The following is a 288,358-nucleotide window of genomic DNA, read 5'->3' as shown; positions in this document are numbered from 1 at the left end:
TTTCCAATCAAGTACTCTCCCCTGAGACACAGCCCCAGTCCCACTGAGAGCATTTATTTTATTTTAATTTTGAGGTATTTTGGGTTGAACTCAGGCATTCTACCTCTGAGTTATGCCCCCGGCCCTTTAAAAAAAATTTTTTTTGAAACAGGGTCTCCCTAGGTTGCAGAGGCCGGTCTCTCATCTGCCATCCTCCAGTCTCAGCCTCCCAAGAAGTGGGATTAATGGTGTGTGCCACCACACCCAGCAGGGCATCTTCAATGCTGATGCTTTCACTTAACTTTCCATTGACATCTGGTGTTTTGAATAAGGCAAAACTGTTCTTCATCCACAGTTGTTTTGGACCAATAACTGACTTGAGTAGAGTGCTGAACCGTGGGATTGCTCTCCCAAACCTACTAGTCGCTTTTGCTTGGTGATCTCCTACTACTGCTACCAGTTTTCTGTCGAGAGGAAACTCCTGATTAGCCAGCAGGTGACATGGTCCTAGAGTGTGAATCCCTTTTTCTTGTCCTGGCACCTCACGCAGGACAAAGTGGGGAGTGTACTGAACATATTTACCATGCAGCAGATTCCAAATATACATTTTTTTCTCTGCCCAGAGTCACGGTGGTTGGTACGGTCAGTACGGTGCCAGGTTCAGGACGAGGCCTCAGATCAAACTCAAGCGCTGTCCGTTGTGAGCTGAATAGCACTGGCTTTGTCCTGTTCGCAGAAGCTTTTTGTTTTGCATCTAGAATAGAAACAACCATGCCTGCATAGCGTGGTTGGGAGACTTGCATGAGTTAAAACATACAGGAGAGTTTAGGAAGCTGCCTTATGTATGTGCTAATATCTTGAAGCTCTTGCTTTGGGATTTCCCAATTTCTTCTTTTCTCCATTTTAGGATACAATCTACAAACAATAGCTCGCATATATCTCTATGGTAGTAATGTTTGCCCTTAGTTCTTTTAAAGACTCGACTTACTAATAATTGTATCTAATGTCAGTCGGTGCAATCAGGACCAGGGCAGCTTTTGAAAACGGTCATGGAGTCGGTGCTAATGTCTCACTGTCTGTCTTGTGGACTATTGTTTAATCGTGGTGAATGGAGCAGCAGCCACGCATTTATTTCCTCAATACTGTCATACTTTCTGAAACGCACCTGGGGGAGATGCGGGCATTTTCAAAGAGGTGCAGCTGCAACAGAGACACATCTCCCCCCTCCCCCCCTGTTTCTGCTCCGTTTTCTGTCTCCCAATTTCTTTTATTTTCTTCTTTAAGCCACATTCTTGGGGTTGTGTCACAGTTGCTGAAGTTTCTGAATGTCGACATTCTACCACTAAGCGGAACACACGCCAGGACCGAGTAGATGGTCCCTCGCAGTGTTCCGGTGAGCTCAGCTGAGCCCTGGAGGAGCAGCAGGGAGTCTCGAGCAGCTCCTGTTCACACAGAGCTCACGGAGGCCTGGAGAGACAGTAGCAGCACACGCAGCCACAGTGCACATTTCAACTTTAAGCAGGTATCAGTAAGAACTAGAGGACCCCAGAGTCTGGGACTCCATCTCTTACTCCCAGTGTAGAGCTGCCGTGTGGCCAGGGAGAAAGGGGCTCCACGCTAGAAAACTAAATTCTAATATCTGGGCAAAGCACAGACTATAAAACAAAAAGGGTAGGAAGTAGCCTGAGTGGCTCAGTGTACCCGCATGGCTACCTCTTTTCGACCTCCAGGCAATACTCCCAGGCCCATTTTATACTTTATTTGGAAACAGGGTCTCACTAAGTTGCTGAGAGCCTCACTCAGTAGCTGAGGCTGGCTTCGAACCTGTGCATCCTCCTGTCTTAGCCTCCCTAGTGCGGGGATTTACAAGCGTGTGCCACCAAGCCCGGCTCATGAAGAGGCTTCTGAGACTCAGGGACTGAGTCTCAGTCCCTGACTATAGGGTTCCCATCGCTTCAAGTGCAGACATTCTCTGCTTTCTTTCATCTCTCCAACTTTTGCAAATGAGACAGAAGAAGAAACCCTAAGAAGAAGAAACCCAAGTGTGTTGGTCAGCTTTCCGTCACTGTGATAAAACACTCAAGAAAATCAATTTAAATAGGAAAGATTTATTTTGGCTCTTGTTTTTCAAGGTTGCAGTCCAATGTCAGCCGACTTCACTGCTTTGGGCAGAACATCATGATGAAGAGGGTGTGGTGGGGCAAAGGACAGAGAGGGGGAGAGAGGGAGCAGGGACAGGACACAGTCCCCCAGGGCACACCCCAAGACCCACTCCCTTCAGCTAGATGCCACCTCCTCCAGTGCCCAGTGCCTCCCAATGCTCCCATCAGCTCTGACTCCGCCAGTGGGTTAATCCATCCAACCACGGGTCGGAGCCCTCAGGATCCGAGGGCCTCACCTCTTAGCACTGCTGCACTGGGACCAGAGCTTCAACACATCAGCTTCTGGGGGATGGTCCAGATCCAAACTAGAACCCCAAGAGAAAAAAGTAGAGATAAGTGCTATAAGAATCAGATCTAGAAAAGAAGGTTATTCAGTCATTCACACATCACTGACACCAATTAGAACCATTAGCAAGTTGTTAGCACTCACTTTAAACTCTGGAACAGAAGGAGCCATGGCATGGCTTACAGTGGCGCATTATCATAAAAATACTGAACCAGCCCCCTACTCACGGCTGCTTTACCTGTGTGTGAATTGTATTGCACCCAAAATGATTTAAGCGCGCGCGCACACACACACACACACACACACACACACACACCTGATGTTGTATGAAAGCTGTCTGCTACTTACAAAAAGCAACTTTAGGTATAAAATAAAATTTATTGTAATAGTGGCACCTTTCTAGGTTAAGATGGAACTTTTCTGGTCAAGAAGAACATTATTGTTTTTAAAAAGCATACTTATAGTGTTCAAAGATGGAATTTAGAGATTCTGGTGGTACGGATGGATGGGCCAAGAGGCCTTTTAGCCTGGAAAATATTCTTCTTCTGTAAGTATGATTATAGTCATCTTAATAATCATGGTTAGTAGAGAGACCATTTTTCCACATGTCTAGAAATCAGGCACTGTGGTGCATGCTTATAATCCAGTTTCTTTTTTTTTTTGGTGGTACTGGGGTTCCTGGAAGCCCTTCTACCTCCGGGCTACACTCCCAGACCTATTTTTACATTTTTATTTGGAAACAGGGTCTAAGCCAGCGCGCGCGGCTGGCTTCAAACCTGCGCGATCCTCCTGTCTCTGCCTCCCAAGCGCGGGGATTACAAGCGTGCGTCACCACGCCCGGCTAATCCAGTTTCTTGGGAGGCTGAGACAGGAGGATGGCAGGTTGGAAGCCAGCCTCACTAATTTAGCAAGGTTCTCAGCAACCTAGCAAGACGGTTTCAAAATAAAATAAACAGAACAGGGCTAGAGTGTAGCTTAGAGGTAGAATGATCCTGGGTTCAATCCTCAGTACCAGTGAATGAACAAATGAATGAACAAATGAATGAATGTAACAAAAAATAGAAGAAAAAAATGAAGGGAAGCATGGATATACTTGAAGCATGTATTGAGGGCTTTTCTTGGGATAGTGGAGTAATGATGATTTCAGTTTTTTCATACTAAGTTTTCACATTTAAAAAATTTCCACATTGATTATGCAGTATCCTACATAATTTTAAAAACTAGTGTAAAAGTTTATGGTATGGATGGGCTTTCATCTATACAAGTGTGGAGTGCTTGCTCTGTGACCTTGTCACTCTAAAAGTATCACCTCAGAGGATACCCACAGAGCCTTGTGCTCAACCAATCAACAGTGCCAACCAGTGCCGGTGCTGGGGATGGACGGAACAGCACAGGTGGAAGGGAGATGCCTGGGTCCACTAGGGGTGGCCCATGCAGATGACAGCAGTGGTCCTCAAAGGTCCATATAAGCCGGGCCTGATGGGAGCTGAGAGGCAGAATGCCCCCAGTTCAATCTCCAGTAACACAAACACAAAAAGTTTCAGATAAACACACACACACACACACACACACACACACACACACACACCCTAGTTATGCATTTATTTCATTTTATCACAGAAAAGGTTTTAAGTCAGGCCTGTAATACCCCAGGAAAGGGTTAACTACGTTTGGGTAAATATAGCAGTAATTCCACCTCCCCTTTTAAGAAGGAACATAGAAAAAAAAAAAAGGTATGCCAAATTTGGGGCCCAAACATATATTTGAAATGATAATAATTGTTAAACATTAATATTTTGAAATTCTGTTTACAGATTTTTTAACCACATGTCAGGCAGAGCGCGAAGTGCCTGGCACCTGTTGTTACCTGGTTTTATTTTCCTCTTTGACGAGTTTATGATGCGGGGAATGCTAGCGTCAGTCCAATTTTACAGACTGGGGGGAGGCTGAAAGAAATCAAACAAGTTGCTTCTGCTAATGCGGGACAGTGGCTGGCAGCCCTGCCTGAAGTGAAATGGGTCACCTCCTTTTTTCTTTTTAACTAGGGATTGAACCCAGGGGCATTCTACCTCGAGCTACACTGCCAGCTTTTTGTATTTATTTATTTTTATTACTTCCAGTCCTTTTTATTTTGAAACAGAGTTTCACTAAGTTGCCAAGGGTCTTGCTAAATTGCCAGTATTGCCTGGAACCTGTGACCCTCCTGTCTCAGCCTCACGAGTACTGGGATTACAGGCTTGTGCCACCATGTCTGGATGTCTACCTTACCCCCTTCTTTTTTAGCCACTTTTGTGTGTGTTGGGGGGGGGCTACTGGGGATTGAATCTAGAGGCATTCTACCTCCCAGCTACACCTTCAGTCCTATTTTTTTTTTTTATTCTTTATTTTAAAACAGGGTCTCACTAAGTTGTGCAGGTCCTCACTAATAGCTGAGGCTGACTGAGAACCTGCAAACCTCCTGTCTCAGCCTTCCAAGTACTGGCATTACAAAAACGAGCCACCGAGCCTGGCTGTTTAACCACTCCTTTTCAAGTGGTAGGCTGCAAAGGAATTCAGGTTATGAAGGAAGAAAGAAAAAAAAAAAAAAAACAAAAAACTAGAATATGAATTTTAAAAATATTTAGAATTAAACCCAGGGGCATTTTACCTCTGAACTATATATCCCTCACTCATTTTGATTTTATTTGGAAACAAAGTCTATTTAAGTTGCTGAGGGTCACACTAAGTTGCTAAGCCTGGCCTCAAACCCCTCCCGTCTCAGCTTCTCACAGAATACTTTAAAAAGTAGAACCCAAGCCCAACATTGTGGCACACCCCTGTAATCCTAGCACTTGGGAGGCTGAGACAGGAGGATCATAAGTTCACCACCAGCCTCAGCATCTGAGTGAGGCCCTCTGCGAGTTAGTGAGACCCTGCTTCAAAATAAAAGTGAAATAAGGCTCGTGGTGTATCTCAAAAGTAGAATGCCCCTGGGTTCAATGCCCAGTAAAACACACACACACACACACACACACACACACACACACACACACACACACACACACTACCCAAGTTGAGTTTCACAATGTGAAGATACTAGCCTTTCAACTTGAAAAAGGGAAAAACCATTTCCCCCTAAAAGAGAGCCCATTTCCTAGACACCAATGGATGCTTTGTGACTCCTTTCATGAAACTGAATTATGAATCCCCCCTCCCCATTCCCCAAGTGTCAAGGCCTTTTCCATTTCTCCAACTTCCTCTTGGCCCAATGTGGGAGTCACTTGGGTCTGGGTGTAATCCTGGAGGCCCTGGGGGGGGGGGTCTTTCACCTCTTGTGTTCCTGGGTGTCCGCACTCGGGGGGCCTGACCTTCCTCGCGTGTCTAAGGCAATGGAAGCCCAGCGAAGCGCGGGGCGAGCCGCACAAAAGACATCCGAGGCTATGGGCACAGGAAGATCCACTCAGTGCGCGCCTGAAACACCCAGTGCCGGGGAGAGGAGCAAAGCACCCTTTCCGGGGGGGGGGGCATTCTCCGTGCGGGGCTACACAGAGCTGCACGGGCGACGCGGCCCCCAACGCCCCAGCCGGCGCGGCCCCCGCCCTGGGGTGCGAGGAGGCCGGGGCGGGCGGGCAGCCCGGGGGGGGGGGCGGCGGTCCGGGGCTGCGCGCTGGGGTCGGGTGGGCCCGGGCGGGGGGCGGAGGATGCGCCGCGGTCCTCGCCCGCTCCCCGGCGGCCCGGGTCTCGGGCGGAGCGGCAGCAGCGCCTCGGCCCCGCGCTGGGCGGGGGCGCGCCCCCCCCCCCGGGCCGGGGTCTCGGCCGGGCGTGCGCACGGGCAGGCGCGCGGGCTCGGCGGCGCGCTCGCAGGCTCCTCCCCGGGGGAGGCGGATGCGCGGCGGCGGGGGAGTGTCTGCAGCCCCCGCCCCGCGCGCGGCGGGCGGGCGGGCTCCCTCCTCCCGGCTCCGGCCCACTCCCGGGGGACGGCGGAGCCGCGGCCGCGGCCAGCGCCGCTCACTCGTGCGCCGCGCCCGGGGCGGAGAGCTGGCCGCGCCGGCCCCTGCACGCACGCACGCGGCCCGGGCTGCGCGGCGGGGCGGCGGGGGCGCGCGGGACCCACGGCGGCCCGCAGGAGGAAGCGGCGGCGGGGGCGGAGCGGCGGGCGGGGGCGGGGGCGGCCACCTTCGGCCCCCGCGAGCGCGAGGTGAGCGGGCCCGGGCGGGCGCGGGGGGCTGCGGTCCGGCGGCCTGCGGGTCCGCGGGATGGAGCGGGCCGGGCGGCTGCAGGGCGGCGGGCGGCCGGGGCCGGGCGCGCTGGGCGGCGGCGACTTCCATCACCCCGAGGCCTGGGGGGTGCACGCCCGCACCCCGCGCCCCCTCCGGCCCCGCTCTTTTAGCCTTGCCTGTAACCACCGTACTTCGCCAGCCAGGGCTGGAAAGACGGACAGACAGAAGACACACACACACACACACACACACACACACACACACACACACACACACACACACATTTGGACCCCTGGGCTAAGTGTCCGAGGAGCCCCCTCGGCCGCTCGCACCGAGCGATGTGTTTCTGCGGGTGGTGGGAGCGGGGTCCCCGCGATTTCAGAAGTTCTGACCTTTCCCGGTGGCCCGTTTCGGGGCCTCTGCTGCCCTCCCCGGGGTATTTATGACCCGTGCCCCTGCGAGGCAGCCCGAGGCGCTTGCTGATTGTACCCGAGCCGATTTCAGTCCCCTCTGCGGGCCGCGGCCGCCTAGGGTGGCTGGTTAGTGTCCTTCCCAACAGCCACCCTGCCCCCCTCTCTACAGAGGGGTTTTGGCCCCCTCCTCTTTCTGCTTGTGTGAGAGAAGTCCTCGGGCTTAAAGGCTCTCTCTCGCGGCCCATTCATTTCTCCTCCGAAGCTCTGAATGGCTCCGGCATGTTGGTAAAATTTGGGGTGGATTTCTTTGCTCCGGGAGTTGCATGGTTGAAGACAAAAAATATAGACACACACGTAAACACGCATGAATTCGGAGTTGAGCGCTGGTAAGCACAGTTTGAGAGAGAAGTGATTAGTTTCCTAGAGGAAGTTGACAACCTATGAGATGCCTCCCTGGCATGTGGGTTAGGAAAATGGTTTTAAAATAGAGAGAGCTTATGTTCTGTGGCTGGAAGACAGCCTTAAGTTCAGCTGTATGAGCAACTCTGAAAGGGACACCTGATCAACCAGGACCTCAGTAGAGACACTCTGTCTCAGAGGTTGGGATGGGTTTGACTCACCATAGGTTCCATGAAGTACTGGGTTTTTGTTTGTTTGTTTTAGACCATTTGGAGAAATGACAAGTTCATTACACACACACACACACACACGTATATGTGCATACACACATATACATCAAGGGATATATATATCAAAACACCTACCTCCCTCTTCATGAGGATGGGTTCACCTTCTACCTAATAAAAACAGCCTTTCGTTTCGATACCATTAGGATGTACCAGGATGGGGAAAAACGGGTGGAGTGGGCCTGGGCTACTTGCGTTCAGATGGAGGAAGAAGATGTTTCTAAAGGGTCTCACAAGTCCCAGATGTTAGATTTGGGGGTTTTCTTCCCTTTTTCATACTTCTCTACGGCTGGGTTCGATGATCAGTTGGACATGTTCTGTGTTGGCGGTTTAGAAATACAGTTTTGATCAGCCATGGAAATTAATTTGGATGTGATCACCTATTTTTATTTTGCTAGTTATAAAGTAGGAGGCTCCAGTGCACTAAGAACAACTGAGGGTATTTATAGGCATTAAATTGATGCTGTGACTAGCACTTCAAAGATTTAAAAAAAACAGGCAGCATTGATATGTAATCTCCAATATAGTCTGCCCTCCAGGCCCAGCTATGAGAACATTGTTACAGGGCTGCTAGAGAGCTGAAGAGGACAAGTTCCCTGGACCTTGGGATTGGGGGATGCTGGAGGAGGGGTGGGGCCTGTGCTTTCTTTCTGGAATCTCATTGGGGCATATTCCCTCCCCTCCAGATACTGCCTGGGGCTGGGGAATTGAGAGCCTGCACATCCTGTCTGGTGCAGAGTCCATCCTGGAAGCATCCCCAGGTCCCGGGGCTGACTCAGTCTTCCTTGGAGCTGAGAGAATGAGTGATTTTGTTTTCTTGGCTGGTACTTGAGCCCTCCCCCACCCACCTCACGGTATCATTTCACAGATTTTGGGAGTTAGTAGGCCACGCTCTAAAGTGGTTTGATCTTTTTGAAGAATCACAGGGTGTCAATCAAGATCTTGCCCACTAATTAGTACTATTTGTTGTGACTGATGAAAACAAAAAAAAAAACCTACCAGGAGGAGGGTGGTTTGTACCAGTGTGAAGAACCTTGGCAGGTTGCTGGTTTCTCGGTACTATTGAATTTGGGGCCAGGCTAGCTCTGCCTGTTGCAGCTCGAGTAGCTTGTTCCAGGTTTCTTGTGGCCTCAGGCTTCATTTGAACCAATCAATGTAATTCGCAGCCATATGAAGCACCTTCTGTGGCACACACACATTTAAATACACAGGTCACAGAAGGCTATATACCCTTCCAGCTCTACTTTACGGATGGCCCCAAGGAGAGACCATGACGATACTTTAGGAGGGAGACCAGGGCAGGACGATGCCAGTTAACAGAGAAATCACCCAAACCTCATTGTCTTAGGATGCACTACTTTGTCTTTCTGCAGCTTATTAGATTCAAATATAAAGGTAGGAGGCGAGGCATTGCTGTGTGCGTGGTGTATGGATTTTTCCTCCTGCTGTTTTGCCGACATCCCCGACTGTGGGCACTGCTTGTTTAAACTGTTTAGTTCTGGACCTCCCCTTGGGCGGGATGAAATCAAACACATCAGAGAGTTAGGGATGGGGATGTGCCAGGGGCGGGCCATGGCTCTTGAGCGAGCTCTCTGAGCAGTACATTGCCATATCAGTCAGAAGTGAAGGCTGTAGTCCTAGTCTGTTAATGCAAGTGTATGTGAAAAGAGTTAGCATATAAAAGTTGTTTTAGCCGGCTGTGGTGGTGCCAGTACTCCGGAGGCTGAGACAGGAGGATCTCAGGTTTAAAACCAGCCTCAGCAACTTAGCAAGGCTCTCAGCAACTTAGGGAGACCCTGTTTCAGAATAAAAACTAAAATAAGGCTGGGGGTATATATCTGAGATAGAACGCTCCTGGGTTCTAGCACCACATTAAAAAAAATTTTTTTTTATTTGCCTCCAACTCTTCAGGAACACGTTGACTATGTAAATCAACAAATACATCTCATATGTATTAGTAAATAGAAACTCACTGAGATTTCATCAAACAAAGACTTACTGGCATGCAGATGCACAGCTCTTTAAGAAAACTCTCTTGGAGATGAATGTGGTGAAGGAGTAGAGGGTTTCAGATATTAGGTGGCTCACCGGCCTTCTGCTTATTTCACTAATATCTCTTTAGAAAAGTACGTGCATATGGGGCCATTTTACAGCCCTCCTCTGAGCTTCCATTCCTGAAGCCCCATAGCACGAGGGAAGTAAAAGTTGTGTTTAAATAGGTTCTTGATAAAACATGATAGACAGTATTAAATACTACTTGGAAAACTGCAGAATAGGGCTTGGGAGCAGGAAGAATTATAACCGTGAAGCTATATTTTAAAAACTGGTGACAGTTTGACTTTCAGAGATCATAATTCAAGAGCTTATCTGGAGTGGCATGTAAATTATAGATATACATATTTTAAAGTAGGCAATTATTTAGCGTGACTATCTCTGGTTCTGAAGTTTAATTTTACAAGTTACAGTTGCAACAAGAAACAACATGACATGATGTGGTTATGCAATTATGACAAGAGGGGTTGGACGTAAACGGGGCTGGGTAAACACGCCGCTGAGCTCTCAACAGTGTCTGTGGTCTCCAGGTACTAGGGAGTTTCCTTGTTTTTTATTTTTTAGTTTTTTATTTTTAGTTTATTTTTTATTTTTTAGTTTTAGTTTATTTTTTATTTTTTATTTTATGTTTTTTATTTTTTATTTTTTAGTACTGGGGATTGAACCCAGGGGCATTCTACCTCTGAGCTGCACACCCCACCCCAGCCCTATTTTATTGTTTTATTTTGAAATAGAGTCTTGCTAAGTTGCAGAGGGCCTCACTAAGTAGCTCAGGCTGGTCTTGAGCCTGTGATCCTCCTGTCTCAGCCTCCCAAGCTTTAGAATTACAGGCATGCAGCACCACTCCTGGCCCTTACTTTCTTAGGTTATTGGAAAATGTGTTTCCTAGGCTATAGACTAGTGACATCATATAAAGATTGCTTTCTCTCTACACTTGAGAAAGGACCTGCAGCTTTCCCAATCTGAAATGGCTTAACTGACCAGGCCGCAGAAGGGCAGGGCTGTCTTGCTCTCCTCACAGCCTGGAACAGCCAGCGCACCACTGTGCCCTTGGAAGTCACTCAAGGAGTGATCAAACTGAAGGAATTAACTCATTCATTCAGATCGGTAATGTGTCCAAACCTTGGAGACCTACATTAGGCGCAGACATTCATTTTAATAAACCCATGTGATGGTTTATTAAAAGTTCCCTATTAGGCCTCAGGTAGGACTTTTTAAACATTAAATAAATATTTCACAGAAAAGTAAACACACCAAATGTGATATTTCTCCAGATAACTGGTAGATTCCTAGTCAGGGGCATCTTAACTTGGAATACACATATTCTCTCTGTTTGGCAAATACTATCTTATTTGTTGGCGGGGTCGCTGAATAACAGTGCCTCGCGTTTACCTTGTGTCTTGTGGTTTCCAAAGCCCTTCCATGTCCCCTGGCTCATTTGACCTGTGGCTGCAGCCACGGCCATCAGGGCTTCCTGCGCAGGCTGGAGAGGTCCTGGTAAAAAAAAAACCTAGGGAGCCCCAACTCTTGATTTACTAGAGTTGCTTCTGCTCCAAGATAACCTGCAAAAGGGAGAGTGGACCCGTGCCTGGTGCAGGGGGCACCCTTGGGTGCCCTGCCCCCGTGGCTCTTGAAAAATCAAATTCTCTTTTCTCTCTCGGGCTGGCTTTCTTCCCTCGTGCTCTTCTGCTAAATATCCTTTGCACCTTCCTAGTCTTCCTGAAGCATTAGCATATTCTGAGACACCCACTTCCATCCATAGACCCTCGTGCTTCTGACCCCACCACCATACTGTGGGGTGCAGCAGCGAGTGCTCAGGTGTTTTAAGGAGCTCTCCAGAGCCACTTTCTCTGGACTCCTCCCACCTGTTTGCCCAACAGCAGACTTCCTCCTTCCAGCCCTCCCCTTCTGCCCGCAGGGCCCCTCAGCCAAGTCCTAGTCCCACACCTCGCCCTGCACCTCCCACCCAGTTCTCCCATCAAGCCTTAGATCTTCCAGGACATACCTGTCCCTGCCTGTTTCACAGGCTCCTGCCACCTCCGCAGAGGAGCTTAGAGCATTCAGGAATGGACAGTCCCAGACTTTCTACCTTGTTAGAAAAATGGAGTTAAAGCACCCCCACCCCGCCCCAAGTACAGGGATCCTTCGTTTTCACTTTCGATTCCACTATGTTATATTGTTGACATTCTAAGCCCCTTAAGCCATTTAATAATAGCCGAAGAGCTTGGGTTCTTCACTTAGCTATTACATCCCTCTTGGGTAATAGATAAAGGAAATATCTTGATGATTACTGTTACTTTTAAAGATGTGGACGACGAGTCTTGGAAAACAGATCACTGGTTCTCCAAGCTTTTCATAATAACACCATTCAAAGGCTTTATTACACCCCGGATTCTACTTGCTAATCACAAAAGTAGAATGGTTGGTTTAGTTTTGTCTTTTCATTACCTTTCTTCCTCTTTGGGGTAGATAAATATTACTGTAACTGGAATTTTTTTTTTCTCATTTGTTGTGGTTTTACTGCTCTCCGTGAAAATTTTATAAGCTCACAGGACATATTTATTCCAAGCAAAGATTCTTTGGCTAAGACCTAATGTTGTTGAGTCCCCATATAAGTCTGTAGCTTATGTTGACCTGATTAGTAAGATTGTCTGTGTGTGTGGCAGGGGGATGGCAAGCTGAAAACTGCTACTGGAAAAACAGCCCATTCATTTAATATATAAGAATGTGGATTGGCCTCTTTAAAAAACAGCGCTTCAAAAGTAGATCCAACACTGATTATGCAATATCCTGGGTGCTTTGGGGATTTTGAAAGAAGGTGCCTGCAGAATATCAAGAGGATAATATTTAAGGCAGGCACGCAGCCAGCCAGCCAGCCTTCCTCCTTCTCCTTCCTTCCTTCCTTCCTTCCTTCCTTCCTTCCTTCCTTCCTTCCTTCCTTCCTTCTTCTTTTGTGCTGGGGATTGAGCCCTGGGATACTCTACCACTGAGCCAGCCCTTTTTATTTCTTATTTTTATTTTGAGGCAGGGTCTCACTAATTTGTTCAGGTTGGCCTCCAACTTGTGATCTTCCTGCCTCTCCAGCCTGCAGAGTAGCTGGGATGCCAGGCACGCACCTCCATGCCCAATGGAATTCTTGTTCTTTGATGGATCTTGGCTTTGAGTGTGGTGGGTATTACAATCTTTTCAGTTTGTTGTTAATCTACATAAGATAGATTCCTTCTCCCTCGGTGACCCAAGGTTTTGCCTGCCGGAGCTGGGTAGGTAAAGAGACTGAGAAGTGGATAGTGGTCACTAAGTGGGGACCTTCTCATAGCCCTCACCAGGAATGAAGTGGTGGTGAGCCATCTCAACAGCAACTTACACGGTGCTGTGTGTGCCGTAGGTGCTCCTAACAGCTTCTCCCCGAACCCCAACATTGACAAGCAGTTCTAGACGTGGCTGCTTCCACCACCACAGAGCCCCTAGATTCCCACCCTGGTTCCTCTCATGAGAACTTGAAGGGCTGGGGGTGGAAGAAGGAGGTTCTGCCTCTCCAGGGTTTGCAGAGAGTTTTTCAGAGAACAGATAGTTCATACATGCCAAGGGGAGACTTTTGCAGTTTTATCTCAAAAGTTCTGCCAAAAGCAATTTTCCCCAGATAATTTTGTAACAGTTCTTACAATTAAAAGGTTATAAAAGAATGAGAAACACATACCCCATTATCTGTCTTAGGCAGATACTGTTTTGTGGCAGGACTTGACGACACGGGAACCTCTCTGAGTTTCTCAATATTTGCTGAAAACTCAGATTTTGATTTTTGTCCCAGGAGTCCATGAAAGTCTAGATTCAGCTCCCCCAATTTTATACTTACCTTCCTGGACCCCCCAACACCCATCTTGCCTCGACATGGGATATCTTCCCTTCTCCTCTTTATTTTGACATCCATGTTGCTTGACTTGAGAAAAGTCTCAGTTTAAAGTCCATCTCTTCTAAGAAGGCCTTTTCCTGCTGTACCCTGCCTTCCTTCCTTTCACTCCTGTAACACTTAGCCGTTATTTTACCTCATTATTCATCTTCCATTCATATACTTTGTTTTGTTTTCTTTTCGTGGTATTTGGAATGGAATCCAGGGCCCTGTGCATGTTAGACGAGTGCTCTACTGTTGAGCTGTACCCCGGCCCATCGTTTATGTAATTTTGGGCCCCAGATGAATGTAAACTCTTCTCTCATGCCCCTAAGCTCAAAGAGTCCATGGTGATGAACAAGTCGCTCTCGGTTGATTGACAGCTGGTCACTGTATGTGATGGTTGGGATTGTTCTACGAAAACCTGGCTCCCATTTAAAATTCTCTCTAGCCAAATGAAGAAGTAGAGTCCGGACTGAGAAAAGATAATGGGAATTAAAACAATTTCTTTTCGCTGGCCAAGGTTAAGGTACCTAATCTCTCTTACTTGCTCAGATAATTTATTGAACAAACATTTACTTTTGCTGCTGATGCCTTGTGTCATCTGGGTGCCTGGCACGGGGGAGATGCTGGAGATACAGAGATAAGAAGGCCTGGCCCTGCCTTTGCGCAGTTCTCACGGATCCAGGGAATTGACATGCAAACACATGATATGGGAAGACAAAGGTGCACTAGGAGATAAGGAGGCACCCCAGTCTGTCTGCAGGTAGCCCCGCCTGCCTTCCTGACACAATCTTGTTTTATTCCCACTGTCCAACATAGTTAATAATAGAATCCCTTTGCTCTCAGAAAGGTCCCAGTTTGGGCAATAAATCGTCTGGTTCGCCATCATTTAGAAGTCACAGGCAGGCAGCTGGATGTGATAGTGCGTGCCTGTCATCCCAGCGCTGGGGAGGCTTGAGATAGGAGGATCTAACGTTCAAGGACGGTCTCAGCAATGTAGGGAGACTCTCTGGAACCTAGCAAGAGCCTGTGTCAAAACAGAAAATAAAAAAGGGCTTGTAGCTCAGAGGTATAGTGCTCCTGGGTTCAATCCCCGTAAAACACACACACACACACACACACACACACACACACACACAGAGTCATAGAAGACTCCAGAGAAAGAAGTATTTAGGCTTTTGAAAGCTACACAGGGGTCCTCTAAATTACTGCTCACATTTCTAGAAATATCAGGGAAGTTGTGTGTGTGTGTGTGTGTGTGTGTGTGTGTGTGTGTGGTTTTGGGAATTGAATCCAGGAATGTTCTACCTCTGAGCTATACCCCTAGCCCTTTTTAGTTTTTTATTTTGAAAGCATGTCTCACTAAGATACTGTACACTGGCCTCAAACTTAAAATCCTCCTGTCAGTAGCCTGGCTACTGACATTATTTTGATAGCTTTATTTTTCTTATTTTACTATGGACTTGATGGGCAGCTCATAGACTGGCATTTTGGGAAAAAGAGGTTTGGGAGCAGATGGGAGATGGAGTCAGATGTTCATTTGAAGCAGGAGACACACAGCGATGTGGACGTAGGCCGCGTGTGTGGTGGTGCACCGTGGGCGGTGAGGCTGATGAACTATGCAAAGCCTTATAGGTCATGTTACGGAGTTTGATTTTGGCCCAGAATATAAGCATGGGAGGTGTTGGAAGATTACGAACAGGGACAGGGCATAATTTGCAAAAGAGATGGATCTTCTACGAACATAGGTAAGAGATCTGAGGAGAACAGAGATGGGACAAGTAGACTCCACTACCAACATGGTGGGGGATGCTGAGAGCTGAGTTAAGGCCTGAGAGTTGAGAAAAGGGGTAGATGGGAGAAGGATTTGGAAAGCAGAATTGGTAGGATCTGCGCTGGGAATGTAGCTCAGTGGTAGAGCACTTGCCTAGTATGTGTGAGGTCCTGGGTTCAATCCTCAGTACTGCCACATAAGTAAGTAAAATAAGTGAGACTCAAGCAAATTGGGCCTTGTGTGGCATGATGAAGGGGATAAAGGACAATCACAAAGCTTCTGGGTGGGATGTTCCCACTGAGATGGGGAATTCAGGCATTGGGGAAGTTGTGTGGTTGGCAATTAATCCAGTTAGAAAGAGGCTGAGTTTGAAGTGTGTCTGCTCTCTTAGAAAGAGACTGAGTTTGAAGTGTGTCTGCTCTCTTAGATGGAGACACCCGACAGGTCACTGAAATTCTGGACTGGATTTTAGAGAAGAGGGGGGGATAGAGCGATGAGTTTGACCACCATTTTCTCAGAGAATCCTCGCCTAATTCCCATGGTGAGGTCAGTCCTGTTCTCTCCTCTGTGCACCACACACCTGCTCACCTTGGGTTTGTTTCCCGGTCCTATAACTGCACATTTATTTTGCGATTCTTTGATTAACATTAATATCATTTTCCCCCAACTGTAAGGTCCACAAGGGCAGGATTGTATCTCTTCTTGCTCCTGTTGTATCTAAAGGACACCCAGCAGGGATAGGGGCGCAGCACATACTTGTTGAATAGATGAGAGAATGAATGAAAAATGAATTGAGTATTTTTTTTTTTTCAATGTGGCAATTTCTACTGAGGTTTGGCATAAGATTGGCCAGGGAAAATATGTAGAAAAAGAGAGCTGAAGAGTGAATTCTGGGAAACCCCAACTGTTAAGGTGTATGATAGAGGCCAAGAGCGCTGGCATGTGCTTGCAATCCCAGTACTTGGGAGGCTGAGACAGGAGGATCACAGATTCTCAGTGAGCCTCAGCAACTCCGTGATACTGTGTTAAAAAAAATGGGGGGATGAGTAGGTGGGCTGGGAGTATAACTCAAAGACAGAATGACTCTGGGTTCAATCCCCAGCACCGCAAAAATCATAGGAAGTATGGTAGAAAAGGATAGTGAAGAAAACTGGTAAGTGCAGGGCTTCAGAGAGGCAGGAGAACCAGGCAAGAGTGCTATGTGTCAGGGAAGAAAGGTTAAGCGGGGGCATTGGTCAGAATCCTTATGTGAAGAAGGAAAATAATACCAGAGAGTTTTCTCAGGATTTGTAATGTCTGTCATTAAGCAGAGGTGGAAATACTCTCCTTATTAATAGGAGGATATCAAGGCATTTTCTTCCTGTTTAAACAACTGTATGGCTACTTAGCACTGTAATATATTAGTGGTGCATGTCAAGTTTGACATTGTATCCCCTGGTTAATTCTGTGTATGAGAAATCCAAGTTTAGCCTTATGTAACTTATCCCAGCTCGTGATGTAGTAAAAATTTGGAGCAATATTTTGGGAGGATGATGAACCAGCACAATGTTTAATCATGGTGAATTTATGAGTGTGCGTATTGGTTTATAAGGGGATAAAAATACATGGGTATTTACATCCTCACAGATGAATAGCCGTCAACAGCAATGACACCTGAAGATTCAACATTGTAACAAAGGATGGCTAATTGTCTGAGCCCCGAAGTGGAGGCTGAGAGGCGGTGGCATTAAAGGTTTCTAGGATAATAGGAACGCTCTCTCTAGACTAGGCTTGTTTCTTAGTCTCCACCTAGAGACTCAAGGTTAGAGGTGGGGAGAAATTAAAAATGTAGTGGGAAGAGCTGGGCGTGGGAGTGCACACTCGTAATCCCAGCCTCCGGGAGGCTGAGACCAGAGGATCACGGTTCCCGGATGGCCTCAGCTACTTAGTGAGGCCCTCTGCAACTCAGTGAGAGCCTGTTTCAAAGTCAAGAATAAAAAATTGGGCAGGGGGTGTAGCCTCTGGGTTCCATCCCCAGACCCGCAAACCAACAAACACACAAACAAAATGTAGTGGGAAGAATATTGGCTTTGGAGTCAACAGATTCTATGCCAGTCCCTCCCTCTCTAGCTTGGTGAACTTGAATAACAATGGTAATAATTGATGCTAACTTGTATTGGAGTGCTTACTCTGTCTCCTGGTACTGTATGCTAAGTACATTCCACGGGTGATCTTCTCTGGAGTTTTCAATCACTGGTTGCAATGACTATCACTGAAACTATTACTGAGACTCAGCAGGTTTAGAACCTTGACCAAGGTCTTGTGGCTAATGAGGAGTGCTGCTGAAACTGGAATCTAGGCTCCGCTACTCTCTAGTATGGCTTTTAGTGATCAGTGACCCCCCACACACAAACCCTGCCCCTCCCCCAGCTTCCTCTTACCTACTGATTCTTTTTGAAGCAAATCACAGACATTGCATCATCCCATCTGGGCATATGGATTATATTTCTAAAATATAAGGACTCTTTTCTCTAAAGTTTTTTTTTTTTTTCTTCAGCATTGGGAATCTTACCCAGGGGCATTCTACCCCCGAGTTACACTCCCAGCCCTACTTTTTATTCTTTATTTTAAAACGGGGTCTCACTAAATTCGGGAGGGCCTCACTGAGGAGCTGAGGCTGTCTGCAGATCTGCAATCCTCCTGTCTCAGCCTCTCAAGTACTGGGGTTACAAGTTATGCCACCATGTCCAGCAGGCCTACAATTTTTTTTTTTTTTTTTTGGTGGTACTGGGGGTAGAACCCAGAGGCTTTCTACCTCCGGGCTATACTCCCAGACCTATTTTCTATTTTATTTGGAAGCAGGGTCTCACTAAGTTGCTGAGAGCCTCACTAAGTAGCTGAGGCTGGCTTCGAACCTGTGAGATCCTCCTGTCTCAGCCTCCCAAACGCGGGGATTACAAGCGTGCGCCACCACGCCTGACAGGCCTACAATTTTTTAAAAATTTTTACACTGATAATGATTTTATTTTTGGCCAATAGATATTTATTTATTTATTTTAATTTTTTTAATTGGTGCATTATAGTCATATATCGATCACATTGGAGTACAAGACTTGAGAGGATATACAAGCACACATCATCCAATTAGCCCTCATCCAGTCCCCATCCCATTCCCTCCCCCTCCCTCAATCCTATGCTTGTTTGGTGATTAACTTTGATACATATGTTTATGTACCTCCTGCGTTTTAAATAGGCTCCATCCTCCCCTATTCCATACCCTCTGATTGGTCACCTTAGTTGCTTCACTATAGGGCCCTTTCTATAGCTCGACCTCTTCCTGTTGCCCCTTTCCTCCTAGTTATTGCTGATTAGGGGAAGCATCTGATTTATATTTTCTGTGATATTTCTCTGTGCATGCCGTGTTGCAAGTACCGATCCCACTCTTGACGGCCCTAGTAGTGGCCTGGCTACCTGGTGGACTGATCCAGACCTCGCTGGCTCAAGCAGCGGCCTTGCCTCATAGGAGGCCCCAATTCTGGTCTCGCTGGCCTCGACACCAGCCTAACCCCTCAGCTGGCTCCGATCCCGGCCTCAGAGGCCCCAGTAGTGGCCTTGCCTCACGGCAGGCTCCGATGCCAACCATTGGCCCCAGCACTGGCCTAACCCCTCGGCAGGCTCCAGTCCCAGCCTCGGAGGCCCCAGCACCGGCCTTGCCTCACAGCAGGCTCCGATCACAGCCTCGCTGGCCCCAGCACCGGCCTAACCCCTCGGCAGGCTCCGATCCCGGCCTCGGAGGTCCCAGTAGCAGCCTTGCCTCCTGTCAGGCTCCGATACCGGCCGTTGCAGGCCTACATTTTTTAAGCAATCATTTCTTCCTGTCATATACCCTACCAGCAAATTGCCTTGATTGTTTCATAATTGTTTTTGAATGATTACTTTGTTAGGTTCAGGACCAGAGCAATTTCCACACCCAAGATGCATCTGCATTTTTCGGCTTCTTTTTTCTATGTTTTTCTTTTCTTTCCCTAGCAGTTGGTTGAAGGAATAGCTATTTGTGCTATAGGATTCCATGCATTCTGTGGTTTGTTGATTGCATCATATATATATATGTATTTTCCCCCCAGTTTTTAGTATTTTCTGTAATCTGGTAGTTTGTTCCAGATTGGAAGCTTGGTCAGATATTTTAGTAAAAGGGCATCCCAGGAAGTATCATGTAGATCCTGTCACATCCCATCAGGAGGTACACAACGCCTTCTTTCTTTTGGGGAGACTGGGCAGTGGACTCAGGTGTTCTCAGCTTGGTCATCCTAGTAAAGTTGTCTTGAGTTTATTCAGAAGCCGTTGATGGTCACTAGACCATCTTTCAGTAAGAATCATAAAATGTCCATATTCTACGTTTGCTAGCTGGAGTTTTTTTCTGAGCTTAACTATATCAGTGATTCTATTACATTGGAGTATAGTTTATGTATGAAAATTAATGCTTGGTTCTCTTCCTTCTGTTTTAACCGATGTTGAGAATAAGGAGTTGATTTGTTAGTATCCTCCAAATAAGACTGATACGGTATTTTTGTTTAAGTAGCCTGAGAAACATCCCTTGCAATGATTTATTTGGAAGCTCAAGTTATTTTGGGCCAGCAGGAGACTCTTTAAATTGGCTTCTAAATCCGTTTGACTAAAATAGTCTTTGATAGATTCATTAATTTCTGGTTTATTGCCCAGGAAATTCAGGATATTTCAGACTTATCTTGTACTTTTGCCGCCCCGGATCTTTTTAGTGGAAACTGGTGTTTAGAGACCATTGTCCAGGTGCTAGGGGTTCTCATTGCCTCTGGGTTAACCATTATTTCTAGGTCTTTTCGGGAGGCAGAATTTAGAAAATAAATGTATGTATGTCTGTCTACTGAGATATGGACATAAATTTCCACAGGGTGTGTGTATGTTTCTATGTATGCATCTGCACGTAAGGCATTGGATATGTATATGCATGCATGTATGTTTACATATTGTTTTTTTTTAATGTAAGTAAACATCTTTATTTTTTTTCTCTTAGAAAAAAAGGTAGGCTCCTCCAGTTCTGCATCTTCTTTGCACGTGAACAGCATATTGCAGAGGTCACTCTGGTGCTGGGTATAGAATATTCTCATTGCATTTTATAAATGAGGAAATTCTATGGTGTAAATGAGTCAAAACTATTTATTGCTATTTATTTGGCTATATGGTTGCTTGTAGTCTTTTTCTCCTATGTTATAGTGGGGAGTTTTTTTTTGTTGTTGTTGTTGTTTTGTTGTTCTTGATGGGAGTTTATTTGCCAATAAAATGTAAAACCTGAATTGGAACTTTGTTTTTTCACTCACTAGATGCATAGCTGTACAGAATGGTGCCGTACTGAATGGCTGTGGGATATTTATGTTCGTTCTTGCCAGTTTATCTTTACAAAAGTTTCCTAGCAGAAGAATCACTGGGTCAGGGGGTACATGCCCTTCCGTTTCCCTCCCTTTGGTCCCTTCCCACTCTTAGGGACACGTTCTGAGCCCCGCCATGGACGGCCTGCAGACAGCACCAAACCCAAGCACATGCTCTTTTTTTCCCTACGTAACGTAACTATGGTAAGATTTAATTTATAAATTAGGCACATTCAGAGATTGAAATAGAATAATGTAACAGTGCAGTGTAATAACAGTTATTTAAAACTTATAAATTCATTTCTAGATATTCCCATTTAGTATTTTCAGACCCTCACAAATAGGCAATTTGTAAAAACCTTTGTGCCTTTGCCATCTAAAAGGAGAGAAACGATACTCTTTTGTAATTTTAATTTTACTTTGTATCTCTCTTATGAGCTGGCTTCAGCTCTTTTCTCATGTTTATGCATCACTTGATTTTCTTTTTCCATGAATTACCTCTTCATAGGAATATTATCTCCAAAATCTGATGAACTTTTTTCATAGCTTATCATTTTTCTTTTTTTCTGATTACAGTGTTTGTTATATAAAGGATCTCTTTTGCTGTAGTCAGTTTTATGTCTTTTTCTTCGTTTTTTAGTTTTTATGTCTTTTTAAAAATTGCGTCATGAATTTGAGTCCTGGTTTGGAAAAAAAAATCTCCTTACTTTCAGATTGTAGAATAATTCTACCTACTAGAAATATAATACATATCACATATGTGCATTTTTAGTAGTGACATTTTTATTTACCCCAATGTATCAAGAGTATTATTTCAATAAATCTTTAACATTTCAAAGTTATTAAAATATTTTCATTTATTTTTTTCCAAATTAAAATTGTAAGAACTGATATGTTTTAATTTTGAGCCTATCTCATGGTAATCACCGAAATTTTATTGTAAATACTTTATCTGCATCTAGAGTTCACAGATTTACTGTTGAAAATGTAAGTTCAAACAACCAAGTTGTTCCAGGTGTACTTGAAAGTTTTCCAATAGCCAGGTATGGGTGCACACTTGTAATCCCAACATTCGGGAAGCAGAGACCAGAGGATCGAGGTTTGTGGACAGCCTCAGCTATTTAATGAGGCCCTTTCTGACTCAGTGAGACCCTGTTTCAAAAAATAAAGATAAAAAAAAATAGGGCTGGGGGTGTATCTTGGAGGTAGAATGCCCCTGGGTTCCATCCTTTTCTAATAAGTGACGTAAGTATCAGTTTTTCAATTTCAAGTTCAGTTAGTTTAAATGAAACAACAGTGAATTCCTCAGTTGCCCACCACCTTGTAGGTACTCAGTGATCACCTTAGAAAGCACAGCTACAGGAAGACTCAATCTCATTTTAGTATTTAGGTGGTTTTACCATTAACAGTTACACCCGTGAGTTTGTTTTGATGTATGGTGCAGGAAATGGAGCCATTTTTGATTTTCCATATGGTTATCTGGTTATCACATACCTCACAGTAACAAGTCCACCTTTACCTACTGATTTGAGGCGCGCTCCTCTCCTAGAATGAACTATCATTAATAATCGGCCGTATTCCTGTATTTCCTATTCAGTTCTCTCCTTCTTGCATGCTCCGGTACACCTGCTGTTTTAACCGTAGAGGCTGGATAATATGTTTTAATATCACAGCTGTTTGTGGTGAGGTACCATCTCATGTCTACCAGAATGGCTAATCTGTCAATATCGAATGCAAGGGGCTCACACGCAGTGCTGGGGACACTCTAAGTCGGTGCAGTGGTTTGGGAAGGAGGCGTGGGACACCTTGTAAGATCGTCCCCATCCCTTAGGCATCAGGGTAGCCAGGCACGGTCATCGGAGAGCGGCGGCAGGCTGCAGGGAGAACAGTTTTGTCTGGTAACTCCTGTCACGCCAGTCTGATCATTTTTTTTAATGTAGGTTGGGTTGTGCAAAAGGTCGGGAGGCAGTGCCTTAGAGACGCTGCCACGCGGGTGTGTGAGTGAGCAGAGCAGCGCCGCTCGTAATCAGAGAACACTCGAAGCAGCCCACCTGTCTATCAGTGGCTCACCGAATGAGAAAAATACGCTACGTTCACGCTGAAGTGTGGAGCCACCAGCAAGTGCACACCCCATCCTGCGCTATTCTTCTCTCTCGCTTTCTACCCAGCGTCGGGCTCTCGAGAGTCATCGTGTTGAGTGGAAAGCGAATGCTGAGTGGAAGGCAAGATAAAAGAAGAATGCAGCGCCATCCCATTTATGCAAAGTTCAGAAAATGCTCCATCAAAGCAACATATTGTATAGGGCTAGGTTCCTGTATGAGAAGACTCTTCAGAAAAGCAGATGAATGATTCAAATAAAATGAAGCAGGAGAGTGGGTACTTTTGGGGTGAAGGATAAGTTGTACTTGGGAATAGATCCATGTAAGGCTTCAAATGTATGTGTGATGATTGTGGGTAGAAAGGTAGATATTCATTTTGATCTAATACAATTTGATCTAATACATTTGATCTAATACAATTACAGGCATGCACCTGTAATTCCCATAATTAGGAGGCTGAGATGGGAGGATTGCAAGTTTGAGACCAGCCTTGGCAATTTAGCAAGACCTTCAGCCACTTAGTAAGACTCTGTTTCAAAGTAAAAAATAAAATAGGGCTGGAGATGTAGCTTGGAGGTAGAATGCGCCTGGATTCAATCCTCAGTAGCACCAAAAACAACAACAACAAATGAGACATACATCATGTGGTGGTTTCCTAACAAAAGAGAAACAAAATAGCAGTAACAAAAATCCAGACACAGAAATAAGCTAACCCAAATTCACATAATTAAATGTATGCTTCAGAAAAACTCCTGTCTCTGATGAGACACTTGACTCTTTTTGTTTCTTCTTCAGGGGCAGTAACTTTTTAACTCCTTATATGAAAGATTAAAGACAGAAATGTGCTTTTAGTGCCTGAGTCAAGTAGCAAGACACTTTTTACTGTGTAGTGTATACACTTAATTGACTATTACCTCACCAAGCTCGCTATAGATAGTTTTGTGGATACTTTGACACTGAGTAATTTTTGTGTCTGTGTGCCATGTACACAAAATATCATCATGGCCAATCTTACCAGTTTTTGTGTGTGTGTGGTACTGGAAATGGAACCCAGGAGCATTGTACTCCCAGGGTACACTCTCAGACCTATTTTTTAAAATATTTATTTGGAAACAGGGTCTCATAAGTTGCTGAGAGCCTCACTAAGTAGCTTGAGGCTGGCTTCGCACCTGTGTGATCCCCCTGTCTCAGCCTCCCAAGTGCAGGGATTACAAGTGTGCGCCACCACACCCGGCTTCATGGCCAGTTTTAAACTTTATTCAGTCAGAGACTTTTGAAGCACATGCTTATTAAGCAGATGCTGTGCACCAGATGCAGATGTACACTAATCATTTTATCTGGAAAATGGTCCTATGAAGAATGAGTTATGGTCTTCCTTTCATAGATTAGCTCAGACTCAGAGATGGTAAGGGACTTGTCTGAAGCCACACAGAAAATGCATGATGGGGTTTTAATGCAAGTATACCTGGCCCCAAAGTCCGTGTTCACACATCTGTTGCAAAGTAGCTTATCAAGAACTTTAGGTGCTCATCGGTTGCTTTGCTCAGTGTAGGTCGAGAGGGAAACCTCTTGAGTACCTTGGGCAGTTCTTCATAACATCTAGGCGGCTTTTTAACCTCCGGCCTTACGCTTGCGTCTCTTTAGTATTATTAAGTGGTTGCTCTCTGATCCCCTGACTTGCATTCTGTTTTCTGGCCTTAAATAATTCGCATCACAGGGTAGTGGGAGACATGCTTGGTTTCTCTGCTTTCTGTTAGGAAGTCTTCCTCAGATCTGCATCCTTAAGGTTAGCCCGCACTCCAAGACCTCTCTTGGGTCCACCTGTGCAAAACACTTGCAGCTCCTGATTCCTTTTTGCATCAAGATTATGTGTGTCTCAGCCGGGCATGGTGGCGCACGCTTGAAATCCCAGTACTTGGGAGGCTGAGACAAGAGGATCACAGGTTGGAGGACAGCCTCATCAACTTAGGGAAATGCTCAGCAACGTAACAAAACACTGTTTCAAAATAAAATATAAAATAGGGCTGGGGTTGTAGCTCAGAGATAGAATGCATCTGAGTCCAATCCCTAGGACCCCTCCCCACACACGGAATATATAAATATATTTGTTCAATCTTAACATCTCTTTTTTTTTTTCTTAGTGCATCAAAGATAGCCTCTGCATCCCAAATTGTAATGGCTTAGTACAATTATTCCCCTCTTATCTCCGTCATTATCGAGCCGGTTTCTTTCACACCCAGCATTAATAATTCTTACTATGCTTTGAGGTCACAGATGTTGATCTTCCCAGTTCCCCCATTCCTACCACTTCTTCCTTCTGCTGCTGTTTTCACCAGAAAAATGCCGGGGATGGAAGGGGATGTGGTGGGCAGGGGCGTGTCGATGAGCACGGGTTGCTAGGCAACCTAGACATTGTGACTTCCACAAGTTGTGTAGAAATCAGGGCAGAGCTGCTTGGGGTCTCTGGCCATTCCTCTTTAGACTGATGCCCCTCTGGGGCTGGTGCAAGTTCCTAAAGCTTCTTCTTCTCCTCCACTGGGAGGACCTAGGCTTGCTGTTTTCAGGGAGTGAATCTTACAAAAAAAGATTGTCTATGGGCCGGGGCTGCAGCTCCATGTTTGGGCGCTGCTTAGCAGGTGCAAGGCCTTGGGTTCCACTCCCAGCGCCACCAAGTTGAGAGTTTTTCTAATCTGAAGGAGGTCAGTGCAGCAGTAAAGGTGACGATTCCCCATCTTATCTTCTGATCCTTGAGTGCCTCTCCACGCCCCAGGAGGGCAGTCATTCTAGTGACACTGACTCCATCTTCGCCATCGTCAGCCACATAGTTCTTCGCTTTTGGGTCTCTGCAAAGGTTACTTTAGGTTCAGATGTCAAGAAAAATAGCTTCTTATAATCAACAGTCCTCTCTCTCTCTCTGTCTCTCTCCCTGTCTCTCTCTCTCTCTCTCACTGAGGTTGGAGCCCAGAGCCTTACACATGCTAGGTAAATTGCTCTGCCAATCCCCAGATCCTCATTGTAAAATCTCCAATGGAAATTTTGTGCTGCTCTGCGTGCAGATAAAATCTCTTACATGCACTTTGATTTTTCACTTTTTAAAAATCATCAAATCTAGTCGGGCATGGTGGCACACGCTTGTAATCCCCGCTCTTGGGAGGCTGAGACAGGAGGATCTCACAGGTTCAAAGCCAGCCTCAGCTACTTAGTGAGGCTCTCAGCAACTTAGTGAGACCCTGTTTCCAAATAAAATAGAAAATAGGTCTGGGAGTATAGCCCGGAGGTAGAAAGCCTCTGGGTTCTACCCCCAGTACCACCAAAAAAAAAAAAAAAAAAAAAAAAATCATCAAATCTCAGCCAGGTGTGGTGGTGCATACCTGTAATCCTAGTACTAGGGAAGCTGAGACAAGAGGATCATAGGTTCAAGGCCAGCCTGAGCAACTTAGTGAGGCCCTATTTCAAAATTAAAATAAAAAAATACAAAAACAAAGGGCTAGAGTATAGTTCAGAGGTAGAGTGACCCTGGGTTCAATCCCTAGAAAACACACACACATACACACACACACACAAGCACATACACACACATCTAAAAAAAGGTGTGTGTGTGTGTGTGTGTGTGAGAGAGAGAGAGAGAGGAGTGTGTGTGTGTGTGCTCGCACATGTGCACACGCACATGTGAGAGAAAGAGAGAGAGAGAGAGAGAGTCTTGGTTGCACTGATAGTCATGATAAACAGACCAGTCCAAACAGGACCCTGGGTTTTGTGCTGCATGGACATATGGATTCCATCATAGATGGGCTAATGGATATCAGGAGAGGAAGGCAGCCATAACCTTCCACCACCAGTGTTTAGACACCATCTGGTGGGTCACAGGGATTCTGGTTTCTCATTTGCACTTTTTATTAACCTGGCTTCTAGCTTTGTTACCTCAGATGATAGCACAGTTGGAGAATTAACAAATCAGTAACACTGAGTGTAGACACTGAAGGAGAAAAAGTATCCTAAGTCGAAACGGTCGCAACTCAGCATCACCTTGTTGAGTAGACAGATCGCTCAGCACCCTTGGTAAAACGTGAAAAATTGCTCCATTAAAATTGGAAAGACTGTACGTGTTTGTATTATTGTATCACAGTGGGGAATAGTTTATTTTTGTTGATGGTGGTTTATTCACCAAACATAAAGCCTGAACAGAAACATTACTTTACATTCCCTAGACAGATAGCTGAATGACAAGAAGTGGTCAGGGAGCTGATCTTGAGTAGCAGCTCATGGTCTGGAAGGTTTCTTCAGGGAAACTGCTCCTCCAGACTTTTTTTTTGAGGGGTGCTGGGAATTGAACCCAGGGGCATTCTACTTCTGATCTACACTCCCAACCCAATTTTATTTTTTAATTTTTGAAACAGGGCCTTACTGCGTGGCTGACATAGGCCACAAACCTGCCATCCTCCTGTCTCAGCATTCTAAGAACTAGGATTACAGGCGTATACCGCCATGCCTGGCTCTAAAAATTTCTGCCTCCCATCTATGGAACCCACCCTATCAGGGAGCAGTCCCTCCTGAACCGGATGTTGAGTTGCCTTGATTTTGTGTTGTTGTTCATCACTCATCATATTGAACCACAATAAAAAAGAACTAATAGTTGAGTCATTTCTTAGGACCTGCATCTTTGTTAGATTGAACTGTAAGTTACAATGTTTGTCATTAAGGAAGATTTTTTTTTTTTTTTTTTTTTTTTTTACCCCAGGAGCATTCTACTTCTGAGCTCTATCCCTAGTTCAATTTTTTTACTCTTTATTTTGAAACAGAGCCTCACTAAATTGTAGAGGACCTCACCAGTTACCAAGACTGGTCATGAACCTGTGATCCTCCTGTCTCAGCCTCCCAAGTACTGGGATTACGAGCATGCTCCATCACGCCCAACTTATTGAGGAGGATTTTTTTTTCCGTGTTGGATATTTGGGAAGAGTGAGGAACCCCTGATAAGTATTTGGAAATGAGAATCATCACCGAGTTGCTGCGAAGCAGACAGAATGTGAAGGCATGTCCCCGGGACGCGCTGCCATCCTCTGGGGAGAGTCTGACATTTGAAAAAGCAGCTGTAAGGCTGGTCGGGTTTCACTACCTTCTCTCTTGCATCCCAATCTGATGAGGTCTCATGCATAACAAGAATGGCAAATTAGAGCCCTTTCATTTCCTTTTGACAGTGCTGTGCCAGAAAAGTGTGGCACAAAGTCTGTGCCATAATCACATAGCTATTCTCGCAGTGACCTCTTGGGCCTGGCTATCAGCATCCTTTCTCAACGAGGCTACCAGGAGTTGTTTCAGACGAGAAGGTGAAGTGTGGATCGTTTCCAACACTTCCATCTCCAGTGCAGCGCTTTTTAATCATTCTTACTCAGTTTTCACACAAAGTTTTCTTTTCGGTGCCATGCAGTGCTGAGATGGCTTTCGACACCAGCTGGCCGACGTAGCGGCATCCAGAGTGGCTGCCAGACGCCCTTGCTGTAAATCCTCCTTGTTCCAGATGAGCCTCAACTGAGGGCTGCAGAAAACAACTGCTTGCTTGCACTCGTAGGTTTTTCTTAGGCTGAATTTGATGCTGATCTTGACCTTTTGTGGAAAGAAATCACTGCACCAATCCTGGGGAGGGGGTAAATTAATTGAAATAGCGATGGAATTTGGGGCGTGTGTGGGATGTGGGCTTGAGGAACGAGAAGTCAAGGGACCCACAGGCGGATTTTGAATGCAAGGACTCTTAGGTGTCCTACTAGAATAAAGGGATTGATTCACGGGGGATCTTGGTGAATTAAAACAGAAAAGATAAAAAGGGCATCTTCATCCAAATAGTAGCTCTCTTGGTCATGAATCACTAATTCCTTACCAATTCCCAGAATGAGGACGTGGTCCACAGTGCCGTACCTCATCCTTGTCATTCATCCTCCACTTTGACTAGTGCCTGGTTCACGGTAGCTCTCCACAAGACGTGCCAAGTTGGATTTAATATTGTGGTGGCTGTAAGGGCACTCTGGGCATGAGTTATTTAATAACTCACAGAGAAATACTTAACAGTAAAAATTACTATTCTTAGCTCCATCCTCAGGTGGTCCTGCCTTTATTTATTCCCTTCCCTTAAGAGCACCTCAGAGTGGCCGGGCGTGGTGGCACACGCTTGTGATCCCCGTAATTGGGAGGCGGAGACAGGAGGATCGCGCAAGTTCGAAGCCAGCCATGCTGGCTTAAGAGACCCTGCTTCCAAATAAAAAAAGTATAAAGTAGGTCTGGGAGTGTAGCTCGGAGGTAGAAGGGTTTCCAGGAACCCCAGTACCCCCCCCACACACACACGAGCGCCTCAGAGTGGCTACCAGGAGAAGAGAAACCAATTTATATAAAATTGTCTAATGGCAAGCCAAATAAGGATAAAGTGTGAAAAATTGGAAAGTTTCTGAGAAATAAAAGTGATATATTAGACATGCTGTATGGAAAAGAAGGTATAGGGACAGACGGAAATTTTTCCATATGATTTGAAATAGAGAATCTGATAGGAAAAAAACTTAAATCATATCTACTAAATATATTGTGAAGTTCATATTTAATAATTTATTGTTCTGGTTAGTAAAAAAAAACATTCTGTGGAATAAAAGATGTGTGAATACTTTGTCTAGGAAGTAAGACTTTGGAAGCATTGTCCTGGTCATTACATAACGTTTCAAAAAGTTAGAATTTATGTTGAGAGGGTGATGCTAAAATATAAGGTTTTTTCAGATACATATCTTGGGTTTATACTTTCATCTTAACTTCTGAAGATACTGAATGCTTTCCACCAAGTTTGTAATAGCACAAGAAATGCCATAGATCTGATCTTGGTTTGGTATGTGCTGTTGTAGCTACAATGAAAGCCAGTTTGTTTCAAGGTAGACATATTTCTGTGGTTTGGTAGGTGCTGTTGTAGTTACAATGAAAGCCAGTTTGTTTCAAGGTAGACATATTTCTGTGGTTTGGTAGGTGCTGTTGTAGCTACAATGAAAGCCAGTTTGTTTCAAGGTAGACATATTTCTGTAATCTGAAAGAGTTACAGTGAGGTTTTTTTTCCATGCCCGTGGGGATGGAACCCCAAAGCATTCTACCTCTGAGCTACACCCCAGTCCTATTTTTTCATCTTTTTGTTTTATTTTTTTGAAACAGGGTCTCACTGAGTTGCAAAGGGCCTCGCTAAGTAGCTGAGGCTGTGAACTGGGATCCTCCTGTCTCAGCCTCCCGAACCCTCCGGTCTCAGCCTCCCAAATGTTGGGATTACAAGCTTGCACCCCCACGCCCGGCCTTTAGTGAGTTTTATTTGGATAAAAGTGGCTAATGCTTTATGATGGTATTGAACAGGAACTTGTAGTTAGTTTTCAGATTTTCTTCTAATATATCCTTCAGGTATATTTTATCTGATGTAATAAGGCTAATTTGCCAAAAAGTATTTTTTCCCTAAATGTCTGCATCATCTAGAGTTGTTTCTCTCAGGCAACATTAAAATCCCACATCAATAATGTAAGTGAAATATTTCCAATTTGAAGAAAATATCCCACTGATTCTCTCTATTTTACTGCCAACATTTTGTTGTTGTTGTTGTTGTTTAAAAATGAATGTGTGTGTTTTACTGGGAAGTTTGTAATCCAAGGCAAGATCTTGAGGTTCCATTTGGTTTTGAGGTTTGAGTTTTTAAGCAGGCTTGGAAAAACCTGCTGGTTCACTGGGGCTCTAGAGGGTTCTTGTGCAGGCGAATTAGACGATGTTACTCTGTTTTAATGACTATACCAGGAATGTTCATTTGTTCTTTTCAGTACAGTGTGGCCAGTGAGCAGCTTTCTGTGTTCTTTCTTTCTTTTTTCTCAAATTAGGCTGTGGTGAGTTTCGTGTTGTTTCATCCTTAAGCCAACGTGATTAAAGAGTGCCGGCCATATGCATTTCTTCAGGGGCCAACAGCTTCTATTTGTTCTGTTCATCTTTAGCCCACCAAGTTTGCCTTACGGGGTTCTAGACCAGATGTGAGATACAAAATTTATTTTGTGCTCTCCCAGTGCTCATGAAGTAGCTGAAATATTTAAAATTATACATGATGATTGCATGTCTAGAAATTATTTGATAAGGCTGTTTGTCATCTAATAAAAGTCTCAATGAGAACTGAAGTAAAAAGGCTTAGCAGCCTACTTCTGTCTTCCTTGGTTACAGAAGTGTAGATGGCTTTTTATTTTATTTATTTATTTTTTTGGTGGTACTGGGGTTCCCGGAAACCCTTCTACCTCCGGGCTACACTCCCAGACCTATTTTATATTTTTTATTTGGAAACAGGGTCACTTAAGCGGGCGCAGCTGGCTTCGAAGCAGCGCGATCCTCCTGTCTCCGCCTCCCAAGCGCGGGGATTACGTGCGCCAGCACGCCCGGCGCTAGATGGCTTTTTAATGTGATGGATTCTTGTGGTTACTGCTGTTGCCATGGGATGGAACCCGGGGTCTCCGTGGGCAAGTGCTCAGTCACTGAGCTACATCCCGCGCTCCTCCTGTGAGAGAGAGTGTCGAAGATTCTGCCATTAAGTAGTTTTCCTATTTTTTAAATTTAGTTATTTTACTTCCTTAACCCAGATGTCTCCTGTGAGATAAAACAAGAATCTTTTTAGGAAACAGTGAGGTCAGGTGTAGGTATAACTTGAAGAGAAGGCATTACCTCCACACTGATGGCCAGGGTAGGTCACCTCTCGGTGGCTACCAGTGTGCCAGGCATGGGTCTCCTTGTGTAAGGAAGGTACACTTGAAGGTGTAAGTTATATACTTAGGCCCCTGTGAAGATGTTTCCATGCTTGGACATGTCTTCACATGGTAAACATCCTGGAGAGGACTCCAGTAGGGTAAAAGAGTGTCTAGGTACTTGTTTACTTTCCATGAAGAAAAAACAAAGAAATCAAGACATAAATAGCATATGGATTCAACAGATGAATCCTGAAGAATGTTAATATTAAAAAGTGCATTCTAGCTGGGTGTGCTGGCGCATGCTCGCAATTCCAGCATTCGGGAGGCTGAGAAGAGGATCGCTGCTCGCGGACAGCCCCAGCTACTTAGGCCCTTTGCAACTTAGTGAGACCCTGTTTCAAAATAAAAAATTAAAAAAAAATAGTGCTGGGGGTATAGCTTGGAGGTAGAATGTCTCTAGCTTCCATCCCCAGTACTGCAAAATAAATAAGTAAAAAGAAGTGAGTTTTATAAGACCCTGCCTGATTCTATTAACGGTAGTCTGCAGTTGGGTAGGGTGACACACGTTTGTAATCCCAGAGACTGAGGAGGCTGAGGCAGGAGGATGGCAAGTTGGAAGCCAGCTCGGGCAATTTAGTAGACCTGTCTCAAAAGAAAATTTAAGAAAAGAGATGGGAATGGAGCTCAGAGGTAGAGCCCCTGATTATCATGCTTGAGGCCCTAGGTCTAATCCCCAGAATCACACACACATGGGAAGGCAGTTTGCACATGTGACCTTGAGTTTCTCTGGGGCCACATGAAAGGAACAAACACTATCAGTTATGAGATTTAGTTAGAAGAGTAGAATCTATACATCTTTGCTTTGGACTATGGCGGCTGTTCTTGACACTCATACAGAGAGAAATTTCTCCTTGAGAGGAGATGTTGAGGACTGGCTGTTTAACTTGGCTTGGGGAAACCCAGATGCCTTCCTAAGCCTTCCTAGAAATAATTCTGTTGATTTGTGTAGGCAGGCAGGGAGCATTATAAAACACCGTGCTTATGCACATCTGGAGGAATTAGCTCTCAGGATATAGTTCACATAAGACCCCAGGAGCGAGCAGAAGACGTCTAATCTCTGCTGTTCTCGTTATCTGTTCGGTGACTCGTGTTGCTGGGGTGACCCGGCACCGTCCTCTGTGAGCGGTTTCTGAGTTTCTCCAAGCAAAGGAGCGACTGGGGTTCCATGTTACCCACATACATGCATGACAAAATGTGTATATACAAAAGGCTTAAAATGCTGACATTTGTCAGACTCCGGAGAGAGTGCTCGTCCTCACATCCCCATAAAGTGATACAGTGCACTTGCAGCCATTTCTAGAACTTACTCAAACTAAATCTCAGAGTATTTAAAAATGGCTGAAGCCAGGTGCAGTGGTACGCTCCTTTAGTCCTAGTACTTGGGAAACTGAGGCAGGAGGATCACAGGTCCATAGCTAGCCCCAAGTGGTTTAGAGTGATGACATAGTGCTGGTGGATACACACATTCCTACACTTCTGACACAGTAACTGTTCTCAGCACTGGAGATGACCAGTGGGTAAAGTATGGGATATTGGATCAGAGACTGGTGCAGGTGGCCAGAGGAGCTTTACCCACGGAGGGAGATCAGGAAGAGAGGAGGTTGGCTTTGCTATTAATTAGAAGCGTGTGACCTTGAAAAATCAACCTCTTTGGACTTATTTTCCTTATGACTCATGAGCAGATAATGGTGTAGACTAGATTTTAGCCTTCAGAACACATCAGAATCACTTAGAAGGTTATTGAAAGGAGAGTTCCTGGGCTTTACGGGCAAACACTCCGTTGTAGTAGGCCTGGCTGGAGCCCAGGAATGTGCCTATTTTGCCTGTTCTGGATGGACGGAGGTGGTCTGTGGCCCGCAGGTCCTGAAACCCAATGATATGTGGGTCGGTGCCTTGCAAACTATAGGGGGTGATCCATAAGCAAGTCATGAAATCAACTTTCAGAGTTTGAAAAAAACATTTTAAGAATGAAGCAGAAGAGAAAATATCAGAGAATCACAGATTGAAGATCTAGTAAAGAAATCACTTTTTACATTTTTCTACATTTTGTTATAGTAGCAACCCACTTCCAGGTACCATATCTTTCTCTTTTATTATGCTTGGTCATTTTGTGTGTGTGTGTGGGGGGGGGGGGGTACTGGGGTTCCTGGAAGCCCTTCTACCTCTGGGCTACACTCCCAGACCTGTTTTATACTTTTTTTTAATATTCAGAAACAGGGTCTCTTAAGCCAGCGCGTCTGGCTTCGAACCTGCACGATCCTCCTGTCTCCACCTCCCAAGCGCGGGGATTGCAAGCGTGCCCACCACGCCCGGCAATGCTTGGTCATTTTATTTCTTTTTTATACTTTTGTTGGTGCATTATAGTCTCACATCATAATATAGTACAGAATGATGGCAGATACTGTATCAAAGACCATCCTGTCAGCTCACTGCCGATTGACTTGAAGGTACTGATGGAAGATTTAAAATTCCTCTTTCTCCTGGGATAATGATTATTTTGAGAGAGTGAATTTACCTCTTCTGGGGGTTTTGATAACCAGTAGGTCACCGTCAATTCTGCCACACCTGCCCTGTGGGAAACTTTGTTCTAGTACTATAATATAGAGTAACAAGATCATTTCTGAGTCTTCTCCTCAGGAATATACAGAATTCTCACCATTTTAATTGTCTCTGATTAGCTGTGATCCCAAAATGTTACATGGGAAGTTCTAGAAAGAAATAACTCATAAGTTTTAAGTGTCATTCCGTTCTGGTTACTGTGATGACATCTTGCACCATCTTGCTCCATCCCTCCTGGGGGAACGAATCATCCCTCTGGCCAGTGCATCCATGCCGTACGCTCTACCTACCCGTGTGTCATTTAGTAGCTGTTTCCTACCAGATCAATGTAGTGATATTGCTGAGCTATTTCAATAAACTTTATTTTAGTCAATGATAGTCCCAAAGTGCAAAAGTAGTGATGAGGGCAGTTTGAACATGCCAAAGAGAAACTGTGATGTGGAGCGCTTCTTTTAATTGAAAAGGTGGACGTACACTGAAATATTTTGAGAGAGAAAGGGAGGCTGACTTTTATTAGTTGTACAAAACACGTTTTACAGTATAACTTTTGTTACAACATATTGTTATGATTGTTCTATTTTATTACTCTTGTTGCTAATACTTCACCTAATTAATAAATTCAACTTTATCATAGGCATACATGTATAGGGGGAAAAAGCACATGTAGGGTTTGCTACTGCTGTGGTTTGGGTATTTTCTGTCTCTCTAAAAGATCCATGTGCTATAAGTTTGGTCTCATACAGAATGTGAAGGTGGGAGGACCTTAAAATGTGGGGCCAAAAGGTAATTGTTACAAGCACACCAGCTTTGGAAGGGATTAATGCTGGACTGTCAAGTCACTCCGTTATCATCATCTCAGAAGATGCTGCTGCCTCACATGCTGGGCCCCTCTGTGCACAGTTGGTTCCCTCTCTACTCCTGGCCATGTTGTGATGCAGCCAGGGATGCTCTTGCCATCTTCTTGGACTTCCAGAACCATGAGCTAAATAATCCTCTTTTCTTTTCTTTTATTTATTTTTTTATTTTTATTTTTTTGGTGGTACTGGGGTTCCTGGAAGCCCTTCTACCTCCGGGCTACACTCCCAGACCTATTTTATATTTTTGAAACAGGGTCTCTTAATGCCAGCGAACCTGCGCGATCCTTCTGTCTCTGCCTCCCAAGCGCGGGGATTACAAGCGTGCACCACCACGCCCGGCTTTTTTTTTTTTTTAATTTTTTTGGTGGTACTGGGGTTCCTGGAAACCCTTCTACCTCCAGGCTACACTCCCAGACCTATTTTTACATTTTTATTTGGAAACAGGGTCTCCTAAGCCAGCGCTCGCAGCTGGCTTCGAACCTGCACGATCCTCCTGTCTCTGCCTCCCAAGCGCGGGGATTATAAGCGTGCGCCACCATGTCCGGCAATCCTCTTTCCTTTATAAAGAAAACAGCCCCAGCTATTTTGTTATGGCAACACAAAGTGAACAAATATAAATACTATCCGTATTTTCAGGCATTCACTGGTTATCTTGGAATTTATCTACCACGTATAACAGGGGAGTTACTGTAACAGGAAGCTCTTTTCCCTTTTTGTCAAAAATAACTTCAGTTGTTATTTACATGTAAATAGCATTCCCAAACCAAAAAGAAAGAAAGGAAGGAAAAGGATGAACTACAGGAATAAACTACATCTTCCCTGGAGCAAATTGATCTTCCTGAAGGGATGGCTACTGAATGTGGAGCTAGATGGTTACTCTCAGCAAACCGAACATCTCTCTGCCTCTCTTGGCTGGTGTTTACGCAGGAAGTATCTTTTTGATGAAGGCTTTTTTAAAGCCACTTCAGTTCTAAGGATGCTAAATACGACTCCTACTTATTTGATCATTTGTTCCTTGGAGGAATTGCATTTTAATATTTTGTTTCCATTACAGGAGATGATTTTAACTTAGGAGAATCACAACAGGAAAAGAATTTGGTTTTGAGAAAAGTCATCCCAATGTTAGTTGAGGAGGTGGTTGGCAGATATCACTGATTTAATTTCATTCACACACACACACACATATGTATCTGCATGTGTGCACACGTGCATGTCAAGATGGAGAATGTGTTTAGCGTAGTTTTGGTGGATTTGTGCTAATTCTCAAGATCATGCCATTGCATAGAAACAAACAAAAACCACTAATATCTATCCATCACCAAACACCTCTGGAAGTCTTTTAAATTTCCCTTCAGAGTGAGGTTATGGTCCTCAGGAGAAAACCGGTTTCATTACTTCATGGCTACACCTCATTTCTATGAAAAACAGTATTACTCAACATAATTACCCACCTTATTTGGCAAGTTTGGCTCCAAGTGCCTGCTGGGTGCTTCTCAGAGCCAAGTGCATCTTCAAAAAATGACAGTTTGCTACCCCTGAGCTATTGGAAGGGGATGGTGGCTCTGCAAGTTGTTTAGCAGGAAGAGTTTGCAACACACGCAAGCTGTCCTCTTTCTGCATTTCTGGAAGACATGCTAGGTCCTAAGGATGGCCACTGGAACAGGCCAGATTTCTGAAGCACACGTTTTAAAAGAAAAGTCTGTCACACTCAACTTTATGATTTTGATTGGCAGTGGCCAGCGAAAGATCTGGAAAACTAGAGATTGGAATTAGGCCAGTTTAACAAGTGACAAGGACCTGTATGGGCCTTGCCTGTAATTCCTTCATGGAATGAATGATTGAATGAAGGTGTGTGTGTGTGTGTGTGTGTGTGTGTGTGTGTGTGTGTGTGAGAGAGAGAGAGAGAGAGAGAGAGAGAGAGACAGAGAGAGAGAGAGAGACAGAGAGAGAGAGAGAGGGAGAGGGAGAGGGAGAAGAATGAATCCCAGATGATTGCTGCTCTGCCCTGGTGTTTGTGGCTCAGCAGTGTTTGAGAAGTACAAGGGAAGGGTGTCTGGCTGGGCAAGGTAAGACATGCTCCAAACTGGGTGGATTCCTGTTAAAGCCCTTTTCTATGAAAAGAAATACTGCAAATAAAGACTATGGCCTTTGCATAAGGGCGAAAAAAAAAAAAAACAGTTAAAATTTAGACCTGCTTCCATAGCGACCATGCTATTTTTTAAGTACAGTTAGGTTCTAAGTACACCCCCCCCCCCCAGAGATATCCAAGTGTCAGGATAGCTCTCAGGGTGGTTATGGAGTCCTTGGGAAGGCTTTTTAATTTAAGAAAAAGTTCTCCCTAAGGGAAGCCTGTTTATTTGACATTATTAATGCAGTAAAAGATTGCTGCAAATTATAGACCTCAAAAAATTAAGACTTCAGGATTGCTTTCTTGATGCAAACAATTGAAGCAGGGATTTAAAATTGGGGGGTTTTAACAGTCGTCACAGAAGGGATTCTCGGCATTTACGTGGAACCTAAATTTAGGTCTCAAAATAGAGAGTTAACAAGGAAAAAGGGAGACTTCAGTTACCCATGCATCAGATAATTTGCCTGAATCAGGCAGTTCCAAACACAGAAATGCTAGATTTTCCTTTCACCTGTATCTCTAGTCCCTGAGATTGCCACCTCTTATCTCAGAAAGGGGAACACAAGGGTTCTCCTGCATGGTGTCTGGTGGAGAAACCACCAGGCGAGTTGGAGTGGAGAGACAATGGGCTGTGTTGGAAGAAGGCCGACCCAATAGGAGCGAGCGCCATCCTCCAACCCCGCTCCTTCCTCCCAGTGTCTTGGGTGCGGGAGTTGGGTAAGCTGGTGGTGGTTGCCTGGGCTTTCCCACACAGCCTACTCTATGCCAAACAAGTGGGTGACCAGTTTGGACTGTTTCCCCTTCTCCAAAGAGAAGCTGACCTTTCCGGGAATGCTTGCTCATTGACCCTGCCTCCTTCGTGGCTGGGTGTCGCCTAAGGCTTTGGTCCTCCAGCGCGATGATTCAGAGGACCAGCCTGCGGGAGGATTGTCATCATCCTGCTGCTGCCCTGGGGACCTGCTGGACTCAGCTGTTGGAAATGACTTAGATTTTACCCTGTTGGACTTGTGCAATGGCTCTCAAGCTATTCCCCAACCCAGAAATTGTTTGTGATCAGGAAATTCTTCCAGAGTGCCCTTCTTCGGTAGATTCATTTACTTTGCATGTGGGGTTTTTTTGTCAATTGTCAGGATCTGCAGTCCATGTTTTCTTTCTATGAGTAACTGGACCTTAAATCCTTTCTAGGACATGTCTGTGGGGTCTTTACTGTTTGGTGCATTTGAAGAGATGAGTCAGTTTTATAAAAAAGGAGGTAGAATGGGACCAGAGACTACCCTGGATCTGCAGGAGGCCTAGAATGAGCATTTTCAGTGGTACCGTCCTGGCTTATTTATTCAGTCCTTCTGACACTAAGTTTTCTTCTCTGAAAAATTAGGAAATAATGTCTTATTCATTGGCTCTTGGTAAAGGTACAGTGAGAAAACATGTAAAACACAGTATCGGGTGCACAGTGAACTCTTCTTAAGGGGTGGCTGTCAAGTGTTTCTGTTCTCTAGTGTCTCCGTCTGCTTTGTGTTGCTATAAAAAATATCCAAGGTTTGGTAACTTATACAGAAAAGAGGTTTATTTAGTGTACAACTCCGGTGGCTAGAAGGTCCAGACATCATGGTACTGGAGTTGTGCAAGGGAGCTCTGTCCATGTTACTGCATGGAGGATGACATTGCATCGTCAGAGCAGGTATAAGGATGATGAGCAGGTACATTTGCCAAAAGCCAGCCCACTCTTGGGCAACTGAGCTAGTCCTACAAGAGCCTGAACTCACTCACTCAAGAAAATCATTGATTCCTCTTAAAGACTCCAACATTCCTCAAAGTTACAACCTCCCAACACCTCCACATTGCGGACCAAGCTTCCGGCACACAAGTCTTTAGGGAGATAAACCACAGCATTTAGTAACTTCGTTTCCCGGCTTGGTTTCTGTGGGGAATAACCAGTCACCAGTTTTCCAATCAGGGAATCCCTCCTGGCACCATAAGAAGTTAGGGCAACAGAAGATCTCATTCAAATCTCTTGAACATTCGCTGCTAACCAAGTGTTGGAGATTTCGTTGGGAAAGCAACCTAGACAAATCCCAGCCCTCCAGGAGCATGTACACCACCTAGCTGGGGAAAACAGACCATAAACAACCAAGACAGTAAATAAGTCAATTAGGCTATCTGTTTGAAAGTGTTAAGTGCCCTGGGGGAGAAAATAAAGCTTAAAGACATGGCATTCTAAATAAATCTCATTAGGAGGGAAATATTTATTTAGGGGCTTGAAGGTGAAGGAGGTAGCTGTGCAGATGTTCCGGAAGAGGATGCTGGGCAGGGGAAGAGACGGTCGGTGTGGGGAGGTCAATGTGTGTGTGCAGGGGTTAGCATGTAGGGCCCAGAATGCATCGGCCGGGAGACCCTGGAGGGCTTTGATCTGTTCTCTGAGGAAGGTGGAGGGAGGGTTGCTGGTAGAGGAATGACCTTGCTCTGACGCCTTTAATAGGCTCTCTGGCCACCGCTGGGAGTGAACGGTGGCCATGGAGAGTGGAGACAGCAGAGGACACCTTTGACCCCTCATGCAAATGAGTTTAGGATGGAGTTGGGTTCGAATCCAGAGTTTGCCTTCACCCCACTCTGGGTGTCAGGCCTCCAAAACTGAAGGGTTTTCAGGAAAATCTTGAAACCTTCCCCTTATTCTCTGAGAGGCAGGATTTAGGCTGTGTGAGAAGGAAGGAAAAATAGACTTGGTTCTATTTATTTTACCAGCAATACATCTTTGGGGGATGATGGCTGAGGCTTTTTTTCTTTTTGTATCCTAAAATTACTTTCGAGGTGTTTGTCTACATAGCTTTGGGTTTGTAGACGGACACTTCATGAAGTTTCCTCTGATATGTCGTTAGACTTCAATTCTCCAGCCTGGTTAGGGATGAAGTCAGCTGTCCGTGGGACCAAGTGCTTCACTGGTGTTGTGAAGTCCATGTTAATATGGCATTGTTACTTAAAAAGACAAAGCATGGCCAAGGTGTTTAATTTTAGACTCTTAAGAGGGAAAAAAATAACTTAGTTTGGACTTCTCTTACTATTAGATATTTTCATTTATTTTTTATTTTTTACTTTTTGGTGGCATTGGAGTTCCTGGAAGCCCTTCTACCTCCGGGCTACACTTCCAGACCTATTTTATAATTTTTAATTTAGAAACAGGGTCTCTTAAGCCAGCACGGCTGGCTTCGAACCTGCGCGATCCTCCTGTCTCTGCCTCCCAAGCGCGGGGATTACAAGCGTGTGCCACCACGCCCGGCAGATCTTTTCATTTTTAACAGAAGTTAATGCCGAATCTCCTCAGATTTCCTGCCTTACCTGCTTTGGGGAAATCTCAAAAATGATGCTTTGGCATTAAAATGTACCGTTATCCTCTCTTATACTTAACCCGAGGTTATTAAAATGGTCTTATGTCCAAAATAATATCTCCCAACATATGAATCCTCCTTTAGTTATAATAATCTAAGATTTTTTTTTAAGTTTTGTTATTTTGTTGTTGTTGTTCTTGGGGAACTGGGGATTGAGCCCAGGGGCACTGTCCCTTTGAGCTACACCTTCAGCCCTTTTTTATTTTTATTTTGAAGTAGAGTGTCGTCAAGTTGCTCAGAGTCTCACTAAGTTACTGAGGCTGGCCTTGAACCTACGACCCTCCCGTCTCACTCTCCCAAGTACTAGGATTACAGGTGTGCTTCTCTACGCCTGGCTGGCTCTCCTTTCAAAGGAAACTTGGTGAAGGTGAGTAAGAAAAAGTATGTGAAGATACCATTTTTCTGGTGGTCATGAGGTAGTTTATGGCAGCCTGGACTTTGCTGGATCCTTAGGAGGATCATGGTCTCTTCATCTGATCAATAGATAAGCTGGAAAATCCCCTAAATTATGTTTCTCAAGATATCTGATATGTCTTTCTTAAACTGTTTATTGGAAGATTAATTAAAAGAGCACAGGAGAGTTCCAGGGCTTTTGATCAACTTTAGGTAGGATTTCTAGATTTCCCAGGAATTTGGGATAGGTCTTGGAGAGAGAACTGTCTTGGGAGTGAAAGTCTAAAGCTTTCTAGTGCCAGGCCATTTTATATTATATTTTGCTTCTCCTCCCTTTCTGTTTCCATTCTACCTTTTATTTCTTCTATCCTACCTCAGGAATAAGTATAATACGTTTCTCTGAACTTGGGCTAGTGGGCATTTTCTGGGATGCTTCATGAAGTAAACTGCACCGTGACTGTAAGCACCCTGGGGACCCCACAGACATCTGTGCATGTGTGTGGATGAGTGTGTAGGAACACCAACTGTATACAACCTTGACGAGAGAAGTATCAACCCTGTCTGTGGGAAGGAGATCAGGGGAGCTCCTGCTTGACTCGGCTCCCGGCTCATGTGTGTTTGTGTTTGGGCCGTTGGCACCCACCATCCCTCTCAGTCCCACCGCTGACGGGCTGGACCCGTCAAGCATCCTCAGAATAAAGTCTTATGGGATGGCTTTGGAGGATGGGTAAGATTTCAGTGAGTCGGATTGCTGGAGATGGCAGAACAGGCAAAGAAAATAATGAGCAGTAAATAGGCCAGGGCTGGGCACTGTGGGCGTTGAGGGCTCCCACTCCAGCCTCTATCCTCCCTCCCCTCTTCCCTTCCTGTGCCTTTCAAAATGTATCCCAACCTCACTCTGTCTTACCTGCATTCCTGAGAAAGAATTTGTTTGAAATGGAACTGGAATCAGATCCTTACTTGCTATGCTCTTAGGCAAGTTACTTAAAAATAAGATAAATTTGCATAGCACCACATGCTAGGAAGTATTCTTGGTGACTTGCATTGGTTTAGTCTTTTTTTTTTTTTTGTACAGGGGATTGAACTCAGGGGCATTCTACTGCTGAGCTACACCCTCAGCGCTTTTTTTTTTTTTTTGTATTGAAACAAGTTCTCCCTAGTCTTTAGCAAGACTGAGGGTCTTGCTAAACTATGGAGGCTAGTCTCAAACCTGTGATTCTCCTGTCTCAGTCTCCCAAGTACTGGGATTACAGGAGTGCGCCACCACACCTGGCTGGTTTAGTCTTTTAATCTCTACAACATCCCTATGAGGTAGGAGCTACTGTTCTCATTTTACCACTGGGGAAACCAATGTGCAGAAAGGGTGTTTGCTTAAGGGCACACACAGCTAGCTGGTAGCAGTTCTGAGAGGTGACCACTGGTATTCTGACTCCAGAAACCATGCTTTCTACCACGCTCTAGCCCTGCTCTGCCACTATGTTTATTTGTAAGGCCATGTGGTTTTCAGCACACAGTAGGTACTCAGCATACAGTAGGTGCTTAGTAGTTGGAAGTCATTGCTATTATGAATACTTCTTTTCCCTCCACTTTGACTGAGAGGTTCTTCTTGGCATTATTCTCTGATAACATGCTTCCATTGGGCCATATTGATTTGTCTGTTTGGCGCATTAGACTGTAAGGCTCTAGAAGGTAACAACTCAACATACAGAATATGAGCTCTAGTGGTACACTGTGTGCTTGCTGGGTGAGTGAAAGAATTAAACATTTTGACGGCCATGGATGGTCCTGCTGTAAGAACATCAGCACTGTGCCACAGTTCGTATCCGAAAGTTAGAGACGAGGCATGCACTGTTGCGTTTGAATGCAGCCCCTGCCATCTATTAGCTTTGTGTCTTATGCAAATGATTTATCCTGCCTTCTGTTCCCACTTCCTTGTTTACTTAATGGGGATGAAAGAGTTGCTGTAGAAGCCAAGAAGATAATGCGCAAGGCATCCCAGGGACCTAACGGAGTGTCTGGTCTATGATAAACAATAAGCAATTCCACTTATTCTTCTAGGATGACTGCTGGAAGCCAGGCACGCTCCTACTTGCTGGGGGAACAGAGATAAAGACTGCTCCTTGGTTCAGGTTTCACGGTCTCACAGAAGAGAACAACTATCACCAAATGCGTTATAATTATGTGCCTTAATATACAACAGTAGACGCAGTTCGGGTAAACCGTGAAGGTGGGGGAGGGGAAGGATAGTCAGCTTCTTGGTGGAGGATACGTCTAAGTTGGGCTTTGAAAAATGAATAAAAATTCACAAGGCAGACGGGCATGAGGCCCTCAAGTGCCAGGATTGTGGATTTAATCGAGCAGGCAATGGGGAACTATCACAATTTTTTGAGTAGGAGGGTGACATCAACAGAACTGTCCTTTAGGAAGATTAATCTGACAAAAATATGTAGGATGAGTTAGTGGGAAGAGAAATGAGGAAATAAATATCACATAGACCTTTCGTGGAGCCTCCTACATGGGGTAGAAATCCAGCTTGCAGCAGCCCTTACAGATGGTCATCCAGAGGATGGGTGAACGCACCCAGCACAGGGAAGTGCATTATCTGCTTAGACTGGTCCCTCTTTCCTGTCTTCCTTACTCTCTACTTTCCTCCTCCCCTCCCTTCTTCCCATCCATCCATGCTTTCATCCAGCTGTCCATCCGTCCATCCATTTATCCACCCACCCTCCCACCCACCCACCATTTGGGAGTTTCCATTTGCCAGTTACCAGTTTAGGCGCTGGGAATGTACAGTTGAATACCATAGTCCTGCCCTTGAAGACCTCTTGATCCAGTGGTCACAATTTGCATCCAATATTGAATAACTGTTATGGTTGGAAAGTTCTTTTTTCTTTAGCCTGAGCCCGAATCTTCTCTCTTTGAAGCTTCTCTCTGATGGGCCCAACTTTTCTGGTCTTCTCCTGTCCAACACACTGCATATCCTCTTATATGCGACTTCTTTCATGATATTCACAGTGTATGTCATAGAGCACCCTGATCTTCTTTTTGGAAAATCTAGTTTCCTTAAAACAGCCTCATAACGCAATACTCACGATCGAAGGACTTCTGGAGCCGAATGAGACTTTAGGCGTCGTTTAGAATTCATATCTCAGTCCTCATCCCTCCACAGGTAGGATCTGAATCACAAATAAGCTGTGACTTGCCGAAGATCTCAGAGTTAGTGAGGGACAAGTAGGACGAGAACCCAGCCTTTCCAGGGTCCACTCTTGCAAGACACATGCTCCTTCAAACTGTCTCTTCTGATAACATTTCCCATAGTCTGTAAATGATGTTCCTTAAAAACGTGGAACTGGGGTTGAGACTAGAGTCTCCAGTGTGTTCTGACCTTGACAGCCATGAGGAGAGATACTAAAGGCCACCGTTGGCAGAACGTGCCGGGTTCGCCCAGCCACCTTATTTGGATTCTCTCATTCTGTCTTCCGGCAACCCCCAGAGGGTGGCTCGAGCGAGCCAGTTTTAAGCTGGGGAAACTGAGCCTCACGTAGGAGTGAACTGGTTTCCACTCCATGTCCACAGAGCTAGCAAGTGGGTGTGCTGGAAAGCAGAAAGGGCTGCCTGACTTCAAGGTCAGTCCCTGACCGCCTCCCACCTACAGTCCCTTATTTACCATAAACTAAAGTATGGCACTGAAGAGACAGCAGCTGACGGCCCAGCCCTCATCCCTCCAGAAGTAGGATCTGAGTCACAAGTAAGTTGTGACTTGCCGAAGATCTCAGCTAGTGAGTAACAGAACCAGGCAAGAACCCAGCCTTTCCAGTGTCCACACTTGCAAGACACATGCTCCTTCAAACGGTCTCTTCTGATAAACCTTCCCAGATAATCTGCAAGTGTTTAATGTCTCTTAAAAATCAGATACTTAGCCCATTAGAATGGGGCAGTTCTGTATCTTGCCACTTTGGAAAAGGCTTTAACCTGTATAGAGGACTTTAGGTTTTGTTAAGTGGCACACAGTTGTTTTTGCCCAGTCTAGTTGATGCATGCCTATAACCCCAGTTACTTGAAAGGCTGAGGCAGAAGGATTGCACGTTTGAGACCAGCCTCAGAAACATCATGAGACCCTCAGTAACCTAGCAAGATCCTGTTTCAAAACAAAAAATAAGTAGTGTAGCTCCAAGGTAGAATTCCCTGGGTTCAGTTCATTCCTCAGTCTCACACACACACACACGCACGCACACGCATGCACACACCCCGCAGTACAGCTTGTGGAAGGGGCCTGACAGCTCGGGTGTGGATCTGGTCCCACCCATGTGGGTGTGTGTTGAGCAGCAGTGTGCTTAGATGCCAATGAACACCAGTCCTGCTGACCTCGGCCTGGGTGTGAGCTTAAACGAGCCAGCATGTGTGGAAGGACTCTGGAAACCAGCACATCATGCAGATCCTGGTGTTTTAACACGTGGTCTGGAGACTGCCTTGCCCTGAGGCTCCTCCCACGGTACCCCTCTGTCCTCTGAACTGTTTTTTTGTTTTGTTTTTTTGTTTTTGTTTTTTGCTCCTAGAACTGTTCACTCCCTCTCCTCTTACCCCTCAATATGGTACTGAAGTCAGCTTCTCAGGAGACCAAGGAGGAGGATCCCAAGTTTGAGGCCAGCCTGGATGACATAGGGAGGCTGGGTGTCAAAAAAAAAAAAAAAAAACAGGATGGGGATGTAGCTCGTTGGGAGAGCATGCCTGGGTTCCATCCCTAGTACTGTAATAAACAAATAAATAAGTAAAGTTAATCTGCAAGGGCAAGGTCAGAGGCCAGTTTCAAAGAAGCTTCCCTTCTCTGCCAGAATTAAATTTTTTTTCCAGTGCACTGTTCACACAAACTGTTTATGGTGCAGTGAAAGCCCTTATCTCAGTCTGCCTTGATTAATGTTTGTTTTGCCCAGATGTCCCCCGCTCGTTGACGGTTCCTGGAGAAAACAGACCATATACTTTTCATCTTTATGGACTTCCCTTTCTTCGAGTCCATGGAGAGCCGAGCAGTGCTTCAGTTGGTCTGATCTTGGCCTCCCAGATTTATGTGCTCGGCAGCTTTGCGAGTTTCCCGTCTGGCATCATCCCCATCAAGATAAAGATGCTGGAAGGGACAGGGACCAAGGACAGAGCCAAGGAGAAACGTGGCCTCCTGAAACTTTTCCTCTAAATTATTACTCAAGCAGGAGCTAACTCCGGTCATTGTTAGGTAGCGGCGAGTCCTCGGAACAACACATCTTTTAGGCCCGTGTATCTTTTCATTGCAAGCTTTCCAGGATTATTGCAGGAGTCTCCTAACTGAGGGTCTTCTACTCACCCCCTGCAGCTCATTCTGCACACACTGCCACAGCGGTCTTTTAAAGGGCTACCTGATCACACTGCTCCCTGCCCTAGCCTTCAGTACCAAGCCAGGACCCTCAGAGCAGGAGTCCTCCGAGACCCCTGCCTCTCATGTTGGCTCTCTATCCAGCCCATCTTGGGGTGCACGCTGGCCTTGCCGTTCGCCAGGCCCCGCAGCCTCTCTCATCCTCTAAAGGGGTTCTTCCCTCTGCTCTATAATTTACTCTTATCTTGATGCTTGGTTTAAATGTCATTTCTTCCTGTAATCCTGGTGACTCAGGAGGCTGAAGAGGGGGGACACAAGTTCAAGGCCAGCCTGAGCCACTTAGCAAGACCCTGTCTTGAGTTGAATAATAATAGTAATAACAATGATGACGATGATGATGATAATAATAATAATAATAATAATAATAATAATAATAATGGCTAGGGATGCATCTCAGTAGTAAAGCACTCCTGGGTTGTATCCCCAGTACTACAAAACAAACAAACAAAAAAGCAAAGGTTAAGTCCTCAGAGACGTCTTCCCTTATGGAACCCTTATAGTATCCAATGTTTTCCCTTGATAATAGTGATAATTACTTGTACGGCTGTATAATTATTATTCACTTACCGCCTGTCCCTCCCGCTAGGTTCCCAGGGCCCCGGGGGCAGCAGGAACCTCGTCTGTGTGCTGAGTGAGGCAGACAGGGTGCTCAGCACAGTGGCAGGCACATAGGAAATGCTCAACAGGTAACCGTCCATCGGACAGAAACACAGAGATGTTCGCTCACTGAGTGATGCTTACCAAGATCCTCCGGTGCTCGGCAGCTGGGCCCCCAGCTCCCAGTGTGCTCGATGGAGTCAGACAGTAAACAGAGCCTTTGTGAGTACAGGGAGTGAAGGGTTCCCTGGAGGTTGGAGACCCAGGTCCCCAGGTCTGCCTGGGGCAGAGAAGCTGTTGCCAGAGGTTGCGTTTCAGCTGAAGCCAGCTCCTATTTTGCCTTTATTCTCCAGCTATCAAACTGACAAATACTCTGCCAAAGTCTGGATACCCTAAGTCATTCAGGCTTTTCCTGCTCACCAAGAACCCTGTCAGAAACAGGATGTAGAAGTTAACTTGACGGGACGTTCATAGTGCATCCTTGTTAGTGCCTTGTGCTTACAAAACTCTGCGAAAGCGCTGGTAAGCTTTGAGAGCAATCTGGCTACTGGTGTCTCTATTCCCATGTGAAAAAAAAGATCTGACCCATCTCCTTTTGTTATCAGGAATTTAACTGCTCTGTGGAACCCTAAAGAGTGCTTAGAGAAGGTTCAAGGTTGGGAGTACCTTCTCTCCCCTAGATTGCTTTTTTTTTAAAATAAAAAAACTATTTCTAGTTATTTTGCCTTTTATTTATGAGTAGAGAATTGAATTTGGGCATGGTGGCACGCACCTGTAATCCCAATACTTGGGAGGCTGAGATAAAAGGATCACAGGCTTAAGGCCAGCCTTCGCATGGTAGCAAGACTTAGAAACTTAGCAAGATCCTGTTTCAAAGCAAAAATAAAAGGGCTGAGGGTGTAGCTTAGAGGTAGAAAGCTCTTGAGTTCATTCCCCAGTAACACACACACACACACACACACACACACACACACACACACGAGTAGGGAACTGGACCCTGGAGTGTGGCAGCCTGAGGTCCTCTTTGCCTCTTGACTGGGAGGTCTTGGGCACATTATCTGACCTTTCTTGGCTTTGGTCTCCCCTCTGTGAACTGACATGGTTAAAATGAGTGGACTTGGTGCCTCTCCTGGCTTTAGGAAGACCCATTTTCTAATCTAGTGACCTTCTAGCTCCAAAATCTAGGCGGGACAGCTGTGGCGTCAATTTTAGGCACGTGTGTCCCGCCTTGTCCATCTCCACCATTGTCCTCCACTGGAAAGGTTGTATCTCTTAGAACCAGCTCATGTGGGGCATGGCCGTACTAAGGTCTTTACAGATTTGAACCACGTTGGGACAGTGACACTTGCCCACTTGGCTCCAAGGTAGAGTGCCTGTTGGCTTCGTTACCATGGAGGGAGGGAGCCCACATCCATGTCCCAGCTCTGAGCAAGGTGCACCGCCTCCCTGGGTCTCTTCTTAGGGTCTTTGGAAAGAGGATGGTAGCAGATCCGACATCAGTGAGTGTTGTGAGGGGTTACACCTCCCTGGTCCTCCCTGTAATTTCTGTGCAGTGAGAACTCTTTTAAAGCTAGCCATTTTTAATATTTATGTCTCTTTTTCAACCATTGGAACTTTTCCCAGCAAACCTCCACTGAGGTGTGTGTGTGTGTGTGTGTGTGTGTGTGTGTGTGTGTGTGTTTTAGTGGGGATAGAACCCAGCAGCATTCTACCTCTGAGCTATACCCCCAGTGCTATTTTAGATTTTATTTTGAAACTGGTCTTACTAAGTTGCTGAGGGCCTCACTAAGATGGTGAGGCTGGCCTGGAACCTTGGATACTCCTGTCCCAGGCTTCCAAGCACTGGGATTACAAGCACCTGCCACTGTGCCTGGCTACACTGAGTTGTTGAGCTGTCCCACTCGGTACATCACTGTGGGCCAGACTACAGATGAAGCTTCGCAGCTCAACAAATTTGCTCCATAAACAAGAGCATCAATGAACTCCCATTGACGTTAAGTACATGTGTGAAGTTGGCAATGCCAGTCTCAATATAATGTACTGGGGAAGGAGCCGGGTGAGGAGCTCACCAAGGGCTGCGTGTATGTCCCTATCATTCTGAACTACATTATGCTATTAGACTACAGTGCACCAAGAAAAATATATATAAAAAAGAAGAGCATTAATGCTATATGCAGCTTTGAGGAAGAGGATGGTGGTCAGGGAGGGACCTGCAGAAGCAATTCTTTTTCTAAATATTGTGAGAAGTGGTCCACCAGGTGATGCACATTGGAATCCCAGCAGCTCCAGAGGAGAGGAAGAAACACAGACAAGACTGGTCACACTTCACATGTCAGAATTACTAAAATGTAAACGCCTATTTGACAACACGATCATCGGGTTGCTGATTGTTATTGACTTCAAGTAATAGTTTGCAGATGTTGAAGCAAGCATTTAGTGTCTTGATAGTTTGGATTGCCTTTTGTAGTCTGGAGCTGGGTCACAGATGCTTCTGTAGGTCTGTGAGAAGACTGTGGCCCGCTGGCCAGTGCCCCAGGTAGACAGGATGGGCCCAGAATGGGGAAGAGGCTGAACCCAGGCTGAGGTCTGGTGGTTTTCCTTGGGGATTCAGATGTAGGGAGTGACGACATCTTGCATCATTATTAGGATTATGACAAAGGGTCTGGCTAGGAAAATGGACTAAGGGCGGGGCTGTGGTCACCAGGCCCTTGGGTGCACCCCGTGCCTGTGGATGCCTCCCTCCACAGCACACATGTGGCCACGGTGACTCCAGAACGTACACAGTCACTCAGTGGTTCATCACACACCCACCGAGTGCCCAACACTCGGGCTACATGGATGAATTCGACACCCGTTCTGTCCTTGAGACGCTCACAGTCCCTTTCTTTTCTATTTTTATCACTACTCAGAAAGACAGTCCTTACACATCGCTCACTTTGGAAGAATAAAGAGAACCTGGGACTGCCGAGGCCTGGCCTTGTGGCCCCTGAAGTTGATTTGGTGTTCACATCCCTTGCCTCAGCCCTGCATGGGTAGCTGGTCATAGGGAAGTTCTTTGTGCAAATGGCATAATTTTTTTCTTGGGTTGGTGGAGGTGGGGGGGGGGAGACAAAACACCAATGTTTTGCAAGTCTCCAATTCTAAAATTCTGTGATGGTCTGATTCTCAATTAATTTAGGGAAGCAGGCAGACAGTTTTGAACGTGTTTCCATGGACACTGTGGCAGTTGTGTTGAGGTGTCTGCTTAGTCACAGGTGCAGCCATCTGGCATAAAAGAATTACTGAATTTTGGTCTGAGGGCAACTCAAGGTATGTAGGGACTTGCTGTCCTTCTGACATTTAGTTGAAATGTTCTAGCAGCTTATCCTAACCATCAGGCAGTATTAGGTTTGCCAGGTAAAGCAGAGTATGCCAACAAAGTTACAAAATTTTGTTTACAGTATTACAGCAATTTAACAATAATTTCAGTGGAAGTATATCCCACATGATACACTTCGGGACATACTTATACTAAAAATGTGATCCACAGTTTATCTGAAGTTCAAATTTAACTTGAGATTTTTTTAAAGTTCTCTGTTTCTTTTTATCCAAATTTGACAGCCTTAGGCAGCATCTCTCTATAATCCATGACCTTATGAATATATTGATACAGGTAATTATAATGCACACACAGAAATGCTTATTAAATGGTAAGAAACTTTTCAGCCAGTTCCAGTGAGTGTTTCCCTCAGATATGAAGAATTACTATTTCAAACAATAACACACTTTCACACTTTATTATTTGTATTACTTTTTTCTTTCTTTCTTTTTTTTTTTTTTGGTGGTACTGGGGTTCCTGGAAACCCTTCTACCTCCGGGCTACACTCCCAGACCTATTTTTACATTTTTATTTGGAGACAGGGTCTCCTAAGCCAGCGTGAATGGCTGGCTTCGAACCTGTGCGATCCTCCTGTCTCTGCCTCCCAAGCGCGGGGATTACAAGCGTGCGCCACTGCACCTGGCCTTCTTTTTTCTTTTTAATGGTACTGAGAATTACACCCAGGAACTCATTAGTACGAGGCAAGTATTCTACCACTGAACTACTTACCCACCCTATTTGTAGGGCTTAGATGAATGCTTCTTGTTTTTCCCCGACTGTTGAGCACAGCCACTGTTAATAAAATTACAACCAACCATTCTACTGAAACCCTTAAAAATGCTCATACATATAATTTATATCTTAATCAGAAGTCAGTTACTTACATTTTGAAAAATAATTCTTTTTTAAAATTGAACACTATTTGGTGAAATTTAATATATAATTTATGAGTGCTTTCTTGGCTTTGCTTTTCTTATCTGATAAAATAGTTCTGGAATTTATATGGGTCAGGACCTGTTAACTCAAGCACACGCCAGCGTCTATTCCCCCCAAATACCAGATTTTTCTACAGTTCATCTTTGATTCTCATTAGCCTTGGAATATTTATAACTCTCCCCATTCATCATTTCTCTTTTTAAGATCTGGTGCCTCTGAGAGGAGGAAGGAAAAATACAGCCCCACGTCTTTGCAAAATTTATAGGCTTTTAGTGAGCTAAGATATCTGCTCAAGTCCTAAATAGAGAACAGGAGAGGCTTGCAAAATGCTTAAGATAATTAGGAATTCCTCTGCTTTGCTCTTGCTGATTTTAGTGAAAGGAAATGAGAATATGGAGTAGGAATGAGATGTTCTTCATTATCGCACTTGATATCAAGAGATAAGTTCCAGAATGGTACTTTTTAAAAGCCCTTGTCAGTCCTGGAGTCTTGGATACTAAACTTCAGGGTCAATGGCCTCCAAGCCAGACCCAAGAAGTACAAGCCTCTGTCCTCCGCAGTGTGTGTGGTGAGGAGTCAGGCGTGGTGCCCTCCTCCGAGCTGCCCCCAGGCAGTGGGCAATGGCCTTTCTTTCCAAGGCCTGGCGTCTCCTTCCCTCTGGATGTCTGTCTACAGGTCTGCTATGGCCCCAGAGAGCGGAGTGTGGTGGGGACCAATACCCAGCAGGAATGTAAGCAGAGATTGAGGGTGAGAATGATTCAACAGAGAGGGAGATGCTGATAGTCCAGGAGAAGGGGAAGGAAAGAGAGAAGTCCTGGAGGGTGAGAGGGGTGGGGAGTCGGCTTTGGCAGAAGGAGGCTTTTTGCACTATATGTAGCAGAAGATGGGGCAGGGAGTAGATAGATGTGGCCAGGTTGGTAGCAGTACTTGTGGGCAGCTGACTGGCTCTCCTCCTGCAGCACCTGCTTTCTTTATGAAGTGTGATAACACCAGTCAAGAGTAAGGGTTGGAGTCTTTAAGATTTGAAGATGTCGGAGTGGTCAGTAGGGAGAATGAAGGCACCCACACAGAGGGAGTGTGGAGGGTGTGTGGCCAAGTCCAGAGCCCAGTAGAAACATTCAGAACAGAGGAGCCATCCCTTCTCCCATCGGAGGCCCAGTCGCTTTGGAACCTCTACCTGGCCAATCCCCAAAAGCCCATGGCTTAGCTACAGGCTTTCCTGAAGGCCAGCATCTCCATCTGATCAGTTCTTACTGTCTCACTTTCCTCCGAGCTGACTAGCTAGGACACAGAGGTGACAAGTTCTGTTCCCCTCTGCCCTGAGGATGACTTCTCCCAGTCCCTTGCCACTCTGGCGCTCTCTCGTTTGTTCACTCCATAGACACCTATGAAGGCTTCTGGAGTGCAGGCGTTGTCCTTCGTGCAGGAAGTCCAGCTGTGAACACAGCGGAAGTGCCTCATTCTCACAGAGCGTCTGTTCTAAGAAGGGGTGGAAGCTCTAGGGAACGAAATAATTGCACGTGCTCATTTCAGACACTGCAGAGTGCTGCAAGGTCAATAAACCGAGATTGAGTTGCCGGGTTCCGGGGTAGTGCTTTTGAAGATCATTTTGAGGACATGACCTTGAGGGCCTGAAGGGGAGTAAGAAGCCAGCCCTGGGAAACATTTGGCAACTTGGAGGCTTTTCTGTTCATTGTGGGGAAGAGACTGGATGAAGGAGTCTGTGGGAGAGGGCATGAAATCCTCTTGAACTTTATTGTTCAGGTTAAAATGTTTGAATCTTTCCATGATACCTACCCCCCCCCCTCTCTCTCTCTCTCACACACACACACACACACACACACACACACACACACACACATTCACACACTCATGCATTTCAATAACTATTCATTTCAGGAAACAAAAATTATCCTGTAAGCACAAAAAAGAAAAAAAAAAAAGGAGTTTGGTATTCCACTCCAAAGTGAGCACAGAAAATTGACCAGAAACACAAAATCAAGGCTCTTGTTTCAGCAACTCAAATATACAGCAATAAATAAGCACATTTTCCTGCAACATGAAGCTCCTCCCAGACACTCCCTCAGCCTTCCTTTCCCTTTCTCTCTTTACTCTCGTGTTTGGTGGGTTCCGACATTACCTGAGAACCCCTGGGGTCGACCCCGAGTGTAAAGACAGTGAGCAGCTATGATGTGGGCAGGAGGCATCGGTGTCCAGGGGCTTGTGGGGTCTCTGGGCAAGGCCCAGAAGGATCTTACATGTAACCTGCAGCCGTAACAATATTTTATGGATGTTTCCCAGTGGGAAAAAAGAAGAAAGCCAAGGAGTTCACATTCGTAGGCGTTCCTCAGAATCGACTCTTCTTTTTCCTGACCAACAGGGTAGAGAGCTTAGCTCCTTTCCAAACTCCACGTTAACCTGGTCCTTGAGCAAGTGCTGTGCTGAAAAGGAAGTTTCATTCTCTTAGTTCTGTTTCCTTATGGGGCATTCAAAAGCTGGAAGGAATCTTGGAGCCTTTCTCTTCTCCCTGGAAGCCCCCCAGTTCCTCCTTGGGTGACGGAGCTTTGTCCAGGTGACTTGGTGCTGGAAGGCCTGCTGGCCCCTCTTACGCCCTGTAGCACAGTGATCTCAACCTTGTTGCACTTCTCAGCAGATGCAGAAGATGAAAATCTCAGCATAGCACACTGGGTAAATAGATAAGCTCGCTCAAGGCTAGACAGAGACAGGGCTCCGGGGCCCGTGGGACAGGGTGTACAGGGCAGAGGAGACGATATGTCAGCACAGTTGTGATCCACTGGTGATCATCTGGTCAGGAAGCTCTGTGGATGGGCCACAGTCCTTCCCTGGATTGTGCGTGCCCCTTGAGGGCTACGGCTCTCTTTTGGTCATTCTTGAATACTTTTTAGACAGCTTTCTGTTACTGTAACAAATACTACAAATAGTCAACTTATGAAGAAAAAAAGGTTGATTTGGGCTCACAGCTTTAGGCTTTAGTGCATGGTTCACTGGCCCCATTGCTTTGAGGCCTATGGTGAGATGTTACATCATTGCCTGAACACGTGCTCAGGTGTGAAAGAGAGACAAAGAAGAAGGGGCTGGGACCCCAGATATCTTTCAAGAAAATTGAAAAACTCCCACTAGTCCCACCTCTTAGGCATCCCACCACTCCTCAACAGTGTCAAGAGGGGAAGCAAGCCGGTAACACGCGGGCTTTTGAGAGATATTCCAGATACAAACTGGAGCGACTTAGTCCTTTGAAAAGTTTTCTACAGCTGGTTCAGAGAGCATACATAGTCACCTTAAATGTAAGAGGCTCTTTAGCTGGAAATAAATACAGAGATTTCCTTTTAGCATCATCATCAATAACTGAAGGTACATTATTGATTTGAAATCAAGATATGTTATTGAAAGCTGTTCTTTTTGTCCCTGTCTGGTCCATTCCCTTTGGCTCTGGTTTGAGTCCTTTTCTGCAGTGGGTTGACTGTTTCATCTGGGGCAGGCACTGTCTCTGGAGGCCACGGTGTCCGCATCCGTACGATGAAGCTAATGGTATTATGCAGTATGTGAAGGCCTCTGACTCTACCCCAGGGCATCTGACTCCAGAGCCCTGGTTTCACACGACTCCCCAGTCTCCCCATGGAGCAACTTTCAAACCTACATCAGTACAGGTACTACACAACAGAGAAGTAGGGATTACATTTTTATGAAAAAGATTTTGTGACTTAGTAAAAATCGATATTGCCTAACAATGTGTAGGTTTGCAGAATTCCCGAGATCAACGTAGGCATTTGTAAAGTACCTGAGACCAGTTATTCAACATATGTAACTAGATGTTATCTCATGTTTTAGAGTTTCAAAGACTGTTAAAACAAAGTTGCTATGAAAAGGGGGCATAAAAATGGAACCTAATGATTTCTTAAAAGATTTTTTTTTGCAGTTGTTCATTTAGAAAAAAAAAAATTAAAATAAGAATTCAGCTTGGTAGCCAGTAAATTTCTCCAAAGAAGCCAACCCTAGAAATAGTGTTAGAGAAGGTTCATGATTCTACTTCCCCAGTTCTGATGAAATTGAGTCTCATGAGAGTGAGGCTCCTAGCACTAAGTTGAATTTTAACATGATTGTTGGGAGATGAGGTGGGAAGTGATTTCTGATTCCTCCACAATAGGTATTGATTGCTTTGGTAGCACTCAGCAGGATGAGAATCGCTTTTAAGATGAAAATAGTATCAGAAAATATGTCAATTTTCTTCTCTTTCTCTTTCTTTTAATATTAGAGGACTCGATCTAAATATTTGCCTGAGGAAATTCAGATTCTATAAGCTTCTTTGAAAGAAGATTACTAAGCAAGTTAAGCAAACATATTCCACTGTGGCAAGATAGGAAGTCTGGAAAAAGATTTTTTGAGGCCCACAAACTGAACATCATATGTGTATGTGTGTATATATGTGTCTAAAGAAAGAGAGACAGAGAGGAAGAGGTAAGAAGAGAGACACATGTTCTGTAAAGTTTCTGAAGAATACATCATTTAAAAGTACCTATTATGTGCCAGGCACAGTGGTGCATGCTTATAGTCCTAGTACTTGGGAAGCTGAGTCAGGAGGATCCCAGGCTTCTGGTCAGCCTCAGCGATTTAGCAAGGCCCTGCCAACCTCGCAAGACTTTGTTTCAAAATAAAAAATAAAATAAGGCTAGAGGTGTAGCTCAGAGGTAGAGCCCCACCTTTTTCAATTGCCAGTACCACCAAAAAAAAAGTAAAAATTTAAAAATACCTGTTATATATTCAGCATTTGTGTTAAAAAAAAAAAAACTATTAGAAAATCTGGTTTATCTTTATCAGTTTAAAAAGGGACCTGGTGCTGGGCATGGTGGCACATGCCTGTAATCCCCATGCTTGGGAGGCGGAGACAGGAGGATTGTGCAGTTTCGAAGACAGCAGCGCTGGCTTAAGAAACCCTGTTTCCAAATAAAATATAATAATAGGCCTGGGAGTGTAGCCCGGAGGTAGAAAGATTTCCAGGAACCCCAGTACCACCAAAAAAAAAAAAAAAAAAGGACCTGGCTAGCCAGGCATGGTGGCACATGCTTGTAATCCCAGCATTTAGGAGGCTGAGACAGGAGGATGGCGGTTCATGGCTAGTCTCAGCTGCTTAATGAGGCCCTTTGCAACTCAGTGAGACCCTTGTTTCAAAATAAAGAATAAAAAATAGGGCCGGAGGTTTAGCTCAAAGTAGACTGACCCTGGGTTCCATCTCCAGTACCACACACACAAAAAAAGCCAGATTCTAAATTTCTCCAAATAAGAGCAGTCAAGTCCTAGGAAAGCTTTACATTTCATTTTTGTTTCTGCTGTGTTTGTGCAGCAGTGGGGATGCAAGCCCGGTGTTCCCCATGCCTTGCCGAGGGCCCTGCGGCGGCCCGGTAGAGCCCCATCTCCAGCTCTCCATTCTCCCTGTTTGTTTGTTTGCTGTAGTATACTTTTATTGGCGCATTGTAACCATACATCAGACTGAGGCTTAGTGCCATGGACATGTCTATGCACATCACACCCCTCCATTTCCTTTTTAATATAGATGCCAAAGATACATCAAAGACAGCGGAGGCGGGCGGGGGCAGCTCTCTGTATTTTGAATGGAAAAGGTGCTGTGTTATGTTTTCTGTTTGAGTCAACCTCCCAAGTAAACTGAAATTCCACTTACTCCCGTTGGAGGGGCCGCAGGGGAAGAGTAGCTTCTTGAAACTCTAAGTCTTCCGACAGAAGAAAGCTTCCTTTTTTTGGTGAGTGGAAATTTCCATTCCCAGGGCACATAGACATCTTCACCCCGGTGCGGCTCCTCCTGGTCTATGTGACTGAGTTATTTTTAGTGAGTTACCATGTTTCCCCTCTTTCCTATGTAACCATACTGTATCTTTTACTGCTCTTTCTACATTAATTAAATCCCATAGCTCTCTCCTTAAACCTTTCCTAGGTGAAGAGATGCTTTAATTTTATGTTCCTTGTTAAGAAGAGAGAGAAAGGAACATCTGGTTAGTCTAGAAATCAGATATCAGATCTATTCTGATTAAGATTTTTGATTCTAGACTTAAAAACTTTTGTGTCAGATAATGAAAATTAAATTCATTCACTAATTTGTTAGCTTTTTTATTCTTGTTTTCCTAAAAGAAACTTTCTGCCTTTAGGTGTGGTTTCAAAATATAGCAGTGTTGTGTGATTATTATAATGGTGAGTGATTATTCCGGGCAGCTAAGCTAATTACATATGTGATTTCATTTAAACCTACCACAGCCTTATAAGATAGTGGGATATATGGGTGTATCATCCCTGCACTATGGAGAAGGCAGAGCCTTCTCATTTTAACCACTGTACTTATATTGCCTGCTAATATTGTATAAGAAATACATAGTTCTGAACTTTTTTGGTTTTATTTTTTTCACTTATTAGTGTATTTAAGCTGCTGTAAACCCAAGATAATCATGATTTTTTTTTTCCTTTTTTGTGTTCCTAGAGATCGAACCCAGGAACTTTCTATGAGGTACAGCTCAGCCCTTTATCCTCAGCCCTATTCTATTTTTTATTTTTAAACAGGATCTCACTAAGTTGTGGAGGGCCCTGCTAAGTTGCTGAGGCTGGCTGTGAACCTGCAGTCCTGTATCTCAGCCTCCCAAGCGCCGGGATTACAAGTGTGCCCTACCCTGCCCAGCTGTGTTCCCAATTTAACCTTTAATTCAGTAATGAAAACAGAATTAAAGGAGAGGATAGGAATATTTCAAGTTTAGATATATTTGATATACTTCAGTATGATATGGTGGAACAGATTAGACACTTTTAAATTTTTGTGTGGATAATCTATTATCAGGATGTACGTAAATAGAGTCAATAATTATACTCACATATAAAAGAGGTAAATTTGATCCCAAGTCAGACAGTGGTGGGCAGCTCAGCCCTGACTCAGTAGCATCCGGAGCGATGTGCTACACCTGGCGATAATCTTGAGTTTTAAAAATCTATTTTAGAAGCATGTCCAAGAATGTGATAATAATAAAAGGAATATGTAGGCCCATTCTTCAGTGGTTCGTGCCCAGCAGATACTGATAGATGTCAGGTGCTGGTGTTTATCAGGCTTGGTATTTACGGGTTATATGAAAGGCGTCAGTGACTGTTACAGCTAAACTCTGAGATGCCACTCAGTGATGTCGTGATCTGGAAACAGAGCAGCCTGCAAATACAAGTGCACGGTGCATTTTCAGGTCACCTAGAGATGTGATGTAAATCTTGATTTGTCTCCTACTCTGGGATGAGTGACCGTGCCAGTGGTCCACCCTCTTTTTTGTGTGTGTATGTGGTGCTCTGGGTATTGAACCCAGGGGCATTCTACCTCCAAGCTACACCTCCCCAGCCCGATTTTTTTTAATTCTTTATTTTGAAACAGGGTCTCACTAAGTTGCAGAGGGCCTCACTAAGTCGCTGAGGCCAGCCGCAAACCTAGACCCTCCTGTCTCAGCCTCCCAAGTCCTGGGATTACAAGTGCGTGCCACCATGCCCGGCTCATTTCACCTTTTGACCTCAGCCTATTGACCCATAAAATGGTAATAATAGTACCTTCGATGGCAGTGGTTAAAATTAAATGGGAAAATGTACGTGAATTGCTTAGCACCTTACACACAATATTCAATAAAATGGTAGGTGTTGATCACAAGCATCATACTCACAGGCAAATTGGGAAGGATCTTAAAAGTCAGGCAAAATGTATGTTCAGAATGTGTTAATAATAGAACCTTAGTTGTTTCTCTGAGTTTCTACTGCCTCATCTGCATAGCAGAGGTAGTATTTAACAAAGGTTGCAAGAAAGATTATGGGAGATGTGACATGTCAGCGTCTCTGGCACCAGCTGACCCTTGTAAGTGGGGTGACCCCTTCCCTGTGCTGGGTGACCTCTTGGGACCAGACAGCTCTGGGGACCTAAAACTACTGGAGAACTCCGCTTTGATGGCACATGGGTTCCCTCTGGCATTTACCAGTTTAGCTTTTCTCCTGTGGTCTCTGATAGAAAAAGTTATTCCTCTCTCTGGGCTGTGTTTTTTAGTACATCTAAAATACTCTTAGAATACTCTAAGGATCCCGACTCACCCGCTTGAGTGTTAAGACGAAAGTCCTCTTCAGTAGCTGATCTTTATCTTCAACTTCCTGGATACATTCTGTGTTGAGCAAAAATACTTGTGTTTAGAAAAAAGATGTAAATCCTAAATCAAAAGACTATGATAAGGCAGGGTATCAGTTTGCACTGACATGCCTATTGGATGGTTGAGTATGTGTTTGTAGCCCAGTGAGTCAGGATCTAATTTTGAAATCATCAGCATTTTACATGATTTAATATTTTCTGACATTTTAATTTTTTTGTGTGTATATGGTGCTGGGGATTGAACCCAGAGGCATTCTACCTCCAAGTTACATCCCCAGCCATATTTTATTTCTTATTTGTAAACAATAAGTTTTCAAATTGCCTCTCTAAGTTGCTGAGGCTGGCTTTGAACCTGTGATTCTCCTGTCTCAGTCTCCCCAGTACTGGAAATACCGGTGTGCATGACCACAGCCAGCTGACATTTTAATTTTTTAAATCTCTGCTTCATTGTCTCTTTCTGTCCAACTTTTTTACAAACCACTATACTATGAAATCAGTAATAACAATTATAGTATGTGGCGTTTTGAATGTGAAAAAATCCTGAACAAAGCAATTAAATACAGATTTTTTTTTCCTGTGCGTTTTACCGGAGGGAGCTCCCTTCCTTGCAGGCTCTTCCCTGAGGTGCAAAATATCTTAATCATTTACTTAGCACTTCTGCGCTTAGCGTGCGGTTGTATTTCATTTCTGTGGACCATTATGTGTGCCCCGCATAAAGCCCGGGGTGAGATCATTGTGTGTAACGTAGGATCTCACCTAACCTGCTTGTCTCCGTTTTGGATCTGGGGAGTGCAGTAGCTATTCTGATGTGTGCACTTATCGGTTTTAAAATCCAAACTTTGCTCACCATTGTGCGGCAGATTTTATATTCCTCTGGCTAGCAAGTCTATAAATACCACGCTAACGTTCCTCTCAGAAGATCTCGTCTCCCGCAGCACTCCTCAGGCACAGATGCCTATGGTGGGCTCCAGGAGCCCTCTAAGCAAATTTCCCTGAATAAAGGCAGTACCTGTAGAAGGTAGAGTCTGGCTGCTTGGTGTTACTCCAGGAACATTAGGAGAGTTCTTCACTCCGAGTTATTTCCCTAGTAATTACGCTGTTGAGTAATTTCTCTGGGGTCCACGTCCTTCTTTCACAAAGCTGTCTCGTGCTTCCTTGGAGGGACAGTACTGACGTCTCTAGAATTTTATTCCATCCCTTCTCTCTAGCTCTTCTTTGTAGAGCTGCAGAAGGGATGGCAGAAATGGTAGAGTCTGTGTGAGGCTATTATGCACAGAAACCTAAGCCAAGCCTGCAGCTTGCTGGATTCCACTACACTGGAACTTCCGTCCTTACTGGGCAAGAGGTGAGAGTTCTGGGTCCCCAAATACACGTGCACGAGCATTTTCCATGGTGACCCGACTAAAATAAATCATGGCCTGGTTTTTTTTTTGTTGTTGTTGTTGTTTGTTTTGTTTCTTCTTTATGCTACTGAGGACCGGACCCAGGGGCATTCTACAACTGAGCTCTACACCCAGCCCCATTTGACTTTTTATTCTGAAATAAAGCCTTGCCAAGTTATCCCATGCTGGCCTCAAACCTGTGATCCTCCTGCCTCAGCCACCAAGGTGGATGAATTTCAGCCATGCACTATCATGCCTGGAAAGTTATGACCTTTTACACGAAGCCATCAATTGAAAATTCTTTCAATTAAAACTTTATTCCTGGGGGAGTACAGACTTCTCAAAGGCCTCTCTTCTCAGTGTGTTTAGCTGGTCGCTCCTGGAAGGCTCTTTCTAGGGCAGGCAGTCTGGAAAGAGTCCAGGCCTTCACCACCACAGCCACAGCAAAGGACATGTTTAGTCTTTTCTGCCTGTGTCTTTTAGCCCCAGGGTTATTATAGTAACCACCCCAGTCAACGGTTCTCCTCTTCCATCCACTCTCAAAGTGGACTGAATCCAGAGTGCCTGCTTACTAGGGAGGAGACCCTGGGGAGTCAGTACACTGGAACCTGATTTCTATTATTCTTCCTATCCACCTGTCTCAAAGGGTCCTGTGGGAAACGGAAAACAAGTGTCTTATCCCAGCATTCAGGAGACAGGTGACAGGCACACACTAGGGGTTAAGCTAAGTACAGGGGCAGGCTTGATTTCCTGGTGAAATTTCCTGATGAAGAGAGGACTCTCTCAAGAAAATTCTGTCCCAATCTCTCTCTCTCTCTCTCTCTCTCTCTCTCTCTCTCTCTCTCTCTCTCTCTCTCTCTCTCTCTCTCTCTTTCTCTGGTACTGGGGATGGAACCCAGGGTCATTGTACCTCCGAGCTATACCCCCAGCCCTGTTTTTAAGTCTTTTTATTTTTTTGAAACAGGGTCTCACTGAGTTGCGAAGGGCCTCGCTAAGTAGCTGAGGCTGTCTGCAAACTGTGATCCTCTGGTCGCAGCCTCCCAAATGCTGGGATTACAAGTGTGCACCACCATGCCCGGCTCCAGCCCTTTTTCTTTTTATTTCAAAAAAAATTGTCTGGTGCCGGCAATTGAACCCAGGGGAATTCTATCTCAGAACTATACCCACCTCCCCTAAGCCCTATTTTATATTTTATTTGGAAACAGGGTCTTACTGAATTGCTGAGTAGGGCTGTCTTTGAACCTATGATCCTCCTGTCTCAGCCTCCCAAGTACTGGGATTATAGGTGTGCACCACCACACCAGGCTCTTATTTTTTATTTGAAACAGTGTTGCTAGGTTGCTGAGGCTGCCCTCAAACCTTTGATCCTCCTGTCTCACCCTCTCTTTCTGTCTCACAGGCGTGTGCCCCTAAGCCTAGCTCAGTGTCCTTACTTTTTGCACTTGGCAACCGACTGCCACTGTATCTGTACTGGTATCATGCACTGGTTTCTGACTTGTCCGTTCATCCTAATGAAACCTCCCCACAGATGTGTTTATGAATGCATCACAAAACAGGCTGGTTTTTAGGATGGGAAATTTTATAATGAAAAATTGATTAAGTTATCAGGGCCCTGGTCAGATAACTTAAAGTTTCACCTGGTCACTACTAAGTTCAAATAGGCTTTGTGTTCAGACCTGGAGTTTGATTCCAAAGATGGGGTGATTGGAGAACACAGGAACATGTAATTCATTGGAACCTACTTGCTGTGGGTGCTGAAATAAAATTTATGTCATGTGGGGATAATGGTGGAAATTAATTGCAAGGGTGGACACAACCTTGAATCTCTCTCTTTATTGTCATATTACAATACTTATGTTGACGTTGCATTCTTGGCTAAATATTTTTCTTGCAGAGTAGAAGGATGTGATTGCATGGGTTCTGTTTACAAGATAAAAATAATTCCCTATGAATTTTCTTAGGAGATTAACTCTAAGCACAAGCATTTCTAATTTTGGCAATTTTAATGATAGACTTTAAAATTCAGGAAATGCCCAAAACTTTTGATCAAGATACAAGCAAAATAAAAAACTCCAGTCTTGTCATGGTGTGTGTGTGTGTGTGTGTGTGTGTGTGTGTGTGTGTGTGTTACTGGAGATTGAACCCAGGGGCATTCTACCTCTGAACTACACCTCCAGCCCTCTTTTATTTTTTTTTAAATTTTGAAATAGAGTGTCACTAAGTTGCCGAGTGCCTTGCTTTGAGTAACTGAGGCTGGCCAGGAACCTGCGATCCTCCTGTCCCAGCCTCCCAAGTACTAGGATTCCAAGTGAGCGACCCTGCGCGCCGCTCAGTCCTGTCTTCCCAGTGCCTGTAGGATGGCTGGGATGGTGTCAGTGTTTGTCTCAGTGCCAGGGACAGATGCTCAGGGCCACCTGCAATGGTCCCAGACCAAAGCATGGTGCTCTCTGAGTTGCAGTTGCTTTTTCCATTTTTCTGTTTTTCTCCCCACCATGCACTGTCTTTCATCACGAGGCCTTTTCTGATTCTTCAACCTTATCTTTCTTATTGGCTTTTTAGCCATAGTAGAGAAATATGATTTGTCAGCCTCATCTTTAATTCCCACCTGTGCCTCCTGCTGAAACTCAACACTCCCCTGAATTATTCTTGCCAAAAGATTGAACCTTTATCTATCAAGTCTCTGTAAGTGCCAGTTTCCAGAATAGAACAGAATCAAGTGTATATCTTAAATGGTAATTTAGGAGTGTGATTAGCAAAATTACAGATAACAAAATAAAAGCCCCAAACTTTACAGGACAGATGGCCAAGATAAAAAGTTAGACAGAGGAACCCGGAGCCTAAAAGGGACTCGTCATCCAGTTACAGCGTATGGTCCTTATTTAAATTCTGATTTAAACTTGGGGGAAAAAACAAGCCCATTGGGAAAAGTTGAACAGTAAATTGATTTTTTTTAATGATTAGGGACCTACTGTTAAGTTTTCTGGATATGGTAATGTTGGTGTGGTTGTTCGTTTCATGGTACTTTTAGAGACAGATATGGATAGGGTGAAATGAATTGACAATCATTGAAGTTAGACCTAAGTTCAAGGAGCTATACTATACTGTTCTTGCTACTTTAAGTATATTTGAAAACTTCAACAAATAAACATGAAAAGCAATAACAAAGGCAACCTCCGCTTTGAAACACAGCCCTGTCTCTCCGCACTGTCATGACTTTCCACGCACTTCTAGAAAGAGTGGTCTTCAGTTCAAGTTCTTGGCTTTTCCTGTAGTGATTTCTTCTGTGCCGTGGTTCCTAGTTCTTCCTAAACCTCGTTTTCTTTTGCTTTATTCTAGAAATTCTTAGCCTGTGGGTTCCCAGATGAGCTTTGGAAGGATTTTAACTCCTCTGAAACACAGTGCTTTTTCTGTATATGCAAATATGCCTTTTTTTTTTTTGAGATAGGCCCATGGCTTTTTTTTTTTTTTAATCTGAATATCAAGTGACCATGATTCAAGAAGGTTATGAGCCAGGTGTGGTGGCTCACACTTGTAATCCCAGCATTCGGGAAGCTGAGACAGGAGGATCACGGTTCGCGGGCAGCTTCAGCTACTTAGTGAGGCCCTCCGCAACTCAGTGAGACCCTGTTTCTAAATTAAAAAAAAAAAAAAGTGGGAAGGGGTTGTAGCTCGGAGGTCAAATGCCTCTGGGTTCCAGCCCCACACCTGCAAAAAAAAAAAAAAAAAAAAAGAAGAAGGTTATGGACTGCCTCCCTGCTCCACTCTTCTGAACAGCTACTCTCTTGGCTTTTTCCTCTACGTGAATCGTTGACATCTCATCACTGATCTCTGGCCCACAAGTCTGTCCCTTAGCCCTGATCATCACTTGTCTTCTCTCCCCACCCCAGGACCGGGGAATGAACCCAAGAGGACTCTACCACCACATCTGCAGCCTTTTAAAATCTTTATTTCAAAAGGGAGTCTCACCAAGTTGATGCTGACCTTGAACTTAATATCCTCCTGCCTCAGCCTCCCCAAACTGGCATTACAAGTAGCTGGCATTACAGGTGTGTGCCACCACAGCTGGCCCATTTTTCCACTCTTTTATCTGCACTAACACTTCAAATATAACATGTTTAGGTGAAGGTTTTTGTTTTGTTGTTGTTTGTTTGTTTTTACCATTTATTCAATTACTGTTCATATCAGATGCCTCCAAATTAGCCTAGATTTCAGTTTCTTCCTTCCCCAAACATCTGCGTCTAAACCTGTTCTGTTCTTTTCTTTTTTGGTTTAGGGTCTTAGTTCAGACCCTCCCTGCCTCTCACTGGGTTACTGGACTTGCACTGTAAACCGGTAGACCAGCCTTCTTGCCTCGAGCCTGGCTCCTTCTGATCCCAGTAAGGATGTCACTAACACAAAGCTCTGGTCACCTCCCTGCTGGGATCAGTGACTTACAGGGTCTTAGCAAAGGCCCTCCTTGTCTGCCCTGCCTGTCTGCTCAGCAGTCTCATTCCCAGGCATTCCCTGCTCAGACCTACTTAGGACATGGCATGTTGGTCCAGTCTCCCGGGTTTGGCTTCTATATCCAGCCTACTGAGAGGTCACTACTCCCCTTGCCAGGACTCTCCCCTCCAGTCTTAACATAGGGGAACTGCCCTTTTATCCTTCCCATCTCAAGGACCTTCTCTCCAGGCTTCCAGATGATCGGCTGGAACCCTTGGGTGCAGCTTCTCTGTGCCCAGGCTGCCATTTGCAAAGACTATCACTCAGGGTTGTTTTACATCGCCTCGTAGTGTTTATAGAGCTGTAAAGTGAGCGGTCCGTACCTTCATAGCATCCTTGGGAATACCGGGCCTTTGATTAAGGCCGAGGGCGTGAGCTTGTAATACACATGTGTTTGCTGAGCACATGCGCCTGGGCCTCCAGGGTCTCCTCCTCTGGATGTGAGTCACCTGCAGCTCTTTCAGAGAGATGGTGGCAGGGAGACCACAAGCTCCCAGGTGTGGAGGGAAGCACTTGCTCTGGTGAGAGAGCTGCTATTTATTTATTATTTATTTATTTATTTTTCACTTATTTTTGATGGTACATTATAGTCTCACATCATGATGTGGTTTATAATGATGGTGACCTACATGCACACAGCACTTGGTGGGCTTTCCCACGGCTCCCTCCCCATTCCCCCCTTCCCATACAGGATATCGAGATTGACATTGGTATTCTCACGGATGTATGTAATGTCAGTGGTAGACAGCTTTTAAGCAGAAGTTCTTCTTTGGTGACTTATGGTATTCCGTTTCTGAGCTCCTCCACTGTTTTTCATTTCTTTCTTTCTTTTTCTTTTCTTTTTTCTTTTTTTTCTTTTTTTTTGTAGTACTGGGGATGGAATTCAGGGGCATTCTACCTCTGAGCTACACCCCCAGTCCTACTTTTTATTCTTTATTTTGAAACGGTGTCTCACTAGGTTGCAAAGGGCCTCACTAAGTAGCTGAGGCTGTAAATGACGATCCTTCTGTCTCAGCCTCCCGAATGCTGAGATTATGCCACCATGCCCAGCTCTGTCTCCCATTTCTTAGTGGCTCTTTTCAGAGATGTGGGTGAAGGTTTTGGAGTATGACTGCTCTCCTCTGAGTCTTCCTGCCCAGATAGATGTGTTTTTAAAAATGAATTAAGATGATCAAATTTTATTTTAAACTTATTTTAAAATACTTCTAGCAGAGAAAGTAGAGTTTAAACTAGATCCTTAGTACCCAGGAACCATGGAACTCAATATTGATAAAGGACCTGCTTTGCCAGAAAAATTATCATTTGAGAACAGTTTTAATCAGAAAAGGCTTTGTCAATGATATTTAAAATTTTTTTCATTGGTACATTGTAGTCATACTTCTTAATGGAGTACAAGATGGTCAATGTTCTTAACATATGCAGATCTTAATTTTGCCTGATATATAAACTAAATATATATAAATATATATATATATATATATATATATATATATATATATGAATGCCAGTTAAAATTAAGATCTTCACATCCAATATAACTATATGTATAATGTATGTATGTATTTATGTATGTATATAATACCAGAGCCAAAATACAAAACATAGGCCTCTATGTTTTGTACAGTTCTAAGCCCACAGATTGACCACTGTGAGTTTGATCTAATTGTATGATCCTGTGTCTCTTATTGCTTTCCTTTCGTGTTCATAGCATCTTTGGGAATACCTTGCTTTTGATTAAGACTAAGGGCATGCGCTTGTAATGCACATGGGTTGCTGAACACCTACCTCCAGGGGCTCCTCATTTCCAACCTGTCCATGCCAGGGGCTCAGTGGAGAAGGCAGTGCTCACTGGCATATCTTCGTCCTGAGAACAAGAAAGGAAGGGTTGTACTGAACTGGATCTTAAAGATTGGAGAAAAGTCTTTCTACTTGGCGTACCAGAATGGGTAACAGAACACACACAGAGGGAGGTGTTTACGTGTGCTTTTGGGAATTCCAGCCATTCTAAGTCATTTGCCTAGAAGGTGGCACGGTGGGGTTATGGGTGGACACCGCACACAGCCTCGGAGGGGAAGGTGTGTGGGTCACCTTGAAGAGGGTTCCCCCAAGGGAACTTTTGAGGTGTCTAAAACACTGAGCAAGGGAGCCGCCATGATAATTATAGCATGTGCTATATATATATATATACATATATATATATATATATGTATATATATATATATATATATTTTTTTGGTGGTACTGGGGTTCCTGGAAGCCCTTCTACCTCTGGGCTACACTCCCAGACCTATTTTATATTTCTTTTATTTGGAAACAGGGTCTTTTAAGCCAGCGATGCTGGCTCCAAACCAGCGCGATCCTCCTGTCTCCGCCTCCCAAGCACAGGGATTACAAGCGTGCGCCACCATGCCTGGCTAGCATGTGCTATTTTAATGGATGCCAACAATGTCTTAAAATGAGCAACCTATGAGCTTCATGGTGACTAGTAGGAGAGGTGGAATTCTTTGGGAACACCTGCTATGTGTGTACATGTGTGTACATGTATCTGTGCACACACACTGCCAGCTAAAGGGTACCAATCTAAGTGTGCAGCCACAGTGGCTGTCCTTTTGCTTTGACTTTCTTGCCCTCTGCCGCAATCACATCAATATTATGTGTTGAAGTTTGATGGGAATGAGAGGCTTCATAAAGGTCAGGATAGAATCTAACTCATCTTTTGCGATAATAGGATATTTTAATCTTTAAAGTCAGAAATGAGAGCAGGACGTGGTGGCGCACTCTTGTAATCCCAGTACTTGGGAAGCTTAGACAGGAGGATCCAGGTTCTCAGCCAGCCTCAGCTACTTGGTGAGACCCTTTGCAACTCAGTGAGACCCTGTTTCAAAATAAAGAACAAAAACTAGGGTGGAGGTGGAACAAAAACTAGGTAGGTACTGGGTTCCATCTCCAGTACCACAAATAAATTAATATATATAAATAAAATAAAGTCAGAAATGAGGATAAAGAAAAAAGTGCCAAGTAATTGAATTTACTACCAGTCTAAAAATTGCTTATTAAAGCTATGATTTTTTAAAAAAACCAAACCACATGAAAATAATTGCTATCATTTTCCTTAATCTTTTCTTTTCCTGTGGTACTTGTAATTGAACCTAGGAGCACTCTACCTCTAAGCCAGACCTCCAGCCCTATTTTATTTATTATTTTGAAACAGAGTTTTACTGTTACCACTGGCTTTGAACTTATGATCCTCCTGTCTTAGTCTCCTAAGTATTGGGATCATAGGTTTGGGCCACTGCCCCTGGCTCAAATCTAATTCTTACTTTTTTTTCATTTCTCTCATTCATTTATTTTTTCTTTGTGTTTTAAATTGATACACTGCAATTGTACGTTTGCTGAAGTTCAGGTTCCTAGGGGCATATATGCTCACAGCACTTGCTGAGATTTTATACTTCTACTTAGCTTTTGGAACATTGGCTTTAATCCCAACCTGTCCATCAGCGGTTGTAATATTGTTCTGTGGCTCTAATGAATTCTTCACTCACACACAAAACATGTACACACACACACACACACACACACACACACACACACACACACACACACACATTTTCCTAAGACTTAAAGGAACACGATTGCAGTGCAGTCTCGAAAGCAAATCATATGGAGCCAGGCATAATGCCTCTTGCCTGTAAGCCCAGCTACTCAGAGGCAGAGGCAGGAGAGACTGCAAGTTTGAGGCTAGTCTGGGCAACTTAGTGAGAAGCTGTCTAAAAATAAAGGGACTGGGGACGTAGTTCAGTGGTAGAGTACCCGAAGGTTCAGTAAGGGTCTTGGGCTGAGGGGAGGAACTACCCCCAAAATTTTCCTCCAGATGAGGGTCTTACACATGAAAGTTCACAAAAAGGGCATTGGCGAATTACAAGCATCTGAAAACCCAAGTTTGCCCATGTTTATAAACTTAACGAGCAAATGCGCCGTTGAGTGATTACATCCTTTATAAATAATTTTGTTTTTAGAAGTAAATGTTAATGTTAGTTTGTTGCTGGAGACGAATAAAAGTGCTAATCAGTCCCCCAAGTGATCTTTCACTTTCCCGGAATGCAAAACATTTTTGTGACATTGAAATCACCCATCAAGTGTCCACAGTCAGCAGCTTAGATGCAGTTCCCCTTCTCGTAGGGCGTGGAACACTTCTTAAACCCCCAGACATGTGCCTGTGCAAGATAGATGTGTTCTTGACGAGAATTCCACAGAAAGCTCTTCAGGGTGGGAGCATACTTCTTAATTACAAGATAGAAGGCTGGTTGGCTGCAAAGCCAGGGAGGATAATTTCACTCCCATGTCTCCTGTGAAAGCAAAATATCCTTTTTTTTTTTTTTTTTGTAAGTGTGGGTTCATGAGAACAACTCTACCAGTTGAAAGCAAGAGTGTAGCTCTCATCTTCTGGGTGGGGTCACCGTTGGAGATGGGTCTCTGGATGCCGTTGTTTTCAGACGCAGTAGAATTAAGGGTTGCACCAGAAATGAGCACTGTGTTTTTCTGTTTGTGAAATAAGGTCCGATTTTCCCGTGTAATAGCAACCTGACCTCTTTCAGGTGGCAAGAGAAGGGCACAACCTCCATGTTCATCATTTGCGTGTAGGAAGACTGTGAATATCTTCTGCCTTTTCTTCATATATCTCTATCACTGATGGCTTAGAACAAGTTTGGGTTGATCTTTTTATCAATAAATAACATTTTTTAAAAGTTCTGCGAATCACTATTTGTGGTGTTACATGGAACCAGTGAAATTATTTGCATAGTAAGGAGAGGGGGCGGGATGTCTGTCTTCCTTGTTTTTGCTCTCTGCTGTGTCCCCTCTTGAGCTCTCTCTGTCTTCCCCATGACCCAGGCTAGTTTTATTATAAAGTGTTCTATTTAATGATTTTTTTTTTTTTGGTGGTACTGGGGTTCCTGGAAGCCCTTCTACCTCCGGGCTACACTCCCAGACCTATTTTATATTTTTGAAACAGGGTCTCTTACGCCAGCACGGCTGGCTTCGAACCTGCGCGATCCTCCTGTCTCCGCCTCCCAAGCGCGGGGATTACATGCGTGCACCACCACGCCCGGCTATTTAATGATTTTTAAGACCTTTAAAAAATTGAGTAGCTTTGCTTCCCCCTCATCATTTGTACCGTAAAAGCTTTTCTTGGCCTCGTGAGTGGAAAGCTTTTGGTCAGAAGGAAGCAGAAAGCCTTTCACGGGGAGCACTGTGTGTTTTAGAGGCCAGCCGTCTCTGTTCAAACTGGGCCAGTTCCCCTCTAAGCAATAGAGTCACCCATCGGGAGCACCGATCTGCTTCTAGAAAGATCTCTGTGGGAAGCACACTGTGAGCATCTGAGCAAGGAAGACCACAGTGCACATCCCTTTGGGGCAAGTTCAGAGCTGAGTTACAGCCATGTCCCTGTGTGTGTGTAGGGGCATGCCGGGGATTGAACCCAGATGCATTCTTTCTCTTAGCAACACCCGCACCCCCGGCCCTATTTTTATTTTTTACTTTGAAACAAGGTCTCCGTTACAGGGGGCTTGACTAAATTACTGAGGCTGGCCTCCAACCTTTCATTTGCCTGCCTTAGCCTCCCAAGTACTAGAATTACAGGTGTGCGCCACTGTGACCAGTAGCGATGTCCATCTGAAAGAACTGAGCTCTGGCAGTGCATACTTATAATCCCAGTACCTGGGAGACTGATACAGGAGGATCACAGGTTTGAGGCCAGCCCCAGCAATTTAGCAATTCCTTCAGTAACTTAGCAGAATCCTGTTTTTTTTTTTTTAAACAAAAAACAAAATGTAAAATGGACTGGGGGTGTAGCTCAGAGTTAGAACACCCCTGGGTTCAATCCCTAGTAGCAAAAAAATAAAAATAAAAAAAGAGCTGAGCCCCATAGATTCTGGGGGCCGACTGGAAACACAGTTTTGAATGCCTTCTGCATTTAGCCTTTGACATCTGCGAAGCCTCAGGTGAGTGCAGCAGCATCTGGGGCCAGGCAGAGCAGAAAGCAGCATTTCTGTCTCACTTCTGTTTTACAATCCATTCTTTGCTTTTCCTGGAATGCTAATATTATGTAATATACAAGGTAGTAACACATTTTTACTAATACTGTCTTTCTCAGGAAACTAATGTTTCATTTTCCTAAAGGAAACAAAATATAAACATTGGTCCTGATCTAAGGTTCTTTTCTTACCAGCTTGCCGAACATACTCATGTTAAGATCCTCTTTATGTTCCAATGCCTCGATTTTGCTAGGTGCTACTGCCGAATTTAATTTTTGTTTTGTTTTGGTACGAGGGATTGACAGGGGATTTTTACCTTCGAGCTTCGCCCAGCCCCTTTTATTTTTTTATTTTAAAACAGTCTCACTAGGTTGCTGAAGGTGGTGTGGAACCTGCTCTCCTCCTGTCTTGACCACCCAAGCATTGGGAATACGAGCATGCACCACCAGGCCCGGCTTCTGGGTAAGTTTTTAATCTCTGAAGAAATCTCAACCAGAACAGGTTTTTAGATTGTTTGCTTTTTGCCACCACCTCTGACTTGTTCGTCAAGAAGTCCCTGCTCAGTAGAGGACAGAGCGGGCCACGTATCCACAGCTTTTATTCACACCTATTGGAGTTTGGGCCTGAATGGAGCTACTCTCCCGACCTCTCCAGCTTGGACTTTTAAATTACAATCTGAAAGGTGAACTCTGAAAGAGAAGAGAGGTTATATTTAGTCTCTCTTTCCACAACGGAAAGGTTGAACTCCGTTTCTAAATTTGAAAAACAGCAACATAACATTTTGTGGACAGAAATTTAACCTGTTTCATGCAGGGACCCTGTGTGCTCTATGCAAACATTGACCATTGGCAGCAGCAGATCCTTAGGAAGACACTAAAAAATACATATGGGGCAAATTTCATTTGTTTATTTTCTTTTTGTAAAGACAATGAGGAAGGAGAAGTTTTGGTGTGTTTCTTATTTTTTATTATTTAATTTGGGGGCTGGGGATTGAAGCCAGAGGTATTCTACCTGTGAGCTATACCCCTAGCCCTGTTTTGTTCTTTCAGTAAGTTGCTGAGGGCCTTGTTAAGTTGTGGAGGCTGGCTGTGATCTCCTGTGTCAGTCTCCCAAGTACTGGGATTATAGGCAGGCGCCATGCCTGGCAGGTCATTTTAAATTAGTTAATTATGTCCCTGTTTCAAAACAGTCTAGATTTTGAAATAGGGATTAAAGTTTAATGAAGTGTCATATGTCAGGGCTATCTAAGAATAGAACTATCCTGACCTCTGAATTTTGAGTTTCCCAAAGTTTCAGTGCTAAAGATAGCAAGGATTGATGAACGTGGCCCTAACCTTAGGACCTGACGTTCTGCAGAGGCGGATAGGATTCCTTTCGGCTCTGGTACCACAGTCACAGTGTAGGCAGGGCTAGATGAAAGGGAGGATTTTTGTTGTTGTTGTTCCTTTGTTTATTTCTTCTAAAGAGAGACTTTGAGCCATTTGAAATGGCATCATGGAAGTCAAGCCCAGCTATGAACTCATACCGTATCACGACTGTTTCACCAAATCCAAGTCAGGTTCCCAGAGCCTGGATCTCTGAAAAGCTGGAAGGCGCCGAAGAGGTCTGACTGGTACATCGTGAGGCTAGCTATCTAGCAGTTACACTAGTAAATGCACTCCTCTAGGACAACACTTCTGTGACTTCGGTGTGACAATGGATGAATTACGTGGGGTCTTGAAGGGATTGCATATTGTGAGTTCTAGGGCCAGGTGGAGAATCTGCCTTCCAAAAACAACCCCGGGCATTTCAGTCCTGTTGGCCCCACATCACACTTTGAGAAGCAAAACCTTAGGAAGTGGCTGTGAGACCCCCAACCCTCTGCCACCCCCAAGTCCAGAATACTCCCTTTGTACATTCTTTCTCCTTCACTGATGTTTTGTTGTCCAAGAATATTTGCTCCTTTGGGGACATTTAAGATTTACTGTAAAACCCTTTCAAATAGCCACTCAACCCAATCCTTGGGAGGCTGAGACAGGAGAATGTCAGGTTCACGGCCAGCCTCAGCAGTTTGGGGAGGCTTTCAGCAACTTAGTGAGATTGTTTCCAAATAAGAAATCAAATAGGGGTCAGGGTATAGCTTGGAGGCAGAATGCCCTTGGGTTCAATCTCCAGCAGCCCCCCCCCCCCTGAAAAAAAAACCACTTAAAACTCATGTCCTTTTTTCTTTCCTTCATATTTCTGGCATCTATAATTCTGGCCCTGAATAAATATCTGCTGAATGAGGTCATGAGTGAATATAGGGATGTTGTGAGTACTATTCATTTGGGGGTTTTCATAGTCACATTTTTGGTGGTAGTCTCTGGGAACACAGCAAGGAATCCGACAGTTCTCTGGGTAGAGGTGACAGTCTATATACTGAAGCCTGGTTCTTGCCTGCTGTGGATTGTCCTGTTGATACATGATCTCTTTTAGTGCTTTGCTCTCAAATATAACTTCCTTTTTATTTGTATATGCTTTTATTGGTGCACTGTCGTCTCACATCATAATGTAATTCAGAGGGAGAGGGACCTGTGCACACAGGGAGCCTGGCGAGCTCCCCCTGGCTCCCCCTCCAATCCCTCTCCTTTAACTTCCTTTTTAATTAACCAAGTGAAGTGGATTCATTGTCATATATTGCCTCAAAGGCAATATAAAAAGTTGACGTCTGAGAGCGAGACTTGATGATATGCGGAAAGATTACAATGTGTTTATATTCTTTAAGGGTAAAGTTATTCCCACTCTTCTCTTTAGGAGCAGTTATGATGTGCAAATCCCAGACTTGATATTTTTCATGTTATAATTCTTCAAACTTCTACTCAAATTCTACTTTCATCGGGCATACTTTGTAACTTTATTTTCTATATGTGGTGTGTGTGTGTGTGTGTGTGTGTGTGTGTGTGTGTGTGTGTGTTACTGGGGGTGGAGCCTAGGGGCTTTTCTGCCTCTAGGCTATACTCCCAGACCTATTTTATATTTTATTTGGAAACACAGTCTCACTAAGTTGCTGAGAGCCTCACTAAGTAACTGAGGTTGGCTTTGAACCTGCGATCGTCCTGCCTCAGCCTCCCAAGTGCTGGGATTACAAGCGCCACGCCCGTGTATCTAAATGTGACCTGATGCAATTCGACCAATTAGCTTCTTGTTCTGCAGTTTCATACTTGCTCTATTTTTACCCTCAGAGAGCCGCTTTCTTGAATACAAATATCTTTGATACATACATTTGTCTACATTTACGTGTGCCTTGTACGTGTTGGCTCACAGCAGCAGCAAGCATAAACTGGAAAAATGCATGAATGCTTTGAATATCTGGGGACAGAGAAGACCAAGCCAGGCAGAAAATTATAAAGGCTGCAGCGTTCTGAAGAAGGCGAGGGTGATCATTTGGTTTGACTTTATCTCTTGACCTGTAATTATGATAACATTGCCCTCGGTATTTTAGAGTTGTAAACAAATGCTTCATTAGACCGTGTTGCCAGGCAAGCAACAAATTGTGAAGCTACTAACAGAGTATCTTGACTTAATTCTTCCATAAAGAACTTACTGGGGGCATAGAAGGGCCTCGGCTTGCCTCTGTCATCTGAAAGGTGAATTGGTATGTTTGATGAATCCTTACTGAGCAAAGATGAATAACACTGTTGACCTGCTTTCCAGGGGTTTGGTTTCCCCTGATGTGTAGACCCGCGGTGCTGAGCTCTTTCATGGAGAAGCAAGAAAAATGCTGTGCAGACCCCAAGGGGGAGACATGATGTGCAATGCAGGAAGTCCAGGCTGACTAGTTGAATAGAATTCCTTCCTTCCAGCCGGGCATGGTGGCACACACTGGTAATCCCAGCATTCAGGAGGCTGAAACCGGAGGATCGCAGTTGGCAGACAGCCTCAGCTACTTACTAGGCCCTTTGCAACTTAGTGAGACCCTGTTTCAAAATAAAGAATAAAAAATAGGGCAGGGGATGTAGCTCAGAGGTCAAATGCCTCTCCGGGTTCTATCCCCAGACCCACAAAAGAAAAAAAAAAAAAAAAAAGACTTCCTTCCTTCCTTCCTTGGAGTTAGACTCAGAGGCATTCTACCTCTGAGCTATACCTCCAGCCCTTTTTGTTTTTATTTTTTCAAAACAGGGTCTCACTAAGTTGCTGAGGGCCTTGTTGAGTTGCTGAGGCCATCCTTGAACCTACACTCCTCCTGTCTCAGCCTCCCAAGTCCTGGGATTACAGGTGTGCGCCACCACGCCCAGTGGGATATTTCTCGACATGGCGTCTGTCTGTTTCTCTCACCTTCTTCAGCAGAACCTGGCCGTCACCGCAGCCTGGCCTGGGGATCCTGCAGGTGATCCTGGGTTGGGACTTGGTCTGTGGAAGCTGCGGCACAGTGCCGCACGGCCCTGACTCGACTGGCCTCTTGCCTCTGCGCAAGGGTTTCTTGTGCCTCTTTGGGGTCATCTTGCCAGCGGCCCAGTCAGATTTGTTGTGGGCTGTAACAGAGGTGAAGGGAAGAGAGATCACGTCAACCTGCAGGGTCTGGAGGCCTTTTGGTGGGAGTAATTGATGCTCAGTGTAAACTGTATCTGGGCAACAGTGGCCATCTTTATTATTTAAAGGCGAGTGTGTTTCCTGATATGTGTTCATTTATTTATAATGACAGCTATCCTCTACTAAGTGCCTACTAAGTGTCTGGTGTCATGGCAGCTGCTTTCTAGATATTGCTGCAAATCCTCAGAATGACCCTACTAGGCAAATGCTCTTAGATCCATTGTAGGAGGGGGAAACTGAGGCTTAGAGAGGTTAATTAACTTTTCCTTGGTCTCACAGTTAGCGAAATGATTTTCCCCCCATCTGTTTGACTTTGAAGCTTGGGCTCTGTCCACTGCTCAGTTCTCCCTCTTTACGGGCAGTGTGAGGATGTCCTGGGCTGAGGATGAGGGGGGGTGTGGCTCAGGGGACCCCAGTCCTGCTCTCCCAGAGCTGTGGCTGGGGACCAGGCACATGAGAGGCTGGTCACGGAGCCCTTAGGGGAGGTATCACTGTTTTATCATGTTCAGATCCCTCCAATGTTCTTACCCCGTGGTGCATCTTCTGTGGTATTGGCTTCTCCTCAGGAGTCCAGGTTGAAGCCAGGTGGGGAAGGAGCTTTGCTGTGATCTCACAGTTGTCCATCTGTGTTGGCTCCCACTGGAGAAGCAGAGGAGGAACCTTTGCTCGGGAGTAAAATATGTATTTAAAGATCTAGACTTCTTGGAGCAATACAGCACTATCTCTTAGGCCTGGCACATGAATACTTAAGATTAAGTGGGAGCCCGGCGTGGCAGCAGTGCTTGGGAGGCTGAGACAGGAGGATCTCAGGTTTGAAGCCAGCCTCAGCAACTGAGCGAGGCGCTCAGCAAGATAGTGGGACTCTGTTTTCAAATAAAAATAAAATCAGTCATGGGGTATAGCTTGGAGGCTGCTGGGTTCCATCTCTAGCACAATGAGAAAGAGAGAGAAAGAGAGACAGAGACAGACAGACAGAGACAGACAGACAGACACACACACACACACACACACACACACAGATGGGAGGGGAAGAGGGGGGAGCGTTTCAGCTCTCATCATTTGAAACATCTCCAAAGGAATTTCAGTTTAACATCTTTATTCACTCGCACCAGCTCTGACTTTTACCACAGTCTGGTTCGTTGCCAGGTATCCCAAGAGCTTGGGAGATTGTCTTCTCATAACAAAGTTCATTTTAATTCATTTCTTCATGTTTGCCATAAAAATAACTTGAAAAGAATCAAACTTGGACCAACTAATTTAGAGTTTAAGGGAAACAAAATGATGACAGAGTGATGGATCCAAAGATGCAGAGTCAGCGTGGGCAGAGGTGACGCTGCAGCAAACGGAAAGGACTAGGAAGTAGAGGAGCACTCAGATCTTTATGAAGTCTCTGTCTTGTAGAGATAATTCTACAAAACAGTATTGCAGTCGTCATCCCATTTGCTTAACCATTGTTCAGCTGCCTTCCATAAAATATCACATTGTGTTGTTTGTTGGAATGCATTTTTTTTGTATTTTAGTTCCTTTCTGGGGAGCATCAACGGTTATAGGTTCCCAAATTTGTCATGTCAGCTTCTGCTGTCTCCCCTGGAAAAGCAGGTGAGACATCTGTGTGGAGAGTAACTTATTTACCAAATAGCCTGACATTTGAGGAGTTCGTCATCCTAACACAATGAACTTTATTTTTCTCATTGTAGGGAAAGGGTAAATCAGATTCTTTTTTTCTTTTTGGGGGTGATGGAAATGGAACCCAGTTTCTCTCAAATGCTAGGCAAGGGCTCTCCCACTTGTCTACACCCCTTGTCTCTAAAATCAGATTCTTTTAAGGTTTGACCTTTTTTTTTTTTTTTTTTTTTTGGTACTGGGGATTGAACTCAGGGAAATTCTACCTCCAATCTATACTCCCAGCCATTTTTATTTTTTACTTTTTGTTTTCAAACAGGGTCTTGCTAGGTTGCTGAGAGTCTTACTACATTGTTGAGTCTGGCCTTGAACCTGAATCCTCCTGTTTCACCCTCCTATGTACTGGGATTACAGGCGTGTGCTACTATGCCCAGCTTGCCTTAGCATTTTGTGAAGGCAAGGAGTTCTAAGTATTAAACTTGTATGCAGCTGGGCGTGGTGGCGCACGCTTGTAATCCCCGCGCTTGGGAGGCAGAGACAGGTGGATCGCGCAGTTTCAAAGCCTGCCATGCTGGCTTATGAGACCCTGTTTCTAAATAAAAATATAAAAAAATAATAGGTCTGGGAGTGTATCCCAGAAGTAGAAGGGCTTCCAGGAACCCCAGTACCACCAAAAAAAAAAAAAAAAAAAAAAAGAAAAGAAAAAAAATGTATGCATAGGCCATGGATGCTGGTGATAAAAGATGCCTAATTTGGTCTTGCAGAACATTGAGAAAAGCCTTCCTTCTTTATTTCCCAGTGACTGAATGGCTTCCTGAATTTCTTATAAAGCAAATTTATTCCTGTCCTTTGTGCTGTATATGGATTCAAGATCCCACCGCTGCCCCGAGGTTGTCACAGCCAGTATCTATATATTGACATCTTCGACATATCTATGATCCATGTGGTACTTGGAGAACATACATCTAACCCATCATAGACTAGTTTTCTAAAGTGGGGTGTTGAAAAATGAGGAAGAGGGAAGCCTAGCTTCTGTCCTTTGGGGTCCAGCTGGGGAGCCAGACACATAAAAGAGCAGTGAGGATAGCAGTTGGGGGAGCGCCTGGCCAGGTGGGATATGGAGTCACACTGGCTTTCTGAAAGCCATATGCTGGGGCTGGGGCTGAGAGGTCATTGACCTGGCAGGCAGAGAGGGCATCCCGCACGGTCTTTGCACCTGTTTCTTCCTCTTCTGTTTCTCCTTGGGCTTCTCCCAGCCTCCTGGCCTCCCACAGAGACTCAGCACAGTGTTTGCTTCCCCTCCTTTCTCTCCAGCTCTCTCTGTGGTCCTGTGGGCTTCTCCCCGCAGGACTCCACGAACCACAGGTCCCTTCCACACCTGCAACCAGGGTAGCGGAGCCAGCGAGCCCAGGAGAAAGCAGAGCTCCTCTTGGCAGTTTGGAAGTTATCACTGCCTTTGTGCAGACATTTAGCCATGGATTTAATTCAAACACTTGTTGGTAGGTGGAGATGAAGAGTTTAGGGGGTTGGAGACTAGTAAGAAGTAGGAGGAAAGTTCTTCACCGAGTCCACAGGCTCGAGCACTGGTCCTGCTCAGTTGGAACTGCTACTAGTACCAGGAGAGTCAAGTTGCTGTATGGATGTCTACATCAAAATGAATACAGTTAATATATATTAACAATGAATGTGCATTTCAGTAGATCCTCAATAGAAATGGAGTTGTGTTGAGGGTGTGGGTATAGCTCACTGGTAGAGCACAGGCTTAGCACATGCAAGACTTAGGAAGAAAAGAAATGAGCTGGTCATGGTTGCGCCTATCTGTAATCTCAGTCTTTGGGAGACTGAGGCAGGAGGATCAAAGGTTTGAGGCCAGCCTTGGTAATTTAGTGAGGCCCTCAGCAACTTAGTGAGACCCTGTTTCCAAATAAAAAATAAGAGGGCTAGGGGTATGGCTCAGAGGTGTCCCTGGGTTCAATCCTCAGTGGAAGGAAGGAAGGAAGGAAGGAAGGAAGGAAAGAAGGAAAGAAGGAAGGAGAAAAAGAAAGAAGAAAGAAATTGAGCTTTGAATGAGTCAATAGAGGTCCTAAGGTCGGAGGTGTTATAAATAGCATGAGTATGCATCAGTATGCTCTTGGACTTTTTGCACACTAAAACCCTGTTACTCACAAGCACAGGAGATCAGAATGGGGTGAGTTCCCCTCTTTTCCAGAGGCAGCCAGCCCCTTCTCGGCTTCTCTAGGGTCACCACGATGTGGATAAACTTTACTTGCGTTTTGAGTCATGTGGTCATTCCTTCCTAGGTCCTCCGGCTCTGATGCTGCAGATGGGCTGAGTCCGGGGCTGGGAGAGGCTCTGCAGATCCAGTGGTAACCGTGCATTTGTAACTGTGATGCCGCCGGTGCTCTGGGCTCCGTGGCTGCCATCACTGTTTGACACTGAGGACAGATGTCCTTCCTTGTCTCTACTTGGGCACAAAACGCTGATGTTCCCTTCCCTGCCATCCCCTTAAACTCTAAGCATCAGTGCTAGAGGCAGTATCGGTACCATCAGTATGCTGATACCAGCGTCATCAATGTCAGTCTCATCATATCAGCGTCTCACCAGTCCCATGACCAGGAACAGCCACCCCCTCACCCATTCCCTTGGCTCTGTGTCTGGCTTAGGACTCGGAGCGCTGAGCCAGGCAGGCTTGGAGTTCCTTGTATGAACGGTGGTGACTTAGTCCATCTAATTCACTATTCTGATGACAGTAGATAAGGCCCCCATTGGCTTACGCACTCTGCCATTGGTCTTCTGGATAGAATATTGTTGATGTCCAACTTCTAATCATGGGCAGGTGAATTGATGGGAAGGAAAGTACCACAGAATTCAAGGTCTGAGATTTTTTTGGGGGGTGGTGGTGGTAATAGGGGCTGAACCTAGGGGCATTTTACCTTTGAGCTATACCCCTGGCCCTATTTTATTTTTAACTTGAAACAGGGTCTCACTAAGTTGCCATGGCTGGCCTGAGACTTGTGATCTTCCCCTTATTCTTGCCTTAGCTGCCCAAGTACTGGGATTCGGGTGCACACCATTACATCCAACTCAAGAATCCCGTATTTTTAGTCTTAAGCCTGCCATATAGGCAGCACCTAGTCTAGAAAGCCAGAGGAGGTGTGGGTCTCCACTCTCTCCTCACTGGGGCCGCCTCCCAGAGGAGGTGTGGGTCTCCACTCTCTCCTGACTGGGGCCGCCTCCCAGAGGCGGCTTATCAGCGAGCGTCTTGCTGCCTCTCAGAGCCAGAGCCCCCAGCCAGGAGACAGCCAGTGCTTATAAAGGCTGCGGGTCTGGGTGCTGCGCTTCCTGTCTCATAGACTGATGCTCTTTAGCTGCTTTGCTGACGTCATGGTGCATCTGTTTTTCTGGAGTGGGAACAACAGGGAAGGAGAATGGTTAATTTAGCAAGAACTCACTGCGGCTTGAGTGATGGAGGGTAGGCTCCTGCTTTATTCCACTTTGATTTGTTTTCTTCGTTGAGGAAAACAAATGATTGTGTCACCCTTTGGAGAATTTCGCTCTCCCTTTGATGTACAAATAAACAGCCTCCCACGTTTCATTTATTTTTGCCACTGCGGGGATGGTTGGCTTTAAAAAAAAATCGTTATTCTGCTTTCTATATTATGACCTTAATTATTGGGTAGGGAAGGAAAACCAGTAAAATACATAGACGTTGTTTTAAGGAGTGAAGTGCCCTGAAGTACAATTGCCCATTAGAAAACAGAGTCTATTAAAGGGAGATTGGTGAGCTGAAATGGACAGGAGGACGGGAGACAATTTCTTGAATACGTCTTGGTCATGAAAATTCAACTGTTAGTAATTCATTGAGACAAAGGAACTGAAGTGTGCCCTCGTTTCCTTCTTTACATCTTCATTTGGCAGAATGCACCTAGCAGTGGGTCCATTTGTTTATTTCCATTAAAAACATGCGTCCAGCCTACAGATTTCCGGCATATAGAACGTTAGGTGGCCGGGTACAGTGAGGCACACTTGTCATCCCAGTACTTGGGAGGCGGAGCTGGGAGGATCACAGGGTGGGAGGATCACAGGTTCAAGGCCAGGCTCAGCAATTTAGCAAGACCCTCAGCAACTTGGCGAGAACGTGTTTTAAAATAAAAAGTAAAAAAATAAAATAAAAGGGCTGAGGGTGTAGCTCAGAGATAGAATGTCTAGAACAAAACAAATAAATAAGTAAACAAGTAAAACATGTTGGGCGTGGGTTATCAGAGACAAATGGAGGCTCGTTAATTTGGATTTTCCTAAGGCAGAGCCTAATTGGCAGCTTTGTGGCCACTGGGCCCAAGTAATATGTATATTTATTTGTGCTCTTTGATACCCAGGTGCTTGGAGCTTGGCAACAAGGCCTCAGAGCTTTGAGCTTTCGTTGTTGCCAATAACACCTCATTACGAGTCAAATCCGAGTCGAGCAGTGAGTTTTGCAGCCCACCTTGGAGGTCTGGAGATGTGGGCATCCAAGGGTGCAGGTTGGGAGAAGGCCTCTTGACGTCGTGTTGCTAGGTTACCGCACCTTGAACCGGGCATCTCTGATCTGAAATTTTTACTTATGATCCAGAGCTGCTGCTATACAAATCTGGGGGGCAGGGGATGCAGTATGATATAAAATAAGTAAAACTAGTTAGGCACAGTACCTTCCAAAATGACGAGAAGCAAATGTTTATGACAGCTGATGAGAGGGTTCGATCGCCCCTCTTCCCCATGCAACACGGGTACCATTCCTGTGGTGTGCAGGGAGTCGCTGGGGAGATCTCTCTACAGCCAGGGTGTTGACCTGGTCATGAGCTGGACCTCGTGGTGAAGGCATCTGATGCAGCGGGGCCACTGCTGGCCGCCCTCCTGGTCTAGAGGTAGGGTTGGGGTGTCAATTTTACTGGTTTTTTTTCCTTTATTTTACTTTTTACTCCTTTTTTAGTAATTTTTTCTACTCATAATTTCTTATCATATGGACAGAAGTCCCTATATAAAAACAACCCTTATTAAAAAAGTAATTCTTACCAAATTATGGTGTAATTATACTACTAACATTTGGCTGTGTGTGTGTGTGTGTGTGTGTGTGTGTGTGTGTGTGTAATACTGGAGATTAAGCCCAGGGGCATTTTTACCTTCAAGATACACCTTACCCCTTTTTTATTTTAATTTTCATTTTTTGTTAGGTTGCTGAGCATTTAAGCCACGTTGCTGAGTCTGTCCCCTAACCTGCAGTCTTCTTGTTTCAAACTCCCAGCGACTATGGTTGCAAGTGTACACAACCATGCCCAGCCCACACTTATTTGACCTTTTTATTTGTGCATGTGGTACCGGGGATGGAACCCAGGGCCATTCTACCTCTGAGCTATATTCCCAGCCCTATTTTTTTATCCTTTATTTTGAAATAGGGCCTCACTAAGTTGCTGAAGCTGGCCGCAAACCTGAAATCCTCCTGTCTCAGCCTCCCCAGTCCTGAGATTACAAGTGTGGGCTACCACGCCCGGCTCACATTTGACCTTTCAAAGCAGTCTCTTAATAATCAGAAATTTAGCTGCACTTTTGGCCAAAGTTGGCTAAAAAACATTATCCATAGTTCTCTAGTCATGCACACCTTTGCTTTTTAGCCAGTATCAGGTAACAAATACTTGTCAACCTTCTAGCTTGCACAAAAAATCACACAGGACTAAAGACATGGGAGCATGATTTGCCTTCAAGAATTCTAAATGAATTATGACTCTGAGAAGGAGAAGTACCAAAACAAGCACATAAACATCAATAGAGCAGATGTCCCAAGGCTGTCTATTCATTTTTCCTAAATGAGAGGTAAATGCTAACTTCAGAGGGAGAGGACTCCGCGTGGGCCAAGTTAGACTGAGATGGACAGATAACCGCAGACATGTAGCTACACGGATGGGTGAAGAACGGGCCCTGAAGACACGTCCTGGTGGCTTTGGGGAAGGGGGAGATGCGGGGCCAAAGCAACATTGCCTGGAGGGGAGAAGACATGTTCTGGACCTTGGAAAATGGGTAGACTTTTAATAGCAGGCAGACGGGTCTGTTTAGGGGAGATGACCGAGAACAGAGGTTAGTAGCTAAAGACTCGACTAGCTGGAACAAGATGCCAAAGAAAGGTGGATGGGATTGGAGTTGTACATGGGACCCTTGAGGTCTCTGAGAAATAATTTAAACTTTCTTCTGAAGACATTATTTTTTCTATTGAGCCTCATGATAATCTGGGAATATGATAGGGAATGAGGAGTTTATAGTCTGTATCTCTCTAGGAATCTACCTTTCAGAATCATGGAAAGGAGCCATAATCCCAGCACTTCGGAGGCTGAGACCGGAGGATCGCAGGTTCGAGGCAAGGTTCAGCAACTTAGCCAGATCTGGTATCAAAATAAAAAATAAAATAGGGCTGGGGGTGTAGCTTAGAGGAAGAAGGCCTCTGTGTTCGATTCCCAGTACCAAGAAAAAAATAAAAGAGTGAGAGAGAGATTCATAGAAAGGGTGGGCAGGTAAGTTAGCAATTAAGAATGCTTGCACTATGCTAATGACCATAAAGGGCATGACCATCAGGAAATCATCAGGGGCTCTGGGACCTTTGGCAAGGGTCAGCTTATGCACACCCGAGGTTAACCAGGCAAAGATAAGGGCCGAGATCCTTCCAGATAAGCCGGGGTGGTGGCAGGTGCAGAGGCAGTGGGAGAGAGAGAGAGAGAGAGAGAGAGAGAGAGAGAGAGACAGAGAGACAGAGAGACAGGCGGCTGCTGTTTGCCACTTTCAGGATGGTTTCTTAAGTCCCTGCTTTCTGCCTAGCAGTGATCTCAGCGTAGCAGGGACCAGAATTGCAGGAGATGGTGTCTACCCTTACAGCACTGCGGTTCTCAGAGTATGTATTCAGAGAGAGATGTCTAAGGAGCGCCAAAAAAATGGACTCTCTAAGTAAGAGTTTAGGGAAGAGAAAATTGAGGAAAGTCATGGGATGGTATAACGACTTCTTCCTGGAAACATCTGGGCTGCAGCAGAAGTGGAGGGGTGGACTGTGTGCAGAATATCCAGGGAGAAGGGTAGCCTGCGAGACGCTTTTGATGGATGCTTGTTGTTTTGAAGGAGTAGGAAGAGGCAGAGTGGGTTAGTAAGAGTGGGTGCTGGGGGCTTCCTAGTAAGTTCCCTAAATTCCTTGACTTTTTTTTTTCATTTATAAAATTAGGAACCTTGACTTCAGTTGTCCCCAAGGACATGTCTAACTTGAAAACCCAGGAATCTCAGTCTTTACCCCAGAAGCATGAATGAGCTATGCAGGATTCAGGGGGTAGGTAAAGAACCCAACAGAATTATGGTACGAAGAATCTTAATTTGTCTTTGTTATAGGAAATTAATGGGGGTAATGATAAATTTATGAAAAGTAATTTTTTTTACAAAAATACCTCTAATTTTCTGATGCTTTAAAAACTACCAGTTGGACCATCCTGCTGGGGGTAATTATAAATTTATGAAAAGTAATTTTTTTTACGAAAATACCTCTAATTTTCTGATGCTTTAAAAACTACCATTTGGACCATCCTGCTGGCCATGACATGAGTATGTGAGCTTTTCATTTTTTTTAATAAAGCAACAAACCAACCACACGTGGTGTGGAAACAGCCAATGAAGGAGTGACAGGTTTGCAGAAAATAATCGACAAATAATTGGATCCTAAAACTTCTTTCATAACTTGAGGAAGATCTCTGAATTAGAAACGTCTTCAGTCATAGGCAGGAGGGAAGGTTACCACTTTCTATATCTTTTTTTTTCTTTCACAACAAGCTGTGTGTTTAGCTCTGCGTTCAGATAAAGACATCAAGCCTTTACGCATTGCACGAGGACCCAGTGTGGCCGTAGCATCTTCGTGCTCAGCTGAGGTCTTCCCTGTGTCCCTCCTGCCCGGGCTGTCCAGGTCGCCGAGCCTGTCACTCTGATCGCTTGTGGACCCGGAGGAGAGGACACTGTCTTGTCCACTGACAATATGCTTTTCAACGGGGAACATCGGGTTACTTTAAAATAAATCTTCTGCTGGGCGTGGTGGCACACGCTTGTAATCCCTGCACTGGGGAGGCGGAGACAGGAGGACCGCGCAGGTTGGAAGCCAGCCGCGCTGGCTTAAGAAACCCTGTTTCCAAATAAAATATAAAATAGGTCTGGGAGTGTAGCCCGGAGGTAGAAGGGTTCCATCCCCAGTGCCACAAAATAATAATAATAATAATAATAATAATAATAATAATAATAATTCTTTTGGAGGAGGCTGCAATTTGGGGTACCATTCACGAGGTCACAAAAAGCTCAAAACCTTGTTCCCCTAGATGTCTTTTAACAGCTTTTTAGAGGCTGAATAAGAGGCTCGAGGCTAAGCAGGGGCCCCTTGCCCTCTCTTGCATGGAGTGCCTTGGCCAACCCCAGGGAACCTCAGAGAACGCGGTGGAAAGACTCTTGTGTCCAGGGGTCTAGAGCGAGCTCCGCAGAGGCGGGAGAGCCCGGGGCGTCCTCGGGGGAGGCTGCCACTCGGCCGCCTTTGCCTGGCCCCGGCTCTGCTCCCTGAGTTTCTGACTTTGGGCTTTCTTTTAATAGATGATTACGCACACTGTTTTTGGCTTGATGCTACAAGATCAATGACGTTCCCAGAAGTCTTGTGCATTTCTTGATTATGGTATGAAAATTGAGATGCTTTTGTTTTATTAAGACGAAAACAAAACCAAAAAACTCAGTAGGTAAAAAGGGGCATTAGTTTGTGATACCCCAAAATGACATTTGTTCTTTCAATTTGCTTGGCCTTCTGAGGCCAGTATCCTTAAATACTTCTGAGAAGCTAATCAAAAATTTAAGTTTCAGCCGAAACAGACAAGCAAACAAAGACCTTTATTTTTCAGACGGGTGAGTTTTAGAAGCACCGCTAAACATCTCTAGATTCCGACCGAAAATGAGAAAATGCGTCTTGAGGGCTGGCTCTCTTATTTTGGAATCTCTGGTCCCCAGTTGAATACTGAGGACTAAGCAAGTTCTCAAAAAATTATTGTTAAAATAAATAAATAGCGAAGCTAGAACTGTACTCAGCACGTCCCGTGCCACATCTCGCTCGCTCTTCCGAAAGTTAGTGAGGTTTGTCCCGTTTTATAAATGAGGACCGCGCTTCTGAAAAGCCAGTGACCCGCCCACAGCCACGCAACTCCCTTTCCACAGAATATTGGGGATGATCTTCGTATTGGTCCACTTTTGATGATGATGATGATGAGTGTGTGTGTGTGTGTGTGTGTGTGTGTGTGTGTGTGAGAGAGAGAGAGAGAGAGAGAGAGAGAGAGAGAGAGAGAGAGAGGCCTTCACCCACAGAGGTTTTGTCTGTTTGCTTTCTCTTAAGTTTTCATGGCACTGCCAGATCTTGAATTGTTCTAGAGAGAGCTGGAAGGTTCCAGAATTTCAGGTAGTCAGGGCTTTTTTCTAGAGATGTTCTTGTAGGAAGCAGCCCTCTGCACCGCAGGGCAGGGTGATTTACTAAATCACTGGGTCATCTCTTATTTCTACACTGATCTGGAATCTTGTGGCCAGAGGCAGAACAGAGAGAGAGAGAGAGAGAGAGAGAGAGAGAGAGAGAGAGAGAGAGAGAGAGAGAGAGAGAGAAAAGAAGAAGAAGAAGAAGAAGAAGAAGGAGGAGGAGGAGGAGGAGGAGGAGGAGGAGGAGGAGGAGGAGGAGGAGGAGGGAGAGAGAGGGGTCAATCTTGGGTGAGTGGGAGCACTTGTGGGTGTCTCTTGTGGGTGATTTTGTTTATTTTACTAAGGAAAGGTGGGAGAGAAAGAAGGGAAGATATATATTATGAGGGTAAAGAAGAGAATATTATTGGGGAGAGAGCTTTTTTTAAAGCTTAACTTTAAAGGAAACATTGTTTTCAGCTCATAATATATTTGGGTCTTTTCAAAGTGTTACTATATTGCTTTATTAAAAGTAGTACTAATTTTGACCATATTAAATATATCCATATTCAAATATCAGTACCAACATAAGTCCTGAAATAAAATGCAAACAGGCTTTTTGCTTTTAAACTATTCTCCCATTTGTTACTGTTGCTTGTTTTCGGGGGGGCCGGGGGAGGACTGGGGATAGAATTCTGTGTCCTTCCACCTCTCAGCCACACCCCTAGCCCTTTTATTTATTTATTTTTCTTAAAGTGTTGCTAAGTTGCGGAGGGAGGCTGACCTCAAACCTGCAATCCTCTTGCCTCAGCCTCCGGAGCACAGGCATGTGCTACCACACCCGGCTTCCCATTTGTTTCTAATGATTAGGCAAAGCATAACCGTTCATCCCTGTTGGCCGTCTTTCATCCACCACAGCAACCAGCTTTAACCAGCTAACCCTGGCAGTAGGGGAATTGAAGAGAAATAATGGCTTCCGCCAGCTGGACTTGTGCAAGGGGAGGCCTTCCACTCAGCCATGAAACACCACGCACGCTTTGCAGATGTGCACGTAGGACAAGGGTTTGAGGATGGTGGCTTGTTCTTGTCCTCTGACCCCATGAAGGTAACCGAGAGGTTTTGGAGCAATGAATCCGGCTTCCGCTCGCTGTTGTGGTTTGTGGTGTTGGGAGGGATCCGCAGCTGAGGACCGACATGACATGTCTCACTCTCCTCGCATCAGCAAATGTTGACTGAGGCTTTGCTATAAGCAGTGTGGGTTTTTTTTTTTTTTTTTTTTTTTTTTCTGGATGTTCCTGCATCTCCAGGGGCATAGAATAAAGAATAAAGCTGGGGCAGCACTATTTAGATGAGCTTGAAATATCTTCTGACTCAAGAAAATCTCTGATCCTTTCTCTGCAACCTGAATGAGTGGTTGGAATTTTACTTTTATTATGTTTCTGATGTATTAGCCATATCTGGATGGCAGTCCTTCAAGGATAGGACTCATATCTGTTCTTTATATTTCAACAGCCCTGGATATTCTTCTCTGGTCATTCTAGAATGATCGGGACTTATTTGCTTGATTAAAATCAAAATGTGCTTTTGAGTTACTCACACGTCTTCTACTTCCATGTTTTAGTCGCTTCGCGATTGATCTGTGTCCCTTCCCACACGTTTTCCTGCATTCTAATGAGGACCTCGCTCATTATAAATGAAAAATGACCATAAAGGGCGTGACCATCAGGAAATCATCAGGGCCTCTGGGACCTTTGGCAAGGGTCAGCTTATGCACACTCGAGGCTCTCCATCTCCTTCTGAGCATCAGGGTTCTGGCTGTATTTGCAGTGACCCGCGGGGGCACCTGGGAGGAGCGCCCTGGGGAAGCAGGTTCCGTCCAGCGTGGAAAACCACAGTTGGCACAGGCAAGGTCCTACACCCGGCACCATGTGCACAGAAAATACTGCTTTGCAGAGCATTTTTATTACTGACTTTGGTTTTTCTAAACAATAAAAAGGATGGAAAACACAAGCTGCTTTAACTATGTTTTTGGATATTGACAAGAAAATCATAGATGTGTCCCAAATGACATGGCGATCCGGCTGCATGGCGGTCAAATCCTAGTCACAGGGGGCTCCTGGAAAAATGCATATGGTCTAGAGGCCTGTTGACATCAGTCGACAATGTCTACGTTGTCAACTTGACGCTTGGGAATCCAGGGTTTTGGAAGTAGAAGAAGAAAGCAGGCAAAGTTGAAAAATATCCACTGTTGCTCTGACCCCTGAGCGACGAATCTAGAAGCTCCAAATCTCACCTGGCAGAGGTCACACCGCCCTGGAAGTGTGGTTTTAATTAGGAGGTGATGCTTTCCTCTTTTGCCTGCCCTGAAAGAATGCCAGCCAGGTGTGGACTTCAATGTACATGTATACATAACGCAAAAACAAAACAAAACGAAAAGCCCCAGCATTTTCAGGTCCATGGCTTTTGCACAAAACTCGTAAATCCTTAACTTGTAGGACCATATTATTCCATAAACTTTCTAACCAGGTCTGGGAAAGAAATACTGATAAACTTATTTTTTATTCATTAAAAGCAAGATAGAGAAGAGAAAGTGGGCAGCTGAGATTTGTTCTGATTTTCAGCTTACATGCAATCTAAGTCAACACCCTTGGACCAAACCATTATTGGTCAGAATCTTTAATCTCCTACAGGTTTCTGAGAAAATTTGGGGCTTTGGATTTGAAAGTAAATCCGAATGGAGTAAACATTCAAAAGAAGCGGGTAAATAAATTGAGTTTCGGTGAGATGTGTCGCCTTTTTTGTAAGTGATGATTTTTTCCTTAGCATCATTTCTTGGATGATGTTGGCCATAGAATCCAAGCAAGAGGCCCAGAGACATGAAACTGAGCTTTGGTTTAGAGGCAGGGGCATGATGGCTCAGAGGAGAGCTTGATACCTCCCTCCCACCCCAGTTCTCTTTCCACTAGCCCCCCACCTCCCTGCAAATTCCAGCAAAAAACATATACTCTCAAACAGCATAATTGCTGTTATATTTCCAAGAGACACCTCTGTCCCATGATTCTTTGCAGAAGCAGGAAGCCACCGTGCGGGGACCTTTGGAGTTCGAGGCATGTTGTCAGTTGTCATGCCACTAAATGAGTTGGAAGCGAGGACTGACTCTGTCCCAGCAGCTGCTGGCTCACAGGATCCTTGCCTTGGCCAGATTATCTGTGTGTCAAATGTGCCATCTCTTGATGCATTACTTTTAACATTCACAGTGAAATGTGAAATGGTGCTAACGGTAGCCCAAGGGCACCAAAGCTTTGAGATGAGAAGTCACGTTTAAGCATCCTTTCTTCTTCCCCCCATGGGGGGCTGCTGCGGCATTAACACTCGTTACAGCGAAGCAGAGCAGATGGGCAAACAGACTGATTAGTTATATATTTATACATATACATATTTCTTTCCGTATGAAGCTTAGATGTGGGCTCTTTCTTCAGTAAGAGAAAGGAGTTTTTAGATGTCGCCTTGTCATGATTTCCCTTTTTAATCAGAAATAAAAAGGGGCCCTTTTCTCCTGATCTATTAATAATGTGGTTACATCTTTTTCCGAACTGCGAACTATATAGCTTTCTGTGTACCCACTGCAACCAGAATTGGATTTCTCTCCAGTCCCCCAAGCTTCCTGTGGTGTATTTGTGTTCTTTCTGGCCTGGGATTTGTGTGTGTGTGTGTGTGTGTGTGTGTGTGTGTGTGTGTGTAGTTTATCATTTTTAATTTATTTTTATAAGTGCCTTTCTATTAAAAAAGAAAGGGCCTTTGATTAATTAGTGGGAAGCAAAGTTGCCCACGATACCATGTAAATAGAAACTTTTTCTGTAGCTGTGTGTGTGTGTGTGTTTTACTGGGGATTGAACCCAAGAGTTTTGTACACTCCCAGCCATTTTTTATTTTTATTTTGAAGCAGGGCCTCGCCAAGTGGTCAAGGCTGGTCTCAAACCTGGGATCCTTCTGTCTTAGCCTCCCAAGTACTGGAATTTCAGCTGTGTGCCACTATGCCTGGTTCCTGTACCCTTTAGAATAAATAAATAAATATAGATCAAGTGTCTTTGATTTCTCTCAAAAGCAGACTTGGCTTATTTCCTTCCAGTTTTATACAAGTAGGATTTTAATGGCATTATTCTTCTGGTTAAAAAAAAAAAAGTAAGGTAAGCCGGGTGTGGTGGCACACGCTTGTAATCCCAGTACTTGGGAGGCTGAGCCAGGAGGATCACAGGTTCACAGCCAGCCTCAGCTACTTCGTGAAGCTCTCAACAGCTTAGCTAGACCTTCTTTCCAAATAAAAAATAAAGCAGAGCTGGAGGTGTGGAGCTTGGAGGTAGAAACCCCATGGGTGCCATCCCCACACCACCACCCACACACAGAGTAAGCTAAAGAAAAGAAGTATTGTCATTTTTTCTTATAAAAAAGTCAGAAGTATTCCATGAACATAATATGTGATATGCATTCATATAAAAGTATTGGGTTTGTAGAGTGAGAAGAATTTCCCATGGTGTAACACAAAACATTCTGAAATAGCAATTACCCCTGTGATAGTTAAAGAGGCCCAAGGTGTAAAGAATGAAAGGGTTCACGTGTGTGGCTACACAGTTTTTTGATCCTTTTTTTTTTTCCATTGGGATGGGATTTAAAAAATTGCTGAAATATTTTCTCCGAAGAGGAGGCGATATCCTGTAAAGATGGGATTAAATTAGGTTAGCCCATGGTCTAGTTCCTGCGCTTTCTAATGACCATCTCAAGCATTTGGGGGAGCTTTTACATAGAGCTACGGGTAGTTAATTAGACCCCGTGTTTTTAGAGGTGACTGATGATCCCACAGCTCCATCATTTTTAGCTAAAAAAAAAAAAAAAAAACCTCAGTGAGACTTGGTTTAGAAGCATCTATCAAACTTCAAAGGGATGCTTCGGTTTAATTCTCACACTGTCATCTGCAGCGGGAGGAAACGGCAGCCTGTTAATAACAATATGCGAAAGCAAAACCCTCCCATAGGCTCCGGGTCGTGCCTGACTGTGAGCCTGTTTGCACCATCAGACTGACCTCAGCGCTGTGGTTTCAGAGAGGTATGTGAATAGAGGGCGTGGGGCTGGGAGAGAACACCCCAGCTAAGCCAGTGGTAAAATAGAACAGCGTGCGCGCACACACACGCGCACACACGCGCACACACACACACACACACACACACACACACACACACACCAGCAAGTGTTCACGTAGTGCAGGTGAAGAGGCCAAGGGAGCCTTTTGGAGCAGCCGATTCTGGCCATCTCTGGGGCTGCAGTTCTAGACGTTCAGTTTGAGGACTCACTTGGGTTGAGGTGAAGTGTAAGAATCTTCAGCGGACACGAAGCCTTGCCATTACGTCAGGCTGTAAACAAGACGCCGTGCCGGGTGTTTTGATGTTTCTTGAGCTGTGGTCAGGTCTCAAGCCTGACATTTTCGGATACTCCCTTTCCCAAAGCTGAGTCAGGGGCCTGTGGGGTGAACGCCTCGGCTGTCCTGTATTTAACCTGTGGCTGCTGGACCACAGGGTGTGAAAATGGCCTTTCTTATTATTGCCTTCTTATTTTCTATGGGGGTGGAGAGGGAAGACATACCTTGTCTTGTTTACCACTCTACCCAATACCTACCAAATGCAAGTCTCACTTAGTGATTTCCAAAAAATATCTGTTGATTGAGTGGATAAGAGTTTATGTACAGGATCTAAATGGCATAGTAAAGAACATTCCTCAGCGATCCAGGATTAACTTTATGAACTAGAGATCTTCTCTCTTTCAAATGTCTTCATAAAGCTGGGTGTGGTGGCACACACTTGTAATCCCAGTGCTACTTAGGAGGCTGAAATAGAAGAATCACAGGTTTAAGGTCAGTCTGAGCAACTTTTTTTTCTTTTTTGTACTGGGAATGGAACCCAGGGCCATTCTACCTCTGAGCTACACCCCAGCCCTATTTTTTTATTCTTTAATTTTGAAACAAGGTCTCACTAAGTTGCAGAGAGCCGCGCTAAGTAGCTGAAGTTGGCCATGAACCTGCTGTCCTCCTGTCTCAGTCTCTCAAGTACTGGGATTGCAGGTGTGCGCCACCACACCCAGCAAGCCCGAGGAACTTCATGAGACCCTGTTTCAAATAAAAAAATGAAATAGAGCTGGCAGTGTATCTCAGACTGGGTAGACTACTCCTGGGTTCAACGTCAGTACCACGAAGATAAGTAAATAAAACAAAATAACTTTATGATGATCGCCTTCAAGCAGGTAAAATATTAAAATATATTTCTAGTGAACTAGTATAATTAAAAATATCATTCTTAAAATTAAATCACTGTTGTAAAATATATAGTGTATATATTTTGAAAACAAAAAGCTATGCCTGCTTATGATTTGGAGAGGGCCCTTATTGAATCATAGTGCTTTTGAAAACATATAATTAGCCAGCTGTGGGGGCGTGGGCCTGTAGTCCCGGCACTTGGGGGAGGGGTTGAGATGGGGGGATCACTTGAGTCCAGGAGTTTGGGGCCAGCCTGGACAAACACAGGCAGACCTTGCCTCTCAAAAACAACAACAAATTTTATATATGTATATAATTAAGCTAAAACTTCTTAAGGTATAAATGGTATCTAATCTGCTTGTTAACAGAATCCTCACCCCATTATTATTGTGTGTGGAGGGGGCCGTAATTGGGGATAGAACCCAGCGGCTGGTGCTTTGCTAGGCAAGCGCTCCACTGTGGAACGACATCCTCAGCCCTTTTAATTTTATTTTGAGACAGAGTCTTGTTAACGTTGCCCAGGCTGGCTTTGAACGTGCAGTCCTTCTGCTTAGCCTCCTGAGTAGCTGGGATTATAGGCATGCTTCATCTTACCAGGTCTCTTTATAGCTTTTAAAATAAAAGATGAGACCCCCCCCCAACCAGGAACCAGTTATAAGCCAAATAAAGATTCTGTTGAATTTATTTGTGATCTGAGACTCTACTCAGCTGTCCATCACTGTGACAAGCCTCAGCCTCCTAAGCAGCTGGGGTTCCACGTGTACACCACCGTGCCCCGTTAAAAAATTATTTTTACACATTTTATCTTTGTTAGCCTGCTTCTGTGTGTTTGATCTTCATATAATTTCAACCTTTTAATTTCCGATCAGATTTTCTTTGTATAAACAAAACTTTTAAAACACAAAAGAACCACCATAAAAGGCTTTGCAGAGGGGGCAAAGGGTAATTCGCGTTGGAGGCTCCCATTTACAGTGACCCCTCCCTCTTGGAAGGGTCACTCCCCACAGTTCTGGGTACCTGTCGTCAATGAAAATAGTACTGTTTGTCTTGACTCTTCGGAGAGAGCCATGTTCATGTAACTTACCCTGTCATGCCGTTATGGTTGTGTCACTGGTTGTTGTCTCTTACTGTGTCTAATTAGTAAGTTATCTCATAGGTGTGTCCGTGTAGGAGAACAACAGAGTTCATATAGAGTTTGATGTTACCCACGGTTTCGGGCACCCACTGGGGTCTTGGAATAGGTCCCCCAGAGACATGGCGGAGGGGGGCTACTATACTTTTTGAGTAGCTATCCAAGAAACATGACATTTCAGACGTGAAGTTGGAATGAGGATAGAAACAAGAGGACTCCCAGGGAGGGTGGTTGTGATTTATCTCTTACTTCTCAAAGTCCTCTGCCGACTTCGTTGGTATTTCCCATTCTCCTGCCTATTTTTACTCTCTTTGTTCCAAAGAGGTGGCCGCGGACAGGGCGCCCGCCGAGGTGAGGTGTCCCCATTCACCCGGGCCCTTTCTCCTGTGTGCCTGTGAGCTTGTTTGCACACACATCCTCTGGGGAGAGGAAGGCGGCCCGTGTGGTAGCTGACACCTGTGACCTCCAGTGATGGTGACGATCGGGGGTGAGGAAGAAGGGGGTGCCGCCCTGAGAAAGTGCTGGCGTGGGTGCGGAACCACGGCGGGAGAGCAGCAGGAGCGGCACTTAGCGGCCCCTTTGAGAGGTGGCCCGCCTCCTACCTCCAGAGCCCAGTCTCTTCCCCTGTCCCTTGGTCACAGTGACTTCCTCTGTGCTATGACAGTCTGTTAAGTTAGACAGAGGTAGCAGGTAGGGCCTCCCCAGGTCCTGCTCGAAGCACAGCAGTCCAGGCCTCAAGTGCACATCAGTGTGCCGCTGTGCTCTTACACATCTCAGGGCCTCACAGCAGCTGGGCCTGCCCTTTCTGCCTGCAGGTTTCTGCCAAACTTTTAAGACCTTGCAAAAAAAATAAATATTACTTTCTCCCTTCAGTTCCTACTTCTGCCCGGTCATAATTTGGTCTGTTGTTTTGAGTTCTGTTTTGGCATAGATTCCTGTGCAACCTCTATCATAGTTTTACTACACTATATTGTCTGTCTGTCTGTCTGTCTGTCTTTTCGTGGTACTGGGGGTTGAACCAAGGGTCATTCTACCTCTGAGCTATACTTTCTGCCCTTTTTATGTTTGGTTTTGAACCAGGATCTCACTAGAATGCTGAAAGTCTCACTCCTTTGCTGAGGCTGTCCTCAAACCTCTGATCCTCCTGCCTCAGCCTCCCAAGTACTGGGATTATAGGCGTGCACCACCATGCCTGGATGTGCATTTCTTTTTTAATGTCAGCGTGTCTTCAGGCTCCTGAGCTCTATACACAGTGTAAAGAGACCATCAAATAGAAATACTGCAGGTTTACAGACATTGTTGCTAAATAACTGGGGTGGGGGGCAGGAGAGAGAGATATCTCATGCACACATTCCTAGGCCTGGATTTTAGATAGCCTTAAAAAGATAAAAAACATCGTCAACATGCGGTCACCCAAAGTGTAAAGAACAGTGTAAACATTAACCGTCTAGAAAAATAAGTCTTCTTGTTTTTCCAAATTTCTCCAACCAGTTCTAAACTTCATGTTGATGATTTAACATAACCAATGATAAGAGTCTGAGGAATTATCTAGACATGACTAACGTTATTGCCATATTTATTGAAATTTATATTTGGCTTAGTTTATGATCATTACCGGTGTATCTGAATTCATTTATTAGATTGATTGGGCTAATCTGAAAAAATTTTCTATGCTGAGGTCTTATGGCTGAAATCAATTAGGCTTCTACATCCAGGGATGTCCTTGGTACCCCAGGAAGGAGGGCTTAAGGTCAACAGTCCTGTGGGAAGAGAAGGCTTGCAGCCGCACAGCTCTGGTCATGACAGAGTGGTGGGTGTGGGTGCTGTTGGAGGTTGCCCGAGGCGGGGTGCGTCACGTTTGTGCCAGGGTTTGAGGAGGGGAGTGATGTGTCACAGCGGGTGGGTGCTGATGCAGGGACAGATAGTGGAGACTTTTCAAAGGAACCAGCTGCAAGACTGGAATACATCATCGACAGGACTGGAATGGCTGCTCTGGCTGGTGAAAATAGCTAACAAAAATGAGAGTGTCGAGCTGGGCATGGTGGCACAAACCTGTAAACCCCGTCCTTGGAAGGCTGAGGCATGAGGATCACAGATCTGAGGCCAGCCTCATCAATTTAGCAGGCCTTTTAGCAACTTAGCAAGATCCTGTTTCCAAGTTAAAAATTAAAAAAAAAAAAGGACTAGGTATGTAGCTCGGAGCTAGAATGTCCCTGGGTATCCAATCCCCAGCACCACATACGCGCACACACACAAAAATTTAATTCTAAAAAATCTAGCACATTAAACATTGCAAACACTAGGGATTTGGGAGCCACCTTGAATGGGGTAGGGGAAGGTCAATTCACTTGTTTTTTTTCTCGAGGGTGAGCTCCTTTGTGGCAAATTTATAAATACTCTGTGTGCCTTCATGAGAGACCAGTAGAGGCACAAAGACACGCCATGAAATAGATGGCTGCTTTTGCTTTTCACCTTCTACCTACACAATTCTGCTCAGTCCTTAAAACATTCAGCTAGCCCAGCAGAAAAACAAAGGCAAGTAAGTTTCAGACCTTGCTCTAGCCCCTTCGTCTGTTCTGCAAAACGATGTCACCTTAGGTAAAATAGAATATTCAGGTAAGCAGGCATGGTGGTGCACACTTGATCTCAGTACTTGGGAGGCTGAGACAGGAGGATCGCAGGATTTTGAAGCCAGTTTCAGCAATTTAGTGAGGCCATGCATCAAAATAAAATACGAAATAGGGCTGGGGATGTAGTTCAGGGGTAGTAAACTCCTGAGTTTAATCCCTAGTACCCAAAGAAAAAAAACTGAGTTATTTTCAACTCCAGCCAGAAATGTGTAAACCAGGCCAGGACTTAGAAGGTACCTCCTCCTGCAAAAAAAAAATTGGAGGGGCTGGTCTGCAGGGTATGATGAGAAAGAGGAAAAACTTTTCTCAGCCTGCTGAACTAGGTAGATTTCACAAATATGTTTTGCTTACTCAGAAGGTCTTTGCGATTTCAGAACACTCGCAAACCTGAAAAGACCTTCCGTGTACGTGTGGCTGATAATGTGCACAGATTGCCCTGAGTTAATGCATACGTATTTTTTTGCGTCTCTTCAAAAAGTTCACCCTCAGCTTTGTGTCCTGGGGGCCGGCCTCCGACCTCTCGTTCCCGGGGAATCCAGGGCCTTCCCTGCTTTAGCGCGAGTCCAGGTGCGCTGCTGGTGACCCGCGTCCCCAGTGCTCATCCAGCTCTCCGCCCTCTCTTCCCGCAGGCACGCGCCCATCTTGGCTGACTCGGCAGCAAAGTGGATTTTCTTTGCGTCAAAAGAAGAAAACATGTCCCCGTGTCTGTAGAGATGATTTGCAGTTCAGCCTGGCCGAAGCTGAGCGAATGAGACTATGGGCTGTGCCTCCGCCAAGCATGTTGCCACTGTTCAAAATGAAGAGGAAGCCCAGAGAGGGAAGAACTACCAGAACGGAGATGTGTTTGGCGGTGAGTTGGAGCCCTCCCCTCTTGACCTACACCTGGGCCCGTCCCTGCGGGGACTCTCAACGGCCATGCTGTGGTGTCTCCTGCCAGCCGTTGGGGTGCAGGGGCGAGGAGACCTGAGAGAAATCTAATGCATCGTGATGCGAACTCACGGGGCTCTGAGTAGGATCCTGGAGGTTTTATGCAGGAGTTAGCATATTATTTTATGGCATTTTATTTATTGTTTTGGTACTAGAGATTGAGCCCAGGGGCATTCAACCTCTAAGCTATATATCCAAGCCCTATTTATTTATTTTTTTGTTTGTTTTTGTGAAACAGGGTCTTGCTAAGTGCCTAATGGCCTTGCTAGGTCGCTGAGTCTGCCTTTGAACCTGCAATCCTCCTGGCTCAACCTCCTAAGGACTGGGAACACCCAGCTAGAAGCCTAGCATTTCAGTCCAGCTCTGAGGCAAGCAGATGTAGGAAGGGAAATAGACCATGCAATGTATCTATGCTTTATCACTTTGAATCTCTTTGTAAGGTATAGTTACATTGTAATATACCAATAAAAGTATAAAAAAACAAATTTATAAAGAAAATATTAAAAAAAAAAACAAATGCATACGTCAATGTCTGAAGAACTAGTAGGATTTATTTATTTAATTTTTGCGGTGCTGGGGATTGGACCCAGTAGGTTCTATCTCTGAGCTGCACCTCCAGTCCTATTTTTTATTCTTTACACTAAGTTGCAGAGTGCCTCACTAAGTAGCTGAGGCTGGCCTTGAACCTGTGATCCTCCTGTCTCAACCTCCCAAGTATTGGGATTACGAGCGTGCGCCACCACGTCTGGCTGAACTAGTAGGGTTGGGTGTGTGGGACAGTGGTCTTGCATGGCCTGCGTCAGTTTGAACTGTAAGGCTGAAAACAGAGGCCAAAGTGGAGTGGGAGAGGATTTATAAATGAGGGAACAAGGCCTGTTTTAGGACTGATACAGTGAGTTCTATATTTTCATATTCAAAAATACAAATGCAATAATTTAATGATTTCTTCACTGTTTTTGTAACGAGTCAAAGTGACTTTAGGATATCTAGTGCAAAGGTCACTAATTGCCAATTCATGTCTACATCTGACTGCAAATATATTTTCATGAGCTTTCTACTCCCCCAGAGAATTTTTAAATAAAAAGCAACTGGCGAGGATGTGGAGAAGTTGGAACTCTTAAACATTGTTGGTGGGATTGCAAATTAGTGCAACCACTTTGGAAAACAGTATGGAGAATCCTCAGAAGAATGGGAACAAATCTACCATTTAATCCAGCAATACCACTTCTGGGTATCTACCCAAAAGAAAGGAAACCAAACTACCAAACTAATGCATGCGTACCTATGTTCATAGCTGCACAATTCACCATAGCCAAACTATGGAACCAGCCAAGATGTCCATCAACAGATGAATGGATTACAAAACTGTGGGATATGTACACGATGGAATTTTACTCAGCCATTAAAAAAAAACCTCAATTACATCATTTTCAGGGAAATGGATGGAACTGGAGGACATTATGCTAAGCGAAATTAGTCAGTCACAAAAAATAAGAAATCAGATGTTTTCCCTAATATGTGAGAGCTAAGGAGAAATGGGTCATAGGAGGAACTCTAGATGAAAAAGGAAATCCTATAGAGGAGCAAACAAGGCAACCTAAAGGAGGAGAAAGGAGGGGGGAAGAGGAAAATCTCTAAAACACACAATGTACTTAAACATATTGAAGCCAACCACTAAGCCAAGCAAGGGAGGGAGACGGGGAGGGAATGGGGTGGGAATTGGGTAGGGGTTAAATCGGTGATGTGTACATGTCTGTACACACAAGTCTTTTACCCCAATATGATGTATGAATATAATGCACCAATTTAAAAAATTAAATAAAAAGCAAGGCATTCTTTAAGAATCAGGATATTTAACTTGCATAGTAACACATGCCTATAATATCAATACTTGGGAGGCCGAGAGAGTTGGATCACACAGGTTCAAGTCCAGCCTCAGCAACTTAGTGAGATGCTCTGACACTTAGTAAGACCCGCCCTGTTTCAAAATAAAAAATAAAGAGGGGCTGGGGATTAGCTCAGGAGTAGATTGTTCCCCGGGTTCAATCTTAAGCACCGGCAAAATAAAATAAATAAAACAAAATTAGGATGTTTCGCATACAGCCCCAGATTCCTTCAGAAGCTCGGGCAGCCCTGCGTCTTCTTCAGCCCTGGAGGCACCAAGCCCAGTCACTGGTGGGCAGCACCTGCCTCGCTGCTCACAGCCTCTTGAGTGCCCTCATCTTGAACTGGTCCTTTGAAAGATCAATTGTTGCTCTGAGGATGTGTGCACCACTGTAGCTTGTGCAAGGCAGAAGAAGCCGTCTTTGCTGAATGACTAACAACAGTGCCTGCTACTTGACGGTCATGTGGCACTTTTGTTTGTCAACCCCCTCCCCCCTCACTGGGGAAGGAGCCCACTGGGCTGGTGTTTCCAGTCACTGTGGGGTAACTCTGCTGCTCACCGTCGCCAGCTTGCCATCCACAGCCATGCTCATCCTAACCCTCTGCTGAAGAACTGGAAGTGCTTAGAGAGGCCTAATATCTTAATTTTACTTTTATTATTAATATTATTATTTTTCGTATCGGGGGATTGATCCCAAGGGCGTTCTACCTCTGATCTACACCTCCAGTCCTTTGTTTATTTTTTTATTTTGAAACAAGGTCCAGCTAAGTTGCTGAGCCTGGAGCCTGCTATTTCTCCTGCTGGTGTCAATAGGAAGGAAGATTTTTGTGTCATTTTTAAGAAGATGAGTTTTTTATGTGGAACAGATTTGCCATGCATGGTAACCACCTGTAGCCTTTAGAACTGTGGAGAAGCGCTGTGGGTGTATATACGAGCATCTCAGGGATGCTGGAATCCGGCTCACTGACACCACAGTTCCTGAGGAAATTGCTAATTGGAACTAGAGTCCTTACGGTCAACTTCAAATGCTTAACTTTGAAGAGAAAAGAATCTAGCCGGGGGTGTATCCCAGCACTTGGGAGGCTGAGACAGGAGGATCACAGGTTTGAGGCCAGCCTTAGGAAACTTAGAAAGACCTTCTCCAACTTAGACCTTGTTTCAAAATAAAAATCAAATAGGGCTGGGGGATGTGTAAATCAGAGGTAGGACGCCCTTGGGTTCAATCCCTAGTACTACAAAAAAAACAAAAAGAAAAGAGAGAAAGAGAGAGAAAAGAATCTAGCATCAGGGGTTTGTTTTCAGCTACCTTCTCTGCAATGTCGTGGGCTACATCATTTTTATAACGGAGCTACCATGTAGGGAGCTGCCGCCGTCTCTCGGACGCCGTGAGGCGCTTGCATTCAGCTTTTCGTGCTGAGTTCTCACGGTCCCGTGAAATGCGTGCCGCCCAGTTTTGCCTCTCTGGAGGCCGAGGCACAGGGACAGGACAGGGGAGGCTGCCGGCTCTGAGCGGTGCAGGAGCCTCTCAGAGATGAATCTGGTGCTGGTTATAATGCAGCTTCCCGGTGCTGGCCGCCTCCCCGGCCACTCTGTAACGCGGTGGGCCGTGCGCAGGCACTTCTGCTGCGTGCCGTGGAGCTTACACAGGTTAAGAACCCATAAACCTTGCTCTCTGGGACGTTATGAAAAGATAAAGGTTATAAAGCAGGAAGGATGCTAAGAATCGGGGCTAGCTTGAAAGGCAAAAGCAGAGAAGATGTCTTCCAGAGGTGACCTCTGCGCCTGGCCGTAAAAGGGCTGAAAGATTCTCAACCTGTTGAATGAGGTGCAGGAGGGAGTTAGATGAGGAGAGGCCAGAAGTAATGTGAAACGTATTCAAGAATTACAAATGATCCAGTTTGCATGGAATGTATAATGTAATTGGGAAGCCAGGCATGGTGTCACTTGCCTATAATCCTAGTACTTGGAGGCTGAGACAGGAGGAGTGCAGATTTGAGGCTAGCCATGGCAACCTGGAAAGACCCTCGGTAATTTATGAGACACTGTTTTGAAATTTAGAAAATAAATACAACGATTTAGGGGTATAGCCGGGCGTGGTAGTGAACGCTTGTAATCCCCGCGCTTGGGAAGCTGAGACAGGAGGATTGCACATGTTCGAAGCCAGCCTCCTCTGGCTTAAGAGACCTTGTTTCCAAATAAAAAAGAGATAAATAGGTCTGGGAGTGTAGCCAAGAGGTAGAAGGTCCCTGGGTTCCATCCCCAGGACCACCAAAAGAAAAAGAAAAGGTTTAGGGATATATCTTAGAGCTGGAATGCCCCTAGGTTCAATCCCCAGTACTAAAAATAAATAAATAAATAAGTGGGGGAAAAAGTTTGATTAATTTATAAATACCAAATTATAATCGTGTGTGTGTGTGTGTGTGTGTGTGTGTGTGTGTGTGTGTGTTGCTGGAGATTGAACCCAGGTGTATTCTTCCTCTGATCTGTACCACATCCCTTTTTATTTTGAAGCAGGGTCTTGCTAAGTTTCTGGTCTTGATCCTGTCTCTGCCTCCCAAGTACTGGGATTACAAGTATGCACCACCACTCCTGGCCCAAATTTTAATCTTTAGAAAGATAATCTTAGATCTGTGTATGGTGATTCATGCCTGTAATCCCAGTACTAGAGAGGCTGAGACAGGAGAATCACAAGTTCGAGGACAGCCTCAGCAAGCAGCGAGACTCTCACCAACCTAGTGACTCTGTGTTACAAAACAAAAAATAACATAAGGTATAGCTTGGAGGTAGAACATCCTGGGTTCAATCTCCAGTACAGGGAGGAAGGAAGGAAGGAAATAAATCAGGAAATCTTAGACTATAAGGGTAATTTTTGGTGATATTCAATAGAAAGTATGATACTTGTATTCTGCTTAGCCCTGGGACCACCTACCCGTCCATTTCCTTAGTTAATTGTACAGCCAGGAAGGCTCTAATGTACCACGTGTACTTTGTAAACATCAGTATTGGCTTTAGGAGCCTTGTACTGGTCATCTGCTGTTGGGTATTAAACAACCTCAAGATCTCAGGGACAGTCAACAGGAAGCATTGCTTTTTTGGTCACATTGGTGGGTCAGTAGCCAGAGTGGCTGGCACTATTCCACTTATCTCTCCTCTTATGAGTGTCCAGTGAGGGTATGCTCTCTCTTCACAGAAGGGCAAGGGTGCCAGCCACGCCCACCGTGCCCCTTGAATGAGGACTTAGAGCGGTCACGCAGGCGCTCGCACCCCTTTCCCTGGCCAAAGCCAGTCACACGAACAAGCCCAAAGAGGCAGAAAGTGCGCGCTGACCTCAGTGCCTTCCTGGCAGGAGGATGGATGCAGGGAGGGTCGACAGCTGGGGAGATCAGTCTGCCCCAAGTCTACCTAGCACCGCTCGTCTCTGTGGCTCCGTGTCGCACACACCCAGAAGGTGCAGTTAGGTCCTCTGCTTAATTTTCCTTGTCCCTCCAAGATTCAGTGAAGTTTTACTTATTATAGCGTTCATTATCATGTTAGTCTTCCTAACAGAAAAATTTGCAAATTTTGAGGTATGGTATTAAATAAAGCAGGACCACAAGTGTGGGCAAAGTGTCATCAATCCAAATACATATACATATACATATATACATATATACATATACACATACACACACACACACACACACACACATATATATATATATATGTTATGAGGGCCCTGGGTATAGAATTGCCAGACTCCAATGTCAAGACAAGAGCCAGTGCCCAAGATGTCACTGAATGACAGAGCTTAAAAATGACAAGAGAAGGTCCTGCCTGTGTGACTTTGCTTGAATCCGTTTGCAGGGAGAGGTTTACAAAAGCCCAAGATGATCACAGACAGCAGCAGATGAAAGATAAGTTGGGCTCATTTTTAAACCATTTGAAATCTTTTGTTAGCCACTGTTTCCATGATCTCTTATTGCATAATAAATGACCTGTAACTTAGTGGCTTGACACGGTGCTGGTTGACCGCCTTTCCCATCCCAGAGGGATGGCTGCTGTTCATCTGCTCGTCTCTCCTGGACTCAGTCATGCAGCTCATTTAGCCGTGATCTCAGTGGGACTCAGGTGTCCGAGTTGGCATCAGGCCTCTGTCCCCAAGCCCTCTTGTCTTAAACTTTTCACATGGTGGCAAAGCGAGTCTTGAGACCAACCCAGAGTCCAGGGAACACAGAGGCACAGCAGTTTTTTTGTTTTTTGTTTTTTTTAGCAGTACTAAGAATGGTATCCAGGGGCGTCTACCTCTGAGCTATACCTTTATTGATATACCTCTGAGCTATATTCTTTATTCTTTATTTTGAAATAGGGTCTCTCTGAGTTGCAAAGGGCCTCACTAAGTAGCTGAGGCCGTCCTCGAACCGCAGTCTTCCTGTCTCAGCCTCCTAGATGCTGGGATTACAAGCGTGCGCCACCATGTCCAGCTAGGCACAGCATCTCATCTCTGAGTATGTGTTTGGGGGAAGGGAGAATCCTGGAGAGCCATCTTTGAAGATTCGGCACCACACATATTGGGTTATATTCCAACCTGGACATATTTTTCACTGAATAAAATGGCTTTGTTCTTTCTTTAAAAGCTAAATGTTTTTAAAACATTTTGAAAACATTATTATACCATAGTGTTGAAAACTTGACAGAATCCGCGAAGGGCGGCGTGTTTGGGGATGGCTCTGAAGTCCGTGTCTTTGAGGACAAGCGCACACACTTGATTCTTTCCCAAACCGTGTAAGTGTCATAGTTTGTGAAGGTAGGTGGGGGAGCTCTGATACTCAATGTCTTTATACAAATGGCAGTTTTAATTTTCATGAAATGTTTGGTTTCTGTGTCTGTCAGCACGTTCACAGCCATAATCTAAAGAACTGACCACGTAAGTTAGAGGAAGGGAGATTTATTTGCTTATAGTTTTTCTTGGCAATATTGGGGAAACCGGTGTCTGGATCTCAGAGCAGGGCAGTGGGAGGTGGAGAGGAGAGCACATGGCATGTGCTCTTCACATCATGGAGTTTGGAAGATGGGGGGGGTGCGCAGAGGGAAAAGGAAACATATATAATCCCCAAGGCCACACCCAGGAATCCACCCCTCCAGCCACCACCCAGATAAGTCCGTTCCAATGGGTTTGCCCACTGCTGAGATGGCAGCCCTTATTACTCAACTACAGCAGCGCCAAACAGTAATAAATGACTCCGAGGGACCCTTTCGTATCCAACTACAACAGGCTCCATGACACTTGGGCTGTGTGCGAGGTGACCAGTCCTACTGTGTGTGACACAGTTTCTGTAGGACATTCCCCCACTGAGAATAAAGTGGCCAGTGGTGGAGTCCTCTTGACTCCTGATTTTAGAGAACTGAGCTCTGTGGCGAGGAACTTTATCACTGATATTTACCAATATGTTTTCTTTCGCTTCCAGTGTTAAAGCATTAGAGACTTCAGAGCTAAAGTTCCGCTTTGACAGACTGGGTCCCCTTCAGAAGGCAGATCCTGGCTAGAAGGCTCCATATTGGAATTTTCCTCCCCCTCAATGGTCAGGGCAGATGAAAGCAGTGGTCAGCAGATCTGCGGGGGTCATTCAGAGGACAGCTGGGCACTTTGCCAAGACCAGCTTGCCAAAAAAATAAATGACCGGCAAATTCAAGTTATCATGGACTAGTTAAGCAGGTTCTAAGGAAAGCCAAACTGAATTGGATTCCGTTCAACAGTCATTCACTGAGACTGTTCAGTAGGTGTGTAGAGCAGATTCAGGCCTTATTATGGAAACGAACGCGTCAAAGCCCAAGATCATGAACTCTTCTCAGTCCGCCTCCACGGGGGAGAAACTTGTATTGACTGTTCTTTGCACAGTTCATTCTTCCAGTAAGGTGCGGTTGGTGCCTGTGGTTAGTTCCTAGAGCCTGTGAATCTCATGCTTTCCCAAGCATCACATTTCCGACCACTCCCTTAGGTGAGGTTGCTGCAGCCCGTCACCCCGAGGGTCCCAGGGTCCTCAGACTGTCTCTCCGTAGCCCTCCCCGTTTATTTGCTGCTTTGCTCTTTGGTTGGTTTGTGCTGCTGTCAGATTGTTTTTTCTAAAGTACTCCTCTGTTGCTGTTAAGTCTTCTGCTCTGGAACTTTCTGTCTGTGCCTAGTTCTTCGCCAATAAAACCCCAAATCCCTGCTCAACACTCTGGATGTCTGAAGATGGCTCCTACCCACCTTTGCCGCCTTGGTGTGTGCTCTGTCCCTCCAGCCGGGCCAGACGACTCACCCTGTGACCTCATCCCACACCTTCTGTGCTCCAGACCCCCTGGACCACTGCCCGCCATGGGCCCTTTCAGCCTTCACTCCTGCTTGCTCTCCTAACGCAAATTGTCGTACAAACCCTTCCTAATACCTGCAAAACGTTTACTTCCTGCCATCCCAGAATACTTTTTTATACCCTTATTTGATTCATTCGTGTATGTGTCTGATCTCTCTTATGAGCTGGTTAACTCCAGTAGGCAAAGACTGCATGTTTTTGAGAGGACTCAGGGTTCGCAGAAAGTCAAGGAGCTTGAGAATCAGACTGGGCATCGATGGTACCAGCCCCCTCTTACGACCACAGCAGCCGTCGCTGCTGCTGAGTTTGGTTTAAGGACCAAGAAAGTCTGATGTTTATAAATATTTCTGGAAATAGAGGTGCCTAGATTATTGCGGTAAGTTCTTTTGGTGTGGAAGGCTGAGCAGCAGGAAGGCAAGCACGAATGGCTGCTTAAATTTAAGCACTTCTTAAATTTAAGCACTTCTTAAATTTTCTCACTTAAATTTTGATCCTTGGCTGGCCATCATTTGAGAACATATAACTCTGTGTGTGTGTGTGTGTGTGTGTGTGTGTGTGTGTGTGTGTGTGTGTGTGTGTGAGAGAGAGAGAGAGAGAGGGGGGGGGGGATTGATGTTATGCCCATCTGCTACCCACCTAAAATGCTCTAGGGATTATGGTAAAGATTAAATAAGAAAATACATCAGACATATTTAGACACTGAAAACAGCTGGAGGCAAAGTAATACTTCATTGCTTTTTCCTCAAATACTTTCTGATCGTATTAAATGAAGATCAAAGATACCTCTGTCTGCAAGACAGTAAGACAGTAATGCGTCTGTGCTGTCCAGTGCATTGGCTATTAGTGACCCTTGAGCATGTGGAATGTGGCCAGTCCTAATCAGGGTGTGCGATAAGTGTAAAGCACACTTTTAACTTTCATACCAAAATAAAGATTTAATGTGCAAACAGAATGTAAAATAACACAATGATTTTGCTATTGAGTGCCTTCTATCCACATGATAAAATGACAAAAAGATGTATTGAAATTAATTTTGCCTGCTTGATTTATTTGTGTATGTGTCTGATCTCTTCTTATGAGCTGGTTGACGCCAGTAGGCAATGACTGCATGATTAGCGCCCAAGCCATGGTTATAACTATGGGTAGATTTGCCCACATGAGCAGACTGGCCCAGGCTCCTAACTCTTGTTCCTCCATCACCCCAATATGCTGCTGTGTTCTAGAGCTTGGCCCGGCTGCGGTAAAGTCAGTAAAAACTTCTGCTTTGAAAAGCTTTCAGCTGTGCATGGTGGTGCACGCTTATAATCCCAGGACTTGGGAGGCTGAAACAGGAGGATTGGAGATTCAAGACCAGCCTCAGCAACTTAGTGAGGCCCTCAGTAATTTAGTGAGACTCTGTGTTTAAATAACTAAATAAATAATAGGGCTGGGAGTGTGTAGCTCAGAGGTAGAATGCTCCTGAGTTCAAGTCCTAGTCCCCTCCTTCCCTACTCCAAAATAGAAAAGAACAGAAAAGCAAAAACTTCTCTGTGATAGAAAGTCAAGTAATGTTCTGTGCATCCTATATTTTTAAAGATCCAATCAGGGCATGGTGGTATACTGCCGTAATCCCAGCACTTGGGAAGCCGAAACAGGAGGATCCCGGTTCAGGGCCAACCTCAGCAACTTAGTGAGACCCTATTTCAAATATGAAAAAATAATAGCTGGCTAGAGGTTAGCTTGGAGGTGGAATGCCTCTGAGTCCAGTCTCCTCTTCTTCCTCCTCCTCCTCCTCCTCCTCCTCCTCCTCCTCCTCCTCTTCCTCCTCCTCTTCTTCCTTTCTCTCTCTCTCTCTCTCTCTCTCTCTCTCTCTCACTCACACACACACACACACACACACACACACACACACACACACACACCCACCCCTATTTTAACCAGAGATACGTGGGAAACAGGACCATGTGTCACATGCTTCCGCCAGGCAGGCCAGCTGCAAAATGAAAGAGCCCCTGAGTTCTTAGAGATGATGGCAGGGTCATGCTGCGGGCGGGCCCTGGGAACCCCTCCCCGGTTCCTTCAGCTTTCTTCCCCTCCTGCTTCTGCAGCTGCCTGGAACCCCAAGGCAGAAAGTAAAAATGAACTTGGCCCTGGGGAAGCACCGGAGACCTGCTGATGGCTCTGGCCTCCGGGCATCCTTCAGTGGAGGGCTGGGATGGCTAGGTGCTGGGGGAAGTTTGAAAAAAGCAAGTCATCAAGATTGGAAGTGGGAAGTCTCTCTACCCATAGCAATTCTCCAGAGTTATTTTCTCCAGAGTGACATCACAGAATTCAGAAATTCAAAACAGTGGCTTCTTCCTGGAGTCCTGGCTGGTGTGACAGGAAGGACCAGCTTTGCCACAAGCCTGGGCTGGGGGGCTTCCACATGTCAATACCCATCTATCTCTCCTCTGCAGAGACCCCACAGCCCCTGCCTTCTGTCCCTGGGCCTTAAACAGGGTGTTTCTTTTGCCCCTGGACTGTTACATGACATTAAAAACACAACTATTAGCTGGGTTCAGGGGCCAGGGTTTGGGAGGGTTGGCCTGCCTCTAATCCCAAGGAGGCTGAGCGAGGAGGATCACAAGTTGGGGACTAGCCTGTGAAATTTAGTGAAATCTGTCTCAAAATAAAAATAAAAAGGCCTGGGGTGTGGCTCAGTGGTAGTCACTGACTAGCGTGCAGGAAGCCCTAGCGTGATCCCCAGTACCGCAATAACGTAGCAACGCCATCACTCCATATTTTAAAATTTATACGTCGTTTTCACATGCAGTTATTATCTCCGCTTGGCAACTCGCTGAACTCGAGGGGGAGTGTGGCTGGAATTGAGGCTGGCGAGTCTTGGCCGAGGAAGCCAACTCCCACAGAATTAAGACAGCAGTCGGTGCCATATCCAAAGACTCTTGGCTCAGGAGCCTTCGGGAGGTAGTTGTTAACAGGCTGCTTGAGCTCAGCCTCAGCATTTCAATAAGGACGTCTGGAGACTCTGTTGTGGTAATCAGGGCTATTTTCAGTGGGCCTGAAGTACGGCGTCATGGTAACCACACGTCCTAAAATCTGGCAAATTGGTTTCAAATCCTGGCTGAGTTACTCACTAACATGTAGTCTTGGCAAACGACTAAGGTGTTCCTTGCCTCAGCTTCCCCATCTGGACAGTGTAGGGAATACTAGTGCATGCCTGCCCCCACAGGGCTGTCGGGAGACAAATGCATAGATGTATGGGAAGGCTTAGAGAACTCTTTGGCGGCATGATAAGCACCCAGCGATCGCCATTTCACCATCATCGCCATCAACACATTAGCAGCCTGCAGACATACAGGCCTCTGGTCTATGCAGTTGCAACTTCTGATTGGTCAAATGGTTGACTTATTCTCTCTGATTAAACTGAGGAAAATGCATGATCAGTTTCTTGCAAATGTGTGCTCCTCCAGACTTTAAAAATTTATCAATGCATTTTATCCAAGCAGTCCTCATCTTTTTTTAATTTTGACGTGTGTGTGTGTGTGTGTGTGTGTGTGTGTGTGTGTGTGTGAGAGAGAGAGAGAGAGAGAGAGAGAGAGAGAGAGAGAGAGAGAGAAAGAGAGAGAGGGAGGGAGGGAGGGAGGGAGGGAGGGAGGGAGGGAGGGAGGAGGGGGGGGAGGAGAAGGGATTGAGCCCAGGGGCTTCTACCTCCAAGATACACCCAAGCCATTTTTATTTTTTTGTTTTGAAACAAAATCTCCACTAGATTTCTGAGAGTCTCTTTAACTTGCTGAGGCTGTCCTCCAACCAGTGATCTTCCTGTCTTAGCCTCCCAAGTACTAGGATTACAGGCATGTGCCACCATGCTTGGCTTATTTTGGATTTTAAAATATTTATGTTACCATGGTTGGTTTTTGACCCACACTTCTGTGTAAGGTATAATCTTTAAGTTGAAAAGACCAAAAGAAGCTGGGCATGGTAGTGCACACCTGCAATCCCAGTATATGGAAGACTGAGACAGAAGGATCGCAGGTTCAAGGTCAGCCTCAACAACAATAGAAGATTCAGCAACCAGGGAGACCCTGTTTCAAAACAAAAAATAAAAGGCCTAGGGGTATAGCCCAGAGGTAGACTATCCCTGGGTTCAATCTGTAGTGCCAAGAGAAAAAAGAAAAAAGGAAAGAAAGAAAGAAAGAAAGAAAGAAAGAAAGAAAGGAAGGATAGATGGATGGACAGAGGAAGGAAGGAAATTAAGGAAGGAAGACCAAAGGATGTGATTTAGCATATAACTAGCATATTATCATATATTAATTAACATAATATTATGCTTTATTTCTATGAAAGTATAGTTTTAAAATTTTCTATCATAAGCCAAGCATGGTTGTACATGCCTCTAATCCCAGTAATTGGGAGGATGCTGATGCAGGAGGATTTCAAGTTGGAGGCCAGCCTCAGCAATCTAGTAAAATCCTGTCTCAAAATTAAAAATAAAATTTGTATTTTATTTTTGGGTATAGCTCAGAGGTAGAATGCCTGTGGGTTCAATTTCTGGTACCTTCCCCCGACACACACAAAAAGTAAAATTCCCCCCATAAAAGTTAACAGATACACTTTTATTTATCAAAATGGCACTTGCGTGTGTTTGTGGGGTATATCTCAGCAGCTTTTACTTCTGTGTCTAGAATGCAGAGTGGGGAGGTGTGTAGAAGGAAGGACAGTTCTTTGTGAAGCACCAGAGAGAGGCCAAGGGGCAACAGACGGAGACACGGACTTGGGATCACAATTGGAAATGCACCCTACCTAACTGAAATGCAAAGGTGGACGGTTTCAACTCACATTTCACCCTTTAAAATACTGTGTTTTTTCAAAAATATTAAATTGAATTCCTCAATTTATTCCTTCCATGTTAGAACTTTTTTCAGATGAAAATAAAATTTCACTGTGAGACTCTAGAAAGTACTGTGAAAACACAGGCAAGTATTTCTATGATCTTCTTTATAATGTTACATGATCCAAGGCCATTAAAAAGGGTTAATAAAGCCCAGCGTGGTGGCACATGCTTGGAATCCCAGCATTTGAGAGGCTGAGACGGGAGGATTGCGGTTCACAAACAGCCTCAGCTACTACATAGCGAGGCCCTTTGCAACTCAGTGAGACCCTGTTTCAAAAAGTAAAAGACAAAAAGAATAAAAAATAGGACTGGGGGTGTAGCTCAGAGGTAGAATGACCCTGGGTTCTATCCCCAGTTACCAAAAAAAAAAAAGTTAATAAAGTTAATAAGCTCATATACATAAAAATTTTAAATTTATGCATGGCAACAAACCAACCGGCCCCCATAAACCATGCTAAAAGACAAATGTCAAACATAGAATAAGGTAAGTTTAAATTTTAAATTTATGCATGGCAACAAACCAACCGGCCCCCATAAACCATGCTAAAAGATGTCAAACATAGAATAAAGTAAGTTACAAAGTAAATATGACTAATATAAAAAGGCCCTTCCAAATCTGTAAGGAAAGAAGGCTCCAATCAGAAAATGGATGTTTATGACCAGGCAATTACAAATATATATATATATACACATATATACATGTATATGTGTGTGTGTGTGTATATATATATATTTGTAGCCTATATATATTAAATATATATATAATTAAAATTAAAGGCCAATAAACATGTAGCTTCTTAGTAGTAAAGTGAACCACAAAAACTCCACACACACAAAAAAAGCAAAGTAAAAAAAAAACTTTTTTTGCCACTCTCTAACTGGTCAGGAATGAGTACCTGTCTCTGTTGTAATAGTGAATGTCAAGCCCCAACAGTTTTGCTGGGGCACTAAATAGTGGTCGAGTTCACAAAGAAGCATGTCTTTGGTCCCAGAAAAACCACTTTTAGAAATTTTTTTATCCAGCATTAAAGAGGACGACCTGTCTGTTGTCCAAATCCATATGTTGAGGGGTCTTCCTCACTGAAAACCTGAATGGAGAGGGAGCCGGGCAAAGCTCACCAAGTGCTGTGTGCGTGTGTCCCTGTCGTTCTGAACTGCATTACAAAGTGATACCACAATGCACCAATAAAAGTATATATTTTTTTAAAATCCCCAAAATGCATAGAATAGAACCATTGAAGATTAGGTTCTGTATATTTCTTGATACAGAAAGACGTCTATAGGCCGGGCGTGGTGACGCACACTTGTAATCCCCGCGGTTGGGAGGTGGAGACAGGAGGATCTCGTGGGTTTGAAGCCAGCCGCGCTGGCTTAAGAGACCCTATTTCCAAATAAAATATAAAAATAGATCTGGGCATGTAGCCCGGAGGTAGAAGGGTTTCCAGGAACCCCAGTACCACCAAAAAAAAAAAAAAAGAAAGAAAGAAAGAAAGAAAGAAAGAAAGAAAGAAAGAGAGAAAGAAAGAAAGATGTCTATAGCATATTAAATGAGGAGTGAAGGGATTTAACACAGTGCATCTTACTTGCAAATTAATTAATTAGTTAATTTACTTACTTTCTTATTTTGCAGTACTAGTAGACTGAACCCAGAAGCATTCTACCTCCAAGCTCCACCCCCAGCACTATTCTTTTATTCTTTACTTTGAAACAGGGTCTCATTAAGTTGTGGAGGGCCTCACTAAGTAGCTGAGGCTGGCCACAGAAATTAAATCATCCTGTCTCAGCCTCCCAAGTCCTGGGTTTACAAGCATGCACTGCCACACCCGACTGCAAATTTCTTTATGTAAAAATACATGTAAAATTCTGTGTGAGTATGTTAAAGAAATACTGGAAAGGCTGTCCACCAAAATAATAACAGGGGCAATCTCTCTATTGTGAAGCCGCTGGTGATTCTTGATTTCTTCTTTGCATATTTCGAAATGACTGGAATCTTTTTCAGTTAATGTTGATCATTCAGTGCAACTATTTATCGTGACAAATATAATCTGGATGTTTCCATCATTGGACTGCTTTCAGGACTTCATGAAGTCTTCCTCAGAGGAGAAGGCTGTGTTTTCCTCTGGAAATAGCCTCAGGGCAGCAGGGATGGGGCTGATAGACTTTGCCCAGGTGAACAGATGGGGCTGATGCCTGGCTCTAGTTGGCTTCAGTTGAAACCTCGGGTGTCCCTTCAGTATGAAATGTTCGCTGACTGCTTTGTATGCCTGAGGCACCATGCTGGGCACTGAGACCAAGGAGAGGGGTAAACCTGGTCTCTGCCTGGAAGGGGCTGATAAAGGGACCAGCCGACAGATGGGCATCTCAACACAAAGCCTAAGTGTCATATGGTGGTAATGCAGAAGGGTCTGTTATCCCAGGAGTAGGGAAGACCCCTAAAGAGGATGATTAAAGTCTCTGCTGAGTCTTAAAAGATGATTAACAAAGAAACCAGGTGGGGCAGGCTAAGGCACAGTGAGAACAGACACTGTGCGTATAAGGATGTCCAGGGCAGACCCGGAACCTTGGCCAAACCAGCCAGGTGGAAGTAACTAGAAAATCTCACATCGGGGAAACAGTCTTAAATCCGTGGGAACTTTATGCTTTTTTTTTGTTTGTTTGTTTCCAAAACACTAAAAACTCACACAAACAGTACCAAAACCCTGTCAGGGATTTGGAAGCTAGCTAAACATTTGAAAAACACTAGACAGACTATAGAAGACATGATGCTCATTTATCAAGTGGCCAGCCTCAGCTCAGGTTAGATAATTATGCACCTTAAAGTAATAATTGCAGAACGCAGCCTTGCACGTGTGCTGAGACTGTGTTATTATTGCAGCCTGATAGAACCAGCCAGGACCGGCCACCATGGTGTGGCCTTCGTCCCTTGTGCATTTAGACAGGACAGCTACTCATTATTGCATTTGGGTAGTTTTGCAAAGCAGTGTGATGTGTGTGTCCAGTACATCAGATGGCTCTTTGTAGGTATTCTTCACGTATGCTGAAATGAAAAACATCATGGCATGGCAGTAGTCACTACCTCAGGAGGCAAGTAGGCTCTTCTTGCTGCAGCTAAACCCTGAATCTCTGGCTCTGTTTTTAGAGGGGAGGACTGGGTCACGGTGGGAGGCGTCCATGGTATGTCCATCCCCTGGGGGAGCAGGAGGAAGGTCTGCCACTCACCACCTATGCTTCCCTGTGTTTTCTTCAGCTATGAACTGTTTTTTTTTTTTTTTTTTTTGGTTGAGTCATTTTCAGTTGCAAATTGGTGTCATAGTTTAATTGTGTTTCTGTTAACAATGTTCTGAACAGAGAAAAGGTGGATCATCCTGTTAAGTGCTCCTAAGGTAACAAGCCTCAGTCAGGGGTTGTTGAGCAACTGGTTAGAAGGTAAGAAAAGCTCCACTAGAAGGGTATTAAGGAACTGACGTTGTGTGCTTGAATCTGGTGGGTAAGAAAGTAAGTCAGCTGGGTGTGGTGTGAATATGCCTAGAAGCCCAGGACTTGGGAGGCTGAAACAGGGGATCACAGGTTCGTGACCAGCCTCAGCAACTTAATGGGACCCTCAGCAACTCAGTGAGACCCTGTTTCAAAATAAAAATAAAACAGATCTGGGACTATAGCTCAGAGATAAAATGCCCCTGGGTTCAATCCAAGAAAGAAAGAAAGAAAGAAAGAAAGAAAGAAAGAAAGAAAGAAAGAAAGAAAGAAAAGCAATGAGGGAAAGGAAGGAAGAAGGGAAGAGAAAAGAAAAGAAGAAACAAAATCAGGTTTTTTATCCTTAAAGTTTACCCTGGTTTAGAAGATGGCATTTTTGATGTATATTTTATTTTACTGATACTGGGGATTAAGCCCAAGGGCACTCTATCACTGACCTACACACCCAGGACTTTTTATTTTTTATTTTGTTTCTTTGTATTCCTACACACTGGCCTTAAACCTGCAACTCTCCTGTTTTTGCCTAAAAGAAATAACATTTATGCACAGGAAATCATTTAGCAAGAAATTGAGACATGGAAACATAGGACAAATCACTACGCTGAGTATCTTTTGGCACAAAATATATCACTGCTGTGGTGCTGTGGTCTGAATGTCTGCGTCCACCCAAAATTCCTTTGTCAAAATCCTGCCGGGCATGGTGGCGTACACATGGAATCCCTGCACCTGGGAGGCAGAGACAGGAGGATCGTGCAGGTTCGAAGCCAGCTTCGCTGGCTTAAAAGGCCCTGTTTCCAAATAAAAAATATAAAAATAGGTCTGGGAGTGTAGCCCAGAGGTAGAAGGGTTCCATCCTCAGTATCACCAAAAATAAATAAAATAAAATCCTAACCCCTGGTGGTGCATGCTTGCAATCTCAGAGCTCGGGAGGCTGAAACAAGAGGATTGCCAGTTCAAGGCCAGCCTCAGCAACTCATCCAGGCTCTTTGGAACTTAATGAGACCCTATTTCAAAATAAAAATAAATAAATAAAAATTGGGCTCAGGTATAGCTCAAAGATAGAATGCCCCTAAATTCAATCCCTAGTACCACAAAAAAAAAAAAAGAAAAAGAAAAGAAAGGCAATTCTACCCCTTAGTGTGATGATATTAGGAGGCAAGCTCTTGGGTGAGGTAATTAGGTCCTGAGAGGGGAGCCCTCAGTGCCGGGCAGTGTGAGGACCCAGCAAGAAGGGTTTCCTGGTGAGATCTCACACTCACACAGCCGGCCAGCACACTGATCTTGGACTTCACCACCTCCAGAACTGGGGGAGAGAACGTGTGCTGCTCGTGAGCAGCCTAGGTGGTGCCATTTTGTTATAACAGCTGAATGGACTAAGATACGTAGGAAAATCTGTATAAACCTGCTTTAGGAATAGGGAGAAGGGTAAAAGCAGATGAAAAGGAAAAAGAGGTGCTTGGAGAAAATCCAGCTACAATTCCATTCTCATTGCATGATCATTGCTTGTGAGCGCCTTAATGTATATAATTTATTACATGTCTCCAATAGTTGCCCAATAGTTCATGAAAAGGTACTGTAATAAGGATAGCTGTTACTTCCTGGGTGCTGCCGTGCATCTCTGTAGGTGAGAGAGAGGGGCCTGCGAGGCGTTCAGTGGCTTTTCCAGGTTTATCCAGGTCATGCCTGGTAGAGTCTAGTGGGAGCTTGGCCGTGCCTGATTCCTAAACCACAGTGAAACAGTGAGCAGTGTATGCTTTTGTTTATATTTACTTGAACTGAAGGGCATTCTGTCGCTGAGATACACCCCCATCCCTTTTCTATTTTTCTTTTTAAATTTTGAAACAGAGTCTCAGCAGAGCCTCCTGTCTCAGCCTCCTGAGTACTGGGATCACAGGCATGCACCAGCGCATCCTGCTCAGTGTGTGCTTTTGGAAGAGGAGTCAGAGAGGCCATTGTTTGGGCACGGTGAGGGGTTAGCAAAAATGCAAGACACCGTTCCTCTGTACTGGCAGCTTCCAGTCTAAGGGAGGGACAAAAGCCTCAGCTTGGCCTGCTTCTTCCCTTCTCTGTCAGTTGTTGATTCATTAAACACTGATTTATTGAGCCTTAATATACGTGAGGCTTTTTGGCCCCAGTCTGCACTGTGGGCTAAATTCCTCTGGCCCAGCCTCTCAGTGCTGACTTACTGCCGTGAATCACATGACAGGGACCTCAGGGCTCTGCAGAAGGAACGCACGGATGTCACGGGCCATGTTTTACATTGAAAACATGCTCTCATGCTGTATCCCCCCTCCTGAGCCAGGTCTGGCTGCTGCAGTCTGGGGAGCTCGAGCCCAGGGGAAGCCAAGGGCACCTCTGTTTCAGAAGCTCATCTGCACGGTTGCCTCTGTCTGGCTCCGGAGCTCCATGGGCCAAATGAAAACCTATGTGCATCCGATAATTTATGTATCAATATGTAACATGGATAATTAATCCCAAACTGTCTAGACTGATGGGAAAAGAAGACTATAGAATTTACTGGAGTTGATGCCCTTTTTTTATGGATTTCTATGCATTTGCATCATTGCATTAAAATGCTTTAATGATAAATACAAAAAAAAACTTGTCATGAAACTTGTATATCTAGAAATTTTCATGTATTAAATGAGAATATATATTCAGTGAATTTGTGCAGGGACTACAAACAAAGCCTGAAGATATTTACCAGGGAAGGTTAGTAATGATAATTTCTGGGTGGTGCTTACTACCACTGAGCCTTTGTGCTTTTATACTTTCCAAAGAGTCTACATCTCCTTTTCTAAGAAAGGAAGTGTTCTTTTAAATTTACATAAATTGTTTTTGTAAAAAAACAACCACCACCACCAAAAACACTGGTGAATTTTCCTTCTACAAAGATGAAATGTATTATTTATGAGACAATGACTTAGAGCAGTAGCCAATGGGGGTTTGTTTGCTTGGTACTTTTTTATGTGCCAGGCACTTTTTTAGGTGTTTTATTGTTTATTAATTCATTTCATCTTCATAACATCTTACGAACTAGGTTTCGGTTTTACAAATGAAGAACCTATCAGTTTCATCCCAAGATCGGTATGTGTCACCGTGCTGTCATGCCACCTCATCTCTAAGGCCTTTCTTTGTTTAAAGTAGATTATAGTAGCCTGTGGATTTATAAAAGAGGAAAGCAGTGTAGTTGAGACCTTGGGTTAAGAAAACCCTTTGCTCTGTACTTTTATTTACCAGTTGCCACTGCAGATTTATGTTTGTGTTACGGATTGAAAGTAAATTGTCCCTCAGACCTCATGCCCCGAATCAGCCGCTCAGTGATGAGTTCCTGAGGATATGGCCTCTAAACACCACAGCGGTTGGTTGAAGGTGGTGCTGGGGGTGTGGCCTCTAAAATCGCGTGGTTGGAGCTCAAGAGGTGTGGCCTCGGATGATGGCGTGTGGCTGGGTGTGGGACCCTGGGGGTGTGGCTTCTGACAGCAGGGCGTGACTGGAGGTGGGGCCTGGGGTGTGGCCTTTGATGTCAAGGTGTAGTTGAAGGTGGGACCAAGGGTGTGGCCAATGACAGCAGGGCATGGCTGGAGGTGGGGCCGGGGTGTGGCTGGAGGGCTATATATCCCCCTCACCCCTTTCCCTAGCTTTCTACCTCCTACCATCATCCCCGAGGACCCATACCCCAGCTCCTAACTGGCAACCCGCATAAATTAACTGTGTAGATGGACTTGCATCTCCAGACCCTTAAATGAATCTTCCGTCCTCTAGGTTTTCTGTGTATCGTGTGTTTGGATCATAGTGGTGAGAATGCATAGTACTTTTTCTCGTTTCTTGGAAGTGACCACTGGGAATGATTAGTGATAGCCAAGTTTCTCTGGTCTGTGCCTCTCAGGGCCAGTGTCAGTGTCAGAGATTATTGAATGACAGGGAACTTCAGGGATCTGAAGTAAAAGCTAGCCTTCCCTCCTCACAGTACATTGGTCAAGCAGCTTGGTTCCATTTTGTCAATCTTTAATCCTGTATTCAATAGACTGCTTAAGATTTAAGAAAAACTTGAGAGGTAGGAAGAAACGGCATAATTCCCATCGTAAGTTCTTCTCAGCTAATGGGCCTTGCCTTGCTCTTCATTTCCAAGCATGAAGCCTCTTAGGCAAAGAAGAAATCAGAAGCATGATGTGGAGGTGGATAAATTACTGGGTTTTTTTGTTGTTGTTGTTGTTTTTGGTGGTACTGGGGTTCCTGGAAGCCCTTCTACCTCCGGGCTACACTCCCAGACCTACTTTTTTACATTTTTGTTTGGAAACAGGGTCTCCTAAGCCAGCGGGCGCGGCTGGCTTCGAACCTGCGCGATCCTCCTGTCTCTGCCTTCCAAGCGCGGGGATTACAAGCGTGCGCCACCACGCCCGGCTAAATTACTGTTTTGAAATTGAGCCATCCTCATTCTTTGTAACTTGAATCTCAGTTTCTTAGTTTTTCTCAGTTTTCTACTGTAAGTAAATCTCTGCAGAAGCACTCTTTTTTTTTTTTTTTGAGAGGGCTAGGAACTGTGTAAACAGGTTTTATTAAAAACAAGCAGCAGTGGCGCTCACCTGTAATCCCAGTGACTCGGGAGGCTGAGACTGGAGGATGTAAGTTCAAGGCCAGCCTGGGAAACTTAAGTGAAACCCTGTCAAAAAATAAAAATAAATAGAAGAGCTATGGTTCCATGGTAGAGTGCCATGAGTTCAGTCCCCAGTACCACAAGCAAAACAAATGACTTCAGCCTGGTGAGCCCCATCCATAGAGAAGGCCTGGGTTGTGTTTGGCTTCTGCAGAGGAACTGAGCCATAGGTGTCCTGTTTCTATATCTTGGGAGGTGGGGTTGAATGAGGTGCTTAACCCAGGAGTGTTGAGTGATCATTTTCAAAGGTTCAACTTGACCTTCTCCCCAAACTGAACAGTTCACACAGTGACTGCCGGACTGAGGTCATCCTCACCTACCTCCTGCCCACCCCTCACGAAAGCCCCCTATGTGTTCAAGTTTGTGTTAGAAGTAGTGGTAGGCTACCATTGAATCTGTGTATATATGTGATTATATCACCGTCAATCTCAGTACTGTGTATTGGGATGAGGGAAACAGCCAGGGGAGGGGGCCCACCAAATGCCATGTGCATGTATGTCATTGTCAACATGATTTATATTCTGATGTGAGACTATAATGCACCAATATGACAACCTGAGAGGATGGGAGGGAGGAAGAAGGGAATTCTCTAAAGCACACAATGTACTTAAACATATCAAAGTCAACCACTAAGCCAAGCATGGGAAGGAGGAATGGGGAGGGAATGGTGGTGGGGATTGGGGAAGGGCTAACTGGGTGATGTGTGCATGTATGTCTAAACAAGGTTTTTGCCCATTATGATGTATGAATACAATGCACATTCTTTAAAAAATAAAATAAATAAAATGGCTTTATCTTTCTAAAAAAAAAAAAAAAAAAAAAAAGAAGTAGTGGTAGGGGAGGTTGGTTCTGTTTGCAGAGGACCTCATTAAGTAGCTGAGGCTGGCCATGAACCTGTGAGCCTCCTGTCTCTGCCTCCCAAGTCCTGGGATCACAAGTGTGCACTGGGATCACAAGCGCACTGGATCACCATGCCTGGCTCAGAGTGGAAATTTTTTAAAAAATTAATTTAATGTAACTACACTATGTCAGTCTAGGCAAAACACAAAGGGAAGAGACTGTCAAACAAAGTCAAGTTCTAAAGGCTAATAAAGAGACAATAGCTCCATGACTGTGCCTGCCTATGCATATGTATAATATATGCTAGCAATATAATATATGTTGTATGTAAATATGTGCGTGTATTAACACATAAGTAACAGTTCATGTTTACATTATAAATAAAAGTCATTTCTGATAGTTTTGAAAAGGTTGCATGATTAAAGTTTAGATAGAAGGGCCATAGTGGCGGAAGGAAGCAGTAGAGAGAAGTCTGAGGAACACAATGTTTTTAGTCCATTTCTTTACTTATTAGCAGTTATTTATTAACATAGTCCATGCTTAAATTTAAATATATATGGAAATTTGAGTTTGTATTTAAATATATTTTCAAAAGTTTATTGCATAACTCTTAAGAATTGAAGGTAAAGCCAAGTATGGTGGCACATGCTTGTAATCCCAGGACTCGAGAGGTCGAGACAAGAGGGTCGCAGGTTCTAAGCCAGCCTCAGCAACTTAGTGAGACTGTGCCTCAAACTAATAGAAAAAAGGGGGACTGAGGGTGGAGCTCAGAGATAGAACATTCAGCCTCTACTAAAAAAAAAAGAATGAAAGAAAGAAAAAGAAGGTAAAAGGTGAAGGGTGAAATAAGAAGGCACTGTGTCTATAGCACATCTACGGAGCTGAGGAATTTCTTCAAGTTGCAGAACAAAGCCACACAGGTACAAATCTCTATTTCGATCATGTTCACTTCCATCTTAAAAACCACATACAAGACAGGCTAAATTGCATCTGAATTCCCTTCCAGCTACCGACACCCATGCTTCTCTGTGTAAATGTCACTGCTTGTTTTGATCTGTAACCATAGAAGAAATCATCGAATTATGTATAAAATCGGGTTTTATTTTTAATGTTGTGCCGTGCATTTTTTTCTTCTGTTATGTCATCCCCATAGCAGGGTCCTTTTCATTCATCCTCGACTTCTTATCGCTGGCTCTCACTCACGTCTTTGTGTTGATAAATGTTTAAGACTCTGAGTCTTGGGGGCGGCTTTCCTCTTTTGTTCCTTGCCTTTCTTCCCCAACACAGCTGTTAAATTGCCAAGTTTTACAGTGAAGAAAAAACAAAAAAAACCAGTGTGCTTTTAGCTCTGATGGATGGCTGAAAACCACAATTTTTCATTCAACAAATATTTGTTGAACAAATACTATAAAAACGGCCTTTTACTAGGGGTATAATATGCACCAAGACAGTGATTGCCCTCATTTTACTAACGACCCAGCGGGTGAGCTGGACAGTGGCCAGGGGGACAGACCCTAGGGTCCAGCAAAAATAAGGGCAAGAAGTAAAAGGAAAAGGGAAGAGAGTTTGAGGGATAGCTTTGCACAGCTATCTGCTATCTTAGATTCATTGGTCAGATAATATCCATTCAAACCTGTCATGGTGGCCCATGCCTGTAATCCCAGTACTTGGGAAGCTGAGACTGAGGATCACAGGCTCCAAGCCAGCCTCAGCAACTGAGCAAGGCCCTGTTTCAAAAAATAAAAAGGGCTGGGGGTGTAGCTCAGAACTAGAAAGCCCCTGAGTTCAATACCCAGTACCAGTTGCCAGCACTTACACCAAAGAGGAAAGGCCCATCCACGAAGTTGGCTTTAACTTAAAGGAGACGTGGCAGCTGAGAATGAGGCACAGGAGCACCTGGAAAGAGTGTTCCAAGCTGAGGAATGGTAGACCAGATATCTGGGAGGGCGCCAGCTGCTGGGTTCCAGGGACGAAGCCTTGGGCCCTAAGGTCTTGAGTAGATAAAGTCTGACTTTGGCTTTTAACTTAAAGGGTTAGTCCTGATGTGGGAAGAGGTGGATCAACAGGTACAGCCAGGTGTGGTGGTGCAAGCTTGCAATCCCAGTACTTGGGAGGCAGAGACAGTAGGGTGTCAGGTTCAAAGCCAGCTGCAGCAGCTTAGTGAAGTGCTCAGCAACTTATTGAGCCCCTGTTTCCATATAAAATGCAAAATAGGTCTGAGGGCACAGCCCATAGGTAGAAGGCCCCAGGGTTCTATCCCCAGTACCACAAATAAATAAATAAATAAATAAATAAATAAATACAAATACAATGCTGTAGTCAGATCAGAAGAATAAGCTCGAGTGGTCTGCCAGGCATTGGTAGTACATGCTTGTAATCCCAGAACTTGGGAAGCTGAGCTAGGAGGATGGCAGATTCACTTGGGAGGCTAAGAGAGGAGGATCACAGGTTAGAGGCCAGTACAGCAACTTAAAAAGACCTCTATTTAAAAAAAAAATAGGGCTGAAGGAAGGTATAGTTCAGAAATAGAGCTATTGTGTTCAGTCCTCAATAAGAAAAGAAGATCTGGTGGCCGGTGGTCTACCACATAGCAGGGTCTGTAGCTAACCGTAAGGAATAAGATAGTGTTGATTTCACACTAGGGAGAAGAGAGGATTGTGACTGCTCTGACCACAAAGAAATGAAGGTGTAAGGTGGTGCAAGTACTAACCGCTTTGATTTGATCCTTGCATGAGGTGCACGAGTATCAAAATGCCGCACACTTCCCTACTAGTATGCACAATTATTAGGTGTCAATCAAAGTGAAAATTTCAAAAAAGGGTTAGTTTGAGCCAGGCGTGCTGGAACACACCAATAATCTCAGTTATTCATTTGGGAGGCTGGGGCAGAAAGATCTCAAGTTCAAGGCCAGCCTGGGCAACTGAGTGAAACCGTGTCTCAGAATAAAAAAGAATGTAGCATAGTGGTAGAGAATCCCAGGTTTAATCTCCAGTTCATGCCAAAAAATAAAAAATAAAAAAAAGATGACACTGGCTGCCTATAAGGAATAAACTATAGGAGGAGGCCAGAATAGATGTGTGTGATGAATCAGAAGCTGGTCCCATGGTCCAGTGACCGACTGTGGGGCCAAGACTAGGGGTGTCAATGAGCTCATGATCCAGGGTCAGGTTTGAGACATTTTTGGAGAATGATTAAGCACGACCTTCCTCAGAGCACATCTTATCTGTGGTTTTCTCAGCTAGGGAGTGGTAGGTAGAAGTTTGTTCAAAGCTCCTCCTTAGTTTTATGTTCAGAGACACTGACGTATTCTGAGGCTTGACAATGTGGGATTGTAAAAGTCAGGACTTTATCAAGATGGACTCCAAGTGCCACAGTAATATTTTATCTTCTTGAGACAAATTTTTTTGATGCTGGCCATGACATAAAGAACAGTGTTAGTGGCTGTTTTTTGGAGGGGGAGGGGCAGTCAGTACCGGGGATTGAACTCAAGGGCATTCTACCACTAAGACATTTTATCACAACCATTATTATTATTATTATCGTTATTATTTGGTACTGAGGATTTACCCCAGGGGTGCTTTACCTCTGAGCTACACCCCCAGCCCTATTTTATTTTTTGTTCTGAAGCAGGGTTTGCTGAGGGCCTTAGTTGCTGAGGCAGGCTTTGAACCTGCAATCCTCCTGTTTCAGCACCAGCATGCCTAGCAATGGTGATATTCTTACTTCAGTGTCCAGAGCTCAGCTGTGTACAGGCACAGGGTGTGGCTTGCTTGGCAGGCTGCTCCTGATCCTAAGATCTTCCTGGGACAGAAGTGTAGCTGTTCAACATTTCATCTTATCTCTCAGAAACCAGCTACATCTCCTTTCATTCAACCTGAGTGTGAGGCGGGATTTTCAGACGTGCCTGGTTTGTTCAAGTTTAGCATGTTGGCTGAGGGCCAGGGGGTTTGAAGAGGCATGTCTTGGGTCTCACCTCCCTTCTCATAAGTATTAGTCAGCCTTTCATAACTGTGAACAAAACACATGACAAGAACAACTTAGGTGAAGAAAGATATATTTTGGCTTATGATTTCAGAGGATCAAGGCCACGTTGAGCCGCCTCCATTGTTTCTGGGCCTGAAGTAAGGCAAAATTCATGTCAGAGGGTGTGCTGGATGGCAGCTGCTTCACTCATGACAGCTGGGAAGGAGAGAGAGAGAGAAAAGAGAAGAGAGAGAGGAGAGAGAGAGCCTGGGGAGAAGATAAACTCTTCTAGAGCATACCACCAGTGACCTACCTCCTCCAGCTAGGCCTCAGCTCACAATTTTCATCTCAGCTATTAGTGGATTAATCCATTAATCTGTGGATTAATTCACTGACGGAGTCAGAGCCTTCATGACCAGTCATCGTCTAAAAGCCCCACTTCTCCACCTTGTAGTACTGGGGACCATGATTTTAACAGTGAGCATCGGGGGACGTTCCAGCTCCAATGAAAGCACCACCAGAGCCCTTCCCTCCCTTCTCCTGGCTCTCCCCTTCTCACACAGCCTCCAATTCCTACGCTCGCTCCTCGTGGGTTTCTAAGCTCCACCTTCTCCTCTCCCTGACCTGCTCACTTTGGTCCCCGTTCCTGTTCTCATCACTTCAGATACCTTCTCTACATCCTCCTGTGCTAAGAGCGAGCTCTAGAAGGTGTGAGAAGGATGCACAACTAAGGCACGGCTGCGTGCGGAGGTTCGCCGCGCCCCAGGAGAGCTGACTTCCCGGCGCCTCCCTTTGCCAGGTTGCACTGAGACCCTCTGAGGAAGGGAGGGTAGGGTGCTCACTCATCCCCCTGTCTCTGCCCCTCCCCTGACCATCTCATAGCATATGTAGTCTTCAGGGTACTTAGCTAAAGACACTCTCGTGCCTAGCAGCATCCTGCAGAAGAAAAGGAACCCAATGTGTTAGCTCCCTGCAACTTACACTCGTTCCACATAGAAAGTTGGTCTTTGAATGTTTGATTGGCCTCCACAGAATGTGAAGAAAAGTAGACAGATGATGGATCTTGGGAGATGAGACAATAAAAATAGTCTAATGGTCAACTGGGCAGAAAAGGAGGGCTGGTTCCGATAGGGTTGAGTAAGTCAGGGCCAGGCCCACCCAGAGAGCACCTCAGAGATACAATCCCTCCCCGGTTCAAAGAGATGCTAAAGCCTGGCATGCTGGTGCATACCTGCAATCCCTGCCATCCCAGTACTTGGGAGGAGAATCACAGGTTTGAGGCCAGGCTCAGCTACCTAGTGAGACCCTGGTTCAAAATAAAAAATAAAATAGGGCTGGGGATATAGCTCAGAGGTTGAATGCCCCTAGGTTCAATCCCAAATACCACAAAAAGAGAGAGGACAGACAGACAAACAGACACCAGAGTCCTGGCACTGGGAGTCTCCCTTCTTCTGTAAAGGACAGTTGCCACAAGTGGTAATATCAGTTGTTTCCAGAAGCTGACGCAGTGGGGATATTAAAGGTAGTGAGCCTGCAGTTTTTACTCTTCTGTTCCAGCGGGTCTCTTCCTGGGTGTGTGCGCCATGTGCCTAGACGCGCATGCATGCTTGTCTTAATCCCACAGGGGCCGTGGGGAGCCCCGCTCACCCACTGACTTGATCTGGTGAAAGCCCTCTTTGCACCGTGCATGTGCAGCTTCAGAGGTAAGCCAAGTAAGAGAAACTGCAGGTTGTGTTTGCTACTGCACATGGCTTTTGAGGCGAGGTCAGCTCTAAGAACTTTCATGATGTCTAATCTACATTGAAACAGTTTACAAATAGATGGTGGACAAGGGACTGTTTTAGTCGGCTTTTCTTTTCACTGTATTTGGGCTCACTGTTTCGGGGGTTCAGTCTATAGTCAGCCCACTCCAAGGCAGAAACTATGGCAGGAAGGCATGGCAGAGGGATGGGACCTGGCTCTCCTCCCATGGCAACTGGAAGCAGTGAGAGAGAAAGAGCTGAAGAGACTGGGGGTTAAGGCCCTAAGGCCACACCCCCAGTGACCCAGCTTCTCTAGGCACACCCCACCTCTGAGTCGTGCTGCTTAGGGGACTGTGCCTTCAACACATGAGATTTTGGGGGACACTCCAAACCCTCAGGATCCACCTCTCCATCCACTCCACATCCTCAGGCTCTTAGTACAGTGCCTCCCCCACAGCTGCTGCTTCACGCAGGATTTGAATTGAGTTGAACTGCTCAGGAACCCTTATGAACGAATCCTCACCCTCTCTCCCCCAAAGAGAATAGCCAGAACAGCTACTGTCTTCTTCAAACAGACTGAGCAGACTGTGTTACTAAGAGAGACACGTTCCAACCTACCGGGTTGTGGAGGTGAGTGTGCTTCTGTTGACTGCACTGCTCAGTGTACATCCATCCATCATCCATCCATCCATTCATTCATCCATCAGGAACACTCTCCTCCCTACTCCTGGGACACTTCACCCCTAAAGAGCTGTTCTCTGATGCTCTTAGAACACACTTTAGTCTCAGAGGGGGAAATAACTTGGTGATGTGTATGAACTAGAAATGATCTTTGGTTTTATGTGGATGCACCGCTTGTGAGAAGAGGCTCAGGCTTGTCAAAGGAAGAGAGCAGCCGGGCGTGGTGGCGCACGCTTGTAATCCCCGCGCTTGGGAGGCGGAGACAGGAGGATCGCGCTGGTTCGAAGCCAGCCTCGCTGGCTTAAGAGACTCTGTTTCCACATAAAAATGTTAAAAAATAGGTCTGGGAGTGTAGCCCGTGGGAGTGTATCCCGGAGGAAGAAGGGCTTCCAGGAACCCCAGTACCACCAAAAAAAAAAAAGGAAGAGAGCAATGGAGCCCTCAGCTCCCCCCGTCCGGGTGCAAGGGACCCCCCTCCACCAGTCTTTCAGCGCTGGCTTCTAGGAAATCTGCAGGGAAGGTTAGGTCTTGAGTATTTTTCCACAACTAGAGAAACTAGACTATTTTACCCTAAAGTATATTTCAGATGTCTTTTTCCATTTTAAAAAATTCATTGGCCATGCTTATACCAGGGGATTACTATAGCTGCAAATGACTCTCCTTACTCTCGTTAATGATTTTGCTGCCGCCGAAATCTTTCTAATACTTGTACAACCCAGATAAAGCCAAGCCCCTAGAAGCCAGCTCCAGTCTAGAGACATATTCAAAGGAACACCAGATATCATTGAAAAGCTATTTAAATTTTTACTGAATAATCTCAAAGAACCTAAAGAGGCGTCTCATTCATGAACCGCCATACAGAGATAGACTGAAATCTACTCCTCGGAGAGCCTACAGCTCCCTGCCATCCTGGTGACTCTTTGTCTGCTTCCTGTCTTTCTTTTGACTGCCTCAGAACTGTCCTTTCTCTAATCTTCTGGGACTCCTCCTCCAGCCCCACCCACAGCTCCCCAGATCCACTCTCCTCTCCTCATTAGCCGGCTCTTTCCTCTTTCTGTGTGGATTCCCGGCCTTTCTCTCCCTAACCTCCTCACCCCTTCCCCATCTGCATCTCAAAGGCTCCGAGGCCCATCTGGCCAGGCAGAGGGCACTCCTCCAGCTCCAGGGGGCTGGGGGTGGGCTCCCAGGATGCTCAAAGCCAACAAGGTTCCCTGTCTTGATGGTGGAGAAACTTTTCCTTACCAGAAATGTACTGAAGTCAGAACTCAGAGGAATTAAGTGACTTGGACATTAAGACCCTTCCGATATACTTCTTCCTTAGAACACACACACACACACACACACACACACACACACACACACACACACACGTTGAAAGAAAGCCACCCTTATGAGGGAGAGCTTCTGGAACGATCATATAATTTCCTAATTTTTTTTTTTTTTTTTTTTTGGTGGTGGTACTGGGGTTCCTGGAAGCCCTTCCACCTCCGGGCTACACTCCCAGACCTATTTTACATTTTTATTTGGAAACAGGGTCTCCTAAGCCAGCGCGCACGGCTGGCTTCGAACCTGCGCGATCCTCCTGTCTCCGCCTCCCAAGCGCGGGGATTACAAGCGTGCGCCACCACGCCCGGCCTAATTTCCTAATTCTAACCAGCCGTCCTGTAAATTCATGACCATGGGTCCTGGATGAAGAAATGGCTACAGATGAACCAGCAAAAATTGACGCGAGTCCTGGACACAGCTCATGTTAGAGGCCCCTCCAGGGTGAGCGTCCTCATACAAAGGCGTGTGTGGGAGACACTGTATCAGCAGCTTTTCACATTTCCTTTTACTGCTATGTAGTTTGCCCTAAAAGCGAATATCACTGTTTGTATACAGATGTTATAGTGAGTGTGTGTGTGTGTGTGTGTGTGTGTGTGTGTCCCTCATCCCCAATCCTTGTGACCAAAAGGCTCCAAATTTTGGATTTATTTTTATTTTAGAGCCTTCGCATATTCGTCCTAAGATGTCCTGGGAGACCCAGGTTTAGAGAAGAACTCCATTTATGCTTAACACACACTTTCTACACACAGCCGGAATGTCATTTTATACAGTATCTTCAATAGTTTTGTGCAGGAAAAAAAGTTCCACAGAATTTTCCATCATGTTAGTGCCCCAAAGTTTTGGATTTGGGAGCATTTCGAATATTGGATTTTCGCATAAGAGATACCCAACGTGTGTGTGTGTGTGTGTGTGTGTGTGTGTGTGTGTGCTTGTGCGCCCTCTCTCCCTGGGAGCAATGCAAGTCCTCATCTCTCTGTCTTCTTGACTGGGAGTGATTAAGGTGCAGGCAGGATAGAAATGAATCCCCCGGGGGCTGCGCTGTGCTTTCTTAAAGGAGCCCAGGTCTTTTCTTGGAGCTTGTCAGGAGATGAATGTTCTTGGACCCTTAATGACTGGCTAATAGTTTTTTGGTCACTGAATGATGAACCCTGGATGAAGGAAATGGCCTGTCTGGTCTCTGAAATGATTAAACGATTCAGGAATGCTACCCACAGGTCCAGCTATAATTATTAAAGATGCTGTAGTGGATTTATCATTTTTGATCCTTCCTTTGAAATCCAGACCCTCAGGTCATCCTTTTGTGGTACTGATGAGGACGGAGCCTTAGCCCACACCGGGTGCTTCCAGGGCTTGGGCTCCATCTGGAACGGGGTCCATATCACCTTCAGAACTGTCTCAGTCAACGTTCTCACTATAATCCAAGACAACTGACCACAGCTTAGAGGAAGGAAGATCCATTTCCTCACGGGTCTTTTGGAGATCCAGGAGTTTCAGTCCATGTCACGCCGGGTTACCTCTGTGGAACTCAGGGTCTGACAGCAGGGAGAGAGAGAGGGAAAGGAAGAGGGAGAGAGAGAGGGGAGGAGGGGGAGGGGGAGAGGGAGAGAGGAAGAGGAGAGGAGAAGGAGGAGAGAGGAAAGGAGGAGGAGGAAGAGGAGGAGGAGGAAGAAGATGAAGAAGAAGGAGGAGGAGGAGGGGAGGAGGTGGAGGAGGACGATGACGACAGAGAGTATGGACTAGCAAGTAGGGGGAGAAGAAGATCTTATGTTATTCTCCAGGGAAACTTTTCTTAATAACCAAGTCCTGCTTCCCATGAGGGAGATGTTCTAGGGGACCTTCTAACCCAAGGCAAGAATGGAGCTCTTTGTGGGGTTTGCCTAGTAGGTTCTCCAGGGTTGGCCCCTGTCAGCCTGTCCTCTTGACCTCTTCCTGCCCCTTCTAGAATCTTGAAAGCCAAGAGCTGAGCTTCTTGCCCCTCCCTTTTGCCCTGCCCTCTGACCTTTGAGCTCACTGCCTTCTCCCCTGAACCCCTCCTCTCCACATGCCCCACTGTTCCTCAGGACTACATTTAGCCATGTCCCTTCTGCCATGGCCAACTCCAGCCTGGGTTACGTGTCCCTCCTTTCTACCTTTCTAGCCAGTACCTGCCTGTGTGGCGCTCATGGCATGAACACCATACTTGCTCATGTTCTTTTACCCTCCTCACTGGCTGAGAGCGCCTTTGAGTAGGACTCTTCCTCGTCCCAGATACACCACCAGGACTGAGCATCGTCTCCAGCACCGAGTACCTGCTCAGTAGATATTTTTGAAGTAAGGAAGGAAAGAAACAGAAAGGACAACATGGGATAGCCCAGCACTTGACTCTAGGACAGAAAGAAGAAAGCCCCTTCCATCTTCCTGTGTGAACTAAAACCAGGAGGTGTTTTTGAAAGGTGCCCATAAGTGGTGGAATTTACAGAGAGTTCATGGTAGTCCATAAGAAAAATGCTATAATTACACTAAGAAGTAAATGGCAAAGGATATGAAGAGACTTCACAAAGCAGAGAAATACAAATGAGTGATCAACGTGGGAAAAACATCTAGTGTCACTAGGAAATTTTAAACATCAAATGAAAAATTAGAGTTCATAATTAACCTTGAATTCATTGCATTTGTGTGTATGGAGGAGGGCTTACTGGGCACTGAACCCAAGGGCATTCTACCTCTGAGCTACGCCTCCAGGCCTTTTTAATTTTTTGTTTGGAATCAGGGTCTTACTAGATGTCTAAGAGTCTCACTGTTGCCGAGGCTGTCCTCAAACCTTCCATCCTCCTGTGTCAGCCTTCCAAGTACTGGGATTACAGGCATGTGCTACCCCGCCTGGCTCATGGCCTATTTTCAGAAACAATAATGCTCTTTATTAGTGAGGGTGGACTGAAATGGATCTTACACGATATCTTAATCCTTTCATGTTTCTAACACAAAATGCTGCAGACTGGGTAATTTATAAACAACACGAAGCTGTTTCTCATAGTCCTGGATGCCGGAAAGTCCAAGAGCAAGGTGCTGGCCTTCAGTATCAGGTGAGAACTTTCCTACTGTTTCCTCAGAGGGCAGAGGACAGGAGGGACAGACTCATTTCCTCAAGCCATTTTGGAGCAGCCTCCATCGCATTCAAGAGAACAGGGCCACCGTGACGTAAGCACTCCCAGAGGCCCCACTTCTCTGTGCCTAGGAAGCGAAGCAAGTTAGCCTGGAATTAAGTGCAGTGTGGGTTGTGGCGGGGACGCCATCCTTTAAGCCACAGCAACCACCAGAGCAGCGCAAGCATCACTGCTATGAGAACTTTTATTGCCATCTTTCCTTTATCTCTTGTTTCAATGTAAGCCAGCATTGAGTTGCTTATAGATAAAGATAGGAAAGGCATATGAGAACTGTTGTCTTAGTAACACGAACATATTTAGATTATAAGGTGTCATAAAGAGGGCGTTGTTCAAATATGTACGGCCTTCATACTTCCTTTAGTAGAAGCCATGGCTAAGCTGAATGTAGGGTCGCACACCTGTACGCCCAGTACTCAGGAGATCGAGACTGCGGGAGCGCAGGTTCAAGAACAGCATCAGCCACTTAGCAAATCAGCAACTTGGTGAGACCCTGTTTCAAGATAAAGAAAAAAAGAAGAAAAATAAATAAAGGGCTGAGTTGTAGCTTGGGGGTAGAATGCCCCTGGGTTCAATCCCCAGTACAACAGCAATGACAACAAAATCCAATGGCTAGACCCCTCTCAGGTCCAGACTCCACAAATTTAATGTCTAAAGCTATAATTTTCCTGTTTTGTGTTTTTTTTTTTTTTTCAGTACTGGGGATTGAACCCAGGGGCATTCTACCTCCAAGATGCATCCCCCCTCCCAGCCCTATTTTTTATTTTTTATTTTGAAACAGGGTTTCACTGTGTTGCGGAGGGCCTCACTAAGTAGCTGAGGCTGGCCGTGAACCAGCCATTCTCCTGTCTCAGCCTCCCAAGTACTGGGATTACAAGTGTGCACCACCAGGCCCGGCTCCTTGCTTGTTATTTTTGAACAACTTATCTTTTTAGATAATTAACACCTAATATATCAAACCACCATATTTTGAAATTAGTTTTCCTTTATTAGATTGATTTGAAACAATCCCTGTGAAGAACTGAGATTTTTTTTATATTCAGCGTGCCAAGGCCTTGTTTTTGAAACGTTCAGAGCATTAAAAATAGGCAGTTTCAAGGTGGGCATGGTGGCTCACCCTTGTAATCCCAGCATTTGGGAGGCTGACACTGGAGGATCGTGGTTTGCAGACAGCCTCAGCTACTACTTAGTGAGGCCCTTTGCAACTCAGTGAGACCCTGTTTCCAAATATAGAATAAAAAATAGGGCTGAGGGTGTAACTCAGAGGTGAAATGCCCCTGGGTTCCATCCCCAGTACTGCCAAAAAAAAAAAAAAAAAGGCAGTTTCTAATTATCCTAGAGATTGCTTGATAGTAATGATCAAATCGGAACTGACCTGATCACTTTGGACAAGTGAGGTTTTTGTAATTATCATTAGGGGACTGCCTAATGGAGGGGAGTGAATCATGGTATAGTTGGTGCTTCAACCAAGATTCTACTTGATGCATACGTTTGTTCCAAATTTAGAAGCCCTCCTGGGGCACCGTGGCTGTGAAATGTGGTGGGTCTGTGTGTGCTGAGGAATGCGCTCCGGGAGGGCGAGGTTCCCGGGAGTGAGCTGTCCCCTCAGACAGCTGGTTTTCCCTGGAGGGGCTGTGTCCTGGCTTCCTCCACCTCCTTCCTTCTATGCGTCATTCATTGCTCATCACCGAGCCCATCTGGAAGGTCCTCAGAGTGTCCAGAAGGGCTGTCCAGGTGAGGGCCAGCGTGTAGAGGCCCAGGCTTAGAGATGCAGATGTGATCACAACTTTCTCTGTTCTTTGCACGTTACTGCCTCCACAATTAAACTTCTGTGTAGCCCAGCAATATTTGTCACCCACCTGTTGCTACAAAGATAAGAAGCATACCACTGTGTTCTGGAGGTCAGGATGATCGGAGAGACCAGGATAAAAGCGCCACACGGAGATACAATCGTCAAGGATTTGGGCTCTGCAGTTAGACTGCCTGGGTTCTCATCCCAGCTCCCCATTTATATGCTGTGTGAAAGGAGGGAGGGAGGGAGAAAAAAGAGAGAGAAGGACAGAAGGAAGGGAGAGATATTAGCTGAAAAAATTTCAGATCTGATCAAAAGCAGCAACCCACTAAGGCAGGACGCTCAGCGACTCCCAAAAGGCTGAGGGCTGGGCATGCTGGCTTGCCCGATGGCGGCCTTCCTGCCCCCAAACTGTGGGTCCCTGGTTCTGATCTCATGCATAACACAAATCCTGCCTCAGTCTTCCCCACCCCCCATGTTAAATTCCTTAGAAGTGAATCAATTAGAGATCCTAATTTAACAAGAATCATCTTTCTGTTGGGCACAAAAGAAAGTTTAAAATAACAAAAGTTTGAGAAACGGCCTTGGAGACATCCTTAGCAGACCGCTACAGGAGAGGCCACCTGCAGAACACACTGGAGACTTAAGGAAGGCTTGCATGGAGGGTCAGGATGCCTTTATGTCAGGGCCAGCCCGACAGTGACGGAGCTGAGCGGGAAGATAAGTACTGACGGCCCCATCACCACACGGAGCCGGGAGATTTGTCAAGCAAGATCTCGTTTATTTTTCTTCAGGCAACCCAGTTTACAGCAAAAAGGCAAGGGGGGATTTTCCGGTCAGGAAACTATTCTATCCTATCAAACTAAAGGTAGCAGGGGCAAGGAGACGCCCCCTTGTATCCGCTCGGCGCTATTTGTTGTTAGGTCTCATCGGAAGTTCTGGTGGTTGTGCAGACCTGTGCTCGCTACATGTAGCCCATTCATCCACAGCGCGTTCGCTGCATGTAGCCCATTCATCCACAGCACGTTCGCTACATGTAGCCCATTCATCGGAAATTTTGACAGGTGTCCAACGTGCTTGGCGCTACCTGTCATTTGGCGGTCGAGCAGACGTCAACGCGCTTGGTGCTACATGTAGCTAATTTATCGGAAGTTCTGTCAGGCAGTTTGAGCAGACCCCAACAGCTTTAGAGGGGATCGCTGGACATCAGAGACACACTGTGGCTGTTTAACATATTGGCCTGGTCACACCTCCCGTCCAGGAAAAAGGGAGGCAATGTTCCCTTTCCCTTCTATCTCCAGCCAAATTACAAGACCACCTCCTCCCGAGACCTGGTGTCAGGGTCGTCCTCTCAAGGTTGTTGCTCAGCTATTAAACCGAGTGGATTTCCAGGGAGTCACCTGGAAAGAAAGCCGCCGCCTCTTATGTAGTCGCTGTGCAGAAATGCATTTTGAAGTGCGGACCTTTGAATGTTGGGTGTCATTGTTACCTTTGTTCTTGTTGTTTACCTTCGGGCGCTCTCATTAGCAGAAAACACCAAGCGCTTCATTCCCATGCACATCTTTGACATTTTCAAATTCTCATTTCCAAATGGTTGTGAGTCACTAGTGGGTCATGAAGGGACTTGGCCCTTGTGTGTGTTTCCAATCAATGAAGGCTCTCTTGAGAACTCGCTTATCCTATCCCAGGCTTTGCAGATGGAAGACTTGCTAGGAAGTTTCACTTACCAGAATTGCCTTTAAAAAGAATGGAGTAGAGAGAGGTAGGTCCTAGATGCATTTATAATGCTAGGATATTGATGATGATGGTGATTGATGATGATGATGATGATTATGTTGATGGTGATGATATTGTGGTACTGGGGATTGACCCCAGGGACATTCTACCTCCAAGATACACCCCATGCCCCCCTTGTTAATTTTTTGGTTTGAAACATAGTTTGCTAGGTTGATGTGATGAGTCTCACCAAGTTGCTACAGCTGGTCTTGAGCCTGTGCCCCTCCTGTCTCAGGCTCTCAAGGTACTGGGATTACAGGCATGTGCCACCATACCAGGCCTATGCTAGGATTATTAAAGTGAAAGTTTTCACAAATGTATGTATAGATGGGGAAAAAGGAAGAAAGGTAGCAGAGCTCCGTGAACACTGAGCTATGGTAAGAAGGGATCTTACTGGCTGGGCTCCGTGGTGCACACATATATTCCCAGTACTTGGGAGGCTGAGACAGAAGGATCACAGGTTCAAGGATAGCCTCAGCAATGTAGCAAGACCCTCAGAAACCTAGGAAGACCATTTCAAAACAAAAAAATAAGAAAAGGGCTGGGAGTGTAGCTTGCAGGTAGAATGCTCCTAAATTCAGTCTCCAGTACCATGAGGAAGAAAAAAGAAAGAAGAAGAAAGAAGGAAGGAAGAAGAAGACGATGATGATGGGAAGGAGGAGGAGGAGGAGGAGGGGGGGGGATCTTATTTTCCAAGATGGCAGAAATCTGAGTCTACTTTGGCACCTTCTTACCCAGTCTTCTGTTGATCACTGACTGCCACCAAACAGTCCCAGCCCCTCACTGCTATATTATCAGAATAAAAATATTGCCAAGGCCTGCTTCTACCCCAGATCCCCTGATCTGTTTTGACTAGCACAGCCTGCAACTGTTGACGTGGAGGGAGCAGGGCCTCAGCCGACCGCTCCTGATGTGCATTTTAATAAGGCGAGTCCTACTTCTCTTCCTTCTCAGTCAAGCTGGTCCATTGTTCTGCCACCAGGACCCTCTGGCATGGGACAGTGGCTGTCCTCACACCGTCCACGGTGGGCTGAGCTAAAGGAAACCTTAACTCCCAAATTATTTCCCCTGCACCTTAGACAAAAGGAAATCTGGATCTCAGTAGCCATGGTTCACGTCATAAGCCCAAATGCTAGATGCGTCTGTCTGCACAGAGGCCTGGGTGAGGGCTGCTCCCCATGTCTGCGTCACCACAGAAGTGTGTGATGCCTTTGTTGATGGGTTTTCTGTTTCTGGATGGACATCTTCGTCCCCAGCAGTGGCCTTTGAGAAACCCAAGAGATGAATTTGTATTCACTTTGTACAAATTGTGGCTCGCGGGTCAGGGTCTTACGGGCTTCTTTTGTTTTATACCGTGATTGAACTTTGTGCAGCCTGTTGTGTAAGTGCAGTGATAGGTCTGGCTGGGTGGTCCTGGCTGTTTGTTGTGTTCCTCTAGCACCGTCTTGGCTAGTCAGCCAGGGCTGTTAATGACACGTTAAAAGCTATCTTCTGTCTGAATTGATGGGGAGTCTGTCTTGATGTAAAAAGAAAAAAAGAAGAAGAGCTTGCGTATAGACTACGGCAACTTTGAGAGCTGTGCTGCCAGGCATCTTTCCATTTAACTGGAGAAAAATATTAGAAGAACATTAATAGTTTGTGTACTACTTTCAATTTGGTTGAGTTCCCTGGAGGACTAAGAAAATGAACACTAAGTGACACCAGGCTGCTCAGAGCGTGGCCACCCTGGACTGTGGCTCGGCCGATGGCAGAGGGTGGCCGTCTCTGGGACAGGCCTTTGGCCATCTAGAGAGGTTTCTCAGAAGGTTCTGCTCTGTTCTAAAATGTTGTGTGCTCTTTTGCATTCTATCATGTAAGGGTTGGGGGCCAACAGACAAAATCCTATAGACAAAAGTCCTAGAATTAAGTGGAACTGTGAGATAAATGTGTTTTATACAACATCTATAAAATAACATATATTTTTATATTTAAATAATTATTTGCCAGAGGTAAGATCAATCATAATTAAAATCAGTTACATGTTAGTAATTATCTCATTGAACCATAATTTACAAAATTGGGAAGCCTGGTTTAAACTTTTATTTTTAAACCTTTATTTTTTTTTACTATTTTTAAATTTTTATTGGTGCATTATATTCATAAACCTTTATTCATTAATTTATTTAATTTGGTACTGGGAATGGAACTCAGGGTCATTCTACCTCTGAGTCATACTCCTGTTCCTTTTATACTTTATTTTGAAACAGGGTCTTGCTAAGTCGCTAAAGCTGGCCTTGAACCTGTGATCCTAGCAGCGTCTCAGCCTCCCAAGTCCTGGATTACAGGCCTGTATCACCATGCCTGGCTTCAAACCTTTATTTCTTTCTTTGTGCAATTGTATTGGAGTCATAATTTGGCAGTATCTCTTCTAGTTAGCAATTGTTTTCTTCTAATGTCCAAGTAAATAATCCTTAATTAAATAATATAAATAATATCAGTGCATTTTCATTTTTCTCTTCTGAATAAGAAATTGGAACGTGAAACTCTTTTATGTTGTAGTGGTGGACCAGCATCCATTGACCAGCTGGTTGGAACATTTAGGATTTGTGATTGCTATGGGAGTTACTACTGTAATCACACACCATCCTCTCAAATTTCTTTAGAAAGAAGCAGAATTAATATTTATCTCAAATGTCAGATGGAAGAACAATTGGCTTAGCCATGAAAATGGATCTTTACATAGATATACACAAACTATTACTTTTATAAAATAATTTTGAGGAACATTTGAACAGCACAATTACTTTAAGAAATGTTACTACAACAAATACCTTTTGGAGTAATGTGATACAGGGTAGTATAAAGAAACCTGAAACGACACCAGAAAGTGCTATTATAAATACCAAAACATGAAGTTATGTTCGAGTCAGCTGGGCACAGTGATGCATGCCTGTAATCCTAGTACTTAGGAGGCTGAGACAAGAGGAACGCAGGTTCGCAGCCAGTCTCAGCAACTTAGTGAGGCCCTCCACAACCTAGTGAGATCTGTTTTCAAAATAAAAAATAAAAATAGAGCTGGAGGTGTAGCTCAGAGGCAGAATGCCCCTGGGTTCAATTCCCAGTACAAGAAGAAAAAACAAAACCCAAAACAGACTAGAGTCATTGTACACAATTAATCAGAGGCAAAAAAAAAAAATACTACAACTTCTAGAACTGAAAGATGAACTCTTAGTGATAGATAGGTGTTATTCATAGTTAGACATTACTTCAAACCATATGCCAGGCAGGCAATCATCAGTTTGTTGGTTGATGACATTTTCTAGCGCCATAATTTCGGTGATTTTCCCCACAAATTGAATTAAAGATGACTCAAAGTCACACCTATTTTTGAACTTAGTATGTCCAAGTCATTTCCTGTTGACAGGAATCTGAAGAAAATGTCATCATGGTCAGCACTAATCCTCCATCCCGCGGAAGAACTTCCGCAGTGGGGTTTCCTGAATTTGCCCTCCGATAGATTGATGCTGGAATTTATGTCCTCTCTGTGGCAACGTCAAGGTTCCATTCATGTGTCTCTCTCTATTCTCCAGCTTTAAATAATATCCCTGCCTAATAAATACTATGGCGCTTCATACATGGGCTTTACAAAGATTAAAGTGTAAATAATGGGATTTTTTTTTTTTTGCTATGCTGGGAATAAAATCCAGAGAGTCCACCTCAAGCTTCATCTCAATTCAGATCCAAAAGACATATGTCTGTAATAAATAAATGAACCCAGCATGATGGCATGCTCCTGTAACCCTCAGACTTTAGAAGCTGAGATGGGAGGGTCACAGGTTTGAGCTCAGCCCCAACAACTTAGGGAAACCTTCAGCAAACTAGCAGGACACTGTAAAAATTCCAAAGGGGCTGGGAGGTAGAATGCCCTTTCATTCAATCCTTAGTACCAAAAAACAAAATAAATAATACATGAAATATTTCCTATGAAATACTTTCAGACTGCTCAAGTTTATATAAGGATGATAAAAATAAAATTTTAATTCCCAATTGCTTTTGTCTGTTTAACAGCCCAATTTTTTAGTCTTGGGTTTTCCCAGAGAGAAACGTTAAGGCTCAGTGGATGAACTGATGAAAACTGCTCCTACAGGCGACTTGGACTAATGTTCTCTTGAAGAAAAAGAAGAATGTTCTCTTTCGTCCTCTTTGGCCAGTATGTGTGGTGTCCCAGTGTGTGTCGATTCCCAGTGGACTCTAGAGAGGGAGTTACCTGTTTCTTCTCCACACTGGCTCTCCGGTTTGTTCCAAATGAACCACACCTAAAGGCCACAGGGGAAAGGACCTAACAAGTTATGCTTTGGGGATTTTCTGATACATTTCTGCTGCTGCAGACAAAATTATTAAGATGTGTTTTCTTTTCTTTCTTTCTTTGGCACTCAGATGAATATAGGATCAAGCCGGTGGAAGAGGTCAAATACATGAAAAACGGAGAAGAGGAGGAGAAAATAGCAGCCAGGAACCAAGAGAACTTGGTAAGAACAGATTCTCTCACTTAACGATGGACTTTGGTGACACCACAGTCATAATATCTGCACTGAACGTTTAAACTGCAACTCACACGCCAGCGCACGCTTTCTTGAAAACGCGGTGGCTATTTATAGCTTGCCTGGAAGCCGCACCATTACTCCTGTATCCTGTTTGTCTCTGAATAAGCCTTTCTTTAATCTTGATAGGGAGTGCTCCAGGGAAAAGAGAATAAAATTATTAATGTTTAAAAAGAATTAAATACGATGTAGGATTGAGATTTATGAGAGAAGTTTTTTTTTCCCCCCTTCACTTCTTTTAACCCTTATCTAGGCCAGGATGAATGGTAGCGTTAGTATTCTGGGCATGTAATGTGGTTGAGGAAGTTGCCTTTCTGCGGAAATTAATGTACTTCCAAGGTAGGTTTCCACCCAGAGAGTATTTAAGCGTGTGAGTATTTAAGGCTATCATTTTCACGTTCATTAAAGGTATTGTGAGTTAGTGTGAGGATTGTGATGATATGAAATGGGAAGTTAGGAACCTTGTCCAATAATATAAATAACTCACATACGTTCCACCTTAATAGTCAATTTCTATAAAAATATTAGTTACATTTTAGATGATTTCTTAAAAGAGGCTGCAAATTATTAAGAATATATATTTATTCGATTGTATTGGAAAAATAGTTTTGCTGTATTTTATATATACTTTCTGCTTTCATGATTGAGAAGACGTATTTGTTAAGGAACCTGCCATATACAAAATTTTCTTTTCCTTTTTTAGTACTTGGGATTGAACCTAAGGTCATTCTACCTCTGAGCCATATCCCCAGCCCTGTTTTTTTATTTTATTTTGAAACAGGGCCTCACTAAGTTGCAGAGGATCTCACTAAGTTGCTGAGGCTGGCTGCAAACCTGAGATCCTCCTGTCTCAGCCTCCCGAGTGCTGGGATTACAAGTGTGCACCACCATGCTACAAAACTTTCACTGACCTACAGCTTCCTTTCCTATTGTGTACTGTTTTTATTTCTGTTCGCTTATCCTATTAAGTTTTTATTTCTATTATTTCTGTGGCAACAGGAGGAGCTGGACAGATATTAACCAGTGCTCAGGAGTATTTAAGGCTATCATTTTCTCTGATACTCTAGTGAATATTAGAGGCTTAATTTCTCTTGCTTTGTTCTCTTCTGAATGTGTGATCCATAGTCTGAAATACTGAAGTGTCAGCAAGTGAATATTTTAGATCACTTTTAAGAAGTGAAAGTACTTTAGATAATGAGATGTTGCTTCGTAAATGGGATTTAGATCTTAAAGTATCACAAAAGTGACAGCGATTCATGCCTGCAGTGAGGATATGTTTTAACATCAATACTTAAACCCAGGAAAATGCAGCTGTGGCTGAGCCTGGTAGTACACTCTTGTAATCCCAATACTTGGGAGGTTGAAACAGGATGATCAAAGGTTCGTGGCCAGCCTCAGCAACTTACTGGCACACGTCTGTAATCCCAGGACTTGGGAGGCTGAGACATGAGAATCGAATATTGTCCACACATACTGTTTGAAAAAAATTAATTAGAGCCGGGCATGGTGGCGCACGCTTGCAATCCCAGTACTTGGGAGGCTGAGACAAGAGGATCGCGGAGGTTCAAAGCCAGCCTCAGCTACTTAGTGAAGCTCTCAGCAACTTAGTGAAACCCTGTTTCCAAATAAAATAAAAAAAATAGGTTGGGGGTGTAGCCCGGAGGTAGAAGGCCCCTGGGTTCCACCCCCAGTACCACACAGCAAGGAAAAAATTAATTACCTCCTAAATTTTGAATCTTGCATTAGAAGGTAAATGAAACAGTTAACACTTCTTACTTCTCACCACCTTAAAAACAATCTGAGTCAAAAAATTGTTTCAAAGAATGATTATACAATTTAAGCCAGAGTGTGCCTTTAATATACTTTTTTTTTTTTTTTTTTTTGGTGGTACTGGGGTTCCTGGAAGCCCTTCTACCTTAGGGCTACACTCCCAGACCTATTTTATATTTTTATTTGGAAACAGGGTCTCTTAAGCCAGCAGGCTTCGAACCTGAGCGATCCTCCTGTCTCCGCCTCCCCAGCACGGGGATTACAAGTGTGCGCCACCACTCCCGGCTTGATGTATATACTTTTATTGGTGCACTGTAATCACACATCAAAACAACGTTCAGAGTGATAGGGACAGACATGTCCGCAGCACTTGGTGAGCCTCCTCCAGGCCCCATCCCTCCGCTTCCCCATGCACAATGTTGAGATGGGCATTGATAATTTCATATATATGTATATATACATACGTGTATATGAATAGATAGCATCAGTTAGAATGGTTCCTTTACCAAGTCTCCCCCTCTCCCCACCCTGCCAAGTGAGAGCTTTTTTTTTTTCTAACACAAACCGTGTAAATAAAGAGGCTCGGCAAACAGCACCCAGGCAGGAGGGCATGGTGAAGACCGAGCTTAGGAGACGTGACGTTGTGCTGTGGACGCTTCTGCCTGGGTGCCGGTCCCAGCTCTGCCTCTTGTTTGCTGTGGGATCGAGTGACTTTACTTCTCTAACCCTCCACCCATCCACTGGGGACCAAGCGGTGCCCATGGCACTGTTCGGGGGTTCCAGGAGATGGTGGTTAAGACTTGGAGTCCAGTGCCAAGTGTGTGATTTAGGAAAGGCCGGCATTATCAGTGAAGACGAGGGAAGAACAAAGACTGCTAGAACCGGAGTGTCTTTTTTCCTTTGTGTTGATTGGCGAGGGATGTCTAGGTGAATACTTTAAATGACTGCTAGTGGAACATGTGTTTGAAATCTCTGCTCTGGCAATATCAAATTATTTAAAGAGTGCCTGTGTGTGTGTGTGTGTGTGTGTGTGTGTGTGTGTGTGTGTGTGTGAATTGCAAGGGAGAAATACAAAGTGCCGCAAATACAAATACAAAGAAGGCAGAGATCATGTCTGTTGAGGTCCTGGCTCATGAAGGGCTGGCATTTCTGATAAGCCTACAAGCACTGAATAAGGACCAGTGTTGCAAGCACATGTAACAGGTGGAAAACAGCCCGGTGTAGTGGCACGCATCTGTAATGTTCGTACTTGGGATGCTGAGATAGGAGGATTGCAGATTCAAGGCCAGCCTCAGCAACTTAAGTGAGGCCCTATCTCAAACTAAAAAATAAGTAATAGCTAGGGATGCAGCTCAAAGATACAACGCCCCTGGGTTCAGTCCCCAGCATCACAAAAACAAATAAGCAAAAACAAGTGGGAAGCCTAGTATGTGTTGAATAAAAAGCACAGAGTTCAGATTGACCAAGCAGTAATGGGAGGAGGGGGAGGAGTCTGTAGAGATGTAACAAAATGGTAGAAGAGTATGTGCCAGGAGGGACTATGTGTGGGGCTTCGTGTTCAGCTGAAAGTCTGAAACTCATGCAGGGGGTTAAAGGGAGACTTCAGTGACTTAAGCTGGAGGACTAGCAAGCCAGGGATAGGCTTAAGAAGGTTTGTGTGGCTGCAGCAAGTGCGATATGGATCGACGTGTGGAGCCGAGATGGGAGATGGCCACAATGGTTTTTGCAAATGGTGATGCACCTGGGCAGAAAAAGTGGTAAGGAGAATCAGAAAGAGTTGGGTGAGGCTGCAGAAGCCGGAGCTGCAGGACCCAGTATCTCCTTACATGTTAAGAGAAGGCAGTAGGAAATGATGATGATACAAGATTTGGACCCATCTGGAAAGGTGAGGCATTGGTGGTAATGAAAATAAATAGCAACTTCAGTTAAATGGATAAGATTGTATCTGATGAAAATACAAGGTGTTCATTCATTCATTCATTCATTCATTCATTCTTAACCACCCTTACAAAGGTCACAGTATAGTGCATAGAAGAGGAACTTAGGCCAGTACCCACCCGTTAATAAATGCAGAAACAAAACGCCTGTGACTTCTAGATTCATAGGTCCTATAAGAATTGGGAGACACAGAGGCATATCAGATATAAATCCCATCTTTGCAAGTTCACTTTCTGGTAGCAGACAGAAAGATGTGACCAGAATGACCACAATTCAAGGTGCAACCTGGAAGCAGGGGTGGGTTTTGAGCAAGCAGAGCTCTGGGAACTCACAGAACCCGCCTCCGGAGGCGGTCTAGAGAAAGGGCGGGAGGGTGGTGTGGCGCTCTGCAGCTCCGCTTGGGACGTGATAGGGATTTAGTATGGCTTCGTGGCTTGAGTGAATGAGCTGGCAGAGCTGGACCTGGAGATGAAGGCTTGGATTGAGTCGATGGCTGGGCACTTGGGAGTAATGGAGGCAGGCAGATTTGAGAGCACAGCGGTCCAAGGAAGCATCCCAGGGCCCTGCAGTCTGCTTGAAGGCCCCGGTGGCCTGCGCCCACGGCGGGCTTGGTTTGTGCCTGGCCACTGGCCTCTTTGCTCGCAGCTTCCCTCCCCATTGGTGGTCCTTCAGTTTTCGAAGGTCTGGACTTGCACACTCAGAGCCCAGCCAGAACCTGCCTTCCTCCATCCTTGCCTGGCTGACTCTTTGTGGGTGAGGGGGGTATGGGAGTTTGTACCCAGGGGCATACTATCTCCAAGCTACACCCCCAGACATTTTGTTTTTACTTTGAAACAGGGTCTCATTAAGTTGCTGAGGGTCTTGCTAAATTGTTGAGGCTGGACTTGAACCTGCTATCCTCTTGTTTCAGCCTCCCAAGTACTGGGATTACAAGCATGCACCACCACGCCCGGCTTCTACCTTTTTTTTTTTTTTTTTTTTACTTTGCTTTGTTTATTTTATTTTGATTCTCTTAGATTTTAGTTATTCCTCCTCCTCCTCCACTTCCTCCTCCCTTTTTGTTTTTTATTTTAGGATAGGGTCTAAATTCCCCAGGCTGGCCTTGAATTTGTAGTCCTCCTGCAATTACAGATGTGTGCCACCACGTCCAGCTTCAATTCCTTCTTAAGAAAGCTGGTGTGAAGCAGAAGCTTTGACTTTGGAGAGTGTATACTTGTCATTAAGGGTCCCAGATTTACCATTTGTAGCTTTATCATTTTGGCTAGGTATCTAAAACTTCTGATTTCCAACTTCTTTATCTGGAATAACCAAATTAATTAAAGCTTTAGTAGGAAATGTGGGGGGTAATGTTTAGCATCTTAGCAAACAGAGGCATCCTTTAAAAAGCATAGAAAGCAAACGCTTTCTTTTATCACATAAAATTAAAGACTTTTATAAAACAGGATAACTGGGGAAAAAAATGTAGTCAGTCAGTTGGTAAGCACCTAGGAGCAAACAGTTATAATAGCTGCAAGGCAAAAAAAAATCTGAAATCTGTAAATTATACTTGAAAATAATTAAGAAAAAGAAAATCCACTAGAAAAATAGGCAAAGGAACAGATGGTTCCTAGCAGAAGACACTGGAGTATAAGCATATGAGGTTATGGTCTGCATCGCTGGTACACCACATACTTTGGTAAGTAGCTTTCTGAGTCTCCCTGAAATACATTGACTGCAGCCCGAGCCGCTCCTCTGCATGGCTGGTGGGCTGCGCTCTAACAGAACCTCTCTGCTTTTATTCCACAGTTAATTTTGTGTTTTCCAAGAGCTAGCTCCCAAATCGGTTTATACTGGTTTGAATGTCATTGTAATTATGTAATTCAGTTAAATAATATGCAAACCAATGAAACATGAGTGTGAAAAGAGCCGGTTCAGTGAAAATTAAATTGAATGCTTTGGAAAGTCGTGATGAAGGCAAGTTACTAAAAGCTTGCTGTTAAATTAAATTAAATCCTCCACTTGGATTATTTTGCAATGCCTTTATAGTCTCACTTCACTTAAAAAAACCAGAAAAGGGGATCTCAGATGTGCATTAAGGGTGTGGTGAATGCAGGAGACACGTGTAGAGCCTGGAGCCTGTGGTTCCTTGTTGAGAGAAGTCTTCTTCCTGTGTCAAAAAAGGGGAGAAGAAATGCACATCTTTGTATTTTAACATAAAATAAAATGTTTAATAGGTATATACATTTTTAGGTTACCCATTAACTCACTGTGTGTGTGTGTGTGTGTGTGTGTGTGTGTTTATTCATTTTTGTGATACTGAGAATTCAACTCAGAGGCATTCTATCCAAGCTACAACCTAAATATATTTTATTTTTTATATTGAAATAGGGTCTCCTTAAATTGCTGAGCCACTAAGTGGCTGAGGCTGTCCCCTCCCATTTCTGCAATCCTCCCATTTCAGCCTTTTAAGTACTGGGATTATAAGCATGCACCACCATGCATGACTCACTGTCTTATGTTGTTATCAGTATGGGTGGAGTTATCTAATACAGCTTTTATTTGTAACCAGGGGAATGCAGATTAAAACACAATCTTGCTGGGTGTGGTGGCGCACACTTGTAATCCCCCTTTCCAAATAAAATGTATAAAAATAGGTCTGGGAATGTAGCCCAGAGGTAGGAGGGTTTCCAGGAACCCCAGTACCACCAAAAAACAACAACAACAAAAAAAAACCCCTCAGTTTTTCACCCATTATATTGGCAATAACTTGAAGTTCGATAATATCATGTTTGGGAGCCGGGCGTAGTGGCGCACGCTTGTATTCCCCGGGCTTGGGAGGCGGAGACAGGAGGATCGCGAAGCCAGCCATACTGGCTTAGGAGACCCTGTTTCCAAATTTTAAAAATGTAAAAAAAATAGGTCTGGGAGTATAACCCAGAGGTAAAAGGGCTTCCAGGAACCCCAGTACCACAGTAATAATAATAATAATAATAATAATAATAATAATAATAATAATATCATGATGTTTGGGCATGGTTGTAGGAAAACATGTATTTGCATGTAGTGGTAAATATCATGAAGGAGAGTTTAAAAAGATCGATGAAAGTTCACGCATGCATAGCCATGAGTCAGCATGGCCACAACATGCTATGCACCAAGCAGTTGCCCCTGTGTGCGAGGAAGCTTGTACAAGACCCGCACTCCGGCATCGCTTATGACAGTGAAAACTGAAAATAACACTCATGCCTGTCCATAGGAAGATATATCACTATACCATACTAGGCAGCAGCAATTAAAAAGAATGAGCTAGAACTATAGAAACTGTCATGGAAAAATCATGCAGATTATACCAACAATATGTATAGACAGGTGCCATCCATTTAAGGTATGGATGGATGGATGGATGGATGGATGGATGGATGAAGTATTTTGGTACTGAGGATTGAACTCAAGGACATTCCATCTCTAGGCCACCCCCCCCAGGCCTTTGTATTTTGAAACAGGATCTCACTAAGTTGCTGAGGTTAGTCTTGCTAAGTTGCTGAGACTGTCCTCAAACCTGAAATCCTCCTGTCTTGGCTTCCAAGTATTGGGATCACAGGCATGTGCCACCACACCCAGCTATTTAAGACTTTTCGATGAAACAAAATAGCAGCACTTTCTATTTCTCATAAGTCTCCATTTATGTGCAGAGATGCAGACAAAACCTGGATGCACGCATCCCACAGTGCTGGCAGTGGATTCCTCGCTTTATGGAGACATAAGCACAGTGAGGCTCAGTCTCCTGCTCTGCACAATGGAGATGATAAATGAACCTGTTTTAATGGGAAGTTGTGAAAATTAAATAACATATCAGCACAGATGGCAAAGAAAATGCCATCGTTGACTGCTGTAATATTATTTTTATTAGCCAGATGTGGTGGCGCACGCTTGTAATCCCCGCGCTTGGGAGGCAGAGACAGGAGGATCGCGCAGGTTCGAAGCCAGCCGCGCTCACTGGCTTAAGAGACCCTGTCTCCAAATAAAAATATAAAAATAGGTCTGGGAGTATGGCCTGGAAGAAGGGCTTCCAGGAACCCAGTACCACCAAAATAATAATAATAATAATAATAATAATAATAATAATAATAATAATAATAATAATTTTATTGGAGAATTGTGTTTAAAAGGAGTGAACAAGAAAGATTAGGGTGTGGAGCCAAAGGGGACTTTTATCTTTACTCTTTTTTTTTTTTTCAGTACTAAGGATGGAACCCAAGGGCATTCTACCTCCAAGCTACACAACCCAGCCCTATTTTTTATTCTTTATTTTGAAACAGGGTCTCACTGAGTTGCAAAGGGCCTCACTAAGTAGCTGAGGCTGGCCATGAACTGCAGCCCTCCTGAATCAGCTTCTTATCCTCACTCTTAATGGTTTTTATCTTGATTTAAAATTGATTTTCTGAAAGAAAGATAATAGGACTGGGGATTGTAGCTCAGTTCTGCCACTGAATGGGCAAGGCCCTAGGTTCAGTTCCCGGTACCACAAGGGGGACAATAAAAAATTTCCAATTTTGACTATTTTGATAGCTTTAAGTAAGATTCTGATATTTTCTTATCATAAATAAATGTCCTCCATTTTCAGTCATTCTCTGCTGATTAGCACTGTAGGTCAGTAGGAAAGCTCAGTATCCAAGACCATAGTCATTGCATCACAAATATTAAGGTATTCCTTGTGAGGAATATAAGACATATGAGTGGAGGTCAAAAACCTTCCATCATCAGTAAATATTTGTTATAGTAATATACATATATTCCTGCTGGGTATGTTGGCCCAATCCTGTAATCCCAATACTCGGGAGGCTAAGACAAGAGGATTACAGGTTCAAGACCAGCCTCAGCAATTTAGATTCTGAGAACCTAGTGAAACCCTGCTTCAAAAGGAAAATAAATAAATTCATTAAAGAGGGCTGAAGGTATAGCTTGGAAGTAGAGTGCCTCATGAGTTTAATCCCCAGTACCCCCCAAAAAAATACATACATACATACATACATACATACATACATACATTCCAGTGTAGATGTTCTCCTAATTGGGAACTCTGTCAGAATCTATTTGAACTCTTCTTTGTAACAAATACTACCATATTTACTTTTCCTGTGACTCTTAGAGCAGCTAGTATAATAGCAAATTGACTTTTCTCTTTAAAGATTATTTAGCTGATCTTAGCAATGACTCTTTACCTTTGCATGCTTGTCCTCAAACACAAGGTCAAGTAATTATTTTTAGAAACTCAACAATGCAAAAGACTATGACTTTGAATTGTCCCTATTTCCCCAGCCACTTGAGCCCTCCTCGCACTCTGGAGAATAAGGTAAAATAACCAGATGACACTAAAGCTGGTATCAGCAGCCAACAGGTCACGCATGTGCAGCATTATCTCCCCCCTTCCAGACACAGGTGGGATTCCAGCTCAGGCTGTGCTGGGGTTGGGGGAGTGGGACTTTGGGCTTAAAGAGATGCTTCCTAGTCTGGGGGACTCGTTGAGTGCTGAGAAGTTTCCCAAACCAAAAGTGAAGCTAGAGAGTGATTCTCAGTATCTGGTTTAGACATGACGCACCCTTTCCTCGAACATAAATATCATTTTAGCGCTAGATTTGTCTCCAGAGAGCCCCTGTTCTAGCTCAAAGACCCCTTTCCTTTTCTCTCGTGCATCATACGATGTTGAAATCAGACTGCAGTTCTTCCAGGTAATTAGAGACACCATCAGGACTGAGTACGTTAATATCTTAAAGGAACAGTGGCTCTTGTGCCGGGAGGTCACAGGCAGCACCCTTCTCTTCCGCCATGTTTGTGTATGTAGAAAGAACAAGCAGGAAGAATGGTGCCTTGGCATGGACCTCAGACTTCCTTTCTCCATCCAGCCATCTGTGTTTCTTGAGCTGAGCACACTCAAGGTCTCAGAGAGTATTCTGGCACTGTGGTAATTTGTTTTAGAGTAGAACAAGCGTAGAGTTCAATTCCCTAAAGCCAGGGGATTTGTCGAATCAGCCTTCTGGGTAAAGTTTCTGGTTCGGGAACAGAACGTTATGAGAATAAAATAGTGCACACAGAGTGCTTTGTACACAGAAAACAGCACAAACTCTGATGGTTGTTGTTTTTTCTAGTTAAAAGGGCACCCAGGTTCATTTCTGTTGGTATTTTGTGGTAGAAACGAAGTTAGGAGCAGCATGCTTCTGATTCTAAGTAAGCACTGCCAGGCAACTGCTTCCCTTAAAGAAAGAGCTATATTATTATAGCACATTTCCATGAAGAATTGGTGATAGTAAAATATATCTTAACTTGCTGGGTGTGGTGGTACACACGTGTCATTCCGGTACTTGGAGGCTCAGACCAGAGGATTGCAGGTATGAGACCAGTCTCAGCAACCGGTTGTAGTGAGACTCTCAGTAACCTAGTGAGACCCTGTATTTAAAACAAAATAACAGCAACAACAATAATAATAGTAATAAAAGGCCGGGGTATAGATCAGAGGCAGAATGCCTCTAAGTTCAATCCCAAGCACCACAAAAATGTGTGTGTGTATGTGTGTATGTGTGTTTGTGTTTTGAACTTAACATACACAGAAATCAGTGACTCAAAGTTTTTGGTTGTTGTTTTGTTTTATTTTGTGTTGCCGGGGATCGAACCTAGAGCTTCACACAAGCACTCTACCTCTGAACTTCATCTCCAGACACTCAAAGGTAGTCTTTGAAGCAGCCACTATAGCCACCCAAAACACAGCAGAAGTCCTGTTTCAAATGACTTGTTCTCCTCTCCAGTCCAATACACTGGACTGGCCCAGTGCAGAGGAACAGCGTCAGGATCCCCGTTCCACACACCTCCGGAATAAACCCGGGTTGCAGTGTTCTCTGTCCTCACCGTCAGGATGTCGGATGGCACTTACAGAATATAAGAGCCCACAAAGCACAGTTGTAACTTCCAGGAAACCCCAGGGGAGATGGATCTGCACACTGCGGGTGGAGGTCTAACGAAGCCTCTCAGAGAGGTCCTCCTGAAGTCTTTGGGGAGAACAGCGCTGAATGGTGGGCCCTGCCTGGGAGATGGGTCAAGCTCACAGAGGACTGACTTGGCAGCAGGGCCTTGGACAGGACCAGATTTTTGCTGGCAGATTAGGTCAGGAAAGGGATTTCAAGCCGAAGGATGAGCCCAGCGTGGAGATGCAGACTGAGGAACAAGTGCTTTGGGGCGGGCGGAAATTCTCATGAAGTGTTTATTTCGCCACCTAGCGTGTTGTAGCTTTTTTTTTTTAATTTCCATCAGCACATTGATTTCTGGTTTACCAATAGGCACATTGTTTAGCTCATTTACAGCATTTGTGACTCCAGAATAAATAGAACTCACCTCTGCTGGTCTAATTTAAAGATTGAGGGTGTTGATAATGACTTCCTCTTCCCAGCATTGTTGCAAATGTGACCGCTTTTCAACCTGCTTTGCTTGTACACAAGGCGCTGTCTCAACATGACTGACATATTTACTCTGGACCTCCTCCTTCCCAGTAAAGAATAGCCTCTCATTTATCCCTGGAAACTTGCCCTGTTTATGTGTTGGAAGCACAGCAAACACAAACAACACTTGACATTTCTGGCCTCTTCTCCAAGAGTGGGACCCTGGTATTTAAGTAGAAAGTGTATAGAAGCTTTCATCCGGCCAGGTTCTGCACGATCTGCACGGCCATTTGAGATACTGGATCTGTTTATCTCATTATAAGCTGGGTGTTTTCAGTTATAACGGCGGAGTCAGGAGAGTGATGATGACCGAGAGGGCCACCTGAAGGCTGGGCCACTCTTAGCAAAGTGCTCAGAACAGAAACGTGACGTGTGTCGTTTCAGCAGATCGTTCAGATGACTCTCTTACCGTCTTTGTGATGCTAAAAATAAAGTCAAAGCATCTGAGTTTCACTCATCTCTTGGAAAATTCAGTGAGGTAACTTCACCCCAAATTAATAATTTATCCCTTCGAGGTGAAAGTATCCAAAGAAGCCGTGATGTTTTCAAGAGCCTCAACATTTCTTGTTTTGGACTTTATTTGTGAACTGATAATACTCGGCATTAATGGAGGACCGGGAATCACCAGCCCCATGATTTCTGTCCTTAAAAGATTCTTGGTAATTCTGAAAATGGTGCTATATCTCTATATCTGTCACCCAGAAAAGAAAGAGGCAAATAACAAGGCATAAAAAAAATTCACACATCTTCTTTGGCAGCAGGAGGACATATTGTTTAGCTTGTCAACATCATAATATATGAAGATGCCATTGTAACGGGCTGTTTCATGTTCATAATAGGACTAATTTAATTTATTTATTCGGTGTTCTGTATGATAGAAGATGCCAAATCTCTTCCTTCTTTGAAAAGTGAAACAATTAATAATGACAAGAATATTTTCTAAAACGTAATGAACTGAATTGATTTTTTTTTTTTTTTTTTTTTTTGCTAATAAACTGTTCGTAACCAGAGAATTTGGGAGTCTGCTGAATTTTAGACAAGTACTTCTTTTATGGAATTTTACAGTCCAAGATACTTAGACTGGAAATTAGACAGGCCTCTGGTGATGGGAACTGGAGTATGAGGTAGAGGTTGGTCTCAGAAGCAAAGCAGAAGGTTCACTGTTAGAACAAAGCATCACAGGACTGATGTGATTTTGACGAGTCCTAACGAGGGTTCTTCGGTTCTTTGGAGTCTAAACCTGGAAGGAATGTTAGGGAACCGCAGCTAAAGACAGAAAGAAGGAGCATCTCACTGTAGCCAGGTGCTTCGCAGTGTACTTGAACACACATCGTTTTGTTTTTGATATGGTACTGGGGATTGAACCCAGGGTTTTCCTACCTCCAGCCCTATTTTATTTTTGAAACAAGGTCTCCCTAAGTTGCTGAGGGCCCTGCTAAGTTGCTGAGGCTGGACTTGAACCTACAACCGCCCTGTCTCAGCCTCCTAAGTACTGAGATTGCAGGTGTACGTCACCATGCCCCACAAGATAATATTTAGCTCTTATCACCGACTCTCTGCTGCCCTGGGGCCGGCCAACCAGTGAGGTAAATAAACAGCGCATAGCTGTGCATTTTATTTCCTCCTGTTGTTTAATTGTACTCTTAAAATGAGCTTTTCCCGGTTTATATACACACCACTTGCTTGAATTACTTAGGCCATTCTTGAAGAAATATAGAAGTGAATAAAAAAAACAAATAAAACCAGCCACAAATCTCACAACAACCATTAATGTTTTTAGACCCGATATCATAGAAAATGCAATTTTTTTCTAAACCAAAATAGATCTGGAATTTTCTTACAAGGCTAAATATAGTCTTGCCATACACCCAGCAATCATGTTTCTATGGTATTTTCCCAATTGATTTGAAAAACTGTGACCATATAAAACCTTCATGTAAATGTTCAGCTTAGTTTTTTTTTATTCATAATTACCAAAAGCTGGACGCAACCAAGAAGTTTTTTAGTAGGTAAGTGGACAAACTGTGGTATATCAATACAGTGGGATATGACTCAGTGGTGCCAAGGGATGAGTGACCGAGTCATGGGAAAACTAGGATGAATCTTAAATGCACGTTGCTGAGCCAGAGAAGCTAGCTCTCCTGTCAGCCTGAGTAGAAGTAGGCCGGTCATAAAATGTGAATCAGTCTGGAAGCATTCTGAAGCAGGTCAAGGGACTAGATCGTGTTTTTATCACTGCTTCAGAAAATGAAAATTATTTGACAGTCTATGGAAAACTAACTCCCGGATAGCTAATCACTTTTCAAAACCCTTTTCTGTTTACTGGATAAGAATGAAGTCGCCAAGTTTGGAATAGAGCCTCTCTATTTATTAAGTAGCCCAAAATATAAGCGGGATGTTTAGATAGGTCACTTTTTGTGATCCCTCCATTTTCTTTTTTAGAAGTAAACCTTCTATATGAGAATTTACTGACTTCCCCTTTAGCTTAGCCAGCACTTTAAGTACCTGTGGTATTTTAATATGCACATACAAAGACACACACACACACACATGAATGTGCATATATGCATCAAAATTACTACTAGTTGAAGCCAGAGGTGGTGGCACACACTTGTAATCCCTGCATTTGGGAGGCTGAAGTAAGAGGGTCGCAGTTTGTGGGCAGCCTCAGCTACTACATAGTGAGGCCCTTTGCAACTCAGTGAGACCATGTTTCAAAATAAAGAATAAAAAATAGGGCTGGAGGTGTCGCTTGGAGGTAGAATGCCCCTGGGTTCCATCCCCAGTACCACAAAAAAAAAAATTAAGAAAAATAAAAAATTACTATTACTTCTTTAGAAGAAACAGTTGCTTCACCCTGAAAGAAAAGCACCATCACCAACCAAACTGCCCTGATCTGTAAAATATTGCGCCTTGTTTATTTTCTCGTGCTCCTGCAGATTGCCCAGGTCAGCTAGACAGTCCCTGCTAGGGTGTCTCTGCACTGCCATTAGGATATAAGTTCAGCGGGGCTGCATGTTGAAGGGGACGCACTCTTGGGGCTAGAGTGTTGTTGGCTGTGAGCTCAGCTGGGACAAGGGTCTCCCGGTGACTTTTCAATATGGCTCAGGCTTCACACAGCATCATGGTGTAAGGCCAGTCACACTTCTCACCTGACAGCTGTCTTCCTACAGACAGCGGCACTTCTAACTGTCCTGGTTCAAGCAGTCCTGCCCAGACCCAGGGAATGGAAAAATAGATGCCACCTCTTGGGGGTAGAGCAGCAAAGTTGCCATGCAAAGGAACACTGCAACGGGAAATACTGCAGCAGCCACTCTTAGGAACGACGGTCTATTATCACAACCAACTTGTTCAAGTGTCTGGTGCATAGAAAACACTTTATCGGACATGCATTGCGAGAAAGCCCGCTGGCTTCAGAAACCTGGACTGTGCCCTCGGATCTAATTTCTATTCTAAAAGAAAAGCTAATGAGCTGGTGCAGTGGTCCACACCTGTAATCCCAGTGACTCAGGAGGCTAAGACAGGAGGACTGAAAGTTTGAGGCCAGCCTGGGCAATGTAGTGAGACCCTGTCTCAAAATAACAAATAAAATAGAGGCAGGAACGATGCAGCTCGTGTGTCTAGCAAGAGCATGAAGCCCTGGCTTCACAAAAAAAGAAAAGAAAAGCTAATGAAGAGACACATTACTTCATACTTCTGTCCTAAGTAAAACATCTAAGCACCAGACACCCCAAAAGTTAAACATACCTAATCCCAGGGAATAGAAACAATTATGTTGTTCCTCAGGCCTACCCAGATACAGGCTGACATGCACCGTGAACCTAAGAGAATTGGGCTTTGGCAGGAAACCTCGCCAAGCTGTTTCTAACCAGATGACCTTATCCAAATCCATGAACCATGGCCCCTCATCTATAAACAGAAATGATTTTTACACTTCTGGGTTGTTTGAGAAATAAGTGATTTTGGTAAAACACACAGCGAGTACTTAATAAAGATAGTGGTTATTTCTTTTATTTCTACTTCTTGATTTCTCTCTATATCATATGACTTCTAAACTTTCTAGAAGGTTCCAGGCCCTTTAGTGCTTATTAATAACAGCTCTACTTTTTTTTGTGTGTGTGTGTGGTACTGGGGATGGAACCCAGGGGCATTCTACCTATGAGCTACACCCCCAGCCCTATTTTTTATTCGTTATTTTGAAACCAGATCTCACTGAGTTGCGGAGGGCCTCACTAAGTAGCTGAGGCTGTCCTTGAACCAGGATCCTCAGGACGCAGCCTCCCGAATGCTGGGATTACAAGCACACGCCACCACGCCCGGCTCAGCTTTACTATTTTGTTGAACATCATCCGTGGCATTTTAAAAATAAGATGCCTAGCCGGGCGTGTTGGCGCACGCTTGTAATCCCCACGTTTGGGAGGCAGAGACAGGAGGATCGCGCAGGTTCGAAGCCAGCCGCGCTGGCTTAAAAAGACCCTGTTTCCAGATAAAAAATGTATTAAAATAGGTCTGGGAGCGTAGCCCGGAGGTAGAAGGGCTTCCAGGAACCCTAGAACCACCAAAAAATAAAAAATTTAAAAGAATAAAAAATAAATAAAAATAAGATGCCTAATTAATTCCGATTTCAAGTCTTTTGATATAATTATATGTACAGTGTCATGATAAGCTGGGCGCGGTGGTACATACCTGTAATCCCAGAAAGGCAGAGAAAGGAGGATCGCAGGTAGAAGGACAGCCTCAGCAATTTAGCAAGACTTTGAGAAACCTAGAGAGGTCCTATTTCAAAACAAAAAATAGAAAATAAAAAGTGCCAAAGGTAGCCGGGCGTGGTGGTGCACGCTTGTAATCCCCATGCTTAGGAGGCGGAGACAGGAGGATCGCGCAGGTTCGAAGCCAGCCGCGCTGGCTTAAGAGACCCTTTTTCCAAATAAAAAAGTATAAAAATAGGTCTGGGAGTGTAGCCCTAAGGTAGAAGGGCTTCCAGGAACCCCAGTACCACCAAAAGAAGAAAAAAAACGTGCCAGAGGTATAGCTCAGAGGTAGAATGCCTCTGGGCTTAATCCCCAGTATACATACATACATACACACATACATACATAGTATCATAATAAATATTACTAATTTTTACTGAGTGTCCCAAAATGGTGGTCAGCGTTGGATTATTGTGTTAAAAGTTAGAGATTCCCCAGTCCTAACCTCTCACTTTCAAGTTTACATTTGTTCATGTTGTTGGAATTTGAGAAAGGACAAATTCGGTGAATTTTTAGTGAGAGTGCGAATACGTATTCAGCTAGAATTTGTCAGCACTCATTAGTGAGGGAAAACTGTGTCTATCTCTGGGCGGCCCTCTTGTCTCGAGAGCCCGCTAATTAGCTAAATGTTTGGCATATCTCAGTAACCCCAGTAGCCTGTGTAATTAAAATTCGCTTTGAACACAAGAGCAGCCCACATCTTATCTCCCTTTTTGAAGAAATCTTCATCAACTGGGCTTTCTAATAATAGTTCCTCAGCACTGAACCTATCTGAGGATAAAGAGGGAAAGAACATGCCCCAGCAAATCAATCTTTTTACTTTGGTGTGTTTGCTAAAACAGCTTAAACAAAACAAACAAACAAAAAAAAATCCTTTCATTTTACCAAAAGTAAACATTCTGTTTTTATAGTGGAAAAAAAATTTCTTATGGGGTCAAACGTCTTGGCGATTTCCCACCCACTGTGGAGAGTACAGAAAGAGTTAACATAAAGGACGCAGTAGTTGAACCTTTTAAACTGTCAATTGGATTTCAAGGCGTGCCATGAAGCTGAGGTCTCTCAGCATGGCAGGGCATTCTGCAAGCTGAAAGCTCCCACTGAGAACCTAGGAAAGCGCCAGGCACAGGGGTGCATGCCTGGAATCTTAATACTTGGGAGGCTGTGACAGGAGGTTTGCAGGTTTGAGGTTAGCTTCTGCAATTTAGCAAGGTCCTCAACAACTTAGTGAGACCTTGTTTCAAAATAAAAAATGAAGTAGGGCTGGAAGTGCAGCTCAGAGGTAGAAGGCCCCTGCGTTCCAGCCTCAGTGCTGGGGAGAAAGTAAAGAAGAATCTGGGGAAAGAAAATGTCTCAACTTCATTCATTCACTCATCCATCCATTCATTCATCTGCTCACAGAACAAGTGTCCGTTAATCACCAGGTACATGCCAGTTTCTGTGCTTGGTTTCGCGTGTTATGAAGAACACCAGGGTCCTGTCCCCAAGGAGCTCCCTCTGTAGAAGGCAAGCCAGTGAGCAGTTAGCGCCGGTTGTGGAGTATGTCAATAGTGATGGGTAAGCACGCAGTCTGTGCACACCTAATGTAACTTAGCACGTCAAGGAAGTCCTGTTGGAACGGGGCTCCTTGAGGTTCTCATTTTACTCAACTACCTTCGTCCTCGCTGTTGGATCCTGATACATCTTTTTGGCACAAAACAAATGATGCCCAGTGCTGAGCAGGGGTTCCGGGAGCTCTGTCTTCCAGACCGGAGGCGTTCTTCATTCAACAAGTGATTGCTGGGTCCTTTCCATGTACAGCCAAGGAAACAGCAGCATAAAGACTGTGTGAGACTCGTGGTCTGGAAGGAACAAGCTGGTAAAGAGGAATTAGAGATGGTAATGCTGACTTAGAAATACAGATGACTGTCCTGAGCACCGGGACGGGAACAGTCAGGGGTGTCTCAGGAGGTACTGAGAGGTGGTGGAGCCTTGAAGAAGCAGTTTTGAAGAAAGTAGGTAAGAAATAGAAGGAGCAGAGACCAAGGGCTTAGAGGGTCACGATGGCCGCTCAGAACTCTCCCAGATACGCACCAACTAGGGTGTCGTTGCGGGTAGGAAGCTCAAGGACTTTATCCACATCCTCACAGATCTGGACACCCCGTTACAGTGGCGAAGCCCCTGGCTGGGAGCTCGCAGACCCAGTTCAGATCTGCACTTTCTTTCTTACCAGTGTGGTACTGACCTCTAGGAGGCTGAGCTTCCAAAGGACACAATTACAGTATCTTTGTAATCAGATTGTTGTAAAGGCTATACAGGATAATTCTAGGAGACCCATAGCACAATGCTTACCACATGGTGTGGATAAATATTGGCGAGTTGCTACAGCTGTTACACATCTTGTGGACATTGCGAAGTTGTCCAAAGTTATAAACCTGCTATGGTCGCTTGGAATTACAGAATCTCTCTGTGCATCTTCTTAAAATGTTTTGATAATTTAAATTGTTTTTGTTGTTGTTGTTGTTGTTGTTGTTGTTGTTGTTGTTGTTGTTTTCTTTGGTGCTGGGGATCGGACCCAAGGCATTCTACCTCTGAGCTACACGCCCAGTTCTTATATTTTATTTTGAAACAGGGTCTCACTATGCTACCTACAATCCTCTAGTCTAAGCCTCCCTAAGAACTGGGATTTCAGGGTTGTACCACCACACCTGGCTGATTTAACATTATGTAATCGTTAGTTAATGTTTGTGAAGTGCTTAGAACTGTGTCCAGTACATAAGTGTTTTATACATGTTTTTTACATGTAATAATTTCATGAAATGTGTTAAGGAATAGAAATGCCATTTTTTTCATTTTTCAGTGAATAAGCTAAATTCAGAGAAGTTGAGCTTCTGGCCTGAGATAATAGAGCTTAATAAAATGTGGAACCAGTGTATCGAACCTGTGTCTCACTTCATATCCTAGCAACCGCATCCTAACCCTATCCTCGTTTTATTTTCCTTTCTTGTGACAGACTTTCCGTCTTTGATCAGATACAAGTAACACTCTACAGAGCTGCAGCCATAGCCCGCATCAGCCTTGCATTTCCGCTTTTTCTTAGCCTTATATCATTTTCCATTTTCCTTTATGGTCATTGTGTTAAGTTTTAATGGATGTATAAAAAGTACTTCAATTGATTTTCCTTAGCTTTTATCCTGCGGCTGGATACCAGTCTATTTCCTGTTTTTCATTATTATATGGTACATAATGCATTTGTAAGCCTATCTCCAAATGCAGCCATTTTCTTGTTAATTTATATCTTTAGATAAGTTTCCAGGAGTGGCACCACTGGGCCGATGGTTATAATTATACTGTTTTTGATATATATCCCTAGTACCTTCCGCCCAGCAGCGTATGGAGACTGCCAATTTCAACACTAAAATGAGTGTTTTATTTAAAAAAGAAAAACAAAAAACTCCGGTTTAATTACAGATAAAAATGATACCTCAAGGCCATTTTATTTTTTACATGATCTGAGTACTAATTCTTTGAAATGTGTTGGTACCTAATTTAATAATCCTCTGTTAAGATTTCTTTCTATTCCTATTTTATTTGTTATTTTGTGGTTCACTCTGCCTACTGAGCTACATCCCCAGCCCTGTTCATTTATTTATTTATTTATGCTGAAACACCATCTCACTAAGTTGCCTGGGCTGCCCTCAAATTTGCAATCCTTTTGCCTCAGCCTCCCGGGTACCTAGGATTACGGGCATGCACCACAGAGCCTGGTGGTCTGAGTGTTCTTAATAGGCAGTTACGTACGTCGACTTTGTGTACATGTATATATGTATCAGGACGGAAATCTGGAGATGTATAGCAATCCATCATCATCATCAGAGACGACAAGAGAAATACTAGCCCAAAGTTAGGAGCAGGGAGCAGTAAGGGGGCGGGCGAAGACAGAGCAGCCAATAGGGTGGAAAGAGCCAGGCGGTCAGGAGGGAGGGAGGTGAGCAGGGGGAAAAGGGACAGAAAGAAGGGAGGAGTGGTAACCGCTCAGAACTGGGGCACGCAGGGGCATCTGCCATCACTGTTGCCTTTTAAAAAATAAAGTCAAGCTGGGCGTGGTGGCACACGCCTAGGATCCCAGTACTTGGGAAGCTGAGACTGTAGGATTACAGGTTCAAGGCCAACCTCAGCAACTTAGGCCCCGTTTCAAAATAATATAGGGCTGGGGTAGAATGTAATGAAAGAAAGGAAGGAAGAATAAAGGTAGATTATAATGAAAGAAAGAAGGAAGGAAGGAAGAAAAGGAAGGGATGGAGGAGGGAGGCTGATATTCTTTTAACGCCATTCAGAATGTAAACATCTTCTCTGTACCCAGGTTCAAATCCTGGATCTGCAACTTACTAGCTAGATGACCTTCTACAAGAATCTAATGCCTGTACTATCTTTACAATATCTGTACCTTCACATTTTTTGCCTTTACAACATCCTGCATTGCTGTTAGAATTAATGGAATGGAAGCCAGGCGTGCTGGTACATGCTTGTAACCCCAGTACTTGGGAGGCTTAGACAGGAGGATCACAGGTTCGCAGCCAGCCTCAGCTAATTAGTGAGGCCGTCTGCAACTTACTGAGACCCTGCTTTAAAATAAAGAATACAGCCGGGCGTGGTGGTGCAGGCTTGTAATCCCCACGCTTGGGAGGCAGAGACAGGAGGATCGCGCAGGTTCGAAGCCAGCCACATGCGCTGGCTTAGGAGACCCTGTTTCCAAATAAAAATGTAAAAATAGGTCTGGGAGTATACCCCGGAGGTAGAAGGGCTTCCAGGAACCCCAGTACCACCAAAAAAATAAAAATAAAAAAAGAATACAAAATAGGGCTGGGGGCGTAGTTTGAAGGTAGAATGCCCCTGGGTTCAATCCCCAGTACCAAAAAAAAAAAAAAAAAAAAATTAAAGGAACTGATGTGAACCACTTAATGCAATGTTGGCACTTAATAGGTCCTTTTTTAATAGTAGTTTCCATGTAATTATTATTCCCTTATTCCTTTAAATATAATAGTGGGCTGGGGGTATGGCTCAGTAGCAGAACACTTTCTTAATATGCACAAGACCCTGGATTTAACTCCAGCAATACAAAATAAAAACAAATATAATAGTGTTCTTTTTTTTAAAGGCATATCCCATAGGTGCCCTGTTCATCTGGTCACCACTAGCCATAGAGAGGGAGGAGAGGGAGGCAGTTAAGAGCTGGATCGTATAATCCCACTTACTTAGCCCGGGGTCTTAGATGAGTAACTCTATAATTCTGGGACTCAGTTTCCTTACCTGTGAAATGGAACCTACCACATAGACTTATTTTGAGGATTAAAATACTCAAGAGTGGTGCCTGCCACTTAATAAAGGTTGTATTTGTGACAGCTTTGATGACTATAGTGATGACATTGATGGAAACCCATCATAATGATGATGATGATGATGGTGGTGGTGGTGGTGGTGATGATGATGTTGGTGATGATGTCACTGATGATGATAATGATGATGATGGCACCTACCTCTTTGGACAAAGTAACTTTAAGATTATATAAATTTTGCTATGTCTTCATTTTTCACTGTCTTCCTTGCCTATACTTTAGTGTGTGTGTATATGTACATATAATAAAAATATATATATATTTATGGCACTGGAGATTAAACCCAGGGGAATTTGACCTTTGAGCCTTTCTTTTATTTATTCATTTATTTTATTTTATTTTATTTTATTGGTGGTGGTGGTACTGGGGATAGAACCCTTCTACCTCCGGGCTACACTACCAGACCTATTTTTTATATTTTATTTGGAAACAGGGTTTCATAAACCAGAGAGGCTGGCTTCAAACCTGCACGATCCTCCTGTCTCCACCTCCAAAGCTCTGGGATTACAAGCGTGCACCACCGCGCCCAGCGACCTCTGAGCCCTTTTTATTTTTTATTTTGAAGCAGAGTCTTGCTAGGTTGCTGAGAGTCTCAGTAATTTGCTGAGGCTGGTCTTAAACCTACAATCATCCTGCCTCAGCCTCCCAAGTACTGAGAGCAATTTGATCAGCTATTAGAATCCATCATGTTCAATGCTTAGAACTATCATATGGCTTTTATCACCAGCAACTATGCTTTTCTGAACTGATGGTCATGCTTACTTATTGCCAAATGGAAAATTGATTTCATGCTTAGCCAAACACTGTTCATGTTCAGTATGAGAGATTCCCCCTTTACTGTCTCTTTGATCTGGGGCAACAGTCTCCAACTTGTGTAGAAATGGTACTGGGGTAACAGTGGTACACAGAGAAACATCTTCGAGCACATAGGTTTTATCCCTCCCCCAGTCCGTATCCTCCCAATCTCCCATTTTTTCTGCAGTTTCGACAGTGGGGAAAGCTGAAATGATAACTAATTTTCACCTGATTGAAAATGATCTGGTTTTAGACTTCAGAAGGCTTTTGTTCGCCATTGTGTGTTTTTCTGCTCACAAGTGTAACACAGACGCAGCTCCTTTTGTATTTAGCTTTGGCATTAGGTTCTGGGAATCTGACTCTCTGTCCCTTGTTCCTCGGCCTCCCGTGGCTGGCAAGGTCTCTCCACGCGCTATTTCCTACGTCGGCCATCTGCTCTCACCTTCTGATTACTTCCAACCCTCATATACATTTCTTGAGTCTATTTCGTATTCACAAACCCGCTTTTCTGCAGGATTGGTTTCAGTGTTGATGGTAGGCAGTGATGACCTTCTTTTTCCTGGTGGAGAGGGAGCGCATTCAGGTCTGTTCCTGTTCTTAATGGGAATATTTCTATTTCCCTACAAATGAATAACAGCTGTTTTCTGAATATTTTTTGGCATAATGTGTAAGATTCATTCCAGGGGAGTTATAATTGCATCTAAGATCCTTCTAATTTTTTTCTTTTTCTTTACTGCTTCGTAACTTTTTTTCATTAAGCCCAGTTGGTTTTTTTTATTTATATTTGCATATATTTCTCTCCAGTTGTGGGAGTGTCTGCCATGTTTACTCTGACTATAAGTTCCTTTTCCACATGTTTGGGGTGGGAGCCAAGAGCGGGTCAGTCAAGCTGATCGCATTTTTGCCCTACTGTCCTCAGCTTTCAAGAATCGGTAATGTAGGCACATCCCGCAGTTGAGGTTCAGATCAGACCTTCTAAGGGGACGTTTTTACCCTGTGCCCGTCACAGATTGCAGCCAGTGTTTGTTTCCTACAAGAGTTTGGAGAAGCAGTGTTAAGATTTTGTGCCATTAGTGGAGTGGTTCAAAAATAAAAATTTTCGCTGGCCCAGTGGCACACGCCTGTAATTCCAGTACTGAGCATATTTAAGACGGGAGGATCACAGGTTCAGGGCCATCCTCAGCAATTTAGAGAGACCCTGTTTCAAAATTGAAAATTCAAAAGAGATGAGGTTGTATCTTGGAGGTAGAATGCCTCTGGACTCAGTCCCCAGTACCAAAAATAAAGAAGCAAATGAATACAAACTTCTTCTGAATTTTCTTGATTGTCAATGTTCTCTGTGGTCATGGCCATGGCTAAATAGTTACAACTATGTGGTTATGTGGTTATAACTATGTGGTTATGGCTATAACCACAGGGTATAATATATATTTGATATATAATTAACATAGTATATGTATATCTGATTGTTTGAATTAACTCTTCTGACAGTTTTATGTAGGTATATATTACATATACACATTTTAATTTGGAGAAAGTAATATATATTATATATATATAATATATTTTAATTTGGAGAAAGTAAGTTCTCATTCTCATTTCTCTCAGGAATCCAGGATTTAGCATTTGATAATGATGGAACTCTAGAGTCATGGCAGCAGAGTTCTAGTCAGAGGGAAACAGCTCTGGATCCTGACCCACACTCAACGTCTGTGTGACCTTCGGGCTATTCAAAAAAATATTTCTACCTGGCCGTGGTGATGCACACCTGTAATACCATTACTTGGGGGCTGAGACAGGAGGATCTGTTTCGAAGCTTGACTCAACTTAGTGAGGCCCCTAGCAACTTAGTGAGAGCCTGTTTCAAAATTTAAAAAATAAAAATAATAGTGAAAGTTATTATTCTACCTCTGAGTTGCAGCTCAGAGGTAGAATGCCTTTGGGTTCAATCCCAGTACCACACCAATAAATAAATAAATAAAATAAAATCTAAGCCTCAATATTTTCAAATACAAGGCAGTAAAAGTATTACCCACCTTCCATGACTGTGGTAAAGAAAGATTAAGTAGGAGATGCAATTAATAGGTTGCCCAGCATGTGACAAGTTCTAAATGATTGCTGATATGACTAGAATCATTAAGTGCAAAGTGGTGAGAGTGCAGAAGCGGGTCTCTGACTGTGTGAGTGGAAGCCAGGGAGAGCTAATACCACAACTTCACGGTCATGGTCTTTTGTTTGTTTGTTTACTGTGGGTTGAACCCAGGGTCATTCTACCTCTGAGCTACACCCCAGTGCTTTTTATTTTTTACTTTGAAACAGATTGTCCTCGAACCTGAGATCCTTCTGTCTCAGCTTCACAAGTACTGGGATTATAGGTGTGCACCACAACACCCCGCTCACAGTTATATTGGAAAAAACAAGAACAACAAAAAAAAAAACACTGGGCCAACAGTTAGCACACTGAGACCCCACCATTATCTCTGTGATCCTGCCCATGTAATTCGCCGTTTGAGGGTCCCTGTCTTCTGTAAAATGGAGTAGTCATGCGGCTGTGGTGACCCCTTCACCCCTGCCCCCCTCGACGCTAAAGTCAGCTTTTGATTCTGTTCACTACACAGCTGGTCACGCCAGTGGTCTGCAGGAAGCCCTTCCCACGGGGCTTCCATTGCTCTGAACAGGTGACCCTCACCTACTCTGGGCTCCTCTGGCTCAGCTCTGGCCACGTGCCCTCCCACCTAGAGGCCCCTCCTGCCATTCCCTCTTCCCTGCAGATCTCTTCTTGGCACTGGAACCCTGCACTCCTCCTTTGTATCTCTTATCGAAGTTGTCATCAAAGTCCTATTGGCTATAGGCCACTCTAGCTGTAATGGCTCTTCTCCCTCTCCCTGCCTGGCTTATTGCCCTAGCAGGTCATAAGCACTCAGTAAATATTTGTGGGATGAATGAGTAAACACAATCTCTAAATATGCAAAGGGAGGTGATCTCTGGCTTTTTATGCTTCCTGTAGAGCCAAGACTTAACCAGGCTGTGTGCTAAGGAATAATGCTTCCTAAGAGATGTCAACAAGAAGTATTCCACCATGATTTTTTCCTACTATTGGTTCTTTTATGCCAAAAAGTAAAATCACCCTGTGATTCTCATTTCAAGAAAAGAGACCAATTCGGCTATGCCTTATCAAATGACAAATATCCCTGGTTCTTGGCTGAGCTGGGTGTGGTGGTACATACTTGTAGTCCCAGCATTCAGAAGGCGGAGACCAGAGGATCATGGTCTGCGGACAGCCTCAGCTAAGCGAGGCTCTTCACAACTCAGCGAGACCCTGTTTCAAAAACAAAAAAGACTAAAAAAATAGGGCTGGGGGTGTAGCTCAGAGGTAGAATGCCCCTGGGTTCCATCCCCAGTACTGCAAAATAAATAAATAAAAGAGCTGTTACCCACCCCTAAAGTGAGAGTCACACAGCAAATACCCAACAGTGAGCCAGCTGGCTGGAGTAGAGAAATGTGGACCAGAAAAGCACCAACCTCCATCTGACCTCCTGAGATGGGCCGTAGAGGCGTTTACCGGCCAAAGTGGCAGGGTGGTCTGCGGCATGGGGCGCGGTGATTGGAAGGAAGAAGGGAGGAAGGAATCAGCGCATGTAATCAAACTTTGTGGCTATTCATACGCACACATGTTCAGAAAATGGCGGCGCCAGCCTGACCTGCGGGTAGAGTTTGGGGCCCTCTGATGTCAAAGGTCATCATCCTTTGGATACTTGCGCTGGCTCTGGGGAAGGGGTCAGTGGGTTTAACTGGTTTGAACTAGACAAGGCTACCTCCAAATTCCTGAAAAACAACTCAGTCCTACTGAGCGCCCATACCTCTGAGGTGTATCCAGAGGCCCATGGGAGACGGTGCTTATCCAGGTGACCTCTAAAATTGGTGATAAGTGGAAGTCACTAAAAGCAAGTAAAGCTAGAGAGAGTGAGTCCAGGCAGCGCGCAGGGCCCTGCTGTCCAGTCCACGGTGAGCACGGTCTTGTGTTAGCAACATGTCCCTGTTCCAAGGTGCGTCTCTTTCTCTGCCGTCTCTGGGCTTGTGCTTTGTCCATAACATTTAGACACTGGCATTGGTGGGCAGGATAGAGTCACGCTGCAGCTCAGTCAGACCGAGAGGGGTGGGAGCCCTTCGGGGAGCATTCGCCAGGGCCTTGCTGAGTCTCTGGGCTTTCTTTGAATCCCTGACACAGTCGTCAAGCCCAGAGTCACCACCCTAAAGTTTTCTTCTTCCCCTTCTATGCACACCTGTAATTCCAGCACTTGAGAGACCAAGACTGGAGGATCACAGGTTTGAGACCAGCCTCAGCAACCTAGCAAGTCCCTGTCTCAAAATAAAAAAATAATAATAAATAATAAAATGGGCTGGGGGTAGCACCAAAGCAAAATGTCCCTGGATTATGTGTATGTATACACATATACGTGCATGTATACACGCATGTTCCCGCACACATCCATACATATTTATACGTGATAGTAGCGTCTTTCATTCATGTGTCTTCGTGTAGTTCACGGCACTCACTGCAGCCTCAGCTTTGCAAGACAGGTGCCTTGGGTATTTTCATCTCCATTCGAACCAATTTAGAAAAGGAAAAGAAAAGCTTGGAGGGCTGGATGCTCCTTGCCAGCTGTTGCCTGAGAATTACCTTGGAATAAGGTGGAGTTTGGAGTGAAGAGGCAGAAGGTGTAGAGCTGAGAGGCAAGTCTGCCATTTCATCTGTGCAATATCCAGGTGTGGGCACTCACTCAGCTGCTCCCCCTCCCCCTCCCCTCCTCCCCCTCCTGGAGGTCCTGGGGTTGGAGCCCAGGGCCTCACAGTTGCTAAACAAGCGCTCTACCACTGAGCAACACTCTCAGCCCTGCTTTTGTTCTTTCTTTATTGACATAAAAGATGGACCAAACAGACGCTATTATAAATCATGATTTATACACATTTACTTGAGTTGTTTTTTTTTAGTGCTCAAGAGTGTACATTTTAGGATTCTTTTTGTTTTCTTTTATTCCCCCGAGTCATTCAGTAAACATAACATTGAACATCTTCCCGGGGGACCAAAAGCCATCCCAGGTATTGAGAATAATGTTAGGACACGATTCCTCCCACTCACAACTTAGCAGGGACTGAGAAAATGTAAAGAAATGTGGAAAATAATTAAGAGATGGTGCTGTGGAGGTAGGAGAGAACAAGGGCCAATCATTTTCACGTGGAGTGGAGATACAGCGGGCCACCAGGACACCTCAGAGGAGACGGGGAGCAGGGTGGGTACGTAGGGAGAGGGGTGCGGGAGGGCCGGTGGGGAAGTCCCTGAGGTAGAGGATGGATGGGGTAGTTGGGGAGGGGCGGGGGGTGCTGAGTCTGGAGAGGATGGATGGGGGACTTGTGATGTTAAAGCTCAGGCAATGTGGAGGCCACAGGGAGGCTGGACAGTTTTTAAACCTCGCGTGGGCCACCAGCTCTAACACAGTAACTGGCATTGCAGATTCTGAGAGCTGGTAGCACCCAGAGGACAGTTCGCAGGAAAGGGAGCCCATTCATACCAGCCGTCTGCTGTAAACGGGCCTCCGGAGGCTGTTGGGAGCGCTGGGGAAGACGCAGCCAGTGGCTTTAGCTGTGATGCTGGGGCTTAGCCCTCGGCAGGAAGCCCTGAGTAGAACCTAAGCAGTATGCTGCCCATGTATGTTCCGAAGGAGAGGAGGGATTCTGGTTTTCCATAAAGTGCATCCAACGCATAAACCAATAAGGAGAAAAGGCTTTTGCTCTCAGAAACAGTTCCAAGCCATTTCACAACTTACAGCAGCCGAGGCACAGAGGATGCAAGAACCGCCTAATTCCTGTTGAATGTCATTTGACAGCAGTAGATGAGGACACCAGGGACTTGGCGAATTGCGAAGGATCTTTCTCCTCCATTCTTATGAAAACGTTAACTGAAAGCAAATGTGCCGCCTGGGTGGACTTGGTCCCAGTTAAGTAAGGCTGCGGTTTCATGATGCGTGCTGCGAGCTGCTGGCTTAAACCATTGGAGCCGAATTCCAGGCGCGTCTGGAGGGTCACTGTTGCTTCTCAGAAGGACGTACAGCTGTGGGACAGCTCACTGCTCTGCTTCCTGCGGACTGGAGGGAGTATCTTCCTTCAAGACTCTCATGGTTACACTGTTTCTTTGGCTAAAATATTCAGGATTTCCCATTAGCTCTGGACCCAGGCAATCTACACTCGGTTAAAGAATCTCTACTAACAAGACACGTTGATCATCCTAAGAAACTTGAAATGATGGTGTTCGTAGCATTAAATTGGATTATTACCCCTGCTATGTGAATGTGAATAATGCTGCTTGGAGGCTCTGGGTATGGCATAAGATCATTGGACACTCTTAACAGCGTGTGTGTGTGTGTGTGTGTGTGTGTGTGAGAGAGAGAGAGAGAGAGAGAGAGAGAGAGAGAGAGAGAGAAATATACTGGGGATTGAACCCAGGGGCAGTCTACCTTTGAGCCACACCTCCAGTCCTATTTTATTTTTTTATTTTGAAACAGGGTCTCACTAAATTGCAGAGGGCCTTGCTAAGTTGCTGAGGCTGGCCTTGAACCTTTGATCCTCTTATCTCAGCCTCCCAATTACTGGGATTACAGGCCTGTGCCACCAAGCTCGGCTATAGTTATAATGTTCAGGTTTCAGAGGAGGTAGATCTGCGACCCTGGACATGTATTTTAATCTCTCTGATCTTAGTTTCTTTATCTAAAAGCAAGAGTTGAACCAGCTGGCATGCACACAATGAGCACTTAATTGTAAAGACTTCCTTCTTGGGGGTGGAGTACTGGCATACACACCCCAGGGCTTTGATGGAAGCTTGCTTCAGTTTCAGGGACCCAGGTTTCTTCTGTCTTGTTACTCTGACACCTCAACAGACCACCAGGGTTTAAAATGCTGTCCCATTTCCAACCACCATGTCCATATGCCAGCCAGTGAGAAGGACAAGGACCAGAGAAGATATACCCATTTCTTCAAAGATCTGATCAAAAAGTGACCCACAGGTGAGCATGGTGGCACACACCTGTAAACCCTAATAGTTGGGAGCCCGAGACAAGAAGATTACAAAGTTCAAAGCTAGCCTCAGCAACTTAGTGAGATCCTGTTTCAAAATAAGAAATAAAGTAGGGTTAGCTTTAGGGTCAGGGGTGTCGCTCCACGGAAGAATGCCCCTGGCTTCAATTCCCAGTTTCAAACAAAATAAATAAGCCCAGCTAAGGCAACACTGTAGAACCCAAGAGAGTACCCTGATGGAGCACATTTTCCATATGAAAAAAAAAAAGAAAACAAATAAGAAATCTATCTGTTCCTCTGTGTATCTACTTACTTTATAACGCAACAGGAAATAAATTAACTGGGAACATCCTTAATTTCTTTTTACTACTTTTACCTCAGAGTTTTGTTTTGCATGAAAAGGAGAATCAAGTTAGTTTCTGTAAATACGAATTACTTATTCCTCCCTTTGCAGAGCCCAAGAATATGTATTTATAACAAGGGGGCATTGTAAGGGCAAGCATATACCCTGTCTGATGTTTAAATTAAATACAGCCATATGGTTTTTTACTTAATTTTTTTTAATATGCGTAGCGTAAAAGTTGCCATTTTAACCATCTTTGTGTGTGTGTGCACAGTACGGTGGTATCAAATACATACATAATGTCCAACCATCACCACCACCAATCTCCAGAACTCTTTTCATCTTGTAAAAGTGAATCTCTAAGCTGGGGAAGGTGGCACACACCTGTAATCCCAATACCTGGGAGGCTGAGACAGGAGAACTGCAGGTTCAAGGCCAGGCTCAGCAACTTATGTGAAACCCTGTTTCAAAATAAAAATAAAAGTTGGGCGTAGTGGCACATGCTTGTAAATACCAGTACTTGGGAGGCTGAGACAGGAAAATCATGGGTTTGATTCTCCCAGGAGAATCATGGGAATATTTTGTATGATATCAGCCAGTCTCAGCAACTTAGCGAGGCCTTCTGTGACTTAGTAAAACGCTGTTTAAAACATAAAATAATGAGCCAGGCATGGTGATACACACTTGTAATCCCAGTATTTGAAAGGCTGACACCAGAGGATCGTGGTTCGCAGACAGCCTCAGCTACTTAGTGAGGCCCTTTGCAACTCAGTGAGACCCTGTTTCAAAACAAAGAATAAAAAAAATCAAGGCTGGGGGTGTCACTTGGAGGTAGAATGCTCCTAGGTTCCATCCCCAGTACCACAAAAAAAATAAAAAATAAAAATAAAGGGTTGGGAATGTAGCTCAGAGATAGAAAGCTCCTGGGTTCAGTCCCACTACCACCAAAAAAAAAAAAGGAATATTTTGTATGATATCACAGGCGTAGCTTGGAAGTTGAACTCCCCTGGGTCCAACCCCTGGTACCAAAACAAATAAACAAAAATCCCTGAAACTCCATACACATTAAGCAGTCATTTCTCATTTCCTCCTTCTCACAAACCACTGTCAACCACCATTCTACTTCCTTTCTCTATAATTTTAACTACCTAAGTGCCCCCTTGTTTTTATGATACTAGAGATTGAACCCAGGAGCATTCTACCTTTGAGCCACATCCCAGCTCTATTTTATTTTTATTTCAAAACAGCATCTCACTAAGTTGCAGAGGACTTCACTAAGTAGCTGAGGCTGGGCGGAAACCTATGATCCTCCTATCTCAGCCTTCCAAGTACTGGTAAATACGAATTACTGGTAAATACAGATTACAGGCAGGCACCACCATGCCCGGCCCTAAGTACCACACCTAAGTAGAATCATATAGCGCTTGTCTCTTTGAGTCTAGCTTATTTCACTTAGCATAATATCTTCGAGGTTAATCCATGTCATCTGTCAGAATTTCCTTCTCTAAAGCTGAATAATACTGGGGTGTGTGTGTGTGTGTGTGTGTGTGTGTGTGTGTGTGTGTGTGACACGTCCTGGATATTTGTTTATCTGTGGATGGAAACTTGAGTTACCTATTGTGAGTAACGCTATTATGAACATGGATGTACAGACATCTTTTTCAGGCTCTGCTTTCAATTTGGGGAGGAGGGGTGGATACTCAGAAGTAGAATCACTGCATCATATGGTAGTTCAATTTTTATGTTTTTAGGAACAACCATGTTTTCCCCAATAGTGGCACCAGTTTACATTCTCACCAAAAGTACAACAGGGTTCCAATCACTCCATATCCTCACTGATATTTGTTATATTTTCTGGATTTTTGCTAATACTAGCCATCCTAATAGGCGGGAGGTGGTATCTTACTACAGTTTTGATTTGCATTTCCTCGATGAGTAGTGATGTTGGCTACCTTTTCATGCACTTATTAGTCATTTCAGAGGACTTCACTAAGTAGTTGAGGCTGGGCGGAAGCCTATGATCCTCCTTTCTCAGCCTTCCAAGTACTGGGATTACAGGCGGGCACCACCATGCCCAGCTCTAAGTACCACACCTAAGTAGAATCATATAGCGCTTGTCTCTTTGAGTCTAGCTTATTTCACTTAGCATAATATCTTCGAGGTTAATCCATGTCATCTATTTATATTGTTTATATTCTTTGGAGAACTACCTGTTTGAATAATTTGCCTAATTTTGAATTGAAATTTTTATTTTGTGCTGTATGTTTAGGAATTCTTGATATATTCTGGATATTAATCCTTCATCAGATATATTTTAAATATTTTTCTTCCATTCCTTAGTTTGACTTTTTACCTTGACAGTGTTTTTTAGATGCTGTCCAGTATCTCTATTTTGCGTGTGTGTGCCTTTGAAGTAGGTCATACCCAAAATTATTGTCAAATCTAATGTTAGAAAACTCTTGCCTGAGCTGTCTTCCAAGGGTTTTATAGTTTTAGATCTTTTATATGGGCTTTTTTTCTAATCCATTCTGAGGGAAGAGAGAGTGTTATTGAGAATTCAGTCCAGGGCTTTGTGCATGCTAAACAAACACTCTGCCACTGAGCAACACTCCTTATCATTCTAAGTGATTAATCAATCTCTTATCCTTATCACAGGGACAGCTTTGATCCCCTATCTAGCGTCTGTCCCACCTGCTCCTCTTCCTCTCAACATACAGAATCATCTCCTTGCCTCCTTTTAGGTCCTAGGCTAGGACTGTTTACGAGAAGCCTGTCTGGATGACTTTGGGTAATAAAGAAGGACATAATTCTCATGCTCAGACCCTGGCTGATGATTGTGGCGTATCTACTGAGAAATCTCATCCTGGTCTTCTGACGATGTCAAGAGCCCAACAAGCTTACAATATTTAGAGTGTTCTCCAGTTCCAACTTTAAAAACCATGGCCTGAGTTTCTTCTTTTGCATGACAAGCAGAGAAGACCTGCCAGGGCTTGTGGGAAGCTCATCTTGTTTGGCTCTTTATGAAAGGTGTGTCAAGGACTGTGCCCTCATTTAATAATCTGGAAATTGAGGGTACCATGGGTGTGTGTGCAGAGCTGCTTAATTGAACCCTGTGGCTTCCACTGGCAGCAGTACACCATTTTGGCCAGCTATCCTCTTAAAATTTTCTTCTCCCCTTACCTTTTTATTATAAAAGGCTTTAAAACAAACAGAAAAATTGGAAAATTAGTATGATAAACATCACTACATGTACCACGTAGATTCAAGTTATGAGTACCTGACTATGCATATGTGTATGCATATGGTTATATGTGTGTATGTATATGCACTATGGGTCACTATGCATACACACACCATGAATTATATATAATGCTTATTTATACTTTCTTACATTATTATTGAATCTTATGAAGTTAAATTGCAGATGTTATTTTTTACCATAGTTTAACATGCACAACTTCAAAATAAAAATATTTTTTCTATAAAACTACATTAATTGATCATATCTAAGAAAATTAACAATAGCTCCCAAATATCTATTTTAAATTTAAATTTCTTAATTCTTAATAAATAATATTAATATTTAAAAAGTAATAAAATTTATTACTTTTTAACTTTTTCTTTTATATCAGAATCTAACCAAGGTTTATAAGTGATATTTATTTATCGATTATATCTTAGTATATTTTATTGCAGAAAAATCTTCCTGCTTTGTTTCTCATGTCTTGGCTTTTTAAAAATAATTTTATTTTAATATATTTTTATTATACTTAATACATACTACACTTATTAATATACTTTTATTAGTGCATTATAGCCTTACATCATAATGTGTTTCAGAGTGATAGGGATATACATGGACACAGCCCTTATAATTTATAAGTACGGAATTTCTGAGTTTGCTCAAATTGAATGTTCTGAGAAAAGAAAGATGAGCGTGATTAATGGCCCAAACTATGCCCTTGTTTCTGCTCCTGGGTGAATTCCTCCCCCAGCCAGGGTGCAGTCATATTAACTTGTCAGCATGTTATTGTTACAACTTGTTAGGAGACTCATCAGCTTAGCTACTTAGCTGCTTAACTGATGGAGCAGAAACTCCAGCCCTTCTGCAAGATCTCAGCTGAGAATCCTACCAGATGTGGGGCTATTGAGGGGCAGGGCAGGGCAATTCCTCTAAAGATACTAAGAGCAAACACTGTGTGCCAGGCACAGTCCTAAGTATTTTACAGGTCTCAACTCATTCACTACTAATAACCATTTATGAAGAAAGTGCTTTTAGTGTCCCTACTTCCCAGGTAAGGAAATCCCAAAGGCTTAGGTAACTTGCCTGGGGTCAAGGACAGAGCTGGATCCAAACTTAAGCCATCTGGCTCCGATAGCCAGGATGACCCATCTCAGCAGCTCCTGGTAATATTCACTCTGAGGACGGGAAATCATAGGATCAGTAGTGATGCAGAGAAAGGAATGCATATTTTAGCAAAATATTAGGAAACTTTTAGCAAACTATAGTATGGAGTTTTTATTATTGTTGTTGTTTGAAGTTATAGATGAGATGTCTGATGAGTATATCAGAATTCAGAGCTAGAGGATAAACTTTCTTGCAGGAGAATCCTTTCTCCTCTCCTTGGAGAGGTAGCAGTTAGTGAGGATAATCGCAGAATGCTTATACACAGATAGGCTGCGGTGTGTGGAACAGGTGCCAATGGCAAGACAAGTCGCCATCTGTGTTTGCCTGAGGATGCCACACATCTCTGGGGAGAAAGAGTGAAGTTCACATTCATAAGCCCAGAGTTCTTCATGTTCCTGCTTCCCGTGGACCACCTGCCTCCCTCCCAGGGGCACGGCATGCTCAGAGAGGACAGAGTTGAGGTATTATCCAGAGCCCCTTTGACCTTGAAGAGGAGGAGTGCTGTGGGAGATGACATTGCCTAGCGCAAGTAAGACTTCTCCCACTTAAGTCTCAGAGAAAAGAGCGCCAGGCATCATCCTGCCGTAGGAGCTAATAATGCTCTTTAATTTTCCTCGCCCAGACCAATGTACCTGGGAAAATAACAGTGATAATTAAATTCTATTGTCACTTATAAATCATGTGCTAAGTGAGAAATCAGCTAGTTAGTTTAATAGCTGTACAAGGCCTTCTAGGTTGCTCACTTATGAGATTAAAGTGATGGCTTGATATCATCTGTAACAAATTTGTCTTGGGTGTTGGCTGCGGATGCATAGGAAACACTTTCTAGAATTTCACTAGTGTGATATGCCCACTGTTTCTTTACAAGGGGTAAGTCTGTAAGTCTCTTTTCATAAAAATGGTTTTCTCTGGCTTTTGGCCATCAAAACAGATATATTTAGGGATTGAGTGACGTGCCCTAAGAATAATGGTGATTTTTTAAAAATACTAAGTAGATATTTGTCTTTATTAGTGTGGTTCTTGGGGTTCTTGGGCTTGCTGGGGATGTGAGACCTATAATGATTTCAGATGCTCTTTTTGGCAAGGAACACTAATCTGCTTTTTTTTTTTTTTTTGGTGTGTATATGTGCGTGGGGTATGTACATTGTACAGAGGATTGAACAGAGTCTTGAGTGTGCTAGACAAGTGCTCTACCACTAAGCTACATCTCTAGTCCTTCTTTTAATTTTATTTAGAGACAGTGTCTCACTAAGTCCCTGAAATTGGCTTTGAACTTGTGATCTTTCTGCCTTAGCCTCACAAGTAGCTCAAATTATAGGTATGCACCACCACACCTGGCATCTTTATAGCTTTTAATAAAAGATAAAAGTTTTTTTTCCCCCCCAGAACCATGTACTCTCACCAGGGACTGGAGCCAAATAAAGATTCAGTTGAGTTCATATTTGATTTGAGACGATGTCAGTCAGCTTTCCATCACTGTGACAAAACACCTGAGAAAATCAATTTAAAGGAGGAAAGATTTATTTTGGCTCATGGTTTCCAAGGATGCTTTGGGCCTTTGGTGAAGCAAAAATGTTATTTCAGGGAGCTCACATTGGAGCAGAGGTGGCTGGGAATAAGAGAGAGAAAGAGAGAGAGAAAGAGAGAGAGAGAGAGAGAGAGAGAGAGAGAGAGAGAGAGAGAGAGAGAGAGAGAGAGAGAGAGAGAGAGAGAAAGAAATAGGAAGAAAATGGAGGGGAGAAGAGGGAGAAGAGGAAGAGAAGAAGAGAGGAGAGGTGAGTCAAGAGTTTGGGGACAAGATCTACCCCTCCAGGGCAAGCTCCAATGACCTATTTCCTCCAACTAGGTCCTATCTCTTACAGCTTCCATGGCCTCCCAATAACCCTTTCAATTAACCCATAAATGGATGAACCCACTGGCGAGGTCAGGTCCTTCATGACCCAGGTCACTTTCCAAAGCCCTCCCTGCCTCTGAACATCACTGCACTGGGGACCGAGTCTTCAACACAGGAGACTTTGGGGGATGTTTCAGATCCAAACTAGAACAGAGGCTACTGTGATCATTTCCTTTCAGCTCTATAGTTTGGGAAAATACAGACATTGAGTTTTCGTTTGGTTCAAACCATTCACTCTGGCTTTGTTTTTAGGCTTCTGGTTAAGTGACACTGACGAGAATTCATCTTTGGAGTTAGGTCACTCCCGATTTGAGGTTTGTAGTTCTGCCTCTTGCTCTCATCACTAACGTTCTGCGCAGTTTTGAGAAAGTAATCAATCCAAGATGCTTATTTCATGCTCAGCCTCAGTGGTTATTGTTTCATAAAATCAATTGTTTGATGGAAATTTTTAGGGACAGAATCATGGCGTGGAGGTCAAGACACAATGGCTCACGGTCTCTCGTTTTTGCAACAGATCATCTGGGAGCTTCCCATGCACCTTTTCCTTTGCATTGCTGGTGTCCTACGGTGTGTGTCCAAAAGAACTTCTGAAATTAAAGAAACACAAAGCACAGTGCGTCACCCACTAGTTTAGCAAAATCATATTGTTTGATAATTGCTAGTGTTGATAAGGATTTGGGGAAATCAGAAGTCTCTTGCTGTGTGGGTGCCACCTTCTACTAGATAATTTGGCAATATCTTTCAAATAATTTTTTCTCCCTACATGTCTGATCGTAGTAGTTCACTGCTAGAACTTTATCATATGTAGTGGGTCAGTTATCTATCACAAAAAAAATGGATTACCACAAAACTTAGCAGCTTAATGCAACAAATACTTATTATTCCACCGTGCTTCTGAGTTCAAGGATCAGGAGTGGCTTTGCTGGTGGGTTTGCCTCAGAGTGCTTCATGAAGATGCCTTCGGGCTGACTGCAAAGACTGCCCACAGCTTAGCTCAGCTCAGCTCAGCTCAGCTGGGGCTAGAGAATTCACTTCCAAGCTTATATGTATTGTTGGGAGACCTCAGTTCTTTCCACAAGCAACATGAGCATCTTCAGAATGGGCGCTGGCTGTTCCCGGAGCAAAAGAACCCAGAGATGGAGCTGAGAAGTAAGAACATGGTCAGGGAAGCTGCAGTCTTTATAAGCTAATCTTGGAAGTGACATTCCAGCATCTCTGCCATTGACTATTGGCCACAGAGGGTACCCCTGTGTGAGGGGACTACACAGGACTCTGAGCACCGGAGGCTAGGATCCTTGGGGCCTGCCTCCCTCACAAATCTACTCTGTAGCACCTGAGCAGTATCACCAGGCTGAATGGCCATCTACAGTTAAATAAGAATGTATCATATTGTAGAATGTATTGCAGTTATTAAAAAAAAAAGAAGAAGAATCTAACCAGGCATGATGATGCATGCCTGTAATCTCAGTACTTAGGAAGCTGAGAAAGGAGGATCATAGGTTCGAGGCCAGCCTCAGCAACTTAACAAGACCTTCAGAAACTTAGTGAGATCATGTTTCAAAATGAAAAATAAAATAGGACTGGAGGTGTGGCTGAGAGATAGGACATCCCTGGGTTCAATCCTCAGTGCCACAAAATAAATATTTGACCAGATAATGAAATTATGTTTAAGTTATACTAGTAAGTAAGCCAGGTGTGGTGGCACATGCTTTTAATCCCAGCATTCGGGAGGCTGAGACCAGAGGATTGTGGTTCGTAGCCAGCCTCAGCTACTTAGTGAGGCCCTCCGCAACTTTGTGAGACCCTGTTTCAAAATAAAGAATAAAATATAGGGCAGGGGTTGTAGCTCAGAGGTTGAATTCCCCTGGGAATTCCATCCCCAGACCTGCCAAAAATAATTATATTAGTAAATAAAGAATGATGATAGGAAACTATGGATAGATGGATAACATTTTATATAGACTTTTAAACAAGTACATATAATCTGGCATAGCATACTTTTTTCTAAAATGAAGACTGGTACCAGCAATTGCCTTCAATTTCCCTCCTCTCTTTCTCTTCCTGGCGAGGAAGTTTTCAAAGTTCACAATCGAGCACCGGGATCTGTAGTGATGGCCCATCTGTCACCCGGGCTGCCCTGTCACCATGGTCCAGCGTCGCACAGATCTTCCCAAGTGCCAGGACCGCAGGCGGTACTCAGGCTGTGACTCTTCTACACTGGCCTAGGCTTCTTTTCAGCCAGTTCTCCTGTTGTTAGGTTTGCAGAATGAGTGACAGGTGGAGGCTTCTGGCCCCAGTGTCCTCCGCCAACTGGGCAAGAATTTTTGTTTCGACAAGTTGTGCAGGTTGCGAGGTGCCTGGTCTACCTGGAATCTCGTGAATCACTGGAGCTTTGTCTGCCTGAGGGTTCCTTCTAACTCACTATCTTGTCTAAAGCCCCTGGCTCCCAGCAGGCCTAGAGGCACTGCTGGCCTGACTCCACTTTATTTTTTTTTTCTAGAACAGCGTGTTCTTTCTCAGCCTTGGGGGAAATGCTTCAGTGAAAATTGGCCTTTGAATTATGAACGGATGAAGCCCACCTTTTGGTCTGCTGACTTCTTGCTCTCTGTTGAATCCTCCTTTGCTCACCTCATTTAATCAGTTGAGTATATGTAAATTTGCTAGACGCCTCCTTCTTGCCCTAAGTCAGATGATTTCTTGCATTACACCATCTCCATGGCTTTTCCTTTTGTTTATTCATTCCATAAGTATGGATTTAGCGCCTACACTGTTAGGGAGGGGAGAGGTCACTGTGATCAGAAAGCTTTGGTTCCGACCCTAATGCCCTTACCATTGAGTGGAAAGTATGATACCTCTCAATTAAGTGTACAAATGAATGATTTCAGATTTAAGTGCTATGAATGCAAAGGTTAGCTGTATATTTAAATGGGAGACTTGTAAGGTCAATGAAAAGTTATACAGTGCCTCTGTACACCTTAGGAAAGCCCATACCCTCTAAGTGCTGAGACTTAGCAGCCTCCAGGTATGCACAAACCAAAAGCACCCACTTTGGCACGCTGAGAGACTCTTTCTAGTTTGCACAAAGGATTTCCTTTCTCCATTTGGACATAGCCCAGCACCGGGGATCGTGACTTGGCCAGCAAAGCACCCTTCCCCTTCTCATACCTGAACCAGAAGCCCATGTTTGGAACAGTCTTCTCAACTGAGTGCCAGGCTCCCAGCACCTGGCTGACCTGAAGCATCAGGGGAGTCCTGGGTGAGACCTACAGGATCAGTATTGTTCACTAGAGGGTGGGAGAGGAGGGGTGGGGGAGAACATCGAGATCCTTGCAGGCAGACGAGACTGTTCAGAGTTGCCAACATGGGAGAGAGCCCAGGCTCCTCCAGAGACTGAGTCTAGAAAAGAGGAGGAGGAGGGCAAGAGAAGGTCCCGCAGGGCAGGACCTCCCAGGAAAGTCCCTAGGGCCACAAGAACGTGGCTCAACTGCCAAGCTATGGAATTTTAACTGGAGTACCGTTTTCTAATTTAGATAAGGTCTGAATCACTCAGCTTTCTTGTCTTGAAGTATAATCATTCTTTGGCCATTTAAATTTAGGCCTGTCAGACTATTTTATTGCCAACTAATGATACATAAAAACTTCCTTATTTTCCCTCTCTCATTTTCAAAAAATACATGTGTATTCAAAGCAAGTTCTTGGGTTTGCTGCTGGAAACATGGTTTCTGAAAACTATAAAGAGGAAATGGAGGAAATCGTGAGGAAGCTCTGTTCCTTCTTTAGGACCAGCGCGCACACGTACTGCACACACACACATGCACATGCACACACACACGCACACACATGCACACAAATGCAGGAAAGTTCTCTCCTGCATACAAAGCTGAGATAATAAAGCCAAATCTGTCTGTCTCCTTTATTTTGGCAACATTTTAGGCATTTATAATTTAGCTAATGTCGTAATTATAAAAATTGAGATTAAAATTAACATATCTCATCATTTATGAGACGGGCAATCAAAATGAATACGCTGTTCTCTAGAAAGATGGTGTGGGTGAACATCAGATATCATCTCAGTAATATTTGGAAAGCATTGAACCCAAGGGCATTCTACCTACACACCACATCCCTAGCCCTTTTTATTTTAATTTTTTAATTTTCAAACAGGGTCTCACCAAATCTCTGAGGCTGGCCTTGAACCTACGATTCTTCTGCCTCAGTCTCCCAAGTGTTGTGATTACAGGTTTGCGCCACCACGTCCAACTGCCAGTAATACTCGCGTGACATTCACAACATGTTCGCTGACCCAGGGCATCAGAAATAGGACACTCTGAAGTACACAAGTCATGGGATTGGAAGCAGATGCCCTCTGCTCCTGGCCCTCTGGCCACTGCAGGAGGTTGCCGCAGCCTCGTTAAGGCCTGTCATCTTTGCTGGGTTGTGTATCCAGGTCTTTTTCCCAAAGACTGCTGACGCTTCTTGGTGGTACAGCCTGGCTCACTCCATGGTGCTAATCAGGAAGTAACAGGACTTTAGGAAGTGTAGCCGTTCATCCACACCCACAACCCCCTGTACACACACACACATGCACCACGCACACAGTCTACATGGGGATAGTGAGCTGCATAAATCGGCCGTAAAGAGGAGGTGAACCATCGACCGGTAGTGGCTGGCCCAACTCAGCAGTTAGTGGGAATTTCCTTTATTAATCTCATTCCCACTCCGTGCACACAGGAAGAAGGCATAGACCTGCACTGCATGGTGTACACACGGACTTACAGCGAGTCCTCACCAGAGTCACAGCTTCCAAGGAGTCTGTAGACAGAAGCCAGAAAGTCGGAACTTGCACAATGAAGTAGGCAGCAGCCCTCCAGAGATTCCAACTTTGTTTTCAGTAATCTCTAACTGAAATTTAGACTTCTGATTTAGACCAAATTTGTGGGGTACCTTCCTTTAGAGAAAACAATACTACTACTAATAATAATAATAAGGCATGCAGCAAACAATACACTGATTGTAAATGTAAGCAGCCAGCCAGCCAGCAGTAATAAAGTACCTGGTGAGTTTTCACAGACGTTTCCATGTTACATTAAAGTTGTTGAGACATCAATGTTTGTCCCTGATTTGAAATGACAGTCATCAGACCCACTGGTAGATAGTCTTACTTCATGTATTAACAAACTACATATGTTGCTATATCATATTTTTTCCCTAAAACACACATTTTAATTGCAGTACTGGTTATTTAACCCAGGGCCTCATTCACGCTAAGCAAGTACACTACCTCCAAGCTACACCCCCAGCCTTTTTTTATTTTATTTTGAGACAAGGTTTCACTAAATTGCCCAGGCTAGCCTTCAGCTTGCAATCCTTCTGCCTCAACCTCCTGAGTACCTGGGATTATAGGTGTGCGCCATCTAAAAATATTTTGATAGCCTTATTCCATTATTATAGTTTTCCTTTATAGACCTGTGTGTTTGTGTTAAGAATTTGAAAACACCATCCTGAGGAAAGACCCGGAGGCTTTACCCAAGTGTCAGAGGAGTCCAGGGCACAAAACCAGCAAACACTCTTGGTTATATTATACCTCCAGCTCAGTTACCACACTGCGTAGTCAGGATGCACACATCTGAGACTCTGCTTTGTCATCTGTAAAATGGCATAATAATAGTGATGAGTCAGGTGAAGTAGGTGGAAGCCTCGTTCAAGGATTTTCCCCCTACATACACATTTTAGTTGGATTGAAAAAGTATGAAGCCTTCTTTAGCATACTTTGTTTTTTAATTAAGTAGAATATTATGAAATCACTAAAAGTCCTCACAACTATTTTTATTTTCCATATGTTAAGTATTTGAAAGTATAATAAACTCACTGATGTTCATATTAAATATCTAAAGTGAGGGAAATATCACATATATTGATCTTTTTGCCTTCTTAGTTGTTGAGTGTGTGTGAGAGAGAGAGAGATGGGGGGAGGAGGAAGAGAAAGAGAGAGAGGTGTAAGGATTCACGTGTGGAGCAGAAGGTAGAGGAATGGACTGCCAGACAACCAGTTCTGGAACATTCCTAGCAAGTATTTTTCCTCTACTCTTTTTTTTTTTTTTTTTTTTTGGTGGTACTGGGGGTGAAACCCAGAGGCTTTCTACCTCTGGGCCATACTCCCAGACCCATTTTTTATTTATATATTTTGGAAACAGGATCTCACTAAGTTGCTGAAAGCCTCACTCAGTAGCTGAGGCTGGCTTCGAACCTGCGTGATCCTCCTGTCTCAGCCTCCCAAGCGCGGGGATTCCAAGCGTGCGCCACCACGCCCGGCTTTACTCTATCACTTTTTAATAGAAAATTTGTCACTACATCCCCCAAATGATTAATTTCCTATTTATTTTTATTTAAACAAATAGTACTAAATTTAGATAAATGTATAAATATTTTATATTTGACTGAGAATACCTAATCATCTGTAGAAAGTGCCTTCAAAATTATGGCTAAAAAGCCAGGCGTGGTGGCGCACGCTTGTAATCTCAGCATTTGAGAGGCTGAGACAGGAGGATCGTGGTTCGCAGACAGCCTCAGCTACTTAGTGAGGCCCTCTGCAACTCAGTGAGAGCCTGTTACAAAATAAAGAATAAAAAATAGGGCTGGGGGTGTCGCTCAGAGGTAGTATGCCCCTGAGTTCTATCCACAGTACCGAAAAAAAAAAAAAGAATTATGGCTAAAAGTTCAGTGCTTGGGAGGCTGAGACAGGGGAGCTCAGTTCAAGGCCAGCCTCAGCAACTTAGCAAGCTCCTATTTTAAAAAAAATAAATTTTTTCAAAGGAGTGGGGTGTATAGCTCAGAGAATGTTTCTGGGTTCAATTTGCAGTACAAAAAAACAGTAGCAGCTGGTTAGGGTTTTATAGATGTCTTTCACAGGTATGTTAGAACAAATACTCATGAATAAGTATTTAAGAATAGAAAAGATATCTTCTAGGCAGGCATGGTGGCACACACTTGTAATCCCAGCATTCGGGAGGCTGAGACCAGAGGATGACGGTTCACGGACAGCCTCAGCTACTTAGTGAGGCCCTCTGCAACTCAGTGAGACCTGGTTTCATAATAAAGAATAAAAAAAATAGGGCAGGGGGTGTAGTGCAGAGGTTGAATGCCCCTGGGTTCCATCCCCAGACCCGCAAAAAAAAAAAAAAAAAAAGAAAAGATATCTTCTTTTTTTGTTTTGTTTTGAGGTACTGGGGATGGAACCCAGGGACATTCTACCTCTGAGCTATACTCCAGCCCTATTTATTTATTTATTTATTTATTTATTTATTTATTTATTTATTTTTGTGGTACTGGGGGTGGAACCCAGAGGCTTTCTACCTCTGGGCTACACTCCCAGACCTTTTTTATATTTTTATATTTTATTTGGAAACAGGGTCTCACTAAGTTGCTGAGAACCTCACTAAGTAGCTGAGGCTGGCTTCAAACCCGTGCGATCCTCCTGTCTCAGCCTCCCAAGCGGGGGGATTACAAGCGTGCGCCACCACGCTCGGCTCCAGCCCTATTTTTTTATTACTTATTTTTAAACAGAGTCTCATTGAATTGTACAGGGTCTCACTAAGTATCTGAGGCTGTCCGCAAACCGTGATCCTCCGGTCTCAACCTCCCGAATGCTGAGATGACATGTGTGCACCACCATGCCCGGCTGATAACTTCTGATAACAAAATAGTTCTGGAGAGAATAGCTGTGGGGAAAAAAAGCTTAAAAAACAATGAAGGGGAACTTGCTGTCTTAAACACAAAAAATAGGATAAAGTTAAAATAATCAAAGCAGTGTATTGCAGGCATGGGTTATTGAGACAGAATAATAGCTCCAAAATGCAAACCAGACACACACACACACACACACACACACACACACACACACACCCTACATTCATACGTATGTACCCACATGCATACATATAAATTTATAGATCACTGGGACACAGCACATCAGTGGATCCATTTTTTAGCAAATCACATTCCAAAGTAAACTATCATGCCTGGCTATGTTTGAACTTTTAGCCATAATTCTTTTTTTTCTTTTTTCCCCTTCGGTACTGTGGATAGAACTCAGGGGCATTTGACCTCCGAGCGACACCCCCAGCCCTATTTTTTATTCTTTATTTTGTAATAGGGTCTCACTGAGTTGCAGAGGGCCTCACTAAGTAGTGGCTGATACAATAAAATAGAGCTGGGCCTGATGGCCCACACTTGTAATCCCAGCATTTGGGAGGCTGAGACAGGAGGATTGTGATTCGAGGACAACCTCAGCTACTACTGAGTGAGGCCTTTGCAACTCAGTGAGATCCTGTTTCAAAATAAAGAATAAAATATAGGGCTGGGGGTGTAGCTCGAAGGTAGAATACCATCAATCCCTAGTTTAAAAAATAATCTGAAAAAGAAAATTGTATGGGTGTGTTTTTTGTTTGTTTGTTTGTTTTGCGGGTCTGGGGGTGGAACCCAGGGGCATTTGACCTTCGAGCTACACCCCCTGCCCTATTTTTTATTCTTTATTTTGAAACCGGGTCTCACTGAGTTGCAGAGGGCCTCACTAAATAGCTGAGACTGTCCGCGATCCGTGATCCTCCAGGTCTCAGCCTCCCGAATGCTGGGATTACAAGCGTGCGCCACCACGCCCGGCTGAAAATTGTGTGTTTTAAAAACCCTTATTTTTATAAATCTAGGAGAAAAAAAAATAAGTGTATATTTAATCAATATGGAATGGGGACGTACTTTGAATATAAATGCAGAAGAAACCACAGGAGAGAAGATTATTTTATTTCATCTTGTTTTAGGAAAAAGAGTCCAGAGTATGAGTAACAGCACCAACTCAAATTAACTGCAATGAAAGGAGCGTTTACTGTAGGGGGCCCCCAGAATCCCGCGGGGCCGGGGCTGGGCTGGATCTGCCCGTGCTGAGGCTGGGAAGCAGCAGCAGGTTCCAGAAGGACCAGCATCTGAGCCCTGGATCCCTGGCTCTTCCCCTGCTGGGCGCATCATTAATGAAGCCTGGCTGCATAATGTGGGTCTGCTGCTCTCTGGTTAAGTGCCCTCCCTGTTCCAACCAGCTCTACTTGATGGGTAGCAGTTCCTGTGTCCCCTGGCAGGAGTGAATTTTCTAAGGATGTGAAATGGACAGAAAGGGGCTCTGGGCAGAGCAGGGATGACTCATGCCTCCTGTGCACAAATTTGAAACGTCTTTGCTCAAAAAACACAATAAATATTTAAAAGATAAATATCACCCAGAAAAAAGATCTGTCACAAATAATGCAAAAAAAAAAAAAAAGATGAATACCTTTTTTTTTTTTTTTTTTCATATTTATTTTTATTGGTGCACTGTATTCATACATCATAGTGGGATACATACTTTTGTAGACATACATGCACACAATGCCCAGTCAGCCCCCACCCGATCCCCACCCCGTTCTCTCCCTATCCCCCCCTCCTATGCTTGGCTTAGTAGTTGACATCTAGTATTATAGCAATTGATCCAAAATTAAAAATGATAATCTCACATAACAGTTTCATTTGTCTGATACCAAGCTTTTGATGACTTAAAGATAACATTTCAATATTTCTTTTTGCTTTCTTTCTTACCAGAGAATATTTTTTTCTTTTTTTTAGGTGAAACTATCATATATTTATTTTTCAGAAAAAAATCTATCCTGATATGGAATATGGACTCTAGATACCCAAAACAATCTCGAAGCAAAAACAAAGCTAGAAGATGTATATTTTCTGATTTCAAACCATATAAAGCTACAATAATTGAAACAGTGTAGTACTGTTCTAAAGGCAGATATATAGACCATTGGAGTTAAATACAAGCCTAGAGCTAACTTCTTCCCTATATTGTCAAGTTATTTGTGACAAGGTTTCCACGAAGATTTGGTGGTGGGAATAATAATCTTTTAACTAAGTATTGTTGAAAAATAATAATTACATGGAAAAGAATAAAATTGGACCCTTACCTAATCCACATACAAGTATTAACTCAAACTAGATAAAAGACCTAAATATAAATCTTAAGACTATAAACTTTTAGGAGAAAATCTGGGTCATAAAACCTCACAACATTGAAATTGGCAGTGATTTCTTGGATATGATTTCAATGGCACAGGCAACAGAAGAATATACAAACTCCCTAAAAAATAAAAGAAAATATTGTATATCCAAAGACAATGTAAACAGAGTTAAAAGTTACTAATTGAATGGGATAAAATATTTCCAAATGCTATATCTGAAGGTATATTAATATTCCAACTAGAAATCCTAAAAATTAACAACAATAAAGGCAAACAATACAATTTAGAGATAGGTAAAAGACTAACATAAATAATGAATCTCCACAGATAACCAATCTTAGTTGTCTGTTGGATGGAAACTCTTGTTTCTCTGGTTCTGGTGAGTGTTACCTATTTCTTCTTTGTAGTTAATCTCTTTGAGTATTTTCTCTAGCGCTGGTTTTGAAGACATAAATTCCTTCAGTTTCTGTTTGTCATGGAAGCTTCTTATTTCTCCATCTAGTTTGATAGAAAGTTTTGCTGGATAGGAAATTTTTGGCTGGAAGTTGTTTTCTTTCAGAGTTTGGAATATGTTACTCCAAGCCCTTCTGGCTCTCATGACTTGGTTTGGGAAGTCTGGAGTGATTCTAATTGGTTTGCCTCTGAATGTCACTTGGCCCTTTGTTTTTGTTGCCTTTAAGATTCTCTGCTTGGCTTCCACATTGGTCATTTTGACAATTATATGGCGTGGGGATCCTCTTCTCGGATCCTGTCTAAAGGGAGTTCTATAAGTTTCCTGGATCTGTGTATCAACCTCTTGCTCTATATTTGGAAAATTTTCTGCTATTACTTCCTTGAAGAGATTGTTGATCCCTTTGGTATCACTTTCTTTTCCCTCCTCTATTCCAATTATTCTTAGGTTAGCTCTCTTAAGATGGGCCCATATTTCTTCAATGTCAGATTCCTGCTGTTGGATATCTTTTTCTAGATTAGAAACTATGCCTTCATTTTTGGATTGCTCATCTTCTAAGAGCGAGATTCTGTTCTCCATGTGGTCTAATCGGTTGTTTGTGCTTTGAATTGAGGCCTTTACTTCATTAATTGCATCCTTTATCTCTTTTTGGCTCTCTCTGAGTTCTTTTCGAAGCACCTCTATTATTTCTACAGTTATTTTCCTGATTTGATCTTCTAGAAATCTCTGATTTTCTGTTTTATCAGGTTCTGATGTTGTGGGGTTGTGCACATTCATTACTTCAGTGTTATTCCTCTTTCCCATGATTTCGGAAGTTTGTGCCTTCTCTGGGTTCTTCCCTTGGGTCACTATGGCTTCACTTAAGGTGCTCTGGATCTTGAGTCTGTATTATCTCAGACCCTACTACTCCTTTACTGGGTTGTATCACAGAGTCTCCGACCCAGGGAGTTGATAGAGGCTGCTTTAAACTATGGGGGGTGCCAGGTTGCACGCTCTCTTATGGTGTGATATCTCTGCCACCACCACTCCCTCACTGGGTCAAGTCCCAGGAGGCACAATACTGGGATTTCTCCTCTGTGGCCCGCAATTTGACTCACTGTTCTTGAGTACGTAGATGTAGCTGTACTGGACTCGGTGAATTCACTGCTGCTGCCGCCGCCAGTGGCAATATGGCGCCTCTGCCACGCCCTCGGCCATGAGGCTGGCGTATTTTTTCTTCTCTGGTTTTGGTTTCCACTCTGAATCCCTGCAGCGTGTGCTGAGCTCAGCCACTGGGAGCTTTAAATGCTGTCTGCGCCGAAAGATCCCGCCTGGCTGTTCCGCATCGGCTCACCTCGGCTTGCTGTAGCCGTCCGCTGAGTTCGCCGCTGCCGCCGGCAGTATGGCGCTGCTGCCGCGTCCTCGGGCGCGTGTGTCTCCTCTGTGGCCCTGAGCTCTGTTCTCAGTCCACTTTCTCTCTGGAGCCTGGTGGTTTTTTTGTTTTTCTGGTGATGGTGTTTTCTGGCTATGAAAGGCGCTCTTTTTGTGGTAATGGAGATTGGTTGTTAGGGGGACTCTTAAGCCCCGCTCTTCTCGGTCGCCATCTTCCCGGAAGTCCAGATGAATACCTTTAACACAAAAAATGTTTTGGTGAGACAGTAAGGATAGCTCTACTAAGTTTTTTTTTTTTTTTTTTTTAATGGGCAAAGGAAATGAATAGACAGTTTACAGAAAAAAAATATATATGGAAAGAGCTCTCAACTTAATTAGTAGTTAAAATGCAGATTTAAGAAAATAATATGATAATTTTTGCCTAGGAAATTGGCAATGCTTTTCGTGAGGTTCTGTTTGTTTTTTAAATTGATACTGTCAACGCTGACAAAGATAGAATGAGTCAGAGTCTTATAAACTGCTGCTCGGGGTAGAAATAGGTGCAGCCTTTCTGGATGAAGATATTGCAAGCCAAGAAGATGGTCATGTTCGAACTGGTCAAAAATTTATTTAAGAAGAAGGAAGTCAAAAATGACAAAGATGGTTATTGCAGCTTCTCTTGAAATGGTGAAAACCTGGGAATTCCCTTAATTCCTGGTATGACCATAATAGTCAACGAGTGTGAATCCATATGTTGAAATCGTATATGCCACTTACAGATCATCATACAAAAGACGTTTAATTACATAATTCCGGTTTTGCAGATTTGCAGACATCAGAGAGGCAAGACATCAAATGGACATAGGAAATACTCTAAGTTGTAATGGTACTTAATTGGTAGGATAATAAATGACTTATTTTCTACAATTAAATATTACGTTGGGTATCAGAAGACATCAGCAACAACCTATTTGTCTAATACATATCTTTTAATCATTCGGCCTAGAAAAGAGACACGTCTCCTCAAAAAACTAAGTTGTTTCCATGTGTTCTTGGCACGTTGGTTCAGAAGGATTAACGTCTACCTAAAACACTTCGTTATACCTGGGACTCAGAGTGAATGCTCAGGAAGTATTGTAGGAAACGAACTCTGGTTATTCATAAATCCAAGGGAAGCAAACTAATTCCACTCTTTTCTTAAAAGTATCTGCTGGGTTTCCGTGAATAATCCCCTAGGTAAGGAAGTTAACTCACAGGCCGTCTTTAAATGATTTCTAAAACCAGTTTAAATTTTTACATGAATTAGATCCTACTGTTTATTCATCTACCGAAAATAGTTACAACCTCTTTCCTCTCTGCCTGGCTTTGTGCCAGATATTTCAAATGCACTGTCCTGTTGTCTTCACACTCCTAGGGTAGTGGGCTTTCTCACATTTTATAGAAACAGGCTTAGAAGTCTTTAATAAGTGAAGGCTTTGAATCCACCTATTACTGGGCTGTAGAGTCTCCTCCATCCATTCAATGAAAAAAATCAAACCCGTTCAAGGATGTTCAGTGTGTGTGTGTGTGTGTGTGTGTGTGTGTGTGTGTGTGTGTTACTGGAGATGAAACCCAGGGGCATTCTACCTCCAAGCTATAACCCCAACCCTATATTTTTATTCTGTATTTTGAAACAGGGTCTCACTGAGTTGCAGAGGGCCTCGCTAAGTAGCTGAGGTTGTCTGCGAACTGCGATCCTCCTGTCTCAGTCTTCCAAGTGCTGGGATTGAAAGACTGTGCCACCACGCCTGGCTCCAAGGATGTCCATATTACAAAAGTTTTTAAACTTTAGCATGGCGTCCACCTCTTTTGTGTCATATTTATAAAATAAAATCCAAGTACAGTAAAATTATGGAAAGCCTCCTAGGAATTCCTTGCAACGTATTATCATAAAATAGTATTTTAGCCGGGTGTGGCGGTGCACATTTGTAATCCCAGCATTCAGGAGGCAGAGACCAGAAGATTGCAGTTCACTGACAGCCTCAACTACTTAGTGAGGTCCTTGGCAACTCAGTGAGACCCTGTTTCAAAAAATAAAAAGACTAAAAAATAGGGCTGGGGGTGTAGCTCGGAGGTACAATGCCCTGGGTTCCATACCCAGTATCAAACAAAAAAAAAAAATAGTATTCTTTTGGCTGGGTGTGGTGGCACACACCTGTAATACTAGTGCATGGGAGACTGAGACGAAAAGATCACGGTTCACAGCCAGCCTCATCAACTTAGTGAGGTAACTAGTGAGACCCTGTTTCAAAATAAAACATAAATAGGACTGGGGGTGTAGCTCAGAGGTTCAATCCCCAGTAAAACACACACACACACACACACACACACACACACACACACACACACACATTATTTTAATCTGATAGAAGATTCTTGAAAAAAGAAATAAAAATATAAGGTCTTTTTATGATTCACTATATAGTTTTTTGGGGGGGCTGTCATTTTTGTTTTGTTTTGCTTTGGTTTGTTTATAGTACTGAGAATTACGTCGAGTGGCATTCTGCCTCCAAGCTATACCCCAGCCCTCTTTCCTTTTTGTTTTGAAACAAGGTCTCCTGAGGGAGTCTCCCTACATTGCTAAGGCTGTCCTTGGACCAGTGATCCTCTTGTCTCAGCCTCCCAAGTAGTGTGTGTGTGTGTGTGTGTGTGTGTGTGTGTGTGTGTGTGTGTGGTGTCTGTGTGTGTGTGGTGTGTGTGACAGACAGACAGACAGACAGACAGACAGACAATACATTTCTCTGATTGCAGAGACTGTCAGCCCATGGCCTCTCTGGCTGGTCTAGGGTCTGTAGACGGAGCATCTTTCTCCACGGAGCCCTCGCCCGCTGTCACCCTGTTGCGTCTGCTTCTTGGTGCCTCTCCCTGCCTGGCTGCTGTCCTTTGTGTCTTTGCTCATTTTTCTGTCCTTTGCCTTCACTGGAAGAAAAGCCGTATCAGGACGCAGACATCTCCCGCTGTCCCCCCGAGCTGAGCACGCAGAACAGTGAGCAGCGACTGCCCATAACTGGCCCTCGGTCTCCACGTTCACAGGAATGGACGCACAGACAGTGAGCACCCAGGTCCCTCCTCATGGGTGACCCTGAAGAGAGCCCCAACACGGCCCAGTGGGGTCAGCTGGCCTTGACACCCAAGGGCTCCGGTGTGTGTCCAGGGCCAGACACTACCGCTTCCGTCCCAGAAGGGGCCTCGCCAAAGGCGACTGTTGTGTGCAACTGTGTTACAGTGTAAAAATGAACACACCTGTGCAGGTACACACACGCGTGCACACACACCTGTTACCTACCTGTCCAGACTCCGGGCCTGAGCAGCCATCTTGCGCTGTTGTTAAGTTATTTTCTCTGGGTGAAACCTCACATTCTGGCTTAGCCCCGACTCAGGAAGGGAGTGCCCTGGGGCCGGCTGGACATGGAAAGTTCTGAGTGAAGGAGCTGCCCTCCCTCCCAGGAAGCTTGCTTCTCCTTCTCTGCACAGGCCCTGGCAGGAGAAATCATTTCACTGGCTCTCAGCGAGGTGCCTCATGCAAATTATCACCTTGAGGAACAGCCTGCTGGCCCTCAGGCCATCTGAACACAAAGGAGCCCCAGGAGAACTCGCTGTGGCCCCGGAGGACTCCTTCCTACAGTTCAGGCTCAGCCGCCGCCTTTCTTCTTTGTTCCCAAGTGTACTCTAGATCTGTAAGAAACGTAATCCTGATCAGCAGTGGCTGTCTCCTCTGCCCCAACACACACAGGCACGCACACACACACACACACACACACACACACACACACATGTTCACAGAAGAGATATTCATGGGCATGATGGGGCACACTTGTAATCCCAGCATTCGGGAGGCTGAGACAGGAGGGTCACGGTTTGTGGGCAGCCTCAGCTACTTAGTGAGGCCCTTTATAACTCAGTGAGACTCTGTTTCAAAATAGAGAATAAAAAAATAAAAAATAGGGCTTGGGGTATAGCTCAGAGGTAGAATGCCCATAGGTTCCACCCCTAGTACCTCAAAAAAAAAAAAAAATAGAAGCAGTAAAGTAATAAGTGTTGGATAAATCTGTGGAGTGGTCTCATATCTGTAGAGTGGTCTTGGTAGACCCTGGTACCATCCCCTCCCAAGCTCCAATGGTCTGTATGTATGGTGTGTGTGTGTGTGTGTGTGTGTGTGTGTGTGTGTGTGTGTGTGTTTTACTGAGGATTGATCCTAGGGGCATTCTTTCTCTGAACCACATCCCAACCCTATTTTATTATTATTTTAGTTTAGTTTTGGAACAGGGTCTCACTAAGTTGCAGAGGGCGTCATAAGTCATTGAGGCCAACCTGCAACCCTCCTGTCTCATACTCCCGAGTACTGGGATGACAAGTGTGCGTCACCACACCCAGCTTCCAGCTTTTTTGAAAGGGCCTGGTGGTGACTGCCGACTTGCCCTGATACAGAGTACTCCTCACCCCTTGACAGCGTGCCCATCAACTCTGTCTTGTTTCCGCAGCAGAGGAGAGCCGCTTTGCCTGGGCTGGCAAAAGACCTTTTGCTCCAGAGGCCGGTGTTTCCCCGATCTGGGCACTGCAAAGGAGCCTGGGACTCAGCCAGGGGTTGGGCCAGTCCCAAGGAGGGCGATGGAGGGGCCGCCCCTTTGGTTATGTAAAAACCAAACAGGGGCGGGTTTTCTTTTAGGTTTCTGTAGTCACAGGATGATTTTAACCCAGAGTGCTCAAAGCAGTTGCATGTTATTTTGAAACAGTCGCGTGTGTTGAGAGAGATGCAGGAAGGCCAAACAGGAGCAAGGTACCAGCAGGCGGATGGTGACACCCGCAGCACCAGGCCCGCGCCACCCGGCCGGGGACACATGGACGTCGTGCTCCCCCTTGCACAACAGGACCTCTGCTGCTAAGGAAGGTGGCTATAATTTTAGCAAGGAAAAGATGAATGGGAGGCTGTCTGGGCTAAGTGAATCCATTGCTATTTTTTGTCCAACTGAGTCACTCTTTGATAAAAGCGGCCTGCGCATCACAAGACTTACTAACCTTTATGTCATTTTCCTCCCACTCTGTTCCTGAAATGGCTATTTTTTTTTATTATTTTCCTATCAGTGTGTGTGTGTGTGTGTGTGTGTGTGTGTGTGTGTGTGTGTGTGTTTCTTGCCCAAACAATCCTTGGCAAACATTGCATCGATGTGGAAATGAACGCGGATTTGTTCTCAGGCAGGTTTACTGCCCTCTGCTCCCATCCTTGCACTAGTTCTTACACTATCAGGTTGGAAGGGGTGTGTGTGTGTGTGTGTGTGTGTGTGTGTGTGTGTGTGTGTGTGTGTGTGTGAGCTTCCTGACTCTCATGAAAATCAATGTGGTGCTCATGAATTAATCATGATTATTCTTAAAGGGAAGCTCAATTTAAAACATCATTACCTCCAAGTTTTGCTTTCCATTTAGAAAATATTTAGACTCACTTTGGTATTCTTTGATTATACATTAAAATTTAAAGTAACTTTTTTAACTTCTATTGGAGGAGGGGGGACTCCTGAGCACTGATCCTGGAGAGACTTTATCACGGAGCTGTGTCCCCACTCTCCTTATTTTTTTTTTTTTTTTTTTTGGTACTGGGGATGAAATCCAAGGTCATTTTGCCTGTACCTCCATCCCTTTTTACTTTTTGTTCTGAAACAGGATCTCATTAGGTTGCTGAGCCTCTCGTTAAATTGCTGAGGTAGGCCTCAAACCTGCGATCCTCCTATCTCAGCCTCCCAAGCACAGGGTTACAGGCATGCACCAACATACCCGGTTTCCCCAGCCCTTTTATTTTTTATTTTGAGACAGGGTCTTCCTAATGTGCCCAAGCTGGCTTCGATCCCGGGAGGCTTTTGCCTTAGCCTCCTAAGTAGCTGGGGTTACAGGTGTGCCACCAGACCCAGCTTAATTTTATTCTAACTTAAAACACTACCACTGGCTGTTTGGAAGTCCTACCACAGACTGTAGTAGGCCCTGGAGTTTTCAATTCTAGACCAAGTCACTATGACTTTGGCACAACGGTCAGATGTGAAGTGTGGAATTCACTGGGATTTCACCAGCATGTAGTTGTCCTTAAAAGGCTTCACTGAGGCCAAGCATAATGGTGCACACCTGTAATCCCAGTACTGGGAGCCTGAGCCAGGAAGATTGCAGGTTTGAGGCTAGCCTGAGCAACTTAGTGGCCCTCACCAACGTAGCAAGACCCTGTTTCCAAATAAAAACTAAAACAGACTGTGGGTTTGGCCCAGAGGTAGAATGCTCCTGGGTTCAACCCCAGTACCACCACCACCAAAAAAAGAAAAGTTTGTGGCGTCCGGATTGTATCTGTGCCCAGTGTGTTCTTGGGGGAAGCTCAGCGAGCGCTGAGAGCATGTACGTCCCGGGCACTCTGAACTCCATTGTGTGAAATTGCCGCGCACCTATAAAAGTGTATTAGAAAAAGGGGTTTCGGGAGGTAAACCCTTGTTTTAATATTAGTTCAGGCACGTGTCTATATACAAAGTCCCCCCCTGCCTTATCTGCCTGGCTTTCAAAGCACTACGAGCAGAGGCAGCAGGCACAGCGTCCACAGCCGGGGCCTCCTGTCCTTCCACGCCCTGCCCCTTACCCTTGTCAATTCATTAGCGACCGTTCAACAAGTCACCCGGCTTTCTGTCTCACACACCGTTCATTTCCCTGTTCACATCTGTCCCGACACTCACCAGGGAAAAGATTTACCATGTGTGCGTGCCACGGAGGGTAAATTCTTTCTTGTTTTTGTTTCTGTTTTGGTACTGAGGACTGAACCCAGGTGCATTCTACGTCTGAGCTACACCCACATGCTTATTTTATAGTTTGAAACAGGGTCTCACTAAGTTGCCGAGGCTGTCCTCCAACCTGAAATCCTCTTGTCTCAGCCTCCCAAGCTCTAGGATTACAGGCGTGCGTGCACCACCACGCCTGGCTAGAATGTACAATCGCTAATGTTCACCTGTAAACTGCTTTTATGGTTTCTCTGGCCCCGGTTTGTGTGAGTAATGACTGCTGATCTCAGTTGAGAGGCTCTTAGAACATTTGATCCTGGCACGATGACAAATGGCGCCTTCTTTAATTTCCTGGAATAGTTGCCAGGGTTATTTTTTAAGCACTCATATTATGGAAGGAATTCCAAAGTCAAAATAGACAGAAATCACTAAAGGTTATGAACGAAAGCGTCAGGGGATCTTTAGAAAGAAAGTTGGAGGTCACGTGCAAATGAGCAGGGTTTATTGACTGCAGACACCCTTCTTGGTAAGAGGAAGAAACTCCTGGGTCAGGGAACTCCCAGTGTTGGGCCTCTGGAGTCAGATCCACAGGGCAAACTTGGGCCAGATACTTCTCCCCATTTCCAAAAGGTATCGGTTATAAGAATACTTTCTCGTAGAACTATGAGTATTGTCAGTTAAAACACACCAAAGCCTTTGCGCCATACTCGGCCAGAGCCCAGCGTTTGGTCACTGCGTAGTCGGGACTGCTGAGCATGTGGGCAGAGTCGTGGACCAGAGAGCGCGCCAGAGGCAGGCTGACTAGACCAGAGTCTGGAGTGCGCCAATACTGAGCCCTTCGGAACATGCAAGTTAAGTCACTTCGTATTTTCTGAGCTTGAGTTTCCTTCTCGATAAAATGTGGAGAAGACGCTGGGTGCAGTGGCACACGCATCTAATCTCAGTCCTTGGGAGGCTGAAACAGGAAAATGACAGGTTTGAGGCTGGCCTCAGCAACTTAGCTCTATTATATAACGACTTTATTGTATTTCGAAGTATAATAAAGGGCTGGGGATGTAGCTCAGAGGCAGAGCACCCCTGGGCTTAATCCTCAGTACCAAAAAAAAAAAGGAGAAAGTAGATAAGAAATTTGCCCTCAGTGTGTACTTGCTGCTGCAGGCAGCCAGTGTAATGCCAGGTTATTTAAAGGGTTGGCAAGAATTCATGTGAGATGCCTGGTACAAAGCAGAAATAATCAAAACAATCATGATTAGTCACATTTTCCTCTTAGATGAAGAGGCCAAAAAAAGAAGATGTGTTTGCTTTGCCTCTGGAAGATAATATAGCACTGTACTTAGCACCTTAGAACTTAGCCAATATTAGATTATTTTGGAGAGTACTTTAGATTTGAGAACCAAAGAAAGGACACTGTAAGCTTTTTGTGAACTTTTTGTGGAGGCTGAGACAGGTTGTTGGGTTTTTTGTTTTTGTTTTGTTTTTGTAAAACCTTTAATGAAGGCTGAGACAAGAGGATCGAAGGTTCGAGGCCAGCCTGAGCAACTTACCCTGTTTCAAAGTAAACAATTTAAAAAGTTGGCTGGGGGCCGGGTGTGGTGGCGCACCCTTGTAATCCCCGGGCTTGGGAGGCTGAGACAGGAGGATCGCACCGGTTTGAAGCCAGCCTCAGCTGAGGCTCTCAGCAACTTAATGAGACTCTGTTTCCAAATAAAGTATAAAATAGGTCTGGGAGTATAGTCCGGAAAAGCCCCTGGGTTCCACCTCCAGTAACACACACACACACACACACACACACACACACACACACACCCACACACACAATAAATTAATTAATTAAAAAAATAAAAAGTGGGCTGGGGGCAGTTTAAAACTAGGATATTCTTGGGTTCAATCCCCAGTAACTCCCCCCCTTTTTCAAAACTTTTAATGAACCTACTAGAATATATAAGGTAGTATTAAAACATACCAGTATGTATAAATTTATTTATATAAACTTGCATTGAAAACCACACTGAGTCCTGTGAGCCAAAGAAAAGGCACCAAACTTTTTTTGTGTGTGGTACTGGGGGTGGAACCCAGGGGCTTTTCTACCTCTGGGCTATACTCCTAGACCTATCTTATAGGTTATTTGGAAACAGGGTCTCACTAAGTTGCTGAAAGCCTCACTAAGTAGCCAAGGCTGGCTTCGAACCCGTGCAATCCTCCTGTCTCAGCCTCCCAAGCTCTGGGATGACAAGCGTGCACCACCACGCCCGCCCAGCGAAATTCAAACTTTTTCATTCAAGTGTTAGAGTAACACCGCCCACCATCCCTGTGAAACTTGAGCTATAAGAATGGCTGTTGGGTATCTTTCCTGCAGAAAAAGAAGAGGGGTGGGGCAGCCTCCATTTGCAGCCTTTGCTTCCAGACATTTCAGACCAGCAAGTCCTGAGCCCCAAGAGCAGGCCTTTCTGTCCCCCATAACACACCCGCCCTGCGCTCCCACCTCTCAATGAGGCCAGTCCCTGGCAGAGATGCTCCGGGAAACTCACTCCACTTTGCCTTGAATGGTTCTTTGATCTTGGATAAATGAGATGGTGACTAATGGCAGCTCCTCAATGGCCTGTTTTAATGAATAGATAGGAATTATTTTTAATTAGGGCTCCATTGGTCGATACATAAATGACAGTCTCTGGTGTGCTGAAGGGCCTTTGGAAAACAGTTTATGTTCCTAATTCTGTTAAGCTTTGCCTAAAGCCCTCTCATTGACAATACTGTTTGTGTTCTGCGCACTCTTTGCTAAATAGAGGTGCATTTCCAGCCTTTGCAGGATAATCCAAGTTCAGTGCCAATCATCCTGACAAAGGCATTGGCCATATTTATTTATTTTTTTTTATTGGTGCACTGTATTCATACATCATAGTGGGATACAAACTTTTGTAGACATACATGCACAAATCGCCCAGTCAGCCCCCACCCGATCCCCACCCCATTCTCTCCCCATCTCTCCCTCCCATGCTTGGCTTAGTGGTTGACATCTAGTATTATAGCAATTTATCCAAAATTAAAAATGATAATCTCACATAACAGTTTCATTTGTCTGATACCAAGCTTTTGATGACTTAAAGATAACATTTCAATATTTCTTTTTACTTTCTTTCTTACCAGAGAATATTTTTTTTCTATTTTTTTAGGTGAAACTATCATATATTTATATATTTATTTTTCAGGAAAAAAAATTCTATCCTAATATGGAAAATGGACTCTAGATACCCAAAACGATCTTGAAAAAGAACAAAGCTAGAAGATATATATTTTCTGATTTCAAACCATATAAAGCTACAATAATTGAAACAGTGTAGTACTATTCTAAAGGCAGATATATAAACCATTGGAGTTAAATAAAAGCCTAGAGCTAAATTCTTCCCTATATTGTCAAGTTATTTTTGACAAGGTTTCCACGAACATTTGGTGGTGGAAATAATAATCTTTTAACTAAATATTGTTGAAACATAATAATTACATGGAAAAGAATAAAGTTGGACCCTTACCTAATCCCATATACAAGTATTAACTCAAAATAGATAAAAGACCTAAATATAAATCTTAAGACTATAAACTTTTAGGAGAAAATCTGGGTCATTAAACCTCACAACATTAAAATTGGCAGTGATTTCTTGGATATGATTTCAATGGCACAGGCAACAGAAGAGTATACAAACTCCCTAAAAAATAAAAAAAAAATATTGTATATCCAAAGACAATGTAAACAGAGTTAACAGCTACTAATAGAATGGGATAAAATATTTCCAAATGCTATATCTGAAGGTATATTAATATTCCAACTAGAAATCCTAAAAATTAACAACAATAAAAGCAAACAATACAATTTAGAGATAGGTATAAGACTAACATAAATAATGAATCTCCACAGATAACTAATCTTAGTTGTCTGTTGGATGGAAACTCTTGTTTCTCTGGTTCTGGTGTGTGTTACCTATTTCTTCTTTGTAGTTAATCTCTTTGAGTATTTTCTCTAGTGCTGGTTTTGAAGACATAAATTCCTTCAGTTTCTGTTTGTCATGGAAGCTTCTTATTTCTCCATCTAATTTGATAGAAAGTTTTGCTGGGTAGGAAATTTTTGGCTGGAAGTTGTTTTCTTTCAGAGTTTGGAATATGTTACTCCAAGCCCTTCTGGCTCTCATGACTTGGTTTGGGAAGTCTGGAGTGATTCTAATTGGTTTGCCTCAGAACGTCACTTGGCCCTTTGTTTTTGTTGCCTTTAAGATTCTCTGCTTGGCTTCCACATTGGTCATTTTGACAATTATGCGGCGTGGGGATCCTCTTCTCCGATCCTGTCTAAAGGGAGTTCTATAAGTTTCCTGGATCTGTGTATCAACCTCTTGCTCTATGTTTGGAAAATTTTCTGCTATTACTTCCTTGAAGAGATTGTTGATCCCTTTGGTTTCACTTTCTTTTCTCTCCTCTATTCCAATTATTCTTAGGTTAGCTCTCTTAAAATGGGCCCATATTTCTTCAATATCAGATTCCTGCTGTTGGATATTTTTTCCTAGATTAGAAACTATGCGTTCATTTTTGGAATGATCATCTTCTAAGAGCGAGATTCTGTTCTCCATGTGGTCTAATCGGTTGTTTGTGCTTTGAATTGAGGCCTTTACTTCATTAATTGCATCCTTTATCTCTTTTTGGCTCTCTCTGAGTTCTTTTCGAAGCACCTCTATTATTTCTACAGTTATTTTCCTGATTTGATCTTCTAGAAATCTCTGATTTTCAGTTTTATCGGGTTCTGATGTTGTGGGGTTGTGGGCATTTATTGCTCCAGTATTATTCCTCTTTCCCATGATTTCGGAGGTTTGTGCCTTCTCTGGGTTCTTCCCTTGGGCCACTATGACTTCACTTAAGGTGTTCTGGATCTCGAGTCAGTAGTATCTCAGACCCCACTACTCCTTTACTGGGTTGTATCACAGAGTCTCCGACCCAGAGAGTCGATAGAGGCTGCTTTAGACTGTGGGTGGTGCCAGGTTGCACGTTCTCCTATGGTGTGATATCTCTGCCACCGCCCCTCCCCCACTGGGTCAAGTCCCAGGGAGTACAGTACTGGGATTTCTCCTCTGTGGCCCGCAATTTGACTCACTGTTCTTGAGTACGCAGATGTAGCTGTACTGGACTCGGTGAATTCTTTGCTGCTGCCGCCGGTGGCAATATGGCGCCGCTGCTACGCCCTCGGCCGTGAGGCTGGCGTATTTCTTCTTGGTTTTGATTTCCACTCTGAATCCCTGCAGCGTGTGCTGAGCTCAGCCACTGGGAGCTTTAGATTTTACCTGCGGCGAGAAATCCCGCCTGGCTGTTCCGCAGTGGCTCACCTCTGCTTGCTGTAGCCGTCCGGTGAAGTCGCCGCTGCCGCCGGCAGTATGGTGCTGCTGCCGCATCCTCGGGCGTGAGGCCGGTGTATCTCCTCTGTGGCTCTGAGCTCTGTTTTCAGTCCGCTTTCTCTCTGGAGCCTGGTGATTTTTTTGTTTCTCTGGTGATGGTGTTTTCTGGCTATGAAAGGTGCTGATTTTGTGGTAATGGAGATTAGTTGTTAGTGGGGCTCTTAAGCCCCGCTTTTCTCGGTCACCATCTTCCCGGAAGTCGGTCCATTGGCCATATTTAGAATGAATCGCAGAGTGATGTGTTTGTCTAGCCCAAGGGAAGCCTGCAGTACTGGAGTGAGGCTGCACGATGGTGTATTTCAGAGCTGGTTCTCTTGCCCAAAGCTCTGCCAGCCTCAAAGACATAATCATGTGCTGGTGGTGACACACGCCTGTAATCCCAGTACTTGGAAGGATGAAACAGGAGGATCTGACAGGTTCGAGACCAGGTTCAGTAACTTAGTAGACTCCTAACGACTTGGGAAGACCCTGTTTTAAAATAAAAAATAAAAAGGGCTGGGGGTGTAGCTTGGAGGCAGAATGTTCCTGGGTTCAACTCCCAGTACAAAAAAAAAGAAAAAGTTATATTCAGTCCCCTCCTCCCCACGTTCATGATGGGGAGTGGTGAGGATGCCTGTTGAACTTTACTTAACCACTGTGATGAGGGCCACAGGCTTCTTTCTGGCCTGGTATCATCCAGGTAGATTTTGCCTGCAAGGCAGGATGCATTCAGGAAGTAGATGAGACCAGAATTTGGCATATTAGGACCAATAGATATGAATTAGCTAAAAGATATAATCCAATCATATACCTTTGTGTAATTATTCACTTCAAATGTTTTAACTCTCATTTTCTTTCTTTCTTTTTTCATATTGGGAGTTGAACCCAGAAGCATTCTGAACTAGATGCCTAGCCTTGTCTTATTTCCTATTTTTGAAGCAGGGTCTCACTGAGTGGAGGGTCTCACTTAATTACTGACGCTGGCCTCACATCTGCCCTTCTGTCTCGGCCTCCCAAGTACTGGGATTTACAGGTGTGAACCCCCACACTTGACTCCTTAAATCTTTTAAGTTGCTCCCTGAAGAGTAGCATTTGGTTCCAAAATTTTGACTTTGTTGAACAGCTAATTTTTCAGGGGTAGGTTAAAAATGATCCCTTGGGGATTTTCTTCCCTGGTTTTATTTTTTTGTGTGTGGAAAAAAAAATCATCTAGGATCAGTTTTCACCATCCAACCTCTTTTAAGGTTTTCTTTTTTAGCCTATACCCAGAATAGCAGCTGCATAGGTGCCAACTAAAAAGAGACCTACATTGTGTATGCTGCTGAGAGCTGTTTCCAAGAGCAAATGAAAGAAGCAGTTTCAGAAATGAGTATGTGGGGAAACTCACATGGTTTTGTTGCTAAGAGGAAAACTCACCTCACCTCCATATTCCAAAAGCTGTCAGGTCTTCTAATCACAAGCGAAAGTTATCTTGGACTAGAGAATGGAAGAAATAAAAAAAAATCAGCATTTTTGTAATGGAGATTAAACCCAGGGACGTTCTATCTCCAAGCTACACTCCCAACCCTTTCTATTTTTTGTTTTGAAACAGAGTCTCACTAGGTTGCCGAGTGCGGCCTCGATCCTGTGATCCTCTTTCTCAGCTTCCCAAGTCCTGAGACTGTAGGAATGCGCCACCACACCCCGCTCACCTTTACCTTCAACCCAGCGCTGTAGTAAGAGCGCTTCTCTACCACGGGTGCTCCCGTTTCATTGACAAACTCACCTTTACCTTCGACCCAGTGCTGTGTAAGAACACCCTTGTGCCATAGGGTGCTTCCATATTCATCGACACACTGCGCACTCGTTTGCAGCAGTAGCTGAGGCTGTCCTTCCGTCTGAACAGGTTGTCCAATCAGACCCTGTGCCCTGAGTTCCTTTTGCTTAGCTCTGCCTTAGCAGGTGCACAAAATAGTCCAAGTAGCATGGAAAGGCTGTACCTTCCTCTTCAAGCCCTTCTTTCTGGGAGAAGCCATGGATGTAGCAGTCAGGGAGTATTGAAGGTAATGTGTTAGTATCTTAGTACATCGTTGCTTGTCTACAGGGTACCTTTCATGCAGATGAGTCGTCTTCCTTTCCTTTTTGGGGGGAGGGCTGGCACTGAGAATTGAACCCAGTAATATTCTACCTACCTCTGTACTACATCCCCACCCCTCTTTATTTCTTATTTTGAAAGTGTCTCACTAAGTTGCCCAGGCAGGCACTGAAACCTGCCATTCTCCTGTCTCAGCCTCACAAGTACTGGGATTGCAGGAGTGCACTACCTCACCAAGCTCCATTTTCTTTATAGATTCAAATATTAAAATGCTGGGAACAAGCCAGGCGTGGTGGCACACACTTGTAATCACACCATTTGGAAGGCTGAGACAGGAGGATCACAGTTCAAGGACAGCCTCAGCTACTACTTAGCGAGGCCCTTCGCAACTCATTGAGACCCTGTCTCAAAGTAAAAGAATATAAAATAGGGCCTATGATTAATACAACTTACTTTAAAGTTTCTCCTGAAGTAAAATATTGTGCTAGGCCAGGTGTGGCATGCACACCTGTAATCCCAGTACTTGGGAGGCTGAAATAGGAGGATCACAGGTTTGAGGCCAGCCTCAACAACTTAGTGAGACCCTATTTTAAAATGAAAATTAAAAAGTTCTGGGGATATAGCTTAGAGTTAGAATGACCCAGGGTTCAATCTATAGTTGCACACATACACACACACACACACACACACACACACACACATTGTATTGACAAACAGTTACAGATTGAAGTCAAGCAGGTTTTAATTAATAATTACAAAGACCCTACCCCAATGGGAAAATGTAAATATAACTTGAACACAAAATGAACAAAAACTGTAAAATTGTTGAACAGCACCCCCTAGCATAGATAAGCTCAGGCTGTCAGGCTCAGAAGCAAATTCTAGTTGTCATTTTTCCCTCTAGTCTCCTTATGTGGGCACATTCTTGGCATGGTTCCTGAATCCACTGTCTGAAGGTAACTGTGTTCAGACAGTAGCATCCTCTCGCAAAATAACTTTGCACAGGAACGTTTTCAGAAGGCTTGTGTTTCAACTCCGGCTCTCCTCTGGTCCTTCGTATCTGCTGATTGGATGGCGTAAGGAGGTCTTGAGAGTTTTGGAGGAAGTCACTGGGGAAAGAGAAGAAACAGAGCGGGCGGGGGCGGGGGCTGCTCACCCAGCTTGGGGAAGTCTTCTTATGCCAACTGTCTTCGAGTGTCCAGGACAGTCTCTGAAGCCCAAGTCTCGGGCCTTTATCACCGTGGGCCGATGGCTTAACCACTCTGTGGCTTAGTTTTCTCCTCTGTGAAATGGGTTAATAGAGCCGAGCATGTTGGCACACTCCTGCAATCTTGGGAAGCCGAGACAGGAGGATCCCAGGTTGAAGGCCAGCCTGGGCAATTTAGCGAGGCCCTTAGCAGCTTAGCAAGATCCTGCCTCAAAATAGAAAATAAAATAGAGCTAGGGGTGTGGCTCAGGTAGAATGCCCCTGGGTTCAACACACACACACACACACACACACACACACACACACACACACACTCACTCGGGCAAGTTGGTTAATAGAAACTTAATAGAATAGTACCCATCTCAGCGAGCCCTGGCTATTGATGTGCACGTGGTGAACGCCCCGTGATGATCGGCAGCCACTGGTGTCCTAGTTTCACCAGGGACACGTGATGTCATCGTCCACGCTTGGGCTCTGACGGCGTAAGGACCTAAGTTCAGACTCTCTGAGGCACATTTCTGAAATTCAGTTTCCTCATCACCAAACGAGGGTGATAATAACAACCCAGCACACAGTTGTAGAATTGGTGAGTGTTTGCAAAGTGCCCAGGCTGGACTGGGTAGAACAGCTTGGACTCAGCTATGATGCTTCTCACCATCTAAGTATTGCCCTCAAGGACTAAGAGATGGCAATCTCATCAACATTTGATAAACTGGAAGGCAGAGACAGAGGAAAATGACTTAGCAACCTCAAGAAAACAAAAGGCTCAGAAATTGGAGGGGGTAACACCAGGCACCTCTGGAAGTGGAAGGGCAGGAGGAGGAGCTAATAAGCACAGAGCTGATTGATAGTCGGCTCACAAAGCAGACTCCAAAGCCGGGCGTGGTAGCGCACGCTTGTCATCCCAGCATTCGGGAGGCTGAGACAGGAGGATCACGGTTCGTGGACAGCCTCAGCTACTTAGTGAGGCCCTCTGCAACTCAGTGAGACCTGGTTTCAAAATAAAGAATAAAAAATAGGGCAGGGGGTGTAGCTTGGAGGTCAAATGCCCCTGGGTTCCACCCCCAAACCCGCAAAAAAAAAAGCAGACTCCAAGGATGCTACCCCATTATTTGCAGCCAGGTGCCATTAAGGGCAAGGATACCAAGCTGAAATCGAGGCGTTTAAGTGGAAATCTGCATTCCTGACAAGGCTCTCAGTTTTGTTACCCCTTTGACTCCTACGATGCTGGCAGTAAGGTCAATCGTCCAAGTAGGGCAGGAGATGAGATGCGCCTTCTCTCTTCTGCTTACCAGCCCAAGCACTTCGCCCTGGAGGATGTGTAAGGAAGCCCGGCACATCCCGGAAGACCACAGAGCCCAAGCCCCGCCTGTGGACACAGAGCTGCCCATCAGCTCTCCCAAGCTCAGCATCTAACTAGGGGCAGTGAGCCGGGGTCCCTAAGGGTGGACCACAGTGGCCCGATGATGCCGTAGAGGCCTTCGATAGCAGATTTACTTATGTTTTGGGAATCGCACGTGGCTTCTTTCCTGGCCTGTTCCAAGCATCCCTCCTGAACTCAGCGGGGACCTGGCACCCAGCAAGCAGCTAGCTTCTGGCATTACTGACGCGGCCGCCACAGCTCAGAGTGAGTCACCTTTGTCGTGGCCTGCCTCACCTACTTCTTAAAGGGCATGCAGTCCAGAATTAGAAGGCGAGGTCTGCACGTTCGGCTGCTTTTGTTAACTCTGCCACCTACAAAAGTTTCCCAGCATAGAGGGGGGAAGCCCTGGCTTAGAGCACGGGCCGCCTGCCTGGGGAGGTAGCTCAGTGGTAGAGCACTTGCCTGGCATCAGTAAAACCCTGGGTTCCATACCCAGCACCACAAAAACTAAAAATAAAAGAGAACAGAGCCGGGCATGCTGGCACACGCTTGTAATCCCAGCATTTGGGAGGCTGAGACAGGAGGACCGCGGTTCAAGGACAGCCTCAGCTACTTAGGCCCTTTGAAACTCAGTGAGACCGTGTTTCAAAAAACAAGAATAAAGAGAACAGGCTATTACTTCTGCTACTAACTCTGTGGCCTTCACCAAGTCCTTTATTCTCTCCAGACTTCAGTGAACTTGAGGTAGAATGAAGGGCCACACTGGACCATCTTTTTTCCTCCCTTATTTATTATAGTGGGGGTTGAACCCAGGAACATTCTGCCTCTGAGCTATACCCCCAACCCTATATTATTTTTTTTTTTATGTTTGAAACAGGGTCTCAATAAGTTGTGGAGGGCCTCCCTAAGTTGCTAAGGCTGGCCATGAACCTGCAATCTTTCTGTCTCAGCCTCTCAGGTACTAGGATTATAGGTGTGCACCACCATGCCTATCTCTGGATTATCTTGTGTGTGTGTGTGTGTGTGTGTGTGTGTGTGTGTGTGTGTGGTACTGGGGGTGGAACCCAGGGGCTTTCTACCTCCGGACTATACTCCCAGACATATTTTTTTATATTTTCTTTGAAAACAGGGTCTCACTAAGTAGCTGAGGCTGGCTTCAAACCTGTGTGATCCTCCTGTCTCAGCCTCCCAAGCACGGGGATTACAAGCGTGCACCACCACGCCCGGCCTCTCTGGATCTTTAAAGATGCCTTTCTTGCTCCTAATTCCCATGGCAATGGAAACAAACAGGTATTTTAAGACAAGACTCTGAAGCTGACCTGGTTACTTTTCAGAAGTATTTATAAACTCCTACTACTACTAAGAACAAAGTAATGCATTGTGAAGATAAATAAAAATAACATCTAAGAACTGCTATCTATCCAATCCCAGGTACTCGCATTGTCTTATTTAACCTCCTTTAATGAGATAATAGTGCTAACATTCTATTGTTAAGACATTCTATTATCTTTGTTTTATAGATTTGAGAAATTGGCACTCTGATAATTCCAGGTATTTCGGGAAGCTGGAGTAGAAGGATCCCACGTTTGAGGCCAGCCTGGGCCCCTTAGCGAGACCCTGTCTCGAAATAAATACACAAGAGCTCGGTGGTCGCACACTTGCTTAGCTCTGCGCGTTGGTCGCGAACACGGAGTCTTCCCCAGCTGTCACTGCACTGGTTCTCGGTCCTTCGGCTGCTTTCAGCTTCTGCTCTGACTTTATTGCCTTTCCCTAGCAAATTATGTGGGGCTTTCCCCTGTAAAGTGAATTGACGTTGGAGTCATAAACAAACCCAGTGCCATATTTCTCCCATAAAGTTCGCTTGCCCTGGGCTCTCAGAGTCCACGAGCGTGTCCCAGGCTCTGCAGGCCTGCGGCCGCACCTGGGCAAGTCCTGCATGTCAGCCCCTGCCAGCACCTGTGGGCTTTTCAACACAGGCCACACTGGTTCAGAAGACGAGGTGGCACCAGTTGTCCTTTGGGGTCATAGGCTACGTAAAATACAAGTCAGTGCTTTAAAGCTCTATGGCTACAAGTCTGTTTTCTGTTCAGTGTTGATTATGAAATCTATAAAAAATGAGAGGACGTCTCATAGAGTTGATGAAGCAAGAAAATATTTTAAAAGGAGGTTAGGAGAGGCAAGAGCTGAGAACTCCCTCCAGCCTTTGCTGTTGCATTTTTGAAAAATCATGGTAAGAGAAGCAACATAACATAAGACTTCTCGTTTTGACCATCTTTTGAGGATGCTTACCTCGCGCATCACTGTCTCATCTTCATCTTGCAAAAGCCAAGCTCTGTCTCCACTAGTCACTCAGCACCCCGCTCTTCCCTCCCCGGCCCCTGGCCAGCGCCTCCACTGTTCAGGAATTTGACTACTATATCTTGCTGTGCATTTTGTAAAATATGTTACATGATATGATTAGTGTTATACACAAGAGTTACAATTGATGTTTATTACCATTATGATCTAGAACTCCTTGAAATATCTCAAACATACTAAAACACAGGCATACACAAAGTTTCTTACAAATTGATACATGTAAGTGATGGCCCTGTGCTTAGGTGAATACTCCTTACTTTCTTCTTCTTCCACTAGGACATGATCAGTTTCAGTTAAGGCCACAATTAAAAATATCCCTCCAGCCGGGTGTGGTGGTGCACACTTGTAATCCCCGCGCTTGGGAGGCTGAGACAGGGGGATCGCACGGGTTCGAAGCCAGCCTCAGCTACTTAGTGAGGCTCTCAGCAACCTAGTGAGACCCTATTTCCAATATATATATATATATATATATATATATATATATATATATATATATATATATATATATATATCTGGGAATATAGCCCAGAGGTAGAAAGCCTCTGGGTTCCACACCCAGTACCACCAAAAATTTAAAAAATTAAAAAAAAAATCCCTCCTCCTCCTCCTCTTTTTCTTCCTCATCCCTTTTCTTTCTTTCTTTTTTTTCTTTCTTTTTTTTTGTGTGTGTGGTACTGAGGATTGAACCCAGGAGCTTTCTATCTTTCTATCTCTGAACTCCCATCCCTTTTTAATTCTTAGTTTTGAAGCATAGTCTTACTAAGTTGCTGAGTCTCTGATGACGTTGCTGAGGCTGGCTCAAACCTACCATCCTCCGTCTCAGCCTCCCCAGTATTGGGATTACTGGCGTGCACCACCACTCCCGATCCTTCTTCCTTTTGAGAGTCTCCTAACTCAGGTATCGGTTCCTAGGTTCATTCTAATCTCCTCCAGCCCCCTTATGCCCAGCTTCATTAGAAGCAGAATTAATACTGTTGACCAGCATAGCATGTTAGTAGAGGAGGAAGGTCCACTTGTTCCTGCCTCAAGCATTACCACTTTACCTACTGTTTACAAGGCACATAAGACACTATTTTTCCTGAAAGGGCTTATCCTGTATTGAGCTGAAACATTTAAAACAAGCCCGTAAGCTGGGCGCGGTGGCGCACGCTTGTAATCCCCACGCTTGGGAGGCGGAGACAGGAGGATCGCGCAGGTTCGAAGCCAGCCGCACGTGCTGGCTTAGGAGACCCTGTTTCTAAATAAAAATATAAAAATAGGTCTGGGAGTGTAGCCCGGAGGTAGAAGGGCTTCCAGGAACTCCAGTACCAATAAATAAATAAATAAATAAATAAATAAATAAATAAATAAATAAAACAAGCCCATAAGCCGGGCGTGGTGGTGCACGCTTGTAATCCCAACATTCAGGAGGCTGAGAAAGGAGGATCACAGTTTCTGGACGGCCTCAACTACTTAGTGAGGTCTCTTGCAATTCAGTGAGACCCTATTTTACAATAAAGAATACAAAATAGGGCTGGCGGTATACCTCGGAGCTAGACTGCCCCTGGGTTCCATCCCTAGTACCGTTATTATTATTATTATTATTATTATTAATAATAATAATAATAATAATAGATAGATGAGCCAGGCGTAGTGGAGCACATCTGTATCTTAGCACTTGGAGGCTGAGACAGGAGGATCGTGCAGGTGGCCGTGCTGGCTTAAGAGACCCTGTTTCCGAAAATAAAATAGGTCTGGCAGTGTAGCCCGGAGGTAGAAGGGCTTCCAGGAAGAACCCCAGTACCACCAAAAAAAAAAAAAAAGAAGAAGAAGAAGAAGAAGAAGAAGCAGCAGCAGCAGCAGCAGCAGCTGGGTGTGGTAGCAAATGCTCGTAATGGCAGTACTTAGGATGCTGAGATGGGGGGATGCCTCAGAAACTTAGGGGGGAGTAATAGTTCAGAGGTAGAATGCCGCTGAGTTTAATGCCCAGCACCAATAAATACACAAACAAACAAACAAACAAGTAGGCTGAGGGGAGGAAAGGGAGAAAGGTTTATGTAAATGGAGCTACAGGATGCTAGGCGCAGGGAGGGAGGAAGCAGAAAGCGGTCCTGCTGGGGGCCAGGGTGTCCTTCCGGTTTTTCTTCTGCCTTTTCTCAGGGCGGGATGCTGGGCAGGGCACGGGCTACTTTGCCTGGCATCTGCAGCTCCTGCTCAGTCTCTGGAGGATTCCGCGACAGTCAGGGGATTCAGAAGCCGCAGCACAGGTGGCGGCTCCTTAATTTGAAGGCGGATGTAGCAGTTTCCATCGTCACCTCGTATTTCCGTCTTTAATGGAAGGTGTGAATTTTCTAGAGCGCGGTGGAACGTTCTCTTGCACACCGTTTAAGGAAGGCCTCTTACTTGCCTCGCATTTCGTGAGAAGTTTCTCCTTTCCAAGAAAATCACCTGAGTAGGCTACTGTCTAACTTAGAGCAAGAGAGAGAACGCTTTCCACAAAGATGCGATGCTAGAAGTTGGTCGTGGCCAGGCGGTACTTTGTTTTTGGAGACGGGCACACAGCCGTGAAGTAGGCACAGAGAGCGATCTCTGTGTTTTGAAGTTTCTGAGGCTGGCCTCAAACTCCAGAGTTGCTTAGATTACAGACTTGCTGGGATTCTAGACTTCTACCACCATGGCCTAGCTCAAAATTCCTAAATATTTAACTACTGATTCTCACTAGTAAGAACCAGCTCTAGCATACCATCTGTATTATTTGGCCAATATGAATAATGTTTTAGAAAATCTGAACTAGAATGCCTTTTGGCCCCACAACGTCTTATTAAGTAAACCTGGTCCCTGTAGTCTACGCAAGGCCCACATCTCTGTGTTGAGAGGCCTTGACTTGCTCCGGGCTAAACAGGCCAGTTACTGTGTCTCAGCAATGCCCCCCAGGGGCATGTCCCACCGAGGTACTGGTAGCTACATAAGGGGAGACTTTAAAAATGTGTGGATGTTCTTTCCTTGGTCCTCTTTAATTCTTGTAGATTTACCTTTTTAAAGAATGCAAAATAGCTAGGCATGGTGGTGCACGCTTGTAATCCCTGCGCTTGGGAGGCTGAGACAGGAGGATCGCACAGGTTCGAAGCCAGCCTCAGCTACTTAGTGAGGCTCTCAGCAACTTAGTGAGACCCTGTTTCCAAATAAAGTATAAAATGAGTCTGAGAGTATAGCCCGGAGGTAGAAAATCCCCTGGGTTCTACCCCCAGTACCACCAAAAAATATATATATATATACATTGAGAAAGACGCAAGTGCAGAGTTGCTGTCCCCTGTGGCCAGTAGCTCTTTCTCCTTGGACAACTTTCTTATCTCAGAGCCTTGGTTTCCTTATTTTCCTTAATGTTCTCAACAATGGGTAATGCTTCCCTCAAATGGTTGTCGAGAAGGTTTAGCAATAATAATTAATAGAAACAAAAACAAAAGCACAAAAGCAATACTAGTAATTGTTGGACCTATTAGACTCTGACCAGTGGGGCCTGTGCTTGGCATTTTAATTTAATTAGTTATTTATTTGTGATACTCAGAGTTGAACCCAGGAGCATTCTACCGCTCAGCTACACTACCGCAGCCCTTTGTTTTTATTTTTTATGTTTCCTGTGGAAACAGAGTCTAAGTCGCTGCGTGCTGTCCTAGAACCTGCGATCCTTCTGCTCCATCCTCAAGTACCGGGATTACAGGCGTGCACCACCACGCCGGCTACAAGTTTATTGATATGAGTGCGGTCGGTGCCCACCATCCCTAGCGTGGTGTCTGGCGCTGGGGAGGGTAGCCACCAAGGGCAGTTGTTATTTTTATTGTCACTGCAGTGTTTTATATTATGAGAAACCGCGAGTGACGAGGGATCCGAAGCTCTGTTTCAGCCGAGTGTGGTAGCGCACACTTGTAATCCCAGCATTCAGGAGGCTGAGACAGGAAGATTGTGGTTTGAGGATAGCCTCAGCTACCACGTAGCTGAATACATAAATGTAGCCTCACATAAGAACAAAGTTAATCATGACGGTCTCTGCTCTCTAGAGATCTGTCTTCTGAGAATGTAGCTGTGGAAGACAGAGAGAGGGAGGTGAAGGAGATGGGAGTGCCCCAGGCAGATGAACCCAGCACACATGTTATCTGCTGTGTCCCTGGGCAGGTTTTCTACCAAGTGATTATTGGACTGTACTGCTCACACTTGTAAGCTTTCAATTCAGTAGCAACCTAAAATGAAATTGTGAGGAATGGGATAAAAAGTCTCTAAACTTTCCATTAAGTTTCATCAGAAAAAAAAAAAAGATATCCTTTGAATCATCATTTACATGTAAAAAGTTTCTACTACATTATGCTATATGCCAGGATAGAGGCGAGGGTTTTTTGTTTCTTGTTTTTCCAGCTTCAAATAATCTTTATTACAAAGTCGGTAGGAAATAGAGAGGGAAGAGGAGAAAAGCAGTATGCCTGGCAGACACATGGGAGAGCCCCAAAATGGAACTCTCTAGGCCAGGTTTTTATGAAAAACAAAAACCCTTCAGCTGGGTGCAGTGGTACAAATCTGTAATCTCAGTACCTGGGAGGCTGAAGCAGGATGCAGGCTCGCCTCAGCAACTTGGCAACATTACCAGCATCTAGGGAGACCCCGTTTCAAAATAAAACATAAAAAGGGTATAAATTATAATCCAGTTACAATGCACCTGGATTCAATCCCCAGTACCAAATACAGATTAGATAGGTAGACAGACAGACAGACAGACAGACAATCTTCTTCAAAAGTGGATACCAGCCGGGCGTGGTGGTGCACCCTTGTAATCCCAGCATTCGGGAGGCTGAGACCTGGAGGATCGTGGTTCGCGGACAGCCTCAGCTACTTAGTGAGGCCCTCTGCAACTCAGTGAGACCCGGTTTCAAAATAAAGAATAAAAAATAGGGCAGGGGGTGTAGCTAGGAGGTCGCATGCCCCTGGGTTCCATCCCCAGACCCGCAAAAAAAAAAAAAAAAAAAAAAAAGTGGATACCACCTTGTCTTTGAATCTGTTGGTCATTTCTGAACACTGTTTCATTTATTATGCACATAAAGTTTTGGGTAGAGACTGACTTTAGTCTGTGGTCACTCTGGAGATTTGTAGAGGTCTTCCAGCAGAATTGATTTTGTTTCTAAATGAGAAAAAAAGTCATTCTAATTTGATCATTATATTCTGTGTATCTCCATCAGCAATCTTTCAACAATTACTTTGAAAGAATACTACAATATGTGATGGGCAGTGTAGAGTACTAGTGGCTTGAAATGAAAATTTCAAATACATTTTGTCTCAAACAAATTAGAAGTGAAGATAATATGCCTTGGAAATAGAAGACCCCAAAAGCTGGTGATACTCAGTGATTGTGAAGACGCTGATGTCAGAGACACTGGAAGAGTTAAATTCAGCTGGGCGCAGTGACTCACACCTGTAATCCCAGTACTTAGGAGGCTGAGACAGGAGACTCACAGGTTCGAGACCAGTCTTAGCAATTTAGTGAGACGGTCAGCAACCTAGTGAGACCTTGTTTCAAAATTAAAAATTTGGGGAAGTCGCTCTTAAGTAGAATGCCCCTGGATTTAATTCCTAGTACCAAAAAAAAAAAAAAAAAATTGAAATGCAAGTGTGAAAAAGTAGCATTTCTATATTAATAAGAATATTTTACATAATATGTGATTTTAAATATAAATGTAGATGTATCTTAATTAAAGGAGGTAAGTAGCCACCTAAAGATTTCAGCCACTCCTAAAGGATTATACAGGAAAGCTTGCCAAGATGCACTTGTAAGGATTTCTTTGGGGAAAAAAAAACAGGAACCATCTTCTACCCAGACCTATATGCTGCGTTACAGCTCCTAGTCGTGTCCTTTAATTAATGTTTGCCTTGTACTCAAGTAGGAAAAGATTTTCACTGAAGTCAAGAGGCAAAGGACGAAGGAAGAAGCAAACTGACTCATAAGACTAATTCTCGTAAGACCCAGAAGGAACGGAAGGAGGGAGAAAATGAGATGAGAGGCGCAGAAACCTTTTTAAATAAGACTTGGAAAACTCAGGCTCATTATCTCCACAATGAACCCCCAATCAGAAAGCCTCTTACTAAGAACCTCAGCGGAAGACAGGTGGAGCAGTGGGGGGCAAGGGAATTCATGTGTCCTCACGATCTCCCTGACAGGCCCCATGTGTCCGGCTGCAGAGGGGCCCGGACCCACCATGGTCCCCAGCAGAAAGAAATAAGTGCTGACTCCGAGATCTTATGGAAATGCGCTCCACATTTGGGGACAGAGGTAGAGAAAGATAATAAAAGCGCCTAAAAGGCTAAAAAGAAGATGACGGAACTCACCACTAAACTCACACCCCTCTTAAAAGCATGTGAGGAGCAGTGCTGTTTGCAAAGTTTATAATGAAGAAATTTCTGGAAGTACATTTTTCTAAAAGGAAAAGGGTGGGGGGGGGAGTGTTTACTTTTTACTGCCCAAGCATCATATTTCAATTTTAAAGAGCTTTCTCAACCCAAATTCTAGCTATAGCCTAGTACCTACTTAGGGGTCTTGGGCTGAGAGTACATTATTAATAAAACAGCACTAAACTTTATTATTGACTGTAAAAAACTGTGCATAGAGATGTAGTGGCTAACTCCATCTACACTGTAAAATAATTATAGCACAACTGAACTCACGTTAATCTGTTTTGTTGTTGACGGTGGCACTGGGGATGGAACCCAGAGGCATTCTATCTCCAGGCTATATCCCCAGCCCAAGTTTATTTCTTATTTGGAAACAAGGTCTCACTAGGCTGCTGAGAGCCTCTCTAAGTTGCTGAGGCTGGCTTTGAACCTGTGATCCCTCCTGTCTCAGCCTCCCAAGTACTGGGATTACAAACTTGCACCACCACGCCCGGCTCTGAATTGCTGTTTGTATTAGCTGAAAAGCCATATGGAGAGGCTATTATTAAAACATTAGCCTCTTGTTTACTCTTCTGGAAGAGACTGTGCAAGTGTGCTCAACTTAAAAAATAAAACTTAAAAGCCGGGCGTGGTGGCCCACACTTGTAATCCCCGGGCTTGGGAGGCGGAGACAGGAGGATCGCGCAGGTTCGTAGCCAGCCGCGCTGGCGTAAGAGACCCTGTTTCAAAAATATAAAAAATAGGTCTGGGAGTGTAGCCCGGAGGTAGAAGGGCTTCCAGGAACCCCAGTACCACCAAAATAAATAAATAAATAAATAAATAAATAAATAAATAAATAAATAAAACTTAAAATTAACCAGTATTAAGTAAATGCTAGAATATGTACTCCCATAATTATGTAAAATTTGGGGTGTTGTTGTTGTTGTTGTTGTTGTTGTTGTTCTGGGGATTAAAGTCAGGGGCATTCTAACTTCTAGCTACATCCTCAGTTCTTTTTAATTTTGAAGCAGGATCTTGCTAAATTGGCAAGGCTAGCCTTGAACCTATGATCCTCCTGTCTCAGCCTCCCAGGTACTGAGATAACAAGCATGCACCACCATTAAAAATAAATTCAATTTAACATGCTGGGAGGGGGAAGGGTTTTTTTGTTTTTTTTTTTTTAAACCAGTTCCAAACCTAAACCTCTTATATGGGAAAAATAAAAAGGTATCACAAAAAAATCCACTGTTAAGTAATCAGAATGCACAAGGCCTATGATCCCCATACTTGGAAGGCTGAGACAAGATGATCACAGATTTGAAGCTAGCCTCAGGAATTTATCAAGGCCCTCAGGAACTCAGTAAGATCTTATTTCAAAATAAAATAAAATAGGGCTGGGTTTAATCCCCAGTTACCAAAAAAAAAGTCATAATGCATTCAACAGAGATCATACATCTTATATAAATACATACACCAAAAAAAAAAATCTCAATACAAAGAGCTCATAAGCAAATGAATAAAAGATGTGGTGGCTGTTGCTTCTCTCTCCCAGCAAGCGCCCTGTCTCCTGGTGAGACCCGGCCTCTGCACGGTGGCCAGCACCCGACCACCCAGGCTGATCAATGTTCCCCGCACTTGTTGCAGCTGGGGCTAAGGGTTGAGCCTGCTGGGCCGCAGAGTTGGAAGGTGGGAGTCTAGAGGTGCCAGCCAGTCCTGAAATAAGTGGATCCAGAATGAGAAGCAGAGATGAGTGACAGGGCTTCACTAACTGCAGCCAGCCGGGCAGGATCGGACCCATTCCTGTGAGCTAAGCCAAGAGATTCCTTTTCTGCTTGGAGTAAATCAAATTGAGTTTCTGGTACTTATCACAGAGGGAGCCCTAGCCCATAGAGATGGAGTTTTCAAAGCGCTATCCTCACTAGCTGCCTTGGAGAACTGAAATTTCTTCTCATACCATCCAGAGTCCTCTCTAGTCTGTACCATCAGCCGACCTCAGGCACATCCATATAGCCACAGTGTGCCAACATGCCCAACTAAAAAGTCCACCCTCGTTCGCTCCCTGGGAATGCTCCAGCAGGGTCCTAAGCTGGCTCCTTCCTCACACTCTGCAGGGCTCTTTCTAGAACTCAGATCTGGCCATGTGACTCTCCTACCCAACAACCTTCGGAACCTCTCATTACTCCTAGAATAAAATCTAAAATCCTCCTCCGTTGCTCCGTTGCTCTTCCAAAGCTGTGTCAGGGGATGTGTCAGGGGCCCCGGCTCAGCTTCACCTCTCTTCCCTTTGTGCCCTGGACTCTGCATTCCAGTTCAGAGCCCCCAAGCTTTCCTCTATTTTCCTGGGTACACCAGGCCCCTCAGGTGCCCAGGCCTTCTAACATGTGCTCCCTAGGGGCTAATCTGCGACCCTCACCTGGCTCACCACCCGCTCCTGCGTGAGTATTAATTAGGCTCCACACGTATGGACAGTGTAACAGACAAAGGCTGTTGTCTCAAATGGCTGATGAGACCGAGAAGGACCTGAGATCTGATGATGCTGTAATGAGTTCAGAATTCGGGGGATGAGTGAATGCATTTTACATGTGAAATAGGTGTGACTCTTTGGGAACCAGACAGCACACTGTGGTCACTTCTCCAAAGAGGATCATGCCCAAATCCAGGCAACCTATGACTATGTCTCTTACAGAGGAGAAAGGACTTTGTGGAAGTGATTAAGGATTTTGACATTATCTTGAAATATGTGAGTGGACCTAGTATTACCCCAAGGATCCTTATAAGACAGAGATGGAAGAATTACAATTAAAAAATGAGGACAGAGCATAGGTTGGAAAGGAGAGAAGATAAAGATACTACACTGCTGGCGTTGAAGCTGGAGAAAGGAGCCATGAGCCCAGGAATGTCTAGACGCTAGAAAAGGCAAAGAAGCATTGTCTCCTAGAGCACCCAGAAGGGTTGTAGCCCTGGAGACCAGTGCTAGATCTGACCTCCAGAAGTGTAAGATAATAAATTTGTGTTGTTTTAAGCCATCAAATTTGTATTAATATGTTATGGCATCAATGGGAAACGAATGCAGCAAACTTTCCGGGTACCAACGGTTTGGGAATTTAAGAGTTCTGGGAAATCCAGGCAGATGGGGAAGGCTGGAGTCTATTATTTGGGGCTGGGTAATACAGCACAGTGAGTGCAAGAGAGAGGATCATGCCTGTAAGAAAAACTGGACTGTCTACGTTTTTGTTTTCAGCTTTAGCATTTGCAGTGTCTCAACTTAGGAAAATCTGTCAAGATTCCAGTTCATTGCAGGAAGAGTTTTGCAGCTCTGCACCTATTGAGGCTTTTTATTTGTTAAAATATTAAACACACATGGAAGATACATTTCTTCTGTTTTAATATTTCATCAACTGTGATCAAATAGACTTTGATTTTTCTGGCTATATTCTTACCCACCAGAAAAAATGTAGCTTTAAAATGTGTTTATTTTGTGCTACTCGGCCCTTGAGTGCATATCGTAGGTGCTGGGAGGTGGGTGCATTTGATAGCTGAATTTCTAAATCCATTCCTCTGGTTACCATGACACACTGAATGTGATTCCCATCCTCAAATGTTTTATTTGATGGGGAGAAAGGAAAAAATGAAAAGTGGGGAAATCAAGGTGTGTGTAAACACTTTTCTGGAGTACAAACTACAGATTTTGGTGTGTACAGGTTGCATTTAGCATAATTTACTAATATTAAACCACTACAGTCAGCTGACCAGGTAGTTTATTTAGTTTGTTTGGAATCCTAAACCCTGAATGGCATTTTGGTCTGGTTTAAACTTTCAGTAAAGTTTTGTTTCCATATTTCTATGAAATGGACTTAGGTTAACATAAATGAGACACTTTTTTTTTTTTTTTTTGGTGGTACTGGTGGTGGAACCCAGAGGCTTTCTACCTTCAGGCTATACTCCCAGACCTATTTTATATTTTATTTGGAAACAGGGTCTCATTAAGTTCCTGAGGCCTCACTAAGTATCTGAGGCTGGCTTCGCACCCATGCAATCCTCCTGTCTCAGCCTTCCAAGCGCGGGGATTACAAGCCTGCGCCACCACGCCCAGCTTTAAACTCGTTTAAGAGTTGCACATAAGCCAGGCGTGGTGGCGCATGCTTGTAATCCCCGCGCTTGGGAGGCTGAAACAGGAGGATCACGCAGGTTCGAAGCCAGCCTCGCTGGCTTAAGAGACCCTGTTTCTAAATAAAAATATAAAAATAGGTCTGGAAGTGTAACCCGGAGAGAGAAGGGTTTCCAGGAAACCCAGTACCACCAAAAAAAAAAAAAAAAAAAAAAAAAAAGAGTTGCACATAAGACTACCCAGAAGGGGAAGCTATCTACGGATCCATGTTAGATAGTTCTATGATCAAAAACACATGTTTTTTTAAATTAAGTTAGAATTATGATAGTTACTAAAACTATCCATAAATATTCCTATTCTTCCCTTACCAAATACATAGTAAGATTGTGTCTTCCCCAATCCTGAATTTATTTACTCAACCTGCTTTGATCAAGTAAATCTGAACAGATGACCTTTGCTCAACTCCAGCCATGGTGATTATTAAAGTACATGTTGATAGGGACAGGGATGAGTTGATCCCCCTCCTCCGGCACTGGCTGGACTGTGGCTCGTTCAGGAGATAAACGTTATAGTCTTGAGCTCCTGATAACTGGGAGATGTTTTCTTTACTGCAGTGTAACCTACTTTATCCTAACTAATAGGAGCATCTTGTGCAAAGATTGAATATGAGTCTTCCAAATCAGTTGGCCCTCTGCATGTATAGGTAATATTTCTTTGAAAAACTTGGAGACACATCATCTTTTTGAAATATCCTTAACTTCTAATTCCCAGTGGAATTTATAACATAATAGCTTATTTCTCTTAATTACTGAAATGGCGACTTAGTGACTTTGCAATTCATTGGTACGTAATCAAATATGTTCTCGGCAATTTCTTACAAATCTGTTTAATTTTTAAGATTACTTTAAATGTCTCCGCTCTATCTTGAGAGGCAACCATGTGAAAAACGCTAGGTGCTTGAAAATGGATTTTCCTCACTTGAAATAAATTGTCGTTTGATATAAATAAGATGCACAGCTAATTTACAGGAGGAAAAAAGATTTCCAAAATGCTAAGACTTTACATGCTAACTCCATTATGATTAAATAACTTTAGCAAAATATTAATAATTCTAATAATTTTCGCAGACAAGTAATGATCATAAAAGTGTTGACCTCACATGATTGCAGTGGTACTGGTGGCCCCAGTTATTAGTTGCATCTGGAGGCCTAGCTCAGGGGTAAAGTGCTTGCCTAACCTGTGCAAGGAACTAGGCTCCATCCCCAGTACCACAAATACATGTAGCTGCATCTGGTGGCGTGGGCCTTTCCACCTGCCACCAGCCATTGATTCTGGTGGAATGGGGGTAGCTCAGCTAACCACATGTATTCAGGAGACAGATATTAAAATTCTTTGTCCTTAAAGAAGACCCCGGCCTTATCTCATGTTAATACCACCTAAGAAATCAAATCTCAGACATCAAATGAGATATTTTTCTTTGAGAATGCATCCTAGTGGTCACTCCCTAAAAGCTGAAATGATTATTTTATATCCAAATATGTTCCTATTTTTTAATGTGTATATGTACCCCAAATCATCTGATTATAGTTACCAAAGCACACACACACACAGTCTGTGTTTAGGGGCAAACCCTTTGAGAAGCCCACCTAGTGCTTTGTGTCATTTCTCTGCATAGGACCCTTCTTTGCAATCCCAGGAGCTATTACTTATACCCCAACTCTGACTTCTCTGGGGTTTTTATAGAAGTCAGAATCTTCTACTGCTGAGCCCTGAACAAGAGCCTGAGATTCCTCCCCACACCTCCAAGCCAGAACTTACTAGAAAAGGAGACCTTGTTCAGCTACAGCTAAGTCCTCTCAGATTGAAGGAGACAGGAAAAGGGGGGAAAGTAAGGCGAGAACAGAGTTCCACCCCCACACACACACACACACACACAGCTGGGGAAGGTGCTTGCTCTCAGTACCCTAACGTGTGGTGTTGCCTCCTTCAGAGTTAAGGAGGTGAGGTTTGAGGGAAAAGGAAGCTGCGGGTCCTTCCTACTGCTCTCTGTCCCTCAAAGGGACCAGAGGGAGATGCCAGCGGGGGTTTGGGAAACTCTAAACACAATATGTCTCCCTCTCTTCAGCATCAGAGAAAGTACAAGAAAGGGAGCGAGTAAGTTCACTCTGACCTGACAAGTGCGCTCTGTTCGCAAAGAAATAAAATGACTCCAGGCAGAGGTAAAACTTTTTAGATTTGCTGTTTGACTAAGTCCGTCAATTCTTGACACTAGTTTGCCAACAACTTTGAAAAATAGGTGCTTTTTCCAACTGATGGGGTACCTAAGTAAAAAATTCAAGAAGTCGCCACTCTGGCGGGGCTCCCTGTAAGGCAGCCCTGTAAGATTCCAGGCTCAATATGGAAATGGCTCTGGGGGAGGGAACATGGAGGCTTCCTAATTGTGAAGTTATCCTTTCTCTGCAATAGAAGTAAGTCCTCACGCTTCTTAAAGAACCACCTAGGTCTCTTATTTAAATTGCAGATTCTTGAACCTCGATCACAGAGACAACTCTTACTCAGAATGTCTTGAGTGGAGCCTGGGGATCTATATTTATGTATTTTATATTTGGTAGTGGAGATTGAACCCAGGATATTCTTTCTACCTCTGGGCTTCAGACCCCCAGCCCTGTTGTATTTTTTTTTTTCAGGTCTGGGGATGGAACCCAGGGGAATTCGACCTCCGAGCTACACCCCCAGCCCTATTTTTTATTCTTTATTTTGAAACAGGGTCTCACTAAGTTGCGGAGGGCCTCACTAAGTAGCTGAAGCTGTCCATGAACCACGATCCTCCAGTCTCAGCCTCTCGAATGCTGGGATTACAAGTGTGCACCACCACGCTGAGCTCACTGTTGTATTTTTTTTAATGAGGGGTCTCACTAAGTTGCTGAGGCTGGCCGGGAATCTGCAGTCCTCTGTCTCAATCTCCCAAGTAGTGGGATTACAGACTTGTGCCACCACGGCTGAGGATCTGTATTTTAACAAACCAGCATTCCAGGTGATTCTGATTCAAATATGGATGGATCATGGAAAATAAATCGCCTTTTCAAATGGCTTCATCTTGGTCCCAGATTTTCCCAGCTAATTTTTGTTAGAATACTTAGTTTTACAAGGATCAATTACCATCAAAATAGGTTTTGTTTGGCCAAGGGAAACTATGCCTCCTTTAGTTACCTCTTCAGTCATCTCCCACTTTAGTTCTCTTTCCTCTTCCTGGAGCAGCCCAGTGTCACATGGTGGTCGACCCCCTTCCTGGGGTCTGCGCCATCTGCACTGCGTCCTAGTAGTGACCACATGTCTCTACCACTCCCACCAGCCACCTCATTTCTCCTCCTTCTTCCAGCCCTGTTTGCTTGAGGATTCTTTCTTTCTTTCTCTCTTTCATTCCTTCTTATTATTTATTTTTGCAGTGTTGGGGGTCGAACCCAGGGCCTCATGCATTCTAAGCAAGGGGCTCTAACACTAAGCTATACCTCCAGCCCATTCTTCTTCTTTTTTTTTTTTTTTTTGTCTTTGAAAAAGACATCTCTTTAAACTTCCTCTTCCCCAACAAATTAATCCCAAAATAGAAGTTACATAATGTTCATAAACAAATATTAAACTGGCTTCTTTATGCAAATGCAGCCAACTAGTAAGTATGTAAATGGTCCCATTAGTTAAGGTGCTAGGTGTTTGCACGTAGCAAACACCTAGCACCTTAACTAGTATAAGTGGATAGAAATACAAGAACAAACCTTCAGCACTCAAGTTTTAAAGACAACGCCTAGAGTGAGACATGACTGGACTACACTTCCGCTGGAGTGGCAAGAAAGGCAAAGGCAATAGAAGGCGCTGCTGGCGGGAATGTGGAGACACCGGGATCATCATGCCTCGTTGGTGAGGTGTGAGATGGTGCGGCCACTTTGGAAAACAGCTTGGTGATATCTTATATAGTGAAATATGAGTTTGTTATATAACCCAGAATTTTTATTCCTACCCAAGAGAATAAAAACATGTCTACACAAAGATTTGTATGTGAATGTTCACAGCAGCATTAGCTGTAATAGCCACAAACTGAAAACCATTCGAATGTCCATCAAGTGATGGGTAGGTAAACAAAGTGTGGTAGATCCATCTGTTGGAAAATTAGAAATGACAATAAATGACATACATACAACATGCAGCATGGATAAACCTCAGGAACATTATGCTGGGCCTGGGGTATAGCTCAGTGGCAGAGTGCTTGCAGAAGCATGTGTGAGGCCCTGAATTCAGTCCTCAGTACAGAAAAAAAAAATTGATAAGTAAAAATTGCTAGGCCCAAATAGCTACATATCATATAATTCCATTTATATAAACCTATAAAATGCAAATTTATAGAGACATCAAATCTGAGATGGTCATCAAATCTGAGATGGCGGCACATGACTATAATCCCCATACTTGAAAAGCTGAGACAAAGGATTGGAGGTTCAAAGACATCCTCAGCAACTTACTAAGAAACATTTCAAAATAAAAAATAAAATAGGGCTGCGGGTATATATCAGAGGTAATATGTCCCTGGGTTAAAAAAAAAAAAAGCACCTCTGTGGTTGCCTACATCTGCAAATGACAGCAGGGATTAACTGCAGATGGTTGTAGGGAAACTTTGAGAACGATGGTACTGGGTTGAAACTGTATTGGGGCGATGATCACGCAGCTCTATACATTTACTGAAATCTTTTAATCATATATTTATGGGGGGAAGATTCTATGGAATATAAACATTACCTCAATCCTGTTAAAATTTTAAGTATATAACATTAGATAATCAATAGACTTTCTTTTTCTATGCAAGGAGAGAGGCACTGTGGTCAAAATGCGGTCTGCAGAAACTTTCTAAGGGAACTCTCGAGGTCATTCCTAATTATACTAAGGAGTATCCTCCTTTTTCATGGCAATGACTTAGGTACCTAGAGACAAAGGAGTAGCAATTGATAAGCTGCTGGTGTCTTCACTTGCATCAAGAAAATGGCATAAATCCTTACTAACATCTGCTGTGGTTTGATTTTAGTTCGTCCCCCAAAGGTTCTTGAGCTGGAGGCCTGGCCCTCGGGCTGGCCACCTTGAGAGGCAGTGGCAGGTGGGCCTAGAATGACGTAAGACATGATCAGGCCACTGCGGAAGAGATGCATGCTGGTCTCAATGGGATGAGTTAACTTTCTCCAGGGTGGGCTGTTGTAAGGTGGGGCTGCCCCACACTCTTGGTCCCTTCTGAACCAGGCCATTTCCCTTTCCATTTCTGTACCATGTTGGGACACAGCCATGGGGGCCCTCACCAGAGGCGGAACAGATGGAGACGCTAGAATTGAACTAAAGTAACCCTCTTTTTTCACAAACAACTCCGATTCGGGTATTTTATCACAGCAAAAGAAAACAGACAAATACAACAATCATTGTGTTCACCACCACCATGGACTCGTAGTGGAAAAATAATTCCATTTTCACTTAAGAATGCCCATGATAAAGCAGTACGGATTATATAACTTTATTAAATTTTGTGGCTCGGATGAGTACCGTTTTGATACTTTATGTGATAAGGTGGAAAGTATGCAGAAAATATTTCTTCTGCATCTCAAGTAAGATAGTTATCTTGAGAAAAGCTCTTCACTTGATTGAATTGCAAGCTGAACTAGCAGTTCTTTTTTTAATAGATACCAACTCTACTTTAAAAAAAAAAAAGGGAAAAATGCCTGGCAGACAAAGTATAGATATTCATATCTGGGAATTTGGCAAACCGTTTTCTCAAAAGTGAATAAAGAGAGCCTGTCAGTTTAAAGAAAATAATTGACAGTTTTTGTTGCCAGTGATAAAATTTAAATGTTAAGCCAAAAAAACTAGAATTTTGGAAAGCTTTGTTTCCACCACCATGACTTTGACGGCTTCCGTGGAGAATTTTCTGATAAGAGGGATGGTGATGTCAACAAAGATTGTTTTATACCAGATAATGAAATGTGTCAAAATTTGAAGATTATAGGGTAAAGAGTCTGGATACTAAAAAACTTGAGAACTGCTGGTAGATGATAAAATGGACTCTGGGGCCAGACTGCTTGGGTTCAAATCCCAGTACCATTATCATTACACGCTCCCAGATGAGCACCTCACCGCTCCATCACTCGCTTGCTGATCTAGGAAGTGGTGATGGTAACGGTGCCTACCTCAGAGAGGTATTGTAGGCATAAAAGTGATCGTGTATTTAAATAGCTATGAATACTGAAAGGTCGTCGTTTAATAAATTGAAAATAAGTAAACTCCAATTGTATGTGGCTTGCATTCTTGGGATTAGAAGCGACTTTCCTACCACCGCAGTGTTGAAAACCATGGCGCTCATATAAACTCAAGGAATTTGGGAGATTATGTAGCTAGAGGAGAATAAGTTTCTGTCCTGTCGTATAAGTCAGTCTTCAGTGCTTAATCATAGGGGATAAATGGTGTCCGGAAGAAAGGACCGACTTGGATATACGCCGGGAGCTGTGTGCACACGTACTTGTATCACAAGGACCAGCGTGGTCCTCTTCTTCTTTAATCCTGCAGGGAGACTACACTGGAAACATCTCCATCTCCAACTCACGGGTTAGCATCGTTCCTTCATTCTGCCACTATTGCAAGCGCCTCCCATGAAGTGCCAGCCCCGTGCTAAAGAGATGGCGGGGGCTCTCTCGCTAGAGCGGGTGCACGCCACTGTTCTAGTTTCTTCTACCTGCTTCTAAAGGATAAGACGGTCCCTTTGTCATTTCTTGCATCTGTCAGCAGAGGGGACGTTGTCTATTTTAGACCACTTAAATGTTCATGAAAACATTTAACTTAATTTACTGTGAGGCAAGGAAGGTAAGATAGACTACAAGAGAGTTCTGTTTGTTTTTTCCACAAGAACATAAACAAAATTGCCATTTAGAGTGCTGCAGATAAACTCATGTTTGATGGTAAGATGGGGAGAGGGGACGGGAAGATGGAGGAAGCAAAACCATTCAGTACTACGGCAGTCTATGAAGGTATTAATGCCAAGTGCACTCAGCTGTCGAGGGAGGGGGATCAGGGTGAGGTGCAGAGAGAACACACCAAGTGATGTGTGCAACACACTGAACCTCATTATGATGTGTCACTGCAAAATGCATTCATAAAAATAGCTTAAAAATAAGATGATATCACAACAACAGAAAAACAACAAACCACCAGGGCATCAAAGTCATTAGACTTTCACTGTCTTGAACAGCCTCCTGTTCCCAGGAGAAATAACAAATGCAAGAGTCCATCTGGGGGCCCCTCTGCCTTCGATGTGATCCTACATCACTACCCCTCCGGGGAGAAGGTTGAGCTGGCCCAGAACAGTTTTTATTCCTCGCCATGGACAGGGTTTTAAATTATGGCCACACCTCAAGTTCCTTAGGTGTCTGTGGTCTCCCATTAATGAGGCTTATGACAGAGTTTCCTTTTAGGCATATGTTTTGCAAGCAAATTTTAAGGTACTTTAAGCCAGGTGTGGTGGTGTATGCTTATAATACCAGTACTTGGGAGGCTGAGACAAGAGGATCGCGGCTTCACAGCCAGCCTCAGCAACATCATGAGGCCATCTGCAACTCAGTGGGACCCTGTTTCAAAATAAAGAATAAAAAAAAAAAATAGGGCTTGGGTGTAGCTCAGAGGTAGAATGCCCCTGGGTTCCATCCCCAGTGCCTAAAAAATAAAAATTAAAAATTAAAAATAAATAAATAATAATAATAATAATAATTAAAAGGTCAGAGAATGTAGCTCAGCAGTAGAATGCCCCAGGGTTCAATCCCCAGCACCAAAAATAAGGTACTTTGAACATTTTCCTTAAAAACACAGAGCAGGCCAGGCATTGTGGCACACGCTTGTAATCCCAGCATCTGGGAGGCTGAGACAGGAGGATCACGGTTTGCAGCCAGCCTCAGCTACTTAGTGAGGCCCTTTGCAACTCAGTGAGACCCTATTTTAAAATAAAGAATAAAAAATAGGGCTGGGGGTGTAGCTCGGAGGTAGGATGACCCTGGGCTCTATCCCCAGTACCACAAACAAACAAAAACAGAGCAGTACTGTTGTTGAGATAATATGCTCACTGATGGAGAGCACTTCAATATTTAAGAGTAGTGTGGCCAGTGCCCTGGTAACAAGAAATCAGATCAGGCCTAAAGCCAAAGCAGTACTTCTTGAACACAGTCTAGTATTGAATTGTATTAATCCAAGCAAATTCAATGCCAGTGTTTGTTGCAGAGTGAATATATTAGTTATTTTTAGTCTTTTATTGCCCCTGTCATGGCAAGAACCTTATGCAAAACTCATGTCTCAGTAACTTCAGATGTCTTTTATAAATAAACCGCACTGTTTCAGTTCACCTGGCTAGGTAGGCTGTACCACTGCTTTTTGGTGTTGTTTTGTTTTTTTGTTTGTTACTGGGGGTTGAACACAGAGTCATTCTGCCCCTCGGCTGCACCCCCAGCCATGGTCATTTTTTTGTTTTGGAACAAGGGCCCGCGGAGTTTCCGAGGGCCTTTCTACATGGCTGAGGCTGGCTTGCAAACCTGCCATCCTCCCAAGTACTGGGGCTACAGGTGTGCGCCAGGTGTGTACCATCACGCCCGCTACTGCTCCTCTTCCTGACACTAGAAGCTTCTGTTCTTTGATCCTCGAGCGGCCTGGGTTGAAGGATTAAGCCCAAGCTGCACATTGTTGTGTTAACAGAGCCTGAGCTGTTAAAAAGCGAATTCCTCTTCTCAACACAGTGTTTCCTGCTAAAATGGGTGGCAGGTTCAACCTGCATTGTGTAACATCTTTGCAAGGACTTTTGTCCTTGTGAAGCAACCCACTGTGGTAGAGGAACCCAAAGACCCAACGTTTCTCTGCTGGAAACTCATGCTGACGCTTCCTGGTGGGTTCTTATCTTGTCTTTGACATGTGTGTGTATTCATGTGTTTCAGGAAAAAAGTGCCAGCTCAAATGTAAGACTTAAAACTAATAAAGAGATTCCCGGATTAGTTCATCAACCCAGAGCAAAGTAAGTTCTGCTTCCTATTTTCTTTATATATATATATATTTTGTTGTTTGGTTGTTTGTTTGGTTGGTTTACAGTACTGGGGATTGGATTTCTTATATTGTTTTAAAACTAAAAATGTTTTCAGAGTGAACTCCATTTTATCAACTAGGTAATCAAGACTTATTCTGAAATTTAATACTTGAGACAGTGTGGTGGAAAGTCCCCCAAACACCTGCAGAACACGTCAAAGCTGCAGTTAGGGGACAGAGAGGAGGAAATGAGGAGAAAAATCTTTAGGACCATGGGACAGGGATCGATTTTTAGTAAGGCACGAAACAGATGTAAATCTCAAGAAAAACCATTAATGTGGCTGCCTTCAAATTAAGAACTTCTGTTTATCAAAATAACAGAGTAAAAGGCCACAAAATGGAAAAGACAATATAAATAACAACATTTGGATTCCTAAAATATAGAAAATAATTCTACACATAAATAAGTAAAAGAGAATCCACAGAAAAACAGGCGTAAGACTTGAACAACTATTTGACCAGAAAGGAAATGTGAATAATTGATAGCTATAAAAACACATCAGACTGGCAAAAATGTAGAAGTCCACCAATACAACAGGTTAACCATGGCCAGGAGTGGTGGTGCATGCCTGCAATCCCAGGACTCAGGAGGCTGAAACAGGAGGGTCTCAGGTTTGAAGCCAGCCTAAGCAACTTATCAAGGGAGGCAGAGACAGGAGGATCGCGCAGGTTCGAAGCCAGCCGTGCTGGCTTAAAGGACCCTGTTTCCAAATAAAAAATGTATAAAATAGGTCTGGGAATGTAGCCCGGAGGTAGAAGGGCTTCCAGGAACCCCAGTACCACCAAAATAAATAAATAAATAAATAAATAAATAAATAAATAAATAAATAAATAAATAAAATTCTCAGCAACCTAGTGAGACTCTGTCTCACAATTAAATAAATAAATAAAATAAATAGGGCTGCAGCCAGGTGTGGTGGTGCATGCTTGTAATCTCCGCACTTGAGAGGCGGAGACAGGAAGATCGTGCAGGTTCGAAGCCAGCCTTGCTGGCTTAAGAGACCCTGTTTCCAAATAAAAATATAAAAAATAGGTGTCTGGGAGTGTAGCCCAGAGGTAGAAGGGTTTCCAGGAACCCCAGTACCACCAAAAAAAAAAAAAATAGGGCTGCAAGTATAGCAAGGAGATAGAACACCCATGGGCTCAATCCTCAGTACCAAAAAAAAAACAAAAAAAAAAACAAAAAAAACTGACCAGGATGTGGAACAAAAGAAAATTTTACCCCCTGCTGGTGGGAATATAAACTGGCATGATTACTTTGTAAAAACTATTACATTGTCTAGTAAAACTGAACCTTTATCCTCCAACAGCTCCACTCCCAGGTATATACCCTTGAAAAACTCTTGTAACGTCTGTGCCAAGAGACACATTTTGAAACGTCCACAGCAATATTGTTTACTTGAGCTCTTCAAAGTAGAGCGAAATGTACATAAAAATATATTTTTGTATTTATATACACACACATACATACACACACATACATAGGATGGTTAACAAAACTGTGGCATGATGGGAATACTACACATCAGTGAAAATGAATGGCCCATAGCTATACGTGTCAAGATGGAGACATCTCATAGAGGAAGTTGCTACAGTATAGTAACAGTGTGTGTCTTTGTGTTTATATATGTATGTATATATATATATATATATATATATATATATATATTACATGAAGTTCAAAGTCAGAACTAAGCAATGTATTATATATAAGTATATGGTAAAACTAGAGAAGAGCAAGAAATAGAAAGACATTTAATTCAGAATAGTGGTTTCTTCTGACTAGTTGGCTTGATTTCTTAATCTGGGTGGTAATTACACGGCTGGTTATTTCTTTTTTAAAAAATGTACAAATAACATTATATATTTTCTATGTGTTATGCATTGTATAACCAATGTTCAGAACAGCTGGGCGCGGTGGTGCATGCTTTGAAATCCTAGTACTTGCGAGGCTGAGACAGAAGGATCACAGGTTCACAGCCAGCCCCAGCGACTTATTGAGGCCCTCTGCAACTCAGTGAGACCCTGTTTTAAAATAAAATAAGTCTGAGGGTGTAGCTCAGAGGTAGAATATTCTTAGAGGCAATCCATAGTACTATCCCCACAAAAAAAAGTTTAAAATGGGATGGAAATATAGCTCAGTGGTGGAGTGCTTGCCTGTCATGAGTGAGGTTCAGTTCAATCCATAAGAGATAAAAAGGACATTTAGAGAAATAGTTTAAAAAAATTCTTAACTTAAAAAAAGAAAACAGAGTATGTCACACAAGAATGTATCGAGTGCCCTCTTTGTTTCCTCGATGGATTCAGTACATGGAAATACAATTGTTGATTACCAACACATGACCATTTATAAACATTTTATTAAAATAGAAAATACATTTTAAAAAGCTGAAAAAGAATAATAATTTGTAATCCCAGTACTTGGGAGGCTGAGGCAGGAGGATCTGAGTTTGCAGCCAGCCTCAGCTTCTTAGTGAGGCCCTCCAAAGCTCAGTGAGACCCTGTTTCAAAATAAAGAATAAAAAGTAGGGGTGGGGTGGAGCTTGGAGGTAGAATGCCCCTGGATTCAGTCCCCAGTACCTAAAAAAACAAAGAATAATGACTAGTTTCCTAGAGGGTTTTAGAACCAACTACCTTGGCAGTGAAATGCTCTTTCTGTGACCCCAAAGCTCTCCTCTCTTCTCTTATAAAAAGGTGCTGTCATCCCAGAGCTGTAGGCCCCACTAAGTACAAACACTCCCTGGAGGTACCAGTGTCACAGGTACGTGTGACACGGTCACTTCCCACCCCAGAGTAAATCTGATTATTCCAGATATAGGGTTATCTCCATAAATCAAAATCATAAGCAGAAGCTGTGTTATCTCTGGGCCTTCCTAGAAAACTGAGTAAAAAATAATCGAGTTCATAATGACTTTAACCAGGCTGAATGTCTGTGCATCCTAAAGCCAAGACCACTGCGCTGCAGTTGAAACACCCTGGGGTGGGCGTGGGGTCTGCTCAGTGATTTCGTTTTTTCTTCCAGAGAAAATGGAAGTTTGGATTTTGTGGGTTTGTTTTTTGTTTTTTGTTTTTGTTTTTGGTTTGTGTGTGTGTGTGTGTGTGTGTGTGTGTGCGCGTGTGTGTGTGTGTCGCACTGAGGATGGAATCCAGGGTCATTCTGCCTCCGAGCTACACCCCCAGTCCTATTTTTTTTTTTTGTCTTTTAATTTTTGAAACAGGGTCTCACTGAGTTGCAAGGGGCCTCGCTAAGTAGCAAGGCTGTCTGCAAACCCCAATCCTCTAGTCTCCGCCTCCCTAATGCTGGGATTACAAGCATGCGCCACCACGCCCGGCTCGAAAACAGAACATTTTAAAATTCACCGTGGTTTCCAGTGTGGGTGCAGTGATACAAGCGCTCTTTCTCGCCCCTACATAAATGTTGTTCTGTAACCCTGACGTCCCTGTTCCGCCTCACTCCTAATCATTTTTGTGCACTGTGAGGACAACAGACACCTGATAACGGCCAAATCATCTTTTCATCCAAGCCCTCTGAAATATGTTATTCTTAGTTTCATTGTTTTTTCTGTGGTGCTGGGGATGGAACCCAGGGCTTCACACATGCTAGGCTCTACCACTGAGGCACACCCCCAACTCTAGGCTGTTTTTAAATATTTACTTTATGTTCAACTTACATGAGACAGAATGAGAGAGTGTTTATTCCTCCGTGCCTTTCGAGCGAGCGCTTGCGTAACTCTGACACACTTAAGCGGTGCACTCTGCAGACTAGCATGGGCTGCGGCTTCCAGAGAAGTTTATCAAGTTGGCTCATGTGTTTACATTAAAATTATGAAGAAAATCCTGTGCTTTCCACACATAGCAGCCCGTGTGTGTGTGTGTGTGTGTGTGTGTGTGTGTGTGTGTGTGTGTGTAGAATGTGCTACCCATAGTGCATATTCTCGGTGGCCTTGTTATCTCTGGTAGGTTTTTGAGTCTTTGAGTTTCTGTTTTCTCAGAAAAAAATAGAAGTGAAAAACCTTGTTTTACAAGGCGAGGGATTAAGTGAAATAATTTATGGCCGGTGCTTATCACACTATTTGGGGTTTGGTCAGAATGTCTTAAATGTTAGAAAAACCCAGTGCCCTGTAACAGGAGGTGGATGGAGGGACTGGACTGCATTCACATCACGGATTATCAGTCAGCAGTTTAATCAAACGCTCTGCAGCTATGCCCAGTGCTGGATGGATTCTAGAAATACATATTAGGAGAAAAAAATAATCCCTGAAGGATTGTGTAGAGCGTGATACACTTCTCATACAGTTAAAAAAAAAAAAAAAGCCAGGTGTGGTGGGACACGCCTGTCATCCCAGTACATAGGAGGCTGAGACAGGAGGATCACAGGTTCAGGGCCAGCCTCAGCAACCTAGCAAGGTTCTCAGCAACTTAGCAAGACCCTGTTTCAAAACAATGAAAAATAAGTAGATAAATAAAAAGCAGCTTGGAGATAGAACACCCTTGGGTTCAGTCCTCAGTACCTCAAAAATAAATACATAAATGGGTGATGCAACGGAAGTGAATACTTAGCTTCTTAAAGCACACATAGAATTGCAGCAAAACTATATTCAAGTCAGGGGACCCCAGAGCAATGGTTGCACTGTGGTGGGAACGCTGGGGCGGGAGGACACAGACAAGCTGGAGCGGGAGGACACAGACAAGCTGGGGCGGGAGGACACAGACAAGCGGCCGCTCACCTGGAGCCGGCTACCACGGGTTGACAAGGCTTCTAGCTGTTAGCACTGTGGCTCCCTGTGTGCTTATTATACCATTAAAAATATTAATAATAATTAACTAAATAAATAAAAGTGAGCTGTGTGTGAGCTATTCATAGGTGTCTGTAATGAGGGGAAGATCAGAGGGAACGTGCATTCCAAGGCCCAGTTGAGAAGCAGTAATGATCATGAAGAAATAACTGTACTGGGGCCACGATGAGCCCGGGACCCACTGGGGAACTAAACTTCATGTTTGCAGGTCTGGGGGGGGGGGGGCACAGCTTTGCCTCTTTCTAGCTGGACCCAAGAATTAAATCGCCCTAAGACAGATCGACAGGAGAAAAGCATACAGATTTTTGCATGCACTTGGGCACTGCCCTCGGTGAATAAAAATCCAAAGAAGTGGCAACACCTATAAACCCCTGTGCTTGAACACCAGGGAGCACAAGGAGGCAGGCTTGGAAAAGCGCCTGACGTGCGTGTGGAGAGCAGAGGAGGAGGGTTGTTTGACAAGGCCTGTTTGTTCAGCATCCTCTTGGAGATGACTCCCCATCTCTAGGGGTGAGAATACTTTTTTTTTTTTTGGTGGTGGTACTAGGGGTGGAACCCAGAGGCTTTCTACCTATACTCCCAGACCTATTTTCTATTTTATTTGGAAACAGGGTCTCACTGAGTTGCTGAGAGCCTCACTAAGTAGCTGAGGCCGGCTTCGAACCCGCGTGATCCTCCTGTCTCGGCCTCCCAAGCGCGGGGATTACAAGCGTGCCCACCACGCCCAGCTGTGAGAGTACTTCTTTCCTCCTGCTTTGGGAAGAGCATCATTCACATGGATTTGTCTCCTGGTTTTGAGAAGAAAGGGGGAGATCAGAGTGCTCTTTCTGCACCTATTTTTCAAGTGTCTTTAGTTCAAAATAATTGATGCGCCAAAGTGGCATATTTGGGGAGGCACGTTCCACCATCCTTCATGGGTGCGCTATTAAGTAATTAGAACATTGCCTTTTTTTATTATTTATATGGAAGCTCTGGTATGTATTTATTGTGGTACAAGGGATGAAATCCGAAACTTACGCATGCTAGGCAAATGCTCCACCAGGGAGCTGTATCCTCAGCCCTGGAAACTATATTATTTTTAAGTCATTAGAAATGAGAGCCATAAGTCTTAGTTCTGAAACTCATTTCGCCCATTATCCCTTAATTTGATTACTTTGCATAACAATTCCAAAGTGGTGTTATTCTGAGTACGATAAAGCTAAGAAGACACAGAAAAAAGAAAAGCCTCTGGGGCCTGGGTGAGCTCATAGAGCTTTGCAGTACTACTAGGACCCCAGCACCTTGTGCAAAGGTTGAGCTTTAGTTATTAGAAATCGGAATTAGCAATGGGGTGGGAATTGGGTAGGGGTTAAATCAGCGATGTGTACATGTTTGTACACACAAGGTTTTTACCCCAATATGATGTTTGAATATAATGCACCAATAAAAAATAAAAAAAGAAATAAGAATTAGTGAAATTGTTGAGCTTTATTAGTTAAATCAGGTACTGATGTATAAACATTTGTAAAATCTTTATAGAGCTAATGAACTTTAGCATCAAGTATTCATGGTGTATGAATGTAAGTCATAAACAATTCAGCAGTTCCTTCTACTATCTGGAGGAAAGATAGGCAGGTGTGTGGGCTTTGCCTCCTCTTCTCGCCCCAACCAGCAGCATCAAATTATGCATTAGAAATAATTTAGAATCAAGTCGTTACCAGGGACCCTTCCTCGCAATTCAGCGTTTCCTCTGCAAGGTAAATCCTCGTATTAATGCTGCTGTGTTGATAGGATTTCCACATGAAAAGAGAGGATCTATCTTTATCCAGGAGCAAATCAGTTGATAGAAAGTAAATCATTTCATCAAGGTAAAAATTCTGTCTCTGAGCTGGGCATGGTAAGCCATGCCTGTAATCCCAGTACTTGGGGAGGCTGAGACAGAAGGATCTCAGATTCGAGGCCACCCTCAGCATCTTAACAACACTCTCAGCAATTTAGCTGTTCCAAAAAGGGGAGGGGACCTGAGAGTGTAGCTCAGAGGTAAAATGCCCCTGAGTTCAATCTCCAATACCAAATATTTAAAAATAAAATAATATAAAATTAAAAGGATTAGCTGTAGCTCAGAGGTAGAACACCCTGAGTTCAGTCCCAGTAACTACCTCCCTACCCATCACACACACACACACACACACACACACACACACACACACACACACACATTGTCTCACTCTGGAATGAACCCATGGAGGGCAGCAGGTACACGTCATGCCATCAGATGACACTGCGCCTGACACGGTAACCGGCAACTAGGATCCCGAGTGGGCATTGCTGCTCTGCGGCACCACGCCCCTGGTGACACGGACTTGACTAGGGCTTAGCTCATGCACGAGGCTCTGATAATAACAAGTGTCCCTCCATCCATCTGCTCTGTCTGACATAGTGAACACACCGTGTTTTAAGGTGACAGGAATCAGTTGGTGGGTTACCGGGGAAGCCAAGGAGGGCAGGTGCGGTCTAATCTTAGCATCTGGGACAAGGCAGAGCTGAACCGCTGAGCTCTGTGCGTGCTCCGAGGTCCGTGCCCTGCCCTCTAGAGCCTGATACAGACCCTGCAGCCTGTGGCAGGCGCACCGTGCTCACAGAGGGCAGACACCTTTGCAGAGTTAGGAAGCCCCCCTCGTCCCTCCGATGCGCAGGTGCCTTGGCACTCTCCAAACGTTGCTGTTTTCGTGTGGTTGCTGATAAATAGAGGAGCCGATGGAAATTAGTAACATCCATATAGGTCTTAGCCGGAGAAGGGACCTCCAGGGTCAGCCTGCTGGCTCACGCATGAACAATGATGGTATAAAGGGAGCCATAAACAACACGATGTGGGTGCGAGTGCTTTGTGGACCGTGGAGTGTTTGATGGTGTCGGATATTTGCTTTGTTTTCCTTTTACATATCAGAGCTGATGTCTCGTGCTCACAGATTTTAAACCTGAGTTGTACACACAGGGCAGAACCTCCTCTGAGCCCCGCTCTCTGTCACTGGGGGCCTGAAGGATTTCAGACCTCTGATCCCACTTTTGGGCCTTCTGGAATGTGAGCCATTGTGCTAAGGACAGGCGGGCGTCTCCCCACACTTAGCTAGAAGGGGAGAGTCCACTCCAGAGCCCAGCCCACCACGCCTGCAGACGCTAGACCAGTGCGCGCGAAGAGTAACTGAGCAACTCTCTCTCCCTCTCTCTCTCTCTCTTGCCTTCTCTCTTGCCTTCCCTCTCTTGCCTTCTCTCTCTCTCTCTCTCTCTCTCTCTCTCTCTCTCTCTCTTTCTCTCTCCCCCTCACCCCAGGAGCATTCTACTTCTGAACTCTACCCCGAAGTTTTATTTTTTTTATTTTGAAACAGGGTCTCGCTGAGTTGCTAAGGCTGTCCTCCAACCTGCAATCCTCCTATCTCAGCCTTCCAGGTACTAGGATTGCAGGCGTGTGTACACAGTGTGTACACTGTGCCCGGCTGTGTACCTGTCTTACCCGGCATCCTCAACTTCCTTCCAACACCCCAGCTCAGTTCCCACCGAGTCTCACTCTGCCTGCACCTTCCTATCTACGATTCTTCTCTGCCCGCCTTCCCGTCTTCTGTTTCATCCCCACCAACCAGGTCAGCAGCTTACTGAGCAGACACACACAACGGGTGGTACTCGGACACACTTCCCGACTAGTTCCACATTCCCGAGGAATTTCAGTCCCAAGTCGGTGCACGTACTGTGCCCAGTGCAGAAGGCAGTGAGGGCGGTGTCGCGCCACCCCTGTGTTCCTGACTTGTTCATCTCCAGCCCTCGCCTGTGCAGTCGGAGACGCACAAGCCGATGTGGACCGTCTCTGTAAAATACGCATTTCAGTATAACTATGATCAATCTTTCTTTGTGTCACATACAGGGTTGAAATACGCCGTGTGCTGCCTGCCCTTGCTTTATTTCCCTTTAAATCACAAATATGTTTCAGAAGAAAAATATTTGGCATATACCTCCCAATAGCACAACTATAAATAACATCTGCACACTGAAAGAAAATTGTATTCCTTAAATCATAGGAGCTGAGAGACTGTTATGAAACATGTTTGTGGGATTACCGTAATGGTGTTTATCCTTCATGTAACTTCAGGGTATTTCAGTGGAAAAGTCTGCAGTCAATAAATGTCTGCCCCAGAGTTTAGGGAGTCACCATTTTTCATTTGAGGGGACTGGTTTTAAGACAGCATTGAAATACATACTTAACTATTCTTTGGGCTTTTTTTTCAGCATGCACATCTCTGAAAGCCAACAAGAATTCTTCAGAATGCTGGATGAAAAAATTGAAAAGGTAAGAGGGAAAATACACTGACGACATGTTTTAAGGGACTGTCCTCATTGCTGTATGAGTTAGGATAACAAGCCAGGCCCTGGGCCTAAAATCCCAGCACTCAGGAAGCTAAGGCAGGAAGTTTGCACGTCTGAGTCAAACCTGGGCAACTTAGCAAGAAATAAAATAAAATAACAAGGGGGTAGAGACAGTCCTCAAAAAAAAAAAGAAAACTACATTCCCATGTTTGTCTTATAAAGCTAACAAAATATGTTTGGATACAGAGTTAAAACAGAAAAAGGGAGTGTATGAAAATATCTGATGTATAATACAGCCCCCGCCCCAGAATCCTGGGATGCTCTCATTCATTAAAGGCAGAGGGAGAAAGGGAAGGGAGAAGCCAAAAGAAAATATACCAAGCGGTATACGCATGCATGTTTGTATTGCTTTGAATCGTACTATAATGTATACTTGCAGTGAACCAATAAAAGATTTAGAATTTTCTTAAGTGAGAAAAAAAGTGGGTAAAATTCAATAGAGACTCATAAAGGATCAGCCCCTGCCTACCAGAGCATGCTACCACTACGCATCATTCTGCCCTGAGGTCTTGATAGGGCGTTCCGGCCTCAGACTGCAAGGTATTCTTGCTTCCTGCAAAATCCCATCGAGCACCTACTATATGCTCAACACCGCTGGGTTCCTTACGGAAATCTTACCCCTGTCTCAGTTAATACCTGGCTCATGGTAACAACTCATTTGTCTCCACCTCACACCTGTGCAGTGGTAGGACAGGTGATACAAACAGGTATTAACTACATTTTGCAAACTAGGAGACCGAGGCGCAGAATACTTGAGAAAGGTATCGACATTTGCAAGTCTAATGCAGTAGTCTCCCCTTATCTGCAGTTACCCATGGTCAACCCAGATCCAAAAATATTAAATGTAAAATTCCAGGAATAATTCATGAGTCATAAATAACATTTATTATAGTGTATTATTATAATTTTTCTATTTTGCTATTAGTTGTTGTTTGTTTTTGTTTTTGTTTTGTGGCACTGGGGATGAAACCCAGGGGCATTCTACCTCCAAGCTACACCTCCAGCCCCATTTTTTATTCTTTATTTTGAAACAGGGTCTCACTGAGTTGCAGAGGGCCTAAGCAGCTGAGGCTGTCTGCAAACCACGATCCTCCTAACTCAGCCTCCCAAATGCCGGGATTACAAGTGTGCACCACCATGCCTGGCTAAGTGTTCTTACCATGCCTAATTGATAAATTAAACTTTAATCTCAGGCATAATGTATCCATTTATCGTCATGGTCTCATAACAATGGTTTTGTCAACAATGTATAGCATCTACCAAGGTGGGCACCTAAGATTATAATAAAGCTGAAAAATTCCTATCACCTAGCTAATGGCAGTCCTGATTTTAGAGCCACCATATCACTGACATGTTTGCGGTATTGCAGTCGCATATGTCTCGTCTGTAACTGAGCCTCTTGACTGCATCCAGGGGCCACCTCTAGTGACCAACCCACACCATGTAGGTCTATGCAATACTATGATGTCAGCACAAGGAGAAATCGCCTAGCCGCATGTTTCTCAGAATGTGTCCTTATTATTAAGTGACACATGACTATGTAGGCATTGATACTGTCCTTGGCTCTGGGAATCCACTGATGATGGTCTTGGGATGTGGCATTCAAGGGTAAGAGAGACTGTGATCAAGTTGGAATACGTGCCCAAGTCTGTCTGGCTTCAAAGCAGAATCTCCAAGCTGCTTCTCTAGCAGTGTGTGGATTTACAGTGACAGTAATTTACAAAGCTGATCTGTGTAGAAATGGAACCCGTAATTTTGATCTTAGTTTGCAATATGCTAATCAACTGAATGAAGTATGGTGTATGGCAATGATTAAGGGCTCGCCTACTTTTAGAATATGAATTCATCACCGCAGAGGAGTTACTTTTAAATGTTAAAGTTATAAACCTAAGTATTGTAATTTATTAATTTCTTAGAAAAGAAGACTAACATCCCAAATTCAGAACACATTGCTATGGTTAAGGTGTTACAGGCCAATTTGACCATCTTTTTAGTTTTAATTTTTATTTCTCTTTTTACCTTTTGTGGCTCTTTTATCTGACCATTTCTTCATGAACCACCAAATTATGAGATATATCACTCAATGAAAGATAATAAAGGTCTCAAATTTGTCAGTATTTCAGTAGCAGACCCTATCTGAGGTAGTCCCCTGAAAGAATAATTGTATAGTCTTCTGCTCCATTAAAAGGCCAGCATGTACAAACTGGATAATGAATTAAAATGATAGTTTAATCTATGACATTCCCTGGTTATGCATAAATATTTAAGAGTAATTTTTTTTTATTTTCAGTGAAATTTTGGCTTAAGCATGACTTTTCAGATCGCAGACTTCATCCAGGAGCAGTTACCAAGTTTCACATATTGGCTCAAAAGCTGTTCAGTTTGCTTATAGCATTTTGTTTTAGTAAAGAGAACCATGAAAAGAAATATTTTGTTCCCACTGTAATGATAAAGATCCTTTTTTTTTTTTTTTCTGTGTGTTTGGAATCTCCCCACCCGCCCATCCCAGAATTTTGGCAATAAAAAGTTATGCTAAGTAGTTAGGGGTAGACTAGAAAAAAATGAAATCTGAATTTTAACTTGTCTTTTAAACAACATCTACATACTCTGACAAGGCGTTTTAATGATCTGATCTCTTCCCAGCATGATTCCATAGTTGAAATTCTACCTCCCTTCTTTTATCCAAAATTGAGGTTTATTGCTGCTTCTGAAATCTGGTTTCCCTTTTCCTTCTGCTTCCAGGATATAGAGCGGGATGTGTTTAGCACAACAAAAACAAGTTTAGAACTTGATCGTTTATTGGATGGAAACAAAGGAGCATTTGTAGATTCAACATAAACAGTGTTTCCACTGTAGAAACGTGTGTGTGTGTGTGTGTGTGTGTGTGTGTGTGTGTGTGTGTGTTGGTGGTACTGCAGATGGAACCAAGAACCTTCCATGTTCATGGTCCATGCTAGTACTACCTCTGAGCTACACCGTCAGCCTAAACACACACACACACATATATATATATCATATATATATATATATATATATGATATATATATATATATATATTGTGTGTGTGTGTGTGGTACTGGGGTTCCTGGAAACCCTTCTACCTCCGGGCTACACTCCCAGACCTATTTTTATAGTTTTTATTTGGAAACAGGGTCTCTTAAAGCCAGCACGGCTGGCTTCGAACCTGCGCGATCCTCCTGTCTCCGCCTCCCAAGTGCGGGAATTACAAGCGTGCGCCACCACGCCCGGCTAAACACGTTTATATTTAAAGTTAAGCTATGGCCTCCTCTAACATGCACCCAACAGGTTTCCACAGAGTGTCCTCTCCTTCCTAACCATACTTTCCTGTTTCCTCTCTTTTACCTAAAGTTCATTCTTGTGAATATTTTGAATACGCTCTTCTATGTTCTCATTTAAACATTAAGCCTCCAAAAACTAGAACGTTGTTTCTTCCTACCTGTCTTTGGTTCAGTGTAATCATTGCAGCAGTTGATATAGCCAGAATTAACACTTGAATTCTTCCAAATTGTTTCCTTGGGCTTTTACCTTTGCTGAATATTTCTCCAGTCAAGGTTAGCATGAAGACAGCCATAAATGCGGCTCAAATCTGTTCTTCAGGTTTTGTAGGATTGAGCTTTTAAAAAGAGAGAGATTAAACTCACCTGAAGCTTCATGCTGAGAGATTGAGTCATGCTGAGAAGACTTGAGTCTTAAGATTTTGTCTCTCCCTGAGAGGTCCAGGAATTCCTTTTTCCTCTTAAATTGTTAAGAAATGAAACAGACTGTGGAGATGTGAACCTGCCCTTCCTTGATTCGCAATTACATTTACTGAATATTTGTAGGGCATGGTTTAAATTTTCCTCTGAACCCTCTAGATATCAAATAAAAATCCCTACTCTATGTTCCTCAAAATAGATGCAAAGTGCCATTGGTGTACTGAATCTAGGACTGTTAGATGGTTTAATATTCATTTGGACTTATTTTATTTTACTGGTACCGGGGATTGAACCCAGGGGCATTCTACCTCTGAGCAACACCCCAGCTCTATTTTATTTTTTACTTTGAAATAGGGTCTAAGTTTCTGAGGGTCTCACTACGTTGCTGAGGCTGGCCTCGAACATGTCATCCTCCTGTCTCAGCTCCCAAGTACTAGGATTACAGGCTTGTGCCACCACGCCAGGCTAGACTTATTTTGAGTTACTCTACTTTAGAGGTTGCTACAGTTCAGACCTGAGGTTCCCCTTTCTACCACACTTGGACAGGTGTTTTTCTAAGAAGTTAAGAGTGACCCCACACACAGACACAAGAAAAGGCACTTTACAAAACTGATCCGGTACCTACTAAGCAGCACACAGCATGCTGGTTTATCAAAAGACAAAAAGAGATAGAAAATATGGGATGCACAACAGATGGGAAATTGTCCCTTGCTTTGGCAAGTTCAGTTTCTCAAGTGAGTTTTTTAAAAATTGATGTTACGATGTACACATATGAGATTCCCAATGCCAATCTTAATGTCATGTATGGGGAGAGAGCTGGGGGAAGCTCACCAAGTACCGTGCGCGTGTATGTCACTGCCGCTCTCAACTTCATTATGGCATGAGACTACAATGCACCAATAGAAATATATACAAATAAATAAATGAAACATCATCATTTTGCATTTTAACACGAGTCCATCACCCACTGCCAGCACCATCCATGATGCCAGCACCCCAACCCCTGATGGCGCTGAGGCTCAGGTTCTGAACACAAGTATTTGCCTCCTAAGGCAGGTGTTGAAACTTCAGGTCCATTAACCAGGCAGTAAGGACAGCTTCTGGGACACTTGTACCACTTTACGGTGCCAGCCTCCTGTGCCGGCCAAGAGGACATGACAGTGGGCTGTGTCCAGAGATGACCAAGACACACATGTAGTCAGAAGAGCGATGGAGGTTCAGAAGAACTCTGCAGTCTGTTAGCTGTGTTTTCCCTTTGGGAGATTTTAAATACTTTGAACTAGTGGGGCCACCTCATTTATTTATTTTACTTTTTACTCTGATACCTAGCCCTTCATTCCCTTGGAATCTACAGTTGTTGCTGCGCTTGACAAGATACAGGCTCCCAGAATCTTATTTGAGGCAAGTGCTGGCATTTAACTAAATTTGCGGCCTCAAGAAAATGACATTTTTCTGCGGAGCAAGTTGGTGATTTAACTCCAGTCTTTCACTGCATCTAGAGGAGGAAATGGATGCCAAGATTAAAAATTGGCCCACAGAGGAGTTTCTGAGTATAGTACTAAGTTCAGGTAGATTCAGATTTTGAGGTACACTTTTCACTATACATTCAGTGCACAAATTCAGCTGTAGTGTCTTCTGCGGGCACAAACAAGGGTATGTCTTTTGCTTTATGAGGACAAAAGAACCCATCCAATGACTAAAGAGCTCTTTGCTCGAGCAAAGAAGACCCTGAATATTAAAGAAAGAATGGCTCAGCGTGGTGCGGCTGCATCTGGCTAGTTTTGCTGCTGCAACGATTCTTGACTTTGTTGGGCCTTGGGCACCTTTTAAAAAATCTCCTAAAAGTTATAAAGACTCTCCCTATAAAGTGAACCATGTTCATTTTTATGTTGCCCAATTTTTAACTATAATTTCAAGGTTGCTTATCCTTAATGGAGCCTGTCCGTGGCTGCTAGGAAGGAGCGTGTGGATTTCTTTAGGGTACATTTCACTCATGTTGCCCCCTTATCCAGACCCAGGCATCCCCCACGAGTCCACTGGAGACTCTATTCATAAACATCTTTGGCTTTAAAGAGGATTTAAAAGAAACGGAGTGCTGGTGACATCACACAAACCCATTCTCCTTCCTTTCCCACTTCTCTTTCCTGTTCTCCTTAAAAAATGCTCCTAAAGCTGAACCATCAGCATTCCTACGGTATCTTCCCATTTTCCTGTAGGATTTTCAGACTCTAGCCCAGTTGATTGGAATTATTCAAGGAAGAACAGTGTGAAGATTTAAAATCAGCTGATTATGAAAGATGTTTATCCACAGACCTCGTCATCTGTTCAGATCATTTCTATTACACTTAGAAAATATGTGGGCTCCTGAAGTGACTAGATTCCACTGGCCCCAGAACTAATCTACTTGGTAGAAAAGATCATAGTTTGTCTACTCATATAAATTTACGGCAAGGGCTCTTTCTTTTAATATCACATCAAGTCAGTCTGACCCTTGTCCCGAATTGGTGGGTCAGAGATCAGAAGGTGTTGACTGTCCATCTGGTGAAGACAGTGATGTAATCATGAACTATGGTGTTGGGCTATTACTGCTTGAATAAAGATTGTCCCCCAGAAACATTCACCTATTCGGCAATGCAAAAATGTTCAGTTGAAATAATTAGATCAGGGTTCTGATCTCATCAGGGAACAAATCTACTAATGGGTTAATAATTTTTTTTTTATTTTTTGGTGGTACTGGGGTTCCTGGAAGCCCTTTGACCTCCAGGCTACACTCCCAGACCTATTTTATATTTTTGAAACAGGGTCTCTGAAGCCAGCGCGGCTGGCTTCGAACCTGCGCGATCAACCTGCGCGATCCTCCTGTCTCCGCCTCCCAAGCGCGGGGATGACAAGCGTGCGCCACCACACCCGGCCCAACAGGTTGATAATTTTAATGGATTTACTAGGTGGTATCTTAGGCAGATAGGGTGTGGCTGTCACTGGAGGAGGTGGGTCACTGAGGGAGGGGGATCTGTCCCTGGTGCCTTTCTCTGGGTTTTCTATGTTTCTAGCTGCCATGAGCAGCTCTCCTCCACCAAGCTCTGCCACCATGAGGTTTCTGCCTTGGAGCTGGCCTGCCATGCACTCGGCCCAAATGAACTTTTCCTCCTTGTCACCAAGACAAAAAAGCTAATACCTGGGCTCTACGTATGACTGACTCCTGCAGAGTCTCACCGTACAGTCCTGTAGGACCACACGTAATGTTTGGCCCACGTGGCCAGTGTGATGGGATTTCCTTTCTGGAGATGTGTTTGGAGACACCCTCCACACCCTGGAGTGATAGATGCCCTCCAGCAAACCTAGGACTGTTGTGCCCAATTCTAAAGAATGTTACATGCCCTGCCATTCCACGAAACAATTCCTTCTCCACGCTGAACATGTCACAACCTTGCTCTTGCTAACAGCCAAACCCTCCCTGTTCCTCGTCTCCCTTCATCCCCTGGCCTGGCCTCCTCTCTCTTCTACCTGTGCCTCTCCTCACGTGTCGGACAAATCCAAGCCATGATTACGAAGGGCAGGGCGTGACTCAGTCCTGTCTTGTTTTTGCCCTTTCTGCCTGGCTTCATACACTTTCTGATCATGGTGGTGGCAACCCTGCTGTAGGAACCACTGGTGCCCGGTGAGCAACTCTGGGCAGAAGCATCCTCCTTCCCCTCTGCTCTTAGGCAAGGAGAACGAACCAAGCCCAAAGCCCGAAGAAACATGCATGGCCTCTGCTCACATTCTTTCTTCTGGAAGGCTTGCAGAGCATTCTTGAAGTTCTATAATCCTGGTTCTTCAGAGAGCAACAAAAGGAGAAGAGCCCAGGTTCTAAAGCAATATGGTCACGAACACAAATAAAAACCAGGCCATTTCTGTGAGGGAGGCATGGCCGACGGCCTCTGAACTCGGCAGCAGCAGTGCATGGCGCAGTCAGGGGATGGTTTCACGTCCACTGGGCAGGGAAAGTGGCCCAGGGTACCACTCAGAGCTGCAGGGCAGCATGTTGGTGTGTCTCATTCCCTGGACTTGTTCCCATCCCACTTCTCCTCTTCGGCTGCCCATTCCTCGGCTTCCCATGGCCCTTTCACTCTTTGGGCTTGGCAGCCATGAGCATTGTGTCAGCCTTGCACAGATCCCTCTGAGATAGAGTGGTGATTGTGGTCCTATCCTATGTTATTTAAGAATATCTAAACTGGAAACTTTAAACATATGCATAAAAGAAAGAATGGGGCCTCGCTTGTCTTTCTTCCCCTAGAACCCCCAATATCAGGGCATAAGAAACTTGTTAAATGACCAAATGGTGCATATGAGACCACTGGTAGTGGACTTGTAATCCCAGGACTTGAGAGGCTGAAATAAGAGGATGGCAGGTTCGAGAACAGCCTTAGCAACTTAGTAAGACCCTGTTTCAAAAGAGAAAACAAAAAGGGCTGGGGGTGCAGCTCAGAGATAAGATGTCCTCCCCGGCCCAGAAAGGACCGTGGGCTTCAAACAGAAGACAAAGCACATGAAGGATGGGGGTGTAATGAGGAAGAGCTGACGGTAAAGGGCTCGTTGTGATAGGAGGTGCTGGTGTGACTTGGAGCAGCACCACGTTGCCAGGAAACTGGATGACAGGGGTCCAGGGAAGGAGGCCGCATGTTGCAAGAGAAAGCCCCTGGGCTTCAAACCTGAGCCAAATCCAACGACTGGCTCCAGTTGCCGCCGGGTGACCCCAGGCTAATTGTTTCAACTCCCTGACCCCCAGTTTCCTCACCGGTAAAATTTGGAGAAAAATACTAATTTGGCTGGGATATGGAAGAAATGATATAGGTAGTCTCTAGCATCGTTTTTGCTATGTTGCTGATATTCCGTAATCGGTAGCCTTCATTGTGGCTGAAATTGCCCTAGTCTGTATCATCCGAACCATTTATACAGGAAGAATTGCCGGAGTGGAGGCTAAGACTGAAGCTGAAAATGTCGACCTTAGCTCAGTTCTGGCCTAAGCAAGTGCCTTCCTGTGGGTGACGTATCTCCTTGTAGATAGAGCGTTAGAACAGGAGACTTATTGGCACATTGATCCGCCTCCCTGCTGTGTGCTTAGGATCACATTCAGGACCAAGAGTCTTGTGAATCCTTACAGATCCATTCAGTCACCTGTGCTGGTTTAAGGCTATGATTACAGAATGACTCAGTGCACTTGTGACTTGGGTACAGCTGAATTCCCTATCTATATTTTTTTTCTGGAGTCTTTATTCTTTTTTTAATCCCTAAGTTTTTTTAAACTTGCTTTTATAAGCCTTTTTAAAGAATATGCTTGAATGCCAGCCTCAAAATGCTTGTGTCATAACAACAACAAGCTAGCAAAAGCAACTCGACAAAATCCTACCAACGAGGAGACTGCCTTCCTTGATGCCTCTAGTAAGCTTAACTGGAATGTATTTTCTTGACCCAGAGATGAACCAGGGCCTGAGAAAGTGCATACTGAGGACGTAGAGGCGTCTTGCCTTGAGGAAGCTTCTACTCTGGAAGCAAAGCCTTTTGAGTTGGAAGGAACTTCAGAAACTATCTTCTCCAAATTGCTTCAAACTTTTTCATCCACTTCTTTAGCCAAATTCCTGATGCATGCCCATGTTTATCAGTCGGGAAGAAAGTGTGAGGAGTGTCTTGCTCTGCACACTTCTCAAAAGATTTACTCTGAGGTCTCCTGTCATTTTGGGGATGCTTAATTCTCTTGGGAAGTCTTTCCTTGAAGGCATAATCTGCCCCATTCCTAGAGAAAGCATACTTGGACCTGACACTTTGGGACCACCCTCACTTATATAGATCCACAAGAAAAGTACCAACATATTTATCTCATGTTTTCAGTGTTGATTATCGAAAGGTTGGAGCTGCATAATCATACTCTGCTCCATTCAGGATTCCTTTTTTTTTTTTTTTTGGTTCTGGGGATTGAAACCAGAGTCATTCTACCTTTGAGCTACACCCCCAGCTCTTCCTATATTTTATTTTGAAACAGGGTCTCTTGTTTCTCCTCCAAAAACTTACAGTACATCTATTTATTATTATAAAAACTCAGTTGCAATTAAGAAACATTCTTATAAGATAATGTTAAGTGAAAAAGGCAAAATGAGAACTATGTCTATTGTAGGCTTGAAACCGCATAAAAATGGCACACAGATTGCTAGAGATTCAAATGAAACTTGAAACTCCATTCATTGGAGTTGTGAGTGAATTTTAAAATTGAAATTAAGTTGCCTTCTTGTTTGTGAAATATGAATAATCTATGAGGTGACATTTGTCAGAATTCTGGCTCCATCTTGGGAGAAATCTCTCCTGGGATGGAAACCCACTCTGTTGATATCTCAGGTGCTAATTCTCTTTTCTGGCCCAGGGGTAGGACAACTATCGCACCAGGACCACATCTCACTCACAAGACAGAAATGGTTTTTACAGGTTTAAATAGTTGGGAAAAGAAAACAGAATAAGATGCTTTTGAGACATGTGAAAATGACATAAAATTTAAATTTCAGCATCCACAAATGAAGTTTGATTGGTTCACTTTTATCTGGGGCTGCTTCTCTGCTTACGGCTGTAGAGTTGAGTTGCAACAGAGAGTGTGCAGAAAGCAAAGTCTAAAATACACACTGCCTGGCCTTTCCCAAAGGAAGTCTGCCTATCCCAGTTTTAGAGCATCAGTCTAGTATGGCCCGGAGAACCTGGATGTGTCATGTCCTTCTCCCTGACTTCTGTGTCCTCGCTCCTGCTGGTCTCCTCTTGGACTGGAGCACTGTTGAAGTGATTTAGAGCCAACATCAGCTACAGCTGGAGAATGATGTGCCTTAGGAGCTTCTAAACCACCCTCCTGACTGTTGGCAGAATGGAGGCTCGGGTGTCATAAACACTTCGTGGGAGGTGTAAAGCTGTTTAGTTAATACTTATTCTCTCCTAGAAATGAAAAGCCCGATATACTGGGGCTGTTGTCACTGCCGAATTCTCGGGGTGATCGTTCCTATATATGGTCAAAGACACAGTCAGAGGCTGTCACACGCCACTGCTCATTACCAACCAGGCCCTTTTCCAACCGAAATAATAATGTGCGAGTCTAATTAGAATAAAGCTCATTAGAGACGGAGACAGCCATTGAGGCCTCCATGGATTTTTTCTAATGAAGTAAGCTGGGGGAGGAGACATCAACAGGCCAGCTAATTATTTGGGCTTTTCTTCAGCATTTCTTCAGCATTTAAAACTGTTGTTATAAATTGTCACGGGGCCGGAAATGAAAAGCAGTGGTCCGTGACTCGGGCATCCTCGGACACTTCTAGCCATCAGGGGAAGGTGCGGAAGGATGCAGCCGCAGGAGGAGCTGGGAGCCAGCAGCCCCTGGGGACGCCCTTCCCACCACCTCTTCAGCGAGTTGGTTCTGAGTTCTGCCTAGTGGCTACCGAGGCTCCAGCTATGGCGTGAGGTGATCCTGCCCTGTGCTCTTGGAGGGAGTCCAGGTTCTCCTAGAGACTTGCATCTGCTGTTGCCTCTGGGTGGTGATACATGGAGAAACAGGTTGGAAACAAAGTTAGGTAGGCAGAGAAGAGAGATGCCTGTTCAATCTATGCACTGAAATTCAGATGGGGAGGTGTGCTGTATTCATCAAATGCTCTTTGCCATCTAGAAAGTAGTGAAGCCCCATTGCATAGCATAAAAGCAGCTGAGAAGCCGGGCGTGGTGGCGCACGCTTGTGATCCCCGCGCTTGGCAGGCGGAGACAGAGGATCGCGCTGGTTCGGAGCCAGCCTCGCTGGCTTAAGAGACCCTGTTTCCACATAAAAACGTAAAAAAAAAATAGGTCTGGGAGTGTAGCCCATGGGAGTGTATCCCGGAGGTAGAAGGGCTTCCAGGAACCCCAATACCACACAAAAAAAGCAGCTGAGAAAGGATAAACAGTAAGTCAAAAATGGAGACTCAGAAGCCAGGTGTGGTGGCGCACACTTATAATCCCAGCACTTGGGAGGCTGAGGCAGGAGGCTTGCAGGTTCAAGACTAGCCTCGGCAATTTAGTGAGATGCTCAGCCACCTAGCTAGACCCTGTTTCAAAGCAAAAAAATTTAAAAGTGGCTCAGAGATAGAATGCCTCTGAATTCAATCTCCAGGGCCAAGAGAGAGAGGGGGGGGGGGAATAGAACAGGAAAGAAAAGAAACAGAGACTCAGAAAACCTATAGTTTTAAAGGGCAGAGAGAGAGGAGTCGTGTGCAGGAAGCAGTCAAGAGGTAGGAAAACCAAAGAAATGAACAGGTCAGACAGAAGTTCCCACTGTCATACACACAGGCCAGGAATAAGAGCATGGGGCTTTCATTTGGCTATTCAGTCAGTCAACAAACAAGGGAATGTTTTATGACAAGTGTAACAACTGATTCCAGCCAGAAACGAGCCTCGTTAAGGTCAACTTCTGAGCCAAGTGGAGTGGCACACACCTGTAATCTCAGTCCTTGGGAGACAGGAGGATCACAGGTTCACGGCCAGCTTCAGCAACTTAGTGAGACCCTGTTTCAAAAAAAGAGGCTGGGAGTGTAGCTCAGAGGGAGAATGCCCCTGGGTTCCATCCCCATTGCCACAAACCAACTTCTTCCGTGAGCCTTTGCTTTCTCTAAACATGAGACTCTTGCCTGGAGTATTTAGTTCTCTAGCTCCACTGCTGTGCCCAAAGAATTCTTTAACTCAGAACTCTGATGGCAGCCGAGGACCGTTTAAGATGCCTGGCTGAGCAGAATGGAAAGAGAGCGGGTCGTGATTCCTTATTTGGTTCACACAGGTGTTACCTAAATAAACAAAAATGGTACTAATGGACAGTCGGGTTCTAGTATCAGCTTCAGTCCCCTCTCCTTGGAGTCCTGCTCCTCCCCGCTGAGTTCCCAGCCGTCGGCGGGGGCTGTGCCTGGCCGGCTCTGCTCATACTTTGGCTCAAAACCTTTCATCAGTTGAATTGTTTCGAAAGGGTGGGGACCTTCAGCATGATGTGCAAAATGTCGACTTCCCGGAGGCTTCCTGGGTAATAGCACTCAGCAGCCTCCCCCGCCGCAGCTTTGTCTCCCTCCAAAGAGTGCTCAGACCCGTGACTGTGGGCCACACACAGATTCTATTACATATCAATGAGACAAAGGTGGAAACCTTTCCTGCCCCTCACGGAAGGGAGGCAGATGTTTTGACCAAAATTATTCCACAACATAGTGGTGTTGTGAGAGGGCCACGGAGAGGGGAAGAGACGGATTCTCCTTGGGGCATCTGGGGGAAATTTCATTGGACACCACATTGGAACCAGATCATAAAGAATGAGCAGCCAGGTGAGCAGGCGGAGGACGGCGGATATGCAAGCACCGTGCCGCAAGGGCCTGCCTGTTTGGATGCCGTGGTTGTGTTCGGGGTCCCGCTGGGTTTTGTTTATTTAGTGGTAGACAGTCCATGCATACATCTGAGTAACCATATCCCACTTCTTCTGTGCAGGGCTGATCTTGCTTAACACAATGTTCTCCAGGTCCTTCCATCTTCTTGCAAATGACGTAATTTTGATCTTCTTTATTGCTGAGTAGAATTCCATTGTGTGTATCGCCCATAATTTTGTAATCCATTCTTCTGTTGATGGAGACCCAGATTGGTTCCATAGTTTGTCTGTTATGAATTATGCTGCCGTGAACACAGGGATGTATATATTATTGTAGTTCTCTGGTTTCAAACCCTTTGGAAAGATTCCAGGAGTGAGTGGTAGAGCTGGGTCCTATGGTGGATCCATTCTCAGTTTTCTAAGGAATCTTCACACCGATCTCCACAGCGGGTTCCCAAATGCTGGGATTACAAGTGTGCACCACCACGCTCGGCTCTCATTTTTTAATATAATCATAAAAACTGTAGCTTACTGAGCCTTACACACGTCACTTCTCATTCCCACAGCAACTTTCAAGTTAGAGTTTTTTATTCCCATTTTACAGATGAGGAAACTATCATGCAACACTTTCTCTCTAGAACTTTCTAGAACTTTCATCTAGGCTATTCTATGAGAAAATGCTCACAGTTTGTGGCCAATTGTTTCATGCCTGAAGTGGTGCATATTAGGCTGAACACACATGCATCTACAGACAGATACTGACGACTTCTGTGACCAAGTTCGCACCTGTACCTGGGTGGCCAGTCCTAGGCTATTTGTCTGTTTTAATCCTGAGTTTTAAAAAGTACTTTAGAGCCGGGCATGCTGGCCCATGGTTGTAATCCCAGCATTCAGGAGGCTGAAACAGGAGGATCGCGGACAGCCTCAGCTACTACTTAGTGAGGCCCTTTGCAAATCAGTGAGACCCTGTTTCAAAATAAAGAATAAAAAATAGGGCTGGGGGTGTAGCTTGAAGGTAAAGTGACCTTTGGTTCCATCTTCAGTACTTCAAAAAAAATAAAATAGGTGTATGCATTCGAGTCACCCCTCCATGCCAGTCTGGTATGGAGCTGTATTTCTATTTTCTGTATTTCTATCTTTTAATAAACTTCTTTAAATCTTCAAAAAAATAAAAATAAAAAATAAATAAATATAAAAAGTACTTTAGGCACACTGGAAGAACTGTTTCTTTATTTGAAGTTGCTCTTTGAACTCTTCCTTTATAACCTAAGAGAACTTAAAATTAAGACGCTGTTTTTATCTTAGCGGTCCTTACTTATCTCTAATTCATAGTCCGGACACTTTAGCAAGTATACAAAAAAAAAAAAAATCCTTACCTTAGAACCATAGAAACGTGTGTTCTGAGTTAACATAAACTTCTTTGCATTTAAAGCAAAATAGCAATGCAAATTACCCATAGGCAGAGGAGGGTGAGATCTGAAAATTCCCACAGGCAAAAGCTGCTCGGGGTTTTCTCATTCTGTCCCCAAAACCCGCTGTGGTTCTGTCAAACAATCCATCCTTGTCCGCATCCTAGGAGTTTCCATTCCTGCAGCTTGCGGGGCCTCCTGGGATCTTTCGGCGTGTCCTTTGCACAAGGGTGGGATTGTGACTAACAGTCCCCGATTCTAATTGCGCAAAGCGTCTTTACAAAGGCTTCCATTTTGGGTGCCCCAAGCAGGGAGGGCATGCTCCAGCTAAGAGAACTGCTGTGTATCTCTTGAGCCGGATCACTCCTACTTCCTGCCTTCTGACAGCTGAAGATTTTAAAGTTCTCTTTTTAGCACAGTTCCTTAACAATTTGAATGAGACATGAAGTCATGTTACAGAGGCAAGCTCCCTGTCCTAGCCCGTATGACGCAGAGACCATGCCCTCAGCAGCAGTTCTTACAGATATCGCAGAGCTGGCCCGCATGGACATATGGGGGTCATGTTTTGATTCAGTGCTTTTTATTACCAAAATATTTGGTTCTCAGAACCGGTGACAGGTGAGAATAACTAAAACAAAACTGATTTGAATTTGCACTTGGTTATCAAGGCACTGCAGTCGTCACAGAAAAAGGTGAGGTTCTCACAGAAAAGGGGCTCACTCTGTGGCTTTGGGTTCGCTCTGAGATCCCCCCACAAACAACAGGGCTGCACTCCTACCCTGCAGGACATGAATAATAGATGAAAAGGTATCTGCAAAGTCACGAATGTGTGTTTCCCTTCTCCTCCTTCCCACCCTAATTGTACGAGTCTTGTGTTTATGCAGAGGGTTTAGTTAGCTCCGTCTCTCAAAGGGTGGCATGGGGGAGTCCTCCTTGTAGTCGTAGGACACTTGGACTTTCTGAAATGGTTCTTTGGGTGCATAACTCTGTAGCTCATGTAGTTAGAGACGCTGCTATTTTATTAATGAGCATAGCAGTTCTCGTATATAAGGGGTGCACAAGTGTGTGTGTGTGTCTATCTGTCTGTCTGTCTGTGCTGTGTTCTTCCTCACGGAGGATGTGCCCTCTCAACCCCACATTGCCTAGCTGAGCCTTTGCTTAGATTTGAGGTCTCAGCCAGGCTTGGTGGCACAGGCCTGTAATCCCAGTACTTGGGACGCTGAGATCGAAGGATGGCAGGTTCAAGGCCAGCCTCGGCAAGTAGTGAGACTCTCAACAGTCTTGCAAGACACTGTTTCAAAACAAAGAAATATAGAAAAGAGAGGCTGAGAGTATAACTTGGAGGTAGAATGCTCCTAGGTTAAATCCCCAGTATCTAAAAAATTTAAACAGACTAGGGGCCTCATTGAGATGTAAGAGTGGAGGTTCTTCACTTTCTGCCATAGAAGTTTTATTTGTATACATGGAGTTCTGTGTGTCAGAACTTACATGCATACATGGACCTGTCGTATCACAGCTGTCATACCACAGGCCTCGCTCACCTGACAGCCACAAGGAAGAGGCCCATGTGCCCCTCCAGAGTCTTGAACCAGCTCAGCGTTTATAGCAACAACAACTGCAAGAGTAGTCACAGGATTAGGAACAATAGCAGCAGCTACCATTGATTAACCTGCTAGACATTATACATTATATCTTTCCTGTTTAATCCATATCACAACTCTATGGAGACAAGGCTCCAACTTATGTCAGGAAACCAAAGCCCATCATTTGTCCAATTTCCCTTTTCTTTTCCTAATAAAACCTTCATGAAAACTCCATGAGCCCTGCCTCCCCGCACACACACCAAGCTGAACTCCCAGCACCCACTGGGGGCCTCCCTCTGAGCCTCGAGAGCTGAGGGATGGGAAGCATCCCTGTCTCTCTAACATAGATCGTCTGCGTCCTGTCTCCCACGTTGGAGAAGAGACTCCCAGTGGTCGGGACCTAAGGGTCTCGTAGCTCTCAAGCCAGTGACTCGAGAGCGACCCCTCGGGGGCCTGAGCCAAGGGTAGAGATGGCATCAGCTTGGGCAGTGTTGCCCAGGAGGCCGTCCATGGGGAGGAACTGCTAAGCGCACACCCCCTTCTCAGGAGCACTGCTCACCCAGCTTCTGTGCCTGGGAGAGATTTTATACAGCAAGAGAATCCATCCTGGAGATGGAAGTGGGCCCAGACACCAAGCAAAGAGCAAGGTGGGGTCAGCAATGTGATGCTGGAGGAGGCCACACACAGAGAGTAGCGAATCCCACTGCAGCAGAGCAAGCCATCCGGGCCATTCGGCAGGAGATATGTGACCGCTCTTGCTTCCGGAGGAGTGGAGACTTCTTTGTATAGCAGCATTTTTCTTAATTCATCTAATATACATATGCACAGGTTCACTACCTGCCAGGCGCTATTTAATTACTTAAGGACTATTTACTCATCCAATCTTCCATAGCAATTCAGAGTAGGAAATGTTGTTTTCTTAATATTATAGATGAGGGAACCAAGACGCAGAGGGGTAACGTGATGAAGATACCAAAACAGAGCCAGGATTAGCACCCAGCCACACGGCCTAACGATTCATTATGATGGCACTTAAATATTAGGAAAATGTCCCCCCCAAAAATTTTTTTGGTGGTACTGGGGTTCCTGGAAACCCATCTACCTCCGGGCTACACTCCCAGACCTATTTTTATATTTTTTATTTTGGATACAGGGTCTCTTAAGCCAGCACGGCTGGCTTCGAACCTGCGCGATCCTCCTGTCTCCGCCTCCCAAGTGCGGGGATTACAAGCGTGCGCCACCACACCCGGCAGGAAAATGTCAAATATTTTTAATATGTTGGTACTATGACAAGAAAACATGCAATACATTTGAGAAACAGATATATACCAAATTACTATTCTTTGACTATTGCTACTTTGGGGAATACTTTCCAGATATTTAGAAAATTTTGTTTCCAGAGGAACATCCTTCACACTCCCTCCCCCAAAAAATAGGATATGTAGTTTTCTAAGACAAGAGGATCACAAGTTTGGGGACAGCCTCAGAAACGGAGTGAGGCCCTGTGCCAAAATAAAAACTAAAACAAGAGTGGGTGTGTGACTCAGAGATAGAATGTCTCTGGGTTCAATCCCCAGCACCACAAGAAAAAAAAATGTTGAAGGATACAAAAATAATAATAACCTTTGACTTTTTACAAAGCCCTTATCTGTGACATGATGATGCGGCAGAGCTGGTACTTCGGTTTTTTTATTTTCTGTGACAGATTACAGATCCACAAAGCATATGTTTTGACCAAAACCACCCAGCTAGGTTTGATATGAAACCTAAGCCCAGCTCCCACTCTATCTTTCTAGAGCCTCTAACCTACTAGAATGACATGTTCAAAAGCAGCCTTGGGGTCCAGTCTCTAAGCCTTCAAATAGCCTGTGTTGTTAGCAAATGCGTCCAAGTATCTTTGCCTGCCTTGTGTGGCCACACATATCAGGCGCAGCCCTAGATATATCATGCAGTATTGTCTTTAAAATGGTTTTAGAGTGAATTAAGATGAAGACAACCCTGGATCACACCACCACACTCTGTGAGATTTTAAGCACCAAACACAGGACCAGCAGCTGGAAGCAACTGGTTCATCCCCCCAACCCTGGGATAAATCGCTTTCCTCGTGGGATGGGGTGTCCATTTGGTGATATGTTGATGCAAGGATGAGGCTTGCACATACCATGAAAGTTGTTCTAAATCCTTACCATCATAAAGTTGGGCCTTAGTAAAACTTGTATGCCCCGAGATATGTGTAGCTTACAAGCCAGCCAGCACGTCTTTACGATGCATCTCCTCTGTGCTCAGTTTCCCTGCCGAAGCCTGGGTTCTGTTATAAGGAGAGTCCGGCTGGAAGAAAATTGATTTCCGGTAACAACTGCAGGCTCCGCTTTGCATTTCTTATCCACATGTAATTCTTTTTCTTTTTTTCTTCCAAGGGTCGAGATTATTGTTCGGAAGAAGAGGATATCACATAGCACCAATTCTACCACTCAGACCAGGAGCTACTACTGTGTAAATAGGTTACATCCCAGTTGAAACCTTTGCAAAGGTCGGTTCTCTTCAACGAACAGCACTCTAGCAAAAGAAGACCGTTCCATATCGTATGCCCCATTAAATTGCAGTGTTTCTTAATGAACTTGCAAAGGAATATTGCTAAAACAAACAAAAAAACTGTTCTCAAACTTTCTTTGTTGCTGCTAGTTAAAACTTGTTGCAACTTTTCACTTCTCTTGTGTCCAGGTATACAGCAAAATCCTGCAATTTCACCTTCAAGATACTATTGGTTTTACAGATGCTCTCCAACCTATTTTCTATAAGATGAGGTAGTGGTGAACTCAGATATCAAACTTCTAGACCAGTTCCGCTTCTAAACCAAGCATCTCCCTCTCCCATCTCTTTCCTCCCTGTCTCTCCCGAGGTCCAGAGACAGACGAGCTTTGCTTCTCATTGGCCGTGTTGAGCTTTGGAGATGGGGTCGTTGCTGAGGCAAGCCTTGTGCCTCTGCTCAGAAGCAGCAGAGAAGCCATTGTTCATTTAAAAAAAAAATGCATGTTGTGACCTGACTCCCGGAAGTGACTGAGGAGCAGACAGAAGGCAGGTTGTTCCATTCCATAGGTTCTTAATCACGGATTAAGCTTGCGACCCCAGCTTTGCTCAGACACAGATGGAAGTGTGATCGCAATCGTTTTGAATCCCTCTTCCTCGCTTTTTTTCTAAGAAATAAACATTTTACTGTTTTTATGTAACCTTGTCTTCTCCCATTCATCCAGCTCAGTGTTTCCACGTGATCCTGGGTGTGGAATTAAGCCCTCCTTTGCCATGACACTGACAGTGGCCCTTAATGGTGCCCCACCCTTCCGTTAATAATCTACCAAGGTTTAGAAGGGCTGTAAGTGGTCAGGAGAGAGAAGGGGACTTCCCGTGATGGTTTTAGGAGGGCCTGAAATCACCTTGTTACCTTCTATTTTGTTAGCAAATAAAAGCATCTCATTTTGTAATTCTCCCCTTTCAAAATGTTGCTCCAGCCTTTGCCAACCCCAGTCCTCCTTTTGTCCGGCACTGGTAGTATGGTGAGAAGCCTTCGCCTACTGGGGAGCGGAGGACAAAGACGTTCACTTACACTGGTAACAGCTTTGGAGATGTGAAAGCCAAATGCCCCTGGCCGTGGTGGGAATGTCGACTGTGTGTGTTCAGTAGAGTTTATTTTTCCATATTATATGAAGAGAAGGATCTCTTCTCAAAGACAGAAGTAATATTTTTAACAAATATTGTCACAAAGTAAATAGCAAATCAAAAGGAGAAAAATAACTTTTGTATTTTTTTAACGCGTTTGATAGCTTTGACGAAGGTTGTCTTTGTTACTTTCCGGGGAGGGTACCCTAATGAAATGCCAGGCCAACAGCCCAGGTGTGAGTCTGTCCTACAGAAATGCAGAAGGAACGCTGTCCGTGTCTGTCTGTCTGTCTGTCTGTCTCTCTCTCTCTCTCTCTCTCTCTCTCTCTCTTATCTTTTATTATTATTATTTTTTTTTTTTTTTTTGGTTTGTGAATTTTAAGGGCCTCTATATCAGCCTCAGTGCAACCTCCAAAGGTGGATAGTTAAGAAGGCAGGTACTTACAGGGTTCCGGGTCATCCACCTGCCATGAAATAGCATAAGGAGCTAAATTTGTTCTTGCCAAGATGAGCCTTCACTTTTAAATCCATCCACAAAATTGATGGCACTATTGATGTGCTAATGTGAGAATCCCGATCTCCTTTCAGACCTGGAGCCGCCAAAGCCTCGGGAAGGAAACTCAGTCAAGTGTTATAGAAAAGGGACTCAAATGTTAGCAACAAAATCCCTTCAGTCTTGCAGCCAGCAGCAGCTATTTTGGGGAGCAGCTGTGGTTGTGACATAAATAGAGATGCAGCCAAAATTCAAGGCCTTTTATCCGGCTTCAAGCAGAAAAATGCAGGGCGAGTCAAGTAGTCTCGGGTTTTAAGTTCCCTCCCCTGGTATGGTTTTGGGCCAAGGGATGAAAATAGTTTTTCTCAACTGTAAACGGACTGCTAAGCCCCACCTCAAACTTGTTAACTGGGGACTTTGTTCACAGTCCTGTGGCTGACCTTTTCCGGGATCTCATGTTCTTATCAAACAAGAATGACACCAATGTTGAATGTCTGCCATTGGAGCCCATTCTCTACTCAGTGCCCCAGACAGTTTCTTTCCAGAAAGCCAGCCTCCATCAGAAGACAAAACACATGCCTGTCCTTTCCTCACGGTCCCGTTTCACATCCTGACATGTCCCACAGGTACACGGAACCGGGAATTTCTTGGGAACCTGACTTTGGAATATGTAATAAAACCATAAATCCTATTCCCATGAGCCAGCAGTGTTTCACCTGTCTCCCTGTTTTAACACTGGATACATCTTTGCCGTGCGGGAGTGATTTCCTCTTCAGAAGCACTGGGTCCCTCTAGAAGCAGGTCCAAAAAGTGGGGGTAGGTGGTAAGGTTAAATACTTGAGGGTGTAAGCAACACTCAAAGCTGTCTGTTTTCCATGTGTCACTTTTAATCATAAAGTTACCATTTTGTACCCCATTTTTTAATATCTTCTGAAAGGAGCTGTAGCAAAAATATCTTGCCTTTTTCTCCCCCATGTATGGAATGTCAAGTGATTGTCTCCAATACAATGAAAAGAACAATCCAGCGTGCATGCTGGTGCCTTCTCCTAGTTGGCACCCCTAGGACTCCAGGGGTTGGAAGGAGGGAGGGAGGACAGACGCCTGGTGGACAGAGGAAGAACAGCGATGAGAATGGACTGGGGAGCATTATTTAGGCTGGCTGTGTGCCCGCACGATTGGGAATCCAGCTGCCTGGTGGCCAGTGGGTGGGGCGGGACTGCCAACAAGATTTACAGCTGGATTACACACGCCTAATGTACTCCGGAGTTGTAGAGTTGTAAAAGTTCAGCAGTGTGTGCACAGCTTTCTTTTGGTTGGCGGGCATTCAGAATCACCGAGTACTGCTCTCATAATTGAATACGTGTTTGTTACTGGCAGACAACCTTAAAAGAGGCTTTTACCTCTCAGATGCCTCCCAGCCCCCGGCTCAAACAGTGAGCATAGAGTGGCATTAGGGTCTATTTAGGGATAAAGAGGACACAAAGTCCAGGGACTAGAAAAGTAGGTCAGTCCTCAGAAACAGCTGGGCTATAGAGCAGTGCCTATGATCTGAGCCTGGAGTTTGGTTACTCAGATTTTTTAAAATGACCTGACTTAGGAACCCTTGGTTCCTAAGCCCTCTGTGCTGGCACTCACTTACTCCCTACTGTGGGGTAACAATGCACCTCTGTTACTGGCACACCTAGGCATCAGAAGCACTCACAACAGCAAGCCAACAGCCCCAGAAGTAGACCCGGAGATGATGGCACCCAGTTTTTGGTCCCCACTGAAACCATCCAACTTGGCGTTCTAACTGCTCCCATCCTCATCACCATTTTTTTCCCCCTTTAGAGCAGGACTCTCCCGTCAACCTGCTAAAAACAGATATTATACCTCTTACAAATTTTACCTCAATAGCCTGTGATACAGGTTGGCATATTAACTATAGGTCCTACCTAGACATCGGGCAAAATTTTTAAATAGCATTCCATCTCTACTTGTCTTAAGAAATGAACCTTGGTTAAAGATTTGGGTTCCTAGGAAAGAAAGTTATCACGTTCATAATCTAGAATACTGCCTCAGAATAGTGGACTCCAATAGTTGGCTCTGATATTGTCTATTACAAAAAACAAAACTATTGGTATCCAGGGGTCTCTCCTTCCTCCAACCTCCCTCAAAAAAGAAAAGAAGTTACTAGATTACACTCTGTAATCTGCATAAAAATCTGCCTCCCAAACTTTCCCCCTGAAAAGCATTCCCCAAGCTTTATTTCTTTGTACCTCTTAAAAAATAAATCTTTTTGTTAAGTTGCTTTAAACCCTAGTAGAAAAGTAAAACATAGTTGGTGGGTAGGGAGTATGTATTTAAGACATAATGAAAAGGGGGCTAGAAGCGAGAGCTCTGGCCCCGTGGTGGGTTCCTGGATCCTTGTCTGCTCCTGTAAGCCTGGGAGAGGGGATCGGCTTGCATACAAGTATCCCACAAGAAACCTTTTGGAATTTCATGAATGAGGTCAGGGAATTGCCTTTTGCCAGTAAACAGACAGAAACAAAATGTCCCTGATTTCAGCTGCCACCTTTTTGAATGTCCCTGGTGAAGGGCCACAACGCTATGGTGTAAACAAGGCTTGTGCGTGAATAGATTTACCTTGGTGAGAAGCCCTGAGACTCACTGAGTGAGCCCATATTTGGGGGCGAGGCTCCCAAATATGAAATCCAGTCTACTCTTGGGGGAAGAAGAAAAAGGAACTGGTATTTATACTTATCCTTACTCCGTGCCAGATACTGTGCGAGGCATTTTATAATTGTCCTGTGTAATCCTCACGCAGGCCTGTGAAACAGCTCTACTACCCCCGTGTGCTAAGCCATGTATCTGAAGTGTGGAATGCATCTATCCAATGGAAGTACCCATACTGAGAGAAAAAAGGAAGGGTGACACGCAAGCACTCTCCAATTCTTTTGCTATTATCATTGTGCCCCTTGCAACACTGTGAAACCCACCTTTGGGGGCATCCATCCTTCAGATTCTCTTGTGGGCTCCTCTCCGGCTTGGTTTCCTCCTGGGGAGTGTTGACTTGGGTTTCCTACATGTGACGGGCCGCCACAAGCAGGCGGGGACGCTGGCTAGCAGTTAGGTGCTCAGGAGCCAAAGGCTTAGGCAGCTCTGGCACCTGGCTCCCCCAGCCCTGGGATCCTCTGAGTGTCTGGGATAGGAGCCTGGTGCCTCTGCAGTTAGATGCCAGATGCACCCAGAGCCCCACACCTGCTGTCTCATCACAAGGCTGCATCTTTTCAAGGTGAAAAGTCTCAGTTTGAAGAGAAGTTGGGGACAGTCTGACCCCCAGCAGAGAGGATGATGCCTGGACCATTCTCCTGCGCTGAAATCCTTTCTCGTGGGCTACGGTTGGATGTTTCTTTTCAATCGTTGAACTAGGAATCTGAATTTTTCTAGGCTGTTTTGAGCAACAGAACTAGATGTGAATCTTTTTCAAGACTTTAACTGTTTTTGGATAATGATGTCATCACTTAGTCACTTAAATACCGTGTTCAAAGGCCAAAAAAGCCCAGGAACTCCCCAGAGGTCCTCTCCTATCTTAAGGACCAACATATAGAAAAGATGACTCGTGTGCCCAAAGCAACTCATATCCCATAGCAACTGTGAGAAGTACTGCCTAAAGGGAACCAGTAGCCACCCTCATTTAATCAGCTTGAAAGAATCAAAGAAATTTTCATGTCCAGTTTTCCTCTGAAATGTGCTACCAAGATCCTGATTATTTCTACTCTGAAAGTTGCCAAATTCTTTCAAGATGATGTGGGAAATGGCCCTTATCTCCTGGAAGCCAGAGAAAGTACTTTTCATTCAGGAAGGTTTTTCTCCCCAAGCTGCAGGCCCCGTTTTGATATTGTCTGCCCTTTCTACCCTGAATTCGCTTTTCTTCCCTTCCTGAGGATTATTTTTAGATCAAGACTTTGAACTTGATTAAGACTCCAAGTAAAAACACCATAAACTCAGCCAGAATTGCCTTCGGGTACCCAGTGTTGAAAATAGCTTTAAAACCTTGGGGTGCCACTTGGCACCACCCCAGGAGCAAGAGACTAGCCCCCAGTTTTCTGCCATTTCAGACCTTCAGGGACTTTCTCGATGGGCAAGTGAACAAGGAAAGTTCCACAAATAATTTCAAGCCAGCTTTTCCATTCAGAGCAAAAGACAAATCCACAAAAAATCCCTGTTTTCCTGGAGGCAGCCAGGCGGCTGCCTTGTTAGGACTTTATATTAGGATCCATTTTCTCAACACATCACACCAAATACATGGATAAAGAAAATATAAATACTTTGTCATCAAAGGCTTCAGGAAAGAACTGCATTTTGCCTGTCTGTAATCTCTAAGATAGCGTCCAGGAAATTGTCAGTCATAATTGTCATAATTCTAATTAAAAACAAAACAGGGGGGAAGAAAACGAGTGATGGCTGTCAGGAGAGTTTGAGTTAGACACAAATGAGAAGGTGGAGCTCTACTGGAGGTCTAGCCTTGTGCCCCTTCTGTACCAGACGTTCACATCTGCTCGACTCTTCTGGGCCTCTAGCCAGGTACTGTAGCTCACATCCTTTCACGGCCCACAGTGCATAAAGGTCACTTCTCCAAGGATGCAGGCCAGGTCCAGCTGTGCACAGTCAGAGCTGCTCACACACTCCCGCTCATCCACGTGGCCCTGCTGGTGGATCTCAGCCACTCCCCTGGGATGCTCTGACACCAGTGTGCGGAGCTGGGGTCCCTTCGTCTAGGCTGTCCCTATAGCATTTGGAGCCCTGCTTTTTCCAGCTTCGACTCATTCATTCAGCAGGTTGCTTCTGGGTACCTGATACACACCAGGCACGGAGCTAATCGCCAGCAACGCACGGTCGAACCAAACTACAAGGCTCACCTTCAGGGATCCCACCATTGTGGGGAGATGTTGAGGCTTCCTGAAAGCTGTGATATCTAAGTCCACACTGGTCTGGGGACGGAGGGAGTGTTGCCCAGGGTCTTCTAGGCTCTGAAGACAGCATGGAACCCAGCGTGCATGGTGAGGCCCGTCCAGGGCCTGCACGCAGCGCAGGGGCTGGAGCTCAGAGATGAAGAAGGAAGAGAGGAAAGCCAGCCGTGAGGACCTGGTGGAGAGCCGAGCCGCTACAGGGCCCTGGGGCTCTGCTGTGGGTCTGGGGAGTCTAAGGAGTGCTCTAGGTCCCCAAGAGCTGAGTGTAGTCACTCTTAGAGCTACAATGGCCTCTCGATGGAAATGCCCCCTTGCTGAGACGATTCATTGTACTATATATACCCTCTGTTCTCAACGCCTCTTCTTGACTTCAAAGGCTGTTTGAGTCCAAGGGCTTCCCCTGCCTGGGCCTGGTTTGCAGACAGACATACAACTGCAGCTTTGTGTCATCCTGACCTGACTTTAGAGACATGATGACTAAAAATACCTCTTGGGACCCATATGGCCGAGACCCAGAGACGAGGTGCACCCTAAAATAGATAGATATACAGGGAGCAGCAGAGGACTCCCCCGGTTAGTGCACGATTCTAACCAAAGGCAGCTGCCCCTGGACAGCCTTGGGATCTGAGAGAGGTCACATGGCTGGTGACAGAGCCTCTGCTGGGTCCAGGTGCACACCTGAGTCCTGCCAAGGAAAGGGGATATTTGACCAACAAACAGACAAAAAGCACAAATGAATTTTATGCAAATGGAATATCCACAAGCCTAGGCGGTTGCTGGGGACCTCACGAGACTGTCAGAGCTGGGAGCTCTGCCGTGAGTCAGGAAAGGCTCAGAGATGCACAGAAGCCCTCTACAGAAAGAATTTGCAGTGCCTTTTAGGTTTTCCAAAGAACCTGTTCAGACTTTTGGGGTTTTTTGTTGTTGTTGTTGTTTTTTTTTCCTAGAAAAAAAAATTAGAACACTTTTAGGTGGAAGAAACTGAATAGATACATCAGAATGGTAGCTGAGTGCTGGAAATAGATGTGCACACCTGTAATCACAGTACTAGGGAGGCTGAGACCCAGAGGATCATAGGTTCAAAGTTAGCCTCAGCAGCTTAGCAAGACCCTCAGAAACTTTCAATATTCTTTTATCAATATAAAAAAATTCTAAAAAGATGGCTGGGGGTGAGTGTAGCTCAGAAGGAGAATACCACTGGGTTCATCCTCATACCAAAAATAAAATAAGGAGCCGGGCGTGGTGGCGCACGCTTGTAATCACAGCATTTGGGAGGCTGAGACTGGAGGATCACGGTTCGTGGACAGCCTCAGCTACTCAGTGAGGCCATCTGCAACTCAGTGAGACCCAGTTTCAAAATAAAGAATAAAAAACAGGGCAGGGGGTGTATCTCAGAGGTCGAATGCCCCTGGGTTCCATCCCCAGACCCACAAAAAAATAAAGAAATTAATTAAATTAAATTAAGACAGGCACTGGAAGTATAGTTCAGAGACAGAATAACTCCAGGTTCAATCCCCAGTCCCAAGAAACAAACAAAATACTAGCTATAAATCAGCATGGTTCCCAGAAAAATGAAGAAAGAGCTTGAAGAGGAGATAATTCCCCTGAGAAGTTGGAGGGACCTTGGGCTGAAGGCGTGTTTCCAGCTGAGTGGCTCCAGTCCTCTGCGTGGGGGTCCTAGGTCACCTGCTGCTCCTGGGGGCTCCCCTCTTTTCAGGACACCCACACTTGCCCTGTCGGGTGCAGCAGCGCCGGCCTTCTGGGTCTCCGGAAAGACTGTTGCTGAAGCCACTCATTCTTTGCCAAAAAAGTCCTCTTAACTGAAGAGTCTCTACTTCTGAATCTTTGGGTTCCTACTCTCATCCTACTCCGGTAGATGAGAATCTGGCCTGTAGCAGCCCTATAGCTGGAAACAGATGGAATATTTTCCCTCAAGTTCACCCCCTTTCAAATTAATGTTCACCAACATTGTATGCCCATTTCCCACTCTGCCCCATCACATTTGCCAGGAAAGGATCCATTGCCTCTGCGCCGGCGAGCGGCCAACAGCTGCATGTCGGCTCTTCCCAAGTGTATTTGTGTCTTATTTAGGACCATGGCCTTACACAAGGAGCGTCTAGGACAGGACCCTGAGGCCTCAGTTCTCGATACATCCAGGCAGAGCTCTTGGGGCGTTGCCTCTGATCACCTGCCAAGTTGTCCCGAGGTGGGCTTGGGAGCCCCGCAGGGCAGCCTCCCCAGCACTGCGCCCACATGCGAACTCTGTAAGTCAATGGACAACTGTTTCGATCACACTCGGCGGTCAGAAAAAACTTGTGAGATGCACCCTCATGTGTGTGTATGTGTGTGTGAGTGTGTACTTTGTTTAAAGCATATATCCATTTATTAGTAGGCACATTATTTTAAAAAAAAAGTACACAGCATAGAGATTTTAAATGAATAAGATATGCATAGAGGTCCTGGTATTCTCTCTCAAACTCCTGAAGGTGACCTTGGGTACCTCCTGGTATGTGGACACCCACTTTGAACACCACTGGTTGAGTGCAAATCAGCACATCTGACGGCGCTTGGAACCACTGTGTGGCTCTCAGCCTGTGGAATATCAAAGACAAAATTCCCAGGAGCTTCGAATCTGGGAAATGAGTTGCACAAATTCACCAACAACAGAAATTGAAATAAAACAGAACCTGACAAGAGGGCCGTCCCTAGACAGTAGTGGCTGCCGGTGCTAAGAACAGGCAGGTACCCTGTACAGAGCCATGGGACCGCTCATCTCCCCTCTCTGGGTCTCCAGAAAAGGACACTGGCAATATCCCCAGCTCCCTATCTCTCTCTTGACTGGAATTCATTGAACCCTCAAAGTGCTTCAGCAGTGCTATTCTCTGTGAACAGTGGAGCCCTGTGGCTTGAGTATTACTTTTTATTTGACCACCAAGATGTGATGACGATTCTGTTCCATTCTGAAAAGGGTCTGAGACAATGTACAAGTCTACTTGTCTATACATATTTATACATGTGTATTTTTGTTTATTGTTACATTTTGACATTGGACTTTCTATTAAATAATTTTTAACAGTTGGCCTGATTTTGTTCTTTTTTCTTGCCTTTCTTATTTTCTGGGTCTGGGCAGGGGAAAATGTCTAGAAATCTCTAGTGAAGACCCCTCTGGCGTCTTTCTTGTCCCTCCTCCCTTCCCTGCTCCAGGGACATGAGGGCTTCCTTCTGTTCTTATATGTTCTTTTGGAAGTTTTTATAGGATGCATCTGCCATCCACTTAGAAAGCCCCCAGCTGTATCCTCATCTCCAACTTTCGGGGACAGTCCATTCTGTCCCACAATTCTGCAAATTTATAAATTCACACTTAAGCTGGACGTGGTGGTACACGCTTGTAATCCCAGCATTCAGAGCCTGAGTCAGGAGGATCGTGGTTTAGGGACAGCCCCAGCTACTTAGTGAGGCCCTTTGCAACTCAGTGAAACCCTGTTTCAAAATAAAGAATAAAAACCAGGGCTGGGGTGTAGCTCGGAGGTTCCATCCCCAGTACCGCAAAAATAAAAAATAAATTCACAAGCTTGTTAAAGTTGCAAGAATGAGGAATGGTGGGAAAAGATACTTTCTACTTTTTTTTTTCTCTTGTATACTTTTCACTACACACATACACACGCAGTCTGTGCTGTGAGAACCTGGACAAGTTACTTAACCTTTCTGAGCTTAATAACACCGTAATAGCACAGCCAGGGGGTGGTGGCACATCCCTGTAATCCCAGGATTTGGGAGGCTAAGACAGAAAGACCCCAAGCAATGGAGCAAGACTCGGCAACCTAATGACAACCTGTTCCAAAATAAAAACGTCTGCGGGTTATAGCTCGAAAGTAGAATGCCCATGGGTTCAATCTCCAGTACAAAAAAAAAAAAAAAAAAAATCACAAAACAGTCATTTTCTCATAGTTTTGACTTGAGACGATCCCTGATCGGTTTACAAACAGCCTCAGCTACTTAAGCCCTCCACAACCTAGTGAGACCCTGTTTCAAAATAAAGAATAATAATAATAATAATAATAATAATAATAATAATAAAAAGCAGGGCAGGAGGTGTAGCTCAGAGGTTGAATACCCCTGGGTTCCATCCACAAACTGGCAAAAAAAAAAAAAGCTTGCTGGGCGTGGTGGCACACGCTTGTATTCCCCCCTGTGCTTGGGAGGTGGAGACAGGAGGATCATGCAGGTTCGAAGCCAGCCTCTCTGGCTTAAGAGACCCTGTTTCCAAATAAAATATAAAATAGGTCTAGGAGTGTAGCCCGGAGATAGAAGGGTTTCCAGGAACCCCAGTACCACCAAAAGAAAAAAAAAATCTTAATAAAGCCGGGCATAGTGGCTCACGTTTGTAAGGGATTACAGTTCGAGGAAAGCTTCAGCTACTTAGTGAGGCCCTCTGCAACTCAGTGAGACCCTGTTTCAAAATAAAGAAGAAAAAATAGGGCTGAGGGTGTAGCTCAGAGGTAGAATGCCCTTGGGTTCCATCCCTAGTACCAAAAAAGAAAAAAAGCTTAATAAACAACCATCTGTTCCTCCATGTTTTGAAGTCAAGGATGTGAGGATTTCAGAAATTCCCCCCACCCCCGAGCCACACCAGCCTGAGGTCTGTACCGTGCGGCCTCCCGTGTGCCCAGCCCTCAGCCTGTGACTCCCAGGCACATTTTGGAGGCTGGAAACAGTGGATTCACCCCACACTGGCTATTCAGGGCTTGCGCACACGTCATCTCCGGCACCTCGGCAGAGCGGGAAGCCAAAGGCGGTTTCCCTCCTCTCTGTGTTCCCCAAACCGTCAGCCCTTTCATCTCCGGCCTGACCAGTGGGCCCAGCCAGCCCTCGGTCCTCCACCCTTGCTCTGGGGAACAGACCGTCTTGGTGGTTTCTAGTGGTGGGAGGGCCAGCCACGGAGCGGGGGAGGGGGCTGTTCCCAGATCCTTCCGCCGAGCCATGGGGATGGAACTCCAAATTTGCTGCTGAGTTTTATGAGCCGTCAAACAAGGCAAAGGCTCAAGCATTCGCCCAAAGTAAACCTGAGCCTGAGCTTGTCCTTTTAAAAACAGCCCTGCTTCCCCCAGCAGAGGCTAACTGGAAATCAGCAAGGCCAGCCAAGGGGGTGGCGCTCCCCAATACCACCCTTCCCCACATGCAGATTCATGAGCCCCCATACCCACGATGGGAACTTTGGAGCCTCCTTTAACCCCATGCCAAGGTGGAGTCAGGGTCAGGGAACCTCTGGGCAGCCTCTCGGTGGCCACTGCCAGTGCTGGTAACAGCTGCACCGAGCCTGCGACCGGTTGCCTGGAGCAGGAGGTAGAAAGCAGAACCTGAGTGACTGGGGGACGAGACAGCCCACTTCACAGAGCTGTAGCGTGCGTGGGAGGAAGGAAGGAAAGAAGGAAGGGAGGGAGGAAGCCCACCCCAGAGGGCCCGCGTTGACGCCCAGCCTACTGTGGGGTCACCCTTGGGATCTGGGTGCTCCTGCCCCTGAAGACCACCAACACCTCTGCCACACACAGCCGGGCCACCGCTTCCCACCCAGGAGCTCAAACGCAGTGATCCAATGGAGACACACTGCTTCCACACCAATCCACCTGCCTGCTCCAGCAGCACCCGGCTCTGTCCTGGGCCAGCTTTCTGCCTAACTCTCACCCCTGCACTATTCTACCATCTTTGCTTTTCTAAGCTGTTTCCTGTATCCATCCCTTCACGAGGAAACTCCCTGAACTAGTTAGCTTTTTTTTTTTTTTTTTTTTTTTTTTTTTTTTTTTTTTTTTTTTGTTACTGTGAACAAAATTACTTGACTTGACAAGAACAACTTGGAGAAGGAAAAGTTAATTTGGGCTCGGGGTGTTGGAGGTCCAGTCCATAGTTGGCTGAGTCCAAGGCAGAACTTTCATGGAGGCACAAGGTGGGGCAGGAAAACTGCTCAGGGCAGCCAAGAAAAAGGGGGAGAGCAGAGAGAGGGGAGAGGGGGAGAGCAGGAGGAGGAGAGGAGAGAGAGGGAGAGAAAGAAGAGAGAGGGGGAGGGAAGGAGGGAGAGAGAGAGAAGGGAGAGGGGAGGGGGAGAGAAGAGAAAGGGAGAAGGGGAGAAAGGGAGGGGGAGAGAAAGAGAGAGAGAGGAAGAGGAGAAGGAGAAGAGAGGGGAGGGAAGGAGGGAGAGAGAGAGAAGGGAGAGGGGAGGGGGAGAGAAGAGAAAGGGAGAAGGGGAGAAAGGGAGGGGGAGAGAGAAGAGAGAGAGAGAGAGGAGGAGGAGGAGGAGGAGGAGGAGGAGGAAGAAGAAGAAGAAGAAGAAGAAGAAGAAGAAGAAGAAGAAGAAGAAGAAGAAGAAGAAGAAGGAGAAGGAGAAGGAGAAGGAGAAGGAGAAGGAGAAGGAGAAGGAGAAGGGGAAGAAGAAGAAGAGGAGGAGGAAGAAGGCGGCAGCCATGGACAAATATAGTCGCTGAGACTAGGCTCCCAGTGACCTCAATCTACCTGTCTACAGTTACCACCCAGCAATAGGTTTACCCACTGATAAAGGCTTGATTCAGTTACTTCCCCTCTGAACATCTCTGCATTGCTAACAGGTGAGCTTTTCTAAGAGACCTCCCATAGCCAAGGAGCCATCTGCCCCGTGCCTCCTGGGTGCTCAATTCATGCTTCTGATTGGCTGAGACAGGTGGCTACTGGCAGCACATGACAACTAGTGGCCAATCAGCATTCCCCACGTCCCACAGCCGACTGTATTTTCTGGGGCACGAGAGAGGTAGAGGCAGGCACCTGGCAGGGAGATGGCTTAATCAGATGAGCTCTGGTGAAGCTCCTCTGGCCACCAGCATCTGAGAGCAGCACGGCCCGCCTGCTTCACAGCCAGTGGCTTCCAGGCGGGTGGGTGGCTGTTTTTCCTCCAAAGCCTGGGCCAGCCCTTCCTCTCACCCGAGGGCTGCGGTTTGGAGAATGTTTGGCTTGAGACATCCGGGCCTTCGGTGGTATTGGGAGTTGCAAGACCCTTCTGTGCTAAACGGGAGAAATGAATGGTCTATTTAGAGCCTGCTAACAATCAACAGTGTGAAGACCAAGCCACACTTCTGTTGCTGCTGACATGCTGAGAATTCTGAGAACAGCCCTCCCCCCACCCCGGGGAGCCGGCGGGGGGTGGGGGGGGCAATCGCAGCCCTGCTGGTTAAGTCCATCCGCAAGACCCAAGACCCCGCGCTGGTGATGCGGAAGCTTCCAGAACATGCTGCCTTTGTCCTGGCCTGTTCTCAGTCTCTCCTCTGCCTCTTCCTGCAGGACTCTCCTCCTGGGGCCTGGGGGAGTCCCCTGCTGTGAGTGAGACCACGTTTCTTGGACCAGATGAACCTTCTCAGGCGAGGGCAGCTGTCCAGCTTCTCTCCGGCCTGGGTTATTAGGTTTGACCTCACCGTCACGGGTCTGTGTTCGCCCCAGGGAAGAAGCCAGTTTCTCGATGGGGACAGAGTGATACAGCCCACAGTGTTTCTGTCACTAAAGAATAGCGCTCATTTCATTGAATCCTAGGATCAGAAGAGAATGCGAGAGCCAGGCATTCCAAAACACTCAACCTAACTAAAAAGACCAGTCGCTGGGTGGGGTGGCCCAGGCATGTAAACCCATTACTTGGGAAGCTGAGACAGTAAGATTGCAGGTTCGAAGCCAGCCTCAGCAACGTAGCAAGACTCTCAGGAATGTAGCACAACCCTGTTTCAGAACAAAACAATAAAATAGGGCTGAAGGTGTCGCTCAGAGGTATAACGTCCCTGGGTCAATCCCCAGTAACACACACACACACACACACACACACACACACACACACACACACCCCAGTCTACTGAAATAACAAAAGCTTGTTTAAAGGATTAGCTACCATGAGAATAGAATCCAACTAATTCATTGAAATTAATTCCTTTACAGATGCAAGTAATTCCGATCAAAATCTGTTAGGCTTTTGTGTAGGCGATGGTGGAATAGTTCTGAAATTTATATAGAAATGCAGAGGATATAGACCAGCAAAAATAATTTTGGAAAAGAAAAACAAATTTAAAAGACTGACATAACTCAATTTGAAGTATTATATTAATCTAAGCATTATGAAATTAGAGTAAGTACAGACAAATTAAATTAATAGAACAGAATGATAATATGATAATAGGTATACACATATTGGTCAACTAATTTTTTTTTTTTTGCAGGTCTGGGGATGGAACCCAGAGGCATCTGACCTCCAAGCTATACCCCCAGCCCTATTTTTTATTCTTTATTTTGAAACAGGGTCTCACTAAGTTGTGGAGTGCCTCACTAAGTAGTTGAGGCTGTCCGTGAACCATGATCCTCTGGTCTCAGCCTCCCAAATGCTGGGATTACAAGCGTGCACCACCATGCCTGGCTTGGTCAACTGATTTTAAACAAAGATGTCAAAGTAATTCAATGAGGGAAAGATTGCCTTTTAAATAAATTGTGCTGGTATAATTAGACAATTATATGCATAAAATGAACCTTGACCCTTACCTCAAACCACACACAAAAATTAACTTGAAATGGGTAACAGAACTAAATATAAGGACTAAAATTATAAAACTTCTGAACAAAAAAAAGTTAAACATTTGTGATAAAAGGTTTGCAATAAAAATCTTGGATTAAGTAAAGATTTTTATATGGAATAGAAAAAGACATGTCACAAAAGTAAAAACTGACAGATTAGGCTTCATCAAAATCTAAAACTTTTATAGGGCATGGTACCACATGCTTGTAATCCCAGTACTTGGGAGGCTGAGACAAGAGGATCGCAGGTTCATGGCCAGCCTCAGCAACTTGCGAGGCCCTCCGTAACTTAGTGAGACCTTGTTTAAGCCAGGCATGGTGGCACACGCTTGTAATCCTAGTGCTTGGGAGGCTGAGACAGGAGGATCGCACAGGTTCGAAGCCAGCCTCAGCTCTTAGTGAGGCTCTCAGCAACTTAGTGAGACCCTGTTTCCAAATAAAGTATAAAATAGGTTTGGGAGTATAGCCTGGAGGTGGAAAAGTCCCTGGGTCCTACCCCCAGTGCCACCATAAATAAATAAATAAATAAATAAATAAATAAATAAATAAAGCTGGGAGTAGAGCTCAGAGGTATAATGTCTCTAGGTTCTATCCTAGGTACCACAATAGAGAAAAAATCAAACACTTTAAAAAGGTGAAATTTAATAAAAATAACTTTTAAAAATCCCTGAATCAGCTGGGCATGGTGGCACACCCTTGTAATCCCCGCACTTGGGAGGTGGAGACAAGAGGATGGCGCAGGTTCAAAGCCAGCCACGCTGACTTGAGACCCTGTTTCCAAATAAAAAAGTGTAAGAATAGGGTCTGGGAGTGTAGCCTGGACGTAGAAGGGTTTCCAGGAACCCCAGTACCACCAAAAAAATAAATAAATAAAAATAAAAATCCCTAAATCAGCTTAAAATAATAGAAACTCTTAACTTTGGATCCTCTTATTTATATTTATAAATAAATGTTTATATTCAGTGACAGGTTATACTCACAGGAGCTAAATCTTACATTTACTCTCTAAAGCTGGTTATTTTGCACTTGTATTACCCACTGGAGGAAGAAGCAGGACACTCAAATCTGCAGGATGTCGCTCTGTGCCAGGCGGGCGGCACACGAGGCATAATTTGCACATAATTTTCTTTGGTCTTTGTTATAGGATAAATTGTGTCCTCTCTCCTTAATTCACATGTGAAAGCCTTAACCCCCAGGACCTCATAATAAGACTCTCTTTGGAGATAGAACCTTTGGGGAAATAATTAAGATAAAAGTGGGCCCTTGAGGTGGCCCCTAATCCAATCTGAGCAGTGTTCTTATTAGACAAGGAAATCTGGACACCAAGCAAAACACTGGGGTGTGTGTGCAGAGATGGAGGACCATGTGCTCCATCAGTAAGAGGACAGCCACCTGCAGGAGAAGAAAAGAGACCTGAGGAGCATCCAAGCCCGCCTCCATGGTGACCAAAGACAGCCAGCCCACAACACGGGATCACCCTGCTGTATTTTGTAATGGCAGCCCTCTGGACCAACGGAGTCCTCCCAGTGATTTTGTAATGGCAGCCCTCTGGACCAACGGAGTCCTCCCATTGATCTGAGGTGAAACAGAAGAAAAAAATGCCAAGGCTCCGTCAAATGTTAGGACTCCAGTGGCTGGTGGAGGACCTGTCTAACATCCAAAGCTCACACCCCTGCCACCCCCCTATTGCACCCTGCACCCCCGCCCACCCCCTAGACTGCAGCTCTCATGGAATCTGAGGAGTTCCTTCTCCTCCTTGAGCAGCCCGTGCTGTTCCTGCTCAGTAAATGATGAGCCGATTTGCATAACTAGAGTAATATGATACCGCAGGCACCATCCATTGACAGTGCTATAATCCAAAGACCTGACATACAGCTCAAGGGAAGGAAGATTTCTTTGCTCACGATTTCTTGGAGATTATGGGTTCAGTCCATGTGAGGCCGGCGCCTACGGATCTCAGGGCATGATGGCGGGAAACAGAAAGAGGGGGAAAGCTAGGGACTCTGCTCTCACATCACAGAGATGTGCAGAGAGAAGGCAAAGGGGAGAAAGAACCCAGGCCACACCCCAGGGACCCTCCTGAGCCACCAAGCCGCACGTCCAACATTCCTACCTTGTTTCCATGCGAGGTAGGGGGACATTTGAAATCCAAGCCATTACATAGAATGTCAGGGAACAGGATAGAGCTACTTAAATATCCAGCTATCTCCCAAAACAAAGTAATATCACAGATTTGGTTTTGGGGTTTTTTGTCTGTTTGTTTGTTTGTTTTTGGTGGTACTGGGGTTCCTGGAAACCCTTCTACCTCCGGGCTACACTCCCAGACCTATTTTTTATACTTTTTTATTTGGAAACAGGGCCTCTTTTTGTTGTTGTTTTGTTTTGTTTTGTGTTTTGGTTGTACTGGGGTTCCTGGAAGCCCTTCTACCTCCGGGCTACACTCCCAGACCTATTTTATATTTTTATTTGGAAACAGGGTCTTTTAAGCCAGCAAGGCTGGCTCCAAACCAATGCAATCCTCCTGTCTCTGCCTCCCAATGGTGGGGATTACAAGTGTGAGCCACCACGCCCGGCTATCATAGGTTTTTAAAGCAGTAAATGTGATTCTAACCACTGATATCTTAACCCTCATTTTGCCTTGAGTTTCTGTGACTGACAGGCAGCAAGGATGCCCAGGCATGGCTCCAGCCCTGGGTCTCAGGTAGACAGGCCCTCCAGGCTCTGTGCGATGAGTGCTTTGCTAACCTGGACATTCACACACTCCACAAACACTTATTGAGCACCCTGAGTAAAGCAAAGTCTTCAAATTTTTTGTCCATAAAAGATTCACCACCATATCCTAAATCCAGCTAACTTCTGCCCCATCAGAACAAGAAAATAAGGGAGGTTATTTTGTTGTTGTTGTTGTTGTTGTTGTTGTTGTTGTTGTTGTTGTTGTTTTTAGTAGCTTCTCCCTTGCGTTCTCCACCCAAGGCTTCTCCTGGTGCCTGGTGCCCTCGCTAACTTGGGAACGGTGTGGCCCGGAGCCAGAGTCCCTTCCTCTCCACCCTCCCTAGACCCTCAGCCATCAGCCTGCCTGAGCCCACGCTCCCGTAGGATCTCTCCTGCCTCAAGAGAGGACTGAGTCTCAAGCAGCCCTGGCTGGTTTGCCCCTGTCTGCTTCAGCCTTCTGGACATGAGAAACCGATTCTCTTCCCCGAGCACCAACACCAGGCCTTGTACTAGCTCAGAAGCACACAGTCACCAGATGTGGTGACGCACCCCGGTTCACGGCCAGCCTCAGCTACTTTGTGAGGCACTCGGCAGTTTATTAAAACCGTGTTTCAAAATAAAAGAATAAGCCAGGCATGGTGGCACACACTTGTAATCCCAGCATTAGGGAGGCTGAGACAGGAGAATCGTGGTTCGCAGACAGCCTCAGCCACTTAGGCCCTCCGCAACTTAGTGAGACCCTGTTTCAAAATAAAGAATAAAAAAATAGGACAGGGGGTAGGGTAATAGACGCACAAAAATAAGTAAATAAATAAAAGAATAAAATAGGGCTGGGGTTACAGCTCAGAGGTAGAATGCCCCTGGGTTCCATCTCCAGTACCATGAAAAAAGAAAATAAGGGATACGTGTTCATTTGGTCATGGGATTCTGTGAGTCATGGAACGAGCATCTGCTCAGCACCTGGCTTATCCCAAGTACTCTGCAAGACCTGGGGATACAACAGTGAGCAACAAACAGCTGTAGTCCAGATGGAGAGATGGCACAGGCCTGCCCAGACTGTAAGGGCGATCGTTGCTTACAGCAAGGTCACCAGGGGAGACACAGCAGCACGGGCCCTGGACACTCCTGGAGAGGACAGTGACCTGAGCCATCTGCACTCCAGGTCTGCACCCCTCATCCTCCAAGTGTTTGTTCCAAGTACATGCCTCTTCCACCCAGTATACACACAGCGGCCTTCCTCCCCACGCCTTTTTTCTTTTTTTCTATTCTTTTCTTTTTCTTTCCCTTTATTCTTTTTTCTTTCTCCCTATTCTTTTCTTTTTTCTTTCTATTCTTTTTCTTTCTCTCTCTTTCCTTTTTATTTTTATTTATTTATTTATTTATTTTGGTCATGAGGATTGAACCCAAAGGCATTCTCCCTCCAACTTACACTCCCACTCCTTTTTACTTTTTCTTTGGAAACTGGGTCTCACTAAGTTGCTCAGGTTGGCCTTGAACCAACTGCCACACTTCTACTCTGAATCTTTTCACCATGTGTGGAACTTAAATCTTCAACTAAATCATACATCCCTGGCAGAGCAGGAACTGCGGTCCCTGCACCAAGTCCAGCCCTGTGGCCTACACAGCATTGGTCCATGGGATGTATTGGTCCCTGGCAGAGACCGTGGAGCTCTGGCCAGGCAATGGCTGCCCAGCCCAAGATGACATTTTTCCTCCAGTCCTAGGACACGAGGTAAACTGAGGTGCCACTTCCAAGCCTGCACTGTAAGAATGTTGCACATGCTCTGTCCCTGCCCTCTCCCTCTTCTACTGCTGACTCCCAGACCAGGTAGTAACCAGCCTTGGCCATGACCTTTAACATTATGGTCATGACATGCAAAGGAATTCAACTTCCTGGTCCCGCGGGCCATCGTATATCTGGCAGAGCAACCCAGCTTCATCCCAACTGATGTAGTTACCAGATTTCTAGCTTCTACTGAAAAGAAAAATGGAGGTCCTCGCATCACTGTGCCTGCAATACTGCAGGGCTACAGTCTGCAGGCACTGGAGCCCCATCTGCCACAGACCCCACAGTGTCCCCGTGAGTCTGGGCACCGGTGTCTCCGCCACATCGCCGGCACTGTCTCTTTTCTGTCCCTTCACTCTTTTCCATGATCTGTCTGATTCCTGCAGACAGATGTATTTTTAAAGCTACCCTGAAGTTCATTTGAAGCCACTTGAGCCTCTAAGTAGAACGTGAGTCAGAGATTATGAACACCACTAGCTCCCCAGGAGTTTACTCTTTTTAAAATCTACTGGGCTGAGAACCCAATGCCTGTCCTCCTAACATAGTCGGTAACTCCCCTAAATTAGTCAGCCTTTTCATCATGGTGACCAAAATACCCAACAAGAACAACTTAGAAGAGGACAAGTTTATTTGGCTCATGGCTCCACAGGTTCCATCCATGGTTGACAACCTCCATGGCAGACATGATGGCCCAGCGTGGTGGAGGAAAGCTGTTCTCAGCTCATAACGGTCTGGAGCAGAGAGTGAAGCAAGAATCAGCCAGGGACAAAAATAGTCCTTAAGACCACACCATCAGTGACCCACCTCCTCCGACCATGTCCTTCCTCCGGACTTAGCTGCATCGCCCAGCACATGAGGTTTGGGGGGACATTTCAAATCCAAAACATAGCAGCCCTCTTCACATTTCTGAAATAAAACGTATTACCCTCCTACTTAGGCAATTTAAAAAATCATTTTCTCTCATATATGAAAACGAGAGAGAGAGAGAGAGAGAGAGAGAGAGAGAGAGAGAGAGAGAGAGAAAGAGAGAGAGGGAGAGAGAGAGGGAGAAAAGTAGAAGGGGGATAGGAAGGGGAAGATCAAGGAGGGTGAGCAGATCAAAACATGACAGATTTGGAAATGTCACAGGGAAACCCAGTAATTTTCACGATTAACATGCAGTCACAAGAAAAATCAATACAATGCCCTAATTAAAGCATAAAAGGAAATAGAAGTCACTTCTGATGACATCATGTGGGTCTGGCATGAGGACATTGAAGACAGCAGGAAGCAGTCAGATGGGTGTGTGTAGAAATAGAAGCTCCATGAACCCGACAGCCGTGAAGATGACTGGCACTGGTGTGCGGTGTGTGTGGCTTCATGAACCCAAGTACCACAGTGGCATTGCCATCAGGGGTGTGATTTTTTTCTTTTTTTCCCCCACAAACAGTGAGCAACTCTTGGAAAAGTTCCAAACAACTCAAAATTCAGTCTTTCCTTAATTTCCACCACAGCTGCATTCCTGGAAAAGTTGATGTGTTTAAAAGTATGCCCCAAACACTCCATGTTTGTGAATAAAGAGGAATGCAATTTTAAGCTTGAATTATGCCCAAAATGTTCTCTGCTCAAGAATCCACAGTGAGCCAAGTACGATGGTGCACACCTGTAATCCCAGGACTTGAGAGGCTGAGGAAAGAGAATCATAGGCTCGAGACATCCTCCACAATTTAGCAAGACCCTGTTTCAAAATTAAAAAAAAAATAGAGAATAGGGCTGAGGGTGTTGCTCAGAGGTAGAATGCCCCTGGCTTCCATCCCAAGTACACCATCCACCTGCCCCCACCAGGCACAAAATGATGAGACCATATCAACCCAACATTAATGACAACCAAATGCACCACACGTTCCCAAGGTCCTCCCTCTGGCTGATGCTCCCCTGGAGAGAACAACGACCCCAGGCCAGCAGACTGACAGTCAGGTGAAGGTGACCAGGATATTCACTACCACTCTGTTTCATCAGAGCCCAGTTAAAATAAGCATCAGTTCAGCTGGACATGATGGCGCACCCTTGTAATCCCAGCATTTGGGAGGCTGAGACAGGAGGATTGCGGTTTGCGGACAGCACCACCTATTTAGTGAGGTCCTTTGCAACTCAGTGAGACCCTGTTTCAAAATAAAAAATAGGGCTGGGGGTGTAGCTCAGAGGTAGAATGACCCTGGGTTTCATCTCCACTACTGCAAAATAATAAAAAATAAAAAATAAAACATCAGCTCAGTGTGATTTCCTGGGACTATCAACATTCAAGCTCCCCCCCCCCCAGAGGAATCAACAATGATTTAAAAACACTGTGTAGAAGCCAGGTGTGGCGGCACATACCTATAATCTGAATAGGGCTTGCAGTTTGACAACAGCCTCAACAAAGTAGTGAGATCTCAGCAACCTAGTCAGACCTTGTTTCAAAATAAAAATTAAACAGGGCTGGGAGTATAGCTTGGAGGTAGAATGTCCCAGGTTCAATCCCCAGTACCAAAAATAATAAAATCAAATAAAATGTCTGAAATGAACATCCCAGAAACACGCGCTTGTTGTTTTACCCCCTGGAAACCCTAAGAGAGGAACAGGAGCGTGCGCCTGCTCCCCAGACCGCCCTCCTCCCCGCTCCCCGCTCCCCACTCCACTGAACCTGTTAGCACAAGCCTCAACCTTTGATTTCTATTTCTTAAAAGAAGAAATAAATACGGCTCAAGGCTAAAGCTGAATGGAGTCCAGTTCTGTCCCTCTCATCTCCTGCCTATTCATACCCCTTGGATGAATCACTCTGAGCCATGTCTCCCTCTCTCAGAGAGCTTTTGCCTAAAATAGCTTCCCAGTCATTTTCCTATGCTGCCGTGGCACGGTGTCAGCCAACATGAACACCAACCACACTGTTTCTCCAAGAAACATGCATATAAATCATGCTTCCCTGGGGTGGGGACGGGGACCCAGAACCAAAACTCAGCCCCTCACAAATGTAGAAACCCAGGAGCATGAACACCGCATCCTCTGGACCTTCCCCCAAGACCTGGAGCCTCCTGGAAGAAACAGCTCCTTCTCTCCTTGGGCTCCGGTGTTGTCTAAACTCGGACATGGCTCATTTAATAGCTTTTTGGAAAAGTGCTATTGCATGGCCACCTGTGTGTAAAGAAGGGAGAGGTGTCATGTCCACATCCCAGGTGTGCCAGGGCACAGGGTCAGCTGCAGACAGGCCAAAGAAAGCGCCCAATGACCACATGGGAGACAGATGGTTTATTGGGGAAAGCATACAAGATCAATCGCTCCTCCAAGAAGAGTTTAATAGTGGCAGGTCAGAGGGCACCTACGTCCCCCACAGCGCCTCTTCTTCCCCATGGTGTTTTATCGCCATGGTGGCCAGCTAGATGAGTGACACTGTCCCTCCCACAGCACCCTCACTTCTGCACCCGTCCCCACGCAGAGAGGGGTTGTCCATGTTCGGCTGCAGAAGCAGTGTTGTTATCAGCCTCGGCTTCCCTCATTGCTCGTACAACCAGCATCCCGGGGAGCGACCAATCGTCCTGGTGCATGAGCAGGAAAGTGGCTTCTACAGGTAACAGTCACCTGCCCTCCTTCTCAGCGCACATGAGAAGGAGCCAGCATCCTTCCAGATCACGTGTCTCTGGGCTTTCCCGCCAGGCCTGTCTCATTGTTCCCTTAACTTGGCCAGGTTTGGAGAACAGCAGAGAGCCATCCAGGGACATGAGGTTTTATTGTCCTTCCTTGTCTTTAGCAAGGACACAGCAGGAAGAGAGAAAAAGAGCGAGATGCCTTCCTCCCAGGACCCCAGTGCCAGCAACTCCCCTGCTCCCCCCTCAGCACTTAATCCCTCTGAGCAAGCACCCACCTGACTGCCACACAGTCCCTCTGCCTCATTCCCTCCTCTGTCCTGAGCCATTTTTAACTGTCAGCCAGGAAAGATCTGACCTGACAGGGCAATTAAATATTAATACCTTGATTGAAGAGTCTGTGAAAATCGATTAAAGATAGGACGTGTGGGGCTGAGACATCTTTAATTTTTTTTTCTTCCAGGAAAGCTCCTGCTGCAAGCTCAGCTCCCAACGCCCTGGGGCTGGATTGATTTTGGGAGGTGCTGGACACCAGCTGGGTAGCTGGCCTCCATTCCTCAGATGGGGCCAGGTGCATGGGCTGAGGTGGCCCTTGTCCTACCACGAGGACTGGAGAGACCCACGCCCCACTGTGTTCCGCCAACTCTCATCAAATACCAGCTGGCATCAGACATCTGTAATTGTTTGCTGCTTCTATTTGCACTGCATTCTAGATTTGGAAGGAATACTTCAGGAGCAGGACCTTTCTACGCAGATCTTTTCCACTCCACCCTGGAGCCTGGTGGGCACTTCAGGAGCAAGCCAATGAAATACGCCCCAGTTACAACTTCCTTGTCATTCCTCGGCAAATGACAACTAAAAACTTAACTCTTGCCAGGCGTGGCGGCGCACACTTGTAATCCCCGCGCTAGGGAGGCGGAGACAGGAGGATCGCGCAGGTTCGAAGCCAGCCGCGCTAGCTTAAGAGACCCTGTTTCCAAATAAAAATATAAATATAGGTCTGGGAGTGTAGCCCGGAGGTAGAAGGGTTTCCAGGAACCCCAGTACCACCAAAAACAAAAAACAAACAAACAAAAAACTTAACTCTTCTTCCCATTTTGAGATGACTGAAGGTGGAATAAGGGTGGGATATGTTTCTATATTATGCACAAGAAGCTCTAGTACAAATAACAAACATATCACTGTCAAACACTAAGCCAGACACGAGAAGGCGGGAGGGGAGAGAATGGGGCGGGAATTGGGTAAGGGCTAACTGGGTGATGTGTGCGTGTGCGCCTCCACCATCTTGTACCCCATTAAGATGTATGACTACAATGCACCAGTAAAATTAAAAAAAATATATATTTTCTTAATTATTCCTAGAAAGAAGCAGAGTGGGCAGCTATTTCCAGACTCTGATGTAAACTGATGACCTATTTTTATGGAAGGGAGGTGTAGAATTTGGCTCTGAGCTTTCTGGACATTCCCAGGTCTAAAGGCAGACATTGTAGGTTCTTATTTTCTCACCCAAAAGAATACAAAATGAGGCCGGGCATGGTGGCGCATGCTTGGGAGGTGGAAACAGGAGGATCGCGCAGGTTCGAAGCCAGCCTCACTGGCTTAAGAGACCTTTTCCAAATTAAAAAAAAAATTATATAGATAGATAAATAGATGATAGATAGATAGATAGATGATAGATAGATAGATAGATAGATAATAGATAGATGATAGATAGATAGATAGATAGATAGATAGATAGATAGATAGGTCTGGGAGTGTGGCCCGAAGGTAGAAGGGTTTCCAGGAACCCCAGTACCACCAAAAAAATATAAAATGAAGCCAGGTATGGTGGTGCATGCCTCCAGTACTTGGGAGGCTGAGACAGAAGGATCTCAATTTGTAGGTCAGCCTCAGCGGTTTAGCAAGACCCTCAACAGCTTAGTGAGACCCTGTTTCAAAGTAAAATATAAAAATACGGCTGAGGGTGGTGCTCAGTGATAAAAATAACCCTGGGTCCAACCCCTAATACCACAGAAAGAACAAATAATAAGAAGAAAAGAAGAAGAAGAAGAAAAAGAAGAAGAAGAAGATGAAGAAGAAGAAGAAGAAGGAGGAGGAGGAGGAGGAGGAGGAGGAGGAGGAGGAGGATGAGGAGGAGGAGAAGGAGGAGAAGAAGAAGAAGAAGAAGAAGAAGAAGAAGAAGAAGAAGAAGAAGAAGAAGAAGAAGAAGAAGAAGAAGAAGAAGAAGAAGAAGAATTGATCTATTGATCTGCAGAGACAATTTTTCCCAAAGTCTGTAACTTGTTGCAGAGTAATTTGTTTTGAGTCCTATCAAAGAAACCCTAAACTGTTCTCATGCTGTTCCTCAAATAAGCCACACTTACTTCTGCCTAGGACTTGCCCATCTCCTGGAATGTTCCATGGCAAACCTTAGCATTCACCTCTCTGCACAAGTGTCTCCTCTGAGGAGCCCCCGCCCCTCCCAGCACCACACTCACCCCTCACCCTTTTTCTCTCCATTGCTGTTTCCCTGTGCACTTGTTGACGGCGCCCCTCACTAGACTGTGAACCTCACAAGAGCAGAGATTTGGTCTGTCGTGTTCAACACTGGCCCCTGGCCCCTCTGTGAGCACTTGGTGCCTAGCAGGCATTAAATATTTATTAGCCTAACTATAAATCAAGGACATATTTTTTTCAACCAGGACTTTTAGCAGTCATTGCTTTCAAAGATAAGAAAGAGATAACATATTGCAGGTATTTTGATTTCTTAGAGTTCATGTTCCTACAGACAGAACGTGGGGGAGCTATAGATGGACATCATTAGCAAGCCCTGCGTCCTTCATGTGTGTTGAACATTAAGGGCCTGAGTGAGCCCCGGAAGTTTTCCTTCACTCGGGTTCTGCTCTTAATTGGACTCCTCAGAAAGTGCCCTTCACAGTTGCTCAAAGTGAGAGCCTTCTGGGTCAGCTACCAGGGGACAGGACATGGATGTTCAAGGGCTGAACGCGTCATCTCATCCACAGAAAAAGTAAACTAACACCAGCAGAAACAGGGAAGCAGGCAGAAGTCGCTACAGAGAGACCAGGGCATCCGGTAAAAACCGGGGGCTTGGGCAAGGTCCTGTGGCCAAAGTCTTCAATGCTGTTATCTGTATTCAGTATCAGCACTGCATAACAAATTACTCCCCGGCAACTTAAAATGATACTGACTTTCTTTCAGTTTGCCTGGGTCAGGAGTTTAAGAGCAGCTTAGCTGGTGCCTCTGGCTCAGGGTGTTTCATGAAGTTGCAGCCAGGACCTCAGCCATCGTTGCCTGAACACCTGACCAGGCTTGGAGATGCACATTCACCGTGGCTCACCTACAGCATTGTTGAGTGTGTGTGTGTGTGTGTGTGTGTGTGTGTGTGTGTGTGTGTCTGTGTGTGTGTGTGTGCATGTGTGGGGGGGTTTTGCTGGGGATTAAACCCAGGAGCATTCTATCTTTTACATACATTCCCAGCTCTTTTTTAAATTTTTTGTTTGGAAACAGTCTCACCAGGTTGCTGAGTCTCAGTAGGTTGCTGAGGCTGCCTCCAACCTGTGATACTCATATCTCAGCCTCCTAAGTACTAGGTTTATAGCCATGTGCCACCAAACCAAGGGGACAGCTCTTCACTGTTATCTGCCAGAGACCTCAGTTCCCCCCAGCCCTGGCCTCTCTGTAAGGCTGCTTGATGTGGAGCCAGCGACCCCAGAGCAGGTGATCCGAGAGCCAAAGGAAGCCCAGTGTCTCCATATCCTAGTCTTGGAAGTCGCACTTGTCTTCTCCTCTACATTCTCTTTGTTGGGTGTGAGTTGCCAAGTTCAGATCACACTCCAGGGAAGAGTTAAGCCTCCCCACCCCTTAATGGAACAGAAAGCAGAGTTTGTAGACAGATTCCGCCTCACCAGAGGAGCTGGGGTGGAGAAAGTGGCCTTGGCAGCTTCCGCCAGCCAGGGGAGTTTTGTGTAAGAGGAGGCACCAGCCCTGTCAAGGAAATGAACGGCAGAATTAGATATTCCAAGCCTCCCATCTCAAGCCACCCCTCAGCTGCATGATGCAAAGAGGACGGCAACTTTCCCCCAGCTTCAGCCTCCCCTTGTTTAAAATAGAGGTGATGTGACTCATTTTGCTAAATGCTGTGAGAAACAGAGAAAACACATGTCAGTCTCCCCTCTGGGCTCATGGCTGGCACTCGAGAAATGGCAGATATTATTAAATTATGTCACAGTACCGCTTACTCCTTAATTTTTAAAGAATTATAAATTGGTATATGTACAATGTAGGGAAATGTACAGATCTCTTAAAGAGGATTATATAAGATAGACCAAGTAAATGGTAATAGATGTTTATCCAAAATAGATGTCTGATACTCAGCTTGTCCTTCTAGGATGTATGTGTGCGTGTGTGTGTGTGTATGTGTGTGTGTGTGTGTGTGTGTGTGTGTGTGTGTGTGTGAGAGAGAGAGAGAGTGAGAGAGAGAGAGAGAGAGAGAGAGAGAGAGAAACACTCTTTCCTTGGTTCCCTAAAGACATTTTGAAGGGCTACCAAAATACTGATTGCAAAATAACAGCATTAAAAAATGTAAAAAGAAACAAACATAAACTCAGGAATATACAAAGCTCAATCAACTCCAAAGGGAAGAAGATATATCAAAAAGGAAAATAATATCTTGAGAAAAAATTTCAATCTAAGCTGGGCATAGCAACACAGACCACTAATCCCAGTATGTGGGAGGGTGAGGAAGGAGGATGGCAGGTTCATGGCCAGCCTCAGCAACTTAGCCAGGCCCTTCACAACTTAATGAGACCCTGTTTTAAAATTGAAAAATAAATAAAAATATCACTAGGGGAGAAGGTCGGAGGTAGAATGCCCCTGGGTTCCCCAGTACCTAAGTAAGTAAGTAAATAAATAAATAAATAAATAAATAAATAATAAAGCTGAGGGTATAGCTTGGAGATAGAATACCCCTGGGTTCAATCCCCAGTACACAGAGAACCGTGATAGAATTCATAAGGATATACTAAACACTTTTCCTAAAATTGATTCTAGAAGAATGTCTCATGAGAAAGTCTTCATAGAACTCACAGAGGGATGGATATTTTCCTGGATGCACTATATATATTTTTCAGGTCTGGGGATGGAACCCAGGGGCATTCAACCTCCTCCGAGCTACATCCCCTGCCCTTTTTTTTTTATTATTATTATTCTTTATTTTAAAACTGGGTCTCACTGAGTTGCAGAGGGCCTCACTAAGTAGCTGAGGCTGTCCTCAAACCGCGATCCTCCGGTCTCAGGCTCCTGAATGCTGGGATTACAAGCATGCGCCACCACGCCCAGCTCCACTTTATATTTTTATAAAGCGTGTAGCATCCCATGATGCTTTGAGGATATACAGCCTCCAAGCACCGAGGCAATTCTGCAGGAATGGAGTCTGCTTTACACAGCTAGAAGAATCAATGGAAGATGACCTACGTACCCATTAGCAGTACTTATCCAGTGTTCAAATTAAGATGCTAATAGCAATAGTATGGCATTTTTGAACATGTGACCCGGGATCAGACAATAATCAGGTGCTTTCCATGAATGATCTAATCTGATCCTCCTAAGACTATGAAAAACCCCAGTTCTGCTACAGCCGGGACTCATGGAATAGACCACAGAGGCTCGCTGATCCGGAGCCAAGGGTGTGATTCTTAGATGGACTCACCCCCAAAGAAGTCCATAGCCAAAGAAGAGCAGAAAAGAAGCCAAGACATATTAGCCTAGGAAAGGCTCTGGGCCACTCTGTGATCACAAAATGCATTTAACAACTCATCTGACATTTTCCAAACTTTGTTTCTGGCTTCGGTTTTGGTTTTTTTGTTTTGTTTTGTTTTGTTTTTGATATAGGGTCCCGCTGAATTACCTCAGCTGGTCTTAAACACAAGATCCTCCTGCCTCCGTCTTCTAAGCAGCTGGGATTACGGGTGTGCACCACTGCACCCGGCTTCCAAACTTTGTTTCGTTGAAATGTGTTAATGTCCTGCAGAACTAGGCAAATGCTGGCCCAGAAACTCTCTAAGGTTTTGTTCAGCTCAAGGATTTTGTGATTTTTAGGTCCTCCTCTTTCTCCTCCCCCTCCTCCCCCTCCTCCCTCCTCCCTCCTCCCTCCTGCTCCTCTTCTTCTTCTTCTTCTTCTTCTTCTTCTTCTTCTTCTTCTTCTTCTTCTTCTTCTTCTCCTCCTCCTCCTCCTCCTCCTCCTCCTCCTCCCCTCCTCCCCTCCTCCTCCCCTCCTCCTCCTCCTCCTCCCCTGCTCTTCTTCTTCTTCTTCTTCTTCTTCTTCTTCTTCTTCTTCTTCTTCTTCTCCTCCTCCTCCTCCTCCTCCTCCTCCTCCTCCTCCCCTCCTCCCCTCCTCCTCCCCTCCTCCTCCTCCTCCTCCTCCCCTCCTCCTCCTCCTCCTCCTCCCCTCCTCCTCCTCCTCCTCCTCCTCCTCTTCCTCCTCAGTATTGGGGATTGAATCCGGCAGCATTTGGCCTCTGATCCATACCCCAGCCCAATTTTACTCTTTATTTGAAACAGGGTCCCAGTACATTGCAGCAGGTCTCACTGAGTTGCTGAGGCTGGCCCTCATGTCTGAAATCCTCCCATCTCAGCTTCCCAAGTAGGAGATTACAGGTGTGCACTACCATGCCCAGCTAATTTTTAGGTTTCTTTCTTTTTTTAAAAGACACCAGTAGGACAAGGAATTAAGTGAAAATGCCTAAGCTTGATTTCAAGCTCTTCCTCTGGTCAGCTGGAAAACCTGGGTCAAACCACTTAGTGGCTCAGAACTGTGGTTTTCTTATCTACGAAATGAGTATAGTAATAGAATCCATGTCCTTATGCTGTTGTGAGGATCAAATTAGGTAATTAATGCATGCCAAATCAATGCATTGATTGCAACTTGGCAAACTCTCATTATTTATTGCTCTCATAAATGAAAGACAAAGCAAATCTGGAAGTTTAACCAGGGCAAGTGCTTATCACCTGGTGATTGCTGAAACTTGCTTCTCCCAGCCCTCCCAGTTCTTAGACTTGGAGAATGTTTCAAAATGGAGCAGATCCTTCCTCTTCAGCCTGAGACTTCAATGCCATTTCAATTTAGCCTTTGGTTTGGAAAGGGAAATAAAGACAAGCAAATGGCTCATTCTCCTGTGCAGCAACCCTCTGGCTGAACAAGCTCAAGGCTTTTCATTCAATGCCAAAGGCTGGTAGTCAAATTAAAGACAGAGCACAGGATGGGAAGTTCATAAAGAAAAGAAAATTACTGGAGAGAGCAAAATTCTAATTTAGCTAATCCCATAAGACAGTCTCGAGATATAAATTTTCAGAGAAAGGAAATTGCACAACTCACCTGGAGCTGTCTTCCTGCCAAAATGCTCGTTCTGACTTCTCATGCTGGTAGCCAGAGAGACTATCCTCCTGGCCCAGAGAACAATGTCCTGTCTTCTGCACATAATAAATAATAAAATGTATGTCAGGAGGAAAAGACTTTTCCAACTTCTTCTTTTTTAATGTTTTTATTGGTGCATTGTAGTCAAACATCACAATGGAATGCATGACTTGTGAGGGTATACAAGCACACATCATCCAATTAGCCCTTATCCCCTCCCCATCCCACTCCCTCCCCCTCCCTCGATCCCATGCTTGATTTGGTGATTAGCTTTGGTTCATTTGTTTACGTATTTCATGTGTTTTAAAGAGATTCCATCTTCCCCCATCCTATACCCCTCTGATTGGTCACCTTAATTGCTCTTCCATGGGGCCCTTTCTTCAACTAGATCTCCTCCCATTACCCATTTCTTTCTAGTTTTTGCATATTAGGGAAGCATCTGATTTTCTACTTTCTGTGATGTTTCTCTATGTATGCTGCATTGCAAGTTCCGTTCCTCCTCCTGAAGGCCCCTGTATCAGCCTGGCCCCCCCGCAGAGTCTGATCCCGGCCTCGCTGGCTCAAGCACTGGCCTTGCCTCATGGCAGACTCCAATCCCGGCCCGCTGGTCCCGGCACCGGCCTCACCCCTTGGCAGGCTCCAATCCTTGCCTTGGAGGATCTAGAACCAGCCTTGCCTCACAGCAAGCTCCGATCCTGGCTTCACTTGCCCCGGCACCGGTCTCACCCCTTGGCAGGCTCCGCTCCCGGCCTCACTGGCCCTTGTATCGGCCTCACCCCTTGGCAGGCTCCAATCCCGGCCTCAGACGGAGGCCCCTGCCCCGGCCTTGCCTCACAGCAGGCTCCATTCCCGGCTTTCCTGGCCCTGGCGTTGGCCTAGTCGCCCGGCAGATTCCTATATTGGCCTCAGAGTCCTAGCACTGGCCTTGTGCATTGGGCTCTGGTCTCTGTCACTATGAGCAGGTCGTCTACAGATGTTCTTTTTTTTTTTTTTTTTTGGTGATACTGAGGTTCCTGGAAACCCCTCTATCTCCAGGCTACACTCCCGGAGACCTATGTTTGTTTGTTTGTTTGTTTGTTTGTTTGTTTGTTTGTTTGTTTGGAAACAGGGTCTCTTAAGCCAGCAAGGCTGGCCTCGAACCAGCACGATCCTCCTGTCTCTGCCTCCCAAGCGGGGGGATTACAAGTGTGCGCTACCACACCCGGCATTATTTCTTCTTCTTCTTCTTCTCCTTCTTCTTCTTCTTCTTCTTCTTCTTCTTCTTCTTCTTCTTCTTCTTCTTCTTCTTCTTCTTCTTCTTTCTATGAAAAAGCAGTACATGTCTTTTGCAAAAGCTAAGACCCCAAATACCTAGAGTCAATAAATTTTGTCTTCCCTCCAGAGGCAGAGGCCCATAGCTTCTCTTCAGAAAGTAGGCTCTGCCATTCCACATGGACCCTGGCCTCCCACTCTGCGCAGAGGAGCGTGGTGGCCATGAGGGCTGATGATGATTCCCAGAACATGCAACATGTAAGCCCACCCTGGCTATGCGGGGCTCCCTCTGATACCCCCCATACCCTTTTGCCACTTAGCGTATTCTCTAGGCTTCTCAATCATGGGTGGCAGGTGCAGTCAGTCTACTTTGGGGGGATTCCCTCAAAAGCTCAAGGTGAACTGAATTGGATCTGTCTGCCCCACCAGTTTCTACCTTTGGGGCAATTTCTTCAGAAGATCAAGGTGGATTGAATCTGGTCTCTACCTCTCCAAAATAATAGCTTCCACCTCTGCCGCCGGCACTTGTGCCCACGCCTCTGCACTGCCCCGCCGGTGCTCTGCTCTGCTGGTGCCGCCCGCTGCTGCGCCAACTGTCGCTCCACCTATGCCGCTCTGCCGCCCTGCCTGTGCCACTCCACCGCTGCGCTAGCGCCGCCCACCGCTCTGGTGCTCTGCCTGCGCAGTTCTGCTGCTCCGCCTGCGCAGCTCTATCAGAGCCTCCTTCCCCCTGGTTCTTCGCTGAGTTCCTTCCTTACGTGATATGATGTCCAGAATTCTTAAGCATGAGCGGCAGGGGCAGTCCCCATTTGCGGGGTTTTTATTTCCAAAAGTTCCAAGTGAATTGGATAGAGTTTGTCTGCATCTCCTGAGTCCTAGCTACCACTGCCGCCATCTTGTCCCCTCTCCGATATTTTTTTTTTTTAATAAGAGAAGACAGTATGTGTGATTTGAAGGGGGTGTGAGATCAAGCACTTAGCAGCAATGAATTTTATCTCCCTTCCACGATTGGAGGCCACAATCTCACCGCATAGAGCAGGGTCTGCTGATCCAGGCACACTGCGGCCCTGGCACAGCACGGCGGAGCAAAGTGACCGGGTACAGCGTAGTCTTCAGCAAGTCCCAGGAGCACAGCTCAGCTCCCTGCCCAGCGCTACATGGCTCCCTCCACCACGCCTGGCTCATTTTTCTTAAGAGGTGTGTTGATAAGAGTCCCCAGCGTGCACGGCTGGAGTGGTCCTTACTCTAATCACTTCTGGGAAGTTTTTCCGAAAATTGCATTTCTTGTGTGTCGGGCACTTCCTTGTCCCCTTGCTTCTAATCCCACCATTATCCACTCCCTCTCCTATATTCTAGATAGGAATTCGCGGTTGGAAGTGTCTCCTTAAGCTGTCCAATTCCGATATTACACCCAAAATCTGGTGTCCAGGGCTTCACTGAGATGCTTGTTTTGTTCGGCAGCCGCCATCTTCCTCCCTCAATCCACTTCCAACTTCTGAAACACCATTTGTTTATTTTTCTCCTTGGTCATTACATAAGCCATGAGTCTCCTACTCAGCCAATTCAAAATAACCTCCACCTATCCAGTGTTTTTAATTCTTAGAGTTGTGTGTTTAATGAAACAATGATGCTGAAGGTTCAGTATGGAGTCTGCATAATGAGCCTTTCTGTAATGGTCTGGATTTAGAATGCCCCCCTAACCCTCACAGAAACAAGGTAGCAATGTTGGAAGTGGGACTTGGTTGCTAAGAAAGAGTCTCTGGAGTGCGTGTGGCCTTAGGGATAATATAAGACTCTCCTCTCCCTGCGCTCCCCCCCCACTCTTGTTTCTGGCCTCCAGGATGTGAGAGCAGAGTCCTTGCTCTCTTCCCCTCTTGCTTCTTGCTGCCATACCCTGGGCTCTACAGACCTGGCCTGACATGGACTGAACCTCTAAAATCTTCAAAATCTGGGAGCAAATAAATCTCCTTTCTCTAGGTTGTATGGTCAGTAGTTTGGGATTACAACAGTGATATTGTTGACCAAGACACTGTCTAAACTTTTTTCCCTGAAAGAATATTTCAGAATCATCTTTTTATTTGAAGGACATCCTCAGACTTGTTCTCAGCAGTAATGGAGATTCCTTAAAGAAAGCATCACAATTGTTAACAAATGAAGTTGCCCTTCCCAGGGCATGATGCAGCCCTGAAGGCATAAAATGAGGACAGCACCAATTGGAAAAGATGGTTCCCTGCATTATGGTACATTTATGGTATAAGATCAAAAGCCCAGGTCTGCATTTCTAAAATGCTCTTCATGGATGAAATTCCACTCACATTTTTTTCCTCTCAATTTTATGATAAATGTGAAGCATTAGCATAGGGAGAAAAAAATGTAGCCTCTTTTCATTTTGCTTTAGCACAGAAGGCTTTCTTCAGTATACCTGTTTGATCTGAAATGGACAAGCACCTCAAAAATAGAAAAGTTTCATTAGTAACCTGTTCAGGAAATACTTAGTGCTCAGAAAAGAGCTCTCTGAAAGAACTACAAAGGTATTCTGCTGTTCCATCTCTTGCTTATTGTCCCCATTGAATTTCATGTTCTACTTTTATTTATCTATTTATTTTTTATGACAAAGGGTTTTGCTGTGGTCCCCAGGGTAGCCCTCAATGCCTCGGTTCAAGCAATCTGCCTACCTCAGCATCCTGATTAGCTAGAACTGTAGACACACATCACCATACCTGGCTCATATCCTATTTTTACCTTAAGATGACAAAGCAGTTCATTGGAAATTATATAAAGCACATCATTTTGTTTACTGAAATATATATATATATATATATATATGTGTGTGTGTGTGTGTGTTATGCTATATATTATGCTATATTCTGTGTATTTATATGCTATGTATATAAAGTATAACATTATATATTATGTGCTATAATACTATATAAACATAGTGTAAAATGTATATGCTATGTATATAAACTATATGTTTGTTTGTTTGTTTCTTTCTTTTGGAGGTACTGGGGATGGAACCCAGGGGCCTTCTACCTCCAGGCACTCCCAGACCTATTTTATATTTTTATTTGGAAACAGGGTCTCTTAAGCCAGCTGAGGCTGGCTTCAAACCTGCATGATCCTCCTGTCT

General features: G+C 44.5%; 1 protein-coding gene across 1 annotated transcript; it reads left to right on the top strand.

The window, feature by feature from the left end:
- Positions 1-97,836: 97,836 nt before the first annotated feature.
- LOC308265332 (uncharacterized protein C1orf21) lies at positions 97,837-253,258 on the top strand (the record flags this gene model as incomplete). Its single annotated transcript, XM_080698974.1, has 5 exons — positions 97,837-97,930; positions 138,899-138,990; positions 225,386-225,462; positions 234,584-234,644; positions 253,220-253,258. The coding sequence occupies 5 exons, from the start codon at positions 97,837-97,839 to the stop codon at positions 253,256-253,258; spliced, it is 363 nt and encodes a 120-aa protein (XP_080555100.1).
- Between the last annotated feature and the right edge of the window lie 35,100 nt (positions 253,259-288,358).

The sequence above is a fragment of the Muscardinus avellanarius genome (assembly GCF_963383645.1).
Source record: "Muscardinus avellanarius genome assembly, chromosome: 7".
NCBI classification, from domain to species: domain Eukaryota; kingdom Metazoa; phylum Chordata; class Mammalia; order Rodentia; family Gliridae; genus Muscardinus; species Muscardinus avellanarius.
The sequence above is the reverse complement of the archived record's forward strand: the minus strand, read 5'-3'. Positions and strand labels throughout refer to the sequence as shown.